A 288,358-nucleotide genomic window follows, 5' to 3' on the forward strand; every position below is an offset into this window, starting at 1 on the left:
TGGTAGCAAACCTAACACTACAAAAGGTAATTTTCAAATCCGGGACTCTAGGGCGTATTAGACTCTAAGGCGTGAGACGGATGTAATTAAAAAAGAGTATTACATTAGAATTTTCGAATTACAACCGTCTGATCACGTCCTAGAGTCTTACGCCCAAGGCGAGATCTCTTTAACCAAACCCGGCAAAATTCAGATTCAGAACATCCTAACAAACCTTATTTGAAAACCCATACATGTAGTGCCATGGGCATGAGCCCATGATTGAGAAGAAAATAATGGTATAGATGAACTCGCGATGGAATTAATTATGTTGGTATCGGAGAGTAACCAAATAATTTTTTATTTGAAGGTGAGTGCCAGGGGAACACTACAGGGGAACAATACACAATCTCATCAAATGTCTAAAAGTATTTTTACTTTTGATTGGATCTCATTAATATGTACCGTGATATACAATTATCTTTTTCATTCATTTTCAAATGAACGAGCATTATGGCGACAAATTAAAAAATCTTCTAATCATTTGACAATAATCTCATATTTATGTACACCTTAAATCATTATGTTCTGATTGAATCAGGAATCAATAATTCAGCAAGCCAATCATTTAAAATATGCGGTGTAAGCCCCACAAGCTAAAACGAAAAAACTGTGATTTTCACAAACGAGAACAAAATTACAGCTCCCGAACAACAAAATGTTGAAAAAACAAATTTGGTTACAGGAATATCTTCACAATAAAAAGGAATCGGGGTCTCAGGAGACTAGGAAATGATTGAAACACCGTATATCTGAAGATGAAAGAGAACATGACCAGATCTCCATATCGCATGACCACATGTTAACTTATTAACATGACAGAGGGAACGCTGTTAGTGTCATGGGTTCCTCTTGAAGTAGCATGTCATATAAGTCATAGCACTCCAGTGTCTCCAGTCTTCTCTTGTTTGTATTGGGATGATTTTACTATCAGTATTAAACGTTAAACATCATTTTCATTTTGAAATCATAATTTCCTCATCAACATACGAACATAATTTATCGCAATTAACCACCATATACTCTTAATTAATGCCTCTTATTGAATTAGTTGTTACAAAATTAACTGTTTGTCGGTTCGTACGTTGTTTCAAAGTATCACTCGTCAGGGTTGATCACATTATAATTCTGTTAATAAAACAGTAACAAATATCCCCTCCCTAGACCGGAAAACAACATGACAATAGAACGACAAACATCAGCAGCAGATAACAGCTCCTCAGTCACAAGTACATCAGAGTGGTCAGCTGAAGACTCCTCCCCCACCTTTAAACTATCCCCTCATGTATCTCCGGGATACACCTCTACCCCTCTCAGAGGTATTAGAGTTCCTCTCAACTCTCCAGAACCATGCTCACCCACCCCATCTCCTAAATACTTCCCCGGTTGTTTTGCTCTAGCTAAACTCAAGATGAAGTCTCCGGAGCCTGATCCAGAGAAAAAGGATCCGTTGGCTCTGAGGAACCGGTTTGATTCCGAAGAGCAGAAAGACAGGAGAGATGAAATGTTGGAAGTGTCACTGAAAAGTAGAGAACCAGCACAAAGAAGAGATTTAGATCACATTATCGGAGTGATAGCCAGGGAGATGAAGAAGATAAAGGAGGACTCAGGAGCCATGCCCCGGTTTCGTTGCTCTGGCACTAGGTTTACCGGCCGAAACATCCAATTCAAATTCCAAGAAAACACTTCGTTACAGTTCTACAAGAGGACAATTCAGAACGACAGAGGACCAACAGAAGATCACAGTGGGTTCTACGTGAGAGGAGCTGGGGACCCCCCTCCCTTTAGGAAGTACAGGGCCTGGTTCCCCGGAGAGATTATGGACTGTCTGGACAGTGTCCCGGACTTCCTGGCCATAGAGTCTAACGATAAGATCAACGAGAACACTATCAAGATGATCGGATCCAGCCCTTCAACTTCTGACGGGTTCATGGTCTACTTCGAGGTGACTTCCGAGGCAGAGACCTACATCTCCTGCTACCCAGCTGGTGTGATGTGTGGAGCTCACAAAGTGAAGTTCTGTCTGGTGAACGACAGGGCCCAGAGGTCTACCTCCCCTCGTTCAGCTCCACCCACGCCCTCCCCCAGCAGTTACTCGGACAACTGGCGCTGCAGCTCTCCAGCATTAGAACCTGGGGTGTGTAATGAGGTGTTCGACAAACAGAATAAGGAGTCTTCCCTGAGGAGGGTAGAGGAGAAGGGTCACAGTCGTGGGGGCTCCGAGGATAGGAGGAATTCTGCTCCCGACTCGTTACAGCTTTGAGGAAAACGCGATATCTATATTTCCTACGTGACGTCATTTCATCCCACGTGATTTGAGATCATGACTACATTCACACAAGTAAAGGAGATATCTCCTGATCAGCGGTGTTGCAATGGTAGGAAGAGTTCTGTTTGGGGGTCTCGACACGTCTCTTCCTGTAACTGAAACAGTATCATGTACTAGTCTTGTTAATTTTATCCGACTATCTCTCTTTTCTCAGAAAAGTCTAAAAACAAGATTAAAGTTATTTAGATTTCCGAAGAGTTTTTATTTTTCGTTATTTCGTTTAGAAGGTCTTTTTGTGCAGGGAAACTAGTCCTGAGTGTATGAATTTGTAGAACGAAAACTTTATGGAGTTGATAACGATTTGGTTATTTTTCAATCTTTATTTGGATTTGGAAAACAAATTTGCACTCGGTTTAATTGATAATTACTAAATCACAAAATACTCAATGAAGTACAAGTTTGTTCAATGTCTCAAACACACACAAAACACACACACACACACACACACACACACACAGCTCAAAAAGCTGAAAAAAACACACGATATTAGATTAACAACTCACACTCATTTACTGAAACTGCAAAAACTCTTATCACAACTCATTTTCGATATTGCTGGCTTTAATTCTGAGGAAACACACACCATAAGAGTTGTCAAAATTTCTCAAAGTTAAAAATTTCGATTCAAACCAGAAATCTCACAATTCCCAATATCATTTTCTTCGCCGTCTGAACATTCCAACAGGGGGAGAGGGGCGCAACAAAATTCCTGATAATTTTTAATTTTGTCTCTACAATATTTCATCTTGCAATGTTTTACATTACTAAGTTAACCAATAAATTTAGCAACAATCATTGACCAACACTAATTGGCGATTATTGTTTCTTCGTCAGAATAAGTCTTTGCATTGTTCCCCCCTCCGAACAATTGCAATTCTGTCGACATCACACTCATTATTGCTTTATTTGAGACAAAATACTTTCTCTCATACCTAATTTTCACACACAAAGTCAAATCAGTCTTTTTGAAGCTTGGAAATTTCTGTGATTAAGGCTGGTTGGGTTGTTGATGGTGGTTATTGTGGTTTCGTTTGAGAGTTTTAGAAAAATACTTGACTATGAGGTTGTACCAAAGTAGTCGGAGATAGAAGTCGACGAACTCAAATATGGTTACGATATTTGCACCGAGGAACAATCCTAACTGTCCTCCAACATCACCTGAAATTAAGCAGATCAATTAGATAATAGATCAGATTATGGTAAATTATAATTAATTGGTTTTTCAATAAATAGATGAATAATCGAATTACGCAATCCAAACTAAACTTGTCTAAAATCAAATAAAAGTATATTTTATCTAGAAGGCAATTCTGAATTCGGTAATCTGGCGAGTGTCGGTGGACACTTAAAGCACGGTTAAAGTACGGGATGGACCGTGCCTTGAGTGCCCACCGACAGATTAACCGACAGATTTACGATTCACCATCTAAAATAATAAACTATTGAAGATTCTCACCCATAAGATTAGACCACTTATAAGATCCCACTTTCTCCACCTCTTTTATGGATAGAATCTCAAAGTATATGTGTACTTTTAAAAAGTTCTCCCTGAAATTAAAATATGATTCTTTATTTAAATCTGAGATGTTACGACGAACTTAATCGCAATAGGTGGGTTTGCAGGTAAACACCTACAAAGAAACTCGAACACAAAGAGCGATGCAAGGTAGTTTCAAGGGGAAAAAGCAATTTCTGTCTTGTATGTGCTCCTGTTAACCTGTTAATTGTATCCTTCGCTTTAAAGGTCGCATAAGTATATTATGTGAACTGGCAGAAGGTCCTGGGTCTGAAGACTGGACCGGATGTAAAGTTTTAACCACTAACCTATAGAAGGTAACGTCTCGAGGTTCATCACCGGAACCTGGTTTCTCGTTGTTGTACTTCTCCAGGGCTTCACCGTGGTTCTTTGCAGGGTATTCAGCTGTGGACATAGTCGCTCTGGGAGATACACAGTTTAATAAACCTTGAATGGGTTAATCGTTATCGTATCATACGTGTCATCAGTGCTTATCCCGAATGTGTGCTCAACAAGGGGACTGTTGGACGAGAACATAAATCTCTGAATCATTACAGAAGATGTAAAGAAAGTGAATTTAAAGAAATGAATCATGAAGGAACACTTAGAACTGTAGTAAGGACAAAAACGGGCCACTCACAGGTAACTCTCAGAGATACAAGGGTCAGGACATTTGCACACTGGCAAACCAGCAAACTCTCCCGCATGGTAACGTTTTATCAGTTTAGCTACACAGTTCTTCTCCTGATGCAGGTTACACTCCACGTCCGCTCTCCCAGGTACAGCTGGGGACAGACCGGGTTATTTGAACTAGAGGAGGTGTGGGACACATGTTTGCGCACAACATGTAATTCGTGTTTAGTTTGCGGTTTTAATTCAATCTATAGCTTATCAAAAACATGTCAAACTATACAGCGTACAAAGCAAACTAAAGTGAAACGAGCGAAATTTAAGTTTTAACTGATCAAAAACTTATAAAATAATTGAAGGGCCGTGTACCGGGTGTTAAACTATACCTTTAAGATAGTAACTCCTGCACTGACACTCCCTGACCATGACCTCTGTAAAACACTCCCTCTCACACCCAGAGATACTATAGTTCTTGAAGGTTCGCAACGCGTCGTCGCGGCAGTTTCCGTACGGTTCTTTTAAACTGCGGACCTGCCGGATGTGGGGTTTAGCGTTTATGGACCCTCAAAAAGGTTACCTTAGCATAATGGGGTTGTAGGGCCATCAATGAGCTCTGTAGTTGACATTGAGCTAAGCGGCCATCAATGAATAAGCTCTTCATAAATATTGATTGAAAAGAACACTGAACCACCTATAATATGATATCTGAGGTAAGTGCGATCGGATGTTTGTACTTTTGTTCCTCAGCCAGAATGTATGACATAAGAAAATTAATTTCCAACTTAGTATGTGTACACAGTAACTGGTGAAATTCCGTAAGCGAATCATTACAAATTCTCCCATAATGATAATTACACTTCTGAGCTCTCTTCTCACACGATCGTTTATTGACTAGTCTTGCTAGCAGTCTCCCCACCATGTCCCAAATGAAGGATATCCTAGCAAAGTTCGACCTGCTCAACCAGCACCATCTCTCTACCATCCTACTCTTCAGCTACCTCACCATCCCTCTCCACCTTGCACAACGTCTCTGTTTCACCTCCTCCCTCCACCTCGGCTACGAGGTCTGGACTGTCTCCATTCTCTTGGGAGGTGTGTTGAGCATGTCCTACTCTGGAATACTGGACCAAATCTGCAGGAAGTCTCTGAGCCTAACTCTGCTGGCTTTCCTGGGGTCCCTGGTGACCAGCTCCCTGTTTGTCAGGATGTTTACAGGAGTGTTTGTGTTGGGAGCTCTGCTAACTGTTCTGCTGGTGTGGACTGAAGCTGCGCTGTTAGCTTGGGTTTCAGAGATAACCGTGTACAGGAACATCTTCATCGCTCTCAGATTCATCCACATCATGGCTATTGACCAATTACTCCAGATCTTTTCCTTAGATTACGAAACCGACGGACCCTTCTTGGGACTACTAGTTATCATTGGTATCGGAGTAGGATTTGCACTCGTCTTCATTCCTCCATCTCCTGCCTACTTTTTGGAGCGGGGCGAGATCTTACAAGCCAAAAGGGAACTGGGTAAGTTGTGCGTTCTTCACGATCAGGACTACGGCATAGCTATGGGACTGAAAAAAGAGGATAAATCTCAGAGAAACGATTTAAGACGGTTGGATAAGATCCTGATAGTTCTGATGATCTGTGGTTCTTTGTTTTGTCACTCCTCCTCCTTTAGCAGCAGACTCCTTTACCCGATCTCCAGGTTAAAAACAGCTGTCTCCTCAGCGGACTTGAAGATATTAGCTGTAATACAGATAATAGGTATTGTGGTACAGTGTGTGGTGCTAGGGCTAGTTACAAGTAAACAAGTGCTCAAGGTGTTGTTAACTGTTCACTTTACTGTCATTATCAACATGATGATACTCCAGCTTCGGCCGGACGAGGATGTCAACACGGAGGTGTTCCTGAAGATAACCCTCGTCATGCAGAGCCTGGGGACCCTGACCAAGACCCTGATAACACAGACCATCCTCTACATTACCCTCCGCAAAACACCCGTATCTTGCAAACACCGGGTGTTATCTCTAGTTCTGGGACTGATCACCTTTGGTGATAACGTGCATGAGATACTGGGGGGTGATTCCTTGTTTGTGCTGATGAACAGTGCGCTGTTGTGTGTCGTGGTACTACCCAAACTGTGTGGTATCTCACAGTTAGATACTAAGAGATATTTGTACCGTTATATTGATTGACTGGGAACTTGCTATTCGTGTTGCTACGTTCCAGAACACTTGGAGCTTTTCCTCTCAAAAGCATATAAAATCACGGTATTTTAAAAAGCTTTTACAAAGCGTACCCTCTCGTAACTAAGACTAATAAAGTTCTCTGTGCCCGGTGTTAGAGCCATTCCATACTCGTCAATCCTGGCAGGCTCGTAGTAGTTGTGGAACATCACCTGAAGTCATAATTAAGTAATATAGAGCAGGGATGGAATAATCGTCAACATTACAGTCATTGATCTTTAGAGGTTCTCGGATAAAACTGTTAAACGGTCTAAATTGTTACTAATATTGCTCTCATTACTTGATGGTTTCATTATTATTCGTATGATTATTAACCCTGTTCGCTATTTCTTATTAAATTAGAATTTTACCAAAATCCTTTAAAATCTTGGAAATGACAGTACAAGTAAGTATCTTGCCATCGAAAACTGGAAGTCTCAACTGGAACTATCCAACCGGTTTTGAAATTATCTGGTGAACAAAAATCTAAGATAACTTTTTAGGGGGAAATTTTGGTGTCATATCATATCATTTTATCTCGATTTAAACGTTTAGCCAAAATTTTATTAAATTATACATCACTATGTCTGAGGTCCGTTTTATGATATTAAAATAAAATGTACCTTGATACCCGCTGTAGTAACGAAGTTGGGATAGATACTCTGGTTGATATTTAAACCAAATGATAGCCCGAAATCCATCCCTAAAATATCAAAATGAAGAAAATTGAATCGAATATTTGTTTATCAAAGTTATTCGTCGAATTCAAAATATGCTTGAAGACTTAATCGTCAGTATCATATCAGTTGATTGTTGAAATGATAAATCTTGTTAATTGACCTTTGTTGAAATTTGTTAACTAATTATAATTTCGATAGATTTATCAAGTATTCGAAGTAGACCAAAAAACTGACCGGTGCGGTTAACTTTTCTACTGCCATCGACGTTAAAAGTCCAACACCGACCGTGTGTAGTGAACTGCTCTTTGAAGGCTTTTGGGGTGTCCACCTCCTCCTCAAAGAACACTACGTCCTCTGAGAGTTAAATAGAGTAGAATAGGGGACTGTAGATTACAGAGAATCAGAAGACAATCCAAGCTAAATATTGAGAAATCCTGCTTACCTTAGCAGTGTTAGACTGAATTAATAACTGGTTTAACTATAATAAACATGGTCAATTTCTTACATTCAGAACTAATTTTCGACTATTTCAATAAATTCTGGGCCAAGCCGGATAAAGGCTGAGTATTTTTGCAGATTGCACAGTTTTGATCTGTGCTACCAGTTCCGACTATTCTAGTATCTCTTACCTATAAAGTCGTTCAGTTCCTGCCCAGATTGGCGATAGTATCTCTTAACGTTAAAATTTTCGTATTCTTTAGAGGTAACATTGAGCGGTTTAGTGGGCCATGGAACACGCTTATCGTTCGCTAAATATTCCCTGAAGAATTGTAATTTTCATAATTCAAGTAAAATAATCAATTTGCAATATTGAAACCTAAACAATTTGTTGGCGGATTTCAATCATGTAATTAATTCTTTGTCACACTTTGAATAATAAAGATCAATCTATTTGATCACAATAATTGAATAAATCAATCAATCTGTAGATTTGATTAACTAAATAAACAATGAAAATAAACTCACTGCATGGCTTTATTCTCGTCCCTAGCCAGGTATATATTGTTGTGTGGGTTCATGTTACAAATAGTAATTGAAGGGAATCTGAGTAGCCTATTCGGCTCAAAGTACATGTTGTATTTAGTGGACGTTGGCATGGAAAAATAGAGACCGAAACTTCTCCAGCAGCAGAGGAGACTGAAGAAAAATTTAGCAAATAATAGCATATTTGGTGGTTAAAAAAGGGTAGATTTCCGTGATAAAAGTGGATTTCACTGAATTCCTTACATTAAAAAGTAAATAAATCATAGGTATATTCTGTGCTACAGTGAGAACAAAGAGGAAAGAGTGCAATTTGAACAGGATTTGCCACAAACAATGGTTTATGGTAGCTATTTTTACTATTTAACTAATTAATATGGTTCAGGATTATCTGCATTACCTACAAAATTAGAAATCCGTACTAATTACCCCTCTTACCTATAAATGAAAAAACCTAGGAACAATATAGCCCACAGAAGTTTTCTAATCAACTCAGGACTATTCCAGATGAACGAGAGATAGTTCATAGAAACATCAGTTGTGAACTCTGCGAACGATTCCGCGTGATTCTTATCCCTGCTCTGAGTTTGTGATAATATTGAATCATTAGTACCGCTAACTTATAATCTAAGTATTGTGAAAAAGTGCAAAACCCAAATCCAAAGCCAAAACAGAAACAGATACCGAATTGAAAACCAAACCAAAAAATAAAACATACCTGTTGGCTCTCCGCATCCCCGGGATACGCTATGTGTTTCTTATCAACTCCCAACAGTGGATCATGCCACATATTGCTGTTGCCATGGTTACTGTTGTTGTTAGATACGGGACACTTGACTTTGCTGAGACGGCGACTAGCACTCTCTAGGGTCCTATCTTGAGATGTTAAGGTCTGGTCTCGCGTCGAGAGGAGAGGGTACTGGGAAATGGGGATTAGAAACTTAAATAAAAATATTGACAAAAGCAGGTCGGAAACACGGGAAAAAGCGGTTCTTACAAGGGACAGGAAGACAACTAAAACATATTCATTAACAGTGGTTGATACGATTCAGGAAACAGAAACAGATAAACAATAATCTAAGAAAAACAAAAAAAACGTGTGGTCAGCATTAAAATGCAAACTTTGAGAATGAGATTTTTGGGATCTAAAACACAAACTTTAGGAGTGATAACTTTGGGAGTGAGGATGGTGTTGTTCTTGGACCAGGGTGACATGATGGTTCTACTGGAGCTAGAGTCGGAGTGAGACCGTCTGTGTTTGGCTCCCTTCTTGTGAGCCGCAGCTTGCTCCGCTGGTGTCAGGTACTCGTTCTCAGTGGTCTCACTGAGTGAGTGGTGTAAATACTGAGCAACTCAAGTAAACTAACCGACTTAATGAAAGCTAAAACGACATTGAAAATGAAACTGGCTCAGAAAATAAAGCTTTGTTAATCATGTTTTTATTATGATTGAAACTAAATAAATTTAATCTCCAGAATACCTTCCCCCTTTAATTATAAACCCTTGATTCACACAAATAGTGTAAAAAAGCAGAACTTGTATAACTTGTAGAACTTTCCTACCTCAGATAAGGGCAGGAAAGCTCGGGAGGTTCAAGAGGAGCGAATCTAGCAGGATAAGGTCTGAATTCCTGAGCAGGATCCTTCGTACTATTGTGATCCGAGTCTCTAACAAACTCTTTCCTGTTGAAATCTTGTTTACCATTATCCCGACTTCTAGGATCTCGGCCAGGTATAAGGAGAGCTCCGTTGTGACGACTTGATTTGTTGGCCGAGCGTCGTGGGAGATTGTCGTAGTCAGAGTCCTCGTGGCTGTCTAGCGGCCTGGAATTTTAGAAGGCGGATGTTAACTTTGTTCTTAAACTGCTGATTAGAAATTTAGAAACCCAGTCGATCTTTGAAAACGCACTTCACGATGGAAACAAAGCAGTAAGCATTGACAAAAATCAATTATGCTTAATCTTTAACCGTCTCAAACATGGAAGGTAGCGTGAACTTGAAAGTATTTTTTCGACAAGTAATCCGAAGTAAACTATAGTTTCAGTAATCTATTATAATATCTATAATCTATATCTAGTATCTACCTGTTGGAGTAAGGTATCCTGCAAGGAATCTTGTAATACATGTCAGTACCGTCAGACTTGTACACAACTGGGGTAAACTGTTCCTGTCTTCTATCATTGCTCCTGAAATCGGGAGAGACACTATAATTAGTTAATTCGTGGTAATTGTGATTGAGTCGAGTCAGTTTGTGATGAAGTCTGTTTCATAAGATTCAGTTATCTGACTCGTGAACCATGGACCATCGCGACGATCTGAGTAATTTTAATTCCGCCATACTTTAAACTAGTTGTAAGTAGACATTAATTTTACCGGATACTCGAATGAGTATCCGGTAAAATTAAATTTTAATTCCGCCATACTTTAAACTAGTTGTAAGTAGACATTAATTTTACCGGATACTCGAATGAGCCTTATGAGCGGCCTAATCGATAGTATTCCAAATTATGACCAACAGAAATCGGCTGTAATTAGGCATTAAATTCTAATGTGGCCTAGCTGTGGCCGGGAGAGAGAGATAGCGGCGTCCGAAGGTCATCAAACAGTACACCGCCTTGACGGAGAACCTCTAAACGATTGGTTTAACAACATCATTAGTGTTATTACCTAAACTATACCTCAGATCATATGACGTAGCCATCCCATTAGTATACACAAAACAATTGGGGAAGTGTTGTTCTGACAAACGTTTTTAGAGTAAAATGGCAAAACAAAACCGCTTAAACAAACTACAAGTCAGCTTTAAATGCCTGTCAGGCGACAGAAAAGTGCCGGAAAAATGCCAGGAATATAATATCCACTTTGGCTTTCCGTCGTGATTGAAAACACTGACCAACAATTTTCCTCCTTTTTATAATTGCTCTGTGCTATCTATTTAAGGGTTTATAATAAAATCTTTGATTATGTTTGATATGTGATTTCATGTACACAAGTAATGTGAAAATACTTTCTAATTGGTTATTTGGAGTCGCAACCTTATTTCATGCGTAACATCCACAATTTTTAATTGTTTTCCATCCTTCTTTTATTAAATTTAACGGCGGGCAAGTGATTTTGGAGATGCGCTCATTTCACAAAGTCACCAAAATAGAATAAAAACCTATGTTTAAAAGGAGGAGGAAGTCTGAAGGGGTGACTGTTATGAGCGGATTCCTGGTAGTTCTCTGCATCTGAGTCAGAGTATGCTCTAGGTCTGTGCTCTCCACGTGATATCCTCCCGTTACGATATCTGGGGTGGCATGTGAGATTAGATAACAGCGATTGTTACTCTGTCATGAACAATTTTAGTTGAATGGTAATGTAATTTCGGCACTGCAACGAACTAAGTGGTAAAGCCCTTCATGATACGATAAGAAATCTATAAATCAGCATATTGTTCAACCGATAGCATTTGTATAACTTGGGCCACAGGAAATATCAGCAATATTCTGGTTGTGTTTAAAGAGAACCAACCTGCCATCCCCCTCAATTCCTCCCGGGTCCTGGTGCCGGTGTCGTCTCTTCCCACTACTACTACTACTGTTCTGATAGGTTTCCTCTACAGGGGTCTTCACTCGTCCCTCCCGGTGCTTGGTGTCGCTGCTTTCTGGTTCCTGGTCAGTTGAGAGTTCCAATTTTAACATTCACTCATGCTGAATTAAAGTACGAACCAAAATATTGTGGGCCAAAACAAAAATGTTAGCAGACAAAATAGAAAGATAAGCAAACTTGAAAGAGAAGAAACTTCACCCTTCTCCAGAAAAAATTGCCACAATCTCTTCGGAAACCTGATCGGGACGCTTGATGGTTTCTTTGTCAAATAGAAACAGTTCTGTTTCTCTTCTCTCGATAGTTGAAGTTTGCACTTCATCAACAGGGTGCGGCTCTGCGATTTGTACTCTATCAGTCAGAGGCACCTCTGCAAAACATTCTCATTTATAATTCTTTCTGGGAATTATCGCGGGTAGCAGTCAACAGCCATGGTATTATTTTATTATATCACCTTCAGAATGATTTGAATAAAAATGGATGGTGCATTTCTTCTTGATGGCGGAAAGGCCAGACATTTAAAAAGACAAGATTACTAACAACGAGTAGATCGTTTTTTCATGTTAAATAAGGTTTTATGCACCTATGAGGGATGAAATGGGAGCATCTGAGTCAGACACCTGCATTCTATCAGGGAGGGTAGGATAGGGCACTGCTGCTATACTGTCTATAGGTATCGTGGGTAGGTCTGGAGGTGATCTCCTACGTCCTGTTCGACTGTTTCTCTCTGTTAGAGATATTGTTAGACTTTATAATCTTCCATCGCAAGTGAAAGAGCTAGGATGGTGAGTGAAAACTGAACATGATCGTGAGGGTAGATAATATTTTTTACTGAGCAATTTGAAATTTTCTCTGAAGAGAAGTTTGTTATTGATGCAGACCTGAGTAACTGTCAGGACTCCTGGAACGGACTTTTTCAGGAGTTCTACTTTTCGAGCGCCTACTTTTATCCGGAGTTTTTGCTCGATCTCTTCTTTCCGGAGTTTTTGCTCGGTTTTTTCTTTCCGGAGTTTTTGCTCGGTCCCTTCTTTCTGGAGTTTTTTCTCGATCTCTTGTTTCCGGCGTCTTTGCTTGCTCCCTCCTCTGATTTTCTGGTGTTTTTCCGTTCCGATCCCTTTTCTCAGCTCTCTCCGGAGTTTTGTTTCGAGTTCTATCAGGAGTCCGGCTTTTGTCTCTCTTTTCAGTTCGTTCTGGAGTTTTACTCCGGTCTCGGTCTCGGTCTGATCCAATGTATGGAATTGCTTCTACACACGAGTTTGACCTCTGAAATAATATAACAAGACTTAAAGATGGAACACTAGATCCTGACGAACAGTGACCACAATCTATAATCATAGGCATTAAACATGGGCACTAGTGAAGATTGGTACAATTAGCCAACAATAAATAAAAATAACAATAACCTCAGCCTTAGCATTGAGATTCAATGATCTGAGCTCCTGAAGTAATAAAATTGATTTAGATTAACTCTTAAAGCAGGAGAAGTTAAGAAACTAAATAATCAGTACCTGGCCGTTAACAGGAGTCCGACTATTGACAGGAGGACCGGGCATGATGAGATACCCTCCCACAACCTCATAGTCCCTACTTGGCTCCGGAGGTTCTCTAGCAGGTCTCTCTGGCCGGTCCTGGAAACTCTTAGTCCTTATATTTGCGGGAGGCTTCCGAGGGGGCACCGACTGATCAGGGGGACTATGTTGTTTCCGGGGCGGTAAACTAGGGCTGGTGGGGCAGGGCAGTTCGTAGTCATTGAGGAATATCTGACTGTTCTGCTGCATCTCAGGGCCACACTTAGCACACGCAAAACAAGCGGCAGGTTACCTAACAAGCATGATGACTCTAACAAGCCTAATAAAATTATTAAGTGCGAACAAGCGGTCGAGACAGATTTGGTGTGGCACGGTTGAGGCAGATCACCACTCGGACCGAGTTATGTGTTGGCTCCATTTCCGTACCTTGTTCTGGACAGAGCTAAACGGCAATCAGCGGTCACGTGGTCAGTGACGGAGCAGCATCCGGGAGGAGGCGAACTGAGGTTAACTGCACGTGGTCACATGACTAACTCTCACTTTCTTGGAGCACGTGACCAGCTATCTCTTTCTTGGGTTAAACTGTTTGTTAGATTAACGAGTCTAAACCAATGACGATCCTGATGATAAACTCTACTCCAATGAAGCGCTGCTGTTTTGACTTTAGGACGGTGTGAAGCTGCTGGAAGAGTAAACTACACCAGGTGGCACGGCTAGATTTTGATTGGTGGACAAACGAGAGGAATGGCGGTGATTGGGAGACAGTTGTCGGGATGTATTTAGTGTTAAGTCTAACTGTGAACGTGTCCAGTTGTAAGAATAAAACATTTGGCGAATGTGAGAGTTTTTTAGTTAGAAATTTAAGCCCTGATCCAATTTTACCATCTCCCAATCTTCATTAATCTAATTGATCAATTTATCGTGAAAAATACGAACTTTTATAAGTGAGACAAGATCATAAGGAACAAGTGACGGTAATAGTAGTAACAAGGCAGTGGCTGTAAATATGAAGCGTGTCACTCAGTAAATATGAAGCACGTCACTCCCAGTTTATGACGTGATCTGGTAACCTCTAAATGGACTGACTAATATAGCCATGTTGTCAAACTGCAAAACATCACCTCTGCAGAAAGTCGGGGAAATAAAACAGATATGGAATAAGTATCGTACAAATATCTAAAAAGAAGCAGTCGTTGGAACACATTATACAAAACAGCGTTTAGTACATTATTACTATCCGTAATCAGTAATTTACGAATCGGCTCACAAGTGCACGGAACATAATTAATATAAATTTCATATAATTTATTGTTAAAGATAATAAATCGGTCTCAATGAAAATTGAAGTAAATTATTCCGCTCACCTGTGTAGCAGGGAGATGTTTCTTTTTAATTTTATCAACTGAACCAGATCTCGAGGGAGGACCACTTCTGTTGTGTTCATGACCATTTGAAGAGGGAACATGGGACATGTTTGATGAGGGATCATGAGATAAGTTTGATGAAGGAGCATACGAATGATTTGATAAAGGAGCATATGAATAGTTCGACGATGGAGCATACGAGTAGTTTGATCGAGGAGCATGTTTCAGTGTAAAATCAGGGATGGAAGGTCTGGGTTTGAAACCGTTGACTTGGTAAGGATCATAGTGGATAGGAGGCTGTGAGTGGTCCTGGGGTATGAAGCCTTGTTTCTCTAGTTGGGTAGCTGCTTGGTAGGGCCAGGTGGAGGTGGAGACTTGAGCACGCTCGTCTCTGTACCAGTCACCACTTGTTATCATCTCACTTCTACACTTTGTAACGTACTGATCATGTCATGTGACCTGGGATGGAATTTCATTAAAATATTATGACGTTTTTCTAATATTGATTCCAACAAAAAATTGCAAATGGGATCATTCACTAATACTTGAAACAGGATGATTCAAGAAAATGTCGCGAAAAAGACTATTGAGTATTTAATACAACAAGCAAAACACAGAGCTGCAAATAAAAAGCTAAATAATCTCTAGCCGGATCATGTGCTTATACACATATTATAATAGTATAACACTAACCAGTAACCACCTTTTTACGCCAATCTAACATCTAAGAAAAGATGAAACAAAACACACTGACCACATATTATCATGATCAGCTCTTCTAACTCAAGATAACTGACTATTCGCACTGATTAATTTGTCCTCCATGTCCAATATCATGTCTACTTTCTGACGAGTCTCCAGCTCTTCTCCCTTGGCCATTAGAAAATAGGCCGGAAGACTTTGTGTATACCATATCGTAGATGTTCATCAAACTTCCCCTATAGCATGCAACTGGGCCCAATTCATCACACCGTTAAAGTTTCCGCACATCTTGCGTAAGCTAGCTGGTCCTTTATAATATAATATGAACTTCGCACCACGATATTATACAACATGCAATGACTTACATGCTTCCTCTTTAATTTTGTACAACACTCTTTCTGTTAGCCTCTCACCTAGTCCTACCCACCTACCCACCTACCCACCTACCCACCTTACCACCTACCCACCTACCCACCTACCCACCTACCCACCTACCCACCTACCCACCTACCCGCCTACCCACCTACCCACCTACCCACCTACCAACCTACCCACCTACCCACCTACCCACCTACCCACCTACCCACCTATTCACCTACCCACTTACCCACCTACCCACCTACCCACCAACCCACCAACCCACATACCCACCTACCCACCTACCCACCTACCCACCTACCCACCTACCCACCTACCCACCTACCCACCTACCCACCTACCCACCTACCCACCTACCCACCTACCCACCTACCCACCTACCCACCTACCCACCTACCCACCTACCCACCTACCCACCTACCCACCTACCCACCTACCCACCTACCCACCCACCTACCCACCTACCTACCCACCTACCCACCTACCCACCTACCCACCTACCCACCCACCCACACACCCACCCACTCTACCTAGCCGGTAGCCCCACATAATCTGCTTACCTAATGTCCTTTCAATATTCAAATGGATTTAAATTAATTGCATAATGCTACACAGCCTTAAATTTAAAATCAATATAATTTGATAAGTCAATTAAAACAGGAAAGCTTAATAATAATTACAATTTTAAGTTTCTGTAAATTAATGATAAAATAATGGTAAAAAGTGTCGTGATACAATGTACGTGGTGGCGTCCTTCTGCGCCCTTGGTTGATCTTGACAAACAATAGATACTTGTCTGCTCCAGCCTTGATCAGACTATTACAATGAATATCCATACCGTCTGACTATATACATATTCAATGGTAATGAAGTTATTAGTGAATCCAGCCACATACATTAACATTGGACCACTGATCAGTGTTTACAAATAAAAAGAACCAAACACTCATAAAGTGTAACACGTACTCAACAAGACAGAGTCCATACTAGGGCATAACTCAAAGGACAAGGAAATAAAACCTTGTGTTTAAACACAGATAACACTCTCAAGTTGACTGATAAAAACCTTGTATCCATCGGCAGTAAACTAAGAAGGAAACAGCATAATGATAAAGTAATGTGTTGAACAATACTGATGAGGACACATGTTGCTCTGTTGCGTAGTCCTAATAAAAGGTAACGTGGTTTCTAGTATCACTGAAAAGTGAAATAGCTAGAGTATACACTACACAAATAGCTTGAGTTACAAATGATCTGGATGAGCATGATCAATGCTATATTCAGAGATACCTCGTCTTTTGGCACAATCACTACAGAAACAAGTATTGTATATGGTGTGAAGACGGAGAGGAAGACCGAAGGAGAACTATTTAGAGAGGGGCTTTTGAACACTGTTCTAATTCTCATCAGCTAACGGGATACTGAAAGATTAAGTTCATTCTCACAGCTCGTCTTTCAGTGTATAAACTAAAAACTATATGGACATAAAGCTATAAAGCACGGTCAAATTCATTGTCTCATAAAGCACGGGACAAGGTACAAAGCAGTGAAATTTTAAGAAAGGTGCAAAGTTCAGTATCTCGGATAAAACCTATTAATCAGCAGCACAATATGCAACACTTTATAATAGCGAACATTAGATATTGGAGTTATAACCTTTGGTCCTTGAACAATAGTAATGGAGGTTCTTCTTAAAGTGTCACAAGATAACTATAGTCATAGATGGAGATACTGGTGGGGTGGAGAGGCAAATTGTTTTGACACGTGACAGCCATAAACCAATCAGAGTCAGCTATTGACGAGATAAATCACAGAATCAGGAATCGCTATCACGTGTCAAAAATATTTGCTTCCCCTCCCCATCAGTATCCAAATTTATTAACTAACAATGACGTTTATTCAAGAACTGTTAAATATGACAAATTCTATCTAATCATACATTTTCTAAGTATAACCTAGTGTGAACAATTGTTTGACGTATCGACAAGAACCATTGAAATTATCAATGACAGTCATTGACAAGCGAGAAAACCCTCAACGCAGTCTTACTCTTAAGTCGTATTATTAACATATGTCATTTATTACATAGATCATGCTGTGTTTACTGTTTATCGGCGTGGTCGTCTAAAACGAGAATTTAAAATTTAAAAACTGCATTCTATAATATATTTTGCATTTTGTGGTTGCCTGATGCCTCAGATAATATTGACATTAATAAAATGTTAATCATTGCTGCAGCAATTAAAAACTCGATCTTCATCACAAATTTAAACGAAAAACAGAAGAAATTATCACTCAAGCCTAATCGAATAAAACTGACGACCTAAATTCCTGCTATTGTCTAAATCACGTCTATTGTCTAAATCACGTCTATAAGTGGAATCAACAATTTTCAATTTCCACCTTGAAATATAAACCAATTCTTGAATAAGGGACACCACACGGTTGAGCATTTTGAGAAATCGTTATCCAACAAAATAGAACCAGTAGGTACGCGGTCATATAAAATTAAAAACAAGATTATCAAATCTAAAATTTAAAAACTGCATCCAAAAGGTATTGTGTGCTTTCCTAGTAGTAGTAATACATTTAAATTAAGGCATTTCAATCATTTATACATGTGACAATAATTAGAAAAATTATAATTGGTGAATCTTCATCAAAAATGAACAAGTAAGACACTAAGACTATCAGATTCGATGTCAAGCTTCAATGGTCGAGCTTCGATGGTAGATTTCCAATTTTTGTTAATTACCCAATGAAATTTGGCAGCCTTTTGACCCATGAATAAGGTCCACCAAGGTCGAGCAACAACCACTAAACAATTAAAGAACGAATAGTTCCTAAAGGAACCGGTTCCGATTAAACCACCAAATCTGAAGAACCTGATACAATTCCATTAGATTGCAATAATTGATACAGTGTTTTGTTATGATAATATGACATAAGTCATATTATCCTATGTAAATCGACCGATCAATCATGCTTATAGTTATCATTATCAAGACCATCGTGATTAATACAGTAACAACGTCTACGACGCCACGTATAAAATAATAATAAAACGCGCATAAAATTCAGGTAACAATCAGCTATTCATTATAAGTTTGACGCCGTACATATCGGGACCCTTCGCCTTACCGGCGTTCTCAAACGTAATATTGAATACAATGTACTCCTACAACTGCTTGCTGAGATGTGTAACTGCAAGGAACTAATGAATTTATATATATTAGGGATTGTTTAATAGCGATCATGCGTCTTGCGGCATTGTGTATTGTATACGATTATTATACTTTGGGGTAATCATTGTATTTGTGATCCCAAGAATCTGGCTGTATTGGTGGCGGTGTAAACGGTGAATAATGTCATTATATATATAAATACTATATTTTTGTTGTATATACTATATGGTAGAGGGGAGCTTACATGATCACCACAGCTAAAAGGTCATGTGTGGTCAAGTAAATAATGCGGGTTAAGGGGCAGGGTATTACACCTATCACCAGACACGATAGTGGCTTCTTCTCTCAGATGGTAGTTATCATGTCTAGATATGAGCCTTTCAGGCGGGGGTCTGTATATAATCATACTACTGGAGGCGCTGCGTATTACAAGACAGCATCAACTGCTGGACATAACTACATTTGAAGAGTTGGGTTCAGGGATATAAATCACGATGTCAAATATCTTACATGCAAGAAGTATTATAAGACACTGGATAGGCTTAAACAATATTTAACACTTCGACACGCCTATAAACTGCTTGTAAAGCAGTGCGTGAATCCAGTCGCTAGACTAATTATCCGCAACATGACAAAGATAAACCTGAAAGTTACGTAGTGTGAAGCAGACTGTATTATGCGACCAACAAAACGTGTACACGTGTTGTGTTTAAATTATCTGCAGGTAATGGCTTTGAAGGTGCAGATTGCGGAATCACACGAGCTGAAGATTATGTGTCTGTATGGATCTTAACGCTTATATCACATACTTGTACAATGTGTACTTGTCAGATTACATATCCAGGGCTCTTACTGAATGAGTTTAACGTGTGAGTGGTATTAACGCAGTTAAATGATGCATAAACTAGTATTAACTAACCTTTTTAAGGACTAGAAATTTGGACGCAAACAAACTTCCACAAAATAGCTTACCCGGAGAAAGACCCAGTTTGAAAAACCTCCCCTCGTAGATTGGCATCTGTCGACAGGTTTTTGCCCTCAGACTGCAATTGATTACCTGGGATACTTGGCTTAAACGCTCTCAAAGTATACCAAGGTGACACTATTTGAGTTAAGGTTTTAAGCTTGAACTCCTGACCGAAATACTGAGTTAGTACAATTATATCAAACACTTCTGGGAGTCCCTTGGTTGAGATTTACCTATAATTTTTGATAGAAGCTGAGAATTATTTTAGTTTTTCTCCGCCTGCGGTGCAGTAAATTTCTTAATAGATTTTGTGATGACAAGTAATAAAGTCTGCTATTATAACTGATATTTCTGATCGTCTGAACAATAATATTTACATTAATAATAAATATTAAACATGTTAACTGTACATAACAAAATGGGCTGGGAGGTGAGAAATACGGAAAAGCTTTAAAAATTAAAACTATATAAAGTTAACAATAAAATTTGATTTCAAAATATTTTCCGTTGTGTTCAAGTTAACGCTGTGACAACGTATGGTTCGACGAAAGATCAAAAGCGGTCAAGTAGCGGTCATCTGATAACTGGAAAACAAATGTAGATAGAACATAATGCATCATTAGACAACGTAATCCTGCCTAATGTACCGCAACAAACTTGGTATCACTGAGAACCAGTGCTCCAAACAATTCAGCCAAGAAAGTGACCACTCTAACACAGTTACCACCCCAACACCACTCCCACACACTCTAACACACTCTAACATAAGCTGCTAAGACTCCACCACAGACTTCGCATTAACGTTAAAGAGGACAGGGTTACACATCTTCCTCTCCACGGGGATATCAATGTCAATATCATGAGCAGCTTTCTTGTTGTGACGGGTAGGAATAGGTAGTTCCGAGTGGTGTGCTGGTAGAGGTTCTATGAAGAACCACGGGTGTAGGAGTGCCTGGGAGGGTGAGATTAAGAGGGCCGGTTTTTAGAGGGAACTGAGGGGTTTTAGAGGGAATTGAGGGGGTTTAAGAGGGAACTGAGGGCGTTTAGAGGGAACTGAGGGGGTTTAGAGGGAACTGAGGGGTTTAGAGGGAACTGAGGGGGTTTAGAGGGAACTGAGGGGTTTAAGAGGGGACTGAGGGGGTTTAGAGGGAACTGAGGGGTTTAGATGGAACTGAGGGGTTTAAGAGGGAACTGAGGGGGTTTAGAGGGAACTGAGAGGTTTAAGAGGGAACTGAGGGGTTTTAGAGGGAACTGAGGGGGTTTAGAGGGAACTGAGGGGTTTAAGAGGGGACTGAGGGGGTTTAGAGGGAACTGAGGGGTTTAGATGGAACTGAGGGGTTTAAGAGGGAACTGAGGGGTTTAAGAGGGAACTGAGGGGTTTAAGAGGGAACTGAGGGGTTTAAGAGGGGACTGAGGGGTTTTAGAGGCATTAAGTTATTAGCTGGGTTTAAAGTTTTTTAATTCGACCGGTTAATCTGGTGATACTGTGAAGCAATCCAAAAAACCAATGTCAAAATAGCGTTGATTTACAAACTGATTGATTTACAATCTGTAATAAGCTGTTGGGTGATAACGGACAACTTTGGCACTCATGACAAGAGCCCACTAACCTGAGCAGCCGGCAGTCTGTCAGCTGCATTGTACACCAGGAACTGTGATATGAGGTCAACTGCTTCAGAGCTCGCTTCTGGCACCACCTCCACCAAAGGGATCGGGACACAGTGTTCAAATGTGATCTTGTTGTAGTCCGGTAGTGACGTCATGACTGGCCAAATCTGGAGGGGATCCAAGTGTTAAATCATATCTGGAGGGGATCCAAGTGTTAAATCATATCTGGAGGGGATCCAAGTGTTAAATCATATCTGAAGGGGATCCAAGTGTTAAATCACATCTGGAGGGGATCCAAGTGTTAAATCATATCTGGAGGGGATACAAGTGTTAAATCATATCTGGAGGGGATCCAAGTGTTAAATCATATCTGGAGGGGATCCAAGTGTTATAATCATATCTGGAGGCTAGGGGATCCAAGTGTTAAATCATATCTGGAGGGGATCCAAGACCCAAGTGTTCAATCATATCTGGAGAGGATCCAAGTGTTAAATCATATCTGGAGGGGATCCAAGTGTTAAATCATATCTGGAGGGGATCCAAGTGTTAAATCATATCTGGAGGGGATCCAGGTGTTAAATCATATCTGGAGGGGATCCAAGACCCAAGTGTTAAATCATATCTGGAGAGGATCCAAGTGTTAAATCATATCTGGAGGGGATCCAAGTGTTAAATCATATCTGGAGGGGATCCAGGTGTTAAATCATATCTGATCTGAACGAGTAGAGCTATGTTATGATCAGTATAACCTACAGAAGCAACATATAGATTTTAGGTGTTTAGTTAAGCCACAGTGTCCCTGTGTCCCGTGATGAGGTGAACTGCAGTTCTGTAATTTTGACTGTTGTTGCTGAGTGTAGTGTTAAGATTTTTGATGATGTTGACGTGTTTGCAGGTGATCGTTTCACTTGCGATATTGGTGTTTATATATATTCAGTTTGATCAGCTCCAGGAGTTGTGACGGTGAAGTGCCGTCCCAGCATCATGGTTGGTGTTGTTATGTCTCACATTGCTCTAGTGGTATATTGAGATCTGCCATGAATTTTTAATTGATAGTGGTGTGATTTTTGATAGTTCCTTTTCTATGTGGGCGATAGTTTCAAGGGTGAGGCTACCATAAGCTTGCAGCCTGGCCGCACCCTTTGCTGCTTCGCCTTTCAGGAGAAGTATGATGTCTGTCGTGTCAGTGAGGTGATTCAATGCGATAAAGGGTGTGCTTGGCATCGCACCAGACATCATTATGAGCGCCAGTGCCTGGGAGTGGGTGCTGCGACGTATCTTTCATCTATTCCTCTCCACAAAAAGTATATATATTATATATATGTGAGCAATGAAAGTGATTTGTGGCCGCCCCTGTCAGTTAAATAGGCCGAAGCCATACCTCAAAACATGTTTCGTTCAATTTCAACCAATAGTATTATTGCATAACACAGAAATAGTATTCTACCAGTATAATGTTTCTCTAAGTTTATGACTCTATATCTCTATATGATCTAAAGCTCACAAGACAGTATTTCAAGATTGATTGGGCGCAACTGCGTATCTGATCAAGCAGTTTTTTAATTGGTTTTGATTCATCATCTTCCCATGGTAGCTTAAAGTTGACCTAGATTGGGCGCAACTGTCCGGCAGCCGAAAATTTACTAAAATTTGAAATTTTGTAAAAATTGTTGTACAATCAAAACTTCTTATAGTTATTAGTATTCAAATAGTTCTTTTATTCAAATTTCTGATTGTTTCTGAATAGACTCAGTGAAGACAGATTCTAATTCAATTTAAGGGGGCAAACACCAAATCTGTCCAGACCAAATGACCTCATAGGCAGTTCAGTGACCTTCTAGCGCACCGTTTCCACATCAAAAAAAATCATTTTGAGAATACCCATTTTTGTAATCGACCATTTCCTGGTTAAGAGTGCAATTTTCGGAAATATAATTTTTTGGTTGAGACGCTATAATTTAGCTAATTATTGAGATAGCGAGCTAAAATTTTTCAAAAAATATGTTTTTGTACTGTTCTACATGGTTGTAAAATTTCATTACCGTATCTCAAAAGGCTGATGTGTTATAACCATTTAAAGTCAAAAAAGCTGAAATCGTCCTTTCAGGCTCATTTTGATCATAAGTCAGTCAGGGAACAAGGTCGTTTTTTATGCTTGACATGAAATTGTTCTCTGAACTCTGGCGCAGTTTTTGATGACCTCAAAAATGTGTTTACTCATTTGTAGTCAGATCTATTGGACCTCAAAGTTACAAGAAAAAAGTTATGATATTTTTATTTTTGTCAAAAAAATTATTCTGAAACCACAGAAACGAAGCTTGGACTCCAATTTTAGGTGAAAATGGTCCGCTTCAATGTGCTCTAAGACCCTGTATTGGTTAGGAAATCATTCTGGCGAACAAAAATCGTGCATTTTTTCCCCTGGGTGATTGTAAGATATTTGGTGTGTTTGCCTCAAACGTCCAAAGTTACTCGATTTGGGGCTAATATATTATGCTGGAGTTGTTAACAGATAAGACATGCTTTTAAATTTCTGGACATCAATTTGTAGTCGACATCGAGAGAGAAACTAAGCTTTGTGCTTTGATTATAAATTATTAAAAATATCAGAACTATAATTGAAATTAAAACTGTACATCATTTTACAGTTACAGCTAATTGCTTGAAGTCATATAATGGCTACGTTTATTTAAGCAAATTTTTATGGACGCTTGACGAACCCCCAGAGCTAAAAACATTTTGGTCACTTCCTCGTCAGTCATACTGAGATACTTTTCACATGACAATTGTTCTGTCATTTTTAATGCGACAGTATCAGTAATGAGACCCGCTTTTAGCATGGGATTTGTACAACGCTGAATAACGCTCTCTAAAGAGCGGCAGCTAGAGCTCATAATTTCTAAAGTCACTTTCAAAGTGCTCATTGTCTTTGCCAAAGCCTTGCAATCATGAAGAGCATCATGGAGCTGGCTGGTTTCTTCTACCGAACCCCCACAGGCCACAAAGTTTTTCTCCAAGGTACCGTTCAGTTTTAGCATTCTTAGTATGTCAACTGTGAACAACTTCCGCCGCACTATGATGAAAAGTTCTGGGTGGCAACAAGTCGTTGCAGAGGAAGAGCTTCTCTGATGTAGAAACAAATCCTCCCACGGCATCTACAGAGGAAAGATATCTTGCTAGAGTGGCTTGAGGATTTTCCACAGTAGTCAAATGACAGTTGATGTAGCACTTGGTGCACTCTATTTCTAGTGAACCCCACAAGTTGTTGACACTGAATGATCTGACATTTTTAATCTCTAACCAATCTCCACACTTGTGGCATTTGAAACTGTCAAAAAAGCTTTTATCTAGGAAACATGTGTTATTCTCCAAAGTCATAGTTTCTGCTTCATTATTAAATTCACTTGCAGCAACTTCAACAGCAGGCTCTATGCCAGGTTGTTGTTGACGTGTTTTACAGGGCGTTCGGAGATGCCCGTATTTGAAGCTAATGTCTGAATAGAAGTCGCTGGAAAATGAGTTTAATGTGCACTGTTTGCTCATTTTTGTGCCGTCTAATTTGCAACACCATAAGTCATATTCCAATGAGAGACCCTCCAGGACTGACAACGGGAGAGAGATTTCTAACTTACTGAACAGTTCCGAGAAATTGTCAATCGTAAATTTAACCAGATGTGCAAAATTACGGATTGTGTCACATTTTGTGCATGCCCTTGGCCTCAGACGATGCTTCTCTTTGAACGTAAATTGCGCTTCTAGATCGCTCAATAGGGCTCTGATTTCCTTCATGACAATGTCGGTGCTATTTTCACATTAGATTCCTGATGTAGTAAAGATATAATATATTTCAATAATGAAATGTATGGTTTTTAATTTTAATTCTACAAGGTAAATCTACCACAGATGTATTACTAAAACTAATAGGTTTCCATTATTATTCCAGTATCAGTTTTGTTACATTTTTCTTCAAATTTCTTTATATAGGCAAAATTCCTACAAGACTGCACAAATTGATAATTTGGGCAGCGCTCCCGCAGGGGGAGATCACCCCCTACTTCCATGCTGGGTCCCCAGTCCAGTTTACGGGTCATCCTTTTTATGACCTAGACATGCAAAAACCACCATGTCTTGGTTGAGGTCTGGATGGAAATAACGGTATAAACTCACGCATTCCTGAACCCTCTATCTATACCGGAAACTGTTTGTTTACTCAGTTACACTACCAGCCTTGCTAATACTAGAATTGAAAGTGTGGAGGTACACTTCAATTACACGTTAATGAGTTAACTTATGTAATTGTTAGTTAATATGTTCATGTATCTATAAATATGTCCAAACAAAACAAACAAAACTGTTGAACGCTATGCTTAGGTTGTAAATATGTAGAAGTGATCGTATCATGTTTAACTATTATTGTTTGTAAAACAATTTAACATTGGTTTTTATACTTTAAGTTATAACATCTCTTTTCAACAAGTATTTGTTGCCAAATCATGTTTCAAAGCCTTCTGTTTACTGTTACCAACTCCGGCATAATATATTAGCCCCAAATCGAGTAACTTTGGACGTTTGAGGCAAACACACCAAATATCTTACAATCACCCAGGGGAAAAAATGCACGATTTTTGTTCGCCAGAATGATTTCCTAACCAATACAGGGTCTTAGAGCACATTGAAGCGGACCATTTTCACCTAAAATTGGAGTCCAAGCTTCGTTTCTGTGGTTTCAGAATAATTTTTTTGGCAAAAATAAAAATATCATAACTTTTTTCTTGTAACTTTGAGGTCCAATAGATCTGACTACAAATGAGTAAACACATTTTTGAGGTCATCAAAAACTGCGCCAGAGTTCAGAGAACAATTTCATGTCAAGCATAAAAAACGACCTTGTTCCCTGACTGACTTATGATCAAAATGAGCCTGAAAGGACGATTTCAGCTTTTTTGACTTTAAATGGTTATAACACATCAGCCTTTTGAGATACGGTAATGAAATTTTACACCCATGTAGAACAGTACAAAAACATATTTTTTGAAAAATTTTAGCTCGCTATCTCAATAATTAGCTAAATTATAGCGTCTCAACCAAAAAATTATATTTCCGAAAATTGCACTCTTAACCAGGAAATGGTCGATTACAAAAATGGGTATTCTCAAAATGATTTTTTTTGATGTGGAAACGGTGCGCTAGAAGGTCACTGAACTGCCTATGAGGTCATTTGGTCTGGACGGCACAAACCACTGTTTTGGTGTATGCCCCCTTAAATAACGATCAATATTCACATTACAAATTTGACGACGAAATTTATTTCAAACAAAATATACAACTGTAAAATAGTAATCTACTGTAAAATAGTTTGTAACGAAATCAGAGCAAATATGAACATAAAACGGACAAAACTTATCAAATACGGCTCATCTGAAAATTAACGAATAGCGTGACGTGTACAGGAGATAAAAGATTAAAAGAGATAAAAGAAATTAATGGACAGCAGAGGAGTGAAATTTAAACGAAAATATTACTATTTACACGTCACTCAACTGAAAACTGTGTTAGATTGTTCAACTCTGTTTTATCGTTGAGTGTTGGTTTCTTTTCAACTAAAAATCGGGCTTCTTTAATCTTTCTGTTGATGAGTGATGTTCCTCTATCTACGATTTCAAGTTTTAGCTTTGGGGGGCCTTTGTGCTGAGGGTGACTTTCCCTGTAGTGCTTTGCTAGTGGCTTATCTTCGTAAGATTTTGCTGTTGGACTATCAAATCATGAGACTCAAAAACACTACACGAATCCACCAGAGTATTCAGATACTAAAATCAACTCGATACTTAAAATCTCTCAAGTTCTTCTCATTCAGAAAATCGGGGGAAAAGGCTTTGCGGCCAGAATTTTCAACATGATTGGCAACTGTAACATGTCACAAGGAGAGGCCAGCCGCAATAACTTAACTTGTTGAGACTTTCACAAAGAGTCATGGTGCTAAAGGATCCTCATAAAAAGAAACGGCATTTTTTTCTGTATTGTCTCTTTATTAAGGCCATATACACTGCTGACCGTGCTACAGCCTGAGAAACTGTGAATAAACAGTAGTATACCTTTTATGACTATGTTGGCATCAACGGACTATGTTGGCATCAACGGTATTTACTATTTTATTTTTACTGATTGGGTGCGAGCCGTTTCTTGTATTCATTACAGTTTCATTGTGATTCTCACTAAAACGATGTACAAGGAGGCAAATTATATCAGTATCCTCTGCTTTTACCTCAACAGTTTTGTTGAAGGACAAGTTCAAAGCTTTACTACTAAGCTATCATCGTATTAGCATCATCAGTAGCTTCATGTACTTCAATAGCATGCCGTGTAAAGCTCATGCTTGTTCTTCGAGTTGCTGAACAGTTGTTTAGGGTGCAGTGTACACACTATAACACATCCAATCATTTGACATTCCTATTGAGACATAGGAATGTTGAGACATGAGAGTTCAGCTATACCATTTATAGAACTGCTATCAGCTATAGTTTGCTAACATTAACTTCTTCTGGTACGTAGCTTTGGTCCTTTAGCCTCAGGGACGACTACATAATTAACTTGTTTAAAATTTGCAAAACATTGTTCTTCCCGATTTTTAAAAGTAATAGTCTTTCCGATGTTTTTAATGTTACGTCATGAAAAATGTTTGGTTCACGTACCCTAGTGTGACACGCATTATAGATGTGGATACTGGCGGGGAGGTGATAATTGTTTGTTTACATTAATAGTGAGCACATGTTAAGCAGGCTGAGGAGGTGATAATTGTTTGTTTACATTTTAGGTCGAGCACATGTTAAGCAGGCTGAGGAGGTGATACATATTTTGTATTATAGAAGGTTTGTAACACTTGTAACGCCTTCTTGTTACCCCCCTTTGAGGACCCCGAATTATTTTCTGAACGAAAGCTCAAAAATAACCGAGAAATCGACCTTCTTATTAACTCATTTTGATGACTGTTTCTGACCTAAAATTGCACGAAAAATCGATTTAGCTAGGTTTCAGAACCTATAAACACTTCCTTATCCCTCAAAATTGATGTTTTATAGTTAATACGACCAACAAGCAACATATATTTTGATCCTTCGGTTCTACTCATGACCTAGACAGTTAAGCTGAACCCGACAGATTGAGGCAATCCTCACCTTAACTGATCAAACTGGTACTAACACAATTTTCAGATATATATGTTCTTTGCGATACGTTTATTGCAGCTTTGCAACTTGAGTGAAGACCAGAGTACGAAAACACACAGCAGGTAAGCAACTCACTTTTGGTGACTGTTCCTCACGAACATTCTGATCCTGTAACATATGAACAGGGAGATCGTCTCCTTAACAAATCGAACAGGTACTATCACAATTTCCAGAGCACAGCATGATAACAAAGTCAAAAGAAACACAATGAAGGTAGGTTACCAACACCACAATATAACAATCATACTGACAACTGAATTAAATGTATTCTGACGACGGGCAGCCCTGATGTGCTCCGTGGTCCTCAACGAGCGACCACTTGTAATAGAGGTGTTATGTCATGTGACACCGATCCGTCCAATCACAAACAGGAAAAGTGAGCAGATCGATATCGTGTGTTTACTTTCCTTATCTTTATTTGACCCTCTGTTCACATTGTTATCTCTACCACATCTTGACTCGGCAAGGTCCGCGTGCAATATCTGCACCGCGGTAAACACGCCATGATTACGTCATGAACTTGAAATAGTGTGATTGTTGTACACTTATATAACCGTGCCCATCGCCCACGTACATTACAAACTGTTGGGGGGGGGGGGGGTGGGGGGCGGGGATGGGGTTTAAGATAAACAACCGATCTTGATAGTGTGTTGGTCGCTCCTCCAACTGACTGTGATGCTTATCGTCCAGTCAGGAACAGAATAATAACATAATTTTTTAGTTATAGTATGTCTCGGCTGAACTGCAGAGATAAGTACAGTTTGCTGTAATATGTACAGTTTGCTGTAATATGTGGTCGCGATTATCAACTCAGTGGAATTCCAAATGATGAACTGTGCTTTAAGTTTACACCAACTGGAACCAAAGGAATATACCCATGAGTGCTCCCTAACTTAACTTGGACGGTAAGTGTTTGACAATAAAAACTAGGACACGAATTCTCTGACAAGAAATGTTAGCAGGTTTAAATAAAATATACCTGCAATTAGCAGGTTTAAATAAAATATACCTGCAATTAGCAGGTTTAAATAAAATATACCTCCAACTGACTGTGGTGCTTATCGTCCAGTCAGGAACAGAATAATAACATAATTTTTTATTTATTCAAGTAGCCCTGGTCATTTAAAAAAAATCGTTGTCGACCTCCCTTAAAAAAACAGGGTTCAAATTGACCAGTTGGGCGCACACGAATGCGATGTCGCTCAGATAAGGCAACATCTTCGCCACAACTTTGTTTCCCAAAATCTTGTACCGCTTCAGATAGCCAATAGAGCGTTCCACGTGGATGCGGGCGATGCTGACTTTCCTACTGGCTGCTACTTCTTCCGGCGTGAACTGAGTCTTGCCCCACATCCCCGCTGGGATGTTTAGTGTAACTCCTGAAATTTAATTCGCTTTTTATTCCGCTTATTCTTAACTAACCGGACGATGATTAATCACTCTACACACAACTAGACTGTTAAGTGACGTTTCAACACGTTTTCTAGCTGGCTCTGAAACCTTAACCACCCAGAATGATCCTAACCCTAACACAAACCCGATTTCTAACTTAAGCGTATGCTGAAACCTTAACGAGAAATTAGAAACCATAGGTCATAGCACGTTATCTCGCAAGAGGAGCATCATTTGGGTGATTCGCAATCAGCATACAAAATATAAATACTACGATTTAAGTTGGTTTTAACTGTTAGTGTTATAGGGGCCCGTTCAGAAAAATCTCATATTTCGAGTGTAGCACGGTTGAAACTAACCTTCAGGCAAAATGTCATGAATGAGGAACCCCTTGTCAGCCATCACGTTGTCACCAACAGTCACCTTCTGCAGTATGTCACTATCCACTACAATTTCCTTATCGGTTGTGCCACCAGGGTAGCAGCGGCTGACATACGTGATTACCCCACTGGGCGCAATTCCGATCAGTAACTTGGCTGTGTGCGTAGCTGGAGATGGACAGAACGATTATGCAGGGGAAATTGTATGAGGTACGAAAGCAGAAGATCTGTAATTTACGTTGCAGGTTCAGCATTATTGAAAGGTATGATCGACTGAACTTACACTTATAATGGCTGTAACATCTGGCGCCCGACTCAATGTTGGACGGAGCTTCAATTGGGACCTGTGGATTGTAGGAATTTTCAATTGCTACAGCTGCAATAACAAAATGAAATTTTAACCATCACAATTCGCACCACGCCGTAATTGTACTGCTGTAGAGAACACAAATTCACTGGTCACGTTCAAAGTGAAATGTTGTGTCAACTTATCTGTTGTGACTGTCATAATTTTGTCTGAGCTCTAAAGTTATAGCCGCTCATTTGATTCTGGTAATGGACTCAAATCATACCTTGGTACAGTCAATCACGATCCTAGTGTTGGGATGGGAAGCGAAGCATGCGGGCATGGCTTTCTGGCACTTCGCTAGTGACGGTAGTTCGTCATGAAGTGCATTTTGCACTGTTGCCAGCATAGATGTGCGGCAAAAAGATTTGCACGAAAAAAATGGTGATTATGTATTTACCCACCGCAACTGAAAAGGTTTTTCAACCCGTGCTTAGAAGCCAAGTGACTTTTGTAACGATTGTTATCAAGGAACTGGACGGGGATCTCGCACTTTGTGCACCAAAACGGCATATTTAGATTCTAAGACTTTGAGGAAATTAGATTCACGTCGATACATACACAGTTAATTTTTAAGCACGGATATAGTAATCATGGTAGCATGGATACAAACAGACAAACAAAGGAGGAGGAGGAGGAGGACTGAGGGAGAGGGGGAGGAGGAGGGGGAGGAGGACTGAGGAGGACTGCGGAGGAGGAGGACTGAGGAGGAGGAGGACTGAGGTGGAGAAAAAAAAGGAGGGGGGGGAAAGGAGGAGGAGGACTGAACAGGAAAAAACGACACGAATGTGTACGGTACCAGCTAAAATATCTACCAGTTACATTCAGTACAAGTATATTTCGAATAGCAATTTTAATAGCGTACAGCAAAGTTCTAACCCATGATCCGAAATAAAATGCAGCTGGTAAACGAACTAAAGAGGGGTTCACTGAACCATTTCAAAAGCGCACCTATTACCCGTTATCGATTTTATCAATACTTGAACTTCCGTGTTATCTCATCTAAAATAAACACCCCGCACACAAAATGAATTCCATTGACTTGAGGGCAAGTGCAACATTTTAAAGTTACACAAACTCTTATTACAATTGTGAGAAGGACTCCAATTTTACATATTTAAAACGGCAATGACTAATTACAAAGCACAAATTGAAATTTTTAGTGTCTAACCTGGCAAAAATGAACTGCACCATGTTGAACTAGTACTTCAACTCTGTCAGGTATAACCATGCTTGTCCTCCTGTATACTGCCTCCTCCTGGAACATACAGTTCTTGTCAGTGAAGTCGTGTCCTAGATTCTGTTTCCAAACACTTACTGTCTAAAGGTCTAAGTTAAGCAAAGGAGCACTCATGGATATATGCATTATTCCTTTGCTTCCAGTTGGTGTAAACTTAAAGCACAGTTCATCATTTGGAATCTCACTCAGTTCATAATCGCGACCTCATATTGGGGGGGGGGTCCAACCCGATCCAATCCGATCATTCCGATCCCGATTTTGGCCTCATCAACCCTCATATCGGAAAAATCGGGAAAATTTAAATCTTCCCTCTGAGGTTTCTAGGCGATATAGGTAGCTATTTCTGTACTTAAATATGACAAGAAATCGATTGGTGGTGGTCCCAGAACCCCAAAATAGTTTCTTGTTCCAAACAAGAATCGTTTCGTCCGGAAAAAAAAACACACTGTCGTATCAACTCTTGTTTGACAGAAACATCCACCCCGGTCCACAATTGAAAGAGGTACGGTTGGTAATAACAATCGTAACAAATAGCGAACGCTTTAGTAACTTTTGATTTAAATTGTCTCCACAATTTGTAACAGGCTATCTGCAGAAATGGGTAGCACAGTTATCTCTTAGATACAAAGAATAGTTTACACAATTTTTAATAACATTAAAAGGGATGAAAATCACTTTATTTATCAAAATCTTTATTTATCATGTAACAACTTTTCCATAGTACTGGAGAGTAAAACTATGTTAAACAAAAAAATTCTACAGCACATTTTGAGTCAGTAACAGAAACATGTCAATATGTTACAGACTCACATGCGTTTAAAAACATTTTAGTAACAATAAATTGTGTAAACTGATGAGGAGGAGGATGAGGACTGAAGAAGAGGAGGACTGAGGAGGAGGAGGAGAAGGAGGAAAACTGAAGAGGAGGAGGACTGGGGAGGACTGACGAGGAGGAGAAGGACCGAGAAGGACTGAGGAGGAGGAGGAGGACTGACGAGGAGGAGAAGGACTGAGGAGGAGGAGGAGGATGAGGAGGACTGACGAGTAGGAAGAGGACTGGGGACTGAGGAGGACTAATGAGGAGGAGGAGGAGGAGGAGGCTGAGGAGGACTGACGAGTAGGAAGAGGACTGGGGACTGAGGAGGACTAAGGAGGAGGATGAGGAGGATGAGGCTGAGGAGGAGGAGGACTGATGAGGAGAAGGAGGAGGAAGACTGAGGAGGAAGACTGAGGAGGATGAGGACGAGGACTAAGGATGAGGACTAGGAGGATGATAACGAGGGCTAAGGAAGAGGACTGATTAAGATGAGAAGGAAGAGGAGAAGGAGGAGGAGGACTGCGAAGGAGGAGGATAAGGAGGAGAATGAGGAGGAGGAGGAGGAGGAGGATGACTCAGGAGGAGGATTCAGGAGGAGAAGGAGGACTCAGGAGGAGAACTCAGGAGGAGAACTGAAGAAGAGGAGGACTGATGATGAGGAGGAGAAAGAGGACTCCAAAGGAGGACTCAGGAGGAGGAAGAGGAGGAGGACTCAGGAGGAGGAAGAGGAGGAGGAGGAGGACTAATGACGAGGACGAGGACGACTAGTGGAGGACTGAGGATGAGGACTGATGAGGAGGAGAAGGAGGAGGACTTAGGATTAGGATGATGAGGAGGAGGACTGAGGAGGACTGAGGAGGAGGATGAGGAGGAGGAGACTGAGGAGGCGGAGGAGGAGGCGGAGGATGATGAGGAGGAGGACTGAGGAGGACTGAGGAGGAAGACTGACGAGGACGAGGACTAAGGACGAGGAGGAGGACGACGACGACTGAGCAGGAGGACTGATTAGGAGGAGAAGAAAGAGGAGAAGGAGGAGGAGGAGGAGGAGTCAGGAGGAGGAGGACGACTAAGAGTAGGACTCAGAGGGGACTGAGGAGGAGGGTGAGAAAGAGGATGAGGACGAGGACGATTATGAGGAGGACAGAAGATGAGGACTGATGGGGAGGAGAAAGAGGAGGAGGACTAAGGAAGAAGAGGAGGATGACTGAGGAGGAGGAGTCAGGAGGAGGAGGACGACTATGAGGAGGACTGAGGAGGAGGAGAACAAGGAGGATGAGGAGGAGAAAGGAGGAGGTGGAGGAGGAGGAGGAGGAGGAGAAGGAGAAGGAGGAGGACTGGGAGTAGGACTGAGGAGGAGGAGGGGACTGAGGAGGAGGGTGAGGAGGAGGAGGAGGACGAGGAGTCATGAAGAGGACTGAAGAGGACTCAGGAGGAGACGGACTCAGGAGGAGGAGGAAGACTTAGGAGGAGGAGGAGGACTGATGAGAAGGAGGAGGAAGACTAGGGAGGAGGAGGAGGGCATCTAAATGTTTTGTCTGTTTTTGTCTGTTTTTGTCCGCCCTACTTTTTGTCCGTTTTTAACATATAGGGTACCGAACGGACACAAAACATGATCCCCCAGCCAAGCATGTGTTACGATACAAATGTACTTGACTATACATTTAAGGTGCAGTGTACTAGTGATATTATGGTATGTTTAAAGACGGGACCACAAAATGACAAAATATAACCCGGTACCTAGTGTTGTACTAATACATAATAACAAGTAACAGGGATAAAATTAATGAGCAGAAACAATCGATCTCACGTCAAGAGGCCAAAGCACCTGGGTCTGGGAGTACATGACAACTTCAACTAGTAGTGAGCATACTAGCCCCTGCAGTGCAGTGGAAAAACACATAAAACATACTATTGGAATGTCCAATTGGTTCGTTTTCTCATAACAATATAGCATATGTAGGGGTTCTGGTTGAATTATATCACTTCTGAGAGGTTTTAGAGATCGATTCTGTAAATTTCTCAATTTTCCGATTTTTCCGATTTTTCCGATTCCGATTTTGGCCTCATCAACCCTCATATCGGACATCGGGTTGGACCCCCCCCCCCCCCCCCCCATATTAGAGTAAATGTTTTTAATAATACTAATCTCCGCAATTGAACAATGAAACCGAAACATGCTATAACTAAAGAATGTTAATGTTCCGTTCATGACTGGACGGTTAGCATCACAGTCAGTTGGAGGAGCGACCAACACACTATCAAGATCGGTTGTTTATCTTAAACCCCATCCCCCGCCCCCACCCCCCCCCCCCCCCCCCAACAGTTTGTAATGTACGTGGGCGATGGGCACGGTTATATAAGTGTACAACAATCACACTATTTCAAGTTCATGACGTAATCATGGCGTGTTTACCGCGGTGCAGATATTGCACGCGGACCTTGCCGAGTCAAGATGTGGTAGAGATAACAATGTGAACAGAGGGTCAAATAAAGATAAGGAAAGTAAACACACGATATCGATCTGCTCACTTTTCCTGTTTGTGATTGGACGGATCGGTGTCACATGACATAACACCTCTATTACAAGTGGTCGCTCGTTGAGGACCACGGAGCACATCAGGGCTGCCCGTCGTCAGAATACATTTAATTCAGTTGTCAGTATGATTGTTATATTGTGGTGTTGGTAACCTACCTTCATTGTGTTTCTTTTGACTTTGTTATCATGCTGTGCTCTGGAAATTGTGATAGTACCTGTTCGATTTGTTAAGGAGACGATCTCCCTGTTCATATGTTACAGGATCAGAATGTTCGTGAGGAACAGTCACCAAAAGTGAGTTGCTTACCTGCTGTGTGTTTTCGTACTCTGGTCTTCACTCAAGTTGCAAAGCTGCAATAAACGTATCGCAAAGAGCATTTATATCTGAAAATTGTGTTAGTACCAGTTTGATCAGTTAAGGTGAGGATTGCCTCAATCTGTCGGGTTTAGCTTAACTGTCTAGGTCATGAGTAGAACCGAAGGATCAAAATATATGTTGCTTGTTGGTCGTATTAACTATAAAACATCAATTTTGAGGGATAAGGAAGTGTTTATAGGTTCTGAAACCTAGCTAAATCGATTTTTCGTGCAATTTTAGGTCAGAAACAGTCATCAAAATGAGTTAATAAGAAGGTCGATTTCTCGGTTATTTTTGAGCTTTCGTTCAGAAAATAATTCGGGGTCCTCAAAGGGGGGTAACAAGAAGGCGTTACAAGTGTTACAAACCTTCTATAATACAAAATATGTATCACCTCCTCAGCCTGCTTAACATGTGCTCGACCTAAAATGTAAACAAACAATTATCACCTCCTCAGCCTGCTTAACATGTGCTCACTATTAATGTAAACAAACAATTATCACCTCCCCGCCAGTATCCACATCTATAGTTCGACAACTTAAGTTCGCCAGATATCGCCCCTGTCGAACTTCGGTACCTACGTGTCGAACTAGAGTCCAGTTAGTGTACTCAAGACTCAAGTTCGACAAATAGTTTCTGCCTTTCATCCAACCCGATCCAACAGCTATTGCTGGGTCCTCATTATAGGATCACAAGGTTCAATGGCAGATAAAACAATTTTCTGACATCTAGCAACCAGCGTTTAGAAATTCCAGAACCTTTCAGTATAGTTTTAACTCTACTGTTTGCCACTAGGTTCTGGTCTAGCTAACAGGAAAATAGATTGATATTCGACTGTTTCCGGTTCAGCAGCCAAGTCTCTAGACCGGTACTCGGTTAGTAGTCGTTTGTGATTAAATATAAAGTGTGGTACGTAGTAGATATTTATATAGCGTACTCTACAATATAGATCTATAAAACGGAGTACGAGTTACCACGTTAGTCTTTTATCTCTCCGCTAAGTCTACAATTATGCTAACTAACAATTGAGTATGAGGTCAATTAAATGATCATAGATATGGATTATAGAGATTATATTCACACATAATGGAACAACATGAGACAAATGGAAAACAAACAAACGAATAGATTTCAAGCTCGTAAAGGATCGTTGCTTGAGATCAGAGATTTCAAAACTCTAGTTCGACTCTAATCATATTTATGAGCATATCGATATTTGTATTGTACACAGCAGTACCAAGTGCACAAATCTGATAGAACGAATATCGACCGATGGTACGGAATAGTGCGATTCCGCACTTATATGCTGCCTGTGATCATCTACGAATGGTCTTAATATCATAATCAGTGGTCTGAATATACAAAAGTTAAGTTTGGATTTGCACGTCTTTTAAGTTTTAATACTGTGAAGTATGGTTAATTGATTGAAGCCCGTTATCTTGTTAACGAACTCTGCACAACTATGATGTAGCTAATGAAGTTCTCATACTGGTGCATAATCATGGAAACTGTGCAGAGGCAACATATAGGTGCGGTAAAATTTTGCAAATAGTACGTTCCCGCGCCTGCCAAAAATTGTTTTAGGCGCAGTAAATTTTGAGGGAAACACCGTGATTAAGCTGAACAATTCGCAAAATTTGCAGCCTTCAGCTAGTCTCAGGTTGGATTATTCAACAGCGTAGTATATAACGTTGCATTACACGACTGTTTAGTTTAGCACATCAGAAACAAACAAGTTTCCTGACAATTCAAGATGTACAATTCTAAAAGTACCTTATTAGAAGCTTTTACAATTAGATGGACAGGATGACTGAGGTTAGTTGAGCTGGCGATGAGCATAATTGAGGCATGGTATTAAATATTGTAATTGTCGAACTTTAGTGCGTGTTGAACTATAGTACTATATATCATTCATTTCCTAAATTCATCCTCTTCTGTTAACAATGGAATCCTCTCCTCAAGTTATGCCTGGTGCGGTTTTCGTTTCAACTTTGAATATGCCCCTCACTAGACAGGGGGGGTGGGGATCATACACTTAGTACCGTACGTGTCATTGGGGGGCTCATTTCCCAGAAAAACAGTTAGTACATGGTACTTAGGGGGAGGGGGTGTCCAACCCCAAAAAACCCATTTTACCTCAAATTTTAATTTTGGGAATGGGTTTGAGGTTTTTGAGTTTTATTTTGGGTTTTTTAAATTTGTTTCCTTTTTTTGCAACTTTTTATCTAATTCGACTATATATATATATATATATCTTATCAGTTACCATGTCTTTTATCTAATTTTTATCAGCAGATTTATAAATCTGCCGTTCATTTGTAGTTTTTACCTTGCTAGTTATGAGTAAATTTTTGCCTTCCATCAATTGAGTGCAGCTTTCATTTTCAAAATTTTCAGTTTATTCAGATTTTTCGTTTTCGATATTGCAAATTTTTAATAAATCATGTTCAGATTATGGTGATAATGGATGTAAAGGTACTTCAACCGAATTAACAATCCAACCGTGTGTATGACGTGTCCCAGTAGCCAATCATAATATATATATATATATAATAACATCTATAAACAAAAGAGCACCTAAAGAGGCTCAGCAAAGTGCTGGCCTATTTACGCTTACGAAGACTCATTCGTTCAATATGTCTCAAAGTAAATAAACTCCTCCATCCTACTCTATCTCTTGCTAAGTTCACTAAGTTGGTAAAATCATCTTCATTTTCATAATATCATACAAATTAGTCCTGTGTCTACCCACTCGTCCCTTTAGTGTTTGACATCCTAGTGTAGCAAATAACAGAGACTGGTAGGCAGGCGTGTCGTTGTCACTGCGTAGAACATGACCTAGCATTGTCCACCGTGCCTTTTCCACTCCCTCGGAAAGGGGCCTGGTCTGGGTACGAGCGTAGAGGGCCTTGTTAGATATTGAGCTAGGCCAATAGATGTGTAGGATGCGCTTGAGAAAACAAAACCCCTACTAAATAGAGGGTATAATTTGCCCATTTCCCAATGTTTAATGAGCTGATTAAAGCAATTTATGGGTGGGTATCTTATTTTATATACCAAGACACAGTTATAGTACCGTGATTTCTCAACAGTTAGTACCGCGAAACCCGGCAAAAGGGGTGGGTGTCTTAATTATTATCCAAAAATCAGTTAGTACCGCGAAGGGGTTGGGGTCTTTTGAAAAATCCCCCCACCTCAACCCCCCCCCCCCCCCCCCCCCCCCGCACTGGATCCTGGATCCCACAAACGTGTAAACAACAACGCGAGACCGTAAAATATACCATTGCTCAATGTTTTAGACTGCTATGTAACTTTAAGTGCTTATTGTCAATATTTTTGATCATTATTCTTGCTCCGTCATAGACCTCCATACGTTCTCTAGTATTGTTTCTGAACGGTAGGCTTTATTGCATTCCACTTTTCAAAACCACTAAGTGCTCTAAACAAATGCACACAATATTTCAGCAAAATGACCAGCAAGACGGAGAGTGAAACAAACATCACACCGCAGCCTTCAAGAGCCAAGTGGACCAAGCAAGACTATGTAAACTTACTACTAGCGATGATGATTAAGTTTGGTGACGGTGTTGAGATTTACCTGCCGGGTGTTATTGTACAGACAGTTTCCTGTGAACTGGAGGTGTCATTCTTCAAGGAGGGGATTCTTGCTGTAGTCTTCTACCTTGCTCATAGTGTAGCTCTGATGACTGCAGTTCCTCTATCGAAGAGGTTTGGGGATAAATTTACTCTGCTGTTTTCACTCTACAGTTCTATTATCTTCACAGTTGTCTGTGCTTTGGTGCCTAACTACTACACGTTGCTTCTCGCCAGAGCTCTCATAGGGCTGGGATGTGGACTGAACTCCTCCACAGTTGGAGTGTTCGGAGCAAAAAATGTTTCCTCAAGAGAAATTTTGCCGACTTTCTCTTTCTTACAAGGAAGTATCGCATTTTCTTTAGGAGGTGGCTGGGTTTCGCTTATGGGTTGGCTCCTGCTGGAGAGTATTGGGTGGAGAATGTTTGTTCTTCTCACATCAATTCCCTGGTTCGTTCCTCCAATAATCATCCTTCATTGTTGCATTTTGGATGAAAACTCAACTTATGAATCAACTAACTTGTTAAAAGAAAAGGCAGAAATTGAAACTCAGCTCGATGAAAGCTTTACCGAAAAGGTCATCAAGGGGAGTCTCTTCATGGGATTCTGCTCTTGGGTCGGACACGGAAGTATCATGCTCCTACCATCTCTTATTAGAGCACACAACCTTGAGAACAAATCCCTTGATTTTGGAAAATGTGCCAAAGTGGTACATGGTGATCAGTTCCTGATTTTAGCTGCTGTCACTGGTCTTGCCAATATTGTAGGAAGACCGATCGGGTTTTTTATTAGACAGCACGTAAGGTTCTTGGCCCTCCAATCTGTTCTGATGGTTGGTGGGGCTATATCCAGCGGAATCATACTCACAAAGCCTGGTTTACTAGCAGAGTCAGTCATGATGGGTTTAATAAAACTCATTAATTCAATGCAGATGATGGAGGTTATCATCCTGAATTATGATGTGGACTATTTCGGACAACCAAGACTGGCATTGGGCAGCGCGATAATGCAGGTAACATCTAGTTTTGGTTGTGTAATCAGCTCTTCTCTCGCTGTTTTCACAAACCCTTATCATGCTGTGCTGGCGATGCTTGTGGTCAATCTAGCACAGATTGTTGTGATTTGTTCGATGAAAGAACGGAGATAAAACACTTTATGTATAGTCGGTGTACTGTGTTAGTGTAGTGTGGTTTATTATTGTAACATTTTTCAATTGCGGCACCGCAAGTTTAAACTTCATCTAGTTAAAGAATTTATAAGTACATTCAAATAATTGTGCAATTCAAATGATTGATGATGAATGAGACATTATGGATTCTTAAATTAATGTTACTATTGTTAGCTTCAAACGAAAGCGACCTTCAATTTCAAAATGGTGCAGTAGATTCAGTAGATTTAAGGATTTTAAAAGGAGTAGCTAATTCGTTTGTCATTACCGCCCAGCTTATACTCTTCAATTGTCTCAAATACAAGTCTTGTAAAGTATCCACTATCCAATGGATAATCCATGCAGCGTGCAAAACTGAGAATGGTAATGACTAATGGCGTGATGTTCAGTACGTGTCGAACTTGCGTCCAGATAGCGCACTTTAGTTCGACAGAGTCTAACCTTAGGGTCGAACTACAGTACGTGTCGAACTAGAGTGCGTGTCGAACTTGAGTACGTGTACCGATAATCAATGCTCAATGGAAAAAATTTATGCGAATGCAATATAATCAATAATGAATTCCTTCCGATCATGCCTGAATAACCAACCTCACTGGTGGGGGTACCCAGTACCCTTAACACACAGAACAGTTGCTCAATATCCGTCTCTCCTGGAAACAGGGGTGAGTTGTTCAGCATCTCCCCGAATATGCAGCCCACTGCCCATATGTCCACTGCAGAGTCGTAGAGTCGAGCTCCGTAGAGCAGCTCTGGAGATCTGTACCATCTAGTGGCTACCTGTTCGGGGTTCTTGTTTCAGACACGGAGGGTCATGTTACTGTGAAGAAATGTGAATTTTGTTAATGCGTTAGATTTTGTTGAACAATTTTGTCAACTAAAACTCCGTTGTCAAAACATCTAATTGAGCAACTCTTAGGACGTTAGATATAAGTTATTATTATTTTTTAAATATAATGATTTACATCCAGTGGCAAAATAAAAGAAAGGGGCCATATGTGGTGTCGGTGATAAGGATGTTAAAATAAGACATAAAAACCTGATGAGAGTAGCACCGCTGGGTGGAGTTGTCGTGAACTCTCGCCAGGCCAAAATCTGCTATCTTCAAGTGACCTGAGAAGTGAATATCAAGTCTGAAGTCCAACATTTCAGCGTACAATTTTATGATAATGGCATACTGCATTGGTTGCAGGTGAGATCTTATTTCAGTAGACAAATCTCATAACTCTAATCTCTAATAGTCTAATGTATTAAATTGCGGTCACTAGGCCCGATTAGGGAATATGGGACAAAAGTCGACTATCAAGTGGTTAGTCCAGCTGCCAAAATCAGAGCTTATGCGATATCCTGAGCAGTGAGCTATATTCCAGAGTTCAGACGAACGTTCGTGTAAAGTTATTTCCGAAGCAGAAACGAGTATGACACTGACAGTTGCAACTGCTACTGCCTATTTTGATTTTTGGGCGCACGATTATTCGTGAATTTCAAAACATTATTCATTCTCTTCGTAGTTTGTATTCTTTTAATTTAGTAAGCGCAGAGAAGCATTTTAATTCAGAGGCCGTATTCTAAAGACGACACTATGGACATCAATGTGGAAGGTCTCCCAATACAGCAGGTCAGCAATTTCACTTACTTGGGTGCAATCATCAGTGCAAATGGAACAATTGACAAAGAACTATCAGCTCGAATTCAAAAGGCCTCTGGGGCATTCTATCAGCTTAGCAGTATATGGTACAGTCGCAGCATCAAGACTCCAACAAAAATCAGGATTTACAAAGCGGCTGTTCTCACTATACTGCTCTATGGAAGTGAGGTATGGAATACCACACAGACGCAGATGAAAAGATTTGAGGTGTTCCATCATAGATGTCTGAGGAGAATCCTGAAAATCAAATGGTTTTATCATGTATCTAATGCTGATGTACTTAAGCGGACTAACATCGCCCCTGTTGATACTTTCGTACGAGCAGCTAGACTCCGATGGTTTGGCCATGTGGTGAGGATGCCAGAAGAAAGAATACCCAACTATCTTCTGCACTGGATCCCAAAGCATGGTAAAAGGTCAAGAGGTAGACCTAGGAAAAACTGGTTGTCATGTGTCCGGGAGGATGCAGCAATCTTCACAGGTGTCGATAACATCACGATAGAAGATGCAGAACAACAAGCTAATGACAGGGTTCACTGGAGAGGTCTAATACACCGGAGAAAGGAGTTACTATGTGGTGCAGGCCACTCCAACGACTAGGAGGAGACCTTTCCAAGTACAAGTAAGTAAGTAAGTAAGAGACTTTAACTTGCACGTGCAAATTATGATAAAGAACTGCGCGTGCAAATTTGCGCGCATAACTACCTTGGTAACGCACAATGTTCACTTCGGTCGTATCACAACTCTCATTGCTTTGTGCTCTCACTGAATTGGACGAATCGCTATTTACAGCATTCTACTACTTTCTCAACTTTCTCAACTCTTGAAAATGATCTTTGAGGAAATTATATTGCTAGTAACCGTCGTGTTACTGTTCGCAGTCGTCTTCATCGGGGCTGCTGTCATATTTTGGACCAGAAATGGACAGAATTACTCGATGATCGAAGACATGGAAAAGAGGGTACAGAGCTACCTGGAATCAAGCGAATACGTCAGCCTAGACTTCACTGACTATTTGGAGAAAAAAAATCAGAGAAGTGGAGAGGGCTGCACTTGTGAAGATGAACCCTCCAAGAATTATCATGGCAGATGCCGCCACAGAACTGGATTGCAATGAAAAAGCAGATGCCGGTACTCAGACAGAACTGGCTAGCTCTCAAAGTTTGCCAAAAATCATCCAAGTCAAACCTTTGACAGATACGGTGATTCAAATGGACTAATGGACTAATGGAGTAGGATTGAGGAAGCAGTATATTGGAACGGACTCGATTTTGGGAAACGGACAATGGAACACCACAATTACGACTTTAGCAACCATCATCATGATTTTATACTATACTCCATTTACGATTTTAATCGGCCAAGCAACACGTCGTGCTTCGGTCACAGTGGGGGGAGCAAGGTATTAAATTTAATACTTGCTCTTCGTGCCAGCCCAGTAGTTCTGCCAGATTGTCGAGTTTACGTTAAACTCAAATTAAACAGAACTCTGGGTCCCACTGCCGCGGACCTGATCTGGCTGATGGTCCTGGAGTGCGGTCAACTCCTATTTTTTTGTGTTGTAGATAAACTTTAAAAAAATAGAGCACCCAAAATCTGAGCTTATTTATACTATACCTAGTATACTTATTGTAGAGTGAGCGTTTTTCATTTTTCCAAACAATCGCGAAACTCGTTACAAAGTTACAATTACATAGTTACATGGACTTTGTTTGAATCTTATCATCTGAACAATATAAATAACAAAATAAACTCTGTTTGTTTAACAGCGTCATACGTGATACGACATATATATTTATACAGAGGAGATTGTAATCTTGTAGTACAAGTCAGCCTGGCTTATTTCAAAATCACATAAACCAGCGCACCATTCAACAATCAATATAAAAGTATTATATTCGGATTGTGAAGGTTTTACGGATGACTGATACTGATATCACATCTATAATTATTGACTGAACAAAAGGTGAGGTTATAGCAGATATAAGAAGTTAGCTATCCACTGCCCAAATAAAAGCTTAAAAGGTAAATTTAAATGTAACTCTTTGAAGCGAAATCTAGAAAGGAATCACGTTGCATACAATTTCTTAGCACCACCTCATAATTCCTATTACTGAATCGAGAAATACTTGTCCCTGACATTACCGGACAAACTAAATTTTAAAATTCTGGAATATTCGTCACTGACTACTTTAATCAGACTGAACTCTGATCGTTTGTCGCTGAATATTTTTCAGACAGACTGAATTCTGTAATATCCAGACTGGCGACTAGAACAGCGACACTTGCAGTTCCTGGAATTACCCCTCCACCCAGGTGCTCTATTCCACGAGACTGACAGGGGATCAGGATGGTCAAATTGCGCGGCTTTGTCCGTCTGTTTACATGTTTGTTCTTGAGTTCTAATAACCCCGTGAGTACCAGCTGAGGGACATTCAGTGCAACTGTCAATACAGCAGGACTCACCTTCAACGAGTTCAACAGTTGGTTGAACCCTAAGTTGAGAACCTGGCGAGGGGACTGAACCAGGGGCAAAGGGACTGGATACGCTGGGTGAGGGGGGGAACAGAGAGTTTAAAGCGAAGTTAGACGAAGTGGAACTGATCTGAGTGCCGATAAGAGAGAGAGTAGTGGTGGGTCGCACTACCAATTCGTCAGGGATCATGTACTCTTGGTGGAAGTTTATCTGCGGAACTGCCTCATCCGCATCGTGCTTTGGAGCGTTCATATAGCTGTGAAGTCGCAGAGTCCGGGGTGATTCCTTTAACTCATCCGGGGTAAGATACTCCGTACTTGCTGACGGGTGAATACGATCGGAAGTGACACCGATAGCCTCTGAACGAGGATAATGATTGTTCGTCGTTTCAGCATCCTGAACCAGTCCCGAGTCAAACGATCCGTCAATAGAAAGCCGCTCCAAAGGATCAGCTCCATCCCAGCCAGCATTACGCTCCGGATCAACCGTCAAGTCGTTTTGGATAACAACAGCGGTTTGATCAACGACATCATCATGAACTATGGCCATGATATCTCTAGGTATCGCACCATGAATGGGCGGGGGCATGGAAACCTGGAACCCCATAGTGACCAGGTCAGCGTATGAGTGGGTTGACTGTCTGTTTCCTTCAGCAGCTTGATGGTACATGTGGGTGGATCTCCTACGTTTGGCCAGTATGAACTGTCGATGACGGTATAACGAGAACACTATGAAAGTGATAATTAGAATTAGCAGGGCACAGGAAACTGTTACCATGAGGTAAACCCAAAAAGGTGATAAGCTTCTAGAATCGTCCATGCAGATGCTGGTCGGTTCCCAGGGGTCTCCACTTGCACCACCACCACAACTCCTCGGAGAAACAAGTTGAGGAAACCGGTACAAATAAAAACCACTACAATCATTCTTCTCGACAAGATAGTACTCTTTATCCATCCCGAGAGTTCTGCATTCTCCCCCTTTTGACCAAACAATCCGGTAAAACCAGGACCCCTGGTGGCGTGTTACAGTATCACTTTTACTTAATATTATCTGATTTTTCCCATTACAATGCCCTACTTCCGGGCATTTATCTGCTATCTCAGATGATCCGACCTCCACTATTTTCTCGTAAGGTGGCATGAACCGGTACCACCCGTCCGGTTTGATACTCCGGAAATCACAGTCACCACAATTGTCTCCGGAACCCTGCCCAGAGATATCACACTCTGACATATCTGAGTTGTCGAAGCCTTGACGGTTGCTGAGTCCCTTGTGGGAGGTGTTACCTCCGTATATTCTGTAAGTAGATAGGTCACTGCAATCAGGGTAATCAGAATGGGCGTCCGTAGGGCGGGGCTCCAGGAGTAAGAGAAATATTGGAATCATCATGCTGCGAACAGGAGAGATTTAGTATCGACTTATGATAAGTAGCTTAAGCTAATCTAGCAAATAACTTGCCTGAATCTAATAGGTGAGTTGTTGGTCTGGAAGCTGTTGGGACTATATCCTATATAATTCAGCAACTTTATCTGACTGGACCATTTATAGTGTTTAACCTTTGACAGAGTCTCATCAAATCAAGCATAAGCGGGGGGGGGGGGCTGCATCTTTCTGCATAGGCTAGACTCAACTACAAACAGTATAAACATAGTATTTACTACCCTAGCAGTTTTGATAAATTCTACAAAGCTACAAGATACAGTCAATAAATATTTCGTTAGACGTGCCAACTGTAAGCAAGACGACAAAATAATATTATGAAATCATTAACATCTGATCTGGTACAGATCAAGAAGCTTTGTGACTGGTTCGCGGGCTTTGAGTGCGCTCAGGATATATAATATATATATTATATAAATATTATATAATCATAGATAGTAGAAAGGTTATTAGGTTAAGTCTAAGCTGCAAAACTGAGGTAAGGACTCAAGGATATTGAGATTATTAGAGATTTAATAATATACTAATATACAAAATGCAGCAGCTGCACAAGAGTAATACTCATAGTAATCCGCGGTTGAAGGTGTCGCTCAAAAGTTGTAACTTTATAACTTTTAAACGACACACCTTTAAGTAGTCTGCCTTTTCAAGGGAATCCTTTCGCGAGATCGGAGGTTTTCCCTCAGATTTTAGAGCGGATCTCTCTCGGACAGGAGACTTAAAGCAGGGGACGGCCGGAAACAAGGTAACTAGCTGCTAGTGAAGCCAGCTTCTTTAATTAACCATCTAAACAGGATCACCAAAGGTACAAAATCCACTACACTACTTTAAAGTTTGATCATTTGCACCATAATTTAATATACTTGCAGTCCACAGGCTTTAAAAGGGAAAATTAGTAGTGGGGGAGCACAAAGCCTTGCCATGAGCAAAACAAAACTACGTAAGGTGTCGTTATCATTGCAAAAGGTGAATAGGAATCTCTGGTTCGGATTAACAACGTTAAGAAACTTGACACCGTGATACACCAAAGCGGTACCTTGGAAACAATGCTAGAGTCGTACTGGGAACTAATATGAAATTATATTATATAATATATATGAAGGAAATTTGAAGATAACGAAAGACGGATATGATTGGACAGAGAAAGTTTATAAATTTGAAGAAACGTCAAGTATATTGAGTACACTTTAACACAAAACCCTCGAGTCTACTTTTGTGCTTAGTTCTGTCCCAGAGACTCGCTCTACGGCTGATAGGGTGCAGTAACGAAGGGTAACCCATATTAATAACTGTTAATATATTGCATAACACAATCGAATGGTCGCACTAAAAGTCAGAAGGAAACTGCGGAAAGGTGATAATTTCATATCTTAGTTGAAGACGCAAATTCAAAGTGTATTTTTTGTAATTAATGTGTTTCAGCATGACCAACATTGTAAAATGGTTGAATAGCCATGCACTTGGACTAAATGGAAAAATAATGGCAAATCGATATAATGCCTACACAACTAAACTGAAAACGCTAATATCTTACCTTAATTCCAGATAATTGAGAAATGTAGAGGGGGGGGGGGTGTCATGTCCGTCTATGTCCGCCTATGTCCTGTCCTTTTTGGATTCTATGAGACAACGGACGTGTTTTTTGGGACATTGGCGGACACGGACGGACATTGGCGGACTCGGACGGACATTGGCGGACTCGGACGGACATTGGCGGACTCGGACGGACATTGGCGGACTTGGATGGACATTGGTGGACATTAGCGGACATTAGTGGACATTAGCGGACAAACATTTTGAGGACTGAAGAGTACTGAAGAGTACTGAAGAGTACTGAGGAGGATGGCTGAGAAGGATGGCTGAGGAGGATGACTGAGGAGGATGACTGAGGAGGATGACTGAGAGGGAGGAGAAGGATCAGGAAGACCCAGGAGGAGGAGGACCCAGAAGGAGGACCTAGGAGGAGGAGGAGGAGAACTGAGGAGGATGACTGAGGAGGAGGAGGACTCAGGAGGAGGACTGAGGAGGACTGAGAAGGAGGAGGACTGAGGAGGATAGCTGAGGAGGATGACTGAGAGGGAGGAGGAGGAGGAAGAGGAGGAAGAGGACTGAGGAGGAGGAGGAGAAGGAGGACCCAGGAGGAGGAGGACCCAGGAGGAGGAGGACCCAGGAGGATGACCCAGGAAAAGGCCCCAGGAGGAGGAGGAGGACTGGGGAGGAGGAGAACTGTTGAGGACTGATGAGGAGGACTGAGGAGGGGAGGAGGAAGAGGACTGGGGAGGAGGAGGACTGAGGAGTACTGAGGAGGATGGCTGAGGAGGATGGCTGGGGAGGATGGCTGAGGAGGATGACTGAGAGGGAGGAGGAGGAGGACTCAGGAGGAGGACTCAGAAGGAAGAGGAGGAGGACTCAGGAGGAGGACTCAGGAGGAGGACTTAGGAGAAATAAGAAGGAGGACTGAGGAGAACTGAGGAGGAGGAGGAGGAGGAGGACTGAATAGGAGGAGGAGAAGGAGGGGGACTGGGAGAGGACTGGGGAGGAGGAGGACTGATGAGAAGGATGAGGAGGAGGACCCAGGAGGAGGAGGACTGAGGACCGAGGAGGAAGAGGAGGAGGATGAAGAGGAGGAGGAGGACCCAGGAGGAGGAGGACTGAGGAGGAGGACTGAGGAGGACTGAGGAGGATGGCTGAGGAGGATGACTGAGAGGGAAGAGGAGGAGGAGGAGGAGGAGGACTCAGGAGGAGGAGGAGGACTGAGGAGGACTGAGAAGGAGGAGGAGGAGAAGGACTGAATAGGAGGAGGAGGAGGGGGACTGGGGGAGGACTGAGGAGGAGGATGGAGGACTGAGGAGGAGGATGAGGAGGAGGACTGAGGAGGACTGAGGACTGAGGAGGAAGATGAGGAGGATGAAGAGGAGGACCCAGGAGGAGGAGGAGGACTGGGGAGGAGAAGGACTGTTGAGGACTGATGAGGAGGACTGAGGACGAGGAGGAGGAGTAGGAGGAGACTGAGGAGGGGAGGAGGAAGAGGACCGAGGAAGATCAGGAAGACCCAGGGGGAAGAGGAGGAAGAGTAGGAGGAGGAAGCATCTGAATGTTATTTCCATTTTTGTCCGTTTTTGTCCATTTTTGTCCGTTTTTGTCCGCTCTATTTTTTGTCCGTTTTGAAAATATAGGGTACCGAACGGACAAAAAACATGATCCCCCTATAACAGCAAAAATTGAACATTTTATTTAGCAATTTAGGTGTCCATTAATGTCCGCCTATGTCCGCCTATGTCCGTCTATGTCCGCCTATGTCCGCCTATGTCCGCCTATGTCCGTCTATGTCCGCCTATGTCCTGTCCTTTTTGGATTCTATGAGACAAGCGGACATAGACGGACGTGACACCCCCCCCCCCCCCCCCCCCTGTAGAGGACCTTTTTATTCTTTAAGGTTAGGGATTCTGCCTCGAAAAGGAACAAGTGGCGAGCACGTGCTGTTATTTCTTTATTTGGACGACTTACTTGTTTAACAGACCGGACTCGTTAAACTGTTAATGATATAACAAATATAATATTGACAATTGGTCTTAACAAAGGTCTTGATAAAGGACCCCAGACTTTACCACATTACATGTGTGGTAAAATTGTAACAAAACCACTCAGCCAAGTCAAATAGACGCCAACCATCACATTTAAAGAGACAATCGTAATGAACACAATGAAATTACCAGATTGTTCGTAAGGGGAAAAAAATGCCCGCTGTTGATCATCGCTTCTTCATAACCTCATCGGGATTTAACGATAAATTACGGTTCAGAATGAATGAGTACGTTAAGAACAACCGACCCAAGCTAACACTACAATATGCGAAATGTTACGCTCTTAAGTCTGGAGGTGATACATAACTACTAGTACTGGAGATGATAAATAAGGGATAAGTAACTGATGGAATAGCTCACCTCCCCACCAGAATCCACATCTGTAGTTCAAGAGTTTGTCAAGTTACACAAATAGCCACTCTGCACTTATATAGTTAAGTCAGCGTACAGACACGAGGTTAGAGGCACCATATTTTAGGTGTAGCAAATTTGTGCAAACTATGCGTGCCGCTTTTTTCAGATTTTTATTGCAAAATAACACAGAAATGCAAAAAAAGGACGACAAATTAGACGCGATTCCGCGCCTACAACGACTATTATATGTTGTAAGACGAACACTTAAACTGCTGTGCCTTGTTGAGTAGTATTTGCGTAGAAAACGATTTAAATCATCTGGTAGCTAGCTTTAATGATAAATATGGATAGCTCAACAAGCTGAAGTTATAATGCTGTTCTCTGTTTAGCTCCGCGTAGTAAGAAATCAATATATGAACATTCGTTCGGAACAGTTTAAGTTTTAGTCTAGACTCGGATCTGCGTAAGTTCCAGTCTAACAATTGCCATTGGGTAACAGTTTCGTGCACAAATCACCTGTTTATACGAGTCTTTCGCAAAAACAATCAGGCAGGACTCCTTTATGCTCAACTCATAATGTTGTGGTCAATTAAGATTTATGAAGCATGATCCTTTATGGAGGGACACCTGTAATCTGTATGATTATAACAGTTAAATTAAATCCAAGTTAAATCATTCAACTTCAGACTCACATAACAATTAATACATACTTCTTGACATTAAATTTGCACTAACTCAAACTGTCCTTCAAGAACCCTTCATAATTGGTCAGTCGGGAAACAATGACGATTTACGTTTGGCCACTCGGCAGCAATCAATCAAATCACAGTAATCAGGTTTATTACTTAATCTAGCTTGAGACTTGAGTGACAGAAAGGGTACTCCCCTTGAGATGCGGTGACGTCACGACTATAGAGCGGTTATAAAGTGGTTAAGTAGTGGTTAAACAACGAAACAACAAGTAAAGACTGGTTAAAATGTGACGTCTGCAAACAGGTCCACTCCCACTTTTTAATACACTTCATTATTTTGAGATTTGGGCAGTTTCCAAGAAGTTCCACCACATTAGATCAGACAGCTGTTGGTATAGGGTTACGGTAAGAGTACTCTAACTCTGCAATTATTTCTATAAAAGTGGTCGGGCCTCTTGGATATTGCCGAGATCTCGCCGTCAATCTTGCAGTCTAAGACATCGACAATGAACGCCCAAATGTTGTTAAAGTTTGTTGAAGCCATGTCGGCATGTCAGCTAGAGTCCCTCATCGGTAAATACATACCGGGTCAAAATGAACTGTTCTGACGTCCTTAGCATTAAGAATGATCGTATTGGAATGTCTGGACGCGATAAACCGGTTGTGACCATTGCCTTATCTCTTTGCAAAGAATGTCAAGCTCTACTGTGATGGACAACTCTCTAAAAATCACATAATTTGGACACCCTGTACAATGAACATATAACAACGACATGAAATGAGATATTTTTGTCCGCTTATATGATAAATAAACCAACACAAGGACGGTAGCTATCCATGCAAGAGCGGCTTTGATTGGTTGCAAAAAGATGTATTAATCATAAACTGCACACCAAATCATCTATCTAATTTTCTTATGAAATCGTTTTAAATTTCTAAATTTAGCCGGAATACAGTTACACATCTTCGTGAAGATTAGACATAAACATGATAAATGATAATTCAACTTTACTTTCACACTTGCTAACTTGATCTTACATAGAAGTATTTTTTACTTCTGAACCTTATGTCATATCACTTTCATTTTGCCACAAATCGTCGTTTTACAGAATCATTTTAAAATTCTAGAAACGGTTACAGCCGACACTAAAGTGTGGGTACGATAAACCTGGTATACAAGAAGCAATGATATACCCAACAACTGTATAAAGACTAAGAACATAGGGAATCCCATCTTTGTATGATACAAGTATGTATATATGCGACAAGAGAAACGCCATATTAAGACCGAGGAGAGTGAGGACTCCTCATGCTACATTAAATTAATTCCTTCTATATTGTTATACTCTCCAAAAAGTATACATTACATATTAGAGACCTTTGGTCAACAAAATAGTGATGCAGGTAGATACTGGAGGCGACAAATCCCGACCTCCTCGTACGCTATAGGAGGACTTTTGCTGAGAAAATGGAATGATTCTGACGGGCACCATTGCTTTTGGCAGGCTGCATCCTTAAAAACGTATACGTATGTATACTGATCAAAACATTTTCATCAAAATCGAGGAAGCAATGATCAATACAATCGAATAGAAACAAAATCTAGAGAACTATTTCAGAACAGGCCTAAACAAATAAGAGCAGTACAGATCTATTACATGTATTGAGTGAATGAGAAATGGTACGTGTAACGAGCAAATCATGTCTATATAATGTATATATATATTGTATATATGCAATATATTTACTACTTGTGTTCAAGGACTCATATTGTAATACTGTACTGCTCCTTTCATTAATTGAAATGAGACAGCCAAGTTTCTTGGCACAAAGTTAGTCCACCGTGCATTGCCAAAATAAATAAAAGCCTTTTATTCTATCAAAATAGCGGGACTAAAGAGCCAAAGAATATTATTAAGAAACTGTTTACACCATTAAAATATTCAAAACCCCTAAAAGAAATCAAGTCATCCTAAAATGGTGATCAGTACAGATCAAGACAGCTAGAGTTAAAATTTGTTTCTCCAAGCAACTCTATCATCGGCTAATATCTTAAGCTTATTAAGATCATTCAAAGAGTTAAGTTTTAAACCTCTACGGGTCAAATCATTCACAATAATCTTGAACAAATTCTTACGATGCGCACCGACGCGCCCTTTACAGTTTGTTGTGACAGCAAACTTTAACGCTAATGCAGCGGGGGAGTCATCAGCACTACGCAAGATATGACCTAGGAGCTTCCACCTTGCTTTAGGGACACGATCTGATAGCTTTACTGAGTTACATCTTAGGTATAAGTTTGCATTGGATATTGTTCCATGAGGCCAATAAATGTTCAGTAATGATCTAAGGTGTTTTCTATGGCAAATGTCTAGTTTTTCTAGTGACTTTGCAGTAGGACACCAACTACTGCAATTGTACATGATGATTGATACAATTTGGGCTTCGTATACTGCTATCTTTCTAGCCAAAGAATAAAAGAGAAAATAACGTTTTTTTACAAAACTGAATAAAACGATTCAAACAATCAAAAACTTAATATAGTGGAAACAAATTCGTGCTAGGAACTAGCAGCTGGTCCTGAAACTTAAGTTAATCCGTAACAGGCAACAGCTGTCATCAAATAACCAGGAACATGCCGTAAATGGTGAAACATTGACAATTTTGATTTTGACAGGATTGCAACATTATATCCACGACTAGCGGTACAAACACAGTAGTGAGTCAAATTAACGCATGTGAACAGCAGTGCTGCACTGGCGAACAGCCGAACAAGTTTCCTTACTTATGATAGATCAGACATGCAGTTCAGAGTTGCACTGCCAGAGACACTTCAAATTCTTCCTTTAAGGTCGTACTTTAACCAAATTTGGTGAATACGGCCCTAGTTAAGTAATTTTCTGAAACTCTCTTTAAATTTCCTGGAACTCTTTTAAATTCCTTGAAATGTACAGAGATATAAATTGATGAAAATTGATAGCAGCTGCGTGAAATATTGACACACGTTGCAAACCCTTTTCGCGCGCGAAGCGTGCGGCCGGAGTGAGGAGAGAGGTATACAACGTGTAGCAAGTGTACTATAAGGTCTTAGAGTTTAAATACTGACATAGCGCGTACTAAGAGTTAATAGCGTGCTAAGAGCTATAAATAGTGTACTGAAAAAGAGGTGACAATTGAAAATGCGCATACTAAGAGCTGAAAAGGCACGATCAATTTCCAACATTCATCAATGATGTGGCAGATTGATCTGATTTTTAGGGGTACCGCGACAATTGACCCCCCGACAATTGACCCCCTATGTAATTACACTGGGGTCAATTGTCGCGAAATCTAGGGCTTAGTACGACAATTGACCCCCCGACAATTGACCCCCCGACAATTGACCCCCCGACAATTGACCCCCCGACAATAAACTTTAATAGTATTCAGAGGAGATTATCAAAAGTTTATGAATACACCATAATTAATAATACTACATATTATTATATAATCACGTAGTTAGGGCAAGAATTGAAATTTATGGGACAATCTGAGAATAAATTTGTAACAAAGGTTTCTCTTCAGGAATGTGTTGTCCATAGTCCAAAGAAACACCACAAAAAGTTGTCAGACTGAAACTACTGGGAAAAACTTTCTCGAGCAATTTTCCTCCAGGTACCCATACTTCCCAACCTTAAAAGTCATAACTCGGTTTTGAAAGGTTTGTGAGATCTCATTGGAGGGTGTAAATGAAAGAAATTGCTACATTATGGCTAACGCACGAGATTTGTAACGTGATCTGACAATCACATTTAAACGATATATTAAGGGTTTTTCGAAAAATCACAAAAAACCTGCCTCTGAAGGTCAATTTTGCTAACTTTTGATAGGAACACATTAAAGACTTTCAGCAGTTTTAGTCTGCCAACGGATGTTTCCTGGGACATGGACAACACATGGGAGTGTGCCGCAAGTGTGCCTCAAGTGTGCCCCAAGTGTGCCTAGCTAGATTACCAACATAATGGCCCAACACATTCCTAAAGAGAGAAACCTTTGTTACAAATTTATTCCCAGCTTATCATACTCTTGCCCTAACTGACGTGCAAAGTACTGCTTCCAGAATATCTAAAATGAACATTTCCATCCCACCGTACGATATATAAAAAGGTACCGGCTGGTAAGCTGGTTGGGGGAATCAGAAAGGTACCGACGCGGCTGGTATATTGTGGATTTACCTAACCACGAAATAGATCAATCAACTCGAAATATAGTAAAGTGTGTAAGTAATTGATTTAAAATAGATCAATCAACTTGCAATATCTTAATTGATAATGAATTGAACAAGCAAACGATGTGCTTTAGCTTGCCTAGCTAGACTAGCATTCCTAAACGGAGCGGAATCTTTATTCCATACATTTTTTAACTATGTAACTGAAGGATCTTTTCGCAATAGTAGCCTAAACCCTCTATATTCTTTAACAATCCCGGCTATTCAATGTCAGCATTAAAGAGGTCGCTTCGACGCTGTGATTACTCCTTGAGGCATGACAGTTAAGACAGACAACTCTGTTTAAAATTGAAATAAAGACCACCGTACCACTGGGCACTGCCAGTACCATATTTGATAAAAGAGAAAAGCTATTCTTGGTGAAATTGGAATAGAAACCACAGTACCACGGATGCCGGGGAAGGCCCCCATCGCTGCTCATGCCCAATGCCCATTTGATCAAAAGTTTATGAATAAATGGGCAAATTGGGCATCATTTTCCGCTAAAATCGAAAAGTCAAAAAAATAATATTTCTGGTACCATACTCTATTGAGCTGAAATATAGCTGTACTTGCTAACTCAAGTTTTAACTGTTTTTAAGGCTTTTCGACCACCCCACCCCTCCCCTCTCCTACCACTACCGTATTTGATAAAAGAGAAACGCTAGTCTTCGTAGAAATTGAAATAATGACTACCGTACCACTTCCATATTCTACAACCAAAACAGATCTTTGAAACTTCAACTGGGGGTTGAAATAAATTACAAAATGTACTCAGTAAATGTAATAGTTTAGCAGTCTGCCTGAACTACTGCAATGGGCAAACTGCATTACTAAACCAGATTAAAACAGTGCCTCAATAACTGCAGTTGACAGGTCAAGTTATGAGATTAGATTGATATTGCAGCGTCACTCTTGTAGTTCACAGCCCATGTAAGGGGTGATCTATAAAATTGGCAAAAACTACGAATTTTGGTTCAGTAATAAAGGTTAAACAGTTTTGCAAAAAAGTGATTAATTGGAAGGCTGAATCATTTACTCGGTCAATTTATTCAAGTTGTTAAGTCATCGAGAAAACCGCATCTGATCGGGATTGGGAAAATACATTTGAAAATTAGAAGAACTCGCCAAATTTGTAACTTTGCCGCGATAGTCTAGAAATAGTCAATTGTATAATTATAAAATCATTGATTCTTACCCGGTGCTTCATCATAAGGTAAAACATTTAACCAATAATGTGGTTTGATCAATTATATATACAATTAGACATAATCATTTTCACATGCTACCCAGTCTACAAAAATTCCAAATTGGGTTCAGTTGTCCGGTAGTCCAAATGATAGTAGGATTGCAGGGTAACACGACATCTGTCCGACAGCGACATCTGTCCGACAGCACTATTTTCTTGTGTTTGAAGTGATATCTCAAATTTGGCACATAGAAATTCACCCAAACTTGCACAAATTATTTGTCTTAAAGCTATCTAACTATCTAGAAAGTTTCAAGAAAATCGTATCGTTGGATCTCCAGATATATGCCTTGGAACCACTGCAAACCACCGAATTGGAGATATTTTTTGTGTTTAAGGTGATATCTCAAATTTGGCACATAGAAACTGGCTCAAACTTACACAGATTATCCGTCCTATAACCATCATACTTTATGGAAAGTTTCAAGAAAATCGCACGGTAGGATCCGACATAAACTATTGTCCGTATAACCAATTTTCTGAGTCGGACAGATGTCGTTGTCGGACAGATGTCGCCAATCGGATTGCAGCACGAAGCACAAGTACTTGCAAAGTATGACGGTTAACATGATAAAGTATGCCGATCGTCAAAAAATTACAAGCGCTCAGTTCCAGCGGTAATAAAAGTGCCACTAATGGAGACGAAAATATTAATAACAACAACAAAAAATTCAATATAAAGATATAAGGCGCTACTTCTAATAATGTCAACAAAATCAACTACTGTTTATATAATCAAAATATAGTGTAAAATCTCCACGTTAGCAAACAACATGAACAACAGCCATTTAATGTACTAACTCGCTCCTATACATATTATATTATAACCATGTGTATTCTGTATTATACTATTATATATTACCTTAGTGGACCTTATAGAAACTAGGGACAGGTGTCCACAAACACTTTAAGGTATTAATTCGAGAACAAGTCACCTGTTTCGTGAGAAATACAGATGTAGACATTTAATTAGTGTGATCAAAAGTTGACTCATTATATATCGATAATGTCTCTACCTTGTAGTGCGATTATTTAACTAACATCACCTTTGCTGATACAAGTTCAATAACATAACGAGCGAGATCGACGAGTGCTTTTGATTATTGCAACGATATAAGGAACGAGTTAGATAGTTGTACATATCGCACTAAAATGGAGTGGTACGAATTACTAATGTATTATACACCTGTAGAACTTGAGACTGGAAACTCAAGTGTCAGTGTGTGATTGTTACACAGTTACTAAAGTACTAACGCAATATAGCAGACTTAATTCTCTACAAACTCGATCCCTCCACCAGAGGGACCCCATAAGACGTCAGCCCAGTAGGTGAATGTAGCCTTCTTACTTAGGTATTGAGGTAGAGTGGGTGCCCACTAACAAACAAAAAACAATCGGACGGTAACCTTAGCGTCCAACAAAGTATAAACCATACAAAGCAAGTAGAGATTTACAGTGCTATGGGGTCAGGGTGCAGCAGATCTCAGTTCTTCCTGAACAAGGAGGGAAAGGGGACTGCCTCTCAACCGTACACTGAAACACTCCATATCATGACGGGTGGAAAAATATACAATAAGCAATAAAATTATTAATTCACACCAAACAAGACATGATATTCCAATAAATTAGCCTACAGGGTCCCCGCGGGAGCTATGCCCAAATTTCAAGCGGGCCAAACACCAAGACAGCAAACGAAATACAGTAATAACATAAAAGGATCATAAATCCCACAAAAAAAACAGTTAGGACACTACTATTACCAAATACAAGTCCAGTGCACATCAATTACAAGCATCATATTATTATTGGGCAATGGGCACACCAGCAGTCAGCCTCGGATCTCTCTCGGGTAACATGTGCAACGGCCCACACCTATAGTAGGTCTTTCTGGGTAGTAAAGCTTTAGTGTAATGGATCGCAGTGCTTTATGCTTGTGGTAGTCACCACGCCTCTATCTATCTCCAAATGCCGTGGACGCATATAAACTCATAAAGGCAGTCCAGCTTCTGTTTACAGTTCTTTAGAGGATAGCACAGACCTATACCCCCAGAGTATGCAGCCCCCCCCCCCCCCCCCCCCCCATGCAGCCCCCTCATCCAATTCTATTTCTATGGTTATTTGTGGTCGCACCCTCCTGGCTTGCCACTTTTCAATTCAATTCAACAACACCCACCAGCAGGGAACAACGATATAATATCATATTGTGTGTACGCTCCGAGACCACCTAACTATTTGAAGGAGATAGCTGGCCGCTGGGTTTTATTTGGTTTTCTTAGAAATTTGCGATCAAACACCAAGTTGGCCAGGTCGTACCATTGCAGCGGACTGTAGTATTAAAAATGGATCAGTGATTAACTGCACAGTCTAGATTCTGTTCAGCAGGAAAAAGAGGTGATGCACATTTTGTATTATGGAACGCTTGTAACTCCTTCTTGTTACCCCCCTTTGAAGGTCCCGAATTATTTTCTGAACGAAAGCTATAAAATAACCGAGAAATGGACTTTGTTATTAACTCATTTTGATGACTGTTTCTGACCTAAAATTTCAAGAGAAATAGATTTAACTAGGTTTCAGAACCTATAAACACTTCCTTATCCCTCATATCAACATTGATGTTTTATAGTTAATACGAGCAACAATCAACATATATTTTGATCATTCGGAGTACGAAAACACACAGCAGGCAAGCAACTCATTTTGGTGACTGTTCCTCACCTAATATATCATTGCACAAGAAATCGATTTAAGTTGGTTTAACAGCCCAACAACACTTCCTCTATCCCTCTCAATTCATGTTTTACTCAAACGAAGAACATTTTGATCCTGCAACAGAAGAACAAGGAGATAGTCTCCTTACAAAATCGAACAGGAACTATCACAATTTTCAGAGCAGAGCACGATAGCAAAGTCAAAAGAAACACAATGAAGGTAGGTAACCAACACCACATAACAATCATAATAACATCTGAATTACATGTATTCTGAACGACGGGCAGCCATGTGCTTCGTGATCCTGACTGAGCGACCAATTGTAATAGAGGTGTTATGTCAAGTGACGCCGATCCGTCCAATCACGAACAGGATATCGTTACCACATCTTGGCTCGGCAATTTCAAAGTGCTATCTGCACCGTACAGACGCCATGATTAAGTCATAAACTAGAAATAGTGTGATCGAATAACCGTGCCCACGTACAATACGAACTGTTGGGGTGGGGGGTTTAAGATAGGCAACCGATCGTTGACAGTGTTTAGATTGCTCCTCAAACTGACAGTGGTGCTTACCGTCCAAACATGAACAGAAAATTAACCTTGTTTAGTAATAATATGTCGGTTGAACTGCGGAGATGAGTATTATTAAGAATTTGCAGTTGCCCTTTGCTGTAATATGTGGTCGCGATTATGGTCGCGATTATGTTCTGAAACCTAGTTAATTCGATTTCTAGTGCAATTTTAGGTTAGGAACAGTCATTAAAATGAGTTAATAACAAGGTCCATTTCTCGGTTATTTTTAAGCTTCCGTTCAGAAAATAATTCGGGACCTTCAAAGGGGGTAACAAGAAGGAGTTACAGGCGTTACAAGTGTTCCATAATACAAAATGTGCATCACCTCTTTCTCCTGCTGAACAGGTACTTACTATTAAAGTAAACGAATATACCTCACCTCCCCACGAGAATCCACATCTATGGGTTGTATGATTAAATTGGATGGAGACGAATCAAAGAGAGAGAGAGAGAGAGATTAACAAAAGTCAGTGTGCAAAATGCCAACGGCTGGGGTTATAAAATAACTGTCATTCATGTTTGAGACTTGTCACTTGGCAGATGTACTTCAAAGTGCAACTACTCATTTGAGGTAGGATCCCGTCTTTAAAATTCGGAAATTCTATTGTTTTAGACCACGTCCATTCAAAATTACTTATACTAGTCTTTGCGAAAATGTTTGAAATCCAATTTTTACATAATATTATAGTAATAATTGGTTTACTTATCGTTGCATCTGTTTTGAAAATAAGACAAACCGGGTTAAAATGATTAAATTATCAATCATTATTCCATATTTATCAAATTATGCGATACGACACCCTGGTGTTGCGATTAGGTAACCCTAACAAGAATATAACTTCTCCAAATCATGTTTTGACATTAAAACTAACTCAAATTCAATATGAAAAATATACCTCGAATCGCACTTCCTTCTGTAAGAAAATCGCACAAATTTACTGTCGGACTATATACCCATACAATACACTATACAGTATACATGGTGGCCCAGAAGTAACAGCCCACAGGCAACCCTTTAATAACTCACGTAATTCTTCTTAGAATTGCACAGAAATTGCAGAGATTATAGATATGGGTCAAACTTAAATTTTCTGAAAGTTTCGTCAAATTTAATTAATTACAGTGGGTGTGGCACGCCACTCCCTCTTTTTCATTATTGTCACTATGAAGTAAGAACGCTTTCAGCTATGAAGTTTCTAGACACATTTGGTTTGATAATTGAAGTGCTTTCCCAAAATTTCAAGTTGGTTGTTTACAATTTAACCGAGTTATGACCCTTTTAAGATCTTGCAGATACGTGATCCAGCACTTAATCAGTGATATCGTCACTCAATCAATGCCCTGATTTGTTGAAGACTGCTTATAGGACAGCAACCGAAGCGCTATAACGCGAATTTATTCGGTTTTAACTTTTAAGGAACGTCACACTATCAGTATTCTTCAAAGTGATCAGATCGTCATCCACCAACATGCTCGTTACCGCCTAATGAGGCTCATTGTTGCTCGCTAGCGAATAGCTCCCGATGATATTACTGATTGGGTGACGAAATCACTGATTATGTGCCGAGATCACGCATTCGAATATTTACATATTGACAGGGTTCAAGGGTTTCCCAATGTTTCGATGTTTTCTGAAACTGGTAGAGACTTTAATCATACTGCAGAACTCTACCTGCAACCTGACTTTTCGAGCGATTAACGAAAAACTGAGTTTAGCTGAATGGAAACTTATGATACAAAAAGGGCAAACTTACTGCAATCAAAAACTTCAGTAACTAATTTGCTTTTGGAAAGATACCGACAGGCTAGATTGTAAGGGGATACAGCGACTTGTTTTTCAGCACTCTAATATTCGTTTTATACCTCACCTCCTGCAAGTTTGAAAATAGCTTACCAGTGGAGCTGATAAGAAGGTTGGCAGGTTTCAGATCCCGATGGATAATATTGTTTGAGTGACAAAAGCTGATCCCTTTCAGTAACATCAACATGTAACTTTTGATCTGTCCGGCTGTCAGTCGATACGCCGAATTTCTGATTACTTCTGATAAATCTGAGGGGTAGATACATAAGCTTTCGTGTATGAGATGGACTTCGTAGGTCTCAAAAAGGATTTAATTTTGAGCTGCAGCAGCTCCTATCAGTATTCTCTGCCATACCAACCGACACCATTTTATCCCTCAAACTAGAATCCGTATAAAATCCAACAGCTGATACGTACTATGTTTAAGCCATCAGATCAAATTATGTACCATCAATTTATCAATTAGGCTCTTTAAGCATGATTCTCCGAAATCGGTCCAAATTAAAAAATCTCAAGACATGAGCTAGTGAAATGGTACATCTCGCCACTGAGTTGTTAAGATTAAATAGAATGAGGTCACAAGCAAACTTTTGTTCACCTGATAACATATACTCGAATACAAGTACGAATCCTGTGCCGTGGGGAAATATTTCTCGTAACTTCACGATATTTGGATGAAAGTCAATGTGCTGGAGCGCCTTGATCTCCCTCAAAACCTGAACGAGAACATTTCGTGAGGAGTGATTAATGGGTTATATTCGTAGATCAAAAAGTTAAATTGTTATATATTATATAAGTTGGTTTTAACGGCATCGCGTTATAATGCCAGTCAAGTTTGTATGCACCAGTGTTGAACTTGAAATCAAATTATAACGGATTTGGTACGCGCGACGTGTGCGCTCTAAACACACCAAATTTTGATGTGCGCGTTCCTGACCATGTTTCCAGAAGACCGTTCTGTGAATTGTCCTAAATGAGTTGCACCAAAGTGTACCTACCTATTCGCTTCCAAAACACGGACAATTTTGGAAGCGAAAGAAGTTAAAGAACACTTACAAAAACTATCTTTTTAATAACCGATATATAATAGTTAAGCTGGATCCAATAAAAAAAGTTGATCTCACCTCCGTAGGAAAACCATCCTCCAAATTTCTGAGAGGAACTTTCTTCAATGCCACCAGATCCCCACTTTGAATACGTTTAGCTTTGTACACTATACCGTGTGCTCCTTCACCAATCCGGCCAAGAATGTGGTAGTTTTCCATTCTAACAAGTTACTAATTGTTAGTGAAATTAAAATTGTGTCTCAGCATACATCAGAGTGACAGTAAAAAAAATAATAGTTTGGAGTGTTTTTTAAATAAGATAAAAACAGTATTGCGGGGGGAGCAATTTAGTATAAATAAGTTTGTGTACTTCCTCCTACATCCTCCAGATGATCAACTCATCTCACCGAGGATTGCTGGGCAATTCGGTAATCTATCGATGGTCACTTAACTCATGGTTAAGGCACGGTTAAGGCACACTTATCGGAATAGAGATAGCATTGTCTCTCTATTCGAGCTCGAAGTATCCTAGTAGCATCCGACACACTCGATCCGTTGTAGAAGATCCAGAAGAGCCGAGGAATGCAGCGAAGGAGATGCTTCGGTTGTACAGGATACTTACTTCGAACTCGAATAGAGACAATGCTGATCCGGGTGCAGGACTAGTGAAACTAAAAGCAGTCAGGGTACTTCAAGGGAGCGCAGTACTTAAGTGTCCGTTAAGTGTGCCTTAACCGTGCGTTATGTGACCATCGACAGATTATCGAATCGCAATAGACATTTAACGCACAGTTAACGTACACTTAACGCACGGCTAAAGCACCGTTGACACAAAGTAGCCGTATATCTTGCAAAATAGTCGGAAAAGATTTAGGTGAAAATGAAACCCTCCAAATGTACGGGGGAGAGAATCCTCCCTGGTACGATGTTTCATACGAAAAGTATAGTGGTGATGACAATTACAGGGCCGACAACAATTCACAAATAATTATTTCTGGTAGGGTTGATTTGAGATTTCTATACGGAGGCTCATAACGGAAAAGATATAATTTGTAATTCTATCCGACATTGTGCAGACAAGTCTCCATCAACATTACTCTGGGAGGTATCTAAGGTAGGCATTCATTTACAAAGCCATAATGCGGATATAGTGCCAACCTAATCACCTCATAACACGTATTTAAAAGAAACAAATTGTGCTTACTATTTAAGTAGCTAAAGCTCCCACTTTTTCGTCAGGAAAATTGTTGCAATTTGAAAGGCCAAACGCGATGTATAACTGTATAAGACTGCTGTTTGGTAACATTCCAAATTTTGATCATAAAGAATACTACTTAACCTGTGCACGTTCAAGAACTTATAATGAACATATGGCTAGCAAGAACTACTGTCTTGGACACACTAAACCGCTGTTTACTGAGCAGAAAATTATGAACCTGGAGAATCTGCACATGTATCATACATTTATGGAGCTATTTAAAATTCTTAAATTTGATGTCCCCTAGTCGATTAAGGATCTTTTCAAGTTCTGTCCTAGAAATGAAAAACTTCGTCTGATCGTCCCATTACTGAGGTTAGATATCTCCCAACAGAAATTTTTGTACACCTCTACGAAAATTTGGAATGATCTCATCCCCTATGTATTCGAAATATGTGATGCTAATGAAGATGGGATAATAATCCCGGGTTCTTCCAAAAATTCAGACTTATCAGCCTCGTCAGGTATTATTAAATCCAACCTTAAAAAGCACTTGCTATCCCTCCAAAATCGAGATGATCCTAATACATGGTAACTAATCTATACTATGAGTATTGCTGAAAGCACAGTGTAAGGCCTACACGGACCGCCTCTAACCAGCCAATCCCTGTTTACATGCCGTGTAGAAGGGGACTAGATAGAGCTAAACTGGTAAGTTAAATCCTACATCCAGTACGGCTCTGCACTGATGATATCTCTCTCTGCCATGTAACATGGCTAACCTTTTAAACTATGATTTTAAAAATTTCAACCTTAACTAAAACTCAACTGGGCTCTCCTGTGGCACCAAACTAGACAAATAACCAATTTTAGATTATTATATTTTTCTACATTTGTATAATAAGTATATTGACGTAGTGGATGGTTGAAGGGGTTTCAAGTACAGGTCACTCTCAAATCCAAAGATAAGCAGTGGCCTTCGGCACTTCAAACCTCTTCAAACCTCCCCTGATTTATTTATTATTCATATTGTTTGATTAACTTAGTGAACTTAGCAAGAGATAGAGTAGGATGGAGGAGTTTATTTACTTTGAGACATATTGAACGAATGAGTCTTCGTAAGCGTAAATAGGCCAGCACTTTGCTGATCCTCTTTAGGTGCTCTTTTGTTTATAGATGTTCTTATATATTGTTTGATTGTGCCGTAAAAATAAATATTTGTTTTATTAAATATTTGTTTTATTTTCTGTAAGCCTATTTGAAGTATTTCTCTTTGAAGTATTTTACCGTCAATTTTCTTGAGGTAAGAAAATGACGTTGGGCCTGGCTGATGAACCAACAACAGTCTAAGCTAGCATAGATCACCAATTTTTGGTGACATTGAGTAGAGTCTACCTATACATGTATAGTAATTGAGTGGACTACTACAGTATTGGTATAAAACCAATTAGTGGTCATTACATTGGTCAAACAGGCTGTAAGTTTTCATTAATAGCACAATGGGCAAATAATACAAAAGCTTACATAAATTATTGATGCAATATGACACATTAATGGTCACATCAAGTTGGTCACTGATAGCATCATCTTAATATTATAACAAAGTACGATATATAAATAATTATAAAACCTCTAAACAAAAAATACTCGAAACAATCATAATCTAAACAAAACTTTCTAAATAATCGTCATCGTATAGAGGGTCACTTTCGAATTTTGACAGTGTCAACTTCTTTCTTCTGACTAGAATCTCACAAACGTAAGTCTTCATCTTTATATGAAGTCTCACTACATATAATGATCTAACATCACGTGACGTGACATGACGTCATACCACATGACATTACTTCACACCATGTGACATGAACTCACACCACGTGACAAAACATCACACTTTGTTACAAGTTAAGCGTCTTGTACCGCTCGAAGAATTCTCCGCATCGTGCCGTGACCTTGACATTGGCCAGATGATCACCTCTAGTTTCCCCAATGTTCAAAACTGCTATAGGTTTTTGCGTTCTGTTTGCTTCCAACAGGAACCTGTAACCTGGAGAGATAACACATTATTATTTATATCATCCAGTAATTAATTAAGTAAAACTGATGAAGTTGAACGGTATTTTCCCTGTCACGTGATAGCTATTAAAGCCGAGACACTTAAAGACAATAAATAATAAGGTTGGGGACAGAAAACTATGCAGCGGCCGATACAATTTTAATTGCTGGCTGTGCAACTCTTCTTTGCGGAGTATACTTCGAATGCAAACTAAGAAGACTATCAGTCTTCTTAGTAGATTAAAATAGATTATATTAAAGGCAAAATAGATTATTTTTAAGGCATGAGGTTTGAGGTGGATCCAATGAAGGGTATTACTAATAGAGAGAGAGCTGAGAGTGACATGACCTTCATATAACAGAGTCAATCTATTTTAATGTTGCCATGGGGTGGCAAATCCCCATTCATCGTAGTCCGGTAGTTTCACTGAATCCTAATATACTACCTTAATCTCACATTTATAATATGGACTATTTACTTGAGCAGAACAGGATAATAATAAAGGAACTAAATTTAATTGGTGATATCTGAATTCTGTCATAGATGATAATCACACTGTTTATCTACATACACTGTATCTCGATAATCCTATATCGCCATTCTGAAATATAATTAGCACAATATTGATACTATCGTGTGAAGCTATTTCTAATACACTTTTTTGGAAATTTTTCTGATATGCCAACGAAATTAACTTGCTAAAAAATTTTAAAACATGGTTTTTTGGACTATTTTCGGACCGAAAATTGGGTTTTAGCCGGATAAACTCAGTCTTGTCATCTCAGGACCACTTTTAATGAATTCTCCGGAATACTCTCTCAAAAATACGGAGTATCTGGGGTCCCTAACGTATCCCCTTCCCCCCCCCCCCCCCCCCCCCCCACCCCCGTAATCAGCCGTAAGCATTTGGAAACCCCCAACCCCCCTCAGCTAAAATTACGTAATATGTAAACGACCCCTAATATTCATTTAAACCAAGACAAAATAATTTGTTAACTAGAATGATGTTGTAAACCATGGCATAATATTCTTCATTTCAAATATCCGGGTATTTTCATTTTAAAGTTTTACTTATCATGAAAACGTGGGTGCATCCCGGCTATTTTCAATTTGAACCTGCAGCTCCGGACTCTAACGAAAAGATAAAAACATGACTCAGATAACCGGTCACTTTAAAATTAAAACTACCAGCTGTGGAAATTCTGGAAAAGACAAGACCCAACGCACCTCTTTACCGGGTTATTGAATTTCACGTATTCAAGTTTAGAGACTGTTCCGGACAGAACCTACGACAACAAGTGCTCCCGAGCAGATATTAACTTATCACAACTCGCACTTAATTACTCTTCATGCAAGGTCTGCAGATGATTTAATAGAATAATTAAGTAATACCTAATCACATTACTCCGATAGCATTATCTGAATCTGAATAGGAGAATACAGAGTGGAGGAAGTAGCAGTACCTAAATGACACGCGTGCGGCTGAGTGCGTGACTGTATTTAAACCCCTCCTCGACCCTCTCAACATCAGTTCTCAAACACAAGCATTCCAGCTTGAGCAGGTTTGGAGACGGAGTACAGTTTATTTGGCAGTGTTCTTCACTTTCCGTTTTATACTATTTTACTCGAACATTTCACTTTTTCCCGTGTATATTGAGTTATCCGACATTTCATTATAATATCTTCACACTATCATCTCTAAAGATCAAACTTTACCATCGAACGTCATTCTAAATTGTGATCAATCCCTAATGTTTAATCAGACATTTCATTATAATATGATATTGGTTACTACTGGGGAGGTGATCCTTAATGTTTCTATGATATTGGTTACTACCGGAGAGGTGATCCCAGTCTCATAACTTAAACCGTTTTCTTGATTAAGCCGCTCAGAAATTACACGCGCACAGACAGACGGAGTAAACCTGACGGAGTAAACCTGGGCGCACCATTTAACGAAAAAAGTCGTCAAATATGTAGGTAATGGTTGAATATGTACCCATCCTATCAACTGGACACTCGAAAATGTGGTCAAACACAGCAGCAAGGGGTCCATATTTACTCCGTTATAGTGTATGTTTATAGTGTGACAAAGTAACTATTTCCGTGTCGGCCGTATTTAGGCGATATCTTATCACCTGATTAAGATATCGTTGTGTGACAAAGTTTGCCTAGAGGATGAGACAATTATCCTATTATCCTAACTTCCTAACCATCAAGGGTTTAAGAAATTTTATAGTGTGACAAAGTCACCTACACCGTGCCTTTTAATAGGGCCACTAATATTTACCAATAATCCTCTAACTCGAATGAATGTGTCCGTATAATATGAATCGACTCCCAAATATATTATTTTACAATTCAACCACACATGATATTGAGTAATGAGTACCTACCAATAACCCACACACTATTTAGACATGATGAAGGCTGTATTCTTCTTTGCTCTGTTTGCTTGTGCCGCTGCTGACCTGTGCCAAGATGGAGATGACGCGAAACTCAGGGGAATCAAGGGCGTTGCACGATCTGGCGCTAATCTGATCCTCGGAAACTCATGCCCTTCTTTCAACATTAACAAGGTCGTCTTCTCCAAGAAATGCGAGGCTCTCGCCACACAAGGTACGCTATCAAAGTTATAGTCACATTCATATTATTATTATTATGTACCTTGTCTTAACTTTCAAGTCAATCAGTAAATGAGATGAATTGAATCAGACCAGGCTTTTTTTCCGGAAATGTCTCTATAAAATATGTTAAATGAGAAAAAACCCCTTACTAATCATTATCCCATCCTGTCATCAGCCATGTGCTACGGACTCAGAGCCGCCGAGAGGTACGGAGACAGTGACGTCATCAGCTACGGAGACCTCTCCGGAGACATCCCCAACATTGCTGAAGTCGGAGAACTCACCTGTTTACATGCTAAGGCATGCTTCAATCAAGTCTCCAAAGCCTTCAAGGTGACCTATCAACTTATCAAGCTAAATTTGCTATTTTTAGTTCTGTTTTTTAATTTTTATAATAGATCTGTTGCTATGTAATAGATTGGATTTTAAGACAACTTTGTTAACTGGACTCACTGTGCGGATATTCAATAGTCGTGAAAGAAAGTGACACATATGAACACATTTCAGAAATGCATCAAAGACAACCCCAACTTCATCGAAGATACCGTCGCTGCCGCTGAGTTGGCTTATGAAATCAAAGCTGAACAGGCCGTCCTGGACTTCGTCGACAGCAGCTCCAACACCCTCTTTGGAGAACTCGCCAACCTGGTTAGTAATTCTTCAAGTGAACTGTGCTTTAGCACTTCCCCCTATTTTTCAAAGTTGCATCGTTTGATTCTGAGCAGATAATGTAGGATTGCTTCTGAGATATCTGAGATCCATACACTCTAGGAATGTGGATCTAACCTTATCAAACTTTGAAAACTAAATGTAACGATACTTTCTTCTCAGGCTATTGGACAGTTCGACAGTGTCGCAGACATCAAGAGCTTCATCGAAGAGTACGTCTCCAAAGACCTTAAAGGAAAGGTCGCTAGTGATGCTGCAGCTGCTGCTAAGGAAGCCAAAAAGATGGCCAACGAATGGTGCTCAAGCGGATGTACCGGACAGTCTGCTGATTTTGTTGAGGCTCTCTTCAAAGGAATGCACAGTGGACAGTGCGTTGATGCCTCTCAATTCTGTGGTCCTTGCCATGACAACGCACACGCTCACTTCTCAGCTGGAAACAGCATTCCTTGCTGCATGGACAACGTCATCCAGAAGGGAATCGCGGTGAGTGATGAGTCAATTCCTGATAGGAACATTTTATTGATTTTTATTCTGTTCAATGAAAAACTTCTTTTTTTTTATGTTGTGCAAAAATGATTCAACTTTTTCAGAATAGAATCCAATAGATTCACTTGAACATACCATTATATGGAAATAATTCAGTATAAAGTCTGATGAAAACCCCAAATTGAGCCTTACGATCTTTTTCCAGGCTTACAAGTACGTAGCTGAAGCCTACGGAGACCAGGTCAATGAATGGGTCGGACTTGTTTCTGATGAACTGAGCGCCGCTGCCAACGCCAAGGCTGTCGAATACAGGGATGCCGTCCTCGAACAGGCTGACTGCATCGCAGATGTAAGTAATAGTGAAATACAATACAATGTGATTTACATTTAAGTATACGTCCAGAAACAAGTTACTGTTATGTCCTCCGTATCTGATCTTCTCCTCTTCACCGATACAAAGAAGAAGAACAATAATTTGTGATGTGAGATTATAGTTAGTTGTAGTCAACTGTTCGCTAAGCTCTTTTCGGTTGTATAAGACCAAAAGCGGGGTTTTAATCGGACAGATATACATCTGTCCATGGAACAGGCATGTTGGCAAATATTCACATTCTCTTCTTTTACCGCAACCAACCATTCAATTATGAAAAATGCAGATTTTATTAAAAGGAGTTTTTGATCTAACACGGCTATATTTCAGGCATACAACGAGCACATACCCAACTGCGCATAAAGCACTAACTTCCACCATCACAAGATATCTCGAAAAATATTGGATTTTTAGGACTTTTTGAACTATTAAAGGTCTTTTGGAAATCGTTAAAAAAGTTTTAGGGTTTTTTATAAATTTTAAGACTTTTTAATACTCTGCGGACTTTTGATATTTTGAAAAGTTTTTTAAAGACTTTTATAAGGACTTTTATATTGAATACTGGACATTTCACCTATTTATAATTTGTAGTGTGTTGATGTCGTAAGACTCGACAGAATTTATTACTAAAACCGTGCATTCCACATAGATTTGAGTTTTACTTCCTCACTTTTAAAGTAATATGGTCGATTAATACAACAAAATTTATCAGTAAACAAATTTGTAATATATGGTCTGCTACTTAGCAGACCATATATATATAACAAAATTTATCAGTAAACAAATTTGTAATATATGGTCTGCTACTTAACAGCCAGTTAACGTTAACAACAAACATTCGACATAGTTCATTATGGTTATATTAGTGCAATGATGACTTTAATAGAAGTGTAATGTCTTAATGTTACCTTGATAATCCTTAACTAGACGGTTTAAAACTTGACTATTTATCATGGTTGAAAAATGAAAATATGGTTGATAGTATCATTGTTGATAATATCATGGTAAATATTATGGTTGATACCATGGTTGATATCAAGGTTGATATCAAGGTTGAAATCAAGATTGCTATCAAGGTTGATATCAAGGTTGATATCTAGGTTGATATCAAGGTTGATATCATGGTTGATATCAGATCATGGTTGATATCATGGTTGTTAATATCATTGTTGATAATATCATGGTAAATATTATGGTTGATTTCATGGTTGATATCAAGGTTGATATCATGGTTGATATCAAGGTTAATATCATTTTACATTTTTTTAAACACAAAAATCGCTCAGAAAATAACAACTTATTGGGTGTTATAACTTATAACGAGTTATATTAATTTAATTAAATAATTAATGTAACACGTGTGAACAGTAACCTGACATGACTTGTAACGAGGACCCAGCCACTAGTATCTTATCACAGCGGTGCAACTTGTCGTAGCAGTGGGCCACTTTCTCTTTCACTACGTTTGAACCAAAAAACACTACCTGAGAACATAGTTAAAGGGTAATGTTTGGTTACTTCCGTAAGTAACCATCTGTAAAATATCAATTTCTTATTTTATTAACAAGAAAACTTTATTGATTGTACCTGTGGTTTGAGAAGGTCAGACCCACAATCTGGACAAAGTGGTGTATTAAACTTCTTGATCAGTTCCACATCTATCTCTGCATCTGCATCAGGGGTAACGTTAATGATATCTGCTGTAAACTCCTTGTTAGACGTGTGCATGAACCTCTGAAATTTTATATATTTCAATACTCACGACAAAATATTATATTTTGTCGAACAGAACACAACGATCATAGGTACTCAAAAAAGAAAAAGCTTTTTAAAATCCAAAATAAAAACTGATCGCTTTAAAACCGCAACGCTGACCAATCCTTTAAGTGGAACCTGGAAGAGAAACGTTGGCCACTAACCTGTAAGTGACTGATACAGATAAGCACTAACCTGAAATGACTCCCTGTCAGTAACGTAGTTACAAGTCTGACAAGCCACTATGTTTGTTGTACCATGTAGCTCTGTCACCTTGTTACTTCCCGCTTTCTGGTGCAGTCTGTCCACGTTCTGTGTCACCAGCCAGTCTATCTTGTAGTTGGAAGTTATGTCACGTGTCAAACACAAGGAAACATCTTGTGTAACTTCACCAGGGGAGAAGTTTGGTATGTTCACTATCAAATTATACCCACTTAAGGAAAAAAACACAGGGACGTATTATGATTAAATATGGACTTATGGACTTCCAAGTGTATGATCTTATGACAATAATTCAACATAGGACAATCATGTACATGGGTCGTTCTTCAATCTAAAGATGTAACCGATTCAATAATTTGTTGCTGCTAATAAAACTTCTCGAAGATCTCATATTCAAACACTTGGGTATTCCATCATTATAATAACTATGATATTTTCTATTGACTTCTTTCTTTTGTGTAAATCTATTTCAGCTCACCTGATGAGATTTTTCCATTTCCGCGAGGATTTTGTGTGCAGTGTTAGGAACTTTGGAAATGAAGACAGGAAATCCAATGTAATTTCTAGCCCAGTACCTGATTGAAAAATGTTTCACATAATTACTTTATGTATATATATACTTGTTTATTGATGACGTACAGTGTGCGCTCGTCTGGATTAGTATATCCAAAATATACTTTGGATTTATTACAACATTGCTAAAGTTATCAGAAAGTAATCATATCTGGTTTGCGTGTGATGCCATGCAGTGTCCTTATCATATACTATCGCTTTAAGAGTCATATTTAAATTTAGCAAAATCGATAAAGGAGTCCTTAACGTCTAATCAGCAAGTAAACAATGAATAATGATTATCAAATATCATTTCGAAGAGATAAGTATAAAAGGCAGAACATATTAAAGTGAAATTAGAAATGAAGCTAACGCAGATCTGTTCTCGACCCATTGTCCGCAACAAATTTCTTTGCGCAATTGCACCTAAATCTACATTCTACAACCCTTAAAATCTGTACTGCAAAGTAACAAGACTGATAGTAAGTTAGTTACCTACGTCTAGCCTGTGAGTCTGTCATGAACTCCATATGCTGAATGGGTCTGTGTTTAGTTCGATCGTACAGTCCCACTCCCTCGCTCCTGTAGTCTGGTATTCCTGAGATCATATGGACTGAGTCACCACCCAATATTCATGTCGGACATTATGTGTAACATATTTCTTGTTTAACAATTTTAAAATCCCTAAAATACTGCCGACAAAAATTCTCTATCTATAGCTGTTAACAGTAAAATAATTAGCGAAGATGAAGAGAAATTGAGAAGATTCACGCAACTGATGGTGTAAAGAAACACACTACCTGATTCAGTGGAGAGTCCAGCTCCAGTTAACACCAACAATCTCCTGGCTGATAGTATAAACTCTTCCAAAGCTCTATATTGTGACTCCAACAAAGCTGCATGTTTGGGAACACAGTGCTGCATCGTCTCTAGATCATCTACTTCTCAGCTTATCTTAGGATTCGATTGTAACATATCATTTTTAAGCTAAGTCAGATTTACAAAAAAGCTTCGGTAAACATTGGATCACCTTGTGTTATTGTCCATTGTCCTTGAACGAAGGGAGAAATAATGCATTGAGGTATCGATGGAGAAAAAAACCTTTTAAAATTTTATGTTCCGAGATAGGAATCTTTAGTTATTCATGTCAAACAATAATACCAGCCTTATAATAATTGATCAGTAAAAATAAAAGTTCATGTAATGGAAAAAGGTTAAAACTTTAATTCCATTTTTTACTGAAATATTTTTTACAAAACAACGGGCTATACACTTACAGTGAGTCTAAAATAGCCCAAATCTGACTTACATAATATGTTAACAATCCCTTTCAGACTATAAACATCATTAACATCTGGAAGATTTCTAACCAGAGAGAAATATTTTGTTTTAAAGCTTAAATCCATTTGAACTGCAAGATAGTAATATGAGCACACTGAATATTAAGAGGGTTACCTGCAATTGTTTAGTCTCATATTATGTATTGTAGCATCAGCTGCTTGTATTGAAATATTGAGATACTGATAATATTTGAATCATTTTTCACAAATGGTTTACTGGTAATTGCACTAGCTCTACGTCTATGTCTAGTAAGATTACTTACTTCTCTTGTAGCAAATGAACACACAGAACATTTAAAGGGTTTCTCTCCAGAGTGAATTCTCATATGTCTAGTAAGGTCACTAGTTCTACTTGTAGCATATGAACACTCTGAACATTTGAAGGGTTTCACTGACAAACTCACACTAGGAGACAGAACTAACGTTTTCTGAGGTTCTACTCCCGTCAAGTTATCTGCATTATCAAGGATTTCAGGTACTTCTGGGCTGCTGTGATCATGGTGCTGTTTAACATGTTCTATTAACTGAGCGTCTGAGTAAACATGTTCAGTACAAACTGGACACATGAAAACAGATAGTTTATCTGATTCAGATTTTATTTCTTCTTTTATGGAACAATTTGATACTGATTTATGTTCTTTGATGTGCTCAACAAAGAAGTCTTCTGAAAAGAAATGTGCTCCGCACATTGGGCAGAGGAAACTGTTGTATTTCTCTGAGATCTCCACTTGTTCTGATTTGATCTCTTGTTTAAAATCTTTAGACATTCTAGGATATCAAAATATTAGATATTAATAATAATATCATATAAATTACAAAAATTATTGTAAATTGATACAACTAAATTCAAATAAAATAAATGGATGAATTAATTCTCAACACACCAATACGAATTATCTCATCTAAAATAAAACACTTGCAATTATGAATAAAAATAATGCTTTAGAAACTACCGTCAATCTATTTGTAATTGTGTTGATATAATTATTGCTTTTCACCAGAATGAATCTTCAGACATTTTAAAACATCATAATACCATTGCAACAGCATATTATGAGCAAAGATAGCATTTTTATAACTTATCTTCTAGCAAGTCCCCATTTTGAAATTTCTATGCTAAGGCTGTCTGCAAAGTGGCTTACAGTGGGGGAAGAGTCTAAAATAGCCCAAATCTGACTCACATATGTTAACAATCCCTTTCAGACTATAAACATCATTAACATCTGGAAGATTTCTAACCAGAGAGAAATATTTTATTTAAAGCTTAAATCCATTTGAACTGCAAGATATTAATATGAGCACACTGAATATTAGAAGGTTTACCTGCGATTGTTTAGTCTCATATTATGTATTGTAGCATCACCTGCTTGTATTGAAATCTTGAGTTACTGCTAATATTTGAATAATTTTTAGCAAGAGTGAATTTTCAAATGTCTAGTAAGATTACCTGCTCTACTTGTAGCATATGAACACTCTGAACATTTAAAGGGTGTCTTTCCAGAGTGAATTCTCATGTGTTTAGTAAGATTGCCTGCTTGTCCTGCAACATATAAACACTCTGAACATTTAAAGCGTTTCTCTCCAGAGTGAATTCTCGTTATATGTTTAGTGAGATTACCTGCTTGTCCTACAGCATATGAACACTCTGAACATTTAAATGGTTTCTCTCCAGAGTGAATTCTCATATGTCTAGTGAGATTACCTGCTCTTCTTGCAGCATACGAACACTCTAAACATTTAAAGGGTTTCTCTCCAGAGTGAATTCTCTTTATATGTTTAGTGAGATTACCTGCTTCTCTTGCAGCAAATGAACACACAGAACATTTAAAAGGTTTCTCTTCAGAGTGAATTCTCATATGTCTAGTAAGATGACCTGCTTGTCTGAAAGCCAAAAAACACACAGAACATTTAAAGGGTTTCTCTCCAGAGTGAATTCTCATATGTTGAGTGAGATTACCTGCTTGTCCTGCAGCATATGAACACTCTGAACAATTAAAAGGTTTCACTGACAAACTCTCACTAGGAGACAGAACTAACGTTTTCTGAGGTTCTAGTCCCGTCAAGTTATCTGCATTATCAAGGTTTTCAGGTACTTCTTGGCTGCTGTGATCATGGTGCTGTTTAACATGTTCTATTAACTGAGCGTCTGAGTAAACATGTTCAGCACAAACTGGACACATGAAAACAGACGGATTATCTGATTCAGATTTTATTTCTTTTTTGATGGAACAATTTGATACTGATTTATGTTCTTTGATGTGCTCAACAAAGAAGTCTTCTGAAAAGAAATGTGCTCCGCACATTTTGCAAAGGAAACCGTTGGAGTTATCTGAGATCTCCACTTGTTCTGATTTGATCTCTTGTTTTAAATCTTTAGACATTCTAGGATATCAAAATATTAGATAAATAATAATATCAAAAGAATTACATAAATTATTGTAAATTCGATCTTCGAGAAATGTTGCATTCATACCGTGATACAAAGAAATTTAAATAAAAGAAATGGATGAATTAATTCTCAACACTCCATCACAATTTATCTCATCTAAAATAAAACACTTGCAATATGAATAAAAATGATCCTTTAGAAACTAACTAGAATATATTTGTGATGATATAACTATTGCTTTTCACCAGAATGAATCTTCAGACATTTTAAAACATCATAATACCATTGCAACAGCATATTGTGAGCAAAGATAGCATGTTTATAACTTATCTTCTAGCAAGTCCCCATTTTGAAACTTCTATGCTAAGGCTGTCTGCAAAGTGGCTTACAGTGGGGGAGGAGTCTAAAACAGCCCAAATCTGACTTACATAATATGTTAACAATCCATTTCAGACTATAAACATCATTAACATCTGGAAGATTTCTAACCAGAGAGAAATATTTTGTTTTAAAGATTATCCATAATTAAACTGCAAGATAGTTAGTTATATGAGCACACTGAATATTAGGAGTGTTACCTGCGATTGTTTAGTCTCATATTATGTATTGTAGCATCACCTGCTTGTATTGAAATTTCTATACGTTATGCGTGCATTTGGCTCTTATTAAGAAGTTTATATCTTTGCACAAAAGTTTTCAGATAACGTGTAAAAAACTCACTCTAAAAAAGTTTTAAAATGATATCTTGATAATTCTGACATTTAAAAAATATGGCACATTTCTGCAATAGAAAAAGAAACATTCATATTCAAATCAAATCAATTAAAATATATCACTGTCTTTCCTCATCAGGTTTGGGGACTTCATCCAACGTCAACATCATATATTTGAGAAGAATAATGGACACTATGCTACCCAGGATCATGTTAGCTGAGAAGATACCAGCTGTAATTTCAAGGGTAGCTGGAACAATGTCGAATATTACCAGGACGAAGAGGAATACCATGAACACGCTTGCAGTGGAGGAGGAAATACACAGATACTGGATCTGGGAGTGGTGTTTACAGTTAGTGGTACTGGTTACTTTCTTTTTAGATGCAATTACTGTATCTATGATTGGATAGAGTCTACGACTACAGCTTATGAAAACCGCGATAAACTACAAGGTATGCCGTTAGTACTTAAAGTATTTCATATAATATAATCGTTATTTTAATTTATGATAACATCAGGTAAGAAAAAGGTTTAACTTCACCTTTCCCTTAGCGTAGAAGATGGATCTGTTGAGATGACTGACAATAAAGAACAAGTACCCCACCATCATTTGGAACACCAGTCTGGTAATCACGCCAGGTTTTCTGTCTCCAGCATTCAGCACCGTCTCTATAAAACCATACCAGCCTGGAGTAGTCACTCCCCAGACAACAACGATACCCACAGTAATGCAGCAGTAAGCAGGGATGATGACCTTGAACCCCTCCGTAGGATGGTTAGTAGCAACATCTTGTCTGAGGAGCTCTGACAGAGATAGAACAGGCAGTAACAACCAGCCCCAGATAAAGTTGTTAGCAATCCAGTACACGTCTTGTTCGTGAAGCAAGTTCATTCCTCGTAGCACGACAAGCAGGTACACAAAGTTCCGAACAAAAGACTCGAATCCTGAGTAGAGTCCTTGGCGAGTCCAGAGCTTGAGCCAGGTAAAATCACCTCTTTCTAGAGTGAACAGCTGGGTTATTGGGACCTCCAGGGATATGCTGGTCAGCAGAAAGGTGGCTAGTGAGGAAACAAACTGTTGTATTATTGAGGAGTAGGCTACCCCTTCTGATCCCAACTTTAGGGAGATGCTCAGATTCCTGAAAATACACTTTTTAATCAATCTGTCACAGAATTAGAATTTTTAGTTAGTTTAATTAGTGTCAATCAACATGAGCAAAAAATAAGTTTCTTCTGTCTGCAAGGTTTCAAACTCCTTCATTATCACTTCCTCAATAAAATATTTTGTTTATTAAACTAGATTAACTTAACGTTAAGAAATGATTTTTGTAGCTATCTTACTTACGAAAAGAAGAATGTATCGGAGAGAATAGCACAGAAAAGTTGAACGAACAGTATTGCATTGAGATACAAACTTTTCCCTTTGATGAGCAGTACAATACCATACAGCTTGACAATTCCCTTCAGAAACACGCCTACTAACTCCAGCCTAATATATTTAGCAGTCTCTGGTCCTAGCTTGTGGTTAATCCCCATGACATCGATAAGTTGAGGTGTGAAGATGGCGATGACACTGCAAAACAAGATGTAAAACAGAAGACACACGTAGAACCCACTTCTAACTTTCGGTACCAACTGACTGTCATTCTCTGCTGCAGCAACCTTTCCAAAACAGTGGTACAGAGGCATCAACAAGGCCTCCTCTATGATCTCCATGATGACAGTGACCCACATCATTTGAGAGATCACATTAATAACAGTCTCGTCTGGAATGGAGCCAAGAATGTATACCCTGCACGATGTGTATATTGTTGGAACAAGAAGTTTGCCAAGTAGCGTCAGGAACAGAGGCACTCGGAAACGTTTGAATGAGGTAGTGGTGATGGAAAGCTTGGTTGAAAGTTGGATTTTCAGAGCTTCCATGGTATAGGTACTATTTGTGCCCGAATTCAGCTGCAGAACATACGTAACAGATACAAATAATACTCAAATAACATGACCACATGATGCACATGACAACGATTTACTGTTTCTAGGTTGAAATTTGAGCTTGAAAATCGTGATACTATTCCTGAGTCTGATTACTAATTACTTTATTACTGCATTAGGCTGTGGACATTCAAAACGAGCAAAACTTAGAGTATGCTATCATATCAGTAGGAAGTGACATCACCAAATTAACCCCATTCAAACCCGTCAATTTTTAGCCAATCCTGGTTACAACTTGAATAAAGCCATAAAAAGAATGGATGGATTTTAAAGGAAGGAGGAAATTATTCAGCTATTTTAACCTAAATTCATGATTTTCCATTCATACACACGTATTCCCTCCCAACATGTTTTTTTTTCTGTGAATTTATAAAGTATACTCACATGATGATAACCAGAATCCCGGGGTAGCAGAGGAGTAATATCCATTATTGCACTAGATCTGCTCTGTCCAGAATCAGCATGAAGCACTTTCCTAACACAGTACCTGTATCAATTAGAAATTTGTTTCCAGATAACATACCCACGCATGGTTCAAATCATGAGAACAGTAGCGAATGGCTAGATACGTACAATAACCGATGTTTCAAAGCATCCATCTTTTTAAAGGACCTTTACTAGCTCTAACAGACACCAACAAGAACATCACGTCCCTACCTAGCTTATTTTCAATAAATATAAATATTTATTGAAAATAAGCTAGGTAGGGACGTGATGTTCTTGTTGGTTTTGCGTTCGATTTGTAAATTTACAAATCGAACGCAAAACGCGTGCTTCTTGAGCAACAGTCAACACTAGCTAACTCAGAGGACAGCTGGCCAGCATTTCTGCTACACAACGTACCTGGTTTGAGGAAGTCCAATAGATGAGGGATGATTGAGTAATACAGCGACCAATAATCGCTAAATCATGACATCATATCATAACATAACATAACATAGGACGACAGCAAACACACAATAAACGAGCAGTAATAAACAACGTTCGCTTAATGGACTGACATATTTCAGCATATTTTTCACTGCCAAAGCGCTGATAACAGCAAGCCTTACCCCACTCCGCGCGGCTTTTTAATGCACAAAATCTTAAAGATAATTCTCGCGATAAAATTTTCATCGTCACGCTTGAAAATTTCTAGAAATTAGAATAGCCGTATATTATAACAAACTATAGCAAGCAGAATTAAAAGATAAAAGGTTCTGGGACTTAAGTGGTACAAATAAAATGAAAGGCATGCTGATGCTAATCATGCTTACGTACTGTAATGTGTCGAGAGTTTTTTTTTTTTTTTTTTTTTTATTTTTACTATTTGACAAAATAATTGATCTTTTTAGTGTGAGTGTGATTTCAACTTTGAGTTTGAAAATATTTTGAAACGACTTTCGATATTATTGATTATTATATTATATTTAATAAACTGTCTCAAAGCCCTTAGAGGTGGCTCTATACGGGTCTTTACAACAACAAGAGGAATCCTTGAGATATTATTCAACTTTAATAAATTATTATCATAAAGTATCCTTGTATCCTTGTATCCAGTGGATTGTATAATCAAAGAATTTATAAAATACTCTCCTGGCCAAACAACTTACCAAATCAAATGCGGTATCATCTATCTTAGAAGCTGTATACTGATGTTTTCTTCTGGTCATAGACGGCATGTTTCGGTGTGGTTCTGAAAATCATTGATTTCTTAACAGAGAGGAGCCCTTAATTGAAATAGTGAACATATTTTCTATGAATTTTAATTCGAATAAAAATGTAATACATTTTAAAATGAAAGAATAAGATTGGCTCTGGAAAGCTTACCATTACGGATTGGAACTGTAGTAGCAGGAGAATGAGAACTCAATAGACTTGCTCAGCAGCATTTTACTGTGTACAATTTTAAAACATTTTTGCTAGTTTTGATTGCTGAATTGACAGCTTTTGCTAAAGAAAAGAAATAGCTAGTGATGTCATGAAATAGTGAAGAAAATTTAGAGAATGTAGACCTCTGTTTTTGTTAGAATCCTCAAATTCCCATAGTGTCAAATAATATTTGACTGAGTCGTAAAACCGGGACTCTTTGGCATGGGAATGTGAAAAAACATGACTTTATGGCGGCAAAAATAGATCTAATTTCATATTTAATTAGGATGCCCGTGGTCACAAGGAGTGGTAACATCAACAAATATTTATCTTAACCTAAGATACAGCTGATGAAATATAACACTCACTGAACACAATGTAAGCGGACTAAACTTATTAGTCTCTTTGACAGTCAGTGGCGTAACGAAGGGTCCCACTGACCCCGCTATGCAGGGGGGGGGGCATCTTAGGAGACGACAAATTGTTGTTTGAGTGTGGGGCAATTATGAAAAACTTAACTGCAGTACTAGCAAAACTGCGTGTTTTGCTCTAGAAACACATTTTTTAGAGATTTTGCCAGCATATCCTCTAAAATCACCTAATTTCTCTAATTTTAGTGAGAGGCACAAAAAGGGGAGGGGGCGACAATATGGGGGCGCTTTTTCGGTGGGGTGCCAACATGCAATGTTACGCCACTGATGACAGTGGCTGTGCACTTTGAAAAGATGCTAGAGAGTTTTCCCACATCCACGCCATCTAGTAGAAATACATACAGATGGGCATGGGCAGTGGTGTCTGTACCAAAGTGATATGAAATGTTGTTTCAATCTGAATAGTACATTGGAGATAAGTGGAGACAAGACGCAGTTGATACCAGTCCAATATTCAATTCCACTATCATGTGGCTTTCCAACTGAGACGGGCCATTTGCCAGGCCTGTTTGAACTGGCAGACTTACTATACATGGGATATGGAGTTGAAGCAAGCAGCCTGTCTTTCAACAAAATCACTTGCAAACTGTTGCTTGACAGCATTGGTATCCCAAATACTCCTTACACATTTCTGTTTAAGAACAATAACATAACATTATAAATAAATAATGCCTCTCTGGGCATCTCAAAAAGAAATTCATAGAAAATGAACACTTTACGTTTATAAACCATATAATTACAAACTTTAAAAAATTCAACTTAATACCTTTGATATTAACCTTCTTCCTCTTAGCTACCAATGGATTCTCTTTCATATAACTTACATAACTATTCTATTAGACACAGACACATCTATCCTATCAAAGATGTCCTATGACAGTTCCCAGTAGTGGCCAGGCTTATTTGCCTGATATCCATGAAGCCGAAAGGCATCTAATCCCCTCTTGAAACCAGTAACCGACTCACTAGCTTTCACAAGTGGTGGTAGACTGTTCCAATATCGCAAGACCCTTTGAGCAAAGAAGTCAGTCTCATTTGTGGTAAATATGTGTGGCTTTGACTTAGCAGAGACAGTCCTACCAGCACGACCAAATAAATCGGACCCATAATCCACAAAGCCTTCCTGGATCTTGAACATCTCAATGAGATCCCCACGGACCCTACGTTAAAGCAAGGTTGTGAGCTTCAAGTTATCCAGTCTCTCTCTGTAGGTCATGAGGCCCAATCCATCGATCATACGGGTAAATGATCTCTGAACACCTTCCAATTCAAGGATCAGTGACCAGTTACCATGCTTTGCCATCGGAGCCCATGCCTGCGAACAGTACTCTATATGAGGCTTTACCAGTGACTTATACAAGCCCAGCATAACGCTTGTTTCCTTCGATATAATATTTCTTGTAAGCCAGGCAATGGTACCATTAGCTTTAGCAATGCACTTTCTCACGTGATCATCAAATTTAAAAGCACTGTTAAAGACCACTCCAAGGTCTTTCTCTCTGTCAACCTCAAAGGCACACCACCGAACAGGTACTGAATGAAGATAATTACAACAAAGCGTTGGCTGCTCTTGATAGATGAGGTGGAGTGTTTGTGAAGCCATTGAGTCAAGGTAGCTCTATTGGATGCACTAAAGTAGAAGAATCTGGAAAAATCATGGAAGCCATTGATGGAGCCTTTTTGTACTCAAATCGAGTGTTGGTGGAAAAATTGGAGGACATGAAGGAATTCCAGGTGGCTGTTTACTAAATGGAGGACGACTTGTGTGTCACAAAACCTTGTGGGTTGTGTCTGTATACTGAAACGTTTTACAGTTTCGATGCAAAATATGGCGGTGGTTTTCATTAAGAAGTTGACCCTCAAAACCTAGCAGAAGATCAGAAGAGTATTGAAATGATGGATATATCAAGTGTTTCCGTCCGTCCCTTAACTAAAGGACATGGCCAGAATATACTTTTTAATGCCAAAGACAACAAAATTTATCTGAATGAAATAAGCACATTACCATTTACCAGGAATGGATCACCTATCCCTCTTCACAAGCCTTTTGGAAACTATGGTCATAAACAAAGTGATTTTGTAGTAGGATGTATTAAAAGAGCTGTAAAAGAATATTCTGAAATTTAGCTAGCTTAAACATTTTATTCAGTTAAACAAAAATTCAATTTTATGCCATTTATTACAGAGTAAACAAGTTTACAATAAATCAATTTGATATTTAAAGGAATCCTAATTCAATGTGTAGTATGGTTGTCACTCTTTAAATAGATTAGATAAAGGTTGACGGGGCAAAGGAGTGTGCGTGCTGTTCGCTATTGCTCACACCAAACGGCAACCTAGTAAATGTTTTGTATGGACACCGGTCTCCATCACGATACAAAATTAGGATTGTAGAATTTATTGTATAACTTTTAGTGCAGTGGAGGTAGCGGTGTGGTGCATTAATAGAGTGACAGCCTACTTATATAATTTAGAGTTGTTTTTAAGTGAGCATAATGGGTATATTTTTGGACCTAAAGGTTTTTTGTATGGCAACTTTAAAATTGGCTCTTTTAATCATTTATTAAATATCAGTTTAAAAATATACAAATATGGAATCTGTTCACACTGTGAACCAGTCCTATAAAAATTTCAAAAATCCTCTTAAATTAAATATTAAAAAAATTTTTTAATAGGAGGAACCTGTGGGCCGAGAACACTGGATTAAATTTGATGAAGCGGATTGTTTTCAAATGATAGCTGTATTATGTCATAATCGCTTGAGGTCCATGCTGAATCATTATAACTGAAAAAGGCACTTCTAAAGCTGCAACATGCTTATATAAGCATGTTGCAGCTTTAGAAGTGCCTTTTTCAGGCGACTTTTAGCAAGGCTAATCTTGTAGGCTATTTAATTATATAATACTCCAAGGTCATTCAAACAATTTGTAGCGCGATGCACTACTGGGTCGCGCGCGCATCAAATAATGCTTCGGTAGATCGGCGAGATGCAACACTGTGCCTCACCGAGCTGCGAAGGATTGACATCGTGAATCAATCAAACAATATACAGGGTGGGCCAAAAGTCAGTACCCATACGTTGGCCTTAAAGCCCCGCCGTGTTTTATATTTGAGAGCTGTTGCTTTGCAGATGGCATACTGTATTTACTGGTTCGAGGATTCCGTCGTCAAAATTTGAAAATTCGAATATTTTAGACCACGCCCATTCAATATGTTCGATTTGCTGTACATTTGTATATTTGCTATTTTGTAAAAGTTTCAAATCAAATCATATTAAAACACCTATATTGTTTTCTCTGAACATGCTGAACGCCTAATTTTTGATGTGCGGCGTGGCCCAGTAGTGTATTACGCGCGCTACATGCAACCTTCAGCTTAAGCTGCATAAAAATCAAAAATTGTTAAAAGAGGCTAGTTCTGGCTAAATAAAAATAAGGTCCATAAAAATGTTTAAAACCAATACTAATTATATGAAGGAGGCCCTGTTTTTTAAAATGTTGGTTTCTGAGTGAAACAATACACAATCAAATGTTTTAGCATTTTTTATATTTGTTATATTGTAGCGCGATGCACTACTGGGCCGCGCCGCGCATCAAATAATTCTTCTCGCAACCGGTAGATCGGCGAAATGCACCACTGGGCCTCGCCGAGCTGCGAAGGATTGACATCGTGAATCAATCTAGGTTATAGTGGAACAAATTTTCATATTTATGACTAGTATAGTTATACTGGCAAAGATAATGACCAAAGTGTCTGTCAGCTTTTTGAACCTTACCTGTACTGGGGACCCGGTGCTATAATGTTCCGAATGGAGATTAGGCTAAATTTACTGGGCGGCACTGATCAGCCTGTCATTCCGCCTAATCTCTATTCATATTCGGATGATCATAAATATAATAGCCTGCCGCCTGGGGTCCTCAGGTAAGGCGGAATGACAGGCTGAGCACCGCCCAGTAAATAACCTACCAATGAGCAAGACGCACGCCCGTCGACGGTTTATATTATTTGGAACAAGTATTTTAAGAGTATCACCCGTTAATCACACGTTCGCGTTGCATCTTTTTCGGGTGATTGCAGATCAAACATTTTTTTAAATATCACATGCATTGAAAATAGCAATCGAACAATTGAAACAGTCATGTTAGACTAATAAAATTAAATAAACATTTTAAAAGCGAGTTCGATCATCCAATTTTAAAAGAATAAAATAAATATATACCGATTTTTTTTCGATAAACTCGCGAGTGAATTTACCAACAAGCTTTGAATCGCGACTCAGACAATTCCTCTGAATTAAGCGTTCATATCAAACCTCTAACATCCGGCTGTATAAACTTGGATACTTGCGGGGAGATAGGTCATATCTGTTTTGACACGTATTTAATTGGTCGCTTATAAATAAGAGACTGTCAAAACAAATATAGCTCACCTCCCTACCAATACCCAACTTTGTAGAACCCAGATTTAATTTTTAAGTATAGCAGTCGCGTCGCCACCGCACCAGTATGAATCAGATCACATCACTATGCCTATAACAGGGCTTGTCAGACATCACCCTCAACTAGCCTTGTTATTGGTCAAATGATGAGACTATTGCAGAGGCAACGACATTGCTCTTCAACGCCGTTCTAACAAAGCACTCTCATAACACGTGACACAATCGTGAGAATAGGTGACATACAACCGTGCCACGTGATCATTTCTTATACTTTGAAGGATTTGAGACTGTTAACAAATTAATGACATCAAGCTCCGCTACTATTCCCACAAACATACATGTCAAGATGCGATCAAGTTATAAGGTTAATTAGTAAGAGATCCCGAGGGAGTTACCCAATCAGCATGCAGATACAGCCAAACAACATATTCATCCTCTATAATCCAGCTCTTAAGTTAGTTTAAATTTGTCATAAGAGGGTTTTGACGATCGGGAGCAGTACACGGTAGAAGAGGTTTGAGAAATAATAGTAACTCTCAAACTTTCAAAACCATTATAATGATATATCCCAATTATCACTCTCAAATATTCCAACATGGACAATCAACATCGTAACGTCGGTAAAACCATTCAACCCATCGAGAAAATCAAGGTAAAATTAGTGTATATCATATATTTATAATAAATTAAGAAAACATCCGTTTTATAAAACTAAAGAAGTTGCTCTGTTTTAAGTGTGAATCAATTGTCTGTAAAGAAATTACGAGACTGTGACAGAAACCCGTCACGTGATAATCATTTTAAAGTCTCGTGGTATGATAAAACTGACAGAATATATTCTTGAAGATTCTACCAGGGGTGACAAAACCAAAAAAAGAATAGAGCCTGCTGGTAATTTTCAACACAGAGGATAATCCTTTTTCAAACATTGTCACACACGGATTATAATAATATTTAAATGGTCGACATAAAACAAGGAGCTAGTTGTAACCCTCCTCATAAATGGGCGTGTAAGGGTTGGGGCTGGTCGGGTATCCTTTAGTGTAGGTCTGATTGTACGCTCCAGCTCCAGCGGCTCCGTTGTAAACCTGTGGCTGTGTCAGCGCTGAAATGATAATTGTAACGAACATGTTCGTTAATTAATATTTAAGCTTTTGTCCCTTGCTACGTCCTTTGGATGTGCATCAAAACTTGATCACTAAAAGTCGTAAAACCCTAAAGGGCCTGACGTCCGGAGACAAAACGTAGGGTGCAAAACGTCTGGTACGCGTTAAATATAAACATTCCCTGCCGCTTTCCGTTGCGGTGGTTAGGCATAGTAAACGATGATAGGAGAGCAGAGGCCACACACCGGTAAAATAAAATCATTAAAAAAGCAACGCCTAAGTACATGATTACTTTTATAAGTATTTTAAATACTTGTGATATCGAGAGTTTAAATACATAATTTTATTTCCAATACTTGTGGTATTGGGAGTTTAAATACATAATTATACTAAATACTTGCAGTATTTGGAGAATTCAAGTTGGTGATCATTGTTCATAGTCTATACTCTATATCCTGGAGACATATCTTCAACTGAAGTGAGGCGTATAGGATGATAGGGTTCGCACTTTAATCTATAAGCACTAAACTACACTATAAATAATAAATTATCAATATCTGCAAAACTACAGTTTTTAACCACAATTAATGAAACGCGACCTCTAATCAAGATTCGTCTCCTTCTTTCCTCGAGAAGCTGTGACATCTTAACTTTTGGCAGAGGTTAACAGATCAGTTTCAACATCGACCAATCAAATCAAATTTTCGTCATATCACTCTCACGTGTAAAAATAAACATTTATGATATTCCCACCAGTCGTGATAGCTAAGCTCTATTTTTGAACTGGATTGCCCATGTAAACTGTGCGGCCATAATAGAGGAGATTTAAAGTCATAAATACTCATAAATCTGTTAACCATGACGTTGGTAAATGGTGACTGAGAGGAGCCGTTCTGCAAGGAGGAGGAGGAGGAGGAGGAGGGGAGGAAGGAAGAAGGGGAGGAGGGGTGCTGGTGAAGGAGGAGGAGAAAGAGGTGTGGAGGGACAGGAGGGGGAGACTCAGCTCCCCATATGATGTTTTTGAATTTGGTTTATTTTTTCTCAATGAATAAATCGACAAAATCAGCGTATATCAGCACTATGCGATACACAGCTTCAGCTCATGAGGATCAGGAGCAAAGCAAGAGGAGGATCAAGAGGGGAGGAGACGAACAAGGAGAAGAAAAAAGAGGCGAAGGAGGATGATGAGGAGAAGACTTCCCATTTGATGTTAAAACTTTTGAAATTATCTATCAGTAATAGTTTTTTCGTATGAAGAATGTAAACACAAATTTTTGAATCTGATCATTTTTCAACAATCGACAAAATCAGCGTATATCGAACGGATGGTGGCATTCTGCTCTCCTATAACTATCCCTGAGAACAGTTTGTCTGCTCAGCACGCAGCACGCAGCACAATGCGCAGCACGCAGCACAATGCGCAGCTCTAGTTCTTCTCACTAACCAATCAACTGATCAGCTGAGTGCATATTAATTAACATATTAGGTAACTAAGTACAACAAATAAGCCGCTAAATAAAACACTGACGAGTAGCGGAAGTGGTGATGTTCTCCCAATAGTTATCAGAGGGGGAGGTTGTCTGGTTGCCAGGGGGAACGGGGACTGAGCCAGTGTAGCGGAAGTAAGGGTTCTTTAGGTCTAACAAGTTCGTTATAGTCTCACTACTTCCCGCTAGGTGCATCTGAGGATTGTTTAAGTTAACGGTCGAAAACTTGACAGCTCACTTCGCTCTGAATTGAGCGTAAAAACCGGTAAAAATTGATTTTAAACAGATACCGCCGTGACTACACTACTCGTGTGTTGTTCAGCTTATGATATTAATAATGCATGGTAAAAACAGAGGAATAACTCGGTTTTTTCCCTGATCCGGAATTGAGACATCTAAACACAAGGAAATATCGTAAAAAGGAACCTTGAGTTTGACATCGTAACTCTGACGTTTGTTGGAGGTGAGAGTAACAGAGCCGATAATAGGCTGTCCAGGTCTGGCAAACAGCGGTGTCCCGATCAAACATCGTACCTGGGTTTATTTTAGGATTATCTACACTTTAACCTCATGTTAGGCCGACTCATTAACAAAGTGTGTGCATATAAAGGGTATTGACTTAACACAGAGACTTGTGCCTCAATCTATTGAAGATGTTGTTAGAATACCCGTTCCCAGTGAGGGAGATATTTACACTCAGCCGTATTATTTACGGGGGGGGGGGGTGTCACGTCCGTCTATGTCCGCCTATGTCCTGTCCTTTTTGGATTCTATGAGACAACGGACGTGTTTTTTGGGACATTGGCGGACACGGACGGACATTGGCGGACACGGACGGACATTGGCGGACTCGGACGGACATTGGCGGACTCGGACGGACATTTGCGGACCCGGACGGACATTGGCGGACTCGGACGGACATTGGTGGACATTAGCGGACATATAAGAGGTCTAAAGAATAAAGATCTCACAAATATTCCCAATATTTAATTAAATCCAGTCACCAAATCCGGCCGCTAAATCCAAATCTATTTGTGTCGTCAACATATCTTTGAAACAGTTACACAGGGTACACAGTAGGCACAGTACCTATTTACCGAAGTATAGGGAATATAACTTATTAATCACACTAAAGCTATTAATAGTTTTAACTTATTTTATCAAATTATATAGGGACCCAGGAAAAGGCCCCAGGAGGAGGAGGAGGAGGAGGAGGAGGAGGACTGGGGAGGAGGAGGACTGTTGAGGACTGATGAGGAGGACTGAGGACGAGGAGGAGGAGTAGGAGGAGAACTGAGGAGGGGAGGAGGAAGAGGACTGAAGAGGACTCAGGAAGACCCAGGAGGAAGACCCAGGAGGAGGACCCAGGAGGAGGAGGAGGACTGAGGAGGATGACTCAGAAGGAGGAGGACTCAGGAGGAGGACTGAGGAGGACTGAGAAGGTGGAGGACTGTTGAGTACTGAGGAGGATGGCTGAGGAGGATGGCTGAGGAGGATGGCTGAGGAGGATGACTGAGAATGATGACTGAGGAGGATGACTGAGAGGGAGGAGGAGGATCAGGAAGACCCAGGAGGAGGAGGAGGACCCAGAAGGAGGACCTAGGAGGAGGAGGAGGAGAACTGAGGAGGATGACTCAGGAGGAGGAGGACTCAGGAGGAGGAGGACTCAGGAGGAGGACTGAGAAGGAGGAGGACTGAGGAGGATGGCTGAGGAGGATGGCTGAGGAGGATGACTGAGAGGGAGGAGGAGGAGGAAGAGAACTGAGGAGGAGGAGGAGAAGGACTGAGGAGGAGAAGGAGGACCCAGGAGGAGGAGGACCCAGGAGGAGGAGGACCCAGGAAAAGGCCCCAGGAGGAGGAGGAGGACTGGGGAGGAGGAGGACTGTTGAGGACTGATGAGGAGAACTGAGAACGAGGAGGAGGAGTAGGAGGAGGACTGAGGAGGGGAGGAGGAAGAGGACTGGGGAGGATCAGGAAGACCCAGGAGGAGGACCCAGGAGGAGGAGGAGGAGGAGGACCCAGGAGGAGGAGGAGGACTGAGGAGGACTGAGGAGGAGGACTGACGATGACTGAGAAGGAGGAGGACTGAGGAGTACTGAGGAGGATGGCTGAGGAGGATGGCTGAGGAGGATGAATGAGGAGGATGACTGAGAGGGAGGAGGAGAAGGAGGAGAACTGAGGAGGAGGAGGAGGAGGAGGAGGACTGAATAGGAGGAGGAGAAGGAGGGGGACTGGGAGAGGACTGAGGAGGAGGAGGACTGATGAGAAGCATGATGAGGAGGACTGACGATGACTGAGAAGGAGGAGGACTGAGGAGTACTGAGGAGGATGGCTGAGGAGGATGGCTGAGGAGGATGAATGAGGAGGATGACTGAGAGGGAGGAGGAGAAGGAGGAGAACTGAGGAGGAGGAGGAGGAGGAGGACTGAATAGGAGGAGGAGAAGGAGGGGGACTGGGAGAGGAATGAGGAGGAGGAGGACTGATGAGAAGCATGATGAGGAGGACTGAGGACCGAGGAGGAAGAGGAGGAGGATGAAGAGGAGGAGGAGGACCCAGGAGGAGGAGGACTGAGGAGGATGGCTGAGGAGGATGACTGAGAGGGAAGAGGAGGAGGAGGAGGAGGAGGAGGAGGACTGAGGAGGAGGATGAGGAGGACTGAGGAGGACTGAGAAGGAGGAGGACTGAGGAGGAGAAGGAGGAGGAGAACTGAATAGGAGGAGTAGGAGGGGGACTGGGGGAGGACTGAGGAGGAGAAGGAGGAGGAGAACTGAATAGGAGGAGTAGGAGGAGGACTGAGGAGGACTGAGAAGGAGGAGGACTGAGGAGGAGAAGGAGGAGGAGAACTGAATAGGAGGAGTAGGAGGGGGACTGGGGGAGGACTGAGGAGGAGGATGGAGGACTGAGGAGAAGGATGAGGAGGAGGACTGAGGAGGACTGAGGACTGAGGAGGAAGAGAAGGAGGATGAAGGGGAGCAGGAGGACCCAGGAGGAGGACCCAGGAGGAGGACTCAGGAGGAGGAGGAGGAGGACTGGGGAGGAGGAGGACTGTTGAGGACTGATAAGGAGGACTGAGGACGAGGAGGAGGAGTAGGAGTAGGAGGAGGACTGAGGAGGGGAGGAGGAAGAGGACTGAGGAAGATCAGGAAGACCTAGGAGGAGGAGGAGGAAGAGGAGGAAGAGTAGGAGGAGGAAGCATCTTAATGTTATTTCCATTTTAGTCCGTTTTTGTCCATTTTTGTCTGTTTTTGTCCGCTCTATTTTTTGTCCGTTTTGAAAATATAGGGTACCGAACGGACAAAAAACATGATATAACAACATTTTATTTAGCAATTTAGGTGTCCATTAATGTCCGCTAAAGTCCGTATATGTCCGTCTATGTCCGCCAATGTCCGCCTATGTCCGTCTATGTCCGCCTATGTCCGCCTATGTCCGTCTATGTCCGCCTATGTCCTGTCCTTTTTGGATTCTATGAGACAAGCGGACATAGACGGACGTGACACCCCCCCCTTTACGGTAAAGATTCCAAATGGGTGTATACGTAGCATTATTTTAATGAGCAAGGAAACGCACAGAACTAGAAATCGCTAAAAGTAACGAGTAAAATTACCTGATACCAATGAGTGAGCGGCTCGCTGGGGGAGGTACTCAAATGCACGGTTTTCTGAGATCCCTCGAACGCTACATCAAACCAGAACGCAATACCATGCACCTGGGGGAGGGGCACGTGTCAATCTTTTAAAAATGTAACAGTTGTGCTGTGGCCTGTGCCAGATGAGGCTATCGATAACTAGACATTTAATTTACAGTTATTGTACATATTATACGGTATTGAGTATCGACTATAAGTTTATTACAAGATTTGAATGGTCCCTACAACCCAACCAACCTGGGCAGCGGAATGAGGATAAAAAGTGAAGTCTATGTGGATATCTCTCAAGCTGTCCTCGGTATCCGTCATGAAGTTGGTGGTATGTTTGATGGGCTTGGCCACCAAGTGTCGGGGGTCGAACGTGTCTACTATAGGCTGTTTGAAGTACTCGGTGTAGGCCTCCTCTCTCAGGTTGGACAGGTCCACGCCGTAGAAGAAGGTCTGGTACCAGAAGTTAGCTTTGTTACACACTTCCTGAGGGACAAGCATTTTCATGCACTTTTCAGATATTTATTGTTAATGTTCGACACGAAAGAAGTCATAATATATAGGATTAGGAACTTCAGAGTAGTTATAGTATCTGTAGACACAGAAATTTTACTGTTCATTCATACTCACGAATCTTTTCACGTGGCCCCTTTTATTTTGTTATGTTGCTAAAAAAACATATAGACTTACAAATTAAAAATGAACCGCCTTTTTTATACACGGACCTGGAAAAGACTCTCATCGGAGAAGGGAGCCAAATAAAGGGTGCCAGTAGAAGGGAACATCTTGCCACCTTTCTTCAACCACTTCCTAGCGTAGATGTATGTCTCTAACATCCTCTCGTTGTACAACATATACCCCATAGGCTCTAGCGAGGGTAAGAGTTGGAATTAATTAATAGGTTTATGATTACTTCTCTGACCATCAAAGTAAAAAGAAATATTTTTCCAAGAATATTCCATGGGAAATTTAATTGAAATATACGAGTGATTAATGTAAATAAAGAAGCCGACAGATCCACAATATAAACAATCATTCCCCCGTCATCGTAGGATAAAGAATTAACAATTACACTGTCTCGTCGTAAAATTTGTTAATAAAATACTAAACCCCTCCAGTATGAGACACCATGTACATAATAGAGTAATATTTCTAACCTGATACAATAGTGTCGACCTCCTCAGGCAGCTCCACCTCTTCTATCATGCCATGTATCACAGTTATCTTATCTTGATACTTGTTGTTCTTGATCAGGTCCCGACAGTGGTCCGCCATGTTGCTGCCTTCAACTGCGTACACGTGCTTAGCTCCGGCTTGCACTGCGAAGAAGGACAGGATACCAGATCCTGCTCCGACATCTAGCACTATCTGATGGATTAATCAATGTAAAGTACAGTACAACGTACAGTACTATTTACAATACAGGTATTCCCCCCTGTTAATCAATGTACAATACAAGTGTCCTCCTTTTTTCTTTTTTTCTTCGGTAAGGCAATTCCCATTCATTAATCCCATACTGCGACCAACAAACACTAGCTTAATATAGGGCTACTATGGAGTACATCGACGATGAATGTTTTTACTAAGTGCCTTATTCTTAAAAGTTTTCGTGTATTTGTATCTTAAAATTATATAGTCTAGATATTCATATTATTCGTACGTGATCTCATAGATCGTACGCCACTACGCAGCAAAAATCCATTAGACGAAAATAATATGGTCCTGTTTCATTTCTGGTAAATCTTAGAGTCCACTAACACGTTTATCTTACTGAAACAATGCCTGAACTGATGATAAGTCTTCAATTTGTACGGAAGCAATTAAATAATTAGCATGCTGCATATCATCTTATCTGGTCAGAAGTTGTACCTTGCCCTGGAAGTCGCCGTGGTTGTCCAGGATAGCCCTCTGGAATGTACTTGTCCTAACATAGTCTTGCAACATGTTCTGCTGTTGTGACAAATACCCGTAAAACTGAAAGCAGATTATTGGTTAAACAGTTTAATATACGTCTTGTCATGTCAGTACTTATTATAACATTGATAATGCTGGTTATCAGTCAATGCTCTGTCAAAATTATTAAGTAAGTTAGTAAATGAATAAGTATGTAAAACGTTAATCAGTTGCAGTATAGCAACGCCTGGCCTTGGATTGTACTAAAGATTCTGTGTAGTAAAACAACGATGTAATGATAACTAATTACCTGAAAGTAATAATAAGTATAATACTTGAAAGTAATAATAAGTATAATACCTGAAAGTACTGTGTTGCTGAACTCTCCTCGGTCCTATCCTTGAACTTGGACCGTTTCTCAATCTTCTGCAGCTCGGCCAGCACATCCTTACATTCTTGTACCGCTGAGATGGCAGCAGTCACATAAAGATTTTAAAAATTTCAACTATGCAAGTTTATGAATATTTAGCAACGTTTACGTTTCTACGACGCCTTATGTATCATAACTATAAAGTGCAAGAAGCTATTAAAAATGAACAACCATTTTCAGTTCCACACAAATGCTGACAAATTCAAAACTCACATTTCTCGTTAGCGAATCTGACCATGAAAGTTTTCTCCTGGAATCTGATAATCCAGGAAAGTTTGCCACAAGAACAGTGTTCGGTGTTGTGGGTCACGGTAAACTGTTCAACTTCTGTCCCTTTGTCGAAGAAAGTCAGGATAACTTTGTCTTTTACACTTGTTATGCTCAACCCTGGGGGTTGATAGAACATTATAGATAATCAAAATAGTACGAGCCAAGTGTGCAAGCTACTATAAAGTCAAGAAGTGACGTGAGGGTCAGCTTAGGTTTCACGACGCAAACTTAGATATTACTTATTGCATGATAGAATCTTTCGTGTCTACAGGAGAAAAAATAAGTGTGGTGACTTGAGATGTGTCTAAATAAACAGAATGTGACTATACCTTGGATGTCCAGCGGCGTGACTCCATTATTGTCGTTCAGCTCACTCACAGTGACTGAGTACACTGTGTGTGTCCCATTCTCCAATGTGACTTCTCCCGACAACATACTATACCCTACATGTTGATGAAGGTTATTCAAAATTGTATAGACTTAATATCGTAAATTAGCATGAAACCAACATCGAAATCGGAGGGGAGACCGTGGTTGCGCGCAGTAATTTGCTTAAACCACGCGCTAAGCTACAGGAAAACTCACGTACCAAGCGCGCGCGCGCGCTTTGTGATTTAAACTAAATGGTAAGTAGTTTACAGTCGCGTTAGGAAATCAACGTTCGGCGACCGCGCCCTCTGTCAAGTTTCCCGCGATTTTGATTTGTTTCCTTGTGATAAAACATAACGAATACAACAAAGGAACTTATGTAATCACACATTGATTATACAAAATCAAACATCAATTATACACGATCAACATCTTTTATGCAACTGAGCGAAAAAATGATGTCATGAAAGATGTTGGTACTTTACATCTTAGGAGAAGTAAAATTATAATACATTATAACCGTAATCTTTTTTCTCAATAACTTTCATCATTAATGGGAGCTTCAAGTTACAGAAGATTACACAGTAAATTTCGGGTCTCCCTAACACAAAAAAACCCTAAAAATCAAATAGCACATGATAAATCAATATTATTGGGATAAACGTACAACTGAAAATGAAAATAGATCAGCTTAAAATTTAAATAAAGGTTTCGTCGCAGGTTTCATCAGTAGATGCAGCATCAATACCAGCAAACTGCTCGTAGAAAGCTTTGTACAGACGCACAGCATGATAGGGGTCCTTAGCACCTCCCATCTCACGAATAGAGTGCATACTCAATTGAGGACATCCCAAATCCACCGTTCTCAGAGCAGTCTTAGCGGACATGATTGGACCAATGGTAGACCCACATGGTGAATCATTGCGCACCATCACCTCCTGGAGGGGGATATCGTTGCGGAGAGCAAGCTCGCGCAGGAGGGCGGCACCCATTGCAGTGGTTGCGTAGCGCTGGTTAGAGTTGTGCTTCATGCAGATTCCTCCGTTCACTGCAGGCTGGAAGTTAGACTCGTGTTTGGACACGTAATTGGGATGTACAGCGTGTACTTGATCAGCAGACAGAAGGAAGGATTTGGCGATGCACTTAGCAAGAAGCTCGGAGTTGTTTCCACTCAAGCGCTGTAGCACTAAGTTGGTGAGTTCAGTACCAGCGCCGTGCGCAGACTGCGATCCCACCTCCTCGTGGTCATACAAACACAGGACCGCAGCGGTACTGGACCCGGATACACTGTGTTTTGCAAGTGCATGTGTTCCAGCCCATGCGTTAACAAGGTTATCCTGCCTGGGCGCCATCACGAACTCCTCATCTACTCCAGCCAAACTACCTGGCATAACATCAGCAAGACACAGATCAAACCCTATAATATCATCACCAGCACAACCCAGATGCTCTGAGAGCAGCTTCAGTAACTTTGTGTCGTGATGTTTAGTGAAGGATTGCTGCTGTTTTTCTACACCTGTCACCTTCTTCTCCACCTCTCCTCCCAGTTCCTTCTCTATCAGCCCCAGTACTGGGATTAGCTGCTCTTCCTTGTTAAACTTGAACGCTTCATTCACTGTACGATCAAGATGTATTGCCAGTGTAGGGATATGTAGGATAGGGCGGTCAATGTGCGCTAGACGGGAGGTTAGAGCGTTATTCTCCCCTTTAACTATCACTTTCCCGGCTAACTTGAGGTCCCTGTCGAACCAGGTAGCCCAGATACCACCTCCGTAACACTCACTCTTTACCAGGCTGTATCCAACACTAGTGTGCTTGCTGCGCTGCTTCACACGTAGACATGGAGAGTCGGTGTGCGCGCCGATCAGCTGACAGGGGTTACCCGCGGCGAACTTCTCACCAAGTGCAAACGCGATGAGCGTGCTTGCATTTCTTGTCATGTAGTACATTCCTCCAGGAGTAAGTTTCCAGTCAGCTGATTCATCCAGGCGCTGGTAGCCAACCTTCTTGAGGACCTTTATCGCTTCAGCAACTGCATGGTAGGGAGATGGTGACCGGTTGATGTAGTTTATCAAGTCAACTGCTGCTTCACGCACCGCCATACCTTCCTTTGAATAATATCACGTCAGCTCCAACAATATTAAATATAATTCCTTCCATTCATTGATTTTATTTCGTTTACTAATTGATTTAGTTAAATTAAACATTTTGCGTGTAATACATTTTAACAATAATTAGATATTGTGGACAAAGCATATTTGTTTTCTGGAGAAATATAGCTAATAGTGAAATTCATTTAAGGTAACAATATTTCGTTGAAATGCATTACAAATACGGTTATATTATTGTTGTTCATCACTTGAACAATAAACATGTCATCGAATATTCAAATAAGTTTCATTAAAATATCATCATTAAATTTCCATAAACTTTTAATAAAGTTGTAAATTGTGGAACAGCTTTCATTGCAAGTCGTAGGGCTAACAAGGAACAAACACAAGGCTGATATTTAAAACGTAAAAAGATTCTTCATTTTTTCACTGGAGTACCTTAACTGGCCCAAAAGATGTAAGGTGAATAATTTAAACTATTATCAACTTGTTGGGTGAGATTAAAAAGCTAAAAAGATTAAAAACAATCCTAAAAACGTTGGACACGTCATCATAAAACTAAGTTTAGCATACCTATCAAATAAAAATACGATGAAATTCCATAAAATGTGATAGTTAATGAGGAAAAAGACAATAACTGATATGCCAATATCACAGAAATATTATCCACTACTTACGTCCATATGGAATTGAAGCATTACATACGATGCAATCGTATCTGATGTTGTGAAGAAAAACCGTTCTTACTTAGAAGAATCTTACTTAGATAGTAGTAACAAGATATTATCTAGATAAGAAAGACAGCTCTGGTACCCATATCCAAATAAACCTGGTTTTGCTCCATCATCCTGTTTATACACTCCATAACTTCGTCCTCATCAAATGGATCAGGTCGAGATCCGGCCTGGTTAACCTCCGCCAGGATCTTATCTAGCGGAACCTGCAGGGATTCTCAGATAATAACTCATTTGACATAGCTTTTACCCCTCTGTTCGTGGCAGGCTTACCCCTCTTTCAAAAGTTCAATGTGCATGTACTGTGAAAAATTTTTGTTTTAACAGTTTGTGAAATAATAATAATAATAAATTATGTTTAAAACTCTGATATTAAGTGACACTTAAAGGATGAGGGGACCTTAGAATTTACTTTCAAATATTCGCGTTTAAGTCCTGTGAAAGTGTGTAGAATCAAAAAATACGCCGGACTGTGAAATCGATAATTCGTGCAATATCACGCCGCGCTCCTATTGGCTGATAGCAATTTTGGGCTGTGACGTCAATTATGTGTAAGACCAACGTGCGTGCGCGCACACCCTTCGCTCGTGTCAACATTTTGTCCTGTTCTGTTTTACTTACGTCGTTTTACCTTTGGCGTTTGCGAGAGCGGTATCTTTGGTTGCACTGAATTAGTCTAAGTTACGAATAATTCTCTTTAATAGTTAAATGTAACTCAGAAAGGCTTTCTTGTAGTTGTAGTAGGTATTTCTATTTATAAATAGCTAAGATAAGTAGCATCCGCTAACTAAACCACAAACTGCTATTTTGTTTTGACTTGTTTGAAACCCGATATGGACACAATTAAAAATCGGCATATTTCTTTATAGTAAGGGGAAAAGTGGCATTCCGTTGGATTTAAATGTTCACAAGGATTTAGCAACGGAATATGGTAGTTAAAACCCCTACGAACATAATTAGACTTGTCACCAATTTTGTATCTCGACAGAAACACCACTTTTTACCACTTTTTACCACCTTTGTACCACCTTTCTGGTTTGCCGAATATCTTTAGTTGTGAACGTCGTAGAAGGCTGGAAATTAACCTAGAATGTTTATCTTATCAAGGAGTAAAACTTTTATAAGAAAAATTTTTACATTGGACAATCAGCTAATTGGATAATTACCAATTAGTTAATTACCAAAAAAAGTGAAAAATTTTTATTGGCTAAAAATGATTAAAATCGTTTGAAACACGGAGAAATGTAGTTTTTAGAAAAACTTCAAAACTTTTTCACTTACAAATTTTTTTCGAGACTTGGAAAAATTTCGAAAATTTGAAAAAAAATTTTTCCGCCAAAAGTGATCGAATTGCATGAAACGTGGATAAAAATGCTTTGCAGAAAAACTTCGAACCTTTTTAGATTGGGGAATACTAAAATCATCAATATTTGAAGTTGGAGTTCAGTAAATCTCGGCATATTTTAGTAATTAGGAATAGCTTAGCGGAAAGGGCTGAACCTGAAAAACGTTAACCACACAATATTAGAGTTTCATAACTAATTACAATACAGCTTTATCAAATTCCACATAAAGAAACAGCACAAAAGGACCGTTTAAGATCGAACCGATTTTACCTGCTGTATACTATCATTTTATTGATTTCAATGATCAAAACCTCTCTGTACCGTCAATCTTGCCAATCTACACCGGGTATCTGAATGTACCGGACCTCTTCTTTGCCTCTATAATAATTAGACCCAGTTGTGCAAGAAATGCGATTTCTCACAGGGGCTTCTTTTAACTGTGCACCTTTTGTCACTCTCGCAAGAGGCCTGGTATAATTATAGGGGGGTATAGGAAGTGTAAATATACCTTCCATCATCCACTGTGGCTTTTTTGTGTTGTGAATGCACATGCCGCTTCGTTTGCTATGCAAGATACCTCGAATAACCCCCATATGTCATTGCCAGGGTCGGGATAGAGCTGGAGATAGCATTGAGAGGTTGCTAGAAATAGCTAGACTTAGAATAAACTGGTGGTAGCTGGGTGGTGCTAGCATGGAGGTAGCAGAACGTAGCTACACGGGGTTTCATTGGAGTTGGTTATTTTAATGGCCAAAGAGTGCCGGAACTAAAGTTACTTAAGATTGCAGTTTAGGGGCAGTGCAAACCACGGTGGAGTCAGGGACACAGAGCTACAGTGTAACAGTGCAGGAGTACTGCAAAAGAACAGTGCAAGTGATACAGTCTGCAACAGTAAAACGCCGAAGAAGGAGATAAGATTTCTGGCTGCAGAGGAGGAGAGGAGCAGGAACCTGATTGTGTTTGGGTTGAAAGAAGAGGAGGAAGAAGAGTTTCCTGCTCTGGTAACCGCATTTTTGGAAGAGGTGGGGTGATGACTTAATTCCAAGCGACACGGTGGGCTGGAACCAATCAGGTACAGCTATCCGACCTATCAAGATCACCGTCCTGAGCTTTGTACCGCGACAATTGACCCCCTAACAATTGATCCCCCGACAATTGACCCCCTATGTAATTACACTGGCGTCAAATGTCGCAAAATCTAGGGCTTAGTACGACAATTGACCCCCCATGTAATTACACTGGAGTCAATTGATCGGGTTAGGGTCAGGGTCCTGGGTCAGGGTCAGGGTCAGGGTCAGGGTCAGGGTCAGGGTCAGGGTCAGGGTCAGGGTCAGGGTCAGGGTCAGGGTCAGGGTCAGGGTCAGGGTCAGGGTCAGGGTCAGGGTCAGGGTCAGGGTCAGGGTCAGGGTCAGGGTCAGGGTCAGGGTCAGGGTCAGGGTCAGGGTCAGGGTCAGGGTCAGGGTCAGGGTCAGGGTCAGGGTCAGGGTCAGGGTCAGGGTCAGGGTCAGGGTCAGGGTCAGGGTCAGGATTAATTGTATTAAATTATATTTCCGGGGGTCAATTGTCGGAGGTCAATTGTCGGGGGTCAATTGTCGGGGGGTCAATTGTCGCCTACCCCTAAGCTTAACCCCTAAGCTTAACAGCCTTTCATCATAATCTGATAGCTAGACTTTATTCTAAGTCTAGTTATTTCTAGCAACTCTCAATGCTATCTCCAGCTCTATCCCGACCCTGGCAATGACATATGGGGGTTATTCGAGGTATCTTGCATAGCAAACGAAGCGGCATGTGCATTCACAACACAAAAAAGCCACAGTGGATGATGGAAGGTATATTTACACTTCCTATACCCCCTATAATTATTCCAGGCCTCTTGCGAGAGTGACAAAAGGTGCACAGTTAAAAGAAGCCCCTGTGAGAAATCGCATTTCTTGCACAACTGGGTCTAATTATTATAGAGGCAAAGATGAGGTCCGGTACATTCAGATACCCGGTGTAGATTGGCAAGATTGACGGTACAGAGAGGTTTTGATCATTGAAATCAATAAAATGATAGTATACAGCAGGTAAAATCGGTTCGATCTTAAACGGTCCTTTTGTTTTTAGTATTCCCCAATCTAAAAATGTTCGAAGTTTTTCTGCAAAGCATTTTTATCCACGTTTTATGCAATTCGATCACTTTTGGCGGAAATTTTTTTTTTCAAATTTTCGAAATTTTTCCAAGTCTCAAAAAAAATTTGTAAGTGAAAAAGTTTTGAAGTTTTTCTAAAAACTACATTTCTCCGTGTTTCAAACGATTTTAATCATTTTGAGCCAATAAAAAATTTTCACTTTTTTTGGTAATTAACTAATTAGTAATTATCCAATTAGCTGATTGTCCAATGTACAAATTTTTCGTACAAAAGTTTTACTCCTTGATAAGATAAACATTCTAGGTTAATTTCCAGCCTTCTACGACGTTCACAACTAAAGATATTTGGCAAACTAGAAAGGTGGTACAAAGGTGGTAAAAAGTGGTAAAAAGTGGTGTTTCTGTCGAGATACAAAATTGGTGACAAGTCTAATTATGTTCGTAGGGGTTCTAACTACCATATTCCGTTGCTAAATCCTTGTGAACATTTAAATCCAACGGAACCCTTAAATCGACCACTTTTCCCCTTACTATTATACAAGAATAAAGGAATGTATTTTCATATGAAATGTGCGACGAACAATATAAAATCAAGTGTTGCAATCGGCAGAGCACAATCAAATCAAGTGTTGCAATTGGCAGAGCACAATACATATGAAATAGAAGATATGTTGACCGACCCACTTAATATATGTTTAGCTTTTCCGAAACTTGTTCGTTTAGTGATTTAAATCCGACATATTTGCCTGACTTGCTGGGGTACATTCTGCGGATAACTCTCACCACACACTGTGGTAGTCTGAAGCGCCGTCCTTTACCCAGTCCGTTCAGCTCCAGTATCCCAAAGAATGTTCTGTAAGCAGCGAAACGGTATAGCCTGTTCCTTTTCTCAACATCATCCTTTTCCGGGAACTCCTTCCGATTCACAGAATATGCGATGAGTTCTAAAACAGACTCGTCGCAAATTGACGCTTTGAATCTATGAATGTCTGTAATGCAGTTGACTGACTCTCTTTCGGTCAGTTCCTTCGCAACCCCGATTGTCGAACAGCAATATGAATCGTCTTCGAGTTCATCACCACACGAGCTGCAATCGCACTGCTGTTTCTCTGACTTCAATCTTATTTCAGGTGTATCTCGGCTCATGGTTATCGTAGGGTGATAATTCTTTTTTCAACCGGTCATAAAAAGTCTCCTCTCCATTGGTTATAGGCTTGTTAGTATTGTAAATTGTTTATGTATTCTTAATTAGTAATTTAGTCAGCCCGCACGCTCATTTTACCTGTATTTCTATATGCGCGGATCAGAGCAACTCACATAATTGACGTCACAGGTTCAAATTGTTTTGGCTGGATATCTCGGCGCGCGAATGAAATACAACTTTGCGGATTTCACTAAAGTGGTTTTTACGATTAATGTAATAATATGATTTGCACGAGAAAAAAACTTTTTCTAAGGTCCCCTCATCCTTTAACTGTCTTATACTCACTAGTATGCAAATGACTATATAGGCCCAAATACTAAGATTCAAATAAAATGTAAGACCTACCAAACAAAACTACCAGTTTTAACTCTAAAAACTGCACTATGATATACTCTAAATCAGTAATATATACCCACTAAACTGATTACATAATCCTATGAATAGAGCTTCTCCAAATCATATTGTGGCTAATTGAATAAACTGTATGTCTTTAAACCTTTTAACGAATCGCGATCAACTTGTGCAGTGCGTGTAATTTTAAAAGCGACCTCTGATTTAATTTTTAAAGCATGTAATAAGATAATCACTCAAGTAATCTCAACGTGGATCACAAAGATCGCATAGTACATTATAGCTATACAGTATACACTATACAGTCATAGTATATCAAAGAAGTTCAATGTTGATCATGTCATGTCAGTTAGTGTACATTTTTAAGACTAAAGGCATACATGCGATAATCTATATTTATATTTTGTGTACACGCTACGTCAGTATATTTTATATTTTATAATAATATGTGTACTTTATATTAACTTATTCGTAGAAATTGGCTTCTAGAAAATAAACGCGTGTAAAAAGACCACAAGGTTGACAGTTGACACATACAGTACAGTAGAGTCAGCTGCATGCAATCGTGTTACGCTGGTTAAACATACAATTGGTGCGACAGTAATTTATATTAGAAATGTTCGTTAAAACCACACGATAATCATCATCATCATCATCCTGACTAAACTTGGTTAGTAATTAATTAATTGGAACTAATTAGTGAATGTTACCTGTTCGATATTGTGTCCAGTACTAAATATCTCGTGTATGAACTTTCTGAACGCTTCCAACTTTTCCTCAGAAACACCCTCCACCTGGTTAAGAATTAACTTACAAAACGGAGCAAGTAAATATAATTTAAAAGTTATTAAAATTAAACTTTTTAAAAGCCAGACCAACCCCTTAATGGCCTTTACAGAGCCGAATGACTAGACTGACCGCTTAACTTGAAATCAATGATAAATATCTTCTGGATAACTGGTCGGGCAACGTAATTTTGGGGTATTTCTCTTGTAGCGCTTAAAATAATGTGGTACTAGGTATGAGGAACGATTCTTGAGGACAGTAGCTAATGGTATTGGGGATTAAGCCGGCACCTTTGAGAACCCGCCTTGATGTTGTTTAATTCCTATCAAGTCTCATATATGATAACACAAATGATATCATATACTGTATAGGGTGTATACCTGATACTTTTATTGCTAGAAAATGTTTTTGTACGTGATAATTCACCTAGGCCAGGGTTTCCGAACTTTTAAATAAACCTGTAGCTGTGTGGCATGTAAGATCAGTGATGATAAGACAGAAACTGGTCATATCAAAAATATAAGTTCTCAAAAGAGATCCCCGAAATATTTTATCTAAACATTGAGAAGGTTTTGCTTGTTAAAATAAATATTATTATTAAATAAATATTATATTTACACTGCACTCTACTTCCGTTTAGTCCTAATATCTTGTTTAAAAAGGACTATAAAGAAAGAAGAGAGGAAATTATAGTAAATACAACTAATTTCGATAAAACTAAACTTACAGGCGGGGTAGGGTCGGCGGGTTGAGCGGCTGTTTCCTGAGACCTGTCCTCTGTCTCCTCTGTCTCCATTGTCTCCTGATCCCCTGCTGTGTCTGATGTTGTGGTTCTGGGTCTCTTTCTGTCTTTTTCATCAAACCTGTCAAACATAACCATTACTTACAAGTTACACAATACACATTCATTACACATTACTTACAGATAACTTACACATCTTTATTACTTACAAGCGTTAAAAAACTCCAAATATGGGATAGGAGTTAAAGAGTGATTCTGGGAATGAAAAACGTATTATGATATACTTATTAATTTAACTATCCAAATTTAAAAAAATTTAACTTCCCTATCTTACTAGACTGTATTTCACTAGAAATTATCATATTATTATCTTTCGAATGTTAAAATTCGTGACAAATTTTTTAATGATAGGTACCATGGCTAATACCCGTCACATATTATGTTTGCATAAATGACACCTGATTTTAGAGATTAACGGGATAATATAATGTTTAGTGTCGGATCTGAACGAAGTTTCTGGCTAAAATCTAATCACGATGCAGAACATTGACGTACAAGGTCCTAAATTCAAGTAACTGCATTATGGATGTACCGAAAAGCTGAACATGAACAGGGGCCGGGTAAACTAAGTGAGTGACCAAGCTTTATAAAAACCGTCTAAGTCGCGTTATTACTGAAACGTTATTATTATAAACAACGATTGAAACACAAATTCCAAGTAAATGCTAGATAGCTCAAAAAATAATCGAGTACAGATTTTAGGGATTTTAGTAAGGTCTGTCTAAGGGGTAAAAAATGATACGGGCGCAGTTGAGAAAAACCGGGGATTACTTATCATTTATTATGAGCGGATTTTTAGCCAGATACAGGATTAAAATGTATAAATATAAGAATTTGAAAATGTGAACATTAAAGAAACTGGCCTTTACAGTTTACAATCGCTGGATCGAATTTCTTGACTTCATGGATGAGAAAGTAAATTTTTGCTTTAATACTAAATTATGTTACCTTAACCTGCACAGTGCACATAGGTGCCAACCAAATTTTCAGGACGTGAAACATTTTTTATGGATTATGGATTATGACACAGTTTGCGATTTTTAGAGAAATTAGATGTAACGTTCAATTCGGATGCCTTGAAAAGCTCGGCAAAAACTATGGGGAAGCTAATTAAAAATGTAACCTTCATTCCGGGACAGTCTTTACTGGCACAGTGTAACTCCGCAAACAAAAACACAAATAAAGTGACATTCAAACTGAATTATATTATCTTATGTTATCAAAAAACTTGTAAATATTTGAATACTTCACTGCCATTCTCAGCTGTTTGAAAGAACAAGCAAAATCCTTCTGATCCAAAGTTACTGTGTAAAAGATAGCGGAGATAACATGATTTCTAATAAATATTCTAGTTTTACATTATAAGTTGTATTTAATTAGAATAGTAATATGAAAAATTAAAAACGATAGTGATTTGAATAAATTTATAAGTGTGAGACATCCTGAGCTACTTGCCAGTGATTTAGTCTTATGGGAACCTATGCATGGTAGAGCACAGCAAGGCCGACCAAGACAAAGCTACTTGTCTATGTTACTGAAGGAAGTTTGGGAAAAACTCTAAAGAGGGACTGCGAACCCTAATGCGGGACAGGGATATATGGATTATGGAGGAATTATCTGGCGTAGATCGGACTTAGTTCTGACATAGCAGTAGTAGTATAAGTGTATGACTCACAAAAAACCAAGTTTAAGACTCTTAAAGCAATTTAAATAGCGTTTCCAATAGATGTAAATAGTTATTAATGTAAGACAAAGTTTTCAGTCCCATATATATCTGGAATCTGGATGATGGATGTTTATTACGATTTTAGGAGATTCCACTCTCAGTAAACTATTTAAACTATTTAAGTACGTATTACGTATTACGTAAATCATTAAAGTGAAGGGCTCAATAGAGGGCTCAATAGTGCTGGATAATTTTAGAATTTAAAAAATCCTAACCACAAATCTGAGCCTTTTTCATTTACGTCATTTTCTTAATTTTACGGTTCTAAACTGTGTCATAGTTACGTAGTCAGTTTTAGACCACCCAAGGAGCAGTGCAGGTGACATTTGATGATCTCGTATCGAGTGACGTTGTTCACAATAATTACCGTTCCGTTGAATTTTGTTGCATTTTTCCAGATTAAATTCGCGTAAATGATTGATTGGGAACTGGGTTTTACTACCCCAGTTAATGTTTACTAAAATAGATATTGAACAGCAATTTAATAAGATAAAAATCGTACCAGCGTACTTTAAAATCTGTATGATTCATGAAATTAAAAGTAGCTATGACCATTAAGAGTTAAATATATTGTTTATATTCCCCATCATGGACTAGTGGCTCAACAAAACTGCGTCGGAAATTAAAGCTCAGCTAAAGCCTGAAGACTATTCAGTCTTGTATAGAAAATAACTACAGCTACCAATATGTCCCTCACAAACATGGTCCAAAACATATCAAAACAGCACACGAAACAAACACTCAAAAAAGTTGTCAACCGTTGCTCTCATCGGCACAATAAATTTGCCCGTCCTTTATGTAAAACTTTTTGGTCGGTTCTGCAAGTGCCCGCTTCTTCATGTCCTGTACCAGATCTTTCCGGAGCTTCCTCTGTTCGACAGACCGATCAGGGCTCAAGAAAACTGTCTTAAACTTCTCACTCTGCCGCAGGTTCCTGGCATTCCTCAGAATCTGATTAACGATGAGCGAGTTTGAGGTGATAACTTTAACTGGTCGCGTTGAGTCAACCGTTTTCTTTTTTCCTATTCTCTGAGCCTCTACTTTTGGCTTTATGCCAATAGTTTCCAAAACTTCACTGACTTGAGATTCGAGCTTCTCTTCTTTTTCCTCAGGCAGACCGAAGATAAGAAGGTTCCTGCTGCGGTCCTCCTCTGCAACAATAGTCTTGACTACAGACGTCAATGCTTCCGGGCTGATTACTGGAGACTGTGCTGGCAAACTTTGAACGACTGAGCTGTAAGATTGGAACTCCGCTTTCACTGAATCAGCAACTGAACTTGACACAGTTTTCTTCATCGCTTCAAGTTGCTCAGTCTTGCAAGCTGATAGCTCGGCCTGAACACTGATAACCTGCTCTTGCTTGTCAATTAACTGACCCTGAAGTCTGGTCAACACATTCTTATACGCTTCAACGGTCTCCATAAGATAGTTCGTATACTCAAAAGATCGACCACACATATCGACAATCTCCGGCTTATTCAGTCTGTTGAAGTTCTTAGCGTCCGCAATGTCCTTTAACTTTCCGTAAGGCTTGCCAAATTTCTTCAGAGTCTCTTTGCTCCAGGTGAACATCTCATTCCACATGTAATTGATACTTTCCAAGTCCAAATCTGCCATCGTAAAGATCAGCACAACAAGCTAGCAGCGCAGTAGCGGTGCAATTATCAAGAGATAAGCAGTGCGATAACGAGAGCTAACAATTTTAAAACGGCAGTGAGAGTGTATTTCGATAACTGGAAATATTGGTTGGAGAATTGGCGTTCCATTGATCCAGTCACAGCGATATGAAGGTTTGATACTGCATGCTGATTGACCCACCAATACCTATTATTATTTATTATTGTCACGTGTCAAAACGAATTTGCGGCATCTTGCCACAAGTAACCATTGGTACGAAAGAGAAGGAAACAAATATCTTAGCCTAATCCGTTTTAGTGACAGCAAAAATAACTTATTGACCAACAATTGGGCCTGGGTGTCAACATTTGGGGACCTAAAGTTCTTATTTTTTGACCAAATGTAAATTTCTTCACACTGTTCAAAAGATCATAAAAGAATTCGACCCAAATTGAAGTACACTGTTGTGTCAACCAGATATTTGCTCATGGTAACCTGTCATTATTACAAAATATATAAATATTCTCCTTGATTCGCACATCTCTTTCAAGGGTTCAAATCCTCTTCCCCGCAATCACAAAAATCATTAATGTATTTATATTAAAGCAAGACCAGCGCAACACTTGTTGATTTGAGTTTGATGATGTCAATTCCTGAGAATTGTAAGGATAGTGAGCTGGGGACTGGCTCATATTTTCGAAAATGTTTTAAGACCACCTATGAAGATCCTATCCGACAAAAATCACATCCTCTTTTTGAGAGTACTTGCCCTTAAATTCATTAAATCAGGATTTTACTGTTAATTATATTATAATGGGGGGTGTCATGTCCGTCTATGTCCGCCTATGTCCTGTCCTTTTTGGATTCTATGAGACAACGGACGTGTTTTTTGGGACATTGGCGGACACGGACGGACATTGGCGGACTCGGACGGACATTGGCGGACTCGGACGGACATTGGCGGACTCGGACGGACATTGGCGGACCCGGACGGACATTGGCGGATGGACATTGGTGGACATTAGCGGACAAACATTTTGAGGACTGAAGAGTACTGAAGAGTACTGAAGAGTACTGAGGAGGATGGCTGAGAAGGATGGCTGAGGAGGATGGCTGAGGAGGATGACTGAGGAGGATGACTGAGGAGGATGACTGAGAGGGAGGAGAAGGATCAGGAAGACCCAGGAGGAGGAGGAGGAGGAGGACCCAGAAGGAGGACCTAGGAGGAGGAGGAGGAGAACTGAGGAGGATGACTCAGGAGGAGGAGGACTCAGGAGGAGGACTGAGGAGGACTGAGAAGGAGGAGGACTGAGGAGGATGGCTGAGGAGGATGGCTGAGGAGGATGACTGAGAGGGAGGAGGAGGAGGAAGAGGAGGAAGAGGACTGAGGAGGAGGAGGACCCAGGAGGAGGAGGACCCAGGAGGAGGACCCAGGAAAAGGCCCCAGGAGGAGGAGGAGGACTGGGGAGGAGGAGAACTGTTGAGGACTGATGAGGAGGACTGAGGACGAGGAGGAAGAGTAGGAGGAGGGCTGAGGAGGGGAGGAGGAAGAGGACTGGGGAGGATCAGGAGGACCCAGGAGGAGGAGGAGGAGGAGGACCCAGGAGGAGGAGGAGGACTGAGGAGGACTGAGGAGGAGGACTGACGATGACTGAGAAGGAGGAGGACTGAGGAGTACTGAGGAGGATGGCTGAGGAGGATGACTGAGAGGGAGGAGGAGGAGGACTCAGGAGGAGGACTCAGAAGGAAGAGGAGGAGGACTCAGGAGGAGGACTCAGGAGGAGGACTTAGGAGAAATGAGAAGGAGAACTGAGGAGGAGGAGGAGGACTGGGGAGGATGGCTGAGGAGGATGACTGAGGAGGATGACTGAGAGGGAGGAGGAGGAGGACTCAGGAGGAGGACTTAGGAGAAATGAGAAGGAGGACTGAGGAGAACTGAGGAGGAGGAGGAGGAGGACTGAATAGGAGGAGGAGAAGGAGGGGGACTGGGAGAGGACTGGGGAGGAGGAGGACTGATGAGAAGGATGAGGAGGAGGACCCAGGAGGAGGAGGACGGAGGACCGAGGAGGAAGAGGAGGAGGATGAAGATGAGGAGGAGGACTGAGGAGGAGGACTGAGGAAGACTGAGGAGGACTGAGAAGGATGGCTGAGGAGGATGACTGAGAGGGAAGAGGAGGAGGAGGAGGAGGACTGAGGAGGACTGAGAAGGAGGAGGAGGAGGAGGACTGAATAGGAGGAGGAGGAGGGTGACTGGGGGAGGACTGAGGAGGAGGATGGAGGACTGAGGAGGAGGATGAGGAGGAGGACTGAAGAGGACTGAGGACTGAGGAGGAAGAGGAGGAGGATGAAGAGGAGGAGGAGGACCCAGGAGGAGGACCCAGGAGGAGGACTCAGGAGGAGGAGGAGGACTGGGGAGGAGGAGGACTGTTGAGGACTGATGAGGAGGACTGAGGACGAGGAGGAGGAGTAGGAGGACTGAGGAGGGGAGGAGGAAGAGGACTGAGGAAGACAGGAAGACCCAGGGGGAGGAGGAGGAAGAGTAGGAGGAGGAAGCATCTAAATGTTATTTCCATTTTTGTCCGTTTTTGTCCATTTTTGTCCGTTTTTGTCCGCTCTATTTTTTGTCCGTTTTGAAAATATAGGGTACCGAACGGACAAAAAACATGATCCCCCCTATAACAGCAAAAATTGAACATTTTATTTAGCAATTTAGGTGTCCATTAATGTCCGCCTATGTCCGCCTATGTCCGCCTATGTCCGTCTATGTCCGCCTATGTCCACCTATGTCCGTCTATGTCCGCCTATGTCCTGTCCTTTTTGGATTCTATGAGACAAGCGGACATAGACGGACGTGACACCCCCCCTATAATTAACAGTAAAATCCTGATTTAAAACCTCGGAGTAAGCGGGAAAATAGACTGCCGCGGTAAAACGGGTTTTGATTAAACTGTATTTTGTAATAAATTATTTGTGGATCAACCAGATTCAGAGACATAGTCATTAAAATAAGATCGGAGATGAGTATTCGACATAAAGCAAGGGTGTTTAAAGGAAAATACTATAAAACACAGCGAAACATTTGTCTATACTAAGCAACTTGGAGCCAATGTGATGTTAATCAAGCTCACTAGATTGATTTAAAATTTAGGGTAATTCATAATATCAGTGTTCACAAGCCATGCCATGACAAACTGAATAAATCAAACAAACGTTTAAATAAACGTTAGCATTTTGAGGTTCATACCACTTTCAGCAAACAGATCGTTCAGAGAATGAGGCAGTTGCAGCAGAGGCTTCGATATTAAGCTCTCAGCCGTGAGAATTATTTCAAGTCACTTAAACCGTTTATATTTCCTACCTCTTACATTAATCGTTAGGTGACCTGTTAAACACAAGGCTCAGAACTAACGCACAAAACTAAAATTTGTTAAAGATTATGACGTGAGGTCATTAACTTGTTAAAAGTCAAGATCAAGAAGCTGCGTCATTTCTAAACTTTAAAGTCTGACGTATATCCAGCTCTACCAGTGCAGCTCTGGATAACTAATGGTCGCTAAGACTAAAATTAAGACTGGGAAATATTTTTTAAATTTCGAATTCGCAAGAATTGGTTTGAATGAAAATGATTAAATAGAATCATTGTGAACTAATGCCCGTCAAGACAATTTAGGGAAAGACAGTTTTACTTTGAATTCGCAAGAATTCAAGACCTTTGCATCTTTTCATTCGCAACAATTCATTTGTGGGCAACCTAACAAGTTAACTAGACGAGAAAATTAAAAAATGTCTCACCTAAATGGATCCTCTTCGTCGTCCTCCTCCATATCGCTGTCATCCTCTTCTCTGTCCTTCCTCCTTTTCGTCTTCCTCTTTGTTTCTTTGAAGTAGGCGAAGTTCACCTGGTAAGAAAAGGGCTTCAGACTTTTTAAGTGCATTATGTTTGACACCAAATTTGGCGGGTTTTAATTAGCCCCCATTTATACAACGCTTTATAGTCGTTAAAAAAGGTCCACAGTTACTTAATGTTTGAACAGGATCCGGACAATAAGAACATTTAGAAGAAAAACGTTTTGGTCTGTTCGTACCACAAGCCTTTGTCTCGTGATGCCAATCCATTCAATAATACAGTGTGGCCTGGGGCTATGTTGCTGACAAGTTAGAGTAATCTTTCTTTGTCTTATTAGAGGAGTGGGCCCTTTTAGAAAAGGAGTGACATTTTCTTTTAGAAAAGGAGTGACACTTTCCCACTTTTTTATGGCTTTTCCACCGAACAAGAATTGAACACAGGAGTTTTGTACCTTCTGAATTTTGTTCATAAGGAAATCAGGTATATTTGGTTTGTGCACACTTTACGCACAAATCGACCTAAATTCACGCACTTTTAGGTACCTTTAGGGACGTTTTACCAAATAAACTTATACAGTGCACACTACACATACCATCGGCCAGAACATTCAAGATTCCACATATTGATCGGCCATACAGTTAGCTATTTTTAGAATGTCAGTGTAGTAATAGACTTCTTTTGATGGTGGCCGATTGTAATATGGTATTCTCAATATTCATTTATTGTCCACATACTATATAGTATCATGTTATAAAGTATTACATGACAAGTTAAGTCTTAATTAGCTTATAAAGGTCGTTTTAATTGTTTATCCAAACATAGGAACCTGCAAGATTTAAGGCAAACACACTTTTATGCACTTAAACGCCCTTTTCCCGAAAAATTGACGCAAGAACCAACTATGAAACCAGGTATGAATTGATTTTGGAATGCACTGTAAGAGCTTCTGTTTTGCTTTGGTTTTAAAGCTATACCTTATTTTGGGCCATCCAGCTCTTTATATCTAAAAACACCGTATCATTCTGCAGTATGTAACTGTCGATAGAGCTTAAATAGAGAGCTAAACTCGTCTCGAGGGTTAAATCTATCGTCTGCGTACATATATTAAGACGCAATGAAACTACCGGACAACGATGTATGGGGACTTGCTACCCCATGGCAACATTAAAATATATCGACTCTGTTACATCATTTCCTGTTAATATAAAACTCCGTTACAAATTGAACTGGGATAAATGTTAAAACCATGTCCTATTGTAAAATAATTCACACTCCTTTGTCTTTATTGCACTGGGAATTGGACCTAGAACTAAACCTTGTGGGACTTCAATTTTTAGGAGGCACTACTTTAATACTAATTTATCTAATTTTAATTCTAATGAATCGAATAGATCAATGTATTAAATATTTAAGTAAGAAAAGTCGTATGGGTTTTTTGCAGAAGGGCAGCTAAGTACCGTAACTATTATAGGCGTTTAAGGGTGTTTAAATGAAAGCTTTGGTAAGTAATCGATCCAATGCTAGGCAACCTTAGATATTACCAAATAAGGGAATATTGAAGGGAAAATCTCGAGGTCCGACACAAAGAATTAAGTTATAAATAACAATCAGACGACTAGTGGAAGTGATTTCCGGGTATTGCCCAAAACAATATAATCTGAAAAACTAAGCAACCGGAGTGATGTGAAGGACTTGCAGAGATATCAATGATAACATCGGATTTCCGCTCGGACAAAATTTTAATTTCATTAATTTATTCATTAAATATCGTAATGCCACGTTAAGGTTGCTGTATAGCACAGGAGTCAGCTATTCTGTCCCTTAATTATAATAAAGCAGAACACCGCAGAACTCACCAGCTCTACCGCAGACTCTGCGTCCTTCTTTTCCACTGTCTTGCTCATCCTAGCTTTAGCATGAGCTGTAGAGAGACGGATCAAGGTCTCCAGTGCTCGGGCTGTTATCGGCAACGTCTTGCTCTTATTTCCTGGAGGTACAGAACGTTCTGTTACCAGAGTAATATAATATATACCAGCCACCCTATTTCCAGTTAACTGTTAAGATCAAGTATTATAACTATAACCATAATATTTCAATGAGGCAGTAACACGTCCAGTGAAAAGTCCTCAAAGTATGAAAATCACAGAATATAATCAAACTAACCGAGGTTATCAGTAGTTCTCAGTTTGGCGTACTCGTTGGAGATGCACTCGGCAGCTTCACGAGTCAGCACTGGGCTCATGTTCTTGGCCACGTGAATATACTTCCTGAAACAGCTGGATTTTAGAATTTAAATGGACAACAATCCTAAAACGGCGGGTGCCGGGTTATATGTGATCAGAGTTTAGTCAACCTTTTTAATTATTGAGAAGGAAACCCCCTTCTGATCAAGTGGTAGTGGTAGACAATGAAATTACCGAAATAAAATTGCTTGAGTTACAACTGGACCTCTGTTAACATGAAGAGTAACAATTAACATTATAACAAAGTTAACTTTTAAGCACTTCAATGATTTTTTTCTATAGTCTAAACTCTAAACTTCAGTCAGCTATAAACTATGTGTTCAAATGCCCTGAGTCAAAGAATGAGGTACGCAAGTTCTTCTGGGGACTAGTTGAGTATTCAACACTCTTCAAAAGAACAGTAGCAACATGAACAGTAGCAACGATAGCAACTCTCAGGGAACTTGGTGGATGTGACGTATGACGTGTGATTGATCAATATTGATCAATATTAGAGTGATCACTTATCTTCTTAGAGTATTCCATCACTATCACTGATCGAGAATATGATATACTGTCGTCTGACAAGGTAACCTTGATGAACCATTTAAACTGCAAACTCTTAAAATTTAGTGCAACATTAAAACTCCACCTATTTAGGGTTTATAGCAAGATACTACTGAAATCTTCTAGGGAAACCACTGCAGAATCAGGCACTTTATTTCACTCAAATATATATTTAGCACTCACGGTTGCGAGTGATCATGATGGTAAAACCCTTGATATAGCGTTCCACTGGATAGAAATAGCCAGAGGAACTAATAAAGTCCATATAGATCCGAGCTAAGAATTACTGCCCACTTAACAAGGATCAATACCTCGGGTTAGCCAGCGGTTAAAGCTGTACAGGAATAATATGTTGATAGCAAGTCAACTGTGCGGTCACCTGGCAAGAATCCACGTACTAGCCCATCGTCACCCCACCCCACCCACCCCACCCCACCCCACCCCAATAATTACCTCAAGAATTGGAGACTGCAGAGTTTTTGAGTGTTCTTCTTCTGACCGTGTAGCAGGTTGTCATGTTTCACGTACAACTCCATTTCCTCCTCCTCCTCTTTGTCTTCATAAGTTGCCAGGTTGTCCACATCACCATCTATCCTGATTGGTTCTCCGTCCTGAGACAAATGCTGTTAGATCCTGCTCAACTGTATCAGAGCGATTTACATGTGGATATCTATATTTTCCTAATCGGGCTAGTAGATGGGCAATTACTATTCTCTAAAATCTGAATGAGTATGACGATTTACGTCTACGTCTATAAATGAAATATAAGCCTTCGAATAAGAAATCTAGACTTGTTTTTTTAAATAATTAAGGATTATTTTGCAATCTTTTCTAATCGAACAGTGACAAACTAATTAGAGTGACAAACTGATTAGGAGCTGAAATACAATGGTACGTAAAGTGAAAAAAGCGCCTACTCAACTCACAACTGACACAATTATATTAGAGACAATACTATAAATCAGACAGGTGTTTAAAGTAAGAGCAGACAATGAAACTTGCTACCACAGGTGTCTAAATAGTCTAAAGTTAAGTCCACTTTATAACAGAACCTCCCTTCTTTGAGGATCATTTTCTAAGCGATCTCCACGATTCTCCCCACAATGTACAGAGTTGTGTTGTGTTCCCTTGTACTGGGCATCGCCAGTGCGGTCCACTACAATGACCTTGCTGTCAGTTCTGCTCTACAAAACCCTAGACTTCTGTTGAATCTTTACCAACAGTACTCCGTGAAGGAAGGTAAAGCTAAGTCTCCCCAAAGACTAGCTCTTTTCAGGAGTACCCTTAAGAAGATTGCAAAGTGCAACGCAAAGCACTTGTCCTGGACACAAGGGCTTAACATGTTCTCTGACATGACGGTTGAAGAGAAGAGAAGTTATCTGGGACTGAACTCCTCTGCTCTCCACAGAACGCTCTCCTCCAACATTGTCCATTTGTCTGACATTCCTGAGTCTAAGGATTGGAGAGCTGAAGGTAAAGTTACCGGAGTTAAAGACCAGGGAGGCTGTGGTGCTTGTTGGACGTTCGGAGCAGTTGGTCCCATTGAGACAAACTACGCTATTCTCACTGGCAAGAGGAAATCATTCGCAGAGAAAGAATACCTGGATTGCGTCTACAACTGGAACAGAGGTTGTGACGGTGGCTTCTACGAGGACTGTTGGGACTATTCTGAGAAGCATGGCAGGCTGGCTCTGACCAGGGATGCTCCCTACTACGCTAGTGACCAGTACTGTGGTGGGTACTACAACAGGCAGCACAATGCTCTGATAGCAGCGAAGATAACCGGTTATTATACCATCCCTCCTGGGGAGGATAACATGATCTCCTTCCTTGCTAAAGGAGCAGTCGGGACAGCTTTCGAGGTGACTGACGACTTCTTCAACTACCAAAAGGGAATTATCAAAGACACGACATGTGATGATATGGGTGACACCACGGCTAACCACGCTGTTACCGCTGTTGGCTACACACCCAACTCAATGATTGTAAAGAACAGTTGGGGTACATCCTGGGGTATGGGAGGGTACTTCGAGACAGCACGAGGTACTGATCTTTGTGAGCACTTCAGTTGGGGGGCGGTCCCAACCTGGATACTCACTGGTCAGAATGACAATGATCCAGACTACGTTCCAAGTGATGGAGACGACTGTGAAGGGACAAACGCTGATGGGTGTGCTTGTGGCACAGTGAGATGTGGCGATGGTATATGTAGACATGCTCACATGTGCTAGATCATCAGGGAGCTCTGTTCACGCTCAATTTATAAAGCTGATGTAGATGTTCAATGTTCATTATTCAATATATTCTTATTGTTTATCGTGTAGCATTTTAGAATGATTATTTCATGAAATTTATTTGTTTTATTAGTATTTTCATTATTAAAAAGTAATATCCTTGAAGCTCGTCATATAAGGTATTCAGCATTTCTGAATCATTGCATTAAAGAATGAACCAGCTATCAAACTTGGATTGGGTTATGACATTTAAATAAAATCTAAAATGTAAGTCTAAAACATACACTGAGCATTGTGCAGTGCTCCACATCCCTGCTCAGTGCTCATTGTGCTAATATAAAATAACATCAGCTCTGACAAAATTAATCAAGTTATACAAAGTGACTAAAATTTACTAATTAATTCCCGTTATAAGTAGTGCAAATTATATTTCGCTAATGGTGATAGTGATTATCTTGACAGTTTACTGTAAAGGTTATATTTGAAGGTAAAACGATCAAAGTAAAAGGTGTGATTTAAAACTAACTTGTTCACCAGGATTTCTGTAGCGGTGCATGCGGAGAACGAACTCAGCGATGCGTGCATCATGCTCCGGGTCCATGACATCCAGCACGACAAACAACAAATCGAATCGAGACAGCAACGAATCCTGGTATAAATAGGACAGAGGCTGTTAGTGAGGGTTGGTTAAATGATTTCTCGGGCTAAACGGCTGCTCTTTAAAAATTTCGAACGGTTGTAATTTCAATGAAGGTTGCTGCAGTAACAGGGATAGTTTTAATTTTAAGAGATTTGGTAGCCGAGTGTCTTTAAAAAATTCAGATTTTTAATGGGTAGTGGGCAATTAAAACAGTTACCCGACTGAAACAGCAGTTCAATCAGACGGGTTGCGAAAATGAAATATTTTGATATATTAATATCCTGCCTATCCCTTAAGATTTAATCACATTTTTAAAGTACTATAAGCGATCGTTTATTACTAATTTACATTTCCACGCCCCAAACCAAATATTCGAATACTTCGTGGACATAATATTTAACACACGGGATAATTTGACAACATCTTGGTTGGTGGTTTCACTTCACACTGTGCTAAGATTGAATATTTCTTTTACTTGTAGTTAAATTAGCAAATTCGTGGAGAATATTCGATCTAGAATCGGCCTTTTCAAGGATAAAGATGTGAGCGTTATTTTCCTTCATTTTACTTCCTTTTACTTCATTTTACTTTGCTGGTGTTTATCTTGAGCATCATCTCGTAAGGAAAGTACGGGGGTTGTGCCACAACTTAACCATGTACTGCTCTACTCTTGTTCTTCACATTTCTGCATGATGCATATTTCCTAATTTTCGACAAAATTGTCTAACTTCGATATTGGACAAGGTTCAACTTTTTTAGCTATTTTAGCAAACGATATCCTAAATAAATTCTTCGAGTTTTATTAACCTAATTTTCATAGACTTTTTGAAAGCCTTTTTCTTCATTTCAATTCGTGGGCTTTGTGAGCAACCAAAAATACTTTGTAAACTTTGCTTTCAGTTCTTAACTTCCCGCCATGGCTTACTTTTAGTGCTATTTTTCAGGGGTTAACCACATGGTGGCTAAATCAACAGAATATCAGTAGTATTAGTAACGTAGAGTTCTAGAAGTAGCGCTTAAGCTGCACGATCCCAGAAGTTCTAGTTGGTTCAAGAACGAATGAGCACGAAATATCCCAGCAATTAATACACAACCAGGCAACCAACCATCAAATCGCAGTTTTTTAACCAAAGGAAATCTACGCGATCAGGGATTTAAAAGATATCTACCAAAACTATCAATATAAGACAGAACATTAATACAATAGTCCCGAGACATTGCAATTTGCAATCAAGCAATTTATGCTCTCTTGTGTAGGAGGGAGGGGTTGCTGCCAGGGGTTGTATTAGAAGAGGGGAGGGGGTTTTAATGTATTATGAGAGGGGATATGTCTTGTGATAAATTATGTTTAAGGACTCAGACGAGGCTATCTCTCCCTCAGTGTCAATGAGGTCCCCTCTGTGTCAATGAGGTCCCATCTGTGTCAATGAGGTCCCATCTGTGTCAATGAGTTCCCCTCTATTGAATTGTTGCCAGAATGTTTAATTGTAACGATCTGATATTAATGAGATAATTTGTTGTTTTACCAGAATTTGGTGCAAAAATGAAGATAAGCACCTGCCAAGTAAGGGCCTGAAAAACCCGATTATGAAATTACTAATTTAACTATAAGAATCGTTATTAATACATTTTTATGACGTGAACTTATGACGGTTGGCACAGCATAGTGGGCCACCAACCAAGCTGTTGATAATTAAATATCCCTTATTTTAAACCTGTCCACGAAGTAGTCGAATGTTTCTTGACAAGCAGTCCACCCTGTACTTTTAGGTTTCATTGGAGATAGCTCCTTTATTGTATTCCAAACAAAATATGGGTTTATACTAAGAAAATTCTGTACAAAACAGTTCCTAAGAGAAAGGGCGCACGTGCTGTGACATCATGCACGTGGTGTGACGCCATAACATGTGTCATGACGTCATAGTTTATACCACGTGTCACGTTGTCACGTGACACACTCTACAATACCTGCATGCCGATGTTATCCATAGGGTTCTTGTACTCATCATATCTGCCGTATACAGGGTTAGCGGCCGCTAACACGGAACAGCGGGCATTTAACTTGGCGTGTATACCTGGACAGTATTATTATAGTCCAATAAAATTACAGTATCAGAAGGCAATTCTCGCCACGGAACATTCTTTGAAACGTTAAAATAGAATATTTATTATTTATTAAACATGAAATTGTGGTTGCCTGCAACGTAGTTGATAATTAGATTTATTGGTATTTGTCTCACAAAATGACAGTCCGCATAAACCATATTGTAGCTCAAGTTCCCTATAAGATTGAAACTTATTCTATATGAAAGAAAGGCATTCACTAGCAATTCCAAGGAATGATAATGAGCTAGGACCAATATTTCTTACATAAATATGTAACCATTTTTATAACCATTTTTGCCGTTCATTCATTGCACCGAATAACTGTTACCCAAAATACTAAATAGGGACTCGATAATAGTATACAATAGACTTAAAGATATCTTGTCATCCGTATTTCATCCATGAATTCTTAGGTGACCACGTAGACCCTAACAAATTAATTAAATTGCCAGGCTAGAGGCATTCAAAGGGGGATAAAGTCAGCTCACATACGTTTGGGCTAATTTCTCAGTCACTGAGTGTCCGATTGAAAGAATTATTTCTGGTATGACTTGCTTTTATTTAAACTCATTCGAGGAATATATCAAATCGAATAGCAACCATGATCATTTTTTACGAATGAACGTTCAATTTCAAATTATTGAGATGTTTTGAATGATTGTATCAAGTCAAATTGTACTGCATTGAGTTTGGCCTTTTAAAATACATTTGTGATGGAAAATCGGAGCTCTAGCTACTCAGATGACCCTGACAACCTGGTTGCTGAGAAAGTAGAATTCAGAACAAAGTTTTAAACAAATTGCTTCATAACTTTGTCATTTTAAATCCGCTTCGCGTCATCTTTTCAGATCATATTCCACATTTAAATTCCACAAAAAATTCAGAATTTGGCCGCCAAATTTTTTTGGAGGCCTAAATCAAAAATCGGCTTCCTATTTCATGCAAAAATTTTGAAAACTGATTGAGTTATTTCCAAATTAATGAAATCAATTCCGCGAATATCGCGAACGAAGAAACGGCAATTTTGTTCATTTTTTCGCCTTAGTGTCCACATTTAAACAGATGTAAAGCAATAACTTACAGAGCTAGAGAATATCAAATATGCCCAATATGTAGTTTAGGCTTATCTTTTATATAATCAAGTAAGTCTCATTCAAAAATATTGATAGTTGACTAATTTATGGGACGAAATCTACCAAATTTGATACGTATGCCCAAATATGGGCATATGGTTTTTGGCTCATAATTCAGTCATCTTTTGTCCAATCTTGACGAAATTTCATATACGAGTTCAGGAGACCACTAGCTACAAGTAGACCTTTAACCTGGGTTTTGGGCATGTTCAGGGTATTTGGCTAAATTGGGCCTTATTTGGACCAAATATGGGCGTGGCTGCCCCGCGGGCACCATTTGGCGGTTCGGGTCAACTGCTATCTCGAAATCAAGTTTCACAAAAAAATACCCATTGTCCCCCCACCCCCCCCCCCCCCCCCCCCCCCCCCCTTAATGACCTATTGAAGCATGTTCAAACACGAATATAAGCGATTCAACGCTGATTCAGATTTTGAAGACAGTATGCCATCTGCAGGTCTCAAATATGAAACATGGCTATGTTATAAGACCTAAAGTATGTGTGATGACTTTCGGCCCCTTCCCCACCCCCCCCCCCCCCCCCCCCATGTATCATATTAGTTGTTGTCAATTGTCAAATAAATACAGCGGTGCGAATTTAACACATATTACAGGGCGAGGAGATGGCGGCGTATAAGGTCTAATTACAGCAATATCTCATATCTCCGTTTAAGCGATATCGCTTCCGATGCCTTGTCTGTCGACTCTCAATTTAAAAGCAGTCGAAAATGTGTAAGAGCAAAACGCAAGGAAGTGCAGTGAAATAAGCAAAATTAAAAAAAATAAGAGTTATGTCTTTTTATCTTCTAACTTTCATATGTTTTCTGAAATGACATTTAAGTCTTCGCATCTGTAGATCGAATCAAATACACAGAAAAACGGAAAAAAAATACATATAAAGAAACAGAACCCCATAAAGATAGAGAAAGAGAAACTGACCAGCTTTGGAGATTGTAACACGCCCTTGTTCCATAACCTCGTGTATGGCAGTTCTGTCGATATCACTCATCTTGTCGAACTCATCAATACAAACTATACCTCGATCTGCCAACACCATTGCACCTGAAACAACATCCAGTTCAGGGCGAGCAAGCCTATGAAGTGGGTGTGGTAATAAATGGGGTAAGGGGGCTGTTGGGGAAGGGGAGCTAGTGGGGTGGGGGCAGCAAGTGGGTAAAGAGTGTTCTGGGAGCAATTTAGTGAAATCATTGTCGCTTGACAATTGAGTTATAATACAAAACAAAGCTGCCCCACCTCCCTTGCTCTTTACGATTACCTACGATTATTTACATGGTCGGTTGTTTCTGACATATAGGGTACATAATACATTATTACACCCAGTAAATATGTAAAAGTAACCTGCTTCAAGTCGTCTCTCTCCACTGTCTTTATCAGTGGTGATAGCAGCAGTGAGACCCACACCGGAAGTGCCTCTACCTGTTGTTGCTATAGCTCGTGGAGCGGAGTTCAACACATACCTTAGTACCTAGAGAATCAATTTGTCAGAGCAGCTAATTAATTAACTTATAATTGAGTCGATTAACTAACTTCAAACCATTAACAGTCTGTGTAATGTAATGTACAGTATGTCTAATGTCTATGACGTTTTAATATATTTTTACAAAAGAATCGTTTTATAATTTCATCAAGTCCAAGTTATATCAAGCCATTAACTAGAGGAATGGAACCAGCGGCGCTTTCACCGATTTCCCACGAACAATGCCAAATTTCCTGTCAAATTTTAAACTTCAGATCAGATTATATTCTTGTGTAATTTGCGTTAAGGTAACTTGCTTCAAACATGTTCATGATCAAGAGAAACATTCTAAATACCAATTAACTAGAATGCATACAATTACCACGCGTTTAAACATGTATAATATGACTTGTAATGCAAATGCGTGGAATAAAATAATGATTTTTAAACGATGTGCAAAATCAAATTATTGCTTGATGCATAGCCGAGTGTTATTAGTCACACTACACAAACATAAAGCTCCTAAATCATACCTGCGATTTAGCTGTACTGGGATCCCCGATCAGCATGATGTTGATATCGCCTCTGAGCCGTGTCCCGTTTTCCAGAATCTTCTCGACACCTCCAAGTAACAAACATAACACTGCTTTCTTGATGTACTCGTGACCGTGGATTGAGGGGGCCAGGGAGCGCGCTAGGGCCTCGAATATGTTACCTTTCTTTTGCTGCGGGCAATATTGGATTAGGGGATGGGCAGGGGGTAATTTTGATCAACGACCTTTGCCCCTCCAGCTCCCTTTACCTGAACGTGATATTAGAAAGGTCAAACCAGCACTTCATAACTTTAAATTAATACAATCGCAGCTAAATTAAATTCCGAGAGCTAGAGCTAGGGTTAACACCCATTTTTAATGCCGATCATTTTAACAAAGTATAATTTAATCAGAATCTGCAACTTTGCAGATCTATTTACCCTATTTAAGGTTAATGTTCCATCAGGAATAGTCTGAACTTATCCAGGTCCTTGGTTTGAGGTATTTAAAAAGTTTTAAAAATAAGTTCCAACAAAAGCATTGATCTTAATTGAAACCGTTTAAAAAAATTTGTCCAAAACTGCAATAATCTAAAAATAGTTTCAATCTTAATTATAGGTATTTACTTTTGCGACTGATACTTAGTAGGGTAACTAAGTGTCATACCTGACTAAAGCGTTTGATTTTAGAGATATCACTAGCAGAGAGGGTAGGGTGATCATCAACGTTCATACATTTTATGTTGTTGCAGATGATAATTGTACGAAATGTGCAGCTGCTAAATCCTTGTTGCTTGGAGGGGAGACACCGGTATGTACCTATCACTTGTATCCTGGGAAATATTAAATGTTAAGTGGAACAATGTGTACCTCAGTAGAGATATTCCGGGTAAAGAATACCGAAATATCTAGCATAAAGTTCCTCAGAAGGTAGCAGTATCTAAATGGACTGTCAAACCACAGCTCAAATTTCGTGTAAATATTCAACAATTCGGGCACCATTTAAATACCAACCTGTCGCCTGGTTTGCACTTATCCACAAGGTCGTTGTCACAGATGATGTCAATACTCCGAGGAAGTTGGCCCGCAGGAGCTTTCTCTGGCATCTCTTGTAACGTTACAGTCTGATGGTTCTGATATGTACACTTACCTGCACCAGACTCATTAATAAATAAATTTAACAGTTTTATTTGCTAGGCTAGGTGTTTAAGCTTGATTATCAATATTGTTATTGGCTTCGAATATTAACTCGTTTTGAACGAAAGAATTCTAAATAACAGATCTAGATCAAAGCTCTTATTTAAACACATTTTACACTTGAGGAACGATGTACAAACCATATTCTGTCTCCAGTGGGTTTCCCTCCTCATCCTTAGTCGGGTAAGCTCCAGAAGAAGGATAAGCCTCCAAAGAGGTGAGATCCGTGTACATGCGTTCCATAGACTTCTTAGTGGCAGGGCAGTAGTGGACACTCTTGGTAACTTTGGGCCGAACAAGCGAACACTTAGTCACAATACCTTCGACACATATCAGATTGTTGAGGTTACGCGCTGACAAGGAACGAGGAGTAACATGTTTGGCGCCGAAGCTCCCTTCGAAACCGATGTAGAAATCTTTGTCACGTCCAAATTCACTGTCTAGCTGCTCAACCAGCTCTTTGAGTGCCCTAGTAGTGTAGTATATATATATATAATATACAGTTAACTCCTCAACAATGAAGCAATCATAAGCTTTTTAAAGTAGTACTTCATGAAATCTTTTTCGCGGATTCGCCAAATTAAAATAGTGCATTTACTGATTTACCAACATTTGAAAATTAAATTAAACCGTACCTTTGAAATGAGATGATTTCCTTGCTTGAGTTTTTCATCAAGGTCAATGCACGAGAAGGCTTGTCCTTGCGTAGATCATTGATGTTCACAACAAGTCTTCTTCCTTGCTGCTGAATCATGTCTGATATCTGCAACAGTAGGAAGAGTTAACTATTTATATCAAACCATCAACTCTTGATGTCAAATGTCATGTACACTGTACAGTGTCATAACCCCTTTCTATTGGTTTATTGATGCCGAGGTTTCATGTCAGTTAAGCATAAATAGTAAATATGAACATTATGATCAAATTGATCGATAAACAAAAATTATTATAAAGATCTTTGTTTAAACATTTTCACTATCACTCCTGCTTTAAGGCACTACTGTGATCTCAGGATCATTTTAGTTGGGTATTATCAGCTGCTCTACTAAATTGAACAGGTCTTCCATCACAATTTTGAGGTCACAGATGAAAATCAACCTTATATTATGCTAAATATGACTACTGCATTATGCAGATAACCTATATATTATGACGCAGTGAAACTATCAGACTACGATGTATGGGGACTTCAGACTTGTCACTCCATGTCAACATTAAAATATATTGACTCTGTTACATCGTTTCCTCAAATTATTTGTTATATTGTAGTGTTGAAAGTATTCAAATTATGCAGTATGTGATATACTGATATACCAGTTTGGCATGAATTGCTGGTAGCTGGTACCTAGCTATATTAGCTTTAATTTTTGGACCATTTCTAAGACACATGTCTTCAAAATGATATTTGTCGTAAGCAGGACACAATTCAAGTTGGTCAAAGTCTTAATCGATATAGAAACCTTAAAACCAAATTTGGGTACACATTTTGCAATCTTAGTCAATAATACAACTTTTCTGTAAGTTTTCTTATGACTTCATTTAACAATTTAAGCTTAAATTAAATAAATACATTTAACCAGTAACACTGGTATCATGCTATTGAAGGGTTGTACTAAAGTTCTGAATGAGTATGATTTAATGTTACCAACCTTATTAATGTAGATGCTCTGTTCCTTTCCATCATCAAGAAAATCAAAGTACTCCCTCTGGTACTCCTTCATTTGAAGTTCATCATCGTCAACTCTTGGGGCAGCCAACATAATGGGGCCTAATGGTCATTGAAGTTTAAGAGGAATTCAAAATTACTAGATTATTCAGAGCGTACATGATTGTTCAGTATTTAATGTCCCTGTTCATTATCTGAACTATCAATAGTTCATTTTGTAAAATGAGAACAACAGATTGTTGTTATAATATTAGATTAAGATTAAAGGTGCACAGCTAGAAGAACTTGTTTTTGACATTATAAATCATGTAACACACCACAGCACTTAATAAGTGATTTCGTCACCCAATCATTGATCTCATGGGGACCTATTCACTAGCGGGCAACAATGAGCCTCATTAGGCCGTACCAAGCATGTTGGGGATGACGATCTGATCACTTTAAGTGAATACTGATTGTGACTTTCCTTAAAATCAAAGAAACTTGCGTTATAGCGCTTCGGTTGCTGTCCTATGAGCAGGTTCCAACCAATCAGGCCATTGATTGAGTGAAGAACTCACATATTAAGTGCCAGGATTATTTATACGCCAGATCTTAAAATAGTCATAACTCGGCTTAGTTGTTAACAACCAACTTGAAACTTTAGGAAAGCACTTTAATTATCAATCCAAATGTGTCTGCAAATTTTGGAGTTCCTAACTCAAAACGTTCTCACTTTATGGTGACAATTACATAACATACTGAAATGTCTCATTAAAGAACTGTCGTCTATGTGCATATATAGCACCGCAACTGAACTGTTGTTCACAATAATTTGCAATGTTATTATCACAAAGGCTTTTGTGGTCCAGTGGTTGCTTGAATGGCCCTGAACACCCCTGCAGATTTCGTTGATTTCAGGTGCTGTCGGCACCATAAAAATTTTAATTTAATTCCTGTTTAATTCCTGTTTAATTCCTGTTTAATTCCTGTTTAATTCCTGTTACATTTTTGTAAATTAATTAAACTTTCAATTTAGCCTAAAACACCCTATTTCGCAAAATTTTTCCGGGGGGCTGCGCCCCCCTAGCCCCTGCCAATGTGGTCCGCCCCTTACCTGGATCCCGCTGGGGGCCGCGCCCCCAGACCCCTGCCACAGCTTGCAGCTTCGCTTGCCGACAGCCCCCCCCCCCCCCCCCAAAGAAAAATCCTGGCTACGTGCCTGAGCAAAATATAGGTTAAGGGCTTTTCAGATGATTTGGCTCCTCAACAGATACCGACGTACATAACGGTCAATATGTAGTTTAGGTTTACCTGGCCCTTAGGTTACGAATGTGCCCGAGGAGGAAAAAGAGAAACAAATTTTAGAGAAACAAATTTTAGAGAAACAAATTTGAATTTTGATCTTTATTACAGATTAAACGTATCATATATAACCATAAAAGCCGCGCGTCGGCTGATTGCCTCAACTTGGATTAGTAGTAATTTCAGTTGACAGAAGCTGAAGGACGGCAGCTCAAAAGCCCCAGTGAACCATCGGAAAGATCAAGGACTCGAGTGCCAATAGTGGCTTTTTCGAAAAAAGCAAACTTAAGAAAATTTCTCAGGAACTTAAAAGTTCACCTCAAAACGAAATCTGCACCTATGGGCCCCTGAATCAACCAATTATCGGGAAACCGTGATTGAGGGTTGAACTATCAGTAGTAGAAGGACTTACGAAAAATAAACTAATAAAGCCTGCAAAACCCCAACGATAATGTGACTGTGCTTGTTATATTATGGCCTGGGGCTGCAAAAATAACCTAATTTGTCCAATTTAACCTTTCTACTTTAAGAGGGATATATATTATATAGGAAGGAAGAAGGTCATTCAAACAATATCTACAATAAATTAAATCAAGTCATGCAATTGGCAGAACACAATCATAAATCATGAGAAATAAACACCTAAACGAGGGGCAAACTAAGTATATGGGAATCAACATTAGAGATTATGATATTCCGAAAATATCGGCTGCGAGTGGGAAAAGTATAGAAAAAGTCGAGAACTTTGTATACCTGGGTAGTAGAATGAAAGGTTCTGAGAAAGACTTCGAAGTTAGAAAAGCTAAGGGTGACCTGCAACCAGATAAATATGGTATGGAAGTCCGGTATGCATAGACTGTTCCTGGCTACAGTCGAGTCCATCCTACTACAGTAAAACCACGATTTACCGCAAATTTTATTTACCGCGAGTATTTTCTTTTCCCTGAATTTTTCTTCATACATTTTTTCGAAAATCTTGATTTTTTTCTGAAAAGTTTAAATCTTGCCTGGTCGACGTTAGTAGTAATGTATGTGCTGATTTGGCTGCAAAAAATATCTATTCTGCACAGTTGTCACGTGGTGTAAAAGAAAGCCTCTGATTGGTCATTAAGGCAGTGTCACGTGATTTATATTGCTGCAAAAAATATCTATTCTGCACAGTTGTCACGTGGTGTAAAAGAGAGCCTCTGATTGGTCATTAAGGCAGTGTCACGTGATTTATATTCGTTTTTGTGAATCTGGTTGGCTAGTTGGCGTTGTCACGTGATCACAGGTAGTCGACCACAGGTGATCGAACTACAGATTACCATTTATGGTATAACAAGGAGACATTGCCTTCTAATATGGAGTAGGGTTTCTATCGAGTCACGTGATCAAAAACAGCCAATCTGCTTTACCGATACCGGATCGACGTGTCTTTTTTGCAAAAAATATCTATTCTGCACAGTTGTCACGTGGTGTAAAAGAGAGCCTCTGATTGGTCATTAAGGCAGTGTCACGTGATTTATATTCATTTTTGTGAATCTGGTTGGCTAGTTGGCGTTGTCACGTGATCACAGGTAGTCGACCACAGGTGATCGAACTACAGATTACCATTTATGGTATAACAAGGGGACATTGCCTTCTAATATGGAGTAGGGTTTCTATCGAGTCACGTGATCAAGGTTAAGACCAATCAGCGTAAAATATCAAAGGATGTAAACATCAGTTTTACACAAAGACAAAAATAGAATGAAACTACAGCTTCCAATTACAAATTTACATATACTGTACACAAAACTGGAAAGTGAGGCCACTCCCTCACTTTACAGATCTAAACATTTAGACTTGTTAAATAAAATATAGCGAGTTTATTGTGTGCAGCAGATGTGCTGTGTATATAATAGACAATAGTGCGACATCTTCATTTCTCCTTCAGGTATTTTGCGTTTGTGTGTTCTATTTTTCGTTTTCTCTGTAAAATGAGTTTGATCAAGAATCTTGGTACCATAAAGAAGCTTGGGTTGAATGGAAAAGGCTATACTAAATTGGTCATCAGCGTAAACTTACCTTTCTGGACTAAATATCTCCAATTTAACGTTTGGAGTAAGGATCTTTTATTTAATTCTGCAGAGAAAAAACAGTTCCAGTTAGAGGATCAAGTGGAGGTAAAATATTATTACAATGGTGACTTCCCGCAGCTTACAAGTCTAACCAAAACATGCTTGGAATACTGTCCCGTTTGTTATAGTGGTTTGGAAGAAATCGAGAGCCAGAGAATGGAGTGCGGCGGCTGCAGCATAACTCCTAACGATGAACGGAGAGAGCGAACAAATGATGTGATGACCTTGATCGCGTGCACTGAAAAACAATATCGGTATTCAGTGGGTTACAAGTTAAAACTATCATACCCAGAATGGGACTCCTCGTTCATCACTGTTGTGTTTCCTAACAAGTTGTTCCTCTACTCAAAGATACCTCATTTGGAAGTTGGGAAACTCTACAAAGTCGTGGGTTGGAAGGGTGGAAATTTATTCGATTTACTCGATATATGTGAAGTTGACAATTAATGTAACCAACCCAAATTTAGGTGGTAACATTGAGTTTTATTTTATTGAATTGAAGTTAAATATACATATGTAGCTTTATTTCTCAGTGATACGATTGTTTTATTTGTTCCTCTCAAATTCGACAAAACTGAATCGCAAACGTCGTCCCATGCATACAAAAATCACGAAGTACAATAATTTTATATCAAATGTAAACAAACAAATTTTAATTTCCGTATCGATCATTGCACATTCAACTTTGGGCAACACACACGCAAGATAAATTGAAAATGAAATTAATTTACGAGTCAGTATAAACTTAAAAAAGTGGTCCCAATGGGGAAGAGGTCAGACGGGATTCGAACCCGTATGTTCCCGCTTGGGAAAGTTACCATTGACTTACTAACCTGAAGACCCATCAGGACCACTGTAAAAAGAAAAATGTTGCTATACTTATAATCATACTTTAAGTGTTGTGTCAGATCACGTGAACAAGGTGTGAACCATACATTGCTGTTAATTACTACACTGTTACCAGCTGTTATACCAGTGATTTGATAACGTATTGCTTATGATTGAGAATAACTCGTCAACTCATCAGTGAATAAAAATTACAAGTGTCCGCGCGCGCGCGCGCGCACAGTTACGCTATCTGACAGATGTTGTCTATCCTTAAATGTTTGGCGCTCGTATATAGCTATGCTTCAAGTTCCAGTTAGATACATGTGCAGAATGCGCGGCGCAACACAGTAGAGTGACGTTCTACAATTACGCTATACAGACCCTATATAAACAAAATTGATTGATTAATATTCATATTTATTACTATTTACATAAGTTACATACACACTCATATTTCGTTTGCGCGCGTGATCGTAGCATGGTAACGCTTTTACAATACTCTGAACCAAAATATGTAAAATCTAAAGCAGTAAACCCTGATCATGAAATCGAGAACATTTATTTTTCTTTAGACTTACGAATACCAAAACATTTTTACGCGTGTACTAAGTCTGAAGTTCGTTCATTTGATAAGATTACGCAAACACCTAACAAATTTAGCAAAAGTTTGCCAAAGTTTGGACTAACTGAGTGCCTTAAAATATTTAACCTTGAGCTAGAATCACAAAAACCGTGGCTAAACCAAGAATTTAAGAATTTATACACAAAGAAGAAACCCAAAAGAGTTCGTATAAGAATACTTGAAATCGAAAGCAGTGTATACGAACTACCTTATTGTAGGAGAAATAATCCAATTCTGATTCCCGAATCGGGTCGACTGCACGCGCCCCACTGCAAAAACACCAATCAAGAAACTGTTGATGTTATTGGTGACCGTACTTTTCAAAATAGACAATTCCATTTACAGGATATTAAACAAAGGATAAGCCAGTTGCAAGCTGCAAGCACACCTGAATGTTAAACGAGTTACCTACCAGCTAGAAGCAACGTCTCTTGTTTAATGAGAAACTTCACATTTTCCCCTCAGTTATTCTATAAAAGCGTTCCTGCTATCTCATAGTTTAGTTCCATATCGTGTGTGACATCATCATCATGATCAAGTCTACAATGGATGAAATAAAAACAAGTTTAATTGTTTCTGGACGAGGGAAAATAATAAAAACCATGTTTGATCGACCCTTGTCTGTTCAGGGGAAATCTATTCGACTAAAATCTGTGAACTTTCCGATTCCACAGAACCAACCTATCCGATATACATTTTCTGTAAAAGATGTTGCAGGAACCATTCATACTCTTTCTCTACCACCAGAGAACTGGTATTGGTCTGAAGACATATTGAAAACAATGTATACAGTTTTGTGTGAGCTCTACGATTCTCTAGATTTTAACAACTCACAAACTCACATTATCGACAGCGAGTCCCAAGATGTTGAAATAGTCAACTACAGCAAACCAAGATTCGTATCTGTACCGTATACAGCAATATATTACGGAGAAAGCGGTCTGAAGATTGTGCCAGACCAATCGTCTCAGAGTGTATTCTCATTATTTGTGAAGAGAGAAAATCGTTCTAATGATAAAAGACTTGCGTATATACCTCATATACCTTATTCATCTAGTACTCAGCAAGACACTGAAAACGAATTAAATAGTACTCAAGCTGTGTACTTGTTTTGTGATGCTATCAGACCCATATATTTTGGAAGAAGTAAAAGACAAATACTAGATGTGATAAATATGTCACGTGATGGTAATTACTTTAGTAATTCCCAAGGTGAATTTCACGAATTTGCGGTTGATGAATTGATGCAGATTAGTTTTTATTTTCAGACGGTTGACGGTCTTGTGATAGGTTTTGACGATCCGGTAGTCATCCATTTCTTAATAAGCTAGACATATTAAATTATATAATTGAACAGGCGTCCAAATCAAATTACACAAAGTAACCTACTTCATACTTGATACATGAATCTATGTTGGTCCTCACTTATTTTTCATGTAATCAGACAGTGTTCCGTTTTGTTGTAAGAAAAAAGACCTACTTAAGGAGTGACACAAAGGACGACTCTCATTAACCTATTAAACAATGGACTTCCCCAGCGAAATTAATCTCGATGTTGAGGATGAATACAAGTCTATCTACAAAAAGCATTACCAGACAATTCGTACAAGAGTTACTAAAGGTCGTCTTAGAACGGTGTACCATTTTCTCGTCACTGGCGATTACTCACGGAATAAAGCTAAAGAATATATTTCAGAAATTGATATAGAATTAAATCGTAATAATGCCTACAAAATCAACGTGGCTTTCGGCTTTATTCTGAGGAATCATCGCACAGGTGATTTGAGGTTCTTTCATCCGTCACAAAATTCAATGCTATACGAATTACCAATGAAGGTAAAAAATAGAAAAGATATAAAAAAGATCCTTGATGACTTGGAAAGTGAAGATGCTAGAGCTTACGCAATGGCTCATAGACCCTCGACTGTATGGAGAATGGAGAAAATTGTTTGTGTTCGCTTCGATGTTTATAAATTGGCGACGCAAGTGACATAAACTTTCATTTACGTTTTTGTTCAGTTACGTTTCGTGTCAAAATTATGGATTTACCGAGTTATGTTGCTTATCGTATGTATTGTGATGTTAATGCGATACCAAGTCGCTACAACATAACATTTGAGAAGGTCTTCAGGGAGTTAACGGATTTTTCTCTTGCTTACACTAAGCAATACGCTGCCCAATTGTTTCATAAAATTCCAGGAAACCGAACCTCTATTGATGAGTTACTTACAGATACGAAGAACATTTTCACGGGTATTGTAAAAGAATTGGAGACTGTCGATAGTGTACTGGCGATTCAAAGTCTATTTATTGCATCATATTATCTGATGATCAAATACAAGAGTAATCCTCAAATGTGTGGACATGTGTCATTTTGGTTTGATGTTTTTACATACAAATCAAAAGGTTGGGACAAAATGTTGAGTAACCCTCGTGGTAACACTAACTCTGTCACGTGACGTCATAGACTCGTCCTATAAAACAGAGGCGTGACAGTAAAACTCTCATTTCTGTGTATTACGTTTGTGTTTGTCATGACTTTGAAACTAAGTAATTCTAGCAGCAGAACCTGGCTGGGTTATGTGACAGCTGAGATTGTGCAAAGATGCATAACAATGTGCGTTGAAGAATGCTTGGCCTGCAGAAACGGTGTTATCAGTCCACTTTTACATTTTCACAACGAGTTGAGTTTGATGGATAAAATTCGCCGATACTTGGGGCGTGTTGTCATTGATCTTGAGTATCTTTTCGATCAATTCATTTTACAATTTGGATGGTTTGCCCTAAATCGAAGAGACTACATTCAACTGGCAGAAATCTTTCTTAATGTCAACACACCTGAAGCAATAATGTATGGAAAGTACATCACACATCAAAACGATCACGCCATTTATGGAAAACAAGATTCTAGATCGGCTGCTGAATCTATTGTCATAGAAAGTACCTTGGATGGGGCTGTAAAACCCAAACCGACTGAATGCAGCAGTTTAAAGCGACAACCTTCATCTGACAAGAAGCCGATAAAAGCAAAACGCAGTAAAAAGGCTATCACTTCTCAAGATGCTGCTCCAGGGAACAATCTATGATATCACTGAGCGCGAAAAATACACCAGAATTGTGGTCGTTGTGGAAACAGGATTTCAATCTAATGTCTACTTATTTCGGGTGACCGCTGAGTTACAAGATGAAATAGAGTTGGGGGCCGGTGTACTGTTATCTGGTAACTATACAACCCGCGATGGATGCAGGCGATTTGTTTTAGAATCAATAATAAGATGCGAATTCAAGTCATGTGATATTTGTAAGCTTCCATTGACAGCAGAGCAGTGCGTCTTAAAACATGACAATGAAATCCAGCGATTAAAGGGAAAGTGGACAGTCCTATATAAAAACTACTCCCGTGGCTACTTAGAGTTTTTTCTTCAAAAAGATGATATGGTCTTTCCAATAACAATTGCAAGCAAATCATGGTTATATAATTTATTGGATGATATCACAGAAGATGACGTAGTTGAGATAGAAGGGTGGCGACACAAAGACAAAACCATTCTAACGGCTTGTGGGAAAGTTGACTACCGAGATGTTATATAAGGACACTGTTTACTTTTAGAATCTCATTAAGTTTCAAGATGCGAAATATATTATTGAATTTTTCTTTAGTGATTGTTGTCGTATTAACTGTAGAATTGTCCAAATTTGAAAATTTTAAGATTTCATTTGATCCAAAATGTCTTGAGTATTTTCTGTTTAACGGTTCGAGCAATTACGCGTATTTTCATCATAGAAATGGACAATTTGAGCTGTGGTTAGGTCAGAATGAAATAAATTATGCACTCTACACAGCTAGAAACAGTTCAACGCTCCTTTTCGAGTGGAATGGTTTATCACCGAAAGTAAATCACCAAAAAATGAAACTCGTGCTTTACGAAGGAACTATTCACCGCCCAATGAAATTTGACTCCGAGTATTACCTATGTAACCTTACTAGCGTGATAGGGGGTGACTCTGAATACCACGATCCTCTGGTTCATGTCGAACCTTTCTCGTATAAATGCAAGCCTCGATTAGATTTTGGTCTAATTTTTGCATTGGTAATAATATCAACGGCTAGTTTGCTTCTGTTGCTATACACTAAAAATGAATCTATCAAAACTCTACTTAGATCTAGGCTTTCCCGGATCATACAGTGGTGCCGACAAATTTTTTCGAGAAGTGAAGAAAGTATATCCCAAAGTGACGAAGAAGGAAATTTCACATACTCTACGTAAATTAGATGCTTACACTTTACATAAAAAAGCTATTCGCCCTAAACGATTTCGGAAAACATGGACCCACGCACCAAAAGATCTTTGGCAAATTGATTTATTGGACTTTCAAAAATTTAAAGGAGAAAATGACGATATAAGATATTTGTGTGTCGTTATTGATTGTTTTTCGAGATTTGTTTGGGTCAAAACTTTAAAGGATAAGTCAGCAAAGTCGATTGTTAAAGCACTCGCTCTGTTAATAATGACTGAAAGACCTAAACGTCTCATGTGTGACCGGGGCTCCGAATTTTTTAATGTTGATGTTAATAGAATGTTAGAGGCTTTTGGTCCCAAGATGTACTACGTTTATTCGCAAACGAAAGCATCTTTGGTAGAAAGGGTACAGAGGACATTACGAGGGAAAATAGGAAGACTATTTACAAAAAATAAGAATAACAATTGGGTCAACCATATTGACGATTTGGTGTATGCCTACAATAATAGTTACCACTCGTCAATAAAAATGAAACCAGCAAAAGTTTCTGAAAAGGATTACGTCAGAATACGCTTACGGTTATATCCTGGCTTTAAAACAGAGCCAGCAAAATTTAAAGTAGGACAAAAAGTGCGAATTATAGCATACAAGAGAGATTTTGCTAAAGAGTATGAAGAGCGTTGGACGAACGAAATATTTCGTATAAAAGCATTACTTGATACGCAACCGAAAACATTCTTACTTGAAGATAAAGATAAAGAACCTGTACTAGGATCTTTCTACAGTGAGGAGCTCCAGAATGTCGATTAAATTTATTGCAAATTCAAATATCTTGGTGATTGGTTCAAGTGGATCAGGCAAGACTACTGCTGTATTGAGGATTGTTCGCGAGAAGCTGATTGACCCGATGCCTAGTAAGATATTTTACTTGTATGGTGCTTATCAAGAAGAGTTCGAAAACTGGCAAAAAGATAAATCAAACCCACCAATAACATTTGTGAAAGGTCTCGATCTTAGTGTAATTGATAAATATAAGGGGCCAAAACTCCTTATTTGTGATGACCTCATTCTCGAACTGAATAGAGCACTTGCACAACACTTCATAGCAGGATCGTCACACAAGAACACAACTACAATCTTTATATCTCACAGTTTGTTCCTGAATAATGAACTCTATAGGTTGATATCTAATAATAGTCAGTATCTGCTTCTTTTCAAAAATAAGAGAAATTTTTCACAAGTTGCCAGATTAGGTAGACAAATTTTGGGAACGAGACAAGAGTTGCTACTCTCAGCCTATAAATATGTGAAACCGTTTGATTTCGTATTACTTTCGTTTCACCCACTTGTACCAGAGGAGCTGTTAGTTACGACTGATTACTTTGAACAATGCCCAAGCGTATTCACATGAGTATTAAATCACACCATGGAGCATTAAAGATGCTGTCAAAAGCTAAAAGAAACAATGCCGTCATTATTCTAAAAAACACCCCGGATATGCATAAAGCAATCAAGGCTTTATGTCGATACATTTTAAATGGCACTTTACGACTTGAGAAAAAGCACGTAAAGAAACTAAAACCTCACCGAAAATTCATCAAGTCACTGGCTAAGGGTACCAACAAATCTATAAATACCAAGGTACAAAAAGGCGGCTCAATATTTCAAACTATATTGAAGACGGTGCTGCCTCTTATCCCGGCAATATTATGAGATTTCTATTGGTTTCAGCAGATCAACCGTCTATCAGGAAAAGCATTGACGTCCCAGACCGACTTGTTCAGAAAGATAAGATTAATGTGAAAAAATCAAAGTCTAAAAAACGCACTGCTTCTAATGTAAAGAGATTAGGATCTAAAATTAAGAGAGTAGACTCTAAAATACAGACTACGGGCTCTATAAATAAACCAAATCAAACCTCAAAACCTATTATTCGAAAAAATGGAGCAGTACATCACCGTGACAAGCGGAGACTCCCCGAGTAGATTTTCTTCAAGCTTCAATAGCGTAATCAATCTCACAGATGGATATGAAATTGCCGTCAAAAGCATATACCATGCGCCAATATTCAATGTAACCGAAAAAAATAACAGTTTTGCAGTCATCAAAGGTGGAAAAATCTCACTTTTCGAAATTCCAAATGGCTTTTATGATAGATCATGCGAAATTTTAAGGGCCGCCTACAAAGTAATGAATCGAACTTTTGATGGCGATTATGATGGAAAAAGATCAAATTTAAAGGATCCTCCAACTTTTGAGATCGATTTGAATGGTCGGAATATTTTGAAGTTGTCCCAGAGAACAGAAAATTTCTCATTTGATGAAAAATCTCCTCTCTTTGAAATCTTTGGGTGTTATAAAGATACAGCTGACAAGAATAAGATTGAAGTTGACGATTACCCACTGAAAACCACAGTCGTATGTGGTCTCCTTTATTCGAGCGTGGTGAAAGATTCCATAATCAATAATACATTTGCGAGATTGATGACCTGTATTCCGTTACGATCCAAAAAGGGGTACAGCTTCCACGAATTTCAGAATCCAAGCTACAAGCCACTTTCCGTAAGTTCTTTCACAGACCTGAGTTTCATTATCACAGACCAAAATGGTGAGGACGTCAAATTTGACCATTCATCGGGATGCGGATCTGTTTGTGATTCAATTACGAATGTGGACTATCCCACTATCTTAAACTTACACATTAGAAAACCTCAATTCTAATTGTTGATTCGTAGCTATATAAGTAGGTGAACATTTCATTTGCAATTAATTATTGAACTGTCCTGACAGAATGCGTCAAACTTATACACCAAACCGCTCATCGGAGCAAGCTTTCAAAAACGCTTTGAATAACGACTTGGGAGTCTATCATTTTAATAATCAGACCGGGTTCGGAATCGGCGGTTTTCTGAAAAAGATGTTTAAACAAGTCGTGCCAATAGGTAAGTCACTTTTAAGAAGTGGCATCGAATTAGCCAAACCAGAGCTTCAAAAATTAGCAGTTAAGGGTATCGAAAAAGGAGCAAATTACGGAGTCAGGAAATTGGGAAATGCCATCTCCACAGATAAGATCAACAAAAACGCCAAAAAACCGAAATACGGGACGCTCTCCTAGGCTATATAAAGCCAGTTGTAAGCTGGCTCTCATTCTTGACTCAACACTAACAGCACGATGACCAAATATGTTAAATCTGTGGAGGCTCTGCCTTCAAATTTACACCTTTGGGAAACAATTCACACACAAACTGGAATTGTTGAAACAAAGACTATCGATATTTTTCCGACAACATCTATTGAAGCTTCTGACACTTTGACGTTTATAATTCCGGCAATGTCAAAAATGATGCTGCAAAATGTTCAAATTGTGAGTGAAATTCGTGTCTTGACGGCGGCCGACGCAAATCCTGCAGCAAATCATCCGGTCAGTACTCTCCCGCACTTGGCAGCTGCATTATACAGGAATGTTGAAATTACTGCTGGATCCGCCTCCTTAGTTCAATCATTCGATAATGCTTATGCTATTTCGAAGTTCTGGGAAACCACTTTGAACACACGATCGGGTTGTCACCCTCATTTACACTCCAAAGAAGGATACTGGATCGATACTGTTAAAACTAAGGCTCATTCTGAAGACGTTGCTTTCTTCCCTGATGCAGATACAGCTGTTGTGAATGGTGGTGGACAAGATAGAGCTAAAAACATAGCTCTAGGTAAAAAGGTCTGCCTAGTTTCTGACCTCGATGCTAGCATATTCAAACAGGACAAGCTACTTCCGTCAGAATTGGAGATGCAAGTGACACTAACCAAAAATTATTCAGAGTTCATTCTCCTATCTCCCGACAATCATACAGACAAAGTGAAGTTCGATAAAATAATGTTACGCTGCACGTTTCAGAGACCACAGGACGCTGTCTTAAACATAATTGAACAGAGGCTGAAAAAAGAAAATGCCATTTATCATACCGACAAGAGCGTTTTGAGTTTTCATTCTATTCCAGAAGGAGCAGCGGATCTGACTGTATCATCGATATTTGGCTCAACACTACCACACTCTTTTTTAATTGGTGTCCAGGATCGTGCGAGTTTTGGGAAAACTCGCTCCAAAAACGCATTCTCATTACATCCCCTAAAGTCACTGCAGGTATACGTTAATGGGCGTGAACATTTTCCACGTAACGTTGAACGTATAGGAAACGACGACTACACATACATGTGGGACGCTTTTCTCAATCAATCCGGATATATTAATAGCGGTGATAATCTTCTACAGCATTATTATGGAGCGTATCCAGCCCAATTCATTGATTTGAGTCAAGACGCTAGTGGCGGGAATCAGAAAGCCCTGAATTTACAAAGAAGCGGAACTGTGCGACTCCAGCTAGAGTTCCCAGAAGCCGCTCCAGCAGGGAGGGTTTTGATGGTTTTAGCCTGGTATGATGAAATTATAGAGGTGACAAACGATCGTCAGGTAATCGTGATATAAGCCTCCATTTATGGTATATAAGCAATGAATCTGTCATTGATGTACTTACCATATGGATACGCTAGAGATTGACAAAACATTAGCTGACGTCAGTCATTTTCGGGGCGCTTTTGCGTACGACATTTTACCACCAAAACTTGATGAAGATTTTAGTTTGGTGGTTAATACTGGTAATTCGTCGTCACCTGGTGACCACTGGCTGGTGTTACAGCGCAAACACGGGAGGATTTACTTTATCGACAGTTATGGACGAAATTACAACGACGCTACTTTTGAAGCTAATTTTACCATAGCAATAAAAAGTTACATCGGGGATGAGACTATCTCACGTAACAGAAAGTGGTTGCAGCGTTTAACTTCAAACGCTTGCGGTGCTTATTGTGTTTATTTCATTAGAGAGCTGAGCAAGCGTAGTTTTAAATCCTGTCTGTCTGTATTTAGTGTACATTTAGCGGAAAATGATAAGCTTGTTTCAAATTATTTAGACGAAATTCGGTGACGTTGAATCTTGAAAAGCATTTCTTTCAGTGTCAATTAGTATGTAGAATAGTTGAATTATTTGAAAATCTATACGAGTCTTTTATTGCAAAACAAAAAACAAATGAGTTCAAAACAATCTACACCAAAATTATCATAAAAACAGAAAATTCTGAGATATGTTGTACTCATACCGTCAGCTAAAACTAATCCGAGTCACATAAATTAAATTACTGGTGGACACCGATCCATGTAACCCTTATCAAGATGCTTTTTGTACTGTTCACCTTGTAAGATCTGTAAACTGAGCGACCTAGAGTTGAACAGTGTGATTATTGCTCGTCTAGTGTCTACAATGTACAGCACTAGCTGCAGGTCCACTAATAACTGGCAAAGTAAGTTTACACTATGAATATAATATCACATAGCTTTTTACCGCTGCTACGTGTATTCTCGTGGTAATGTAACTTGTAGTTGATATTTTGAAGTTTAGAGCACACTATATTTTTAATAGCTGAGTGTACTCGGTTTGCTGACGCCAGGTGTCTTTCTAACGTTCCTCAATCTTGACCAATAATCGGATGAGACAGTTTAGCAGGCCCCTCCCTGAGGGAGTGGCCTCACTTTCCAGATCTAAACATTCATTTAAATAAAATGACGTCAGAGCCTTTGAAAAGTGGAGCAGACCACTCCCTCACTTTACAGATCTAAACATTTAGACTTGTTAAATAAAATATAGCGAGTTTATTGTGTGCAGCAGATGTGCTGTGTATATAATAGACAATAGTGCGACATAGCTTTATAAATTCAAGATCGTTCGGAGCTCTGCATTGTGCTATAGCTTTTTGTTAAACTGCTGACTCTCATCTGTTGGACACTATTCCCGTTTAACTCCTCGTCAATCTTCTACATTACAATCAAGTAATCATGAACCCATCTGTAAGTGAGATTCTACTTTAGACATATTTTTCTTTATTTTTGTGTGGGTTGATTTTGTGTGACATCTAAAGACGTATATATAAATTCGCAGTGTTGCTTGAGGTATAGGCGACTAAAAATCTTTTTGATGAAGCCTACACAGTGTTGAAGTTTCTATCTATTTTCCAGGACAGGTCCAGCTCCCGGTTCAGTAAGAGACATCGTGAAACTTGCCCTAAATGTGGGGCGGCTATAACCATTACTTGCTCGTCGGCCTTGGAGGCTCATCAAGCGTCCCAAAGCTGCCAAATAGTCAACTGTAACATCTGTCATATGTCATACCCTTTCCTAAATCATATCGAACACGGAACAACTCATGCGAGGGAATCTCGCCACATCGGTGCTGCTTGGGGATCGACGGCTGAAGACTCATTTGTAGTGCCAGATTTTGTGATCGAGGAGGATTATCGGGAGCTGTATGTGCGTCATGAGAAATACATAAAACCGTCTAGGTCGATGAAGGCTCTGAGTGCGGTATATAATTTTCAGTTGCATCGTTTGTCGGTCGAGGATATCAAGGAGCATTTGCTCTCTGTTTTCAGAGACCAAAAAACAGCATTTAAATTGAAAATTTCACTTGCATTCATCTTGAAAAACAACGAGGATCAGTCCTTGCATTTTTATTATTCTTCACAGAACAACCAGCTCCTGTTCAGTGATCCGCATTTTGTGGGTAATCTTAATGACTTGAGTACACTGACCCACAAAATTGATGAATTAGATCTGGTTAACCATGTTACATATCCCTGCTCAAAGTTCTCATTTATCCGCATTACTAATGTGACATTTTTCCTATCTAAAGTGTTACGCTGTCCTATTGGATCCGCCACAGAGTTTCCACCCTATCTGAAAAATACTCAAGGTTTGATTAGCTTGGTATCTAACAAAAGAGGAAAACCTTACACTGATAACCTATGTTTCTTTAGGTGTTTGGCTCTGTTCCAGGGAGCCAAGGTGACGGCATTAGAAAAGAAAACAAAGGAGCTGTTTGAGCAGTACATAAGAGACATGCGTCTTGTAGTGTCAGAGTTTGAGGGTGTATCACTCAATGACTTGGAAGATGCTTCTCGAATTTTTGAAATGGGGGTATTTGTATACGCTCAGAATGAGTCTGGTGTCACAGAGCATGTTTTCAGATCCCTGAGAGAGGATAACATCATGTACCTCAACCTGTACAAAAAACACTTTAGTTTCATCAAGGACCTTTGCAAGTTCTCACGCAGTTTTCGATGTACCCATTGCAGTAAACTATTTCCCTCTTCATATCGTCAGCGTAGACACACAGCTACCTGTGATGCAGCCACACGTGACATCTACACAGGGGGTTCATTTGAACCCAATCGAACCATCTTTGATCAGCTTGAAGATTTTGACATTGAGATCCCCGCTGAATTGCGATATTTTCCATATCGAATGTGTTTCGATATTGAATGTGCACTTGTTCGAGACACTGGTGTCGAAAATTCAACAAGAGTAGAGTTTAGCGCTAAACATCTCCTGGCGAGTATCTCAGTGTGTTCAAATGTCCCAGGGTACTTGCAACCCCAGTGTCTGATAACTAATGGCTGTGAAAGGGAGCTGGTAAAACGCTTTATCGCTCTGGTCACTGAGATATCAGGCGAGTCTCATCAGTTAATGAAAGAGCGATTTTCAGATTATTTGACGTCCGTGGACCAAACTGATGACGAAAAATTGGTGGATCGTTTCGAAGAATACTTGCAACAGTTACCCTTGCTCTCATTTTGTGGGCAACGATACGATATTCCTACAATCAAGACACAACTGTTTTCGGTTCTTCTCGAGGCTGAAGACATCAAGTACGTCATTAAGAAGGGCTCAGCCTATTCAGCGATATCAACCGAAAACTTTCTGTTCCTCGACGTCTCAAATTATTTGGCAGCTGGGACGTCCTATGATCAATTCCTAAAGGCCTACGGCGCTAGCGTTCACAAATCCTACTTCCCGTATGAATATTTTGACAGCTTGGAAAAGCTGTCTTCCACCACATTCCCTTCGTACGAGTCCTTCTTCTCGTCCTTAAAAGGAAGGAACACATTGGAACCTACTCCTGGTGAGGTACTGATAGAGGAAGAACAACAGGTAGCTAACCAGTACCCACGATCGGAAGACAGCACCCTGCTGTCCCCAGATCAGGTGGTGGGAGTTGGAATCTACCGGTACGAAAAACTGAGACTCTTGTTTCAAGAGGAGGGGTGGACGTTCGCAGATTTTCTGGCTTATTACAACAACAGGTACAGTAGTTGATCACGTGTTGTGTATTTGATGTTTAAAATTTCATTGTAAACCATGAGTGATTGAAATTGAATTGCGTCGATTTGTCAGTAAAATTGTTAATTTAATCATACTTTTTTACTTTCAGGGACGTAGAGCCATTTTTACAAGCGATAGAGAATCAGACTCAGTACTACGAAGAGCGTGGGGTAGACATTTTCAAGCAGGCAATCTCAGGTTAATAATTCAAGTTCAGATGCCAGTATACAGTATTGAAACCAGTTGATAAATTTTAGTTTCAATTGAATATTCATTTTTGAAGTTTCTCTAGCTTTGGTATTGAAAAGTTGTATCTTCAGTACCCGGTGTCTCCCTGCGTTTAGCGTTCAAAGATGTGAAAGAAAGCTTTCACTTATTCTCGAAACGGCACAGTGACCTGGTGAAGCTGTTTCTGTCTCAAAATGTAGGCATAAGATTAGATGTATCAAATGTCATAAAATATATCAGATTCTTGAGTAACTTGTAAAGTTGTAATAACATTCACATAAGTTGATACACAATTACCCAAGTTTCCGAAAGGGTCTGTTTTCTATTTTAAAGGTCTGTAATCTATTTTACAGGTTGGTGGACCAGCTTTAATCTTTGACCGTTTTCAAGAGGCTGGTGTGACCACAGTTGGACACGATGCACATAATCCTGTCACAAGGAAAATCCTGGGGCTTGGTAAATTAAATATTTATCACATTCAACAAATCAACTGAATGACCAATAGTGTTTTTGTAACTCTGTTGTATATCGACAACAATTTCCATTCGATTTGCTGCTTATTTCAGTAAGCAGTCAATATCGTTCTTGCTTCCGTAAAAGTTATGTAACGTCTCCTTCACATCACATTTCTTACCAATTACTCAATTACAGATGCCAACGCCCTTTATTTATGGTGTACAGCTCAAGAGATGGCCTCCGGGCTATACATTCGAAGAAGGGCGGCTGACAACTTCCGCAAGGAATATCCTAGCCCGATCTCTATGGTGGCAACGGAATGGTTGGCTGATGTTGAGCATCGGGAAAACATCTCAATACAACATGTCAGAAACACAGGGGAGTACAGAATCGGCGCCAGGAGACTCGCTGTCGATGGTTACCACAGGTATGTTTTATGTTTCCTATTCCCATTAGTGAACTACATATGAATTAAGGTTATATTCAAAATAGTTTTGGTGATAACGCGGAAAAAACAACGTATCTTAATTTGTTTTGATTCTAGGGAGACGAACACAGTTTACCAGTTTCAAGGGTGCTATTTCCATGGCTGCCCTTCCTGCAAGAAAGAGAATCGCGACGTCAAAGTCAGCGGCAGAACTTTGAATGAAAAATTCAAAAAGACGAAAGAGATTAGTGATTACATCAGGAAGCTGGGTTATACCCTGGTGGAAATGTGGGAATGCTCGTGGACTCAATACAAGACTGGGCATGAAATTCACAACCGCTACGTCTATACCACTGAACACCTGTTTAGAATGACTAAAGACAGGATACTCGAAGAAATCTTGAACGGACACCTATTTGGTGCGGTTCAATGTGACTTGAGGGTTCCTGATCACCTCAAGGCTCACTATGCAGAAATGCCTCCTATCTTTAAAAATACCACCGTGACGGCAGATGATATCGGTGAACATATGACTGAATTCCTCCGTTCAACGGGGAAATCTTTCAAGCCGACTCGATATTTAATCGGGTCAATGTTTGCCGAGAAGATTCTGATAATCACGCCGTTATTGATTTGGTACGTTCAGCATGGGCTTGAGGTGACGGATATCCATCAAGTCATAGAATTCGCACCCAGCAGGTGCTTCAAATCCTTTGCTGACAACGTATCGGAAGACAGGAGGGCTGGTGATCAAGATCCGGCCTTGAGAGTTGTAGCTGAGACCAGTAAACTAATAGGTAGATAAATAGCTACATTTTCATTAGCTTATGTCTCTTGACGCGATCTCAATATTCCTTTACTGCCTGATCAAACTTATGATCACGTTTACATTCGAGCACCTGCTTTTAGATTCCAAGTGTTCAAATATCGTTTATCTCAGGGAACAGCTTCTATGGATATACGATAATGAACAAGAGCAAGCACGTCAAGGTGGACGTAGTGGATCAGGAGACTGCCGCAGATCTCATTAACGGCCCCCGCTTCTCCGCCTTGGATGAGCTTTCAGATAACTGCTACGAGGTAATTTTAATTTGTCTTACCGTAATTATTGTTGCCTACATTTACTGTGATCTGCAGTTTGAATCCTCATGGTTGATTTCATCGATTTCATATGAATGTAGTCCTAATAGTGTCTTCTATAGGTAACATCGAGAAAGAAGAGTATACGTCACAATCTTCCTATCCAGATTGGTTTTTTCGTTTACTCCTATGCAAAGTTAAGAATGCTCTCTTTTTACTTTGATGTGCTCGTGAGTTACATCCCTCGACCGTACTTCTCTCTTTGTGAGATGGATACGGGTAAGTTCAAATAATCTATAATCTAATCGATACATTCCGTACAAAACGATCAAAACTGTGACATTGGCTAAAACCTGAAATACGGTCTTCTGTTCATTTTGTGCGCTGACGCAAAATTATTTTTTGTAGTGTTCTTCGCGCTAAAGTCGTGTAATGCGCGCGCACGCACGTTCCATTTTGCTGTAAATACAATAAATTCTTCGTACTGATCGTTTTCGAATTTTCAGACTCGCTGTACATGGCACTTGCAGCTGACACGCTGGATGAGCTCATAAAACCTGAGCTCAGGCAAGATTGGACTCAGATAAAGTTGCAGTGGTTTCCTCGTACAGATACCGAAGAACACGCGGCTTACGATAGGAGGACGCCAGGTGAGTGGTCTGCTGTGTTGTTTAACTTTATTATTATTTTGACAAGTTTAATGTCACTTTGATTTTATCTTGAAAGTTTCGCGAGGGTTATTCATTATTGTATACAAAATGTATCTCGGTATTCTCTGCGGTTGGTGTCGCGTCGGTAGTATAATTGTCGTTTACTTTCAGGGTTATTCAAAGTAGAGTGGAGCGGAGGTGGCTTTGTTGGACTTTCGGCTAAAACCTATTTCTGTTTCGAACCTGATGCCAAACAGAAAGAGAAGTGTTCAACAAAAGGCATCAACAAGGCAGCTCAGGTCACTATAGAGCATTTCCGTTCAGTTCTGCAAACGAAGCAAAGTGTCAGCTCAACAAACAGAGGCTTCATAGTCAAGAACAACACCATGTTGAGCTATCGAATGGAAAGAAAGGGCTTGAGCTACTTTTACTGTAAAAGGAAGATACTTGATGACGGCATCAGTACCACTTTTTTAGACATTTGATGTGTCTCACATCGGTTTTGTGTACAGTATATGTAAATTTGTAATTGGAAGCTGTAGTTTCATTCTATTTTTGTCTTTGTATAAAACTGATGTTTACATCCTTTGATATTTTACGCTGATTGGTCTTAACCTTGATCACGTGACTCGATAGAAACCCTACTCCATATTAGAAGGCAATGTCCCCTTGTTATACCATAAATGGTAATCTGTAGTTCGATCACCTGTGGTCGACTACCTGTGATCACGTGACACCGCCAACTAGTCAACCAGATTCACAAAAACGAATATAAATCACGTGACACTGCCTTAATGACCAATCAGAGGCTCTCTTTTACACCACGTGACAACTGTGTAGAATAGATATTTTTTGCAGCAATATAAATCACGTGACACTGCCTTAATGACCAATCAGAGGCTCTCTTTTACACCACGTGACAACTGTGCAGAATAGATATTTTGCAGCAATATAAATCACGTGACACTGCCTTAATGACCAATCAGAGGCTATCTTTTACACCACGTGACAACTGTGCAGAATAGATATTTTTTGCAGCCAAATCAGCACATACATTACTACTGACGTTGTCTGTAGAAGGACGTTGCAACGACTTCCGTTGTTCCGTTCAGACGAGACCAAAGGTGATCTCATATCTGTCCAGTTCTGCTCATTTCTTCTTCATTCTTGATGTTATATATAAGTAAATAAATCCTAACATCTATTACACGCTTCGACATTAAAATATACCCAACAAAGATGTACATTTAAGTCATTCAAGCGAGACAAGATTACGGACAAGATTACGGACAAATATTTGTATAAAGTTACAAAAATAGTTAGTACCTGTCCCAAACCATCAGAAAAATCAAGTTTCGACATCTTGACCCACTCAGGCCACTCCCAGGGGCGACGCCCACCCCAAAATTACTGAAATCTCGGTCAAATCAAGACTGAGAATCTTTACCCCAGGGGATTTATGTTCCGGGGTATTTGGAACATGATGTGGTGGTTACCTATTTGTAGGGGATTTGAAATCCCCTACAAAATTCAGGGAAACGTCTTAATTCTGCTTCTCGGAATTGTAACGCGCAATTAAATAATATGTAGACAAATTAGCGCGCCGCGAACCACGCGGAATATCTTAACGGATGTTACTCGTCTAAATTTCTTTGTAGGTTTACAACCTACCAGGACGCGCGCCGAGTTGGACTCGTCGACGGTCCAATACATGGAACAGATATTTTACGAGTATCACCCGTTAAAAATTTCTTCGAAGTAGCGCGCACCGCTTTCTTCTCGAAATGCCCGACGGCAAGTGCTACGTTACTGGGCCGCGCTCAGCCGGTCATTCCGCCTAATCTCTATTCGGCTATGTTGTTTAACAACATTAAAGCCTGGGGTCCTCAGGTAAGTGCTACGAAGTAGCGCGCGCCGGGCCAGATCATTAACAATGGTCAAGGAATATCAACTGTCGCTTTTAGTAGTTTAAACTCTGATGACAAAATAAATTGATTGTGACTCTAATTAATGAATTAAAAATTACGGCATAGGGCAAATCTTTTGTAAAAACTGTGATAAACAATATGCTGTAAAAAAATTCGTCAACAAATTTAAAAACACGATGCCCCGCCAAATTTTCTGAAGTGATAATTTTGGGACTTTGACGGGCTATAACTTTCGCTAGGCACAGCCATTTGCCCAGAACTTGGTACCAAACGACTTTACTCAATGAGACCTTTCCAATGATGTATAATATATTGGGTTTTGAGACATAAAATGTTCACCCGCAAGTTAATGACGCTCTTAGTACATACACTACTGGGCCTCGCCAAGCTGCGATGAATTGACATAGTCAATTAAACAGTGAGCCGCGCGTGCCGACTGTGGACTGTAGGATGGTTTTAGCGAGCGTGCTATATCACTCTACAGTGGATCTTCGAGATTGTTCTAAAAGGTCCCCCTACAATTGAAACCAACTTCGATGTATTTTCGGACGCTGATTCCGAATCACTCCCTATGAAATTAAGGAAGTTAGTCTAATTTCTCGTTAGGGTTAGGGTTTCAGCATATGCTTTTGTTAAGGATTGGGTTAAAGTTAGGGTTGGGATCAGATTAGAGGGTTAGGCTTTCGAATAGTCGTTCAGCTAGGACCAGCTAGAGAACGAGTTGAAAAAGTCACGTGAAAGTCGAGTGTAGAGTGATTAATCATAATCCTGGTTTTAGCGCTAATTTCGGTCAGCACAAAATTCTTGAAACAAATACGTATTGAGTTACATTCCCTAATTCAAATTGATCCAATTTTAACAAAAATAGGTTAGCTTACCCATAAACTTACAATGTACAAGTAAACTGTCCGAAAAATTTAAAGCATATCCAAGCATCAAACATTATGTTACAGCTAAAAGCAGCGTATTTTGCCCCATTTTCATTACTATATCAACTCCGATATCCACCAAATTTTTCGGACAGTTGTAAAAGCCCTATTCACAGGAGGAGGATTATAGTGCAAAGAAACTGCTGCTAACTGCTGCTCACTGCTCACTGCTGCTCACTGCTGCTCACTGCTGCTCACTGCTGCTCACTGCTGCTCACTGCTGCTCACTGCTGCTCACTGCTCACTGCTGCTCACTGCTGCTCACTGCTGCTAACTGCTGCAGTTAGCAGCAGTTCTTTGCATATATATATATATATATTATAGTCCTCCTGTGTATTGGAAGGTCTTCACAAATTTTTAGAATAATCCCATTCAAGGAACCGAAGATATGACAAATTATCACAACGCAACAAAAATCAACGAATTTCGTCAAATTACGCCAAATTACGCAACTTTTACACCTACTTTTGCTCCAAAAGCCGCGCACCATCAAATATGGCACCTTTAACGGGTGATACTCGTAAAATATCTGTTCCATATATTGGACCGTCGACGAGTCCAACTCGGCGCGCGTCCTGGTAGGTTGTAAACCTACAAAGATTAAGGTTTATGTAAAACCGTTTTGTACGGCTGCGAAACCATAAAAACCAAAATCACATGAAATTTTTGGGCGAGCGAATTAGTAAGAGCCATGAAGCATGCGTTGAACAGATGCTGCATCATATCAGGCAAGATAAATATAGGAAAAACTTTGAGTAGCTTCCGTTTGTTCTGCCAAAAATTTATTAACGGGTGATACTCGTAAAATATCTGTTCCATATATTGTAGGTTTACAACCTACCAGGACGCGCGCCGAGTTGGACTCGTCGACGGTTCAATATATGGAACAGATATTTTACGAGTATCACCTGTTAACCTAATCCTAACCCTAACTTTAGGCCTAACCATAACCCCGAAGCTATCCATAACCCTTACCACAACCCTAACCCTAACCCGGACTCTAAACAATCGAATTCATGTTTTGCTACAACTAGCGTCATGGGGGGTGATTCGAAATCAGCGTCCAAAAATACACCTACTCAGATCAATTTCATATCCAAAAGGCCTTTTCACAAGAATTTTCTTTAAATTTGGGCGAGCGATTTAGTAGGAGCGATGCTTCATAGTTCAACACGACTACAACCAGATTATTCCGATCATCTTGCCAAATTCCAAAACAGAGGTCAGAGCTCCTTACTTAATTGTTAATGCCGCTATTAGTGGAAATTCCTTTTATGATCAACGACTCTATTTGCTATTTGGGCCCTACCATTTCTGTTATAATGTTTCACGAGATCTTTATAAATGTAAATGTAGCTTCATACTCGGTATTTTCACATTTTAGTTCCTATTTTATTTTTAGTGGTCACTGCAGAGATCATGATTTGTTATCAGTTATATAGTGATTAAAACATTTGTTTGACGTAAATTTACGGATGATACTCGTAACCCGTTGTTTCATTTTGTATTCCACTCTCGGCTGGGCTGATTTAGCCTAAATTATAAAGGTCGGATCAGCTTCAAGCTTGTGAAAATATTTAAGTCGATGCCAGGTCGAACCGTTACACTTACAAATGGGATGTGCAAAATCAACTTATGTGTTGTTGGACGGCGCTCAGCCTGTCAATTCACCATATCTTCATTGTTTATTCATTGTTTATTCATTGTTTATTCATTGTTTATTCATTGTTTATTCATTGTTTATTCATTGTTTATTCATTGTTTATTCATTGTTTATTCATTGTTTATTCATTGTTTATTCATTGTTTATTCATTGTATATTCACAGTTACCAGTTACCAGTTACCAGTTACCAGTTACCAGTTACCAGTTACCAGTTACCAGTTACCAGTTACCAGTTACCAGTTACCAGTTACCAGTTACCAGTTACCAGTAACCAGTTACCAGTAACCAGTAACCAGTAACCAGTAACCAGTTACCAGTTACCAGTTACCAGTTACCAGTTACCAGTTACCAGTTACCAGTTACCAGTTACCAGTTACCAGTTACCAGTTACCAGTTACCAGTTACCAGTTACCAGTTACCAGTTACCAGTTACCAGTTACCAGTTACCAGTTACCAGTTACCAGTTACCAGTTACCAGTTACCAGTTACCAGTTACCAGTTACCAGTTACCAGTTACCAGTTACCAGTTACCAGTTGCCAGTTGCCAGTTGCCAGTTGCCAGTTGCCAGTTGCCAGTTGCCAGTTGCCAGTTACCAGTTACCAGTTACCAGTTACCAGTCCCAGTTGCCAGTTGCCAGTTGCCAGTTGCCAGTTGCCAGTTGCCAGTTGCCAGTTGCCAGTTGCCAGTTGCCAGTTGCCAGTTGCCAGTTACCAGTTACCAGTTACCAGTTACCAGTTACCAGTTACCAGTTACCAGTTACCAGTTACCAGTTACCAGTTACCAGTTACCAGTTACCAGTTACCAGTTACCAGTTACCAGTTACCAGTTACCAGTTCTGTTAATGCTTCCATCGCTTCGCTTTGTATGTCAGATTGGGTATATTTAGCCGTTTTGCTATTATATATCGAATTTAATTAATGTTTCAGCTAAAAGTTGAATGCGTAAAAAACTGGTCGGTTTTCCATCTCTCCAAATCGAATTTTCATCACATCAGAAATATTTCGGGGTTGCATAATCTCTTTCTATGGAAATGTGATAATGCAATCAAATATTACATTGAGTTATGAAAATATGATTGCCTTGAGCAAAGGTCGACCCTGCATTAGTCATATTCATGTCTAGTCTTTGGTTGTTAGTACACGTACAGTAAAATACGGTAAAAGTACAGTAAAAACACGATTTTTTAAGGTTTTCAAAAGGTAGGTCGAAGGGACTATAAACTTCCAATACCTCGTATCCCAGTCCCGTACACATGATAACGTAGTCTACAAAAATATTCCAGAATGGCCAAACATATAGAGTATTGTCAATTGTCAAAACTATAGCCGGTAAGCTTGTAATATTGCTGGCAGATTGATAGAAGTAACAACATGGTAGAAGTGGAGAGGTAGAAGTGACAGGATGGTAGAAGTAACAGGATGGTAGAAGTGACAGGATGGTAGAAGTGACAGGATGGTAGAAGTGACAGGATGGTAGAAGTGACAGGATGGTAGAAGTGACATGATGGTAGAAGTGACAGGATGGTAGAAGTGGCAGGATGGTAGAAGTGGCAAAGTGGTAGAAGTGGCAGGATGGTAGAAGTGGCAGAATTGGTAGAAGTGACAGGATGGTAGAAGTGACAGGATGGTAGAAGTGACAGAATGGTAGAAGTGACAGGATGGTAGAAGTGACAGGATGGTAGAAGTGACAGGATGGTAGAAGTGACAGAATTGTAGAAGTGACAGGATGGTAGAAGTGACAGGATGGTAGAAGTGACAGGATGGTAGAAGTGACAGGATGGTAGAAGTGACAGGATGGTAGAAGTGGCAGGATGGTAGAAGTGACAGGATGGTAGAAGTGGCAGGATGGTAGAAGTGACAGGATGGTAGAAGTGACAGAATTGGTAAAAGTGACAGGATGGTAGAAGTGGCAGGATGGTTGAAGTGACAGAAATGGTAGAAGTGACAGGATGGTAGAAGTGACAGGATGGTACAAGTAGCAGGATGGTAGAAGTGGCAGGATGGTAGAAGTTACAGGATGGTAGAAGTGGCAGGATGGTAGAAGTGACAGGGTGATAGGAGTGACAGGATGGTAGAAGTGACAGGATGGTAGAAGTGGCAGGATGGTTGAAGTGACAGAATTGGTAGAAGTGACAGGATGGTAGAAGTGACAGGATGGTACAAGTGGCAGGATGGTAGAAGTGGCAGGATGGTAGAACTGACAGGATGGTAGAAGTGACAGGATGGTAGAAGTGACAGGATGGTAGAAGTGACAGGATGGTAGAAGTGGCAGGATGGTAGAAGTGACAGGATGGTAGAAGTGGCAGGGAAGTAGAAGTGGCAGGATGGTAGAAGTGACAGGGTGGTAGGACTGACAGCATGGTAGAAGTGACAGGATGGTAGAAGTGACAGGGTGGTAGGAGTGACAGGATGGTAGAAGTGACAGGATGGTAGAAGTATCAGAATTGGTAGAAGTGGCAGGATGGTAGAAGTGGCAAAGAGGTAGAAGTGGCAGGATGGTAGAAGTGGCAGAATTGGTAGAAGTGACAGGATGGTAGAAGTGACAGGATGGTAGAAGTGACAGAATGGTAGAAGTGACAGGATGGTAGAAGTGACAGGATGGTAGAAGTGACAGGATGGTAGAAGTGACAGAATTGTAGAAGTGACAGGATGGTAGAAGTGACAGGATGGTAGAAGTGACAGGATGGTAGAAGTGACAGGATGGTAGAAGTGACAGGATGGTAGAAGTGACAGGATGGTAGAAGTGACAGGATGGTAGAAGTGGCAGGATGGTAGAAGTGACAGGATGGTAGAAGTGACAGAATTGGTAGAAGTGACAGGATGGTAGAAGTGGCAGGATGGTTGAAGTGACAGAATTGGTATAAGTGACAGGATGGTAGAAGTGACAGGATGGTACAAGTGGCAGGATGGTAGAAGTGGCAGGATGGTAGAAGTGACAGGATGGTAGAAGTGGCAGGATGGTAGAAGTGACAGGGTGATAGGAGTGACAGGATGGTAGAAGTGACAGGATGGTAGAAGTGGCAGGATGGTAGAAGTGGCAGGATGGTAGAAGTGGCAGGATGGTAGAAGTGGCAGGATGGTAGAAGTGACAGGATGGTAGAAGTGACAGGATGGTAGAAGTGACAGGATGGTAGAAGTGGCAGGATGGTAGAAGTGGCAGGATGGTAGAAGTGACAGGATGGTAGAAGTGACAGGATGGTAGAAGTGACAGGATGGTAGAAGTGACAGGATGGTAGAAGTGGCAGGATGGTAGAAGTGACAGGATGGTAGAAGTGACAGAATTGGTAGAAGTGACAGGATGGTAGAAGTGGCAGGATGGTTGAAGTGACAGAATTGGTAGAAGTGACAGGATGGTAGAAGTGACAGGATGGTAGAAGTGGCAGGATGGTAGAAGTGGCAGGATGGTAGAAGTGACAGGATGGTAGAAGTGGCAGGATGGTAGAAGTGACAGGATGGTAGAAGTGGCAGGATGGTAGAAGTGACAGGGTGGTAGGAGTGACAGGATGGTAGAAGTGACAGGATGGTAGAAGTGACAGGATGGTAGAAGTGACAGGATGGTAGAAGTGACAGGATGGTAGAAGTAACAGGATGGTAGAAGTGGCAGGATGGTAGAAGTGACAGGATGGTAGAAGTGACAGAATTGGTAGAAGTGACAGGATGGTAGAAGTGGCAGGATGGTTGAAGTGACAGAATTGGTAGAAGTGACAGGATGGTAGAAGTGACAGGATGGTACAAGTGGCAGGATGGTAGAAGTGGCAGGATGGTAGAAGTGACAGGATGGTAGAAGTGACAGGATGGTAGAAGTGACAGGATGGTAGAAGTGACAGGATGGTAGAAGTGGCAGGATGGTAGAAGTGACAGGATGGTAGAAGTGACAGAATTGGTAGAAGTGACAGGATGGTAGAAGTGGCAGGATGGTTGAAGTGACAGAATTGGTAGAAGTGACAGGATGGTAGAAGTGACAGAATGGTACAAGTGGCAGGATGGTAGAAGTGGCAGGATGGTAGAAGTGACAGGATGGTAGAAGTGGCAGGATGGTAGAAGTGACAGGGTGATAGGAGTGACAGGATGGTAGAAGTGACAGGATGGTAGAAGTGGCAGGATGGTAGAAGTGGCAGGATGGTAGAAGTGGCAGGATGGTAGAAGTGGCAGGATGGTAGAAGTGACAGGATGGTAGAAGTGACAGGATGGTAGAAGTGACAGGATGGTAGAAGTAACAGGATGGTAGAAGTGGCAGGATGGTAGAAGTGACAGGATGGTAGAAGTGACAGAATTGGTAGAAGTGACAGGATGGTAGAAGTGGCAGGATGGTTGAAGTGACAGAATTGGTAGAAGTGACAGGATGGTAGAAGTGACAGGATGGTACAAGTGGCAGGATGGTACAAGTGGCAGGATGGTAGAAGTGACAGGATGGTAGAAGTGACAGGATGTTAGAAGTGACAGGATGGTAGAAGTGACAGGATGGTAGAAGTGGCAGGATGGTAGAAGTGACAGGATGGTAGAAGTGACAGAATTGGTAGAAGTGACAGGATGGTAGAAGTGGCAGGATGGTTGAATTGACAGAATTGGTAGAAGTGACAGGATGGTAAAAGTGACAGGATGGTACAAGTGGCAGGATGGTAGAAGTGGCAGGATGGTAGAAGTGACAGGATGGTAGAAGTGGCAGGATGGTAGAAGTGACAGGGTGATAGGAGTGACAGGATGGTAGAAGTGACAGGATGGTAGAAGTGGCAGGATGGTAGAAAAGGCAGGATGGTAGAAGTGGCAGGATGGTAGAAGAGGCAGGATGGTAGAAGTGACAGGATGGTAGAAGTGACAGGATGGTAGAAGTGACAGGATGGTAGAAGTGACGGAATGGTAGAAGTGACAGAATTGGTAGAAGTGACAGGATGGTAGAAGTGGCAGGATGGTAGAAGTGGCAGGATGGTAGAAATGACAGGATGGTAGAAGTGGCAGGATGGTAGAAGTGGCAGGATGGTAGAAGTGACAGGATGGTAGAAGTGGCAGGATGGTAGAAGTGACAGGATGGTAGAAGTGACAGAATTGGTAGAAGTGACAGGATGGTAGAAGTGGCAGGATGGTTGAAGTGACAGAATTGGTAGAAGTGACAGGATGGTAGAAGTGACAGGATGGTACAAGTGGCAGGATGGTAGAAGTGGCAGGATGGTAGAAGTGACAGGATGGTAGAAGTGACAGGATGGTAGAAGTGACAGGATGGTAGAAGTGACAGGATGGTAGAAGTGGCAGGATGGTAGAAGTGACAGGATGGTAGAAGTGACAGAATTGGTAGAAGTGACAGGATGGTAGAAGTGGCAGGATGGTTGAAGTGACAGAATTGGTAGAAGTGACAGGATGGTAGAAGTGACAGGATGGTAGAAGTGGCAGGATGGTAGAAGTGGCAGGATGGTAGAAGTGACAGGATGGTAGAAGTGGCAGGATGGTAGAAGTGACAGGGTGATAGGAGTGACAGGATGGTAGAAGTGACAGGATGGTAGAAGTGGCAGGATGGTAGAAGTGGCAGGATGGTAGAAGTGGCAGGATGGTAGAAGTGGCAGGATGGTAGAAGTGACAGGATGGTAGAAGTGACAGGATGGTAGAAGTGACAGGATGGTAGAAGTGACGGAATGGTAGAAGTGACAGAATTGGTAGAAGTGACAGGATGGTAGAAGTGGCAGGATGGTAGAAGTGGCAGGATGGTAGAAATGACAGGATGGTAGAAGTGGCAGGATGGTAGAAGTGGCAGGATGGTAGAAGTGACAGGATGGTAGAAGTGACAGGATGGTATAAGTGACAGGATGGTAGAAGTGACGGAATGGTAGAAGTGACAGAATTGGTAGAAGTGACAGGATGGTAGAAGTGGCAGGATGGTAGGAGTGACAGGATGGTAGAAGTGACAGGATGGTAGAAGTGACAGGATGGTAGAAGTAACAGGATGGTAGAAGTGGCAGGATGGTAGAAGTATCAGAATTGGTAGAAGTGACAGGATGGTAGAAGTGGCAGGATGGTAGAAGTGGCAGGATGGTAGAAGTGACAGGATGGTAGAAGTGGCAGGATGGTAGAAGTGACAGGGTGGTAGGAGTGACAGGATGGTAGAAGTGACAGGATGGTAGAAGTGACAGGATGGTAGAAGTGGCAGGATGGTAGAAGTGGCAGGGAGGTAGAAGTGGCAGGATGGTAGAAGTGACAGGGTGGTAGGACTGACAGGATGGTAGAAGTGACAGGATGGTAGAAGTGATAGGATGGTAGAAGTGGCAGGATGGTAGAAGTGACAGGATGGTAGAAGTAACAGGATGGTAGAAGTGGCAGGATGGTAGAAGTATCAGAATTGGTAGAAGTGACAGGATGGTAGAAGTGGCAGGATGGTAGAAGTGGCAGGATGGTAGAAGTGACAGGATGGTAGAAGTGGCAGGATGGTAGAAGTGACAGGGTGGTAGGAGTGACAGGATGGTAGAAGTGACAGGATGGTAGAAGTGACAGGATGGTAGAAGTGGCAGGATGGTAGAAGTGGCAGGGAGGTAGAAGTGGCAGGATGGTAGAAGTGACAGGGTGGTAGGAGTGACAGGATGGTAGAAGTGATAGGATGGTAGAAGTGACAGGATGGCAATGTTTTCGTCTGGGTTTTATCCCCCTCGTTTTACCTATTCTGACGCAAGTCGACTTCTTAGTCCGACCGGTGCAGCATAATATGATGGACATATTATCCTCGATAACTCAATTTTTGCTAGGGTTCCCAGCTGATAATCGGGCTTATGAAGGAAAGATCTCAAGTTCAGAAAACGAAAGAAATTTATTCAAATATTTGCTTTATAAGATTAACGAATACGGATTTCAACCGATATCGAAAAGGACCAAGGATTGTATCGGGACTTCTTTATCGGTATTTCAAGTCTTCATAGCGGTTTGTTGTAGCCTACGCTCCGACTGACGGTGCTGATGACGGTGAGAAAGATCGTTTTTACAACGTTTTATCAGACACGTTTGGTGAACTGCCCCGACATGATCTGAAACTGCTACTGGGTTATAATTTTATGTGATCAATACTTTTTATATAGCGCACGATTCGGATTAATACTTTAAGAGTAGCTGAAAGTTGACTATTCGAAAAAATATATAGGATAGGAATGTGTCCTCGATTATCATTATGCTCACTACTTTCCTGCACTTTAGTTTTACCTAAAAGTAAAATAGATATTTCAGAATATTCTAGAAGGTTATGGATTATTCTATGACATATGAGTACAGAGTAGCGAAGCCTGCAGCCTAACAATTATAATGAATAATTCGTTTATTGAATTTGCATCTTTATTGTTGCATATATGTTCATTTTCCACTCTATTGCAAGTTAATTATTATTATTATTTTAACCCTTGCACAAACTAATTATTGAGGATAAGACTGAGTTTGTTTGTATATTTCTTACTTCTCCAATCGAATTTACCTGGGGACCTCAGGCTATCATGTTCATAAACATAGAGATTAGGCGGAATGACAGGCTGAGCGCGGCCCACTAGTAACAATCGAATTAGATGATAGCGGTGCTTTATTGAATTAATGATCACTGGAGGTCCAGTAAAAGTCTTGGGTCTCATACTGACATTAAGCATAGAATCGTCTTTGCAAATTCAACCTTATAGATCATTTGGCTTGAAAATATGATTTTACGCGACGTAGACGCGTAAGATCATATATTTCAATATTTCATTATTATTTTACTTCCGTTATTCCTTGGATAACTGCTCACTCTTCTTTGTAGATTAACGTATTTGCATTCCAATGTGTGGTGTGTCTTTATTAAGCGCATAGGACGGATTTCACTAATTTTACAAATATTTTCTATCTATTTTGATTTGTCAAACCTGCATGAGCATAGATAATGATCACATACATAATTTGAATGCAACACCATTGGTTCTTGTGTATATGATTTCGATCGGGAAATACACGAAAATGTTTTAGCATAACTTATATTTTTACTAGTTAATATTTAAGCTATTTTATTTTTTATTCGACAATTTTCCTTTTTACAGTATCAATCGTTACGTTCATATTTTCAATATTTTGAATACAAATCTTTTATAAGACTCATTATTAGTTCACGTCATCAAATTCATGTTACCGTTGTTCAATGAGCATTTTTATTTGTAGTTAAACGATAAAAATATTGTCTGAAGACAATCCACGGAAAGCTTTCCTAATTTTAGATTTAGTTTTATTAAAAATTTCGAATTAACGAAATTGAATGCAGGTTAGGAAAAGTACCTCTAATGTTAAGACACGCGGCGCTGTGTCTATATCTGTTGGTTCAATGTACAATAGCAATTGAATGGGATGAACTAGTGGATCGTGTGCAGGACCATCATGACACAATTGGTGAGTACTCCAATCTTCGAGGATTTTATTTTAAAGAGGATTGGGCCACAGAGTTTAAATGAGTCAAACGGTCATTATGAAATATATAATTCGAATTTGTTGTAGACAAAAGATGTGAATATTTTTGTTATATTTTTGGTTGTCTTTCAAAACCTTGACGACCAAATATGTTTCAGAGTTCCCTGGAGCGGAGAACAGAGACGATTGGTTATGGGACGATATTTTCTGGAGATATCCCCACATGATGAGAATGGAGTGTCCCGATGGTTACGGATGGGAGGGAAACTATAAGGATGGACATTGTGAGGCCTGTCAACCAGGACATTACTCCGCCTCTTGGGGTCCCACCGTCAGATGTGTTAGTTGTCGTCCAGGAACCTACCAACCAAGCTCTCAAAGTCACGAGTGTATCAGTTGTCCTGAGTGGAGTCCTCTGTCAGCAGTAGAGTCCGAGAGTTCGCACGATTGTCACAAATGGCCAATTGGTAAAGAGGGGGACGTTGAACATGGAAGACAGGGTGATGGAAGGGCCACAGTTGAAGCGAAAGTAGAGGTCATGGGAGACTGGACCTTCCTGAATGATATGCTTGAACAGATCTCTGGATATGAAGCCCACGAAATGTCTGCTCACGTTATGTATGTCATCATGTTATTGTCTTACATGATACATCACCGTTTTTGAGACAGCTTCAAATTTTAGAACAAAATCGAATCTAAATAGTTGCGCTATCAAATTTTTTAAAGTCGCTACAATTCTAATAGTCAGTCTTATTTTCCGTGAAATGATTATGATTATCAATTGTTTGCCTTGATTACCGATCACATCGCAAAATACCGATTATCACAAGTGCACATAGCCGTATAGATGCGCTCGTCAACAGTTGTGTTAAGAAAAATAACGAGGTAATCTCTGATGATTTGTTTATTCTGAACTTCACCCAGGTACGATGCTGAGCGGAAGTGTAGTATGGGCACTTTAACTCTTGTCATGGCTGAGCGTGCCGCGTTCGAAGCTCATATGTACGTTCAAGACTTGAAAACAATGATCCACCTCGTTAACGACTGGATTCACACAGGACACTCCTACGTCAACAGAATCTTCAGGTATGTTATAAATATATTTATGAAGACTTTAGATGGATATTGGATATGTGACCAACTAGTATAGGGTTTAGGCTGCTGAACCGGAAACAGGTGTTTAAAAGAGGAAAATGCCGGAAATTTAATATTATTCTTTTTTGAACCTCCATCAATTATCATGATGGTACATAAAGCACATTTTTAATTTGGTTTGGTAAGAACATGGTCCTGCGCCTGGCCCGTGAACTTACATTTGGACCCCAAGATTCGAATCTAAGGACACGGCATGTAATTGTAACAGTATTACCCAAGATCAGATCGCGATACCTGCTATTTATAGGCCTCGAGATCTAAACTCAAGGACCCGGCATGCTATTTGATCACCCGGGATAACATTTTTAATGTTAAGGAGTCAAATAATATTTCAAAACGTTTGTGGCGAAACGTACATATTTGCCGTACATAATTTTTCCGCCCCCCCAAAATATTTGTATGTCTTGATCCCACCCCTCTCCCTCCCCCTACCTAATTACCTGAGATCAGATTTCGCCTGAGATCAAACTTTAAGGACTCGGCGTGTAATTTAATCTTAATTATTAAAACTGAATTAATAATTTCAGTATGCTGAACGTTGCTGACTCACTGTATCTGATCGGTTTAAACATGGACCCCTCTAATATTCACCGTCAGCTGAAGGATCTTCAAGTTGCAACCATTGATTCTAGTCTCTACTTTTCTTGTGACGGAAAGCAAACTAATGATGACGGAAGTAAAGTGGAGATTCTTGGAGCGATTTCAATTTTTGCGTGTATAGAAGATGAAGGTTGGTACTATTAATTCTTCATTATAATTACACTAAACATGTCCCTCCGTAAGAAACTCCCAATCATAATTCCCGATATTTTACAGCTTTATTAAATTGTTAGGCAAGATCTCTATACAAAATTTTAAATTCATTTTCATACCTTCAGGCTTCAATTGTTAGATTAGACTTACGTGTACAGCATTAACTAATACGAACTTTCAACAGTCGCAAAGGGTCAGGACTATTCCGACCTCCACTCGGAATATGTTTCGTATGGCGGGGAAAGTGAAGCTTGTATGACTCTTGGGGGGAAAACTCGGCTTGCTCAAAAAATTAATCTTCACTGGGAAGTTGAAGGCTGTAAAAAGTAAGTTTTCATTTATAAGACAATTTTTGTAGTCTCTTTAACATTTTACATCCTTTTTTATATAATTTGTATTGTTGACCCATAAATACTATTACTATCACTTCATAAATTACAGTGTCATCAGTCATTTCAAATGCAAACTGATTTTATCGCTTGAAAAATAAAAGCACACCATTCAAATTATTTCGCAAAATTGAAAACAATTGCATCAAGTTGTAAATTTGAAACATTGATACCCACTTCCTCAGGGACGATGCTTGCCACATGTCTCTTAAGAGGTGCGACTACGATAAGGAAACTAAAGGTATGTACACCGTCATCACTAATATATTAATATACATAGCTAGCTGTCGGTAACTAGTTACCGACAAGTTCATTTCTCGATCACAATTTGCTGCCGCATTTTTCTTGGCATTTGGGGGACAGCGCGCGGGCTTTAAGTTATGGCAGGGTTATGGCTTTATGGGAGCACACTCAAACTGTGGAAATAAAGGGCTGAGTCCTTTGGTAAATGTTCTCCATTATACTTGTATTGGGGTCAGGGTAAGGGGCTTGGGTCATCAAGATTCGTTAGTGTAAACTATCAATACTTTTTCAGAGTCATTTGTGGTGGTTTACGTGGCAAAGAAGTATTCTGATATCGACTTAGACCTTTTTGACGATGTTAAATTATTTGACGATATGAACGTGGAATTTGATTTGATTGGTAAGTTCAAAAATTGTCCTGGAGGGCCGGTATCAAGTTCGGATACAAATGAAAAGATTGTCCGGCGGATAAGTGCGATAAAAAGTACCAACTTGTCTGGAGCAATGGGAAGTGTGAGGATTGCCCATTTGGCACTTACTGGAAAAATGATGATGAAGGATGTAATCCGTGTGACTTTGAACTTATGTCAGCGACATACACGTATGGCAGCAAGTATGAGGCCTGCTTTACCTATCCCGGAGCACATAGTGTCATATTAACTGATGATGATAAAGATCAGAAACGTGTACGTTTAGATAGGAGACCTTTCAATATCCCTCATGAAAACCGACATCATCAGCAGGTCGAAATTGAAGCGAAATTAGACGTGTGCTACGCTGTCGGACAGAAAAGAGAATTCAAAGCATTTTGTGCGGGAAAATATGATCTGCAAGGACTTTCCTTCGACGATTTTACGGACTTTGACCTGACAAAGTTATCCTGCTTAGCCCAGGATCGCATCTCAGACCTTTACGATGCTAACTGCAAAGATCGGATATATTCATGGCCAGCTGTGGACAACTTTTATTGGCTAGATGCTGCCTGCATGGTTGTGAAACACATCCTACACACTGAAGAACAACTTCCAGACGATGACATTACAAAATGTGATAGCGTAAACGAAGACGTTCGAGTTTTGACTATGCCCTTCCTTCTTCCAGAATTTACCTATGATGTAGAGTGGGGAAGTGTAATATTGCCTCTTCTTGAACATACAGATACGATGACTCATGGAGACTACTCGACTGTCACTACGGCCGTGAGAGGTATGATGAAACAGTTCGGGGTCTACGAAACCTCTCATGTAACAGGGTTAGAAATAGCAAACCATCTCAGAGACCTGATAATCGAAGTGCCGGAGAATTTAAAACTGAGCATGGTTTCATGGAAATGTTTAACGATCTCGAGGATGTGTTCTGTGATAACAGCCATGTCAAGAAAGATTGTCGAAGTGCTTGTGCCTTATCATACAACCAATGTATGCAGCAATCAGGCGATGAACATGAGCTGACCTGTTATGCTGACGAGTGCAATGAGTGTCAAGTAAGCTACACATTCAATGGGGAAGCGTACGAATGCGTTACCTGTGATTTATGGGCAGAGTTTGACCCTTCAGAACATGAATTCCTTTCCTTGATCTCCGTTGATCCTGATGTAGAAGGAAAACAGATCTTCCATCTCGAATGCAATGCAGGTAAAAGAACAAGTCTGAACAATGGAGCTGTTGATTACGGGAACTGTAAGGATGAAGAACAGACCATCGTGTCATGTGCTGCGAATGGCGGTGCTTCAAAAGAATGGCAATGTGTTGAAGATAAATGCGTAATGTTAGAAGATGGACCTTCTAATGGCTATATAAAAGCAGTGCACGCCCCCAAGGACAGGGGTTGTAGATTTGTCGAGATGGCCTGCAACCCAGGTTACGAATTGAAAGGCGATTCTATAATCTACTGTGACATTGAGGGTAACTTTGGCGAGATCCCAACATGTGAGCCGGTAGAGTGTGAGGAATACGATTCCACTATCGAGAACGGTAAACTCATCAACCATCTGGTGGGCGAGGACATTTCCTTTTACAGGTGTGATGTTCACAATCCAAGTTACAATGGTGATATGGACTACTTTACTGCCAAAACGTGCGGAGAAACCATTGTTTGTGGTAAACATGAAGATGAACATTGTCCTCCATTGATAGATAACGGTTACAAAGTCAGAGAATGGGAGGGCATGGTTGCAGTTTTGAGCGGGCTTAGAGTATGGAATGCAGAGTACGGGTGCAACCCAGGATTCGAGCTCGAGGACAATCCAGCACTGCAATCTATTGAAGAGGCTGGTCATGGCTGGTCTCACTGTGAGGAAGGTCAGAAACCTGATGTACCACGATGTGTCACTATAATACAGGATGAGGAAACTTGTAAAATGCCCCAATATATTTATAATGGTAATCTCGTCGAAGAATTTACTGATGATGAAGGTAAAGTGACTCATGGTAAGTACGAGTGCGACGCCGGGTTCATGATGGTCGAGACTAATATGGGCGAGCACGGATTCTGCCGAGAAATGGACTATTCTTATGAGCTGCCATATTGTGTGGAACCCAAGGAATGGAGGGGGCTGGAATTCGAGCTTGTTGGAGGTGGTTACAAAAGAATGCAAAATGCTGGCCGTGTAAAGGCACGTAACACTCATAGTGATGGAACTGCAGAAGATTGGTATGCAGGTTGTGATGACCATTTCAACAGTCCTGCTGCTGGATCCATTTGTAGAACACTTGGATTTGAATACGGCAAGATGATTGATGCTCCCAGGAGAATGCGACCGATCCCATATCTTCCATTTGGAATAACGAACTTTTGGTGCTATTATGACGACGTGCTTCCAATGAGCCCTAGTTGTCACACTGACGACTACGGAATGGTAGGATATCCTATTTGTCTGCCTGACGAACAAATAGCGGTTTCTTGCTTTGATGTTTGGTGGAAGGTTGATGTGGAGTTCCACATGAAATCCAAGAGAAAAGACAAAATGTTCTGCCCAGTGGAGATTGAGAAGGAGGGAATCAAGATGAAGACGAAGAAGTTGGGTCTGAGTGTTAAATGGGGAGGACTTATCAAGAATAAAGATACAAATGAGTACGAATACACAGAGTTCGAGGAGGGAACCCATTACGAAGGTCGTCGCTTCAGCCGAAAGAAGGGTTTCAGGGCTACCTTCATCGGTGACAAGGACTATTACGACTGCTTCTACTGCAACATTTATCTTGGAGAAGCTTGGCTAAACCCTGAATCAGAGAACAATCATAGCTGCGAATGATTGGAAACCTTGCAGGGCTGCACCCAGTAACCTCGGAAATTTGGATTAAGACCTGAAGTCTTAGAGAAACATTAAGTTATCATAGACATAGACATACAAAATTGTAGTTGTAGTTGTACAGGATATCACTGACCTCTAGATATCATTAATTTGATACATTGATACAATTTCTAAGAATGTATAAAGTTTCATTCGTTTAGTTTGTGCATATCAGTAATTCTTTAACTGTTTTTACTTAATTTTAATTTAAAATGTATCTCTCATTTGATAATTGATGCATGCTTCAAGATATCTTGTTTTAATTCGATGATCCTTTTTGATCAACATCAAGCTTCAAATGCAATCTTAGAGGTAAATAAATAGATATCAAGCCAATTGCAAACTAATATATTCTGTTACATCACAAGTTTTTGTTTGAACACGTGGTCGTGACAAAACTCGAAATATGTAATAATATCAAACGAACGGTTTAACGCCACAAACATCTTTTAAAAAGGAGTACACACTTCAAATTCCACAATATTCTCCATTTCGTAATGTAACCACTAGACCAGAGGAATTTTACTTCTAACTTCCTGATCTACATCATACATGTAGACTAAAACTTCAAACAACCGGTTTTTAAATTATGGTTAGTACTTAGTAACTGTTGATTTGGGTTGGTGTTCACTATAAGGTTCGGGTTAGGGCTAGTGATAAGTTTTGGGTTAGGGTAAGAGCTCTAGGACATGTAAACGTGAACTATTTTCTCAGCTTCAAATTATTAACTTAGAGTACAAGATTTGTTGATTCAGAAGATTGAATTACTTATGAGTCAAAATAAGTCATATTCACCCCATTTATCTAAACTTCCAAGCGTCGAATAAAGAATAATCATTGGGTTACTGTCTCTCATCAATCATTCAGATAATCAGCAGGCTTCTGGGTAATATCTTCATTTTCAACTTCTAAACTTCTAAAGTTCTAACACCTTCCTGGTGATAGATTTTGCGGTACAGCCTCTGAGCAGCGACAATCAACTTCTGTTACTCAGGATTTTAAGAACTATTACGTTTTTTTACTTCTTATCTAACAAATGTACAATTATAGACAGTTATAAAGAAAATTTTGTTTTTGTCGCTTTTTGAGGGCAGAATGATACCTTTTTATTTCTTCGGCAGTGTTAGCATCTGGTGTCAGCGTTGACCGCATCCTCCGATACTCCGACTCCAACTGCGCTCCATGAGAGTCACGAGAATGCCATTCCTAATTATAAGACATTGCTCCTCAGAAAAAGTTGTTCAGCTCAGTATTTTTATAAACTTGTTATACTTATCTTGATTCTACAGGGATATAGGAGTTGCGAAAAGTACTTTTAAGCTCACTCCAAATTTATTTTGATAAAAGAATGTTTTTCGCATCATCTGTCCCACCCAATCTCGTATAACATATAAACCATAACAGTAAGTTTCTCCTTTTAAGACGACGTTAGTTGTTAAAACCGGTACACTCAGCCGATCCTGGTAATCTGCAAATACTACTATTAGAATATGTTCTAAAATCACGTATATGTTCTAGCATCACTTTAAAGATTACCATTAAACTAATATACTTGCTGTTCGAGCATTTATATTTTTATAGGTGACGTTCTCCCATATTATATTTTTAATTTTACACTGACAATCTCTGATTAAGTTTATCCCCGTACCATTCTTCCTCTTAAGCTAATGAAATTAATATAAAGAAAAAATAACTTAGAGTTAGAGTTAGACAAAGCAAGAAATATTTTTTGTTTGTTTTATGTTCCGGCTCCTGTAACTTTTTCTGAAGACCTGTCAACAAATTGTTAGAATACCTTCTCCTATCCTCCTCCTTTTCCCATTCTTATTTTTCCTGTTTCTTCTGTAATATTATTAAATTAAGAATAATGTAAAAATTTCCTCATAATTATGCTGACTTGATTTATGATTCATGATGACGTTCCTCCAGCTCTCTCTCTTCTCTGCAGCACACGCGCTCTTACAGACATATTGTATGACTACTTCAACGAAGGACAGGTTAACGGTATATATTTTTCTGGAGAAGGTACAAGTAGCATCATATTTCCAAGCATTCAAAGACACGCAATCTGGGATTATTAGTATTGATTATCAACGTTATTATATTCCGATAACTATGATTATAAATCAACAGACTGTGGGAACTGAGTGCCAAGGACAAGAACATATTCTACAAAAATGCAGTAAACTTGAGGTTCCTATTAATTACTCATGACAATAAATTCCGGGCGGGGAGGAAGTATAAAATGGATCCTACCGACAAAGCGACGGAAAGGTTTATTACTGAATATTCGGTAATACTCCAGCATATACTGGAGTTCATATCACGTGTAGGTATCTTCCAATATTATACTACAGTGGCTTTTTATTATATAAATTATTGTTTACAGTGAAACGTTAATTACTCCGGACCAAAACATTTTCGCGGACCGCTCAACATCCGGAAATGTCCGAAAGATGCCACAACATGTGATGGTTTAATTCCTGGGTGCTGGATTAAAATGCAACGTCTTAAATCGCGGTCGCCGGACATGCATGGCTTTATACATAGTTTATCGAAGCTGTACTTAAAAGTCGGGTTTTTTTAGCGAGGATTAGTGGTGTGATCCGGATTGTCAGATATTTTGATAGACCCGGAAGTATATTTCCCGGAATTTGTTAGACCCGCTAACTCGCTAACAACAGTTGAGCTGTGATCACGTGTCTGTGCACGTATCACGTGACTGACAAACACTGCACTCAAAAACCCGCCCTCTTCTATAATTCATATACATTACCCACAAACCATTTGTAAAACTTAATACACGCTGCCTTTTTGCCGTTATAAATACCAGATTCCAGAACAGAAACTGTAGTTCTAGACGTTATCAGCTAGTCCGGTCCATGCAGTCTCAACTAGCGAGTCACCTGGCTCTCCAGGATTCAGCTCCAATCGCCAGCTATGATGTCATGTTAAAGATGATCTCAATATCCTTTGATGTAACAAATAACCTTTACCTTTTATAATCTTTTATCGAAGTGTGTCTACTGTCTATCTCGAAGATATTCCTAAATCAAACTACAAGGAGTAATTCAAAGTAAAAACCCAGAGTTTAACATAACCCGCTCTGATATGAAGAAGACATGTATTCACTATTTCATCGCATATTATCCTCGATGACTCACTTTGTGCGAGGGTAAAAATAACAATAATATTTAATTAATAGGGTGGAAAATTTACATAGGAAGAAAAATGCAAATTCAGTAAATCTTGGAATTTTTGTCTAAAAATAAAATTGCGACGAATTATTCATTATAATTGTTAGGCTGCAGGCCATCAGGCTTGGCTACTTCGTACTCATAGAACAATCCATAACCTTCTAGAATATTCTGAAATATTTATTTTAGGTCATTTTTATGGTCATCAAAATAAGTTTAAAACAAGGTCAATATTTTGATAATTTTTTTTGTCATACAGCAAGTAAGGAAAGCAATCGTTAGGCATTAAAAATGTTAAATGCTGTGCAGATGAGGTATGAAGGTACGTCGGCCATATCCCTGGGAAGATATCCAGGTTTTCGAATTCTATATCATCGAGATGGTTGGTATGGTAGAAAGTATCGTCGTTGACATGAACCACCGAAGGTAGCCTTTGCCAAGTGGGGAAGGGGGGGTCTAGAGATAAAGCTCAAGTTGTACTTCAGGCATTCTACTATCTCTAGAACTACTAACCGCTACAACTACGAGTTGGATAAACAACCAGTTGTAAGAGATCTAGAAGATGTGGAGGTAGATTAATAGTAACTCCGAAGAAATGAACGAGGAACCGTAAATTAAGAAAGTGCAGAAGTGCCATAATATGATATTTAGAATATATAAATTTGACCAAAACCCATAATCATGGGTAGAGTGTACCGCTGCCAGTGTCTCTCTTTTCCAAACAAAAGGAAATGATATTAATTTGAGGAACCGTCCGCTAATGCAAATTGATACCGAGAATGAAATCGGTCGCTCGCTTTTTCAAATCAATAAGCTTTATTACAATTCGTAAGCCGTGATCGAATGGAAAAAGCGAGCGACCGATTTCATTCTCGGTATCAATTTGCATTAGCGGACGGTTCCTCAAATTAATATCATTTCCTTTTGTTTGGAAAAGAGAGACACTGGCAGCGGTACACTCTACCCATGATTATGGGTTTTGGTCAAATATCATCTCTTTTTGATTATAATGACAGGATAATTTACACAGTCGAAACTTCATTAACAAGGAGGTAATTTCGACGATTTCGAAATTCTGCCTTTGAAAACGTTTCCTTGTGTTTAGTTAGGTATATCTGTCGATAACCGACTGAATATGGCACTTTTTACTCATTCAAGTTTGCATTAAATTCATATATAATGCCATTTAAATATCGTGGAAAGCAGAATATATTCGAAATCACGAATGAGCAAAATTCTCACCTTTCGCACGTGCAAACTTTGAGCGGACGTTGCGTGCGCATACAATATTGAATCACCGTAAATTTTTGCATAGTGGTATTTAATATATGGTTTGATAAGCATGCAAAGTTTCAGAAGATTTCAAAAAGAACTTGGATCACAACGAGACTCCAAAGTTGATAAAAATCGTGAAAATCAAAATTTTTAGTGATTTTAGCTATTTTAAATCAATTTGGGCGTGTCCCCACGTGTGCAACTTTTCGATTTTTAACTTTAAAACTAGCCTATAACACAATTTACACCTTTTAAAAGCAAAATTGAGCTCCACAACCCAAGGGATGGCCCAACACCAGAGAATACTAATTCACAACTTTTGTGTTTTTATAAAATTATTCTTCAAAAAAGCACTAACTTCAATAGCAAATATCTTTATGAAGGAGCAAGGTAGGAAACTATTCCGGTAGATTTTCGGAATGCTTGAACAATTATCTAAGATGAAAATGTCCTCAGATTTTGAATAAAATTACTCCTTAATAGTGTAAAATCGATTTGAAAAGTTGTTACTTTGTCAAAAGTCAAGTTTTAAAAACACTTAACTTGATGACGTCATCAAGTGATGATGATGATGATAAATTATTTTTCAATATAAAGTAAAGTAAAGTATAAACGATTATCTTTAAAACCTGTGGTTCGAAATGACTGTATCTTTTATACTTTTGAATCTACGGACACTTAAATGTAGGCTACAATTGACTGCAAAAAGCGTCTATACATACATATATACATATATACATATTTGACCAAAACCCATAATCATGGGTAGAGTGTACCGCTGCCAGTGTCTCTCTTTTCCAAACAAAAGGAAATGATATTAATTTGAATAACCGTCCGAAAATGCAAATTGATACCGAGAATGAAATCGGTCGCTCGCTTTTTCCATTCGATCACGGCTTACGAATTGTAATATAAAGCTTATTGATTGGAAAAAGCGAGCGACCGATTTCATTCTCGGTATCAATTTGCATTTTCGGACGGTTATTCAAATTAATATCATTTCCTTTTGTTTGGAAAAGAGAGACACTGGCAGCGGTACACTCTACCCATGATTATGGGTTTTGGTCAAATATCATCTCTTTTTGATTATAATGTCAGGATAATTTACAAAGCCGAAATGTAAACTCATAACTTCATTAATATTTATATTAATAATTACTCAATTAGGAGGTAATTTCATCGATTTCGAAATTTTACCTGACTGAATATGGCACTTTTTACTTATTCAAGTTGGCATTAAATTCATATATAATGCCATTTAAATATCGTGGGAAAGCAGAATTTATTCGAAATCACGAATGAGCAAAATTCTCACCTTTCGCACGTGCAAACTTTGAGCGGACGTTGCGTGCGGATACAATATTGAATCACCGTAAATTTTTGCATAGCATTATTTTATATATAGTTTAATAAGCATGCAAAGTTTCAGAAGATTTCATATAGAACTTGGATCACAACGAGACTGCAAAGTTGATAAAAATGGTGAAAACAGCAATTTTCAGTAATTTTAGCAATTTTCTATCAAATTGGGCGTGTCCCCACGTGTGCAACTTTTTGATTTTCAACTTTAAAACTAGCCTATAACACAATTTAGACCTTTAAAAAGCAAAATTAAGCTCCACAACCCAAGGGATGGCCCAACACCAGAGAATACTAATTCACAACTTTTGTGTTTTTATAAAATTATTCTTCAAAAAAGCACTAACTTCAATAGCGAATATCTTTATGAAGGAGCAAAGTAAGAAACTTTTCCGGTAGATTTTCAGAATGCTTGAACAATTATCTAAGATGAAAATGTCCTCAGATTTTGAATAAAATTACTCCTTAATGGTTTAAAATCGATTTGAAAAGTTATTATTTTGTCAAAAATCAAGTTTTAAAAACACTTAACTTAAAGACGTCATCAAGTGATGATGATGACGTTAAATTATTTTTTGATATAGTGTAAACTAAAGTATGAATGATTATCTTTAAAACCTGTGGTTCGAAATGACTGTATCTTTCATACTTTTGAATCTACGGACACTTAAATGTAGGCTACAATTGACTGCAAAAAGCGTCTATATATATATATATATATACTTCACGACAATCTGTTGTAAAACAGGGGTTCCAGAAAACCCACTTCCCGATACTCCTGAAACACGAAATTTTTTTTACAGTCGATTTGGACAAGGTCTAGACGCCCTGCAAAGTTTCAGATCTCTAACTCAATTTTAACGTGGTTTTTAAGGCACCTGAATATGGCGATTTTGGGTTTTTTACCTAATTTCGTATAACATGCTGGCGCGTATTTTGCGCAAATTTCTTAAAAACCTCCACACAACTATTTCTTATTCCTGTCATCTTTAACATTGAATTAGAATGTTTTGAACTTAAATTTACCTGCTGAACTACTTTCGATGAGTCTTAATGCCTGGAAAACAATAAAGGGGATATACTAGTATAGGGGGTATACTACTACTAGTATAGGGGGTAAATAGTATTGTGAATATAAGGGCGACGGTAATGCTTGCCAGCATTGTGATATATCTTCACGACAATCTGTTGTAAAACAGGGGTTCCAGAAAACCCACTTCCCGATACTCCTGAAACATGAAATTTTTTTTACTGTCGACTTGGACAAGGTCTAGACGCCCTGCAAAGTTTCAGATCTCTAACTCAATTTTAACATGGTTTTTAAGGCACCTGAATATGGGGATTTTGGGTTTTTTACCTAATTTCGTATAACATGCTGGCGCGTATTTTGCGCAAATTTCTTAAAAACCTCCATATAACTATTTCTTATTCCTGTCATCTTTAACATTGAATTAGAATGTTTTGAACTTAAATGTACCTGCTGAACTACTTTCGATGAGTCTTAATGCCTGGAAAACAATAAAGGGGATATAATAGTATAGGGGGTAAATAGTATTGTGAATATAAGGGCGACGGTAATGCTTGCCAGCATTGTGATTTTATAATAACTTGTTTTTCATTGATCCAATGATATAGTTTAGTCCGATGATAGAAATTAAAATTAACTGAAATTAAAAAGTTGTCATATCCTGGACAATAAGTTCGCAGTGGAATAATTTTTGAAAAAAATTTAACGGACTTTAATTTGGACGGACCTTAAACGGACGGACATTATTTGAACGGCATTAAGATGAACGCTAGGGCCTCCAGCGTTCAATTAATGTCCGTTCAAATAAGGCCCGATAAGGTAGACTTTAAATAAGAGTAAGTAGCGACAGAATTGTAACGGCTTAGAGGACTTAAAATGAGCTATCGTGAGCAACGGAAGCAAAGTTAACATGACAATTAGCACAAACAGTACCTACCTCTACCTGAGAACACTAAACCCCCAAATCTTTGGGCACGATGAACGTTGGCCGACAGTCACTGGGTTCGAGGTCCTTGGGCACGAACAGGTCTGGGGTACGAACAGACTGTGGTCTAGATCACCTAGCACTGGGATTGCAGACAGGGCCACAATTATAGCTTCGTCAAGTCTGATGTCATTGGAGCTATAAACTGGGGGAACGAGGTTTTGGAATAGGATGTGGTGAATCTGTTTTTTCACTTTACGTTCAAAATTGGGATCGACCACTCACCACATGGCACATATTACTTAATCCATTTTTGGTTATTCGTTAGCAAGTTTACACATACCTATTGTGTAGAAATTACTCTAGCAGAAGCTTTTCAAAACCCCTTCTCCCTTCCAAAAACTGGTGTACGTAATATGTGAACGATCCTTTAACACTTTAAGCAAAAAAGTAAATATTGCAAAACTATTGAAACGATCTATATGAGCCAAAAGTGCCAATAGTTCCAATACAAGAGTCAATAGTGCCAATACAAGTGCCAATAGTGCCAATACAAGAGTCAATAGTGCCAATACAAGAGTCAATAGTGCCAATACAAGAGTCAAAGAGTGCCAATGAATTCGTTAACCATATAAATTGGGGTTTTACTGTTATATATTTTCTACTTCGCATATTTGTATATTAGCCGCATCGAATACGGACTTTTTATAAAATATTCTAGCTGCTTAAACATTGGCATAGTGATAAATAAGCTTGTTTGCAGTAATTAAAAAATGTATTGTCTACTTCCAAATCTGTTCTTGAGTAATATTGAGGCATTTTACAAGCGTAGGAGACTTCTGGAATCTGAATGTTTATTTATGATTGTGTAATCATAATTTGCAACTGTCTTTCTCTTGTTAGTTTTACTTGACAGCAGTGGTGTTACAATTTCCTTTGTGCAGTAGTGAATTACATCTCCATTTGGGATTCTCGGATTAATATTTAGTCCAATCCTTGTGAAAGAAAATCGTATTCCCATCTCAGAGAACTGATTTTAACAAAGCAAGCCTGTCAAGTGATGTCACTTGTATTTATCCGTCTGTTACTAATCTGCTCTATAACAGAAACCCTTGCTTCTCAGTTGAATTGGACTGGGGAGCTTGTATCTGGCTCAATCAATAAATCTGTTGACGTGAGTCATTTCATTTCTTTTCACCATCATAAAATGTACATTAAACATCACGTAAACAATGCATTGGATATTGATTTACATTATGTATTGTACGGTTTGATTAAAAAGGTACAATGGTATTTACGGAATGAACACTGCTTACAAAATATCCCAGCTAAAGAAAACTGAGTCGGTGACAGTATTTGAACTATCAACCGAATGTTCTAGCAACACAACATCCTACCTTACTGCAACCCTGATCGATAAGAAACTGAACCGTGCTCTTCTGACTGCTAATATACTGTGTACTGGTAGTATGGTGAAGAAAGTGTCGGAACCATGGTTACTGGGGTACCAGGATAGTGTACTGCATATAGTAATCAAAGGTTTGCAGATTAATTATCAGTTTCACGTTGGATCCGAAGTTTACAGTCGGACTTACCTTTCTCTTATTGGTCGATAGAGTTTACCATATGACTTTGCAGGTATAGCAGGTACCAAGTATACTATTGGACTTAATCAGACAGAGTTAGACATTAATTGGTCGTCTGAAATTACGCTTAGAAACAGAGAAATGGTTATTAATTCCTTTGCTATATCCGAGGATGACATTTCTACAGAAGGACTAGGGTAAGATTTAACTATTTAAAGTTCAGACATCAAAATTTATTCGTTTTGGCCAACGTTCACAAAAATTGTGTATCGATTTAGTTGTACAATGTTTAATGTTCCAACTGTATATTTCGTAAGACATTTTCCCTAGACTAAGAAAATTTGACGAATTTTCCTTCAGGTATGTTTGGATAAGTGCGACCTCGAAGGATCAGTATCTCTCGAACATCACCAGTGAGAGAAATGTCGCTAAAATGTTTGTAACTCAAAGCTACGGTACACTGAGAGAGTTCTACGAGACCAAGCAGTACAGTTACAACTTGCTGAAGTCACTTCAGATGTTGAGTACGTCTTTATACCTTTCATATTCTTCGAGATGTTCATTTTTCATCTTTTCCAGTGCATAATTATGTGCAAATACGTTGAGAGAATATGTTCATCCTTATAGAATTAGATACTATTCAAGCAGTTAAGTAATATGTAAGTGTTCACTTACAAAGTCTGACAACTGATTATTATTTATTTTACAATATTCAGGTTTTTCTACGTTTGGAGCAGTGACTCTTTCAAATGCTTCTTTTCCATCCCTCAAAACAGGAACTTGGTACATCGGATTGGTTCAAATACCTCAAGCAGGGTAAATTTGTTTAACAAGACATTATGGACACATTAATCTCTTAATCTCCAATAATCTATTCACGGTCTAATCAAAATAATTCATTATTCATCCGTGTTATCTTTCCATCACTTTCCCTTCACCTTATCATGTATCCTGCATCGTGAATTTTAAAATGAGAAATAAATGAACATTGTGCAGGGAGCCTCAAATAACCGACAAACGAGTAATGTTAGAGAAGGTAGTGGTTAAGAACTACAGTTACAACTTCAGGATACTGTTCCTGATTCTTATCTCTATTACAGGTATTCTATAGGCATAGCTCTCTTAAATAACTGTTTGGTCAAATAGCTCCTTTTCATGACCAATGAAGTCTGTTCCAATTTCTCCAATGGATAGCCTTATATTAGCGATGAAACCACAATAGAATTGGTCAACAATCCTCGTTAAGCTTAAAATAAATTATTTTTGCTCTGATAAACATCACCTCTCAGGAGCATTATTCCCGGTAATTAGCCGAGTAGTGTTCGACTACAACAATTTCAAGAACATGCACAGAACAAAACTGAAGGATTGGTTGAGTGTAATGATGGATATGACATGGAGGGGAGACAAGGGTTACCCTTACCTCATGACTCTTCTCATGATGGTACTCTCTGTTGGAGCATTTCAGGTTATTAATATTGGGGTGGGGTGGCTAACATGTGGCTAACATGTGGCTAACATGTGGCTAACATGTGGCTAACATGTGGCTAACATGTGGCTAACATGTGGCTAACATGTGGCTAACATGTGGCTAACATGTGGCTAACATGTGGCTAACATGTGGCTAACATGTGGCTAACATGTGGCTAACATGTGGCTAACATGTGGCTAACATGTGGCTAACATGTGGCTAACATGTGGCTAACATGTGGCTAACATGTGGCTAACATGTGGCTAACATGTGGCTAACATGTGGCTAACATGTGGCTAATATGTGGCTAACATGTGGCTAACATTTAACTCACTTATTGTGAGCAACAAATGTTATCTCTATTCTCTAGTCATTGTTTTTAAACATTTAATTTGTGATATTTTCACTGATCCAGGGGAAGAACATCTTCCCTTTAACATAAAAAGTTGTGTTGACAATTAAATTGATCGTATTAATATCGGTACAGGTGGTCAGTGCCAAGTGGTCGGACATGATAGAATTCGGAGACAGAGATATCTGCTATTACAACGAAAAGTGTTATCGACCATTCGGTTCGTAAGTAAGAAATGTAGTCCATGATCACCTTATTCAGCTGTTATTTATATTACAGCATTTTTTCAAATAAAGTTAACATTCGTTTGATCTGAATGTTGGGGTATTTGTGACTGACCGACCAATCACATCTGAACTCTTTCAATTAAATTCTTTTTTTCTTTAAAAAACTGCAACAAAATTTTCACCCAATTACATTGTTTCAGTCTGGTACGATATCAGTGTTACTGTTAACATTACAGTGTTTCAGTCTGGTACGATATCAGTGTTAACATTACATTGTTTCAGTCTGGTACGATATCAGTGTTAACGACTGCGCCAGTAACCTCCCCTTCGCAGTACACGGAGTGATTCTTCTGTTCTACTTCTCGTTCTGTGAAGCCTATTGTAAATCTGTTGGTCACACGTTAGTCAGATTGTACATTTGATCTGAATGTATCCTCCGAAATATAACTTCTGACCCAAGGTCTGGCAGCCGTTCGGCTATAAACAAACTTGGGTATAAACAAACTTGTTTACGCAGTAATTTCGTTTACGATATTTAATTATTTTGTAGCAATTCCAGCTGGGCATTTTCTTTAAATTCAATATATGTTATTCTTATCTGATGAATTTCCAGTCACTATGATTACGCCATACCTTACTCGTTTGGGGTAACCCTCATTTGTGAAGCGATCGGATCCTTTCTCTACCATATTTGTCCGAGTCAAATCATCTTTCAGGTAAACTAAGTTTTAAAGTGTTAAGACTAGAGCTCCTTTAAATTTGCATTCTGTCCAAAAAATAACTAACATTTTTTTCTTTGAGCTATGATTATGTTCATCATGATCATTCCCAGGCCAAATTAAAAACCCAATCCTCGTTTCAGTTTGATACGATGTTCATGTTTATGATGTCAATCTTGCTTATAGTTGGGATATTTGAAGGGTACTCTATTAGAAAGAATGATATTATCTACCACTACGATTTGGAGAGAGCTCCCAAAGCCCTACAGCCCAGCAAAGTTATATGTTTCTTTGTGGGTCCGGTGTACTTCTTTAACTTTATCGCAAACTGGAGTGCAACACAAGGTAGCCTTTATACTTGGCTCAATTACCGGCAAATAATCTCCGACTCACCTGTGTTTGATCTGTTCTTCACATTTCGACTTTGATGGTTAATAAAAGTATCAAAATTACTAATCATAAAATCTAACGAGCTCAACCTCGACATTTGTAACACAACATGATACTTATTTCAGGGTTTCCAGTGTGGATGAATGTGGTGTTCTACCTCAGCTACTCCTTTTGGCTGATCTGTATTCTTACATGGGCTGCTTACAACCTGGGCCTACTAAAAAGAACCTTTCTTCCTCTCCCTGTTAGACCCACTCTAGCTTCTCCAGAAGATGGTCTCACTCTCGAGCACATCTTCACTCCTAACTCTCTGAACGTAAGATAATTCCCCTCCTCGGGTATTCGGTATTTCAGCTTGGTGATAGTGTACCAACTTCTCTTAGCGATTTTCAATTTAATGTAAATTGGAGGAATTTAGAAATTCTGAACAGAACATGATATTAGTGATATACCCTAGCTAATTAACTTTTTTTCAGAGAATAAGTCACAGAGCAAGGATGGTATTGAAGATAGTGTTGTTCGTAGTTTACTCTGTTATTTCAGCGGTTGGAGCAGGTTTAGCCTTCCTCCAGTTGGTGTCCTTTTCCATTTATCTACTTGGGATACTGATTGTCGCCATGTTGGTGAGTGTGACATATGTGACACATTTTGCATTTGGTGGTCCTTAAAACCTGCTGTAGGATTCTACAGACTCTACCTTAGGAATTTGAATTAAACCGTTTTATGTTTTCACATGTGGTTATTTTTCAGGCGCTTACCTGCATAACGTTTATCCCGGTAATGCACAATTTAATAGTGTGGGTCCGGAAGAACAACATAGGATCAGTATCCTGTGGAGAACTGAGATTTTGGGGCAGTAATCAGATTGTTATAACTCTGATAATGGTGATATACGTCCTGATAGGATGTGTCTTCAGTGCTGTCTCACTCATCTTCTTCTCCAAATACGAGACCACTAACAAATCAACATCTCCCTGGCTCTCACGAGAGTTAAACTCAGAGTGTTTCGCTGATGATTTCTACAGCTCCCACGATATTTGGCACCTCATGGCCAGCTTCTCCCTGGTGATAATGATCCTGGTGAACGTACAGATCAGTAAACCTTGTCGGGACTGTTACTTATCATATCTCAGTGCTGACGAGAAAGAAACTGTCAGGAGGATGACAGTGAGATGGAAGAACGGAGAGCGACCTCAAACTATTGGACAAACTTTGCAGAGAATAATGAGGAAGAATGTCCCAGAGCAGAAGGATTCCACTGCTAGTGGAGAACCTCTCTCTCAATCCACTCAACAAGAATCTCCCGACAGATCTCAACACTCTAACCATGTATAAAAACAAAAAACTAGCGACCATACGAAGATGGACAAAATAACGTAGGGCAAATAAGTAGTTTTAATAAATGAAAGGCAATTGAGCTTCCTTGACGTATTTCATATTTGTCGTGGTTATTGCAATAATTATAAATCATCCAAATTTAAGGTACGACTAAAATAACTCCTATGAATATGCAGAAAAGATGACTGTTGTTCTGTGTTCGTTGAAAAACGTTCACCGTTTTATTCGCTTTTGTTTAAATAATTTAACGTCCGTACACATTTTACTTTTAGCTGATAGAAGTTATGAAAAAGGGGAACAAAAAGATACATTTATTACGATGATAGGCAGCAATAATCACCTTTTAGTATCAGCTAATGTAATCAACGCATCGTTCTTACTAACGTCAAATGTCCATTAAACAATAATCGAATCAAGATTTTGATTTTCAAAGCTCACAAATAAGTAAAATAATCCAACATAATACTTACATAATGATTTTCCATTTTGTCGAAGATTTTGATTAACAATTAATTTTCATATTTTCGTTTTGTGAAGCATTCTTGATTCTGCTCTGAGCTTCCTCTGACCGAAATCAAACTTCCAGCCCCTCAATAGTGTCATATGCCATTTATAGTAGACTGACTAATTGGTTGCAGCTGTGAAATTTAATCAAAACTGTAAAATTTCGGTCCTGGAAATTTCATCTTCTAAAACTGAAAATGGGACCTCAGAGTCAGACCGAAATCAAACTTTTAGCACCTCAATTATATCATACACTATTTAATTTTATAGTTGACTGACTAATTGGTTTCTGGAGAAAAATCCGGTCAAAACTGTGCAATTTGGGTGAGAAAAAATGGGAGGATTATGGTTTTTGTCGGGGATTTCAACTTCCTATACCTTAATTTGTTTTCCTACCATCCCCAGTTAGCTGACTAATTAATCACTGGACGAAAATTCCATAAAATGTGTCAAATTTGTCTTGTGTTGAAAATGGTTTAGAAAATGGAAAATATCAGGATCATGTAGTATTTGAACAATTACCCTGCCCCCAGTTTCCTCCTATCTGTCGTGTTGTCTGGTGTCGGTACAACACGTCGTCGGTTAACCCCTGATACCAGTTTGTGGTGGAAGGAGTCGTCCCCAACACACCTCGACGGCGATCCACCCTCATCGTTCACGAGTTTCAATTTCATCTGATGGTTACCAGGATCTGTTGGAGCTGGGATCTGCAGTAGGATTGTGCTCAACCGTGCGCGTGGATATCATCTCCATAGGGGTCGTTCACATATTAGTATTACGTAATCATTTGTTGGACTTGGAACATTTTTATCCCCCCCTCCTCCGAAATCAGTTTACACATAGCTATAATGTCAAAATTACACAAGCGTTATAGCCGCTATAGCGTAATCATTTGGAAACCCCTCCCACAGTGGCGTAACTTTGCCTGTTGGCGACTAGTGAAGTCAATCCCGATGTCGGGAATTCCCGATCCTGGGATTTCCCGACCATTTTTGACCTAAAATTCCCGACCGGGAAATTTTTTTATTTCCCGAATTTTGGGACATTTTATGCAATGTAATTAAAAAAATTTTAGCGCCTAGATTAGCTTGCTAATGCTTATCATTCCGCCGAATCTTTATGAAATATAATAGCCTGGGGTCCCCGCCCAAATAAGCTAATACTCGAATCTTCGATGCTCACGCTGGGTAATAAATGATCATGATATAATATTCATCGCCACACGTGTTTTTATTTTATGTTACGTTGCACGTACGTGTTCATGTTGTACTGTTGTAAAATATGCGCGCATCTATAAGAGAGCTCTCTGGCAGTTACGAAACTCGAGAGACTGTGGGATACTGAAGGGAAAGGAAGCAGTTCTAACGAGCGCTTCTCAAACACAAGGATATATCTTGTGAACTTGGCTAGTAATAGTATATATGAAACATTTGACACGGAGTTGTAAAGTGAGCTATGTGCCTCGCCGGGCTAAAGTAGTGGATGTCCTTGCTGTACGGCAAGTTAAAGTTAAACAAGGAACTGAAACTACTAGGTTCCGTACAGACTCAACTCTGCACCCATGTCAATATGTTCATTATATGCAAGCCTCTTGATTTATAACTGCCTGATTGCTGATCCGACCGCTTTGTCTTTAGTTCTGTAGATAGAGTGTAATAATTACTTCGCTGCGCGCGAGTTGGTTCCGTTTACATAACACGTCAATTGTGTTAATCATTCCGACTTTGTTACTTTTTGCAAACAAAGCTAGATGTCCGAGTCTAATGCGAATTCAGGTGACGATGTAGAAGTTCTTGAGGTTCAAGATCACTCTCAAAATGATTCTTCTTCGCTTTTTGTGACTCATAGTCATAGTGAAACCTTCGAAATTTTCTGCTGCTTGGCAGCAGTTCAAAAAGGGACATGTACCCAAATTAGGATTTGCTCAATGTAATTGTAAACACTGTTCGAAAGTTCTAAAGACTAGAATTAGAAAATTCTAATCAAAATTGCAATTGACACTCTATACTGCTTCAAGTGCACTTTTATGAAACTCGTAGTCAAACTCCAGGATTGGCACTATTTGTTTTAACGAACTTTCAATATTCGGGAATCCCGATTTCCGGGAAATCCCGGCAAATTCCCGATTTTTGGGAATCCGGGAAATTTTTCCCGATTTTCGGGAATCCCAGGATTCATTTCGGTCGGGATTCCCGAATCCCGGGATTTAAAAATGAGATCGGGAATGACTTAACTATTGGCGACCCCCTCCCCCTGAAAAATCGCCTCCCTGCCTCCTCCCCTGTTGGCGACCCTCCCTAAAATTGAACAAGTTCGATGATTTTATTTTTAGAGGATACGCCGGGTAAAATTTCTAAAAAAGTGTGTTGTAAAGACCCGTATAGAGCCACCTCTAAGGGCTTTGAGACAGTTTATTAAATATAATACAGGGTGGGCCAAAAGTCAGTGTGCAAACGTTGGCCTTAATAGCTCAGTCACTGAGTGCCCAATTGAAATACTTCCTTCTGGTATGACTTAGTACCACCACTGGTTCGAGGAATTTTTCAACTCGAAAAATATTCGCGTTCATTTTTTTCAAATGGAGGTTCATTTTTACATTTATTTTATAGTTTGGATAGTCGGATCAAGCTAAATGTTATCGAATTGTGTTTGGCCATTCGAATTACGTCTGTCCTGAAAGAATCAGAACTGTAGCTTCTCAGATGACCGAGATACGAAGCATAACGAGTTTATTCATTACGTGTGATCAGGTGATTGGTTTACCTAATCACGTGATAAGGTGACCCCGTTAACTACCCCGTTAAACATTATGGGAATTGTTAAGGGTGCCCAATTAAGGTGTCGTGTCACGGTGTCACATAATCACCCAGTCAATTTTGTTAACGAGATACACAAAATGCTTGATAACTTCGTCATTTCTAATCCGTTTTGCCTCATGTTTTCAGATAATATGCAACATTTGATAATCTACCGTCTCTGAAAAAATTAGGCGTTCAGCCTGTTCAGAGAAAACAATATAGGTGTTTTAGTATTGAATGGGCGTGGTCTAAAATATTCGAATTTTCAAATTTTGACGACGGAATCCTCGAACCAGTAAGTACAGTATGCCATCTGCAAAGCAACAGCTCTCAAATATAAAACACGGCGGAGGTATAAGACCCAACGTTTGCACACTGACTTTTGGCCCACCCTGTATAATAATCAATAATATCGAAAGTCGTTTCAAAATATTTTCAAACTCAAAGTTGAAATCACACTCACACTAAAAAGATTAATTATTTTGTCAAATAGTAAAAATAAAAAAAAACTCTCGACACATTACAGTACGTAAGCATGATTAGCATCAGCATGCCTTTCATTTTATTTGTACCACTTAAGTCCCAGAACCTTTTATCTTTTAATTCTGCTTGCTATAGTTTGTTATAATATACGGCTATTCTAATTTCTAGAAATTTTCAAGCGTGACGATGAAAATTTTATCGCGAGAATTATTTTTAAGATTTTGTGCATTAAAAAGCCGCGCGGAGTGGGGTAAGGCTTGCTGTTATCAGCGCTTTGGCAGTGAAAAATATGCTGAAATATGTCAGTCCATTAAGCGAACGTTGTTTATTACTGCTCGTTTATTGTGTGTTTGCTGTCGTCCTATGTTATGTTATGTTATGATATGATGTCATGATTTAGCGATTATTGGTCGCTGTATTACTCAATCATCCCTCATCTATTGGACTTCCTCAAACCAGGTACGTTGTGTAGCAGAAATGCTGGCCAGCTGTCCTCTGAGTTAGCTAGTGTTGACTGTTGCTCAAGAAGCACGCGTTTTGCGTTCGATTTGTAAATATTTATTGAAAATAAGCTAGGTAGGGACGTGATGTTCTTGTTGGTGTCTGTTAGAGCTAGTAAAGGTCCTTTAAAAAAGATGGATGCTTTGAAACATCGGTTATTGTACGTATCTAGCCATTCGCTACTGTTCTCATGATTTGAACCATGCGTGGGTATGTTATCTGGAAACAAATTTCTAATTGATACAGGTACTGTGTTAGGAAAGTGCTTCATGCGGTGCATTAATGTAAGCGCATTCTTTACGATGATGCCGTGTATTGTCAAAATCTCAAATTTGCAGAATGCTTCTCTGGTGTGAGCTGGCAATTTGCCGTCTTTGTAAAAGTAATTTACATATCCTGGCATAACCATCCGCATTCCTTGCTTTTGTTTACGGAATAATGTCTCAATGTGACATTTTGCCGCGAATCCCCAGGCTAACGAGCAGTAGTTAACATGTGCCTCAATAAAACTATGGTAGAGTTGTAGTCGCACTTTTAGGGGCAGATGTCGTTTTAATTTGAACATGATGCCTATGTACCTACTCATTTTTAATCTTACCGCTGTGATATGTTTACACCATGTTAGTTTCTCATCAATTATAACACCCAGAAACCGTGCCTCAGTAACCCGTTCAATGTTTGTTCCAGATATGTTGAGACTTATTTTGGAATAATCTACTTTACGGTTACTGAAGACCATATAGTGGGTCTTCTTCAGGTTTAAAGAAAGCCCGTTGCTACTTACCCAATTCACTAGAAGTGTTGCAATCATAGAGAGCTTACTTTGAATTTCTTCCTCGTTATGGCCCGTGACTATAATATTTGCATCATCGGCGTAAAGTATGAACTTGGCCAGGTCTGAGATTCCGGGGAGGTCGTTTATATAGATGACGAAGAGTAGGGGGCCCAGAATAGAGCCTTGAGGAATACCATAATTGATCGTCTTGGGACTGGAATCAACCCCGTTGACTGTGACGAACTGATGACGATCGTGAAGATAGGAGTCGAACCAGCTCAGTGCTATACCTCTAATTCCGTAGTGTTCCAGTTTTTTAAGCAAAATTTTATGTTCAAGTAGGTCGAAAGCTTTGGAGTAGTCTAACAGTAGGAGCACCGCAATTTGTTTCCTGCCAAGGTAATGAAGGATAGAGTTCTGTGCATTAAGAAGAGCATGCTCGCATGACATCCCCGGTCTAAAGCCGTATTGGCTTTCGAACAGAGAGCCGTTTTTATCAAGAAATTCAAGGACTCTAGTGTGCATTAACTTTTCGTAAATTTTTGAGAATGAGCTAAGAAGAGATATGGGTCTATAGTTAGTGACATCTGTCTTACTACCTCCCTTGTGGATAGGGATTACGCGTGCAGTTTTAAGAGCAGTTGGAAATATGCCCTGTGTAAATGATGAGTTTATGATAGTAGAAATCACACCGGTGAACTTGCTATCATGGTTTGCGACTTTCATCGGCCCAATTTTGGTATCCAGTGTTGACTTATTCTTAAATTTTAGAATCACTTCACTCACCTCAGTTGGTGTTACCGGCCTAAGATACATCGAATTCGATGTTGGGTTCCTAAGATATCTACTAAAACCCCCAGGATCAAAAGTTTGTCTAGCACTAATCTTTGCTTTAATGTTTGAAGCTATATTTGAGAAGTAGTTGTTAAATTTTGCTGCAACATCGGTGCCATTGCTGATAATAGATCCGTCGTCGCCTTTCAGTTTTATAGAATTTTTTTCTTTCAACTTCCTGTTCAACAGCGTGTTAATCATTTGCCATTGCTTTTTAGAGTTCTCACAATGCTCGTCAAAAAATTTCTTATAATATTTTGCTTTAGCTAAGTCAATGTGCTTGTTGCAGAATTTATCAATTTTTTCATACGCTTCATCATTGGCCTTGGTTGAAGTTGTGATTTTTAGGTGGTGGAGCTTATGCCTTCGCGCACACGCATCCTCTAGCCAGGGAAGAATCCAAGGTTTTGGATCTCTTCGTTCATTTTTACGCCGCGGCCTGGATTTGTTCAAGGGGTATGCCTCATCATAATGTTTGGTGTAAATTTCACAAAATTTTTCGTACTGTACTTCACAATTTTCGTGTAAACTCACTTCACTCCAGTCCTCACTTTCGATCAAACTTTGAAATTTAGCATTGTTAGCTTCGCCAAATCTCCGTGCCTGTTTGATACTTGGTTTTTTACTTGTAACCCTCCCGCATGGCCCCTCTCTGTCCCCAAGTAGAAGCGTAGTAAGGGTGGCTAGGTGGTCTGATACGTGTAGAGTAAGCACCTGACAACTTGCCGTGTTCTTGATGTCATTAGAATACACGTGGTCTATGAGTGTTGCACTGTGGTCTGTAATTCTGGTGGGCCTTGAAATCATTTGAACGAAACCGTAGTTTTCAAAAGTTGCAACAAGGTTCTGACTGTGCACGTCCTTATCGTATTTTATTAGATCAATATTGAAGTCACCCGTGAATAAAATGTGTTTACGTGAGTGCCTGTCTAGGCTTCTAAGTACATTATCTAGCAGTTTCATGAACTTATCAACATTACGCGATGGTGAGCGGTAAACATTGATTAGTAGCTTGGTCTTGTTAAAACCTTTGCAGTTGTGGATTTTTATAAATTGGAATTCACCACTTGTTTCTTCCTCACAGCTGAAGTTTGGCCTGTACTGTTCTATTTGCTCCTCTGTACATACCTGTCTATTTACGTATAACACCAGTCCACCCCCACGGCCAGATGTACGTGCTGGTTCCTGTAATATCGGCTCATGAAATCCCTCTAGAAGTATGTCATTAATACCGTTAGGTAGCTTACTTAGAGCGCAGTTTGTTTCATTGAAACTCAGTATATCGTAATTTAGATACGTGTGAATTTCTTCTCGGAAATGAGTTATGTTTTTGTGTAAAGATCGTACGTTTAATGAAAATACTTTTAGTTCATTGGTTTTTGATGGTGAGATATGGACTTGTTGAATGTACTCACATCTTGTTAGCATTTCACTAAGATCTTTCCAATACATGGAGTCGTGCTCAAGTTCCTCTATTTGGTTTCCAATTGAATTTATGAGGCTGGATTTATTGTAAGGGTTGTAAGTGTGCCGGATTGAGGAGGAGTTATAATCATCATTTAGATCTATACTGCTAGTGCTGTAACCAGGTATGTTTTCTACGCAGCATTTGACGCATCCTAGCTCATATCTATAACACTTCTTGTGGACTGCTAGTTCACACCAATCACACTCTCTCACATTTCTTGAAGAGTAAGACCAGCCCAGACAACTGTGACATTGCTGCTTGTATTTTTTTGAAGTATTGTGCGAATCTAAGATACATTCATCGCAGGCTCTTATTGGCAAAATACTACTAAGGCATTCGTAGCAGGTCCAATAAGTTTTAGCTAGTTCATCGGCTTCTAATTTAGTTTACTTTTCACATTTGTAATGTTTCAATCGTTCGCACAGTGCACAGTAAAGATGAGGGTGGTTCTTTGGGATCCGTTTTTCACATTTGTCACAGTGGTTTGGCCTGATCTGGTCTACATAACTCGCACATGGTTTCATAGATGAACAATGAGTAAAAGTAAAAGTAAAAGTAAAAATAAAATGATATGATGTATAGTATTAATAGGTATAGCACGTAATCCTATCAGGACTGTTTAGCGAGGACTGCTCAGCCCTGTTTGTAAATCAGCCCGTGATTTCCTAGTTTCCTGTACCTATACCTTAATACCTCCTGCAGTTAATTACCTCCTGCTGTTCTAACTGTTCTGTTCTTAACTATGAGAAAACTTTACTTTTACTTTGCAATTATGTAAACACTGTACAGGGTGGGGCGACCGCTAATCTAATGTTAGTCTAATGTTAGTCGTCTACTGTCAGTTGTGTAATGTACAATGTGTAGTGTGTAATGTAATGTACAATGTATAAAGAAGAACGCAGCTGTGTGGCGAGGTTTTAAGTTTAATCAAGGACTATATATAACGAAAAATTGAGCTAAGATAAGATAAGATAAGCGATTTTATCGATGTTTATTTTTCCAAAATGAAGATGAGAATTAGTTGCTTAGATTTGGTAATTCTTTTGTTTCGTTGCGAGATTGTGGCAAGCATAGAATTAAGTTCTGGGACCAAAAGTGGTATGTTGTTCAGAATAAAATTTAGCTCATATCTCATGGTATGTTATTCAGAATAAAATTTAGCTCATATCTCATAGTACATGACTACCCACATGTGAGCCAAACAGGCCATTAACCAAGTGACGAGATCACTGACTGAGTGCTCGGATCAGGTATCCGATGAGTTTTGAAATGGTCATAACTTAGCCATATTTTAACCAATGAACTTGAAACTTTGGGAAAGGTTTTCAATTATCAAGCCAAATGTTTGCAAAAAATTTTGAGTTCTTAGCTTAAAGCGTTCTCATTTTATGAAGACAATAGTGAAAAAGAGGGAGTGTCACGCCACGCCCACTGTAATTGGGCGTGGCTTACGAAACTTTCAGGAAATCTAAGTTTGACCCATATCTATAATCTCTGAAATTTTGGTGCAATTTGGAGACGAATTACGTGAGTTATTAAGAGGTTGCGTGTGGGTAGTCACTTATGGGCCACCCTGTATCTTGTTACAACACTCATTTGCAGTAAAACTCTTCAACTATACTAATAAATTGACGGCGTAGTGGCAATGGTCCTTGTCTAAAGCCGAGTGCTAGCAGTATGCAGTGTACCCAGCAGTCAGTCATTGCTGATTTCCCCGCGTGGTTCAGGTGTAAGCCGTCACGTGACAGGTGAGGAAGTCCGAAACATATGTTCTCAAAGAGTTTGAAATTTGGAGTTCTGAGTGACAGTTTGAGAAGTAATTCATTGAGATAGTTAATGCGTCTGTTCATGTTGTTGTAAGGATCAGCGGACATGGAGAGGTTTGTGATGCAGTCAAAAAGGAATTGTGTTTTGTATTTTTGCACGAAATGTTTCAGGTGGTTGTGCAGTGTTATCGGGTTAGCTGCGGAGACTTTCATCATGTCATTTATGCCTGCTGATATCAAAACCACGTCAGCCTGTTCGATGGATTTGCTGTGCTCATGGAGATCACGCAAAAAGAAGAGGTTCTCTCTAAATGCGATAACAGGCTCACGGAATAAGGAACAGTCAAAGGACGCATTCTTAGAGTCTGATAGTATGAGGACCTTTTTAGGTCGGCTCGCAGTGCTGGCAGGGTTGCGTGGCGGCCTGGTTGATCTAGCAGAGTGATCTAGAAGAACTCGACATGTGATGCTGATTCTAGGCCCAGTAAAATCAGATTCTTGAATGGGTGGAACGCTGTGATCAAACATGTCTTGGCTGGCACGTGACATAGCATACAGAGAGCCGTGGTGTGGTGTAAGTTCTCCCTTGCCATAACCGAAGGCTAGTTTCCTCCGAAAGGTAATTGGGCGGGATGCCCCCAGAGAGATGGTCATAATGAGGCTTTCAGGGTCTATTGAGTCTTCGTTATCACTGTGTGGGGGAATACTGGACGTGTGTTTGTCGTATTTAGTGACCATAAAACTGTTGTAGTGATGAGTTTGGTCGGGGGCAAGTGTTTTAAAGTGTTCAACAATTTGTTTGAGATACGGATTCGTGCTGATGTCCCGTGGACTGTGTGACCCCCCTGCGTACTTGTAGGGTACGTCCCCATAGTAGGCCACTTTCCTATTACTGAATGTGCGGTCATAATCCGTGTCGGCGTCTAACAGGTCAGGTGTGAAGCTTTCAAACGGTGTACCGGGGAAAGTCAAATAGGCAAGGCCAAGGAAAGTACCTGTGTTCTCCTCGTTACCCGTATCAGTGTGTGTTGTCTGCTGGACTTCAGTTATCAGTGTAGTCGCGTGCTGGATGCTTTTCTTAAGCTGTTCCATCTGTGCAGCAGCTTCTTGTTCGTGCCTCGTAAAAATTGATATTAGTTCACTAGTGTTGCGAGTCAAGTCCTTGTTGTAAAACTCAACCTCAGGTGCAATACGCTTTTCTAATGCGTTTTGGAGTTTCCTCTCTGTATTTCGTTCATTCAGAGCTTTCTCGTCAAGAACTAGAGCTAGTTCATTGCGCATTTGTGCAACTGAGAGGTGGCGGTCGCGAATTAACTCAAGGCATAGTCCAGGTGTGAAGGTGTATAGGTTTGTGGTTTGAGTTTCCCGGTTTGTGGTTTGAGTTTCCCGGTCAGTAAATTCGCCTGGAAAATGTTCAACTTGCGTACCTGCTTCGAGAGTGTTTGCTAGGTAGCCCTCTTGAGTACTGGTAGCGGTGGGCGGCCCGCTACCTAGCAGCCCGGGAGTAGTCGTCTTATCTTCCGTCTGAAGTTCTCCATCAGGAAGGTCCGTAGTTGTAGTGTCCGTTTCGGCCATGGTGTGCAGTATAGTTGGTAAAGTATAAGCAGTCGCCCACGATGTACGAGCTTATCAGCTGCTCATTTAAAACGCACACAAATATGATAAGACAATAATGAATATGATAAGACAATAATGTTATGATAAGACAATAGCCAAAACACTCAGTTTTGCTTTGACATACGTTGCATGCCACTTTTCGCTAGTGCCGTAGTTAAGTTTTTAACTAATTTCTAATTGTCCCACATTCCTAATTGTCCCACATTCAAACGACGATTTGGCGCCCCTCCTAAGATTGCGCCCCACAGCGGGGTCCGCGGGGCCCTTGGTTACGCCACTAGCTGCTCCCCCTCGTCTCGGCCTCAGTACAGCTGATTACGTAACATGTGTACGACCCCAATTATCCCTGTGGTAAGAGTATTTTATTCTTTCTAGTTCTACCTGAAATTGATTTGATCCTCGTGAAGTATAATTAGGCCATCAGAATAAGACTGCAAAACCTTCGCTTGAACTAAATGGTTTTATGGCCTAATTCACGGGTTTAAGCGTTATAGCAGTTAGCCCATCTGTCCAGTTAGACTTAAGCCAATTAATTCAAGCGACCTAGAATCCCCCTCAGGCCTCAGTGATAACATAATATGTGAACGACCCCTAAGGTCCAGTTTAGAGAACCGCAACTTGGTCCCATCATCATCCTGCAGGATAAATAATGATATGATCACCAGGATCAGGAAGAGTCAAGAGTGCAATCCAGGCTGACTGCAGCTGAGCAGTTTCTAACAACAACAAACAGGCTCACCAGTCACCTCCTCATTCGGAACAGCGGAGTGGGTAACTTACTGTGGGTCACAACAGGTTTACCTCTTCTTTCCTCACAGTTAACTGTGGCGTCCTCTCAAGAGACCTGGTATATTATCAAAATGCGGGAAGAAGGAGAAAACATTTTCAGTATGCGGATGGATGCACTAAAATGCTGTAAAGGGTCGCCAAAACAAAAAGGGTTGAACATGACCAAGGGTCCACATAACACATTGGATATTACATTTGATGAACAGGATTTTCTGAATCCATCGAGTTGCCTTTATAACCTCTAAACTTCATTCTTCAGCAGTTGGACAACATGACATCCCGAAAAATGATAACAGATAAGTGATGAATATCATTCACTAGATTCCATACTGGTCCATGCAACGTAAATGACCAGTAACGTTGAGCGAGCGCGCGCCGCGCTTTACAGCTAAAATGATGAAAAGTTGTGGCATGCACTATAAAATAATTTCGCGTCCGCCTTCCAGCAGTTAACGTGTGGTTTTAACGCGGTAATGCTCTCCTTTCTTCTTGGAGTCACCCTGAGGATTGAATCAGAGTCCACTTAATGTCGACACAACCACGATTAGATATTATCTTTGTTAAGGACCACAAAAGCCTTAGTAAGATGACCTCATCGTTATATACTCAGAAGCAGACTACGCCATTTTGCGGCTTTTTATACCCCTGGCTGCCGCCAATTGTCAACAGTCAAGCAAGCCTCGATGGTTCTCTACAAATTAGTCAATTACTTACTTATTCGTCCATTTAGACAACCTTTTTGGAGAGATTTTCGTAATTTATAATTTTTGCTTCTGGCCTATAAGCCTTACTTTTCAGCAGTGCAATAACGAATACAAATGAAACCCAGAATATTAAACTTAAAATGTTCCATCATGTACCAAAATAGTTATTATATTAACATAATTGCCTATATAACGTTCTACAAAAGTAATGACGAACATAACCATAACCCTCAAATTGTTGCAATTAGCCCACCTAATGAAATCAATACTAAGCCAACGATTAGCCGGCATATATCAATTCAGCTACGGACCATTCAAGTGGATAAAATCATGGTAAATTTATACCTAGATACCAGCATGGCAAGCTTTTACAATACGAAAAGTTCAAAAAATAAACATACATATAATATCATTATTATCATGGTATCAAAAGTAAATTAATAATTTCAGTATGCACGTAAAACATAAACTCAAAATTCACGGAGACTGCCCCATTAAAGTTCGTGCCTTACTATTCACTGTCAAGCTGGATACAATATAGGAGTAGTGATGGATGTTGCAGATAAAATATGGTAATTTCGTTTTTCAGGGTAAAAATTTAAATTTTGAAGAAAAGCTGGTTAATATCTCACTCGGCAACCTGTGTACTATAGAATCCATACCTGTAAATACACGATCGAAGGTCTTATAAAATTACACGAATGGATCATCGCTCGAAGATAAATAAATTAACAAATTTTAAAAGAAGTTAAAAAATAGTATTTCTCTAGTTGTATTAAATATCAAAGCTACATCTCTAATCATGATAACTCTAATAAAAACACGAGGAAAGTTTCGTATCACGTAACCAGAGACGCCAAAATTCACACTTTTAATGAAGCCTCTTATTTTCCTCCAACCCATACAAATGTTTACCCATGCCCTTAATACATAATAAACGTAAAGCACACTCCTAGAAATTACTAAAACAACAGCACAGTAAATTAATTCTTAATAAGAGTTGCAGCACCTCAAACAATTTAAGAAAATGATAATATCTAACAGTTCTTCCATCAAAATAAGGGGGATTGTTCTCTTTTTTCGACGGGGTAAAACACATTTTCAACTATTTTTTGCAGGGCGACATATCATGCTCCATATATATCAACACAAAGTTTCGAGTTTAAAGCTAGATTGAGATATAATGACGTAGGGCCTGAAGCAACCTCCAAGCCGCCGGAGTGACTTAGCTGCTTATATTTTGAAACAGAGAGCAATTGTAGAGACGAAATACATGTCGTCATCATAGGACTGAGAACAGTTAATAATCCTACTTTACAGTTCTCTTAGTGAAGGAGTGTGAGTATGAATGCAGCAAGGATTAGGGTCCCTGAAGCGATCGTCTGCATAGAGCTTCCAACTGCTGCGCCTTGCATTTCTACTACATAGGTGCATTTTTCACCGTCAAGGTGGCACCTGTAGATACCCTGAAGATAATTACTCAATTAGGTGATAAGTAGTTTATTAATTGGAGGAGAAGCTGCTAATATGATGATGAAAGGTTCTTTCAGCCAACATCAAACATGAAGACATTGTAAACATTTGAAGCTTGGGTAGCGATGTTGAATCAGCCACGGTAAAGTCTTCATCGTACTGTTTTTACGATTAAAAAAATCATTTAGATATTCAACTTGTTATCAATATCATGTCAGGGTTAAAAATATAAAATCAATTATTTTCAGCATAACCAAAACTATCAGTGTAATGCTAGTTCGTGCATTATTTAAGAAGGGAATTTCCTTTTAGTGTTAATAATATGTCAATCAGATAGATTATAAAGATAATTTGATCAATTCAATGATAATATCGATCATAGTTAAAAAATAATTTGGTCCATTCAATGATTGATGATACCATCAATCAGATTTCAGCGATAATTTACTCAATCTTTTGAGCCGAATAACCCGCACTGAATCTTGAATTAAAATGATATTTTTCGAGAGGAAAAATGTCAGCATCTAGCTACAACTCTACAAGGGACATGCGGAATAAAGATGATATAATTAGTAGCATACATATGCATTAGCATGAGTGGCTTGATGTGATGATCACTTCACATCAGCCCAAAACAAAGTTAGCAATGTGTGAAATCTAGAGAACATCTGACGAATACGATGACTCATCGCATTTCTCACTCAGTCTGATAGACTTTGCAGTTTACACGCGACAAATCTTGCACACTCGAGAGATTAAAGATTCTTCCAGTCAACAATTTGAACATAGAATTTTTTTCACGCATGAAAACCAATAATTCAAGAAAATCTCCGAAATCTGCCACTGAGAACCATGAATTCTTCATGGAGTATATTTTTCAAGTGATATTAAAGATGCCTGGATAACATGAACAAAGAAAGTAGCAAAAATACATGAAGACAGATAATCTGTTTAAATAGCATTTAAAGTGGTTAAAGGGTGCTTAACCATTAGCAATATATATATTTTAAATGCAAGCATAACTCTCGTTAAAACCATGTAACGGAGGATATAAAAAGCAAGTAATAAAGCGCATCAGAAGACGCTTGAGAAGAAGCATTAGTTAGCATAACAGAGAGACATGACAGAGAATGAGAGGTCCTGATCTCTGGAGACAATCAGTACCTAAAAGAAAGCTAGGAGGACGATAACGAGTGATACGGCGGTGGAGACGGAAGTTTGGAGGGCTCCGCTGCCGGTACGGGTCACTGCGACTATGTACTCGCACTCTGACGAATGTGGACTACTCTCTATACTGCACTTGTAAGTACCCTGAAATGTGTTATGTTCCTAGTTTACGTTTGTTTTCGGGCGCGAGTGATTTGTATCCTATTTTTAATCTCTGGCTACATTTTAGTTTCTAAACATGCAATTCATCCTTTAACATTTCTCTTAACATCCACTCGCTCTGGATCTCGCTAGTTGCAGTGTGAGTCTGGACACAGTTTCAGCTAGATACACCCAGTAATCTAGATATTTCCAACCTTTTCAGGGAGAGCCTGTCTACTCAGAGACCCAGCCCTTTCCTAAAGAGCCGCCAACTCTTACAATTCTACAAAAGACGACTGTTCCATAAACCCATGCTCTCTCTCCCCAGCTCTATCTCCCCCTCTCTCTGTTCTTACTACTAAGTAGAGTGTGCCTACTCCAGGCTACAAGTCACGCCACTAACCCACCGTACCGCAATTTCATAATTATACTCTCGAGAATTAGTTGCATGTTGTGTGTCCTTGTGAGGATGGTATTTAGACAAAAGATCCACCACCTACCTATGTATCCATGGTCAGGGTACATAATAAGAGAGAGAGGTCACGTTAAGCTTGCTTACTTTACTTGAATAAGAGCTAAACTCCATACTGTTTAACCATGTCTAGCGCATTACAAAGGAAGAGGGTAACCGTAAGTGCTACAGTCTACACACACACACAGGGCCCTCCCCAGAACGGAAGTGGGTGTAAGTGTACCTGCTCCCCGGGGCACATATCCCGGAACTTAGTGACACGTGTCGAGGGTGGTTACTTGCACATCATGACTGTCACGTGACCTGACAGTGCGTCACGTGACTTCTTATCCCGTTTGAGCGAGTCTGAGTGTAAAAACCTGATATTTAGACAGCTGTTTTTTCCTGTCATCGATTCTCAATGAAAGGTAAATTAGGTGCAATGAATGGACAACTGCCGCGACTTCATGGTAACTATCATAAACCGTTCTGTAAATTTGCAATAATGCACTAGACGGCAGCCAGTCCAGCGGACCAGCCTCAGATGGCTGCGAGAACTGAGGAGCTTTAAAAGCCAACTCCCCGATCAGGGAAGTTGCATATTCCAGATACGGTTTGAGAAAGCGAAGGTGGACGAAATACTAATATATTACTACTAATTTTGTATCCTATTTCATCACCTTGTAAGTAGTATTGCAACCACGGGAACTACGGTCGACCGTTTCTTAAGGTCATCCGAAATCCATATAATTTTCAGGGAAAATTTAGATACAAATTTTCAGAGAAAATTCCAGCTTTCCACGTGAGGGAACATGAATTTCACCAACAACCACAAAACGTTGAACAACCATTTATTTTTGAGACAAATTCAGCCACTATCAGTACTTACCGCCTGAGTTTCGATGATTTCACCGATGTTGAGGGTACTGGATTTCAAGGTGTTGTTGGCCACGATATTCACTCCAGAGATAATAAGCGCTTCTTGGTCTAACGTCTGACCCTCATCTCCGACCTTGTAGGACCAGGTGATCGCTTCAGCTTCGTAGTTAACATCCTCAGGAACCTGTAATATGGGTTAGGTTAGCGATGCCTTTTGTTTATTAATATATATACATCGACAATGGACTAGAGTAATGACGGAAGGATTTATATTGTATTCCCCAATGAGGAGAAAACCGATATGTAAAAGTAGGCGATCGATTAAGACTCCTTTCAACATTGAAATGCTGACCTCAGTTCGGCTTATTTATAGAGGTTTTAACCTTACGCAGCTCAGTTAGGTTTGATATAAACAGCTCAAATTGAGCTGTATATATCAAACCTAACTGAGCTGTGTGAGGTACAGTGGGGGTGCCATATGTTTTGGTCATTTCTGTAGAACACCTTAGTGCAAAAACGAGAAAATAAGCCCGTTTTAGTAGATCGAATAGACAGTACTTATCAGCACAATGATATAAATATCCCGACTATATCTGAGATCTGTGCAATAGTGATGATACATCTCGTCTAAAAGAAGAGGTTAGCTAAAGGTTTAACGGCTTGGTGGCGCCGGCTAAACGATCCCTCCGATTTGACATTTCACAGGTCAATGTGATTACGTGTAGGTTGTAGGGGAAGGGGAAGGAAGAGGGTAACAGTAGAAGCCGTGTAAAGGAGGAAGAGGAGGATATAATATATAAATAATAACACTTGCTGCAGGTATGTTGTGCAGATAGAGTGTGAGGAGCTGAAACCACGTACTTTAATACGTCAGTTATCGGCCCCTTATCGAGTGTAACCACTACTGTTCACATGACTGCCACATTAAGGGACGAGCATTGTACCGAATTAGTTTTATCGCTACACCACATACGTGTAATAATATATATATAACACAGTATGATGGCAATAGAATTATATTTTCTGTGCTGCATTCTCGGTTAAAGAAGATAATGTATAGAGATGGAAGAAGGCTGTCTTCGGCTTAAGTTAGCTAATAAGCTAATCTAACAATTGGTCTGAACCTCTCATCACATTTCATCCCCGGCGACCACGAAATTTTGGTAATTGAATCTAGCTTTTCGTCACATCTTATCAAAAGATTAGTTCATACTTGCGAGATCTTTGTTTAGTATAATTAAAGCTTTGAAAGCTCACTTGGTACTGATAAGGCCAAGGGTGTAAAAGATAGCGGGGTAATTGGTTAATTATTTCATCAAATTAAACGATATTTGCTTTATCTGCTCCATGAGGAACTGTGATAATTGAGATAATTGACCAGATATCTTGAACACAACCCTACTTATAATTAAACCAGATGTGGTCATATCTTGGCTCTCTACTGTGGACAATCAGTGAGGTCATAAAGAAAGAGAAAGTAAATTAAACCTAAACTAGGGTGGATAATTCAACTAGAGTTACTAGAGACCTGACACGGTAAAATATACATCTTTAATTCTATATTTAAAACCAGAATTCAGCAATTTCATTTTATACAGCCAGCTGCAGTATGTGCACTTTTAATGCCATTGCAACTTTATGAAACTTATGCGTTGAAACCAGGCTCAGACCATGTCTATTTCAATGTGACAGGTATAGACAACTTGCTGAAAGTATCCTAGAGCCAAGTGATAAGACCAAATTTGACAACAATCAACAATAACACACCCCAGGACCATGGAAAAGCCTAGCCAGTGATGACATGTACTCTCGTTTCCATGACAATCCTATCGTTTCCATGACAACTATAACACGTGTTCTGATTGGCTGCCAGCCCAACAGCTGAACTCATATCTCGCATCTAATTGGAATGTAGCATGTACTGCACATCACGTGATAATTCTACCAATTAGTCGAGTTTTTAGTGTTAATTGGGGCTACACCCAGAGTGTAGAGGCCGGAATATCGTACCTAGAGGCCGGAATAGCGGACCTAACACCCGGATCTACACAATCAAGTTTCAACACTTCGAAAATACCCTTTGAGTACGCCGGGGGAATCTAATTAAAAAGCGTGGTCCACCAATAGGGTGAGCTAAAATAAATACATCCCATTCAGAACATGTTATCATCAAGTCTGAGCATTTAACCAGGCTCAAGTCTAAGCGGAGTTCAATTCAGAGCTATATTAGCAAAGTAATGATTATCATCATCACGGCCATCATCATCTTTGTACATCCACACTAGACACAGTAAGTGCAGGTCTGTAAGCAAGCCCGTTTAGAGATAATAAGGGCTGAAATGTGGATGAATTGTGCCCACGTGCTCACCCAGGGATACTAGACTAACCCTGATATCAAGTCACACGGTCACATGTCACGTGATCTAATGCCACGTGTTGAGTTGTGAGTCACGTGATCTTATTTAGCTTTTCGTTTCACTTTAGTAAAGGTCATTATGCTAAATGTAGAGCAGTAATTCAGCTGGTCCAGGCAGAGGCTGAGTGACTAGTGGACAAGCATATCTGAAACGTGTGGTCATGTGTTCCACAAACTGACCAATCAGAGACCTGCTGTCGACGGAGAACCAATGGAAGGGATCGGAGAGCTGAATAATAATAGCCTCAAAAGAGAAAGGAAGCCTGTTGGAATGTGAAATCAAGTGACCAGTAACTAACTGGTAGAGGAACAATTATCCGAGCGAGCTGAGCTAGACTAAAATCCATTCAGCACAGATCACTGATTTTCGGAAGTTCACATTTTCCACATTTGGAGGTCTAATGTAATAGTGTGACTGATGACTGCCATGGCATGAACTCAAATCATCATCTAGATCATAGTCAAGCTCATCGCCTAGACCGCTTAGATCATAGATAAATTCTTTGTCCCCCTAAAATTATATTCAACAGCTCAGCACCTGGCCGCGGGCCAGCCTGGTTATCAATGTTGCATATTTCCTGTTAGGATGCATTGTGTCTCAGTGCTGATATAAGTCTACTACACTCATCATATCCTGCCCTAATTTCTCTGTATTATTTAAAACAAACAAACTCTTGTCGGCTCCCTTCCCTCCCATTTAATTCTATCCAAAGAAAACAAGTGAGATCAACAACCCTCCTCCAGCCTCTTCCCCACACCTGCTACACTGACTAGGCTCTGTAAACTGCACCACCAATAATTACATGAGTTACACTGTCAAACCCGCTAACTCGGCCCCTCAACATACACCCCCCTTAATTCCCACACACACGAATATCCGAGTGTGTAAACCACTGAGTAAATGGATGACGTCATACACGCGAGTGTAGATGTTTGAAATTCCCGCGCTTTCCGCTGCCCCGGCCACCACTATGGTAATTAAGAGAGAGCACAGCTGAGTAGAGTATGTGTCACGTGGTCATTTGTGTGTGACTAGTGAGGTGGTTTTAGTTTTGAGACTCTGGTATGTGAGAATTTCTCTGTGGTGAGTTAATGTGGGACATCTGGTGGTGAGAATGTTAGACATCTGGCCCCGGCGTGTCTTGAATACTTTGGTAATTGTATCTGGAGAGACTCTGTTTTCAGAGACATTAACAATGAGTTATTAGAGTTGCTAAGTTGTTGAATAATGAAATAGCTCAACTACTCAGATGGGAGAGACCAACAATCTCTGGAAACTAAGATTCTCGGAAAAAACGGCGATTTTAGCTAATATAAATAACACTACAAGAAGTGTAAACAGTGTGAACGTTTACCGTTTACCACCTTAAAGCGGTGACTTAAATTTGATAAGAGGGATACTTAATCTGGTGCATTCCATCGAGCACGAATCTCAGTTAGATGACCTGATCACTTTTCTTTCATTCATTTTAAAATGTGCCCGCATGTGCACATTACAATCTCAACTTTAACATGAAGAATAAAGGTTACTACACGCCACCTCGTTAATCATGCACATTTTCAGCATAGTGCAAGTTTAAACTTTGAGTGGATAGTTAAGGCGGGAGTCGGTTTAATAAGCTAGGGGAGAAAGGTGGTATCTTGAACTTGACCAGAAATGCGCTGTTCTAATGATGTGCAAATTACGCTGCAGAGAATGTAAAAGCATTAGATAGAGGCCAGGTATTCAAAAGGGCTCTCTCCCTGTAGGATTTGCAGAAAGCCTGGGAAAGCTGGGAAACCTGTAGATTTATCACTGTGCAGGGAGTGCAGAGCGAGAACTTACTCGATTTCAAAATTTCAAGTTATCGCTAAGTTTTAAATATTGTCGGCCTGTTTTGAGGATGAAGCTAGTTACTGTCGGCGTTGCACACGCACTCTTCACGGAGCTTTCATGACTTCATTAAATTGACAAGATGTCATGAAAGAAGCAATTTAACACTCAAAAATGTGAATGACGGTGCTGTGCGGGAAGAATAATGTGATCTACTATCCACTTTGACAGGGGAGAAGCCCGTCAATCCTGGAAAGCCGGGTGTCTCAACTCTCCTGAGACCAGCATGACTGTCACTTTGAGCATACAGTGAGCTTCTCATTCATATCCCCAGGGAGTTAGATTTAACTTGAGTAAAGTGATCATGACTTGTGATATGTGTGAGTGAGTTATCGTTCAGGGTTCAAGTCATTACGGATTAAATCGATTTGTTTCCCCCGTCAAGATACTCAACACCTCTTCTCTAGATCGGATCAAGGTTGAACATTCTTAACATTCAGTAATTAAGGGGGGAAGGGGGCTATCGGGGCTCTCAAGATACCTTACCTTTTCAGGGCACGGGTTGTATCGGGTTTCTAGCTTCTAGAATAAATCGATTATCAGGCACGTCTTATCATACCCAAGTAAAGATTTGATTTACTTTCTGTTTCATTATGACCTCATTGAAACTGAGAGACTCCAAATTGCGTACACACAAAATTCTAATTTTAGCCCGTAATTTGGTGTAGCGCCTGCCTTCCCGTGTCGAACAATGTCAGTGAGATTAATGCAGGCTTGATAACAAGTGCCATGTAACGTTTGAAACCACCAATGTGAAAAGATCTCGCTGCCATGCAGGAGCCACAATGCAAGCTCAGCCAGGGGAGATGACCTAAAGAGTGAGACTAGTTCTGGTTAACGTTAGTCAATTGACCAACTCCCCATCTTCTTCTCATTTAATGAGCAAGAATCCACAGTCCAGTTTCTGGTCATTATGCCCTGTGCGGACCAATCAGTCATCAGGATGAAATTACTGATCACGTAATGTACGAGCTTGGTAAATAAAACTCCGGCCCGGCCGAGCTCTTTTACATCCGAAATTATTGCATAATAATAATCGTTCGTATTATTATATCGATTGTGCCTGATAATATTGGATTACGAAGGCAACTGTCCGTGGACTGATGATGGCGGGTGTAACAAAACACCCGAATTTACCGATGCTAAATGTCATCGATTGTAACAGGATTTCACATTAATTTCAGCACTTGCGCAGACCATCCCTTAATTGCAGGCACCGTGGGATTCGGAGTGGACATTTTTAATTTTCCAAGTTATTTATAGTTGTTTATACACTCCGGGAGTTTCGTTATTATATGCGATTCCGTTGTGGTAAGAACAAGGCGTTGGAAGCCGATGAAATCACCGATTACCGTTTGTCCTTGTGCCCATAGCTAGCTAGATAAAAAATAGTTGTCTCTCTTTCATTGGTCTGAAATCACCAACATGATAACATTGTCATCAATCTCTGGGAAGTAAAGCATCCTTTAAGTGTGGTCATCCAGTAAAACGAGTATTTCTTATCAACAGTCGGATAAAAGTCCTCATCGAGTCAATGCTATCAGTCTTATTTATCTTGCTTCGTCCTGATGACGCGCCCAACTTAATCAACAATCTATCGTCAAATATCGGAATATTCTTTACACTGACAATCCACACATAGCTCACAATCTTCCAGAATATTTGTGCACACCACAAAGTTCCTGACTACACTCCTATGTCTAGTTTCATAATGTAACATGTAAGATCTACCTACTCATAGAATTCTACTGATTACACTCTAGCCAGATGTTTGAATTACACACAGTCTACTCTAATGAGGACTCATTCATAATTTACAAGTTTTATACAGCCTTTTGTAGAGCCATTCAACACAAGTTGGCAGGGATTTATAATATTAGCTAGCACAAGTTTCATCGTATGTGAAAATCAGGTCTTGTCAGCCCTCAAAGCCTGCCACGAAGAAGCTGCTTATAACAAAGAAACTGCGCTTGTAAAGCAGAGGAAGCCTAAATACTGCCCACATTATCTAACGAGCCTGGCCATTGTGGTGTATGATGCAGGGTAATACTGAGTATAATTATGGGGTGATGAGAGCCAGGGAGGGAGGGCTATTCAGCTTGCTTTTATCAGGATCCCTCTGATAGCGTGCCCCCTCCTCACCCATTATATGTTATCGGATATGGTGAAGTCTAAATAACGGGCACTTCAGGGAGTCAAGCATTGATGGTTTACATAATAACAGGCGAGGGACAGAAGATATATTGCTCTATAAATTTGCGGTACCGTATTTTAAAATTTTCGTCAAGAATTAGACCCAGTTATTCGAATTAGCACTGTGAATTCTAAAACACTGGACTCTACTAGAGTTGTTATTTAACGGTATGCATTGCATACCATACCCAGCTCACAATGTTAAAAGTTGAGTGATGACCTACAAGTTGACAGTTTCACGGCAAGACTCAGCCGAGTTCTGATAGTTCACTCTCTTTTAACATGATGTTAAACACTGCCACAACACTCCCTCCAATTCCCATGTGATTTGCATGCTCAGTCAGCAATTGATAGTAAACAAATACAGGCAGCAGCAGTTGTTGGTCGTGTACTGCACGGCACAACCTGGTATAGCGCTTTGTTCTGCACAAAGAGTTTCTCTTTCTCTTTGTTAGCAGGAGAGAGGGAGTGAGTACATCCCCACGGTTTCTGGAAGCAATTGCCGGAATTGGCCGGACGTCAACACTACCTCCCGCCAAATACACCATGTCAGCTCGAGTACTCCTTATTTGTTAGCAGGCTTAGAAGTTAGAACCTTATCTCTTAAGTCACGGGAGACTTTGTTCGGACGCTTACCTCATCGGTAAGTTGCCGGAGATAAAATAAAGGGTACGATTAGCGTGACCATTAACTGAACTCGGATCAACCACGTACAAGGCCGCCCAAATAGGGTCATATTGAGTTGCTTAATCACACTAATATGCCCATATATGGGCATGCTTTGTTCCATTATTAGAGTGTGTGCTGAGTTCCCCTTCACATCAGACACAGAACCTGGGCAGAGGTCACACATCTACCTCTCATTAATTATTCACCGTATAATATGAGTGTGTGTAACCTGAACTGAGTTGATCGAGAGCGTGAGGAACTCTGCCTGCCGGCGTTGAAACGCGGTAAACACTACTCCATCTAGCGCCAAGGGTCACGTGGTTAAGATGCGGGCCTGTGATTGGCTGATGGTATTCAGCTGGCGCTCTTATTGGGTCACTCCTTCAGACAGATGGCTCAGCTGTGATAATTCAATAGACCTTGGCCCGTATGAATATGCTATTATTGTAAAACGCGAGCAACTAGGTTGGTGTGCTCGTTCACAATCGAGTTTGGTTACTTGAGGGAATGTAGCTTTGAATACTTAGTTTAACATGGTTAACGTGTTAGTGTTCGGAGATTACAATGGAATCATTCAAACCGGGGGATTTAATTAATAAAATTATATACGGAGCACATGTTCAGTCAAAACAGGCATGGTTATGATTTTGAATGGAGAAGTTGGGTGATTCGTGATAACGGTCCATTTTAGAGGATGCTGTAAAGATTTTGGGATTTACCACACTGTTAGATTCCCCCATCATGAAATTAACAATTTACGCTCCATACAGTGGGACTGCCGCTGTATTCAGGGGCGTGCCCGGGGGGAGGGCGATGCATAATTTTTGTTGAAAATTGCTTTTTACAGCAACAAAATATTTTTTATTAAAATTTTTATAAAAATTACCCAGGGAGCCAGGGGTTCAGGGGCAGGGGTTGAAGGTTATTGATGTGAAAATAAATGTGTTAGGGGTCGTTCACATATTATTACATAATCAATATTTTGCCAATTTTAAATCCCCTCCGTAATCAGTTTCACACAGTCTTCCTACACATCACAAGTGCAGTCACTAACAGTGAGGGGGCAGGGGGGAAGGGGCAGGCGGACAGGGGTCGAAGGTTATTGATGTGAAAATAAATGTGTTAGGGGTCGTTCACATATTACATAATCAATATTTTGCCAATATTAAATCCCCATTCCCCCTCCATAATCAGTTTTACACACAGTCTTCCCCCACATCACAAGTGCAGTCACGAACAGTGAGGGGGCAGGGGGGCAGGCCTGTATTACATTGCAACTTGTACCCTGCCTCCTACATATATATAGAACAATGGTGACGTGTCAGTCCATGTAAAAGCTAAATAATAATAATAATATTTGTGAATATGCAAAGGTCATTTCGTGAACAAGGATTGCTTAACAAAATGGCAGTCGTCAGATTGACATTGCATGTGGAATCGTGAATCTGTGCATGAACTATGAGCGACAAAAAATTCGCTTGTACAAGTTTCTCCTGTATGTCAGATATATTTTTAAAATCGCAAAAATTACATAATAATATGTACGGCTGTACGATGGTCGAGGTGGGCTCAGAAAACGTGACTTCTGCTTTAATATTGGGAACATGTGGCTAATCCAAGGCTTATGACTATAGTCTATAACTGTTTCATAGTCCGTGAAGATGTAAATGAGTAAAGAGGCTCACATTCCTACATTCCCATCCCGGGGTACCCTTCAAACTGATCTATAACCAGATAGGATCCTAATGACTTATAGTTCATAACCCTAACATTCCCCAACTCCAAGCAGAAAATAAGGTAAGCGAGCTAGCTACCGGCGTCCGGCCTATACCGGGGATACCGGGAAAAGTGAAAATGTAATCGTGTGTAGGGCAGGTATTCGGTTAATATTGGGGAACACATCGTTAGGCTAGTGAGCTTGTTGATAGATAACATTTCTGCACAAATCTTGTAGAGGAAGGGGGAGAGCAGATATATACTTGTACTTCGTTCTAGTTATTGTACATTCCAGCGGGAAGGAGGAAAGGAGAGGATATTCTGTGTTTGTTAAACATAGGATATCAGGTTGATTAATGAAGTTCATTTTCAATATTCTGCGTCACGTGGTGCTAGTTTTAGAGAAAAGGTGTTTTATAGAAAAGGTGGGTGCCATGAAATTAATAACCCGCAAGATCCACCGAAAATAAACATACTGCATGGGCAGGATCTAGGATCGAATTGCATATTTCTGGGCGTTCCCAGCACGTTTTTAAGTTATAACACAGCTTTTGGGTGCTTTGATGTTATTTAATAGCAACTTATTATACTAATAATGAAATGATATATTAAAAGTTGGCCCCTGAGACGAAGAAAGAGAATGATGAAATAAAACATACGTAGAGACGGGACCGGGAGAGGTTGTCATTTTCAGTTTAAATCTAGGTGGACAACTTTATTTCCATATTCTAAATCTTTAAAAACTCAAAAGAAAACTCACGATGCAACTGAGTTGAAGAGGCTTTCCGGGAAGAGGTTCCAAGTTCTGGATAGGTCCGCAGTCCACTGAAATGGTGATATACATAAACATCACTATCAATATTGATCATGACATGATTGACCAGAGTCGGATGTCAAAATAAACCTACCCTTCGCCTTCCCTCCCATGATCATGTTTAGCAAGAAATAAGATGGGGGTTGCATCGACTTAATATGTTTATGAATATTTTTTTTCCTGAAAGTTCTTTTGGAGACAAGAATTGTTTTATACTACAGTCAACAATACGCCTAAATTCAATAACCGTGACAAATTTACGATATTTTTTACCGTCAGTCGCCGGTCGTTGCAACCCCGTCCCTCTCCCTAAACAATCATAAACAAACTTAAGAGAATAGTTGAAATTCTAAAGAAGGTTGAAATCCTAAAGAATGTTGAAATCATAAAATTCATGTTAAGTGTTGTTTTTTAAGAGAGAAAAAAGATCACTCAAGTTGTAAGTCCAGACTGATTTTACTGACATGATTGGTATTTAATGGTGCAAATGTGTGAACAAATGAATTGTGAAATCCGCTTAATCATAGATGAATGACAGTGAATGGAACAATTTGCGTGATAAGCAAGTACAGTCCGTTTACCATTGTTAACAAAGGCCGAATTAGGAAAACAATTTGGATTCCAGACAATGCCATTGCCAATGAAGGATGGTATTAAAAGTGACGATATTTATCCGTACGTCTAGAAGTATTTGTGAAATGAATTCATTGTCATTCCAACAGAGTAGCTTTCCCCATGATTTTTATCCCAGGGGGAATAAAAATATCTAAAATTTGTAGGTTAAGAAGAATGTTTGGCGGTCAGCGGAGTTTGCAGGAGAATTCTACCAGCTGCTAAATTTATGTCTAACCTTAAAAACCACATCATAAAACTCATCCTCGTGTTAGGATCACATTGCACCATTCCACAACAAGAAGGTTTGCTAGATACCTATAGCAAGCCCACTGATTGATTTCATGATGTAACCGGACATTGGTTGTTTCTCATTTCAAGAGACTCTACTGCCAACAATTGAAATAGAGACCTGAGACGCCAAAATAGGCAGCAGTATTTCTTTGTTTTGAAACTGAAAGGATAAACATTCCAGTTACTGCTGCCGTGAGTGTGGGGAGTGCCAAAGGTCAGTTTTAGCTCAGGTCTTTATTTTAAATGTAGTTGTTAACTGCTAATCCATGCTGGTATTCTGATTTAATGGAGCTCATCTACCAGAATACCACAGAACGCTGATTTAAGCGCTTTAGAAAAGAAATTAGCTTTATATATAATTTCACAGAAAAGGGGAAGCGCGAGCGGCTACTTATTTTAGCACTTTTTCTAAGGAAGTTCAGCAAAGACGGAAGATCTTTCGTCAGAATCTACTCACCTAAAATTGTACATCTAGCAGCTCACCAGTCCTCATGATACCCATGTATTATTGGTTATTGGGGGACCACCAATTTTACATCACCTGATCGCTGATTTGGTCAGCCTTACATAATACACACGTAGGCAAACGAATAATATATTGTATGTAAAGATTGTATGCAGAGAATGATATGTGTGTAAGAGCAATGATAAATGAACTTGACTAATACGCACACGTGATGATATGCTGGTCAATAACTAGGTACACCCTTAAATATACAGTTACGGCTCTCGTATTCGACTAAGACGAGTCAACTTGTAGATCAGAGTTCAACTATAGTTAGTACATAAAGCTCTCCCGTGTGTGTACGGGTGTACATACAAGGAGACGGCCTGACATGAACTTGCAATTGAATTCGAATTAACACTAAATTGTCGTAATCGGTGCGGCAAGGAGTTGAACGTGGTCGCGTTGGCTTATTGTTGTTAGGCGAGGTTTATACTGCGGAGATTGTTCCCGCTAAGTAGCTAAGATTGGGCTCTGAATGGGATGTCACTCTCATTAAATATTAACTTAATTTGGTAATAAAATTATCCAATCCTTATGCAAAGTACCTAAAGTAAGTAATCGCATCTTTGAATGTCCAGGATAACTGCAAGGCAAGTTTTATAAATAGAGCTTTAGATGTAATTCTGAGAAAGCCAGTTATCAGAAAAACTATATTAGTACGTGAAAAACAAAGATTTTCAAGTCCTCTTAAATTTCATAGCTCACAAAGGAGTGTAAATCTATAAGCTGCTAGCCGCTAGGTGGCCACATGGCGTCCCATTAGATCACCAGGGTAGCGTGTAGGATGATCAACATTTAATTACATTATGAGGTTCCGAATAACCGGATAGTTTTAGAGAAACCTTCTAGAAGTTCACCATGTCATCTGGTGTGGAGCAGCAACATTCCATGTTCAGAATGCACAGTGGGCTGGGATGCTAGCATAGGCCAAAAATTGGCTTTTTCCCCCTCTTTTCTAATTGATTTATCTTTTAAGATAAAAATAATCCTGATGCAATGCAAAAAACCAAAATGAAAAAGGATGAATGGTGTGAAAATGGCACCGCGCCTAAAATCTGTATTTTTTGGCAGTGAAAATTTTGTATTTGACTGCCAAAATTTACTCTTCTTTTATCCTTTCACCATAAAATGTCTTTGTATTAGTTTCCTGAGTTATTTATGAGTTAGTGATGATCCAAGCATCCTAGTTACTAGAAAAAAACCCTAAGGGTCTAGCTAATTTGCTGATTTTTTGATGGAGCGCCGATTTTAAACTTAATTTCAGCATTTTTTTCTCTTAAAAAGGGCACAAATAGTTGCTAACTTCATAATACTTCAAATGGAAACCTACTTCATCTTAAAGCTGAGACAATTTTGGTTTAGAAGCTTTTGGAATCTGTCTGGGCCACTTTGGGTTATATCTGTTTAAAAAATTAAGAAACTCAAAAATGGGGTCAAATTTGCTGCATTTTTAGATAATTTATGAGCTCAATTTTGCTATTAAATTGACATTTCTTAGTTATTCTCCATGTTTGTGGCGTTTTTTGCATCCTAGACTAGAAGCATATGGATGAAAAATCAAAATAGTACAATTATTATAGTTAAAATTGATAAAAATCCAAAAAAATCGCGATTTTAAACGAAATTTTTGAAAATAACAGGAAAAATTTTGGTGTTTCAGAAAATTTTGGACATATAAATGGGCACAACTTTTGTTCTGATCAATATTTTTTCATAATTCAAAAAGATTTGAGTTCCTAAGATAGCTGTCCTTCGTTTACAGTTCATAGAAGAGCTTTAAAATTGATTAAACCTCTAAAAAACAACTTTTCCTGGGGTCAGCCTCTTATTTTTGGACTACAGGAGTGCTCAAAATCGGCCCAAAAATTTTTTCTAAGACATTTTGGGCCCTGTAAATGATTGGAATCGTATTTTTGTACCCAAATTACCTTAGAAACAAAGTTAGGGGCATGTGTGATGGTCTAAAATACCCTATGCTAGCATGACCCCCACTCACAGCCCACTGTGGAATGGAAGGAATGTTAATTAATGTTGCGACTAGCATAGGGTGAATACGAATGCTAGGTTTAGCAAGTTGATAAAATGTTACACCCAATTTACACGGCATGGTTATAAGATCATCACACACGAGAAGTCCCGGGACGGCTCTTATATTGAATCATGAACTCTTCGTAAGCTTATATTGTACAATTTCGTAGTAAGATCAGTACGTGGTATAGCGTGTACTCTGAATTTGTCGTACTCTCAACGAATCTTTTGATCTCAACACTTTGAAAGTCGACGATATATTCGTGCAAAAAGTGTTATCAGTTGTAGACAAAAGATAAAGTACGCAATGCGGCACTGTAACTTCAATTACTGGTATTCAGTTTGCTGATTAGACTGATAATGATGCTCTTAATTAACTGGATAATTGTAAAAGTAGCCATGTATACGCTGCACTGTGCAGAAAGATATATTCTGCAATTTAATATCGAATCTACGTTACCGAGATTGAAATATGGAAATTCCTAAGGATACAGATTACAGCTGCATTTCCGGGTTACAAAAAAGTTTTTCATACTATAACCATGATAAAATGATCATGATAGAATATTCATTCCAATCATTTGTTCAACTGTCATTTTTAATTTTAAAGCTATCATCTCGGTACGTGTAATGTTAAACAGCGAGGCTGCAAGGAGCGATTTAATTAGTTCTCCAAAATTCTACTTCCCTCTCACAAATAACTTGCTGAACAACAAGTTTCTTACACAGAGCGAGGTGTCACAGAGAATGTAGCTCTGGTAATCCTCCTCCCCCACAGTTAGCATAGTGAGTGATTTAACTGATCGCTCTGGACATGAGCATGAAATCCTAGAATGTAATCCAACAGAGGCGTGTAAGAGGTTGATGGAATTAGAGATATTTGAGGATACACACCCAGCTCTCAAATGTAATGGGAGATACTTGTGCGAATGCAATCGGGATAATTACTCTTCTACCGAAGCGTTACACCAGCTCAGGATTCGTTCCCTTTCTTGAGCCTTGTGTTCCGCGGTGATTTAAACTTATACGAAACCGAGCCCGATCAAATGTTAGAAGATGATCCTAATTTCTGCCACGAACTACACGCATTGACCCGTAAATAAGAAAGATGACGAGCACATCTCTAACGGATTGACGGATATTTAAATAAATCTTACCGTTAAACAGTTACACTGTTTACTAATCGATCCCACTTAAAGAATTGTGTAGAATTAGTTAACAGTATTCTTAAGAGTGGTGTAGAGTTATTGAGATAATCTAGACTGCCCACTGTACTATCTAAAGTTTGTTCTGGAAGCGTCACTTTTTAACCGGAGCAGCGCCTCACGAAGGTAGCTTATAACAATTGTACACGCGTGTGAAAATGTCGTTTTTCTCTTTCTTAAACATTCACGAATTATGCTCGAATGAGAGTAAATATGAGTCAGTATAATATGCAACGTTTTGATTGAATATTTAATCTTTATGTGCATAAATTACAGAATTCTAGCATATATAATACCTAGTACTTACTGTAATATAGTCTACGCAATTCCAGCCGGGACTAACAGGTGCAACATCTTAATATGTGCGCGACTAAGTTATCGTGAGCAACTATTGTTTATAACAAAAGTAAGTGGTTGATATTTTACAATTTCTGTCTGTTTTCAACCCCCTAGTCTACCAGAAAATGACCTTACAGCGTAATTAAGACACACTTTGTCTATATTCAGTTGAAGTGTTCATCCTAAGTCAAAGCTCGAGGCCCCGGTAAATCGACTTCATTCTAAAAGCATGACCTAATCTGTATTTCTTAGCAAGCGGTTGCCTACGTGACCAAGCCGTTCTCAGGAAGGATTGTGATTTACGAGACCTTATATAGCAAAAGGAAGGATATCTCCAAATTTCAAGGAAGAAGAATCAGTGTCACGCTGTGGCCTAACATTTCTGAATATGATAGTTTAGTAGGAGAGTGGAGAGGTGCAGTTGCCAAGAGTTAAATCATCCTGCAATGATTTAATGCCTAACAATAACTTGTCCATCTCGTGAGAGGGTCTTGTGATAAAAAATTTTTTTCTAGAAAGGGGTAGTAGTACAGTCCCTGGTTAAGTTTTTTAAATGTAGGGGTTCCCAGGGGTTATCAGTTACTGGTCTAGGTTTTAACATCTAGGGGTCCCAAGGGTTATCAAGATTATTTTTATCGTGCAAATCGAATTTTTTTAATGTTTAAAAAGCTGCACATTGATGTACTCATTAGGGCCGTGCTTATCATGTTCGCTCTGAATTTGACAATCGTGATTATCTTCAACAGCCGAGCAAGTCACCGCGGCAAACCCACGTGACTAACTCTAAATTATACAGCAAACACACATAAAATAGAGTTGGAATGTAGATCTGAGTATATTTATTTTAGCATGCTCGTACGACATGAACATTTTAATGTTGTACTCATGAACTGAACCTGCTCTCTTCTCTGTACGTGAGTGTATGAACTATGTGAAGTAGATGTGAAGTCCACGTCAGGAGTAAGACTGACGGTCTGGGATTATAACTTGGTTATCATAGTTTCAGTGGTCTTTCTCGTACATCTCACTCAAGGCAGTGCAGTTGTTATGTTAGTTTCACTCGACGACAGATCGAGCGTACCTGTGATGTCCGTTTTCATTGGACTAAATTTGCGGCGGGTTTGAGACAATCTAACACGTGACTTTGTTTGAGGTTTTTTCCCTACACTAGACTGTCTAACAAAGAGGGTCCTGCGTGAGATTAGATCACCAGCTGTTTGGATAGTTGTGAAAAAGCAACTTGTTTACACATAGGTTGCAGGTACTAGGCACGCGGTGCTTTGAAATATACAATGTAGATAATGTTCATAAACAACCACTCACCACTATCTTAATATATTGGAATTGATTCTTACACAGAGTATAGTTCAACATAGAATGAATACACTGTAACCCCTTATTTCTAGACTTCCGTAAATGCAGACACATAGAGAAGGTAGACTTTGTCACATATTATTACAAATCAGAAATATTACAGAACCTTGAGTAAAAAGGAGCGGGAATGTGTACTGTGTAGTCCATCTGATACACGACCTGCTCACATGGAGGCTAAGTATACATGTTCGGATATGTTCAGGTATAGAGGTACCACGATGAGAGCAGCGCAGCTTTGTCATCCCCGTGTAATTAGTATAATCACCACAAATCATGCCATATAAGGAATAATGCGGGCCCTTTGTTTGGGCCGTGGGCAAGTTTGAGACTCTTGTGGTGGTTTTAACGGTTCGTAACCATGTTTAAAAGAGGCTAATTCAGTTGAATATGCAGTTCAGACTTTTTAGGTGTCGCCTCCTTAATAACGAGCTAATGAGTAGCTAGGCTGAATGTAGGTATCTCATCACCTACTTAGCTTTCAGCAGAGAATTGATTATGTATTATATGCAATGCCTATGTAACCCACTTTTTACAGTTCAGATCTTTCTTAACGTTTAGCATAATACTTATCTCAACTTAACACAGCTCACCTCATTACCATCTAGGAAATGTCAAGTTTTTAGCGAGAGTGGGTTAGAGCACCAGATATTATCCCCGGTATGGAGTAATGTGTGAGCAGACATCACCGATTATACCTTGTTAGGACCTCCAATAACCAGTGTTAAGTCTAGAGTGTCACCTCGCTGTCTTCTGGTTAAATACATGTCAACTATTTGCTTATTGATTTGGTGGAGATGTTGGTAGTAGAAGGGTCGGTAGGTAGTATTTGCCTTCTCAACAGACAGTAGCATTAAGATAGACAAAACGGCGAGTCAGCGCGCAACAAGAGCCCCCTTTGTGTATTGCTGCAGCTGAGGGAGAATGTGTGAGACCCTTACTTGAATACTGTTGGGGGGACGTTAACTGATCAGATTTGTACACTGTATTATTAAGTGTGAATAAGGATTGTGGGTATAAATCCTCCGAAGCTAAGGAGAGGCGGAAATGAGAATATTATAATCTTCCTTTAGGGTTCGTAATGAGCGTGAGAATAAAGTAGCGGCGGTTTTGCACAGGCATATCATTAGATATTTTGGACATTTTTATCTACCGATGTATTTCTTCCTCTATTCATCGTATCCGGAAATTCGTGATTGTCGAACTAGTAACTTTGTTACGTGTCCAGGAGATTGAATAAGGGGCTATCGGGTCATTGTCGTAGAATGTGTGGAATGTTTTAAAATACAGGACAATCTTCCATAAAAGGAGTGATGAGGTATCCCGGAACTGCTAGTACCGAATTTTTTAATATCATCCCGCATTAAATCACCATTTGTCACGTGATACTACACACGTGCAGGGCTGTGACACACGAGTTAGGGTTTAGTGTTGCATTCTGGTGTCACTGTTACCACGAATATATGACCACATCGGGGGCTTGTAATCGAGAATGCGTACATTTAGATATGTTGGGGGCACGTCACACATTATCAGGGAGAAAATTCGGGAATGTTTTTTTGCGAGGAAGTAATATTGAGCTACAAATCGTAATTATTTGTTTGGTATATTATTTAAGGTATAACGTGCCTCAGTACGGTATACTGCGAGGGAGTAATATTGAACTACGAATCGTTATTATTTTTGGTATATTATTTGAGGTATACCTTGCCTTAGTACGGTATGCAGGAGAGAATGCGGCTTGACTAATATAATCACTACATCAAGACGACAGGACTGTGCGAGCAGACATTGGGAGATTAGAATTTAAAGATTGGCCCAGAACCAGCTGTGAACCGAAGATGAACGATTTTCAATTACACAGGTCGATTTTCACGTGATTTCCATGATCGTGTAACGTGAGCTGATCATAACTTGAATGATGTCGTCGTAATTTTCCTAATTTTAGGTCAAAAGAGCTACCGGTGGTATGAACAGACAGGAGAAATGACTATTGTAATTGTGAACCTGGGATCACGTGACCGGTGAGGTAATACCACTGAATCACGTGATCCTTACATGAAATCCTCGTGAAGTGAGTCTCCGTGTAGCAGTAATCATTTATGAGCCTTAAATCAGCGGAAAATCAGCGGAAAAGCCGAACACGAAATATACAAAGAGCGTTGTGACATTCTCTGCTGTTGTTATATGGGGATCACATCACAGAAAAAGAGATATGATCTACGATAGATTTATTAGTCCGGACAGTGCTCGACAAATTTCCCCGGTAAACAATTACTGCTACGTTAAAGACACGACAATACGGGTAGGAGTAAGATCGACGTTTTTTCAATGTCTCTCTCTCTCTCCGGGTTACATGTAACGGGTTGGGACGAGTGTGAAATGAGATGCTAAAAATGGGCTTTGTGGGCGGGGTGAGAATACGTTTTATACTTATCCGGACTTACAACGTTAATCTATATGGGTACTTACTGTTCTTTGGTTCCTGTGGTTCGGTGACTGCGACGGTGATTGGCTTGGGGGTGGTGATTTTAGGGGTTGTTATTTTTTTGGTGGTGGGTTTTGGAGTGGTGGTTGCTGGTACAGTGGGTGCTTCAGTGGTCTCTTTCACTTCGTGAGTCACAGTTTGAGTGGTGACAACTCCCTCGCTGAAGTCGTTAGTGGTTTGGACTGAGAAGATGTACGTTCCAGGTCCTCCAAGATCGAATGTAGCGGTTGTGACGTCACCTCCAAGTTCTTGGGGTGCAGGACTAGCTTCAGGACTAGCGTCGTCGGCGCCTTCTTTAACAACGGTGGCGAAGATTCCAAGGACTATTCGCTCTTCTGCTTCATTGTCAGCCAAGTCCCATGAGATGGTGATGGAAGTCTGATTGTAGTCAGAAGCTCCGACAGCCAGTCCTCCGACGGGGTGTGGAGGTCCTGCGAAGAGACAGCAGAGTTCAGTCGACGGTTATTTGTTTAAAATCTGTTCGTTTGTTCGTTTGTTCGTTCGTTTGTCCGTCTGTCCGTCCGTCTGTCCGTTAGTTCGCAATTCCTCACAGAATATACGTTCTCCATTTACAGCAACCAAATCATTTTAAAGCGCTAGTGCTTCAAGCGAAAAATAGACCATAGCTTGTTAAATTGAACTTCTTATCATATATAGGAAAATCAAAACTAGCCATGCGAAATCAAATATATATTGCAATGTTGGAAAGATATCGAGATTTCTGAAAGATCTACTGATCACTGATTTTTCTGTCCCATTTGCATTGAGTTTTCCACTGGCTGGGATGTGGAGCATATTATTCAATCAGCTTCATGCAACGGCCAATTATCATGCTCCACCCCCACCAGTGCTATTGTCAAGTTTATTCCTATTATTATTTTCGGAGAAAATTTCTATATATTTCATTGACAACGCACCGTGCTGTTAATAGGGTAAGAATTGACTACGGTAATTTTAGACTACCTTTGCCTGTACCAGCTCAATATTCGGGGGGGGGGGGGGGGGGGGGGGATCAGGTACTGTATGATCCCCCCCCCCCCCCCCCCCCCCCGCAATATGGAGCACAAAGGATAAAATTTAATCAATAGCGGTTAATATTTGTAGTTCACATTAATTGAGCATTTCATTACTTATTTGAAAATTTCCCTTTCGACTTTATGCTTAGGCCCTCTGTAGGGACTACGGTGTAACAAGTCATAGAGATGCAAAAATGCTTTAGGCTATTTTTCAAATTGTCTAAATAAGGCACTAGGCCACAGTGTGCTTTGACATCACGTCGCCCCTTTACGATTTGTTTCAATTCTAAAATCAACCCATGCGTCAATCTAGGTAATCTATCGTAATCAGGGTTAAGCTCGGTGTCAAATGTAGTCGGTTAGATTTTTTACCTTAAACTTAAGCTGTACAAAGCTTTATGCTGAATAAGGGAAATAATGGTTTTTCCCAGTATATTCGGCCCAAACTTCAAAGGAGGTGTCAAACTGTTTTTTCGACAATTCATAATGCCCTAACTAAGTAGAGAGAAGTGGTCCTGTACATTGTACAGTGTACCAGTGAACAGTGTACACCGTATTTGTTTGGAACAATGGCTACCGGCCTAATTATACCCTCTGAGAAAAACAGCAGGGTTTACCGTTTCGTTTATCATTCTGTGGAGCAGTAGACGATTTTTCACCTGATTTTAGCTATATGAGTGTGTCTTGTAGTCTGTCATTTGTCAATTAGTATCGTTATATTAATTTAAAGGATGTTAAATTGAACTTTAAATCAAATAATGTAAGATATTTAGTAAGTAAAATGAATCGTTATAACCATTGCATTCATCAATCACGATTCGTGCTAAGAACATCACTTTGATGATTAACAAGGAAGAAGTTGGTTCTATATCGATATCAGAGAGAATCAAAGATAAATAACTAAATAATTCAGCATTTTCCGACCCCGAGGAAATTTGAGAGCACTGTCAAAAAGAGTTTTCTTTTCTTTTTACGTTTAAATAGTTAATGTTTTGTGATTTATCCGTGCAAACAGGAAAACGTAAACACATAGATCAAGAGAATGTGAAAACGTAAGACAATTGAATGCATTTTAATGACTAATCTTAATCATTAGGTAAGAAAATGGTTTTATTTGATTAAAAAGAGGTTTAACAAGGAACTGGGTATTCGTTACAAGAATTAAATAAGTCACGGTCAGAACACATATAATAGTAATAAGTTGTTTACAGGATGATCACAGTCACTGGTCAGTAGTACTGACGATATAAGTCATTATTATATAATATAGGAGAACATAAATAGACGTTAATAGATGTTGAACACAAAACAGCAACAATTGGTACACACAGCTACACATGTAAACACGAACTAAAAGTGATCGAAATTGTTGTAAATTGCCAGGTAAAAGGAACAAAGTTGAGTGTTCGGATGTTATATGTTTGTTCAAATGATAGGTAGGATTGTCGATTGAGCCAAATCATCGAATTTTGAGTAAAGAATCCTGACTTACTATGATCACAACAAGAGGCATTGGTTTGAGTCGTTTTACAATTAGTTAAACGACATTCTAGGATATTTTAAATTAGGATCAATTAGGTTTTAAATAAATTAAGACACCATGCACCTTTGTCAATTTAAGTAGCATAGAACTGAAGCTCTAGCTCATAACGATAAAAGAATTAAAGAGCATTGACAGGTCTAACTTTTCATCATTCCGTTAGAGAACAGACGTAACAAACTTAAATTACTTTAACTGCACATGCATTTAAACATTTTGTATTATTCTATTGCAATCTATGTCTTATTTCACAAGATACAAGTTTTTGTCTAAAAGTAAACGACTTACGGTTATCCTTTGTGGTAAAGGAAGTCTCAGCAGGCTCAATTCCCTCTCTAATTCCGGCAGCGTTGGAAGCATCTACCTTGGCCACAAAGTTGGAGGCAACAGATAGACCTTCAAATCGGTGAGAGTTGGTTGCAACATCGACCTGTAATATCCTTAGTTAGATTGTTGCACTGCGTTCCGTCTCGAGAAAAGTTCAATTCAATATCACAGATCTTTGTACATTACACAATTTGCCGTATGTTGGAAACAAACTGACTAAAAGACTGTTTCGACGTTTACAGCTTTACTTTATATCCAACACACAGAAATTTCTTCAAGAAATAAGAACTAACCGTGGTCCAGTCGGCAGCACCAACTGCTTGCCATCCTACATTGTAGCTAGAGGCTCCTTCTACAACATCCCAAGTAAGATCAACGGTGGTAAATTCAGGGACAGCAACAAAGTTGACTACTCCAGCCATGGGGGGTTCTGCAAAGTTTCTTGGTTAAAACAGATTTACATGACTATTGATTATCAGTCAAGAGTTATTTGTGCCCTCAAGATGCAATGATAATTTGACAGATATACGCTCTGAAAGCTTTGTCAATGCTCGAAAATATTGGTGTGTACAATTAAGGTTTCAAATAAAAGCCGGGACCAAATAAAAACAGAAAAAAGCAAATTCTAGTTACCAATGATTTCAAGATTGATGTTGTTAGAATTTCCTTTACGAGAGACCATACATCCGAATTGCCTTGCATCAGCGCTAGTAACATCTTTAATGACGAGGGTACCTTCGCCAATATCGTCATCAGAAACGAAGTAAATTCTTTGTTCCGGATCTGAAAATTTAGGAAACTGTTTTAACGGCTTAAAAATATTTCATAGCATTTATTAATTATTAATCAAGATAGGCATTATTGCTTCTTTGTTAGTAATAGTTGCTCATAGCACTACACGCGTTATCTTACCAAAACGAACGTTGATGTATCTGTTTAAACAGGGAATGTGGCAGGTAAGACGAACTTAAAACTGTACTTTACCTTCGAGGGAAACAATTTCTCCGTACTGTCCATCGCTATATAGGGATTCAGATGTTTCTCCCACAACCATGTCTCCATACATTCGGTTTCCGGGTGTCCAGTTGCAAGAAATGGTCACAGTTTGTTTCCAGACGATGGGTCCATCATCCATTGATGGGCTCACGGTTAGCACGATGTCATTACTATAAAAACCTGAAATCGTTAGCATTATAACATTGTAATAACATATACACACAGAGTTTGAACTAGCTATACAGAACATCTACAAAATTGTTAGAAATAAGAGGTATTGATTTAAACTTTAGTACTCACAGGCAAATGCAGAGAGGAATAAAAGGACGTGGAACATGACTTGGGTCATGGTGGCTGCAACTGAATGAATTACGATCAATAAACAGATAAACTTTATCTTTTAGAAGTTCATCAGATGAGACACTTTTATTTTCGACAAGGAAAAGAGCCAGAAAAGTGGAGGCATTAGAGTAAACGGATTATACATATTGAATGTTAACGTACACGACTAGTCATCATAGAAATAGATCCTTTAAAATTATCAAACTTCAATAAAAGGATTTTAAAACGTTAAATTTCAAAGCGGTGAATTAGGTCGATGAATAATGCCGTTGACTTTTATCATAAACTGGTGATCGCTAAAATAAAGCAATGAAAATCCTTGATCGGAGTTATCTAAAGCTAAACTACTTATTCCAGAATGAAAGAACAAAATTTGAGAACGTCAAACATCAGCTAGCGAACTGTTATTAGAAGTGACAGTAAAATGTCCGTTCAGATGAAAACTCACGTACAAAGGAAGTTCAAGAAGTCACGTACTAGGGTCTGAGCTAGCTACACTGATGTTTCAAACTATAGCAATGAACGTTTGGCGCTAAAACAATTTATCAATGCTTGCGGAGTAGCTCAGCCGATGATGTACGCGTGGTTTTCAGTTGCATTGCGCGTCATCAACAAGCGCACTGTTTTAGTGTATTTTAAAATTGTAATCTATTTAATTGCAACAATGAACATTAGACTAAGCGCCACTCTTTTAATTTTATAGATTTGATACGTAAATACAAAACTACGCAATAAGAATACTAAAAAACAAACATACGATTGATTAGTAGTTATTGTTAGTTAAATAATTTGTAATTGTTTGGTTGACGATGTCAACCCATCGAGATCGTTGCGAAGCAAGAATGCTAGTTCGCGCGGCGCGTCGAAGCGGCGAAGTCCTCCAAGTAATTGTAGGCTTAGCAATAATATTTCTGATACGCGTATCACAAATATCATTGTATGCCCTTTTTCCGCGCGAAAAGTAGCATGCAACGTATGTCAAGGAAATATTTATTATATATTTTTTTCATAGTGCAATGTTGTAGCGCGATGCACTACTGGGTCGCGCGCGCATCAAATAATGCTTCTCGCAACCACCTTCGGTAGATCGGCGAGATGCACCACTGTGCCTCACCGAGCTGCGAAGAATTGACATCGTGAATCAAAGTGCAATGATAGTTTGTAAACACATAATGCATGTGTGATGATGTAGGCTTTTATTAATTCGCTCGACCAAAAATTTCACGTGACTTTTGTTTTTATTGTTTTGCAGCCGTACAAAACGGTTTTACGTAAACCCAAATCCCAACCCTAACCCTAACCATAACCCAAAAGCTATCCATTACCCTTACCACAACCCTAACCCGGGCATAGCGCAGCCTGTCACGTGACCAAAACGGTTTTTTGCCCATAACTCTCCAGGGAAGCATTTTTACCCTACGTCATGATGCATGATATGAGGGGTTATTCGGAATCAGCGTCCAAAATACACCGATTGAGATCAATTTCATTCCCAAAAGAAAAGGCATTTTCACAAGAAGAAGAATTTTTTAAAATTTGGGCGATTTAGTAGGATCGAGCGGATGATGTGATGTCATAAATTTTCACTTACTTATTTACTGACAGGCTGATCGAGCACCGCTCAGTAAATTGTAGACTTACACATTACAAGGAAACTTAATGAAAAAATGATCCCATTCCAAGAACTTGCCTTACCACTTATATATTATGACTTACGTTTTGGTTCCGCCTCGCAAGATTGATCGAGTCCGCTCAACCATTATATCGTGGCTTTTTAAAATGACTTATTAACAATTAAATGAGTGACGATGAGGCCAGGAACACGAAATGAAACAAATTTAGCATGCTCGTTCTTTTTTAAGCAAAAGTAAAAATTGATTGCGATTGTTACCTGGGGACCCTTGACACACGCTGCAACCCCTTTTGATAGCGCGCGAAGTAAAGCGCCGGCCGGCCGGCGTGCACGCTTCGCGTGCACAAGAGATATACAACGTGTAGCAAAGGGGACCCATGATCTGAGAGCTTTATAATAATGTTCATAAAATGGAGATTCGGCGGAATGACAGGCTGAGCGCCGCTCAGTAACTCATTGTAGTAAATATTTTTGACTTTAGCTTTGACGGATGTTACTCGTCTAAATCTAAATTTCTTCGAAGTAGCGCGCGCCGCTTTCTTCTCGAATTGTTGGCCCGATGGCAAGTGCTACGAAGTAGCGCGCGCCGGGCCAAATCATTAACTATGGTCAACTTTAGCTTGGCACTGCTCATTTTGCAATTGGGCGCAGAGCAGTAAAAACACGTGCAACGTGCAGCCCTCAGCTTTGTCCATTGTTAATGGACTAGCCCGGCTCGCGTTAATTGACGATGTTAATTCATCCATCATCGCAGCTCGGTGAGGCACAGTAGCGCATTGCGCTATAAGTATACAAGGCTCGCGCTACTTCGTAGTACACTTGCCATGCATCGGGCCAACATTTCGAGAAAAAAGCGGCGCGAACTACTTCGAAGAATTTTAGACGAGTAACATCCGTCAACCCACAGCTGAATATTGATTATGTGGGATGTCCGCCGTCCAGTATGCTCAAAGTCAAAGCAGATGGGTCAGTTTCTTCTCGACAGATGCAACTGACTCGACTCACTGTACTATACTCCGATAGTTCGGACAAAATCTTGTTGTCCCAAAATCAAGAATCTGGCCGGCTGTCATTGTGCAATGTGCATTGGCCACCATGAGAGTGCAAAATGATCTGCACCTCCTTTTTTAACACATGAAACATTAATGGCTTGTGATTAGCGAACTTTATCAACATGGAAATATCATATTCTAGGTTTTTTCACCTACAAGGAAACATTTTCAAACTTAGCATCGTATAAATAAAACTTTTGTCTCATGCAGCTGGGTACAGAGCAAGAGCTAACTGTGGCCTTCATTAACAGAATAGTCTGGCGAGCGACGGTTTGCCACCGCTGTAGTCTAGTTCTTGATGATGTAGGAAGGCTGAAGCACGCCTTAAGAAACCGTAACTGCAGAAACGGGGATGTTGAGCGGCCGCTCGACTAAATAGTCAGGTTACTTTGTGTCGACCCTAAATTAGGGACTAGACTTGTGGGCCACTTGCAAATGCTCTGTACCTCCTTTTGCTTATGTTGCGTTACTGTTATAGAACTAATATAATGCATTTTCACTATGCTCTTTTCACTCTTTGATGACATGATATTGTCATCAAGATACAAAACAAAGTAAAACATTATATTTGAAATTCAGAAGCAATAACCACTGCTTAAATAATCTTAAGAACTGATATCGGACACGATAATTAAGAAAATAATTCACCTGTCCAAATATTAAACATTATCTCTAGATGGAACTAGAGTGGAACCAGATATCTCTCAGATGAAGTCATCAAGATTTAGGTACTGCTTTAAAAAGTCAGAAAACTGAAACGTATAACATTTTAATGACAACAAAGCCATGATTAAAGAGGTGACAGCCCACTCAATTACACAATAATTTCTTTTCAAAATACTGTTGCATCTTGATCTATACAATTTAAGTTAACAAGAATTCTTGCTCGGTATGGGGTATAGTTAATTGATCTTAGCCTATAACTAACTATATGTAGAACATGTTTATCACGAACATTGGCCCAGTACATGCTATTGCTTTAAAAAAGTGCCGCATAAACTGACACTAACTCTCCACAGTCTACTGCAAGTTAATCCTGCGTCACCTAATTTAAGAGTGGTCAAAAATTAAAATCAACTAAATGAGCTAAACCGTACGTGAGACGTAAACGAAAATATGCAAATAAATGCCACATTTTTTAGGTTTTATCCAATGGATTGGAATTTGGCAGTTTAGTTCGGGTTGTTAATAGAAAATGTTGTCTCGAGAAGGACGACACAAATATAATCAGAATTCGTTAAACAAAATTTCGATTAAAATTCATGCTCACATTCAAATCTTATCGTGAAAAAAGTCTGAATTTAAATCGGTTTTACATTAAAAATTCGGTAAGAATATACTCAATTTAAATAAATCTATGATATGAAAATAAAGTGGGTCAGTATCTTCTCAATTCGCCCGTGACAGATATTATTCTTCTTCTCTTTTTGTGCTATCTGTTTTTGAGTTGCATCCGCCGAGTTACAGTAACTTTGATCAAAAGTAGAGAATTTAAAATCGTAAGATCATTCAAACGGCAGTTTCAGAACCCTTCTTTCCGAACCCACATTTTAGGAGTCGGGCCCAGTTACTCGCTGTCTTGAACGAAAGTAGAACCCAAAAACCTGAAAATTTAAGTTTAGGACTCAACTGACAATAGACTGTCATTTCATAGAAATTAAAATTAAGTTATTTTTAAGTTTAATTACGAAGAACAATGAATATCTTATTAGGATTTATTGTTATGAAAAAGATTTAAATAGCGGAAACAGAAAAAGAAGGAGTATCTAATGAATATAGTGTAGAGATTTTATTTGATAATCATTCATTTAATTCCATTCATATTTTGTTGTGATCATTTTGTCGTCAATTAGGATGAACATTTGTTGGGTCTGTTAAAAGCGGACATAAAAATGCTCTTAGCTTCTTCTCTATGACCACAGGTTTTCTAGTAATAATAAAAAGCGCATATTCGGCACAGTGCTCTCCTTACAAGAAGATTTCCTCGTCACAAAGTGAAGTTAAGAGCCCTCCAGTATCACACTGAATTTCTGATATTATTTTTGTGCCCTTTTCTAGATCTCATACTCAAATACTTCCAGGCAGTGTCAATCTAGCAGGAAGGATTTGTAGATGATGATGCTATCTGAAGTTGAGTAACACAGCTTTTGGATCTCATAAGTCTCTAACACACTCGATAATGTCGTCATCAAACCTATAGTTCACCCCCTCTGGATGGCTTTTTAAGTCCACAATATCTCTAATAGCCCACCGTTGCGCGTCAAACAGCTGCATTATTGGTCTCGGTTCGATGGTTGGGCCGCGACGTCTCCCTGTGTGAAGTTTATATCTCCTCTATATTCGGCACCCCACTCCTCTTAGACTTGTAATGTGCACAGTAGCAATGCTGTCAGTAGAAACCTAATTCTGCTGTCCTATCACGGTTTTTCGGGTTTCACTGCTAAATAACAAACGAAATTGTGAGAAATGAATTTGTTCAGAGAAGATTTGCCGTCAGCACCAATGGTCATTTGTCAGTAGTTCGCTTCTATTGAATTAATGGGAGAAAGAGAAGTGTTGGTGCTTTCAAAATAGCACAGTAAATTCTGTATTGGAAATCTAGGTTCCTCATATTTCTTGCGATTAATTCGATCTATTCACAACGGTAAGAATCTCTCTTCGATCCTGCTGTAGTCTGATAAATAACCTGTCAATCCTCTCATGTATTCCATTAGGGCCTAATATGCACTCGTATTGTGATGGAATATGAACTCGAATCAACACCGAATGCGATATAATAATTTAGTATATGAGCTATGATCACATTTCTTCTACAGAACAAGTTAATTAACTAAAAGTTTGGGGGAAAAGGAGAGGCCGCGTATGTGTATATCGAGTTAAGCGGTATATATTATATAAGCTCGGTAAATAGATGTTTGACTTAGTATAACTATATCTATAATTAATAATATACTATATATAGTAATAAAATATATGTATTTTATTACAAAAAGTTCAACGATGAATAACAAGAGAAGAGTATCACATCTAAGGAGTCGAATAAAGACATTATCTGGTCTTATATTTACGAATCAGTGTAGCTTACCTGTGGACAGTCCAGTAACAAGCATCATTAGGTACTTGATCAGATTGAAGGTAAGAAGATTGGCGTCCGCTACAAATTCAGCCGAGTCGCATTTTCTGAAAACATACCGGTTACAATACCCTGTCACCTAAAGTAGAAAGTTGGCTATTGATTACGTAATCAAAATTTTATTTTTTACCCTCTAGAATAATAACAATTTGACAATATTTTAATTCAAATTCCTCTCAATTTCACTCTGATAGTGATAAAATTTAGGAATGGATCGGGTATCTGCTAAAGTAAGTAGTTGCCAGTTGGGAAGGTGCTTGGCCGGATATCATAACAATGATTTCGGCTCATTAAATGATCAGGGTAGCAAGAAACGTAGAGAAAAGCGTTTTCCAGTCCAACAGGCAACGTTACGCCACTGGGGTCAGGCCATGATTATGTAATTTTACTGTTAGAGGGGGGGGGGGGGTAAAATATTAATTACGTAATATGTGAACGACCCCTTGGTAAAGTCTGTAGTACCTACCTACCTATTGAACCTAATTTGTAATGTGTCAAATCGTATTGTTTTAATCTATATTTTTATAATATGAAGTCAAATCGAGGTTCCAACCAAAAAAGGTTTTTGTGTATGTCCCCTTAATCATGATTGGTTTTCAAACTTGATCCTTTAAGTAAAATATCACTTAGTTTACATCTTTATTCTTTCCATGTTTTACGCGTATTAAATACCTAAAGACCGTCAGAGGTGTTTACCTCTAATTGGTCTGAATCTAAACTTTTCAAGCACGAGATAACGAGAATATATGTCACGTTGCACATACCTCAAGATGCCGTATGCTGCGATAGTTTCTTTACCATTGTTTACTTACTTCTCATGCAATGTGGTATAAATTATAGCGAGTGAGATGCGAAATAAAGCCCACAGCTGTACAGTTTATTATCATGATCAACATGTGAACAACCAGATTTGCGCGTGACGTGCGTGCGCGCGCTTAACAAAACACTGACAGTTACTTCTCAAATCGAAGCAAGGTCGCTGCGCGCTACGTGAATTTTACCAATTTTCCAAAAGTTCCGAAGGGCTTTCGACAAGACTGCTCCAAATTGCAAGGCCGAAAATCAATCGGTTTAAACAAATACAAATATCTCCCAGATCCTACCATACGATTTCCTTCAAACTTTCCAGATAGTAAGATAAGTACAAGACTGAAACTATGTACAAGTTTCTATTCGCCCAATTTGAGATATCACTTCTAACAGAAGAAAATAACTATTGTATGATCTTGAACAATTGTCTGTGTTCTGTATAATTCGCTAATTTGGAGAAAATTTCTTGTGTTTGAAGTAATATCTCGAATTTGACGCATAGAAATTAGCCTAAACTTGCACTGATTATCAGTCTTATCACAATGCTGGCAAGCATTACCGTTGCCATTATATTCACAATACTATTTACCCCCTATACTATTATATCCCCTTTATTTTTTTTTCAGGCATTAAGACTCATCGAAAGTAGTTCAGCATGTATATTTAAGTTCAAAACATTCTAATTCAATGTTAAAGATGACAGGAATACGAAATAGTTATGTGGAGGTTTTTGAGAAATTTGCGCAAAATACGCGCCAGCATGTTATACGAAATTCGGTAAAAAACCCAAAATCGCCATATATAATATTCAGGTGCCTTAAAAACCATGTTAAAATTGAGTTAGAGATCTGAAACTTTGCAGGGCGTCTATACGTTGACCAAATCGACTGTAATTTTTTTTGCATGTTTCAGGAGTATCGGGAAGTGGGTTTTCTGGAACCCCTGTTTTACAACAGATTGTCGTGAAGTATATTATACATACATATATATATGTATGTATCTATGTACCTATAGACGCTTTGGCAGTCAATTGTAGCTTACATTCAAGTGTCAGTAGATTCAAAAGTATAAAAGATACAGTCATCTAGAACCACATCACACATGTCTTGAAGATAATCGTTTACACTTTAGTTTATATTATACTAGAAAGCCCGTGGTAACAGGGATGAAGCTATAAGTAGTATTATTTGAAAGAAAGTTTTAATCGCAACCGAAGATACGGCCGATTTAAATGTTAAACACTATAAACACACAACGTAATTACCACAAAGCCGATCAAAATGCCGTTCCAACAATCATTGCACGTGCACGTGCTCATTCAACTATTCAAACACCGTTGCTATGCAACCTTTTTTTTAATACCTAACTTCATATTTTTCATCTAATTTGCACGTGGGCGGTCGTACAGACATACAGACAAAAAGAATTGTCTGAATTATAGTAGAGATTAAACAATAATTTAACGTCATCATCAGCACTTTATGACGTCATAAAATTAAGCGTTTTTTAAAACTTGATTTTTGACAAAACAATAACTTTTCAAATCGATTTTACACCATTAAGAAGTAATTTTATTCAAAATCTGAGGACATTTTCACCTTAGATAATTGTTCAAGCATTCTGAAAATCTACCGGAAAGTTTTCCTACCTTGCTCCTTCATAAAGATATTCGCTATTGACGTTAGTACTTTTTTGAAGAATAATTTTATAAAAACACAAAAGTTGTGAATTAGTATTTTCTGGTGTTGGGCTATCCCTTGGGTTGCGGAGCTCAATTTTGCTTCCTAAAGGTCTAAATTGTGTTATAGGCTAGTTTAAAAGTTGAAAATCGAAAAGTTGCACACGTGGGGACACGCCCAAATTGATTTAAAATTGCTAAAATCACTGAAAATTGTTATTTTCACGATTTTTATCAACTTTGGAGTCCCGTTGTGATCCAAGTTCTTTTAGAAATATTCTGAAACTTTGCATGCTTATCAAACTATATATAAAATACCACTATGCAAAATTCACTATGCAAAATTCACGGCTTACGAATTGTAATAAAGCTTATTGAATGGGAAAAGCGAGCGTCCGATTTCATTCTCGGTATCAATTTGCATTTGCGGACGGTTATTCAAATTAATATCATTTCCTTTTGTTTGGAAAAGAGAGACACTGGCAGCGGTTCACTCTACCCATCAAATCTTACTATCTGGATAGTTTCAAGAAAATAACATGCTAACATGGTAGGATCTTGAGATAATCAAAAAATGTTGTTTTTAAAAAGCCCAACTCCAATAGATGATTCATAGCATTTAGCTCATCGTTTACAAAGGTATTGCCGAGAAGAAATCATATAGTTGGTACCCTTGCTTCTTTATTTGAAACTAGCAATATCAAATACTTTGGTTTCTACTGCCAATAATATGGGAGCAGCTAATGTAATGACCGACTAAGATGTGACCAGGAAATTAATTACTGGCCCAAAACAATCGTCAAAAATGACATTTTTAATATAATATTCCAAGCTTGAAATATAATGTCTCTTAAACGTTACCATGGTTATCAATTATTATTTCCGGCATTGCAAGTGATAAATTAGTCTCCGAAATTGGAACCACACCTTTCAACCTCTCAATGACATGCAGTTTTTTAAATTTTATGAATTTTCTTACTTAGGATTTGAGTAGCTGTGGCAGTGGCTCACGTAGGCCACCTCCCACTTCGGTCTTTGGAAGCGTTCGTAAAGGAAACAAGCAATCAGGATGGTAGCTGGAATGCTGTAAAGAACTGAGGAGGTAAGTTGTTAGTCAAAACATGCAAAACATGCAAAACATGTAAAACACGCTAAGTAGTGACATAAAACAGGGGTTAAATCGAGTTGGAATTAATGATAAATTTATTGTATGTATATACGATTAGATTTCATTTGGTCGAATATTTTATTTGCAGATACTTCTGTGCGATGTGAAAATACCATCTCCTCTATCTGTTAAAACTTCACAGTCTTAATATATTTCAAATTATAAAGTATGTTGGCCGGATGCCAGCTAACCTGAGAACATTCCTATCCTTATCATTAGGGTTTCCAACTTGTCCGTCTTTTTGCCAGTGTTGTGCAACTCGGATCTCACGTTGCACATGGAAAACATTCCGAGGCCCAGGAATGTCATTCCTGAAATAGTTGATCATTTAGTCAAGGACAGAAACAAAGTGTGACATGTTGTTCTATTTGAGTGTTCTGACATGCACGATGACTCATGAATAAGAGGAATTTGAAACGTACTGAGTTCAGGCAAGTAGCCAGGGGCAATTATTGGGATTCGTGAATCCCTCCCATAAAAAAATCGGATAGAATTTTTAAATTTTGAATTTCTCATTAGTAGACTTCATTCCTAAAAGCATATTTTCCAATTTCCTAAGTTTTTGTCTTCATAACTCACTGCTATCTTTTTAAAAGTTCGGGGGTTTTGCCCCTGTAAAAATATGAAAAAGCATTCTCCCAAAAGTTCCCTGTGCTCCGAGGAGCCCGAAATTAACGTTACAACTTTACTTCAATCATAAGTTTTTGTTGCTAAGTTTAATCCCTGTGAAAAATCCTGGTACGGTACTGATTGAGTTGGAATGAAAACTATACATAATAATTGTAAAAAAGTAACTATGATGTTCTAAACATATATTTAGAACCGTATAGTATATAACCATTTAAATATCTATCAGTATTCTATACTACTGTAACATTTCCTTTCTGAACGATAGTTGTAAACAAAACGATTTCAAAATAGCTCACCGCATAAGTAGAATACAGCTAGCGGAACTATTACATAGTATTGTAGAGAACCAGTTTTAAAGTTCCCAACGAAGCAAATGTTCGCCAGTCTGTCGCCGTCGATTTCCTCTCGGATGCAAATGACAAGGAACAATATCCCGGGCAAAACCCTGAAAAAATCATGTTTAAACATTGAAATTGTTGGTCACGTCCTCACGACATCTGCAAATTAAATCAGGTCCCATGAAAGTTTTAACGGATTGGATGGGGTCAGGCCTATTTCGAATGGGACTTGTGGTAATATTTATATCACATGTGACATGACCGTGCCCCAACATATGGTACAAATAATTATCATAATTAAACCAGCACAATCATGGTAGACAGCGACTAACCAAGCGACTGCGTGGAAGAATTTGGCTTTGAGAGCGATGGCTTCGTGTCCCCACTTGAGTCCAGCAGCCAGGAACCAGGTGAGGTTGAGTATTACCCACCACAGAAAACTGGCTAACATGAAGTAGTAGATGAGGAAGGACTGGAAGAAACAGAGATAGGGACCGTCCTCTGAACTACCTGGTGGAGGCTGGTTAGTTTTAACTGCTAGACACAGTACATGACGTGAGGACATGTGATCTTTGTTAACTCTTGATATGGTTATTTTTATATTGTCACATTTCCGGCGAGTGACCGGAGAAAAACTTCAGAAATCAGAAAGCCTTTTTTAAATGTTGTAAATGATTAACACAGTGCTGTTTGAACAGACATGTGCAATCGGTGTATTAAATTCTGATCCGTCCTTCTTAACGCAGGGTTCCAATACGAACATGACGTAATAGGAGGGAAGCCAAGGGAAATTTTGTGGGACTCTATTATGGGGTTTTTCCAAAATCCATTAAAGCATTAAGGCATTCCCCAAACTACCACAAAATTCCCCTTGGCTTCCCCCGCAATAATATGAACAAGTTGTCAGCATATAATTCATTAACTTTTGTGACTACTTGAAAGTTTCAGCACTTTCCTCTTGATCAAGTAAATAATTAATTATTTGTATATTAATCGTTGCGATAAGAATCCCACTAAATTTTGGAATTATTCTGGAAGCTCCCAAGTAAGTTAGTGGTTTTTTCTTCATGTCACTGTTTTTATGGCTTCATTAAAATTAACTAGTAGACAGTCGGTTCATTAAGGGACAATTGGCAAAATTACAACGTCTGTACTTCTAAATGGATTTTTAGCGGTAAGTGAAAACTTTGATAGGTCAAAATTAGATGTTTTACTAGACCACTCGTTATCCTATTCCTGTCTAGCGATTCTAACCTAATGACCTGTAACTTAATAATCAATAATCATCTTTGGAAAAAAATAATTATAAACATAATTCATAGCGACTTTAAATTGGTTGCCAAACCACAATCACATCATTTTTTGCCGATAATAGTCGTAATAAATCTATCATCGTTGCAAATTGTGGAAGACGTAACGTCTAAATTAGATCTCCCGAATTCTTCAGTCCCCTAATGAACCGAGAAAAAGATCTGCAACAAAAAACCAAGTGCAGGGATTTCAATAGGGATTGTTTTATGAATTTTTATTCACATAATCAAGTGTCTTTATTCACATAATTAACATACCTTGTCTCATTACTGATCTACCGTCCTTGCTGTTTTCACACACTATACTATCGTTGAAGAAATAGCCCAGAACAAATCCTACGGAGATGAAAAAATAGCACACGGCACTGAATATTATCGCTCTCTCTGGATACCTGAAATTAGGTCATAATTTGAATAGTTAAGTTAAATCTAATTAGGTAATTCATCTGAAAAATGATATTTTAAACACAATTTTAGCGATCTCATTAATTAGATTTTTGTCAAAACTTTAAAACAGCGGTTCTTAATTTGCTTTCTCTTGAAAATGAACCACATGTCGCCCAACGTATTATGATGCAACTGCTTCGTTTAGGCGCCAAATGTTGCTCCAATATGATATCTAGCTTACTAAAAATTAAAGAAAACATCTGACGTGTAATAAAATAATCAGAGCTCCAGCATTTCAGTTATCGAGCATACAGTATTTTTAGCGGTTTTCTAATTCAAGCACATGACAAGATAGTGCTAAAAAGTATGATCTACAGTGGTGAGTGGAGGCAGTTCGGTAATCGTCAAGCACAAGCTAACAACCGACCAATCACACACTCACATTCACACCACGTGACTCACATACTCCAATCACAGAACATATCCCATCATCTGCTTCAGAACTACTATTTTGACTACACAATGTGCTGAATATATTTAATACCTGAAACGTTGTTGGTCGAATATGAAGGTCATGACAGTGAAGAGAGTAGCGATTAGGCAGAGCCCCGCCCAAACTAGGATCCAGTGTTTCAGAATATTTATGTTACCTGAATGTTAACGAGGTTAATTCAATGTTAACATGTGTTGTTTGTTTAATATGTGTTATTATTGTGTTAATTTTAAAATAATGATTATTTTAAATGTTATGTAACTCTGTAAAGCAGCGGCGTGTGAGAGTAAATTCAGGCAGCAGGCTACGCTTGCATTTTGGCACTCATTTGATAAGTGACAGAGAGCTTATATATTGCTATCTTATTTTCTTAAGAAATTTCCTTTGATGATCAAACAAAGTACATGTACAATGTACAATGTACATTGAGTACAAAGACCTATAACATGGAGAGAATATACCAATCCCACTGGACTGACTGGACGTTAACAGTACCAGGGATTAAGTCATGTTCCATAAAAAGTGATGATGAAGCTTTACCTCTAGGACCATAGTAGCTGGAATGGCACTTCAGCCCACAGTTGTAATCATTAAATGTCTTGTCGCTGTTCTCCAGACCAATCAGATCACAGTTCGACATATTATAACGGAAATCTTTCGGGTCGGGAGTCGTCACCTTATCAGTCTGAAATAGGATGTTAGAGTTGTTATTTCAAGTTATTTAAGTTATTTTATTCCCTTTATTGGGTTATTAATTGGTTTTTTCTTATCGGTGTTTAAATTTTAGTTATCTTATCGGAGCTATCTTCATGATTAATATTGATGATTGGGGACTGCCCCACGTTTTACAATAACCATCTTTATCTTAACAATCGCGAGATTATTAATGAGCTGCAATATTAATTACTATCAAGTCCAGAAACTATATCACGTGACAGTTACAGTGAGTCTAGAGGCAACAAAGAGATTAATTAGAACAATGAATTATTTCCTGGAGCTAGCAGTTCAGACCACTTGCGCGGCTTACAAAGAAATCGTCCGTTTCCGTGATTATGTTTATCTAATAGATTCATATTTTACATGTATGACGTGAATTAGCCAAATAGACAATAGACATACCTTACTCGGGAATATGATGACTTGGATAAAGTGGTGGAAAATTCCGCCATATTTAAACCCGGTCATTAATTTTCCCAATCATAAATTAACCCGCTATAATATTCCCGAGTAAGGTAGCCCCTGAGCCGAGCTTGCCTTACTTTTATATGCTATTTCATTTCAAACTGATGAAAAGCTGCTTTAATTTGTTTTGACAGTTACCAAGTGTCAAAACTAACTTTCTCCACCACCCCATTTTCAAGTCTATCAGTCACAAAAGTAACATCTCACGCAAATCAGAGTTACATGGGACACTGTATCACATTGACACAGTGCTGTAAATAAGCTTTACTCCACTGAACTAGCTTGAAAATAGCTACTTTACGATCAAGTAGGCCGAGCAACAAAATCAGATTTGACCTCACCAAAGCCGTACGGTACAGACTGTACCACTGGTCAAGTAACTGAAACTCAGGGCACAGTAATGCGGTTTGGTCGTGCAAAGGTGTTCGGTACTTCGATTTTGTTGAGGTATGTTATATTCGGTACTATCTACACTTACAGCACTACATAACATAACACTATCATTCTAGATGGGGCTGGTAACACTGACAGCTGACTGCGGTAAATTGACGTCTACTGGCAATGAGTCAAAACCTTCTACTATAGAACCGGTCTATAACCGGTTATATACCGGTCTATAACCGGTAATAAACCGGTTATAGACCGGTGGTAGGTGTTACATTATCAACGTTTTCTCACCTTATCAGGATTGTAGTGATTGTAAGTGCCGTTGATAACTTCTGGGAACTCAATGAAGAAGTTCTCTTTAGTGTAACGAGGATTTCCAGCGCAAACTTTACTGATTCCGGCTGGGTTGCTTGGGTCCCTCTCCGTAAACCAATCAAACTTCTCACAAGATAGGATCTCCGGCCAGGGGTAGCTGGGGAGGTATTGGATATTGAGGGGATTGCGTTTAAATTAGATAGTTAGGAGAGAATAATGAAAATGGGTAAACAGTATAGAGACAGTGATTGGATGACAAAATCAAAGTAACATTACTATGAAGGGTATAATAATTAATAGTACAAAAAAGAAAAAAAAGGAGGATTTTACAGAAGTGAGAAGGGTATCGTGTACATTATATAAGTATATATAAGTAATTAACGACAAGTAGTAGTAGCCACCGTATATTATATAATATTAAAAGACTAATATCTAATACTAATTTACCTGTAATGTACCATAAGACTGCTGCAGTTAAACCTTGACATCTCGCACTCTGCCCTGAAATGATAGAGAACATTTACAATCTGAGGGGGGGGGGGGGGGGGGGGGGGGGGGGCGGGGGCTGGGGGGGATAAAAAGTTTGATTAGAAGATCTGATTAAAAGACAAGAGTTTGCTTACGATAGTTTAGTTCCAGCTACGCGGTACAATGTGAACTGAATGTTATATTCTTAATGTCAGAACTTTTCTAAATTATTCAAAATCCAAGGTTTATTCTTTTATCTTTTTTTTTGGTTTCCGCTAAAATATTTCTAGGGCTTTTCAGAAATTTTAACATAACTAGTTAGACTGTCGGCATGGGCGGTGCTTGGAAATACACAAATATTTATTGCTAACTGATTATATGGAAGGAAATGATATCATCACTGACGGATAATTTTCAAGAAATTATCCGACGATTGTCAAACAGCTTCTAATAAATATAGAAATATAACGATGAAGCTATTACTTTCAACTTGATGAGTACTGATAAGTAATGGATTAATTTCTGGTCACAGTTTGAAATCCTCCTAAAAGACATAAATTCGTCGTCTACGTCTTGATAATGTTTAGATTTGGTTGGTTAATTTGGTGTCAGGGTTGATTTCTAGATACGTTAAAAGAATGACTGCCAGAATACCAGAACTGAACTTGGTTACTCAGTAACAATATCAGTAGCTTGCAACATTAGGACGCTTTTGTCTTTTCGAAGCCGATCGGCACCATCAAGTATTGATTTCAAAGAGGAAACACAAAGATATACAGAACATCTCAGTAATTGATACTTACACTCATCACAGAAGTTCAATTTCAGGCATTTAGACACGGCAACAATGTTCCCACCTCATTAGTTGTAGGTACCAGTAAGTGCACCGAGACGATAATATCTCGCTAAACATATCTAATTAAACACTTTCACAGATATTCTACTTTACTGCTCTCTCTCTCTAAACTTCACTAATCTCCGTCTGAACAAAAGTTCCACAGTTCCACCTTTCTACCAGTTACAACGGAACTCACACTTAATTAGATCACCAATATCAGGGTTCAGGGAGGGTCATCATATCATGATGACCCATCACCTGCCACACCCACATCTTAATACGATCAGTGAACTGCTCTAGCTCTCCTCTATCCAGCTTTGTTCTGTCATGATTGGTATAATGATAGCATATTGTAGGGTGAACAATAGTGGTATTAGAGGGGGAACAATAGTGGTATTAGAGGGGGAACAAGAGGGGTATTAGAGGAGTATTAGAACATTGTAGATCAGGCTGCTAGATTTCAGAGGCATGACTGAGACCCTCGAACTATGTCAAATCACAATGAATTATATCACTGGCTTATATAATGACATAATGTGTTCGATAATGAGAGAGAGAGAAGTATTTGTAGTGATATCACAGTTCACAGGGGGTCTAGAAGTGTGACATGGTCTGGGGGATGAGGATATCAGGTCTACAACCCCACACACCTGACAGTAGTTACTTGTTATTATATGCTATTGCTAATGGAACGTGTTTAATAAGAAACATGATACGGTTTAATACAACTCTCCCTTTCTCAATGGAGCAGGTGATATGGGTGTAACCAGGAAGAAATAACAACTAACAAAACACACAATATACACCTGAGAACACCAGCTCTCTCTACCTTCTGACAAGATCAGACAAAGGATGTCTGGTGATGTTGCTGTTAAAACAAATTCCAGCCACTAGGGCACCCCAATATACTGTTCCTGGCCTCCACTATTTGTCAGATCTCCTCAAGATGTGAATTAAACATGACCGGCGATACCCAAAGAGAGAAGAATGTATTGACGAGCCTCATTTATAGCTATGTATCACTGGTTACTCTACTTGTATTTGTTGGGTAAATCTCTCCTCTCTGATTGGACTGATTAAGTCACGTGGCACGAATACTGTCCTGTGATTGGGTGTTGCAAGAATTTCCTGCTGCCATATTCGCAGTGTAAGTATGATGTAATGAGGGAACCAGTGCACTGCTCAGTTGAACTATATACAGTCGTTACTGGTAGGGCACTGGGCAGACAAACACACACACACACCCTAGTACTAGTAACTTCCTGGAGGAGGAGAGTAAATTACAACAAGCTAATAACTCATAAATATGCCACATATTATCCCGGGTAAATAGATTTTAATTTTAATAATAACAGCAGATAATAACAGCAGATAATAGTACATTATATTTTAATTCAACACGGCGGTCACGAGTCACAAATCTGCCCTGATTGTAGCTAGTCGCAGAAGAGGAATAAATTACGTTCCCATCCAGTTCCTCTACAATAATTACATTAGAAATAATACCATCTTTCAATTAGGATCCATCCTAACACACCTTCCTAACACATGGCGCAATTAGAACCGGAGCCGGGTGGTTCGGGGCAGTCAGGAGGCCCTCGTGAGGTGACCACTGACCGAGTATTAATATTCATCGTAAAACGAGCCTAAATAACTACACAAGGATCACTCTGGTATGTCATTGTGTGACACCAAGACGTGTGTACTGTGTAGTTGAAATTTAATACTTGAGAGTGTTGAATGATGTGTGCGGGGGATGGTACAAGGTACAAAGTCACTACATGTTGTCGGGAACATGCAGCGAGAATAATGACCAGCTCCAAACTTACTGTCTCCCCAACTTTGTAACTTTGTTATCTGATCTACATAATGTAATGATGTGATGGTTCGAGAGAGAGGCACGGAAAATACTTCACCACGGTACTCGAAAGTTGGGGGATTTTGGGGTTTTGTAGTTTGTAGGCGAGCAGCGAGCATTCACGGTTTTGCAGATTTTTAGAAAGTTCCTAGCTACCAAATAGTCAGTTCCTTCAGGTCAAAATCAGCTGGATTTCTATTTGATGACGTTGAAAAATGCTATTTAATGAAAAACGGACAAGACCTAATAACGTGAACAATGGCTCATTGAACCTCCTCGCAGCACAGCACTCTGATCATGAGCTTGCAGGGGACGGTTATCCATAACCCGGTCTAATGTGTCAGTCAAGTCACCTCATTGTTGCCCTAGCTCGGGCTAGCTGTGTTAGCTTACTCATGACGGTGTATTGAAGATTTAGAACCCGCTACAGATGGGCCGAGATCACGTGACCAGTTCCTGTAGAAAGTAATAATACCACCGGGCACCCTGAGCTAGTACACATCTCCAGAAAGAGAACATTAGCTCAGGTACACAGTGCCCACGTTAAAAGCTAAGTGGCCAATACATTCTCACCTCTATCTCCTTCCTCACAGTACATTAACAGAGCCTTGCCAGCTGGAAGAGGTGCCAAAACATTCTCGCTTGACGGGGAAAGATTGCAGGTCAATTAAAGAACCCGGACTAACCCCGGAACTAGGGTGGTACGACAAGGAGTGGTGGCACTTGTCAGAGAGTAGGTTAATAGTCGCCAGTGTTAGAGAAGGTTATTATAACGTGTAGACGTTATATTTAGTACATTACTGTATTATAACAGCGTGTTATCGTGCTGGGCAATGCGGGTTTTTTGAGAAAACGAATTTGTTGCCATGGTTACGGTAATTTTTTGGTGCACTGCTCGATGGAATGTTACGGAATTCACGAATAATCACGAGGCCCAGTGATCCGTTCGAGTTATACTGTTACAGGCTAATTTCTAATTTTCAAGTATGTAAGATGATTCGTAATACAGGTAGATCCTAGATCGAAACTTAATGTAAAATATTGCATATATCCATCTATACTCTTATATAGTCAAGAATTTCATCTACATACAATAGTGAATAAACTGCAGTCCATAAAATCCAGGATTTGTGGCGGCGATTTTCTCAAATAATATTAGCATAATGACGACAAACTTTAACAAAATTATAAGGTAAGTCCACCATTTCAGCGATAAACCAGTAAAATACAGTATTCCGTCAGCCTTTAAAACTTTTACGAGTTTGGTTAAACTTAAGCTTAATAATCGAAAATAACCACTAGGTTGATCATTGATCGACTTTTGAATGGTACGCAGTAATTCGACTATGTTAGAATCATACGTTTGAACCCTTTGATGTTGGAAAGTTTAAGGAGAACAAGTGAATGATCCGTAGATGTGTTGAACTGTAATTAAGTTGCACAGTTATAGTACTTAATATTTACTTTAAATATTTAATATTAGACACAATCTCATCAGATTGACTGAACGGCCACCATCATGCATGACTGAAGGTATGTAAAATTTGGCGTTACATAATACTGTTCGGGAACCATTTAATAAGGTTCCATTGTGGACTGTGGACTGTGGAGCTGGAAAATTGAAATAGATACTTGGAATTACATATGTTAATACGTCATATAAATTCCGATGTAGCAACTTTGTAAAAAGATTGAAATAATAATCTATCAAGTTACCTGCACGGTTTAATAATGGTGTTTTCATCCTCTGGATTGCAGATGGGGAGATAAGTATGGCACAAAAAGAAGGCAAGTGAATTGGAGCAGTGTTGTTCTGACTTTAAAAGGAGCTCGTACCCTTTCAGACCATCTATTGCTTCTTGCTGGAAAGGTTTTAAATAATTGTAAATAATAAATTCACCAATAGTTTTTTTTTTAAATGTAAACAATCAAGAACTACCGTAAATTTTAGTGTTTTTCAAACTAATTATAATCAAATCCAAATCATAATAAATTCAGGGTGAAACTAATAAAGAATGATTAGCATTGAACTTTGCAGTGAAGTATAAGATTTACCTGGGTTTCCATTCCAAGAAAATTAGGGAATTGCACATGGGTTATGTTAGATTTAAATGTACACAGCTCCTGTAAAACATTCTGTTAATAATTGATAATAATTAACATTCTGTTAATATAGTGCAAACAATATAGTGCAAACAATATGTGTCTAACAATATAATGCAAACAATATAGTGCAAATAATATGTGTCTAACAATATAGTGCAAACAATATAATGCAAACAATATGTGTCTAACAATATAGTGCAAACAATATAGTGCAAACAATATAGTGCAAACAATATAGTGCAAACAATATGTGTCTAACAATATAGTGCAAACAATATGTGTCTAACAATATAGTGCAAACAATATGTGTCTAACAATATAGTGCAAACAATATAGTGCAAACAATATAGTGCAAACAATATGTGTCTAAAAATATGTGTCTAACAATATAGTGCAAACAATATTTTTCTAACAATATAGTGCAAACAATATGTGTCTAACAATATAGTGCAAACAATATATGTCTAACAATATAGTGCAAACAATATTATAGTGCAAACAATATGTGTCTAACAATATAGTGCAAACTATATAGTGCAAGTGTAAACAATATGTGTCTAAAACTGGCTTCTAAAGGATTAATTTTATATTGAACCGCTATTGTAAAAAACATGTTCGTGTTTTCAAATTTAAAAAGTCATTATTTTACCTCCTTCACATCAACACTCATCACTTGGCAATGTTGAGCTTCGTATGTTCCACTCGGCTCTAAAGCTAGAGTCAAGACAACTATAATGATCCATAACTCGTTCTCTTTCATTGCTGGTGTATATTAAATGTTAACATAATGAAAATTGTGGTGTTTAATTTCTTATTTTATTTTGATATTAATATATGAAGACACAATGAAACTACCGGACCACGATGTATGGGGACTTGCCACCCCATGGCAACATAAAAATATATATCCTTTATTGTTCAATTAAACCGTATTGAAATATAGAGAGAGGGTTGTTTGGACTCGTCTGGAATAGCATTTAAAAACAAATAATAAAAACAATGGGCATTGATAATAAAGATAACAACTGTACCAACCGGCGGTTGGTATGGTTTGGCGGTTGGTATGGTTTGTGCACTAAATCCTGATCACGTGACATTTACTTTAATTTGGTTATCATTTTACAACAAATGAAGAAACAAAGCCGTTGACAGCAAACACAAAATAGTGCTTACCCTGAAACTTTACAGTATAATATGCCTACATTATAATATATGGACTATTAATTATTGAAATTATGCATCGTCCAGCAACTATGGATTATAATATTATTTAAAACTTTACAAAAAGAAAAATAGTTCAATAGTCTAGTAGCAAATGATTGAGACTCCATGATAAACTTGAGTCTTAAGGTTTATATGTTGAAAGATTATAATCGCACCCAAATACGAAAACCTTTTATGCGTTTTAGATTTGGGGATATACAGGTTGCACCTCTCAGCATCACGTGTAGTGAGCCTCCAGATACATAGGCAAATTTACTTGTGAATGATGACAGTACTGTACTCTCATTAATAATTTCATTCTTATATGTCGATAGATGGAGTTGTCTCCTTCAATGTAAGGGAAGCCATTTCATATCTCGATACACATTTACAATGTGTGGCTGTGTGCGCGGCGGGCTGTATAGATGGTTGAAATTCAAATTTGAGTTTATTTATGAATATAACATAATGTATTGATTGTTTTGTGGTAAATACAAATTTCTTAAATTTCTTAAATTTTGTCTTTCTTACTGATGGCTCACGCCAATTAACATTGAGAGCAATTTTTGCTACTTTTTTGTACAAAATATCGAGAGAATTTTGGAATTTGACCGCCAAATATGGGCATATGGTTTTTGGCTCATAACTCAGTCATTTTTTGTCCAATCTTGATGAACTTTCATATAGGAATTCAGGAGACCACTAGCTACAAAAAAGTTCGGTCATTGGTCCTAGTTTGTTAGTCAACTGCTATCTCGAAATCAAGTTTCACAAAAAATACCCATTGGCCCCCCCCCCCCCCCCCCTTAAGAAAATGAAGCATTTATAAATACAGTTACGGAGGATCGTGTCAGATTTACTGTATTTTACTAAGACCCCTTCTCAGAATAATGGTATCGCAATTTCATCAATTTGATTAGTTTCACTGTTTGATTAAAACATATCCAGATATATAAAATGTGTCAAACAGTATATATACAATAAATTAAGTCAAGTGATGCAATTAGTGAAACAAATTTTTAGTGAAACAAATTTAAAATTTTATCCTTTATTTTACAATCATAATATAATAATATTTATAAGCCTCCGTTTTGAAAGTTTTAAATTTTAATATATTCACATTTCTATTTAAAATTCAATTTAATGTATAAGTCGATAACTGGCCGCCAAAGCCGCGCATTCTTGAAAACAGGATTAAATTGTTTATGATTATACGTCAAATAGAAATAAATTTAAACTATCCGTGGTTTTTTAAATAAATCATAATCTTACCTAAATCCAAAGCCAGCTTTGTAAAATTTACTATTAGATCATAATATATCGTCAATTCTCAATATTTATAATGCAACATTTCATTAATTTACATACAAGCGTATTCCAGCCCCTGCACGCATCCGTTCTTATGCGGCGCGGCTCAAGCCGCGCACGCACGTATTATTTTATACTTTTTGCTTTCTAATAAATATCGTGTCAATGTGTACGTCTAAATGTTCATGTTTTGTGTAAACCGAATCCAATTGAGATTAGTGACAAGGATAAGGACCCAAGTGCCTGTACGGCTTTTTCGGACCCCTGTGGACCACTACTGTTGAAATCGCTGTACAACTATTGAACATTTATAACTGTTATATAATATATAACGTCATTTGACAATTATTATCATTAATCTACAATCTAACTGTCTTGCTGAGGGGGAGGAGTAAACGCTTCACAAACTAAAATATAATATTTACAACATACAAAATGTAAAACCATCAACACGGTTAATATCAAGGGCCAATTTGGTATACCGCTATTTCGTTGTGATATCTAGTATATCTTTACATTTTAATACAATAATGAAATACAATAGGATACATGTTTCGAGAAAGAAAGGTTGGTCCGATTATTAACAAAAGTAAACAAAAGTCCATCAGGGACTCCACGGAGTCGAAAAAGGTACACGGCTGCTGTCTGGTGCTGCTAGGCATTTATTGATCAACATTTTTTATTGTATTGGTTTTTGATGATTCTATTGTTCGTGACTAATCAAGTTCTAAGTGGGGGGTATAAAGTGCTGCTTAAGATACTTAATCATCTCAAGTCCAGTATAATGAATAAGATAGTAAACAATACAGTTTCAGTAGTTGACCCATACAGTTAAGTCCGTCATAACTCACAATTGTTTAATCATCTGTCAATTGTCAAAGTCGTTGTGTGTTTAGTCGCTGAGTTAGCAGAAAGATAAGTTGTTTCGCGCGCGCGCGTTTAATCCTGTCGACGTGAGATGTGACAATGAAAACGCTACAGAATTATTGTTTTCGCGCGTTACGTAGAATTGGCAGAGCACAATACAGAAGTAACGGAAATTGTCCACTGCTACCAATATTATATATGAAATATCAACAATCAGTAAATATTATAATACCTTCCGGGAATTATATCCACTAAAACTTGGGGACACCGAGAGCTGATAATTTGCACATTTTTCCCGCAAGGGAAGCAAAGGTATTATCAGCATAGACTCAGACTGGCTGGCGGCAAGTATTAAAACAAATAACACTGGCGTTCTATATATTAGACACTATATTGTATCATGCGCACGTATCGGATTACACCCCTTCCAATCGGAACCGGAACGTATTATAAGAAATAATACCTCCGCTACTTCGTGCCCGCGCGATCCCTCCAGCAAGCTGTTGGGAATTATTGCGCTTAGCACTCAGTAGCGGAGGTATTATTGTATTATATATCCAGCTATATATGGCAAGTATGTAGGATATATATTTGGATTCGTTTGAAATGCCGATGGCACAGAGGACTATATTTAGTTGTAGATTATACAATAGCAAGTTTCCTAAAATCATACATACTGTCGACCTAATACATTGATAATAGTTCAATAATAAAAGTGTGGAAGATAAGAAATCTAGGGATTGAACCGAATGTTTAAGGAAAACAGTGACAGAGGGTTAAATCAAAACATACTCTGCCAAAATATTGTGAAAATACCCCGTCCCCACAGCACACATATTGCATACGCCATACACTACAGCGGGAATTGTAAACCATATTGCCTTGTGCACAAACACGAAATGATTTAAAAGTTTTGACCCCCACAAAATAGTATAAGTACAAAATAAAATAGTAAGTAAGTAAGTAAGTAAAGATTATGACATAACATCATCACAAGTGTCTACAAAATATCATTGCACTAAATAGAAAAATACTTTAAATAAATATACTTTTCCATCAACATTAATAATTTAATAAATTCAATTTTAACTAATAAAATCTAATACATTATCTATAAATAATTCATTAATACTTCCCAGTGGAATAAAGATTTATAAAACGCTTCTTTGCCACAAAAGGATGAAACCAAAGATATTCATTATGTCTATCCTTATTGCTTAAATAACTCGGTCCTTCAATTTTCCCTAAAACTTCATTCGAAACAGTCCAAAAATAAGAATCATTTACACTGTTTTTAGAAATAATTTCTATCTTAAATCCTTCCAATCTAACTTTAAAGCTTAAAACTGTCGAACAGTTCTTGACATCTGAAGGGAGTTTGATCTAAAGAGACACTTAACAACATTGGAAAAATAGACTTCAATATGTTTATATAATTTATAAAGCGTATATTATTGCCCACGTTAAGGGGCCTGTTAATAATTTATTAAATTATTAGCTATTTTAGATTTAATAATAATCTGTTCATTCCAAATAGCAAGGGGCTATGGGTAATAACCCCCCAAATCTTTTTCCTGTGCAGATACTTCTAGTTCCACTCCATTTACAATATAATTAGACCAAAGTGGCTCTTGCTTGTAAAAGGTGCGTCAACTACCCGCCGAAGCGGTGGGTTGGGAGTCCCCCCTGAGATCATTTCGTCCGTAAAATTATATACAACATAAAAATAGTACAGTAAAATATCAAAATTTACAATATAATTCGAGTTAGGATTATTATTCAAATTAATATGATATTATGATGATAATAGTATAAGTAAAATGATAATTTTGACGTGGCACTCGATGTTTAAACTCCATCTGAAATGTTTGCTGACTTATTTTAGTACAAATGTTGACAATTTGTAAAAAAGGGGACGGAAGAAGGAGGTTGTGAAACATAGCAAAAATATGCGCAGCACAAAAAAAATTTCAAAATCGTTAATTTGTTCTGGTTAAAAATGTTTTTTACATACAACTTTAGCTTTGGTAGTTGCACATTCAACAAATCTTGTGGAAAAATAATAGTTAGTATAAAAAACCATTTGCATCACTGTTTGAGGTCGCGTCGCTGCTTCGACGCGCCGCGTACGTTTTCATAATCAATAATTATTTCGTTTCGAAGCAATTTGATGAAATCGTATCAAATCTACGAGTTAAAACATAAAAAGAATTGGCAAAGTTAATTAACCTTTTGACGGATTATACTCGTCTAAATTTCTTCGAAGTAGCGCGCGCCGGGCCAAACCATTAACAATGGTCAAATCAACCTTCACAAAAATTAAATTGACAGTAAAATCGATAGTCTTGGAATTAAAAAAAAAGTAATTTATGGGTGATGGGCAAAATTTTATTTTTATTTTTTAACATTCAACTGCTAAACTATTATTTCATTATTTATTTGAGCCCAAAATAAGGAATCCAGGCGACTTTTACTTCAGGTAATAATATTTAACTTAAAATCTCAGAACTCTTAAAATTTGTGTTTTAATTGCATTGCAAAACAAATCTTTAGCTTTGCCAGTAAACGGATTGTGTAATGAATTGGTGATAAATAATTAAATTGTCTTTTCTCAAAATTGTCTTTTCTCAAGTGTTCGATTATCTGTAATCTGGCACATTTATTTTTCAATGATTGGGGTCATATTGGATTTTTAACAAACGCAAACTCACAAAGTTACTGCTGTGAATATGTCACCATATGAGAATCATAAAATTACGGAAGTCGAATAGGTTGACATTGTCTTGCCTTGGGACAAATAGGACAAGATCGTCAGCCAAGAGCATATATGTGATACTAAGACCTCAGCTAGAACTGACCTCAGCAGTGCCTGCCCGGGTCAATAAAGCAGTCTTAAGCATCATGAATGTTATGTTGAGCATTCTCAACCAGCAGATGTGGGAACTTAACTTAACTCCCACGAAAGACCGAAACAGATCTAAAGAGACAATCAGCAAAATCGGAAAATAGACTTGAATTTGTTTATATAATTTATAAAGCGTATGTTATTGCCCACGTTAAGGGGCCTGTTAATAATTAATTAAATTATTAGATATTCTAGATTTAATAATAATAATCAGCTAGAACTGGATAATCATCAACAGATTTCAGGAGAGATATATGATAAGTCTTGAATATAGATTTCATAAAGGTCTGGCGATAGGGAATGTTCCTGCTCGGTTCCTCTGCCAATGTCAATATTAGGGGACAAAAGTTTGGAGATTTTTATAAGAGCAGTTGAGTTTCTGTACATATCACTTAGGCAATTGAAGAAGTTACCAGTTCTAAGGCATATAATTTTGTGCAGAAGGAGGTCCCTGCATAGAGTATCAAAAGCCTATCTTAGATCAACAAAGCATGCATAGCTAGGCGAGCCAACAGGGCCAGGGGGGCGCATTTTCGGCGGGGGCGCCAACAGGCAACGTTACGCCACTGGTTTCCAGACTTGTAAATAGGAGTAACGATACTGGTGTGCCATGGATGGTAACCAGAGACCAGTGCAGTGAGTGGTTGTAATTTTTGAGGATTGCGTTGAGACAAAGCGGAGTTAGGCTCTGAAGCATCTCGTTGGATATTAATTCGTTTGAGCAACTTTCACTCTTTTTGAGATTTTTGATGGCCGAAGTCAATTCAGATTCTGACATGAGCTTGTTTAGGATATCCAGATCTGGTGGTTCAGGGTAATGTTTCTGGTTGTGCTGGGTGAGATCTGGCTCAGAGAAATCGTGGAAGCTAGCTTGATCAAATTTGTAGCGCGATGCACTACTGGGTCGCGCCGCGCATCAAATAATTCTTCTCGCAACCTTCGGTAGATCGGCGAGATGCACCACTGTGCCTCACCGAGCTGCGAAGTATTGACATCGTGAATCAAGATCAAATTTGTCAAGTAGGGGGTAGGTGTCATGTTCTTGCTCAAGCCAAGCTACTTTTTTTACAGTTTACAAAATTGCTTTGCTTATTGCGTAACAATTTTGTCAAGCAGAAATTGTGTCAAAACTGCAAAATTTCGGCCCAGGTAAGTTCATATATTTTTTTCATAAGTTTTTTTCTTTCATAGATCTATGCTGAAATGGAATAGTCTACCAGTATGTATCCGGCGCGGCAGTCAGAGCGGATTTCTACTTTTAAGGCCAAACTGATCAAGTACCTTTGGGCTGCCGATACAGTCTGGCCAGATTTGCTCATCAGTCTTATGATTCTCAGAAATGTGTTTTTGTTGGTTACAATTCTGTCTGTCCAATTTCCTATCCGCTTGTCTTCCTCATTTTTCTTCTCTCAGTTGTGACAGAATTGTAATGAACAAAATTCTTATAATTATTTATGATATGTTTGATTTCTTATTATTGTTTGTCATTCAAATTTGGTAGACGGCCCCAACGTTAATGTGGCTCTTGCTATGTGTTGGTTCAGCTGAATTATTTATTATGTAATCAAGTTTAGTTTTCTTTTTAGTTAGTTAGTTTTTAGTAAGTTGTCATCCGGCCAAACATTAAGCAGCTTATATTGCAGTACCATTTATAAATTAGGTTATCAAAATGTGTAATTGTAAAATTGCATGGCTGAAATGTAACGCTTGATTTATATATAATTAATTGAATTTTCAAATAAATAAAAAAAATATTTGAAGGTGTCCAATTTTGATGATTGTCCATTTTCAAAACTTCTTCATGCATTCTGACTTTCATGCTTCAATCGTGTCTTCTGCAATCCACAGTTAAATCACTTATAATCAAACAATCATTATTATAGGATGCAATGATGTTATTTAATCGTGATGAAGTAGGCTTGTAAAGTTCAGGTTTGTGTTTGACGCAGCATTGATTTACATCATTAAACTTAGTATAAAATTACATATCTCGATTGAATGGCTGAATGTATTCTCTACCACTATAACTGCAGTGATCATAATACTTTGAAGCAAACTTTTTCAGCATGTCCCGGTGTCCCCATATGTTAACATTTAAAAGGATTTAGATGATTTTATATGTGCATAATGCTTGAGCACAAAGTTTATGAAAAGCTGTATTGGAGTCTGGGTGATAAGGGTGTAGCACCTGCCACCTCCATCTTAAAAACATTCATGACATTAAAATCAATTTTATTTGTATGATTATTTGTATGATTTACTTTGATCGAAATCTATTGCAATGATGACATTGCTTTAATGCAGCAGAAGAGATTTCAAGGCATCGGCAACACAAAGGAGGGTTTAAAAGGACATGGATGGATGATTTATAGTGTGCACATTGCTTGGGCATAAAACTAAACATTTAAATTATAAAGAAAAAGTAACAATTTGATAGAAAGCTTTACTGGTTAAAAAAGGATGTAGCCGGCAGCACCAGCAACCTCCATTCATACATTTTAAAATGAGCATGATCTAAAAGCCAATTTTATATATAGATAATAAGTTTAGGACGGTTTAAAAAAAGTGAAATTCAACAAATATTCAGCAGATATGACAAAAAAGGGCGAGGAGGCGACAAAGGAACTGACATTGGTGGACATTAAATCTATCACTCAACAGACCAGCTTTGAGGTTTTTATTACCAGAGTGTATTCTTTTCTAGTCAATCATCTTGCCTCTTGGGTATCTGTGCTACAGCCTGTGTCAATTAGACATTTTACAATTACATGAATTCATGGAGTGCATATTATTTATAAACAATAAGAAATTATGATAACGTGTAATATCCGGATCAGAACATTATGTATTAGTCTCATTCTTGTAATATTCCTGGTGCAAAATTTATAGTTCCCGTTTATTGCTGATAAGATCCTGATAAGAGCCTTTTCCTTATCACAATAAACGGGAACACTATAAATTTTACTCCCAGAAACACACAATAATAATCCAACATTGTCCTCCCACAGGGTGTGACATACCTGAACTTGTATGGGTGTGGTCTGAATGACATCACCTCAATCTCCTCCCTGAGGTCACTGACGGTATGTCTTATAGCTAACAACTACATAACAGACCTGACTCCAGTCCTTAGGTGCAGGAACCTCTTTAAACTTGATGCCAGCACTAACAAGGTTAGCTTTGCTTTACTTTAATTTACATGTATAACTGTTCATTAGTTTCAATGTAATAGTTTGTGTAAGCATTGCGATTTTTCACCATCGTGAATGAAAGTTCTAAATTCAAATTTACTAAATTTCAATATTTTATCGTAGTTTGAATGATTTATCGTAAAGGAATTCCCATTCTATTATTCCATCATCTGTGTTGGACAAACCTCGCTGTCATCTTCATTAAATAATGATTATGGCATCATTAAGACATAATATGCAGATTGTAGCAGAAATAATAACTGAGTTACTATCTATTCACCACAGATAAGTACATTACCAAAATGTGACGACTGGACTAGGATGTTATCTCTAAAAATCCTATATCTCCATGACAACGCTATAAGTAAATTGTCGCTCTTCAGTGAACTTGCAGGTGAGCCAACTTTAAGTAGATATTTCTCATTAAAATGTGGATAAAACATCTTTTTCAATCGGTGAGAGTTCTTTTGTCTTTGCATGTTGTAACTTTTAGTTTATTTCTTTGAATTTCATGAACTTTCCTTGTGGTTTTGTAAAATTAAATTTGTAAATCACGTGCATGCACGGGAAGCTACGATTAAAAATGCGTTTGAAAATGCATGATATTGATACAAGAATATTCTGAGAGTTCTATCACTCTAGTGTTGTCAGATGGCTTCTGCAGAAGAACGCAAAAATAAAATGTATTTTATAACGAGATGGTTGAAAGTTTCAGTGATTACCCCTATTTTCTGTAAAATAACTAAAATCCCAGATGAAAATTCTGTTTATCTCTCAGGATCCCCAGAATTAACAGTGTTGACATTGTTTGATACCCCAGTCAGCCTTACCAAACACTACAGACACCACGCAGTCAATACCATCTGGAGCCTCAAGGTCAGATTATCTTCTCCTATCGTTTCTATTGCAATCTATATGTGCAAAATTGAATCACATGACCAACAAATGTTTCTGTTTAATAACATAGTGCCTACATAATAATATGCAATGCGGATAGCAACCTTTATTGTGGGGTTTTTTTGTAAAGAATCATACTTTTATAGTGATATTTGTGAATTTTACAAGCACTATGATGTTTTTAAAAATTGTAAAAGGTGCGGCAGATAAGATCGAAAGTTCTTTGATCATCACTTCAAGCAATCACTGTGCACTCTAAAAAGTTTTTGAATATATACAGTTTAAAATCAAATTCATTCAATTGCTTTGTGCATTATGTCTTATTGCTTTGTACATTATGTTCTCATAATTCTTCAGAATTACTGTATGCTGAGTGTGACCAGTTGGACACGGTCGATAAAATTTCACATTAAAATCGAGAAGTTCAGAATATTCAGTTTAATATTGATCATAATATTTAATAATTAACAAGGCTTGCTATTTTAACAAAATATTAACAATATTTTAATGTTCCGAATTCCGATATATATTAAACAAAACTCAAATAAATACTCAGGTAAATATCAACAATATTTTATAAACTATTAACAAATTCTGATTTTCAGTGTTTGGATCAGCTGATTGTAAGTGATGAAGAAGTTATAGAAGATGCTAAGTTCAGTAAGGATAGATTCTGTGCGTATCATCCCGACCTCAGGATTGGGCATCTACCTTACATCACCAAGGTTACTTTTTAGCTGTTATTAATTAAGTATTATTATTAACATCAAATTAGGTCAAATTTTAAACAGTGCGATATCAATACTTATTATAATAAAATTCCAACCAATACAAAGTTGATGTATATAAGAAACTTTTGAGTTTTAAAGGTACTGTAAAGAATTTCCTCAAATCATGCAGGGTGTTTCAAAAGTTTTGCCATGATTTCATTATTCTTTAATTTTACAGAATCAAGTTAAGGCAAATGGATACTAAGTTATTCAAAAAGTAAATCTTTGCAAGACTATTGAAACACCCTGTATTATGTTTTGGGACTCATGGAAGTACACACTGAACAGATAGATGAATGGAATACTTTAAAAGATAGTTATGTCAGTTATAACTTATATTTATATATAATGTTTTTCAAAGGCTATTTTTCTATCGCTAAAAACTAACAATTTATTACAAACTGGACTAAATATTTGTATAGAAAATTGTATACAATTAATAGTACTCGAGTACGTGTAGCCCGAGTGATAAACTAATAAAAATAAAGACTACTTAAAGTTTCAAGAAGTAAATTAAACATCAGCGTTAAACTTAACATTGTCGAATAAATAACGTTATGCATCGTATAATTTATTTCACAAGTGAACATTGGTAAAGTTTAACGCGGATAATCGAGTAACGTTGTGATTGTGAAACCTAAAATAGGACAGTCTTTTATTTCTAGAAACTGTACTATGGTTTATCTCTTATTAGTTTGTCTCATTGAAAAGTTGTATTGAAATTTTAGTGAGCAGATCCGTCCGAGTCGTACTGAAAAGATGCTTTTTTGATAATTTATAATCCAGCTTGATTGATGAAAATTCACTGATAAAATTGTCTTTACTCGAGATTAAAAACTCTTCAAACTCGAGTGATTTGGATAATTGAGTACCCGTTGATGACTGATGAGTTTTTAACGAACTGACTAAATCCAAACACGATTTACACCAGGATTTGACAGAGAGTGAAGCAGTTGGTCAGAGTTTGAGAACATTAAAAGTGGTGGAAGGAATCCTCCGCAAGCATTCTCCCGTCATTATAATCCAGCGTGCCTGGCGTCAGAAACTCAACAAACGCCGACAAGCCGAGCTCAGGGAGCTGAGGCACTGGTGAGTCAGCGGGTTGTTTCCTCAACTGCTACACAGTGTAATATTAACTTTGAAATGAACGTACAATACTCGTACAAAATTTGTTTCAAATATTATCTTCGAATATTATTTCTTGAATAAGTGATCATAAACTTTTCAATAGCTCAATTGGCGGTTGGGTTATACAACGAATTCAAAGATCAGAGTTCGTTCTTACATTGTTCGGTGAAGATATACGTGATTTTGGGGTATTTTGTTATATTTCTTCAGAACTTATCGTTTATAACAACGAGTATGAACATGCACTCTATAAGTGCCAACATGAAACGCAATTAAATCCAGGAGGAGGAGCCACTATGGCACCCGGCTTATCAGTGAAACAAATATCAGACTCATATTATCAATTATTATGCGCCATATCCACCTGGTACAATCCCTGTATTGAGAGAGAATTACTTTGTCTTTGTCGGTGGTGAAATGCGTTCTTTGTCGGTGGTGAAACACATCCAGGGGACCTTCAGGGCACTTGATTCAAAACAAAGTTCACTGCGGTCATGATCGGTGGTTTTTACTCGTTATGTAAAAAATAATAACAAGCAAAATAGAGCTCGGTTTCCACGAACAGATACGATTATTATGATGAGTTAGTAAGTAGTTTGAAGTGCTCTTTTTAAGATGTTCTCTTGGCATATTACGATGATATTAATTCTTGATAATTTGTTGCCGTCTTGCTATACTTCCGGGTCTTGAATACTAGTTGGACTAACTGCTGAATCACATGTAATATTAATCGGCTGCTTTATATATGAGCTTACCATGCTTGATCTCTTTGAAAATCCTGAGAATACAGATATTCAAGTTTCGGGATGTTTTGAAATACAGCCCACCCCAGTCAGCTGTGTCGTGATCAGAATCAAGAAAAGAGAGAGGTAAAAATAATATGATGATAGCTGAAAAATACTATTAATCGTAAATTTCACTACCGATCTTAGTGCGGCGTGTTTTTTGTTTTGTGCTGTAAAAGACAATCAAAGATAATAACAAGCAAAATAATCATCTAGAATGGCCAGCTTTTCACAAACTGATACGCTTTATTATGATACACTTTCACTCACATTAAATGCTATTTCCTTGTTCTTCTCTCGGTATTTTACAATAAATTTAGCTCAAGATAGGTATTTACCATCAAGCCCCAGTTGATCCAAGATTGTATGTACATTGTACAGTTGGTTGCTCGCTTTGCTTTATTTGTTTATAGAGTTCCGAGGATAAGGATATTTCGTTATGGGATGTTTCGCAGATCAGCCTACTAAGCCTACCCCGATTCGTTTTGTAGCTGTCAACCAGAAAAACAGATTAAGGTAAAAAATAATTTGACTACTGGGACCAGTCAATGCCACTATTTCCACTATCTTACAGAGCTGCCAATTTGTCCACAAAGTTATGTTTAGCTCATCATGCTTATAATACTTAGCGCTCTGTTAGATATCCATTAGTCCAACACGTGATCCGTGAGGGTTACATTTCGGACAGAAAGACTGCCCTATTGATTCAAGTATGAAGTACCTACTTAATCTCCAAGTTCTTAATATTTCTTGTTTGCACGAACCCTGACTATACCCATCCACTTTTACACAGCTTCTTCCACTGTACTCTCAGCTCCTTCCACTGTACTCTCAGCTTCTTCCACTGTACTCTCAGCTTCTTCCACTGTACTCTCAGCTTCTTCCACTGTACTCCCAGCTCCTTCCACTGTACTCTCAGCTCCTTCCACTGTACTCTCAGCTTCTTCCACTATACTCTCAGCTCCTTCCACTGTACTCTCAGCTCCTTCAACTGTACTCTCAGCTTCTTCCACTGTACTCTCAGCTCCTTCCATTGTACTCTCAGCTCCTTCCACTGTACTCTCAGCTTCTTCCACTGTACTCTCAGCTTCTTCCACTGTACTCTCAGCTCCTTCCACTGTACTCTCAGCTCCTTCCACTGTACTCTCAGCTTCTTCCACTGTACTCTCAGCTTCTTCCACTGTACTCTCAGCTTCTTCCACTATACTCTCAGCTTCTTCCACTGTAGTCTCAGCTCCTTGTTTTGCAGTAAGCTCCAGACCCCCTTTGTCTCAACTCTCAGCAGGGGGTAGTCCTGCATAACACCACCGTCTCCTCACTTGTAGTTTCTGGCAACGTGTCCTGCTTACTACTTGCTAAAAGGTGCCCCCTGTCACACCCGGTATAGATCATGTCGTGTCAGAGGGACGGATATTGTATTAGCTTAGGTGAAATATCCAGTGGCGTGACAAAAGTCTTGTGAGTATTAATTCAAAAGTAGTGAGCTGGATCTAGATCATTCTTCGTGAGACGTTAGATATTACCTAAGAGATTTAATGGCAAGTATCTTGACAAGGTAGGATGCCGGTGTGGGCACTGTCGGATGTTGTTAATCGTGTGTTATAGTGGGTAGTGTTATTAGTGTGTGGTATTTCAGAGTTAATCATCACATATAGACAGCATGAGAGTAGGCCTGGCCATCTCGAAGTGATAATAATAATTAAAATGTTTCGCAGATTGGCAATTGATCGGTGTAGTTGGTGTTGTACACACTGCACTGATAATGATATCACGTTGTACGTGTAATGTAAATATAGTGTGGATAAATGCGAATATATATTCTAAATAACTGATAAAACTATATTCCACACAAAGCATGAAATTGTGCTGTATATGAGTGGTGATTTCGCTCTGAGAATCAGGGTCAGTAGCTCAATTGGTAGAGCAAGAGACGCGAAATCTCGAGGTTCTGGGATCATTCCCCAGTTGTCCCTAGTTTTTCAGAGTTAATCATCACATATAGACAGCATGAGAGTAGGCCTGGCCATCTCGAAGTGATAATAATAATTTGTACACTATAGTTTGGAACAATAGTAATACTTGTAGCATAGGGTTGGTAGGGATTTGTAATGATATCGGCTCTGTAAAGGTGTTACGTGTTGTACAGGTGTCATGAATATAAGGGAGCTCCAAACACATCTAGTTGTGTTCATGTACTGATGCTACAAACCACGGTAGTTTTCTGAACAATATAACTTGAGGGTTGATTAACTGCAATTCTAAAAGCTGTCCTCTGCAGGGCAGCAGTATGCTTACAGCGGTATTGGCGGATGAAGCACAACATCCCTCAACTAAAGGGTGTACCGCCACCCCACACAGATATCTACTCACCACTTACACACAGTGAACCGAGCCGACCACCTTCAACTGCCCGACCGCGATCATCACCTTCACAAGTTAGTTCTGTCTTATGTGAGATTAGATTTGTAAAATCTTAGAAAAAGTTTAACCAAAATACGATGAGGGCTAGACCTGAATTCAAACGCTTACGCCTTATTGTGTGATAAGATTTGATAACATCTACTACGATTTGCTAAGTTCGAATGTGACAATCTTATTTGAAGTCCTGGGGTGCATTCTATTCATGTCGAAATGAAAATCGTTTGCTGCATGATTGATGTTGTACCTCTTCGTACCACAGAAAATGTTTTGTTTGCGCGTGCCGCGACGACAAATTTATGATAAAAGCGCGCCATATACCTTGATTAACCATGTGGTCTTCCTAGCAACCTGTTAGCAACCAATGTCGATCAGAGCTAGATCGGAGTCCTTACATATAGGCTTCATTGACATCTGATGTTTCCATAAGGTCAACTAATAATCAATTTTGATTTCACAGCAAGAAGATGACCGAGAGAAGACTCCTTTCCGAATCAGTTCTGCTAGACTTTTGGAGAGTATCGCAGCTAAAACTTCGTTCAACAAAGTTTGGGGCGCCGTCCCTTTTACTGCCGGATTGGAGGGAAATGTATTTATCAAGCATTCAGGTAATTTAAAGATCTACTGAATTGCTGCCATGGACAGCTGAATGTTTAACGTTATTTATTTATAAAACAACACCCTGTTAAAAAAGTCTTAAGAAAAATTCGGACTGATCTGAAGAACCTTCCACAGAAAAAGTAACAGACGCACTAAAGCAAGAACAAGAAGCCGCATTGCAGAAGACGGGAGAAGACGATGACCTGTTTTTGGTGGCTGAGAGAACGTCTCTGAGAGAACCGGAGACCTTTAGAGATGTGGTCACTAGTTGCAGGGAGGCGGGGAGAGTTGTGAGGGAGGCCGCTAATCATTACAAGGAAATTCAGGTGTTATGTTGTTTGAAAATTGGACCACTGTTATTTGTGCACGATATTTTGGTAACGGAATACTTGAAGGAAAAGATTTTAACATTGTAACGCAGGTAAAGCATTGCATGTAAATAAAAAATCCGCATACTTGAATCATCTTGGTATAACAAATGTTCAATGTTATAATTCTAACACTAAAATTCCAGTCTCCCTCGCAGAGATATAGACCAAAAACTGTGAAAAAAGAGGTTAAACCGAAGGCGACAGCTAGCAGTAACTCTCAGAGGCTCTTCATGAAACTTCAGGATTCAATGGCCTTATCTTGTTTAAAGGCTGTACAGCAGGTTTATATATTATCTACTCAAGGTTTCTTACTTTGACTTATTTACATAAACAAAGTTCTGGGATATTTAATTTAGTTTTATAACTCTTATCTGCATTTTCAGGCGTACAAGAATCGGGCTCAAGTTGAAGGGCAAGCTGCTAAAATGGATCAGGTTCTCCTTCAACGGCATCAACATAAGGTAAGAACACTGAAACCATAAAAATGAATAAATAAATAGATCAATACACTAAAAGCATCGTTTTTCATCCCCCATACTCAACAGAATATCGCACCCAATTGCGCGATACCATTGAAACGAGGTTTAAATATCCCCCTTACAAAACATTTTGTACCCATCAGTTTAATTCTGCCACTGGCTCTTTTGAAGAGGATGCTTTAATGTACGTGTTTACTGTTTAGGCGGTTGCTCTTAAACTGTCTTGGAGCCCTAACTATACTATGGGCTCGCTATTTCCGCGATGTAATCAAATTTTACGTCTTTTAAGAGACAATTTTAAGCCGCAAGCTGTTGCACTCAAGGAAATCTACCGTACCGAAGTATTGATTAACGAGGCAGTTTTGAGGGGAAATACACCAAAACCATTTTTTGCCGGGATTCGGGACTTGACTTCATATTATGAAAATAAAGATAGAAACAATAAGATTTGATACATTGAAAAATTCTTTTAAGAGTATGCACTTTCGAAAAAAAAATTTCTTTTTGGAACGTTTTTTCAATTTGATAAAGTCTGTCACTGAAATAATTAATCTAATTAATTTTTAATATAGATCAGTCTACAGTTCTACTTTTATTATGAATCAAAAATAAACAAAATCGTCATTAATGTCGATACATTTTTTTTTCAAATATCGTTTAAGCAAGATTCAGGGCATATCAAGAATTTGGCTAAAGACAAAACATACTATAGATTGTGGAAATTAATTCATTGTTCAACGATAATTTGTATTTAAAGATGTGAGTATCAGTTCGCACGCTGGGCATCCAAGAGAAATTGTTTTCTAGGGGCGCACTAATATTGATGAGGGACTCCAGGAGCATACTATTGAGGAGCGTACTGTTGACTCAGTTACGAGCATAGGACTGTTGAGGGGGAGCATAGGACTGCGGAACTGCAGTTATCGGGTTCTGCTGTTGTTGCTCTACAACAACTTGAGTTGTAGAAGGCAGACTTTCTTTCAACTGCTTTCGTTCCTGATGTAGAGCACAAGGAGTGCACAACCAAACGACCAAGCAGTCTAAATAACGGTCACCTTGGATCCCATAGTCTCTTCTGATTTTGGGTCTAAGGGAAAGACCCCATGCACACTTCGCAGCTTCTTGGCAGAAAAAAAAACCCAAGCAGCCCCAAAAAGCACCACCACGTCCGTCACACCAATAACCAGGGTAGCAAGAGTCCCGCGCGTTTAAACCAAAGTATACACAGGGACAAAACCAAACTAGCAGACATTCTCCGATATCGTCTGTGCATCCAAACAGACCATGACTCCATTCGTTTTTCCTTAGAGTACCATCTTCTACTGATATTAGAAGCGGCACCTTGTCGTCCATCAGTATATATCTGGCAGAAAGTGTTAGAAAGTTTGTGACAACATAAACCGAATACCGGTATTACTGTATTAGATACAAAAAGCTGTAACAAACAGATATTATGAGGTAGAACTGTCAGAAGATTGTTTACCGAAATTTAAGAGGGTTAGCGTAATTTTAAACTCTCTTAACTAAGGCACCACTAGCCTATTGTTTGTGGTCAAGGAAGAAATTGAATCATGGTTAATGCAACAACTGTCAGCATTAGAAGTTACAACATGAGATTATGAGAATATCAAAACTATGTGACTGCAGCTTAGTCTCATTTTTGACCTCACTGAAGTGATTAGGTAAAGAGGTTCAATCAGTCAATTGTTTGGAGGGCAAGATGCAACTAACTATATAAACTGCACTACGATCATAATACATATAATATAACATACAAATAAAACGGCGAGTTAAGTGGTATGAAGCTCCCCTCCAGGGTGTAGAACAATCTTCCAACTGGAGAAATCCATACAAAAACCATAATATAATGTAACATATATTATACAATATTATACATATTACATATATATTTTTAAACTTTCAACACTACTATATAACAAATAATTTGAGATAACGATGTTTAATAAAATGATGCAAAGAACTATTTCGAAGATCTAATCAACACCGACTTTTAATGTGTAGGAGTACAGCAACAAAATATATATATATATATGTTATATAATATATACAAAACCGTTCTTATTGAACGGTGTAAGAAAGAGAAAAAGGGATGCAATGAAAGGTTCCGAATTTATCTGTGATATTAGTTACTTATATATATTTCGATGAATTCGATCCAACGTTGCATCAGAAGAGGAACATAATATAAGGCATACTACTCTAGTAGCAGGGACGAGTTGAGTGTGCACTTCGATGTATAGAGTTTTTTATACTGAATCGGGTTAAATAGGTCATTGGTAACTCAAATCACCGAACGGCACATGTTGTGTCGCTAGTCCCAACCCTGTGGGGGCCACGCCCATATTTCACATTAGGCGCATATATGGGAAATCTGTATCTCAGCTTCTGAAGGTCTTAGAGACTCAAACTTTGGCTTAAATTGACTGCAATGCACATGTTTATGTTGACACTATAAAGGTCATAAAGGCCCAAAATGCTTACTTTTGGAAAAAATCCAGAAAGCTGATTTTCACCGGGGCGAGAGTGAAAAAAATCTACTGTAGAAGCTAATTGAAATCGAGTATGCAGTTTGGTGTCTGTTCTTCAGGTCAGTCCAGAGATTGGGTCACCTTACGATCATCCTCCATAGTGTACTTGTATAGGAATGTACAAGTACACACGCAAAGGCTAACTACGCGGTAGCAGCAAACTGAACTTATCGCAATTCACAAAAGATAAGAGAGCTCGATAATTGCAACGTAAGCTACACTGACTACACACATGTATCTCGGCTTCTGAACGTTGTAGGGGCCTCTCTTTTAGCTAACTGCAAAGGCCACATATACATACAAGCTATAAAGCAACATAGGGTTTATAGTGCTTAGTTTTGGAGATATTCATTAAAAACTGTTTTAACTTTCGTGCATCCTAAAATAGTAACACATGTGCTTAATTTTGGTATCCCGGGCTAAAAATGTCTTACAGATACTTTGCTTGCAGCACAGAAAAATGTTCAGCATGAACACATTCAGATAATATTTATGGAGCAACACAATTCAGTTTCAGAAGCTCCTTCCAGCTATCTTATCTTTTCCTCAAATGTATACGTACATCAAACCATCTCTCTGGTTACTTCAAACCACTTCAATCCCCAAATTTATACATGAACATCCTGTATCAATATCATTCTAAATTGGTCGTCCCCGCCGGAGCATTTGGTTCTCCTGGCAGTTTTTTTTCCTGGAATCGCCTAATTGTGTGTAATGATGTAAACATAGTTTTTTACACCAATCACATAACTCAATACAAGAAGTTGTTAACGTCATTGCACACAAAATCAAGCTTGGGAAATTGCACAACATGGCATAACTTAATGAATAAAAAACGACATCGGGCCAAAATAAATTAACGGTGAACATTGAAATCAACTAAATAAACACCGCAACTTGGAACTTTGTGCGAACACTGTGATACACAGGCCGCACATTATAGTTCCCCTCTCCCATTGCTTGATTAGATCTGTACTGGTCTTCTTGGTCTTCTTGGTTTTCCAGAGCGCAAGGCTAGGAAAACCAAATATAATTACGACTAACGTTGGAGTACCTTTTTCGTTCTCGGTGGTGTTGAGATTTACGAAAATAGCTCACGAAGCGCCCGAGAAAACACAGCTGCATTCCTAAGAATTGGGGCCCGTAGAGTGATCTAATAATGTTTCAAGAGGGCCGGCACTGTGTCACATTCAAACTTCTCGGAGAGATGTATCAGATGATCAACTTACTTGAAAATTTTGACAGCGAGCGGAAATTACTAAGTTTTCGACCAAATGGTTTTTGATTTTTTATTAGACCAAGCCATTTTGGTCTCCCCCATATTGGTCTTCGGTGGTCATGATATTGATCAGGGAATTGAACTTCTAACTATCTCGTTATATCTACCACAAATTGGGCTCTCTCCAGTACTGTTTGGCTATTATGGCTAGTCAACTTCAATCCCACCTCATGAAGTAGAATATACTTCTAGCTACCTTTAATTCTGCTACCTCCATGCCATGCCTATTCTACCCAGCTACCACCAGCACGTTATAATTCTAGCTCTTTCTAGCAACCTCTGAATGCTACCTCCTGCTCTATACAGGTAGGTACCACCAGTGCTCCAGTGGGCAGATACCACCAATTCCAGCTCTTTTCACGTACTTCGGCTACATCTATTTAGCTACTACTGCAAGGCCCCTTGGCCCCTCCAACATCTGCTCTTTCTAGCAAACTTAACTTAAGCTACCTCTTGCCTTTTATAACACCAGCAGCAAAAATTTCCGGCTACCTCAGCCGCATTCAACAATTTCCAGCTCATTGAGGAAGAGGGAACCTGCTATTTCTAGCAACCTCTGAATGCTACTTATGAGCCTATATCCAGATAGCACAGCACAAGCACCCTCAAATTCTAGCTGGAGCCTGGAGGTAGCCTGAATTAGGTAAAAACAGATAGAATTTGAGAGTGATCATCCAACTGAATAAGGATGGATGTAGCCCGAAGTAGTTAGAAGAAGCTACAGTTTTTGGGTACCGTTTGCTAGTGTTAGCTGGATAGAGCAGAAAGTAGTCTGAGGTTGCTGGATAGTGCTAGAATTTGCAGGTGCTGGTGATCAGAAAGATGGTTAGATGTATACATTTGGGGATTGAAGTGGTTTGAAGTAACCAGAGAGATGGTTTGATGTATACATTTGAGGATAAGATAAGATAGCTGGAAGGAGCTTCTGAAACTGAATTGTGTTGCTCCATAAATATATCTGAATGTGTTCATGCTGAACATTTTGCTGTGCTGCAAGCAAAGTATCTGTAAGACTTTTTTAGCCCGGGATACCAAAATTAAGCACATGTGTTACTATTTTAGGATGCACGAAAGTTAAAACAGTTTTTAATGAATATCTCCAAAACTAAGCACTATAAACCCTATGTTGCTTTATAGCTTGTATGTAAATGTGGCCTTTGCAGTTAGCTAAAAGAGAGGCCCCTACAAGTACAACGTTCAGAAGCCGAGATACAAAACTCATATATTTGCGCCTGAGGGTAATTTAGAAATTTCCACCCTAGGGTTGGAACTACTGATAGAAATTGCGTACCTTATCAATTCTGTTCCAGAATGACCTTACAAAAGACCTGGTTTCTAGAAAAGTTGTAGACACCAAACTGCATACTCGATTTCAATTAGCTTCTAGAGTAGATTTTTTTCACTCTCGCCCCGGTGAAAATCAGTTTTTCTGGATTTTTCCAAAAGTAAGCATTTTGGGCCTTTATGACCTTTATAGTGTCAATATAAACATGTGCATTGCAGTCAATTTAGGCCAAAGTTTGAGTCTCTAAGACCTTCAGAAGCTGAGGTACAGATTTCCCATATATGCGCCTAATGTGAAATATGGGCGTGGTCCCCACAGGGTTGTGACTAGCGACACAACATGTGCCGTTCGGTGATTTGAGTTACCAATGACCTATTCAACCCGATTCAGTATCAAAAAACTCTATACATCGAAGTGCACACTCAACTCCTCCCTGCTACTAGAGTATACGCCCTATATTCCTCATTTTGAAAATGCCTAGAGCATATTCCTCTTGTTCATACAGTGAATTTTGACTTTTGACTTTTGAATCGTTTAATCCGTTTAATTCAGTGATATACTACACCTTCGGCAACCGGACTAATTTAGTATTTACATCTACATAAGATTAACAAATTACCGGGTGTTACTGTACATTTTTTTACTAAAACCCAAAAAAGAACTAGAATCGACCATTGCCTCGTTGAGTGTCTTGTTATTTTTTTAAGTAAGATAATATGATATAGAACTTGGTGACTTGGTGACTTCATAACTTGTACATAAATGTGGCCTTTGCAGCCATTTTAAACTACAAATCAATGATCAAGTACCTTCGAAACTCAGCCACTACTACACTACTACACTACTACACTACTACACTTCTACACTACTACACTACTACACTACTACACTACTACACTACTACACTACTACACTACTACACTACTACACTACTACACTACTACACTACTACACTACTACACTACTACACTACTACACTACTACACTACTACACTACTACACTACTACACTACTACACTACTACACTACTACACTACTACACTACTACACTCTGATACTGAAAACCATTCAAATGAATAAATAAATAGATCAATATACTAAAAGCATTGTTTTTCATCCACCATACTCAACAGAATATCGCACCCAATTGTGCGATACCATTGAAACGAGGTTATATCCCCCTACTACACTACTACACTACTACACTACTACACTACTACACTACTACACTACTACACTACTACACTACTACACTACTACACTACTACACTACTACACTACTACACTACTACACTACTACACTACTACACTACTACACTACTACACTACTACACTACTACACTACTACACTACTACACTACTACACTACTACACTACTACACTACTACACTACTACACTACTACACTACTACACTACTACACTACTACACTACTACACTACTACACTACTACACTACTACACTACTACACTACTACACACTACTACACTACTACACTACTACACTCTGATACTGAAAACCATTCAAATGAATAAATAAATAGATCAATATACTAAAAGCATTGTTTTTCATCCACCATACTCAACAGAATATCGCACCCAATTGTGCGATACCATTGAAACGAGGTTATATCCCCCTTACAAAACAGTTTGTACCCATCACTATCAGTTTAATTCCGCCACTGGCCCTTTTGAATAGGATGCTTTAATGTACGTGTTTACTGTTTAGGCGGTTGCTCTTAAACTGTCTTGGAGCCCTAACTATACTTTGGGCTCGCTATTTCCGCGATGTAATCAAATTTTACGACTTTTAAGAGACAATTTTAAACCGCAAGCTGTTGCACTTAGGGAAATCTACCGTACCGAAGTATTGATTAACGAGGCAGTTTTGAGGGGAAATACAAAAAAACCTTTTTTGCCGGGATTTGTGACTTGACTTTATATTATGAAAATATAGATAGAAACAATAAGATTTGATACAATGAAAAATTCTTTTGAGAGTACGCACTTTCGAAAAAAAATTTTCTTTTTGGAAAGTTTTTTAAATTTGATAAAATCTGTCACTGAAATAATTAGTAGTAGTAGTAGTAAATCTTTCAAAGTACGAAATATCTCTTTAAAAGAGCATCCTAGGCACCTTATAGATATCAAAACGCATAAAAAAGAAAACAAAAACATCAACCATCTTCTAACTTCTTCCACTCCTCCCTATCTAAAGCTAAAAATCTAAGGTCTTCGAAATCAGTCAAATTCTTAAGTCTAATATCAAGATTTCTACTAGTCAAGTCTTTTCTAATAACATCTAATAAGTTTAAACATGGTCTACCCCGTCTCCCTTCCATGAAAATATCAGAATTTATAGCAAATAACATAGAGGTGTATGCTGGTGAGTCTTCCTGTCCTCTTAAGATATGTCCTAACATTCTCCATCGAAACTTAGAGACTCTCACAGACAAGGGAGTGACATAACAACGAGCATAGAGTGCCTCATTAGAAATAACCCCAGTAGGCCATCTGATGTTGAGGATTCTTCGGAGGTGTTTGCGATGAGCAATATCAAGTTCATTCAACGAAGCTAGTGGTGCAGCCCAGGAGTTGCAGTTGTAGAGTAGAATAGAGACTACTTGTGCCTCGTAGATTTTGATCTTCCTTTGGACTGAAATCTTGCTCTTCATCCAAACTTTCTGAAATTTACTAAAGGCAACATTACCAAGGAATATTCGATTCTTGATATCCTTAACAGTGCACATCAACGATCCTAAATAAACATCAACTGAAATAATTAATCTAATTAATTTTTAATATAGATCAGTCTACATTTCTACTTTTATTATGAATCAAAATCGTCATTAATGTCGATATATTTTTTTTCAAATATCGTAAAAGCAAGATTCAGGGCATATCAGGGCTCCAAAATCAAGAATTTGGCTAAAGATAAAACATACTATAGATTGTGGAAATTAATTCATTTTTGAACGATAATTTGTATTTAAAGATGTGAGTATCAGTTGGCACGCTGGGTATCCAAGAGAAATTGTTTTCTAGGGGCGCACTAATACCGATGAGGAACTCCGGGAGCATACTGTTGAGGAGCGTACTGTTGACTCAGTTACGAGCATAGGACTGCGGAACTGCAGTTATCGGGTTCTGCTGTTGTTGCTCTACAACAACTTGAGTTGTAGAAGGCAGACTTTCTTTCAACTGCTGTCGTTCCTGATGTAGAGCACAAGGAGTGCACAACCAAACGACCAAGCAGTCTAAATAACGGTCACCCTGGATCCCATAGTCTCTTCTGATTTTGGGTCTAAGGGAAAGACCCCATGCACACTTCGCAGCTTGTTGGCAGAAAATAAAGCCCAAGCAGCCCCAAAAAGCACCACCACGTCCGTCGCACCAATAACCAGGGTAGCAAGAGTCCCGCGCGTTTAAACCAAAGTATACACAGGGACAACACCAAACTAGTAGACATTCTCCGATATCGTCTGTGCATCCAAACAGACCATGACTCCATTCGTTTTTCCTTAGAGTACCATCTTCTACTGATACAAGAAGCGGCACCTTGTCGTCCATCAGTATATCTCTAGCAGAAAGTGTTAGAAAGTTTGTGACAACATAAACCGAATACTGGTATTAGATACAAAAAGCTGTAACAAACAGATATTATGAGGTAGAACTGTCAGAAGATTGTTTACCGGAATTTAAGAGGATTAGCGTAATTTTAAACTCTCTTAACTAAGGCACCACTAGCCTATTGTTTTCACGTTTGTGGTCAAGGAAGAAATTGAATCATGGTTAATGCAACAACTGTCAGCATTAAAAGTTACAACCTGGGATTATGAGAATGTCAAAACTATGTGACTGCAGCTTAGCCTCATTTTTGACCTCACTGAAGTGATTAGGTAAAGAGGTTCAATCAGTCAATTGTTTGGAGGGCAAGATGTAACTAACTATGTAAACTGCACTACGACCATAATACATATAATATAACATACAAATAAAACGGCGAGTTAACTGGCATGAAGCTCCCCTCCAGGGTAGAACAATCTTCCAACTGGAGAAATCCATACAAAAACCATAATATAATGTAACATACACACACCACGTGGAATAACCTGATCTATCAACTAAGTCCGGAACTGTTAAAGTTTCATGTCAATGCTATCCATGACACTGCGTCAACACCTAGCAACCTAAAGCTTTGGATCAAAGCCGTTTCAGGAAACTGTAAACTCTGCAGCAAACAAGTGACACTCAATCATATCCTCACGTTCTGCAAGGTTGCACTAAGACAGGGACGTTTCAACTGGCGCCATGATAAGGTCCTACGTGAAATCATGAAGACTGTTTCATCACAGATTGACGAGTTTAATCCCGACATCGCCAAGGAATCGAAGAGGGCACCGTCGGTCTTTCACAAGGCAGGCAATAAGCGCGAGAAGGTTACCCTAGCTGACCCAACTCATCATAAGACACAAAGATATTTCTTATCATATGCCAATACGAGTGGAAGATAATTATACATATTTGATGAGGATGAGAGACAGAGGAACTTCCCGCAGCACATTGCAGCTACACCACTAAGACCTGATGTAGTGATCTATTCAGATAAAGCAAAGAAGGTTAAATATCTAATGGAGCTGACTTGTGGAAATGAGCAGAACTTTGCTGATCAAGAGAAGCGAAAGATGAAGAGATATCAGCAGCTGACAGAAGAGATAGAAGCCAACGGATGGGCTTGCAAGCTCCAGCCAGTAGAAGTGGGAGCTCGAGGCATTTACAACTATAGCCTCCCAACCTTTATGAACCACCTGAACGTAAAGAATAAAGAGAAGAAGAAGGCCTGCATGAAGATCGCCGAGATCAGCCTGAGGGCATCGTATACATATGACCACATACTCACACTCAACACCATTACGTCTAAATACAAAAAGCTCAAGGTTCCCGTCTATGCTGTTTTTGTGGACTTCCGGAAGGCCTTCGACTCTGTTTGCCGTGAAGCTCTTTTCTTAAAATTAGCTAAACTAGGTATCACTGGCAAAACATTTAATGTTCTTAAACATATGTATAAAAATTCCACTGGCCAGATAAAACTATCTGGATTTGTCAGCGAAAAATTTGATATCAATAAAGGAACTGAACAGGGTCATCCACTTTCCCCTGATCTATTTAAGATATACATCAGAGATCTTTCCCCTCGACTAGAATATGATAACTGTCCGAAACTAATGAACCAACTTATCAGTCACTTACTATGGGCAGATGATCTGATACTCTTGGCACTGGACCCCAAAACCCTCCAAAAGCAACTCGATGCTTTGAACAATTTCTGCTTGGAATGGGGCGTCGAAATTAATGCAGATAAAACTAAACTCATGAAATTTAATGCCCGTTTTGATACTTATCAGCCAGTTCCCCTCAAAATTGGTGATCACTTGTTAGATGAAGTCGAGTCATACTGCTATCTAGGAATCGAAATACACAAATCCGGCACATTCACAAATGCCCGAACTGAGCTCAAAAAGAAAGCCATGCGTGCACTTTATGCCATGAAAAGCTCAGTAAACAAATCCAAATTATCATTCCGCTCTCTAACAACACTCTTTGATGGTCTTATTAAACCTATCGTTCTTTACGGAGCGCCTATTTACACACCTAACATGGCTATCATAAAACACATAACAAAACAAGTCGATCTCAATATGGATGCCGACACAAAAACAAAATTTCAAACTAGTATCCTCAAGAAAATTAGCCTTCTGAACAGCGAAAAAGTTCACCTTCACTTTCTTAAATGGTCACTGGGGGTAAATCGTAAAGCCAGCAACGCAGGCGTCTGGGGTGAGTCAGGCCGCTACCCATTAATCTATGAATGTATTAACCTCACTCTCAAATATAGCCAACGTTTGAAAAATCTCAAAGATAACTCCCTTGTCTCCTTAGCTTTCAAAGAACAGATGAACATGAAATTGGACTGGTACAGGGGTTTGGAGCCTGTCCTCGCGCTAGACCCATGTTTCTCTACCGATCATGTCACAGCCTACCGCACACTCAAAAACAATCACTCCAAGTTACTTTTCGAAAGAAACCCGAGTATCGCAAAACCACCAAAAGAGGACTTTCTTATTCACAACGGTTTCAAGAAACGAATTCCTCCTCAATCAACACAACCCATCGGGAGTAAAATATTCACACCACACGTCATTACTAAAACTTTGAAATGTAACTTTAGAGAATATTGGGGGTCCTGTATCAACACTTCTCGGAAATTAGAATTCTATCGTGACCTAAAATCCAAATTTAACAAAGAGTACTACCTAGATAGTGTCATTAAATATGCAGACCGTGCTAATATCACAAGACTGCGGATCAGTGCACATCGACTCGAAATTGAACTTGGCCGATATAATCAAACTCCACGTGACGAGCGAATATGCTCCTGGTGCAATATAGTCTTAGGTTCTGGTATTATTGAGAATGAAGACCACTTCCTTAACCATTGTGATCTTAACGCTGCATCGAGGCGAAAAGTCCTAGACAAGATCCAGTCACTCATATCAAATCCAATCAAACCGTCTGCGACATCTTATTCTGTTCACAATGTCATCCCTGGAGCAAACGTCCTCAAATTCATCAGCAACAACAGTGAAATCATTGAACTTATCACGAACGAAAGTCAAGTCCACCTCACGAGAGTCGTTGCTAGGTTTGCCACTACGTGTTTTAACAACCGCAAGAAATTTGTTGACTCTCTGGCCAGTACATGAACAGTGAACACTGAAAATCACTGTACCCGCTTTTGTTTCTTTTCGCGCAACGACGAGTGCAAACTGCAAAGTGACCTGGCTCAAGCATTACAGCATTACCAAGGCGACTGAAAACAAAATATTTTATGTCAAATCTTTATTTTTCACTTTAGTTAAGTTATATTAATATAATAAATTCAAATCTTATGATATTGTTATTATCTTAACAGTTACTATTGTAGCTCAAGATTTTAAATTTGTATTCCTTGTATTCCTTGTATTCCTTGTATTCCTATACCATCTATTTGACCAGAAACACTACCATATGGACAGATGATTGGGAGTTAGTCCCAATATATATATAATATATACAAAACCGTTCGGTTCTTTTGCGATAGTCAAAACGCGACAACTGGATAACGCTGGCCAGCGCAAAATATATATGTTCGATAATTGTCGCTATCCAGCGCTAGTTGTCGCCATCCAGCGCTAGTTGTCGCCATCCAGCGCTAGTTGTCGCTATTCAGCGCTAGTTGTCGCTGGCTATGCGACACTGTCGCACGCGATAGTTTGCGATGGCCAGCGCAACTGGCCATCGCAGAAAACAGTTCGATAACTAGCGCTGGATAGCGACAACTAGCGCTGGCCAGCGCTGGCCAGCGCTAAGCGATAGCCAGCGCTGGCCATCGATATCCAGCGCAAAATTTTTGCGCTATTACTCGTCAGCTAGCGCTGGCCAGCGCTAACCAGCGCTAGCCAGCGCTAACCAGCGCTAACCAGCGCTAGCCAGCGCTGGCCAGCGTTAGCTGACGAGTAATTTCAGTAATATCGCAACTATATTGCGCTGGCTGACGAGTAATACTAATATCGAGCGTGCTAAATCACTCTACAGTCGATCTTCGAGATTGTTCTAAAAGGGCCCACGATGGTTGTATCCAACTTAAAACTTCAATCGATGTATTTTTGGACGCTAATTCCGAATCAACCCCCATGGGCCACGTGACATAGGGTTAATATGCTCTCCTGACGAAATATTGGCGAAAAACTGTACATGTATCGATCACGTGATATGACCGTATAAGGAAGTTAGTCTAATTTCTCGTTATTGTTAATGTTAGGGTTTCAGCATATGTTTTTATTAAGGATTGGGTTAGGGTTAGGGTTGGGATCAAATTAGAGGGTTAGGGTGGATGGCGACAACTAGCGGTGGATGGCGACAACTAGCGCTGGATAGCGACAATTATCGAACATATATATTTTGCGCTGGCCAGCGTTATCCAGCGCTGGATAGCGACAACTAGCGCTGGATGGCGACAACTAGCGCTATCCAGCGCTAGTTGTCGCTATCCAGCGCTAGTTGTCGCTGGCTATGCGGCACTGTCGCACGCGATAGTTTGCGATGGCCAGTTGCGCTGGCCATCGCAAACTATCGCGTGCGACAGTGTCGCATAGCCAGCGACAACTAGCGCTGAATAGCGACAACTAGCGCTGGATGGCGACAACTAGCGCTGGATGGCGACAACTAGCGCTGGATAGCGACAATTATCGAACATATATATTTTGCGCTGGCCAGCGTTATCCAGCGCTGGATAGCGACAACTAGCGCTGGATAGCGCTAGTTGTCGCCATCCAGCGCTAGTTGTCGCGTTTTGACTATCGCAAAAGAACCAACCGTTCTTATTGATTATTGAACGGTGTTAGATAGATAAGAAAGAGAAAAAGGGATGCAATGAAAGGTTCCGGGTTTATCTGTGATATTAGTTACTCAATGTTATATTTCGATGAATTGAAATTCGATCCAACGTTGCATCAAAAGAGGAACACAATATATACGGCTCATTTTGAAAATGCCTATAGCATATTCCTCTTGTTCATACAGTGAATTTTGACTTTTGACTTTTGAATCGTTTAATACAGTGATATACTACACCTTCGGCAACCGGACTAATTTAGTATTTACATCTCCATAAGATTGACAAACGGGGCTCATGTTTTTTTTGTCCGTTTTTGTCCGTGCGATTTTGTCCGTTTTCAGAAAATAGGGTACCGATATTCGAACGGACAAAAACGGACAAAATTGTAATTTTTGATATAAATTGTCTCCACAATTTGTAACAGGCTATCTGCAGAAATCTGTAGCACGGTTAATGACAATGGTCCTTTCTCCAACTTTCAATCGTCAGTTAGGTACAAATAATAGTCTACACATTTTTTAGTAACATAAAAAGGGATGAAAATCACTTTATTTATGAAAAATATCGTACATATACTAGAAATCCCGTGGTAACAGGGATGAAGCCATATTATATAACATCCATATTCCATGTACATGTATGTTATATAAAATATAAAAAATAAAAAATTGTGTATTCCGCTTTCTGCTAGCCGATAGAGCACTGCCTAGTGCCTACACTACTACACACATACACACAATAGTCAGAGGTCGAATAGAGTTCTAAAAGAGTAATTTTCTAAACTTTTCCGTTTAACAATATCGGACAATAAACACTAAACAGGATACAATAAATAAATAACAATATACAGCAGTTTTAAACTAATTACAACACTACAAATCTATTACATTTATTGAGTAAATGGCATTCAACATGACCGCTGGATTGCTGATGACGACTGCTTAAAGACAGACGAAACTATAGTATGAAAAGCTGCGAAGAGTGTGACGAATTGGAATTTATTTATTGTTTTTTCTGAATCTGGTGTAGTATCATTGCTTCATTGGCTTTATTGAAATGATGAATGGCCCAAACAACAATATACAGCAAAACGTTTAAAACAAATTACACTAAATATTCTGGAAAACTGATTAAATATTCACTACAGGTTATGCTAGCAAGAGTAGATGCGATAAAGAACGCATCCCGTATTGAAGCTCTTCATCAAAGGGAGATAGATGATACCAAACTTAGAGATAATCATTACAGACTCCATGTAATACTATTTGCAGTGTTTTATCATTGTGGTTTTGTAATATTTTCGATAATAGGAAACTCCTGGATTCAAACTTTACGACATAACTACCCTGTTAATCTGTTCAAGTAACGACTTTAAATTTTATTATCCTGTCCGTTAACAACAAAACTTCGCATCCCAGGAGCAGGAACGAAAGGAGATGATGTCTGTCCTGAAGAAAAGAGGTGATGATGTGAAAAAGAAGAAAGACCTCAAGCAGTACAAGCAGTTCATGACAGATTTCTGTTGTCAGAACGCGTCTCTTTCTAAAGCGCTAGCTCGTCATGATAGGCGGACTATAAAAGATGATCATGCATCAGCCTCACAGGATAAGGTTAGAGTAAATCTTAGCACTTAATTAATTATATTAATTGATATTTTACATTGCAATATGCGTACTTGTAATTACTTGTAATGTTGCGGGTTCGATTAGATGATTGGGAGATATGATCTCAATGATAATGCACTGCAGGTCGGTTTACTGAGAGACACAAACATTCGAGCTCGGCGAACTGTACAAGAATATCAAGACTTTGTGAAGCTCAGAAGACAGGCCGAGGCACAGTACGATCGAGCTCAGGTATTATATTAGTCTGATTACGATAATAGTAGCTGTTAAAACCTATACAAAATGTGTCAATTAAGAATTTAAAGAGTGTCCAGTATGATCTAGAAACTGTCCAATTATGTTATCTAGAAACTGAGGTTGACATCCCTTAAATTTGCAGATAAACACAGTGCTTCTAGAAGAGAAGAAACAGAGAGATTTAGATGTTCACGACAGAATCGATCAGCTAAAACATCTTAGAGCCAGACCAATCATGTCTCCGATACAACTCCGTCCTAATACCGATACCGATAAGGTAATGTTGTATAGACTTGACTACTGCAAATGAGACGTCACTTTTTTAGACACGTGACAGAGATTCGAGAAGTTGATTGGTCGCTGCTGCAACCTGATTGGTCAATCACTGTCATGTGCCGAGTCCTTTCATGATGATGTTCATTTGTAGAATCCTCGTGTAATTGGTCTATAGAGGTGTTTACCAATAGTTTTATTATCTATGAGCTAATCATATAGTCGGTAGATAATTTTACATTGCTAATATAAACTTCTTAAACCACAGATGGAGACTCTAAGTGAAACAGAGATTATATCAAACTACAAATCGTGTATCGATCATGGCGAAAAGAAGACTTTGATAAAAGGTTTGTGAGACGTTTATAACATTCTTCCCCCCCCCCCTGTCAGTAAAATGGTAACAGATATATATATATATATATATATTATATATATATAATTGTGGGTGGCGTCGTCTGCTTACAGTGCTCAATCGGCAAGCCGAGAGCTAGATACAAAACCATGATATCATCAGTTGTCACTGATGATATCATGGTTTTGTATCATGATTGAAACATTTGTCTGACTCGACCGGTCGTTTCATTTTGTATATATATATATATATATATAGTCTCGCTTTATATATACATACATGTAGTAAGATAATAAAGATCTAGTAACTTACTTTTATATAATAATGTGTGTCATACGTCATGAGGTATGACAGATAATGTGCAAAGGTCTGTAGCACAGATAATGTGCACACCTTTTATCTTTTTAAATATTTGATTAAGGCTAGGAATGAACTTTGCCTGATGCTGCATTCTTATAACTAGCAGTATAATAATAAATAATATATCGTGTGATATTCTTATAATATGATTACCGGCATGACCGGCAACATAACGCTTTTAAATTATACGATGCTTCATTTATGCTTCATTCATGCAGCATCTAGGTGCGGTAATATTTTGCAAATAGTACGCGGTTCCGCACCTGATTTAACAATAAAAAACACTTAGGACAAAAACACTGTAATTAATCTGAACAATACGCCAAATTTGCAGCCGTTAGGTACTCTCAGGTTGAACCGATAAACAGCGTAGTATATAGGTTTATTGTGTTTCATGGAGATTCGTGACAATTCAAGTATGTATAAATCTATTGAATTACCCTCATTTAAGCTTTTAAGGTTTTACAACACTCATAACGCCGGCACGCACCTAGGGATTATATTTCAATTTTTTGTAATGTAACCCTTTTGGCTTTGCGTGATGGTTGGTATTGTTTTATATATATTTACATATTTACAATAAGATATTATGTTAATAATATAAGCTTATACAGTATATATACGAATTGTGAGCGTTATTGAGAGAATTCAGTCTATTGTTACGCCAATATCCTAAACTTAAAGTTAACTTGTTTATTTATTCAGGCACGAGTTGTATCGTATTTTCCTCATCATAATTGATAATTTTAGTATACTTTGGGAGGGGTTCGTCTGACAGTGCTCTATCACTTTCACAATCCTTATTGTACACAGCGATACCAAGTGCACAAATCTGATAGAACTAATAACGGCTCAACCTTTTCCTTTAGGCCATGTTTCTAATTAACCTTCTCGTATTGGGCTGTATTCTTCTGTACATCCTTCTCAATCTCTACATCTACTTGATGAGGATCAAATACAAGCACTTCAAATCTCCCCCGGTCCCCATCTCTCCCATCTGGTTTCTTGGTGCACTACCGGAGTTCATGGAGTACGCTAAAAGATCAGAGAAACTAGTGTTGTATGCATTTTATGATACTTACGGATGGGATGTATTTGTAATTCACCTTTTTACTCGAAATATGATCTTTTGTTTGGATTTAAGTGTTATTTCGAAGGTTTGCAACGACAGAGTAATGTTTCCTAAGAACAAAATGTTCCATGACGTTTTAAAATCAGTCGCGGGGATAAGAATTTTTGGTGAGTATGGACTACTAAACGATACAGGAACTGATGTATGGCATGCGAAAAGGAGAGTAATGGAACCTGCATTCCACAAGGGATTCCTCAGAACCATCATGACAGATTTGAACATAGTGGTAGAGAATCTTATGAGTAGGTTACGTGAAAAAGATTCTCATACATTCGACATAACGGAGGAATTTTGTCGAGCAGCCTTCGAATCCATATCAGTATGTGGCTTCAACTGGAACCAGGAGCTTTTGGAAAAACACGGAGAGCAATCATTAAAACTGGCTTCTACAATGGTCAAGGTAATAACGTTATCGTTCAAAGAATATGCCACATTTAATTTCCCGTGGAGCAGAAGGGAAGAAAAGCGAGAACTTAGGAAGAATATGCCCCGAATGCGAGATGTAGCAAGAACCCACTTACTTGACCGATTGGAGAATACAAATGAAGACAAGGAAGATATTCTGTCTCACCTCATCCGGAGTATCCAATGCTCCGATCAACTGACGTTAGAAGATCTGGTAGACGAGTATTTGACGTTTATCGGTGCTGGCATGGAAACCACAGCCATCACCATGGCAATAACACTGTTTTACTTGTCAGTGTATCCGGAGGTATATAAGAAGGTTCAACAGGAAATTGATGAGGTATTTGAGGATACAGACGACCTCAGTTTCGACGATTTGAACAAGATGGTGTTTCTAGAAATGGTTATCAAGGAGTGTATGAGACTGAAACCGCCTGTCATGGCAACGACTAGAAAATGTAATAAAGATAAGGTTGTTATCAACGATATCTACATTCCCGAAGGAGCAGTGGTTATAGTTCCGATTGATGCATTACATAAGGATCCACGTTATTGGGAAAATCCGCACGAATTTAATCCTGAACGTTTTGCACCCGAAGCGAAACGTAACATCACACGTTTCACGTACATGCCATTCATGTTGGGCCAGAGAACTTGCATTGGACAACATTTTGCTATGTTGGAGATGAAGATTGTGATCGCGAAGATAGTGAGGGAATTTGTTGTTGAAAACCCGAAACCGGAAGTGAAGTATATTGAAACGGTGGGAAATATTACAGCAAGACCATCTGATGGGGTTACAGTGAGATTGTTATCAAGGATGTGAAAAACATTGAACTTTTTGTCAACGATTTAATTCTAGCTTATAATGTTGACATGTTGGTCACTGACAGATTCAGTTCAACTATTCTGTTTGATTTAATTGTCTCGTTTAGCTATTTAGTTAGTCGTTTAGTTGATGAAAAAAATGAGATAAGATACCCCCAATTAAATTTTCGTGAAGACCGGTATTTGCATTTTCTGCATAATGTGTTAAGAATTATACTGCTATTGTTTGGCCTTGCCGTAAAATGATTGATTGTTTTATCCAAATTGTTTGTTTTACATTGTATTTAGATCTTCTCATTCAAGATGAAAAATGTTGTGTTTTGAATTTAAATATCCAGACTCTGTAAAAACGGTATTTTGTGAGCACGAGTGCGCGTCTGTATCGATACTAGGCTTTCACTAAATGAAAATACGATGAGGGTCACGACGTGAGACAACTACAAGATAATACGCTGGCAACCCTTGCGGGAAATTATAGGTTACCAGTGTGCACGACTTTTCGGGGATATAATTCCCGGAAAGAAGTATAAAGAATAAAGAAACAGAGTGTTGTCGTTGATGTTTTTCCTATCAGGTAAAGCGATAACACCTGGTAAATCGTTGGTAGCGGCTCAGGACACTCCACCCAAAAACTTTGGATTTATCAGGTACTTTTTCTCTTGATAAAGATTCAAAACCATAGGTTACGGTATACCATTGTAGAGATAATAGAACCCATCAATATCGTATATAATGTGGACCACTTGCATTGTGAATTTATTGTTTTGTAAGTACTCTCATAAAATACATGAATAGAATTGCTTATTCTCTTATCGTTTATTCCAAAGCCAGCAGATACGCAAAATAAAAACGCAACTTTATTCTCGCCAGGTTCGACTTATCCCTTCCCGGTGCGGGAGATTCCCTGACCACCTCCAAGACAACAGTATCCGCTACGGATCACACTCCTCCTAAGCTGAACAGACTGTTTTTGAACGAGTGCTCCCAATTTCCTACCACGCCGATAACTGCTTCCCACGAGAGGGACTTGGTCATCTAGCAATCAGCAGGCAACAGATCACAGGTAACAATGTAAAAGTATAACCCATATCTGAGTGTGATGTCATTGATATTTGCCATTTATTCAAATTATATAGATTAGATGATGGCCCCGTCTTGGGCCCCATGTCTTTTATATTGTACCTGGTCGGTCGATCCACAGTGCATCCAGTTAATTGTGTAAACATTTCAGATCAACTATGGTCCATTATCATTCTTTTGAAAAATGTTTGATTACAATTGCTGACATTATCATCAAATGGTGAAACTTGTAACCCTCCCAGGAAGTCACAGAAACAGATATATACCCACTCTTCGCTGGAGATACAAACCTCTCAGAACCACATTCACTACCCTCAGTACCTCATCAATCTACTATTTCTACTCCTAAAGACCCGAACATTCCTCAACTTGAGGGTCCGGGACCTTCAACTTACGGAGATTTGTTAGCGTCCGCTTCTCAGATCAGTTTAGATGATATTGTATGCGAGGGGGTGGATCCTGAGATCGAGGGGTATCAGAGACTTTTTAGCAAGAAGTTCAAGAAGATTCCCCCAATTCACTGGAGATAGTGAGTTTGTGTTTCTACAGTGAGAGTTTATAAACTGTTACAAGGGTATTATATAATGTAAAGGGGTTTGTAGAGAGCTAGAGAGCGCTTTGTATGGTGAGTTGTGCGAATATAAAATGCTTTGTCAGGAAAGTTTGATATTGAAGGATTGAGTGGTATAGCTTGATGTCGGAGTTTACCACTGTAAAGCTTGGTTAATTCAAAATGGATGACTGTACTGTGATTGGGTCAAAGCTTTCTTTGTGGAGACTCATTTCACGAAGGCAAGAAGTGGCCTCGCAGACAACTTTGTAATACCATTATACAAATTTGCTCTCACTTTCTCTGAAAATTATGGAGTGATCTGTTACTCTACGTACCATAACCCTTTGTGTTAGGTTTAATATACCTTGCTCTTCTTCGTACAGCCATCCATTTTGAATGAGAAATGATCGTATTCGGCTTGGATTTGCGAATTGAGTTTGTTTGATATTTATGTAAGTGCCCAACTTCATGGTAGTGAAAGATTGTAGTTGCATGAGTTTAGTTAAACAACGTTTAACGTAAGATATGCATGGGATGAAATAACTGATTAGCTTATTTAATTTTGAGATTCATGATGATTGAGGGAAAATTAATTTGAGATGAAATTAAAAATTAATTTAGAGAGCTGGAAAATTACCTTGATCGTATTACATAGCCCGAGTTATGGTAAAGTAGCGGAGATTAGATTTATTTTGCGGAGTTTCTAATTTACAATCCAGTCGGTAATCTCAATTTAATTGGACTCCATTCCATTGTTGCCAACTCTGTAGAACCTGTTGGATAATGGACATGTAACATGAATCAATTCATCAAGGCTACTAGATATTCATTACCTACTGGATTTATTAGATGGTAACATTATTGATACCGGGACAATAGTTGTACGATGTACATATATATATAACAGTTTGTATCAGTGTAACTGTACAGCTTATAATAACTGTAAAGAGAGAGGTAAATCATTTGCTGAGATATTTGCAGTTCGTTAGTGTCAGTCTAATCTATTGCTCATCAGTCAGGGCCGCCAACTCTCTCTCTCTTAGAACTTCTATATTTCTCAATAATAAATAGCAAGAGAAATAGCTGGGTATCCCGGAACAGGGGCTGATGTAGAGACTAGAGTCTGTAGTATAGTAAAGTAGTAGGGAGAAGTAGCGGTCTCTCTCATGCTCATGACTCGTTCTATCTTTCTGCGAACTCATGAGGTTCAGTACAGATCAAGTTTGGGCAGGATCAGTTTACTGAGAGAGGGAGAGAGAGAGAGAGAGAGCGAGAGAGAGATCTATTTAGCGTGGTTATTACAGGGCTGTTAGCGAGCCGCTGTTAGTCCAGCACCAATGTCTTATGTCACTCTTACGTGGTGTTGTCTTGTACAGATAGGCCTCACTCCATTTCATGTGGTCATTCTGCCCGACTTCCACCTCCTTTCCAGAGAGATCCAGAGAGTTCCCCTAGCAAGATTAGTCTGGTTCGAGTCTTGCAGTCGCGGTTAAACGTGTGGTTTAAACACACAGCTGACATGTGGGATGTTGTGAGGGGTCGTATTTAATCTTTGTCTTCTCGGATAGCTTGGTTTGTTGTTGTGATATATGCTATGTATGCATTGGAGCAGCTAACTTATTTGTGTGTAATTTGAAGATTACCCTAGATAGTAGATACCTCGGATGTACCATTCGTACCTCATTTGTTTATTGGGGCCATCTTGTGACTTTGCGCTTGTAGTCTTAAACAGACAACGATAGATTGGTTCTGTTGTGTTGTATATTGTTGGTCAGTTGATGGCACTGAATACCCCGCCGATTTGCGTTCAGATGCAGCCATAAACCAGTAACTAATGGTTGTAAACCAACAATTTTCAAGGCAGTTTGTCCTGAAGTTGTTGAGAGTAATATTTTGCAGTAAGTATGGCTTCTAATTCTAAGATTCATAGCACTTTAAGGAATATTCGTGTCCAGTAGTAACTCGGTTCTAACTTTGTTTCGAACTCTACTCTAACTTTCTGACTCCAGACATGAACGGTTTAAGAAGACATGTCGGGTTGGTATCCTGCTTATTTTAACTCAGCAAATGATTTTAAGGTGAAGGTATGATGATTGGAATTATTGGTATTGATAGTGTTAGTGTACCCGATACTGTTGTTAGAGAGGGCTCGCCATCATTTTTCTCAACCCTGACGGGAAACTATAGATTTGTTTCTAGTCCCGAGTTGAATAGACAATCTGTTAGTCTTCTTTCACTGCGTTATGATTTCTTGATCAGTTTTGTACTAGTAGTTTCTTCTCTGTATAACTGCTAGGATACCATGACTAATAACATGATAAGTTGGCTTTTAGGAGCCAAGGCATCATGTTCATTCTAATGTTTGCTCTGTACCATAAAATGCCGAATTCATGATAAGCTTCACATCGCGGCTGCATAATAAGCTTCGCATCGCGGCTGCATAAAAAGGTGGTAATATCACTGAGATAGCTGTAATTAATCATTATGCGACCACCTGACCAGCATGCTGTTTAACCCCCATCAAATTAACACGGCCACATTGTATCTTATTATAATATATAGGTTGATAAAAACAATGTGAAAATGAGCCGAGTAATATCTATTTTGGGGTAAGTTGCAAGTTGTGATAGCGTGACTGTATCTGAGATCGTGCCCTTAATCTTTCAACATTATCGGTGTACTGTACGAAAATGTTTGATTGCACAGATTCATGTACTGTACTGTACTGTACTGTACTGTACTGTACTGTACTGTACTGTACTGTACTGTACTGTACTGTACTGTACTGTACTGTACTGTACTGTACTGTACTGTACTGTACTGTACTATACTGTACTGTACTGTACTGTACTGTACTGTACATGAATCTGTGCAATCAAACATTTTCGTCGTTCAGTTTTGTTTAAAGAACGTGTTAAGAGAGAGTGTAGTGGAAGGAGTAAGTGTGGAGTGATTATTATTATAGTTGAGTGTTACATTATGGTGGCCTAAGTAAAGTTGTGTAATGTGATGTGATCTGTTGCCGACCAATTGAAGGTAAAATACTACCTGTATATCCCGGGATTTGAAATTCTGTAACGGTCGACAATCTTGCGATTAAGTTGAAATCTCATTCTGTCTACCATCAAAGATTTGAACAAAATGATAGCTCTCTGTTCGATATTCTCACGCTACCCTGACCGATCTTCTTTCAGTAAATTTAGACCGTTTATCAGAATCTCCCGGGATTATAATTTTAACATGAATATCCAAATTAAAAGAAGGATTCTAGAGTATATTGTGTTGTACGTGTATTTAATACTAACAACAGGACTTTTTTACAGCTTATGTGATCTTAAGAATAAAGATAAATATTTCTATGGGCTTTATATTCACATTCTTGCAGAAGTGTGGTTGTTCGATCGAGCGATCTCATTTAGATTTTTGTAAATAATTTTCGTCTTGCCAACGATCCAGCAAAATTGAGAAGCGCTATTATTATTATGTAAATCTTTCTTTGAATAATGTATATTAAAAATTCAGATTTTAGTGTTCAATTTATACGCAATCTATGATTTTGTTACACATATTGCCAACTAGAACACTACAGACTACTACTTGATATCATACACAATTCTGTGTCATATAAAAAACTTACCACCACTATGACTATGAGGTTGACATGACTATAACATTCACATTTAACTTAATACAATAGTCGGAGTATCGGCGGCTGTTTAATTTACTTTTGACCCATGATTACAATAATATGTTCCCTAGAACTTTCCCTAGCTGTTTCCCTGGCAATGGTAGGCATCAGTAATCAGTACACCTGATCCTAAATATTTATCAGCTTGTCAACATCAAAGAGAGTATAGATGTTCTAAACCCTCCTCCATGCTCTACCTGCAATCAGCATGTTAATAAAGCGATGTTTATAATATTTACACATGGTGGGTATAACTAATAATAACGGCTGTATGGCTTATTAGGAGGCCTTCTTACTACAGATTCATTATAACATCTTACGACTAATTAGGATTCTTCGTAGGATCTTTGATGACAATAATCCTTATTAAACTTGAAACGAGTGTCATTCCGGCTTCAGCCTTAGGGATGCCCGCCTGCTAGCTCTCTGTCGATATTCAGTAACTAGCGTACCAGGTCTAGGTAAGCCACTTAAAAACTATTTAGTAATTGGTAAGCTGTAGGGAGCAGGCAGAAGACAGCTCGCCCGCAGACACCACCGTATAAGCGCGAGTCTACCAAAGAGTGGTCCGCTACAAGCACTCATTACCTCGTTAAAGACAATTATCCATGCCTGGTAGAGGCTCGTTATCAGCAGGCTATAAGGAGGTCTACAGCTCTCTTCCTACTGTTATTAGTTGACTGTAGTACTAGTAGTATAGCTGGCTGGTCCATTTCGCAGTAGTTGATGTAACGTCATTGTCATGTTACTACGAAATTTAGTTTGAAGGATCATTTTAACATGAATGTATCATAGTATTGTAATTGTATGCCTTCAGTTCTTGTTCTGATGGGATGAATGTATAGTTTTAAATTGATCTTGAGAGTTGAGATTAAAGATAGTGCTACTTCATGTGCAAAGATTCTCATGATCAGGTTTTTGAATTGTAATTTTCATTTACTGGTTATACTCAAAGTAATCATGAGAACAACAAGTTCATCAAATTTAATTACCAACCCTACTCCATAGCCCAAACAGAGTAAAACAATTCTCGCCCTTGTATTGAAACTTTTATTTGTTTCGAGTTTAACCTCGAATTATGCCATTCACGATTTTTGAAGCAAACAATAACAAGGATCAAAACATGAAATTCGGTTTAGTAACTAGTAATGATATTTAGGACAACCGTGATATATATATAGCTATTATAGCTACTGGTCTAGCTATAAAAACAAAAAATATTTATCTGTTATCTGGTGCAATATTAATACGTTGATACAAGCTTCAGTCGTCACGTCATTTCTGCACCACTATACCAAAATCTTCAATGTCATACGCACGTAGAGCTGATTAATGTGATAACAGAGTGCCAAATATGTGATAAATGGAATATAATGTGAGGCACCATTCGCCGCACATGATTAAAATTAAAAATACAATTAAATGTTGCTTCTGCCTGGAGGAGACACCGGTCACTGGGCCGGTGAATTATAAAACCTGTGGAAGTAATTTTGCAGGGCCAGGAAGTAACATTAATATTTATGGGACACAGGTTTAAAATGTTTCGATAACTATGAACTTAAACTCCTATAGGATTGTGCACGGAAATTGAAAATCCACAAAATTTTTCGTCTTTCGATCAAATTTACTCTAATTTAAGAAAATACGGCCTTATAACTATAAGATGAGTTGTAATTAGTGTTGCAGTACCAGGCACAAGGTTGCTGATAGAGGATAGAGGATAGAACACTGATCAGATATGACTGAACGAAGAGACGCCAATTCAAATGAGGTGGCTACATTGTTCCGTACAACTTCATCAAATCACATTATCATGATTATAATTAACATCACGGCCACATCCTACACCTCGAACAATCCCAGAACAACAACCCCGAACAATCCCAGAACAAAGACAGACGGCCAAGATTTGCACGTGACAGGAACTGTTTTCGAGAGAACAACAATGGGATGATAATACAACTAGAGCTCCGTTATATACGTGTATACTGAGAGAGCTTTATAAACTAGCTGACTTATAGTTTTAGTATTTATGGGCTTGTTTTGATAGCCTTCTCGTAGCCTAGTTTTGGGTAGTAATAGTATTGTTTTGACAGCCTTGACAGGGCTTCAACAACCAGTACTACTAGTACTGGTTGTTGAAGCCCTGTTTTGATGGTTTTGATTTCGTTCTCTTGCTGTGGCCAGCATGGTTGGATGTGTTATAATAAAGTCATGAGAACTGTTGACTGTGCTTGCTATCGATTGTCTGTTATACGGAAAAATTAAACATGGCCTGGAATAAGTTAAATTATCGTAAGATAAATTGACCTACAAGTTACAACCTATATCCGAACAGATACTATTATGAGAAAATGTCAAGTATCGCGGTTGCCAAGCGTTACTACGACAACTATGTTTCCATGGCTGATGAGGATAATTTGGCTCCCGAAAAGCTTGCTGAACTGAAGAACTGTTTTGGTTCATTCGACAGAAACGGAGACGGCACTATTTCAGCCAACGAGTTTCAAAATGCTCTTATCCGGATGAACATATACATTCCAGCTGATGTACAGTTTTCTTTTAAGTTTATTCTATTACTTGAGGCACCGTTTTTGTCATTAATAATGTAATGTCAACTGTACAATAGCTTAATTCAAAATCTAAAATTTATGATATGAGATTATTTCTAAACATCCAATAACCGTGTCAGGAGATAAAGGGCATAATAGAAGAGTACGATGTGGACGGTAACGACTCGTTAGATTTCTCAGAGTTCCTCATGCTAACAGCCAAACTCGACCCCAGAATAGGTCAAGAGATCGAGATCAACAAAGCTTTCAAACTGTTCGACAAGGACAATGATGGATATATCACCAGGTTTGTCGAGCTAGAAAGGTTCATAAATAGACTTAATTTATTATGTTTGGGAACATTATTTGAAATCTGTTGATTATGTTTCGAGGGTCATACGTTTCCACTTTTGGGAGTTTTAAAGCGAAAGGATATGAACCTCTTGTTGTTGGTATTACGTACAGTTTACACTGACCACAGGGTTGAGTTGGTGGATGCTCTGCGAAGGTTCGGGATCAATGTAAGCCAAGACGAGGCAGATGACCTATTTAACATTACCGACGACAACTCAGACGATCTGATCAACCACACAGAGTTCAAGAATATTTTATACGACGCCGTGCCGCCTTCATCCGTCCCGCTAGGAGGTAATTATCCAGACGTTTTGATGCAGTATTACTGTTTGGTCATAAATGTACATCGAAATTATTTCAAATATTTGACTCCCACAAATGCTACGACACTATCTCAGGGCAAACTAAACAACATCTCTCAGGTCACCCAGGACAGATCTCACCCGGAAGCAGGTCCCCAAGAGGAACCAGAAGTCCTAACGGACTTGATCCTAAAGGAGCAAGGAGTCCTAGTGGAGCCAGAAGCCCTAAGAGATCTCGCAGTCCTGAACTAGCTGCTAATATTGCATCATAGAAACCTTTATCTATCGGATGAAAACTCAGGACCATCTTGTAGCAAGGAATACAACGGCGACTGTTCATATTATCATATCTTGAATAACTTACAGGGCCGTGGACTGGATGTTTAGACAAATGCACATTGCACAGTGTGCATTGTGCACCATCAATCAATCATGGGCTCGAATGGTACACGTATTATAAGTAAAAACCCTACAATCTCTTGAATGAAGAACCAAACATGAAGGTTGATACTAATATTACAATTTCTTGTTAGAAAAGGTCTGATGCACTGATCAGTTTTACCTTCACAACTACCAGTAAAATGCTGTGAGAAATTTACAGGGCATAATATATAATAAGTTATCGATTGGGTGTAATAGGGGCATTTAATTTGAGTAAACTCTTGATTGCTCCTGTACACATGTCTAAGATATTTTTGAAACATGAAGCTTAAGTATGATGCGTAATTATCATAAATGCTGTTGATATATAAATAAGTGATGAAATTGTTATATTGAATTAATTTATTCCATTTGTAACCAATTAAAAAGATGTATTACTTATTTTCCTGAAAAACCCTCATCCAATCTCTGAAGAGAAGCCTTTTTTCTATGACAGCAAACCAATGGTTGGTATAAATGTAGTTAAAATAAATATCCGGTACAATAAAAAGTATGATACACAAAACAAATAGGCCACGCCGAAAGTCTGGGTTATTAAATCGATAAAATAATTGTCTGAATTGCTGTGAGCCGTCAAAATCCCAATTGCCTTCAATACAGGAGAAAAATCACGAATTATGTAAGTGGATCAACTGCATACCGCACATTTTGAAATGTCAATAAAAAAGTAGGATGAAATGCTCAGGGCATTTTAGTGCTCCGAGTTTTTATCAAGGTCATTATGAAATCTTTTAGGTACAACGATCATACAACGAAGTAACAAAACTACTTCACTCAAATCGAAAACCGGAAACTCTCAATGCCTCAAATTACTGGCACGAGCACAAAAACATAATCTTTGATATTGAAAATGGCAAATCAAGTTGCCTGAAATCAATCTACATCTATAACTCCTCTAAAATCACAAATAACAGCCGTTTAAACTCTACAAGACCAATTGTGTCGTATCAGATGTTAATAAAGTTTGACAGATTAGTGGAAGTTTGTCTTTTGTTTCATTGAAAAAGGTCTTTTCAATTATTCATTAATAATATTTCGTCAATATTTGGCCGTACAAATTACAAAATTACACGCCCTCGCTTGACTGTGTCATCTTCCCCTCCGTATCAAATTAACTCATCAGCTTTAAGTTCATCACCTCTGAAATTCAAGGAAGTTACTTTTAGTTATGGTGTCACCTAATCCCCAATCTACCTCATTAGAACCAGTTTTTATTTGTTTTGACAGTATAGTAGACAGGGATTCAATCGCACATTCGGTTGCTGCTAGAAGTAGATTGGGTAATACGGATCACCTCCAAGTAACAGAGTAAACCAATGTTTCTTAATTAATCAATCACGTAAAATCAATAACAATTAAATAATTCCACACGGCTATATTCACCTGTCGGTGTCTAGAGAGGATTGTGCGCACATCATTACAGAATCTCAAGCCGTCTAGGAAAGGCAAAAGATTTAGAAGCCATGTATCCGATCGGTCCTTCGTCCACGTTGGAACCGCGATGGCATTATCTGAGTAATGTTTATCGTGTGAGCCCTCGAGCTAAATGATTATACCATCTTAATCAACGTTCAACATGTAAAATATGACACACCAAACAGAGTTAATTTAATTCTCTAAGATGTGGTAGTGCAACTTCCCTCGTTTTAATGCAGCGTAAGTAGGAATTTTGAAAGACAAGTGTCTGTAATTCAGTCTAGTGGGAAATATGAACGAATACATAAATATGCCATATAATTTGTTGACATAATCGTGCGATATTTATGGTAATATTTGTTTGTTATTTTAGGGGCAATGGCACGATGCCCAGTCGCGCGCCGCGCTCAACCTGGACTCTCAAATGTGAGCTTGCTTCAACTTTCTACTTATCAATTTCTTCAAAACTAGCAATAGGAAAACTAGATGATTAACAGCTGCTCTTTTGTGTCACATTTGGTCAGGAGTGTCCAACAATCGATTTCCTGGTACGTCAGAGTTAAAATTAGCCTTCTTTAAGTTTCCGATACAATAACAGCTGTTATTGCATGCCTGATTCGTAAAATAATGAACAAAATTGAACTTTTCCTCCGTAGAAATGCAGATTTGGGTTAAATGTTTTCAGGGTCTTTAAAGCAGGTTTCAAATTAGCAAGTTTCAATTCGTAGCGAGGGCTTTGTTTGTATTTTCTCAATTTCATTCACCATAAGTTAAATTCTGCTGATCGTCTCACGTTTAAAATTTGTTAGCGAAATAATGCATTCACGAGGTTAGATAACAGTGCCGGCCCTAAATATAAAGATTTATATATTTTGTAGATATCCCAAATTTGTTTCTAAATAGGAAGTAAATATTACGGGCTACATCTAGACCACTCATTTAAACAAGCCGGCCAGAGATTATGTCATCTAGATGAGTAGACACGGTTAGTATACAGTTAGTACAGTGTTTAGTATTTAGTAAGTCAAATCATGTCATCCCGTTCAACTAGCGAGGCTTCTCATCAGGGTGAAATTGGTGTGATAATCGGTAGTCCCGGGATATAACTTTAAATACAACAAACAAAACTTACGTATGAACAAACCTGGATAGTTTTTATAAGCTGAAGGGGAATTATCGATGATAAAAACACTTGACAAGTCCGATTTGATCATGGTTAGATCTTTTGTGTATTGGCTGGTGGAGTCCAGCACACAGTGCTGAAATATATTATATTTTATGGATTTGCGGGGATAAATTTATACTTTGTTGGTTCAAATCAAATCAAATAATAATGACATAAAAATCATCACACGTCATGGTTGAGTTACAAATAGTAAGACAATCCTTTAAATAGGCTTTATGGTTTATTTTAAATAATCAAAACTAGAAACGCGAACGGTAACAGGATGATTCCTAGACACCCTTTCCTGACAAGCCTACTACTCCTGAATACAGTGCAGAAAACTCTAACTCGATAACTGACTGGTGCAGTCAAGGAAGTGGTCCGCAGATTGCGTGATGACCGTGAAGATGCCTACTTCTAAACTTCAAAATAGGTAGCAATCCTAGCCATGTAAATACACTAAATGTTTATGATATGAAAATCCCGCCACTTTTACAAAAAGAACCGTATGTTCCACATTGGAACAGAGCCAAATATTCAGATACCAGGTGCTAGATTAGCAGGTGTCTGGTTATAGTATTTCATCCTTTAAACCGGAGAGTATTTACAAGAACTAATTATAATTCTTAGTGTGCCAATTTGGGGTGGAATAACCTGCACAAAATGGAACAGTCTGCCAAAACAGTATCGCGTTGCATAAATTGCATTTATTTGGACCTGAGCTGAGTTTTATCTTTTACGGTTGTGCGGTTTTGTGACGTCATTGTTCATTAAAGCCCAGTCATGGGTTTTTGTGAAAGAAACAGTTCGTGTTACAAGAATTACTCGTTACATTGGTTCAATAAATCTAGATAAGGATTTCGACTTAAGATGCAATTGAAAAGTTGTTATGTAACAGATTACCTGTGAGCATCCACTGAACCCAAAAGTTTTGGGCAAAGACTAAGACTCACTAAATCCGCAAGATATATCCGGTGGTAATTGTTGTCACTAAAAATACTTTTACCACATCAGTCATCAGGTCATATTGCATAACTGCACGCTTACTTACAGCTTAAATTGCAATAATATTTGTATGTAAACAACAACAGTTACCATAGCTACGACAATAATAGACAAAGTATAGGATGGTAATTGGTAATGGAATGTCGATTTTTAAAATTCCTACATCAACGATCTCAGAATTATCTTTAAATGAACCAGCTTATGAAATCGTAGACAAATAAATTCAAAACTATTTTTAAGTGATTTAATTACAATTTCGAGGTTTAAGATCAGTCAGTTCATTGCAGCTGAACTGCAAAGTGTTCTGCAAAAGGTTTAAACTACAGACTAATACGGTTATTCCACAGAACCGTTAAACACTCCTATAATCAGATAAAGTTTAGTGGTCACGTACTTTAAAACTTGTGTTACATTTTTAGTTGGGCAGGTTTTCCTGGCTTGTGAAGGGTGGGGCTATGTATAGTACTATGTAGGGAGGGGGAGGGGGGATGATTTGTTGCTTTAGATAATTCACATTACACGTCATGTATAATGTATATTGTATAAATGTGGATCTTAATTGGAACTGCAGTGGAAACTTATAACTTGAGACGAAAAGGTCTTTCTACAGTAAATCACAAATTTCTATTTTACACCAAAAAACGTACGATTTTGTGAGGCGTGTTACCGTGTGTCGCCTCAGGCGTGTTAGCAGTTAGGTCACAGCTATTCTCATGAGCTTTATCGTTATTAACATCATAAAATATATTATATCTACATCAACAATTCTGTTGTAAGACCTCAGTCCCGATTCAGTTAGAATCAAATAAGGGTAAATAATTACTGATAAGATAGTCAGATAAGATAGAGGCCTTGAAATTACAGAAGCCTAAAATTACAGACGCTGATATTGTTCTCCGTAATATATGGAATTTTGACCAGCTCTGTAGTCTGTAGCAATAAAATAAACATCTTGGTGAGTGTAAGTGTAAGTGTTATCATATCAGCTATACGTGATTTAAGGACAAATTAAAGTACAACTTCTCTCGAAAGAGCAAAAAAATCCGGTAACCATATGTTATAAATTTTACTTGTCTTAATAATTACCTGTCTAATTACCTATAATAATTATAATAATTACCTGTCTAAAATAGCGTCTCTGAAAAATTCCGCGTTTATTATCTAACACGTTTATTACTTGCTGGCCGTATTTCTGAAAGAAAATATCAATTTAGAATGTCAATAACTTAACACAAATAACAGTATATATTACCTTTAATAAATTGATCAAATTACGAATTGATAAATCTGTATCGTTAGTCGTTACAAGCTTGCATGATATGCAGTTAAGCTTCCTCTATGTGATTAATCAGTTGTTGTATGTATAATTGAGTTTGGAGTGTACAATGTATACTGCTTATTATCCAACAAATGATCATCAATACAATGTATACATTGATTAAAATAAGAGATTGAACAGAAAAATACGGGTTGAATAAATTTAATTCATGCAAATCTCAAGATTTCTTAAAACCTCAAGTTAAACCTTAAATATAATATAATCAGTCCGATACTGAATTATAAGTCTGGTTCTAAATGGAAGGCCTAACATTTTTAAAATTAGTTTCTACTCGCTAGTTGCATAGTGTGTGGTATTCTACCCAAATTACCCGAATAGTCGTGCAATGTGTATTGGTGGTTCTATATATAACTGTATATAAGTATATCTGAACCATTTGAAGCCCTTTAATTTGTCCGCCTTTCCGGCAAATATATATTTATATACAGTTGCTGTAACATGTACAGTCTATACTGTACAATACATGTTTATATCGAGGAAGCGTGATGTTTAAAGTTAATTCATCCCAACTTGTAACAATACTGATTAATCAATCCGAGATTTGACCCACCACGATCTCCAAAACCTACCTCAATACTGGCCGTATATACCACTATGTCGTACCACTGCCGTACCTGAAACAAAGCAACATTATTACAACCATGCATTATACAATATGCAGTAGGCTACTGTGTACATCTATTTGCACGGTTTACAGGTGTTTGTAATGGTGGGGAGGTGGTGCACGATTGTTTGCAATGTGCTAATGATCGGGGATCAACGCTGCAACCTCACAAGCTGGAGGCTAATACATTGGTCACGACAGACTTGCATCGCCTCCCCGTGATCAAAGTCATGTTTTTCTCAAACGTGAGAGCTGGGGCCCGATAAAACAAAGTGTCACTGGAGTATACAATATAGTCCGGTCCAAAACACGGTTACGAAACACACACATATACAATAAATACATTTGCTATCGTTACGATAGCCAGTTATATCTTATTATAGTTTATACACAACATTGTATGAGTGTATACTGTGACGGTAGGGGGCAACCATTTTGATCACAAGCATACACACACAGACAGACTGGTACACAGGGTACACACAGACTGGTACACACAGACTGGTACACAGGGTACACAGTACACACAGACTGGTACACAGGGTACACACAGATTGGTAAACAGGGTACACACAGACTGGTACACAGGGTATACACAGACTAGACTGGTACACAGGGTACACACAGACTAGACTGGTACACAGGGTACACACAGACTAGACTGGTACACAGGGTACACACAGACTAGACTGGTACACAGGGTACACACAGACTAGACTGGTACACAGGGTACACACAGACTAGACTGGTACACAGGGTACACACAGACTGGTACACAGGGTACACACAGACTGGTACACAGGGTACACACAGACTGGTACACAGAGTACACACAGACTGGTACACAGGGTACAAACAGACTGGTACACAGGGTACAAACAGACTGGTACACAGGCCAGGGTACACACATTCAGACCATACCTCAACAGAAACAAGTACTGCAGACCCCTAGTCTTGGTAAACTTACAGGAAACTAGTTTTTACTTACCACGTCTAAGAAATAGTCCACGTGTGGTCGCTTATTGACATAGAACTTAACTGGTTCATGTCCTCGTTCTATCTCTACCTGAAGTTATAGTTTATTTATTTACTTTTTAATTTAGTTTACATATTATTTAAGTTGTTTGGGTTTTAATAAACGTGAATTAGCATGGATAATAGTGCGGAATACAGTATGGTTGTGTTCTATACATGATCTGAGAGGCTGATCAACTAATTAATTGACTGAGGACAAAACTTAATTCCTCAGAGACAAATGTGCATCGCCT

At 39.0% G+C, this 288,358-nt stretch overlaps 19 protein-coding genes across 26 annotated transcripts in view; 9 read left to right on the forward strand and 10 right to left on the reverse strand.

Moving 5' to 3' along the window:
- Nucleotides 1-520: 520 nt before the first annotated feature.
- On the reverse strand, nt 521-15,044 carry LOC134820813 (serine/arginine repetitive matrix protein 2-like). Of its 3 annotated transcripts, none has more exons than XM_063831448.1 (22): nt 14,872-15,044; nt 12,860-13,241; nt 12,562-12,705; nt 12,218-12,348; nt 11,904-12,043; nt 11,551-11,679; nt 10,475-10,576; nt 9,954-10,214; nt 9,550-9,715; nt 9,110-9,310; nt 8,830-8,972; nt 8,377-8,547; nt 8,040-8,170; nt 7,645-7,764; nt 7,354-7,433; nt 6,805-6,903; nt 4,901-5,045; nt 4,525-4,669; nt 4,193-4,306; nt 3,825-3,916; nt 3,439-3,526; nt 521-2,463 (listed from the first exon to the last, which is right to left on the reverse strand). In XM_063831448.1, the coding sequence occupies exons 1-22, from the start codon at nt 14,977-14,979 to the stop codon at nt 2,373-2,375; spliced, it is 3,183 nt and encodes a 1,060-aa protein (XP_063687518.1). In that variant the 5' UTR covers nt 14,980-15,044; the 3' UTR covers nt 521-2,372. The 3 variants fall into 3 exon arrangements, with proteins under 3 accessions (XP_063687518.1, XP_063687516.1, XP_063687515.1); XM_063831446.1 differs by lacking the exon at nt 14,872-15,044 and adding an exon at nt 13,487-13,758 and having other exon boundaries at nt 12,218-12,315; XM_063831445.1 differs by lacking the exon at nt 14,872-15,044 and adding an exon at nt 13,487-13,758.
- Nucleotides 15,045-20,441: 5,397 nt separating this feature from the next.
- LOC134820388 (cyclin-dependent kinase 20-like) lies at nt 20,442-62,807 on the reverse strand. The gene is made up of 7 exons (XM_063830758.1): nt 62,661-62,807; nt 62,135-62,252; nt 61,630-61,785; nt 41,802-41,875; nt 41,354-41,542; nt 21,714-21,878; nt 20,442-21,055 (listed from the first exon to the last, which is right to left on the reverse strand). The coding sequence occupies exons 1-7, from the start codon at nt 62,799-62,801 to the stop codon at nt 20,876-20,878; spliced, it is 1,023 nt and encodes a 340-aa protein (XP_063686828.1). The 5' UTR covers nt 62,802-62,807; the 3' UTR covers nt 20,442-20,875.
- Nucleotides 62,808-65,303: 2,496 nt separating this feature from the next.
- On the reverse strand, nt 65,304-73,516 carry LOC134820390 (NAD-dependent protein deacylase Sirt4-like). Its single transcript, XM_063830760.1, has 7 exons — nt 73,318-73,516; nt 73,013-73,115; nt 72,444-72,540; nt 71,939-72,076; nt 71,576-71,722; nt 71,361-71,472; nt 65,304-65,827 (listed from the first exon to the last, which is right to left on the reverse strand). Exons 1-7 carry the CDS (start codon nt 73,439-73,441, stop codon nt 65,679-65,681), a joined length of 870 nt encoding a protein of 289 aa, XP_063686830.1. The 5' UTR covers nt 73,442-73,516; the 3' UTR covers nt 65,304-65,678.
- Nucleotides 66,825-164,405, forward strand: LOC134820387 (uncharacterized). The gene is made up of 8 exons (XM_063830757.1): nt 66,825-66,828; nt 158,181-158,307; nt 158,484-158,943; nt 159,250-159,411; nt 160,008-160,210; nt 160,418-160,559; nt 160,808-160,863; nt 161,158-164,405. The coding sequence occupies exons 2-8, from the start codon at nt 158,202-158,204 to the stop codon at nt 161,523-161,525; spliced, it is 1,497 nt and encodes a 498-aa protein (XP_063686827.1). The 5' UTR covers nt 66,825-66,828; nt 158,181-158,201; the 3' UTR covers nt 161,526-164,405.
- Nucleotides 68,254-70,636, forward strand: LOC134820389 (uncharacterized). Its single transcript, XM_063830759.1, has 6 exons — nt 68,254-68,455; nt 68,639-68,796; nt 68,971-69,111; nt 69,295-69,615; nt 69,824-69,967; nt 70,319-70,636. The coding sequence occupies exons 1-6, from the start codon at nt 68,257-68,259 to the stop codon at nt 70,349-70,351; spliced, it is 996 nt and encodes a 331-aa protein (XP_063686829.1). The 5' UTR covers nt 68,254-68,256; the 3' UTR covers nt 70,352-70,636.
- Nucleotides 76,963-80,898, reverse strand: LOC134820975 (uncharacterized). 2 transcript variants are annotated; one of them, XM_063831641.1, is made up of 6 exons: nt 80,759-80,898; nt 80,542-80,624; nt 79,334-79,424; nt 78,306-78,752; nt 77,502-78,099; nt 76,963-77,294 (listed from the first exon to the last, which is right to left on the reverse strand). In XM_063831641.1, coding segments are annotated over exons 3-6 (1,263 nt in total). In that variant the 5' UTR covers nt 79,336-79,424; nt 80,542-80,624; nt 80,759-80,898; the 3' UTR covers nt 76,963-77,078. The 2 variants fall into 2 exon arrangements, with proteins under 2 accessions (XP_063687711.1, XP_063687710.1); XM_063831640.1 differs by having other exon boundaries at nt 78,306-78,913; nt 80,759-80,883.
- Nucleotides 85,373-124,886, reverse strand: LOC134821288 (histone-arginine methyltransferase CARMER-like). Of its 2 annotated transcripts, none has more exons than XM_063832007.1 (12): nt 124,867-124,886; nt 94,822-94,934; nt 94,436-94,609; nt 94,153-94,256; nt 93,769-93,873; nt 93,057-93,267; nt 92,625-92,767; nt 92,149-92,385; nt 91,870-91,971; nt 88,689-88,796; nt 88,304-88,457; nt 85,373-86,774 (listed from the first exon to the last, which is right to left on the reverse strand). In XM_063832007.1, the coding sequence occupies exons 2-12, from the start codon at nt 94,925-94,927 to the stop codon at nt 86,650-86,652; spliced, it is 1,569 nt and encodes a 522-aa protein (XP_063688077.1). In that variant the 5' UTR covers nt 94,928-94,934; nt 124,867-124,886; the 3' UTR covers nt 85,373-86,649. The 2 variants fall into 2 exon arrangements, with proteins under 2 accessions (XP_063688077.1, XP_063688078.1); XM_063832008.1 differs by lacking the exon at nt 85,373-86,774 and adding an exon at nt 87,173-87,248.
- LOC134821289 (aspartyl aminopeptidase-like) lies at nt 95,233-96,963 on the reverse strand. Its single transcript, XM_063832009.1, has one exon. The coding sequence runs from the start codon at nt 96,961-96,963 to the stop codon at nt 95,560-95,562; it is 1,404 nt and encodes a 467-aa protein (XP_063688079.1). The 3' UTR covers nt 95,233-95,559.
- Nucleotides 95,233-125,685, reverse strand: LOC134821287 (zygotic DNA replication licensing factor mcm3-like). The gene is made up of 17 exons (XM_063832006.1): nt 125,272-125,685; nt 124,258-124,385; nt 123,763-124,091; nt 123,440-123,575; nt 123,093-123,258; nt 122,427-122,618; nt 121,776-121,902; nt 121,356-121,478; nt 119,148-119,254; nt 117,066-117,188; nt 114,759-114,916; nt 113,680-113,783; nt 113,373-113,503; nt 111,462-111,568; nt 104,252-104,387; nt 103,449-103,532; nt 95,233-97,912 (listed from the first exon to the last, which is right to left on the reverse strand). Exons 1-17 carry the CDS (start codon nt 125,380-125,382, stop codon nt 97,760-97,762), a joined length of 2,415 nt encoding a protein of 804 aa, XP_063688076.1. The 5' UTR covers nt 125,383-125,685; the 3' UTR covers nt 95,233-97,759.
- LOC134820997 (uncharacterized) lies at nt 115,409-116,622 on the forward strand. The gene has a single exon (XM_063831662.1). The coding sequence runs from the start codon at nt 115,409-115,411 to the stop codon at nt 116,534-116,536; it is 1,128 nt and encodes a 375-aa protein (XP_063687732.1). The 3' UTR covers nt 116,537-116,622.
- LOC134820563 (uncharacterized) lies at nt 140,044-145,987 on the forward strand. The gene is made up of 11 exons (XM_063831009.1): nt 140,044-140,265; nt 140,434-142,556; nt 142,685-142,773; nt 142,896-142,999; nt 143,157-143,259; nt 143,455-143,686; nt 143,804-144,483; nt 144,627-144,766; nt 144,889-145,045; nt 145,273-145,416; nt 145,588-145,987. Exons 1-11 carry the CDS (start codon nt 140,254-140,256, stop codon nt 145,899-145,901), a joined length of 4,098 nt encoding a protein of 1,365 aa, XP_063687079.1. The 5' UTR covers nt 140,044-140,253; the 3' UTR covers nt 145,902-145,987.
- Nucleotides 164,406-173,241: 8,836 nt separating the features above from the next.
- On the forward strand, nt 173,242-178,489 carry LOC134821112 (uncharacterized). The gene is made up of 13 exons (XM_063831776.1): nt 173,242-173,479; nt 173,579-173,723; nt 173,887-174,050; nt 174,243-174,342; nt 174,523-174,626; nt 174,816-174,994; nt 175,485-175,569; nt 175,859-175,976; nt 176,190-176,292; nt 176,439-176,640; nt 176,811-177,001; nt 177,162-177,308; nt 177,436-178,489. Exons 1-13 carry the CDS (start codon nt 173,242-173,244, stop codon nt 178,018-178,020), a joined length of 2,361 nt encoding a protein of 786 aa, XP_063687846.1. The 3' UTR covers nt 178,021-178,489.
- An 11,902-nt stretch (nt 178,490-190,391) lies between these two features.
- Nucleotides 190,392-288,358, reverse strand: part of LOC134820570 (uncharacterized) — a 119,439-nt gene continuing 21,472 nt past the window's right edge. Inside the window, exons 2-11 of one of the 3 annotated variants that reach the window (XM_063831024.1) lie at nt 217,079-217,136; nt 216,767-216,958; nt 216,416-216,565; nt 216,076-216,212; nt 215,744-215,885; nt 212,884-213,330; nt 204,001-204,065; nt 194,384-194,557; nt 192,900-193,046; nt 190,392-191,728 (exon numbers count right to left, since the gene is read on the reverse strand). In XM_063831024.1, coding sequence (XP_063687094.1) covers nt 192,900-193,046; nt 194,384-194,557; nt 204,001-204,065; nt 212,884-213,330; nt 215,744-215,885; nt 216,076-216,212; nt 216,416-216,565; nt 216,767-216,958; nt 217,079-217,127 — 1,503 coding nt within the window. In that variant the 5' untranslated portion in view covers nt 217,128-217,136 and the 3' untranslated portion in view covers nt 190,392-191,728. Of the gene's footprint in view, nt 191,729-192,899; nt 193,047-194,383; nt 194,558-204,000; nt 204,066-212,883; nt 213,331-215,743; nt 215,886-216,075; nt 216,213-216,415; nt 216,566-216,766; nt 216,959-217,078; nt 217,139-288,358 lie in introns of all 3 variants that reach the window. The other 2 variants (XM_063831025.1, XM_063831026.1) reach the window with 2 other exon arrangements.
- Nucleotides 221,053-288,358, reverse strand: part of LOC134820569 (frizzled-2-like) — an 88,774-nt gene continuing 21,468 nt past the window's right edge. Inside the window, exons 2-15 of the mRNA XM_063831023.1 lie at nt 237,556-237,668; nt 236,856-236,924; nt 236,517-236,662; nt 232,084-232,137; nt 231,613-231,793; nt 230,293-230,437; nt 229,804-229,909; nt 229,131-229,264; nt 227,895-228,072; nt 227,521-227,669; nt 226,786-226,905; nt 226,406-226,520; nt 222,891-222,985; nt 221,053-221,409 (exon numbers count right to left, since the gene is read on the reverse strand). Coding sequence (XP_063687093.1) covers nt 221,315-221,409; nt 222,891-222,985; nt 226,406-226,520; nt 226,786-226,905; nt 227,521-227,669; nt 227,895-228,072; nt 229,131-229,264; nt 229,804-229,909; nt 230,293-230,437; nt 231,613-231,793; nt 232,084-232,137; nt 236,517-236,662; nt 236,856-236,924; nt 237,556-237,666 — 1,698 coding nt within the window. The 5' untranslated portion in view covers nt 237,667-237,668 and the 3' untranslated portion in view covers nt 221,053-221,314. The remainder of the gene's footprint in view (nt 221,410-222,890; nt 222,986-226,405; nt 226,521-226,785; nt 226,906-227,520; nt 227,670-227,894; nt 228,073-229,130; nt 229,265-229,803; nt 229,910-230,292; nt 230,438-231,612; nt 231,794-232,083; nt 232,138-236,516; nt 236,663-236,855; nt 236,925-237,555; nt 237,669-288,358) is intronic.
- Nucleotides 245,062-274,787, forward strand: LOC134820568 (uncharacterized). 2 transcript variants are annotated; one of them, XM_063831021.1, is made up of 20 exons: nt 245,062-245,121; nt 245,780-245,862; nt 246,198-246,362; nt 246,666-246,774; nt 247,159-247,256; nt 247,883-248,002; nt 248,979-249,136; nt 252,239-252,395; nt 252,839-252,986; nt 253,114-253,304; nt 253,505-253,630; nt 253,733-253,810; nt 268,524-268,631; nt 268,795-268,986; nt 269,125-269,232; nt 269,381-269,515; nt 269,780-269,861; nt 273,166-273,238; nt 273,462-273,654; nt 273,914-274,787. In XM_063831021.1, the coding sequence occupies exons 2-19, from the start codon at nt 245,782-245,784 to the stop codon at nt 273,628-273,630; spliced, it is 2,298 nt and encodes a 765-aa protein (XP_063687091.1). In that variant the 5' UTR covers nt 245,062-245,121; nt 245,780-245,781; the 3' UTR covers nt 273,631-273,654; nt 273,914-274,787. The 2 variants fall into 2 exon arrangements, with proteins under 2 accessions (XP_063687091.1, XP_063687092.1); XM_063831022.1 differs by having other exon boundaries at nt 245,063-245,121; nt 245,777-245,862.
- Nucleotides 255,753-288,358, forward strand: part of LOC134820573 (arrestin domain-containing protein 17-like) — a 68,827-nt gene continuing 36,221 nt past the window's right edge. Inside the window, exon 1 of the mRNA XM_063831028.1 lies at nt 255,753-255,776. The gene's annotated coding sequence lies outside the window, so the exon portion shown is untranslated. The remainder of the gene's footprint in view (nt 255,777-288,358) is intronic.
- LOC134820571 (cholesterol 24-hydroxylase-like) lies at nt 271,097-272,667 on the forward strand. The gene has a single exon (XM_063831027.1). It carries the CDS (start codon nt 271,099-271,101, stop codon nt 272,587-272,589), a length of 1,491 nt encoding a protein of 496 aa, XP_063687097.1. The 5' UTR covers nt 271,097-271,098; the 3' UTR covers nt 272,590-272,667.
- Nucleotides 280,255-281,480, forward strand: LOC134820575 (uncharacterized). Its single transcript, XM_063831030.1, has 4 exons — nt 280,255-280,461; nt 280,605-280,771; nt 280,946-281,112; nt 281,241-281,480. The coding sequence occupies exons 1-4, from the start codon at nt 280,267-280,269 to the stop codon at nt 281,390-281,392; spliced, it is 681 nt and encodes a 226-aa protein (XP_063687100.1). The 5' UTR covers nt 280,255-280,266; the 3' UTR covers nt 281,393-281,480.
- LOC134820574 (CTD nuclear envelope phosphatase 1A-like) overlaps nt 282,009-288,358 on the reverse strand; it is a 19,784-nt gene continuing 13,434 nt past the window's right edge. Inside the window, exons 6-11 of the mRNA XM_063831029.1 lie at nt 288,079-288,156; nt 287,056-287,100; nt 286,268-286,339; nt 284,122-284,236; nt 282,945-283,072; nt 282,009-282,701 (exon numbers count right to left, since the gene is read on the reverse strand). Of these exons, the coding sequence (XP_063687099.1) occupies nt 282,696-282,701; nt 282,945-283,072; nt 284,122-284,236; nt 286,268-286,339; nt 287,056-287,100; nt 288,079-288,156 (444 nt within the window). The 3' untranslated portion in view covers nt 282,009-282,695. The remainder of the gene's footprint in view (nt 282,702-282,944; nt 283,073-284,121; nt 284,237-286,267; nt 286,340-287,055; nt 287,101-288,078; nt 288,157-288,358) is intronic.

Source organism: Bolinopsis microptera, chromosome 9, assembly GCF_026151205.1.
Source record: "Bolinopsis microptera isolate Bmic1 chromosome 9, MBARI_Bmic_1.0, whole genome shotgun sequence".
NCBI classification, from domain to species: Eukaryota; Metazoa; Ctenophora; class Tentaculata; order Lobata; family Bolinopsidae; genus Bolinopsis; species Bolinopsis microptera.

Bases quoted from the DNA above. Each gene is read 5' to 3' on its own strand.
- LOC134821112 (XM_063831776.1), top strand. From the start codon at position 173,242: ATGAACACTGCTTACAAAATATCCCAGCTAAAGAAAACTGAGTCGGTG. The intron at 174,343-174,522 runs GTAAATTTGTTT...AACATTGTGCAG, and splicing joins GTTCAAATACCTCAAGCAGG to GGAGCCTCAAATAACCGACA. The intron at 177,309-177,435 runs GTGAGTGTGACA...GTTATTTTTCAG, and splicing joins TACTGATTGTCGCCATGTTG to GCGCTTACCTGCATAACGTT.
- LOC134820571 (XM_063831027.1), top strand. From the start codon at position 271,099: ATGTTTCTAATTAACCTTCTCGTATTGGGCTGTATTCTTCTGTACATC.
- LOC134820387 (XM_063830757.1), top strand. From the start codon at position 158,202: ATGTTAAGACACGCGGCGCTGTGTCTATATCTGTTGGTTCAATGTACA. The intron at 159,412-160,007 runs GTATGTTATAAA...TAATAATTTCAG, and splicing joins TACGTCAACAGAATCTTCAG to TATGCTGAACGTTGCTGACT. The intron at 160,864-161,157 runs GTATGTACACCG...ATACTTTTTCAG, and splicing joins CTACGATAAGGAAACTAAAG to AGTCATTTGTGGTGGTTTAC.
- LOC134821289 (XM_063832009.1), bottom strand. From the start codon at position 96,963: ATGGCGGTGCGTGAAGCAGCAGTTGACTTGATAAACTACATCAACCGG.
- LOC134820575 (XM_063831030.1), top strand. From the start codon at position 280,267: ATGTCAAGTATCGCGGTTGCCAAGCGTTACTACGACAACTATGTTTCC. The intron at 280,462-280,604 runs GTACAGTTTTCT...TAACCGTGTCAG, and splicing joins ACATATACATTCCAGCTGAT to GAGATAAAGGGCATAATAGA. The intron at 281,113-281,240 runs GTAATTATCCAG...AACATCTCTCAG, and splicing joins TTCATCCGTCCCGCTAGGAG to GTCACCCAGGACAGATCTCA.
- LOC134821288 (XM_063832007.1), bottom strand. From the start codon at position 94,927: ATGTTGTCGGGAGAAGTCACATTGGAGAATGGGACACACACAGTGTAC. The intron at 94,257-94,435 runs GTGAGTTTTGAA...CTGCCATCTCAG, and splicing joins CAGATTCGCTAACGAGAAAT to CGGTACAAGAATGTAAGGAT. The intron at 91,972-92,148 runs GTTGGTTGGGTT...CCCCTCCCCCAG, and splicing joins ATCCTCATTCCGCTGCCCAG to GTGCATGGTATTGCGTTCTG.
- LOC134820568 (XM_063831021.1), top strand. From the start codon at position 245,782: ATGACAAAAAAGGGCGAGGAGGCGACAAAGGAACTGACATTGGTGGAC. The intron at 253,811-268,523 runs GTAAGAACACTG...TATTCACTACAG, and splicing joins TTCAACGGCATCAACATAAG to GTTATGCTAGCAAGAGTAGA. The intron at 268,632-268,794 runs GTAATACTATTT...TTCGCATCCCAG, and splicing joins ATAATCATTACAGACTCCAT to GAGCAGGAACGAAAGGAGAT.
- LOC134820975 (XM_063831640.1), bottom strand. From the start codon at position 80,561: ATGATACCGCATTTGATTTG. The intron at 78,914-79,333 runs GTGAGTATACTT...TATGTTCTGCAG, and splicing joins GGGATTCTGGTTATCATCAT to CTGAATTCGGGCACAAATAG. The intron at 78,100-78,305 runs GTAAGTAAGATA...GTGTATTTTCAG, and splicing joins TCCGATACATTCTTCTTTTC to GAATCTGAGCATCTCCCTAA.
- LOC134820389 (XM_063830759.1), top strand. From the start codon at position 68,257: ATGATGAAGGCTGTATTCTTCTTTGCTCTGTTTGCTTGTGCCGCTGCT. The intron at 68,456-68,638 runs GTACGCTATCAA...TCCTGTCATCAG, and splicing joins CGAGGCTCTCGCCACACAAG to CCATGTGCTACGGACTCAGA. The intron at 68,797-68,970 runs GTGACCTATCAA...AACACATTTCAG, and splicing joins AAGTCTCCAAAGCCTTCAAG to AAATGCATCAAAGACAACCC.
- LOC134820997 (XM_063831662.1), top strand. From the start codon at position 115,409: ATGTACAGAGTTGTGTTGTGTTCCCTTGTACTGGGCATCGCCAGTGCG.
- LOC134820390 (XM_063830760.1), bottom strand. From the start codon at position 73,441: ATGCAGCACTGTGTTCCCAAACATGCAGCTTTGTTGGAGTCACAATAT. The intron at 71,723-71,938 runs GTTAGTGCTTAT...ATAAAATTTCAG, and splicing joins CTGACAGGGAGTCATTTCAG to AGGTTCATGCACACGTCTAA. The intron at 65,828-71,360 runs GTTACTGTTCAC...TTATCTCTCCAG, and splicing joins CTCGTTACAAGTCATGTCAG to GTTACAGGTTCCTGTTGGAA.
- LOC134820388 (XM_063830758.1), bottom strand. From the start codon at position 62,801: ATGGAAAACTACCACATTCTTGGCCGGATTGGTGAAGGAGCACACGGT. The intron at 62,253-62,660 runs GTGAGATCAACT...GTTCTCGTTCAG, and splicing joins AGGATGGTTTTCCTACGGAG to GTTTTGAGGGAGATCAAGGC. The intron at 61,786-62,134 runs GTGAACAAAAGT...TCTACCCCTCAG, and splicing joins ATTCGAGTATATGTTATCAG to ATTTATCAGAAGTAATCAGA.
- LOC134820813 (XM_063831445.1), bottom strand. From the start codon at position 13,756: ATGCAGCAGAACAGTCAGATATTCCTCAATGACTACGAACTGCCCTGC. The intron at 8,973-9,109 runs GTATGTTTTATT...TCACAAACTCAG, and splicing joins GGGATGCGGAGAGCCAACAG to AGCAGGGATAAGAATCACGC. The intron at 8,171-8,376 runs GTGAGTTTATTT...ACAATTCTTCAG, and splicing joins GACGAGAATAAAGCCATGCA to GGAATATTTAGCGAACGATA.
- LOC134820563 (XM_063831009.1), top strand. The intron at 143,260-143,454 runs GTAAATTAAATA...ACTCAATTACAG, and splicing joins AAGGAAAATCCTGGGGCTTG to ATGCCAACGCCCTTTATTTA. The intron at 145,417-145,587 runs GTGAGTGGTCTG...GTTTACTTTCAG, and splicing joins TTACGATAGGAGGACGCCAG to GGTTATTCAAAGTAGAGTGG.
- LOC134821287 (XM_063832006.1), bottom strand. From the start codon at position 125,382: ATGTTGGCTGCCCCAAGAGTTGACGATGATGAACTTCAAATGAAGGAG. The intron at 123,576-123,762 runs GTTTGTACATCG...AGTCTGGTGCAG, and splicing joins CCCACTGGAGACAGAATATG to GTAAGTGTACATATCAGAAC. The intron at 113,784-114,758 runs GTAATTATTGGG...CAGCTGTTTCAG, and splicing joins TGCAGTCTCCAATTCTTGAG to GAAGTATATTCACGTGGCCA.